General features: G+C 46.0%; 4 protein-coding genes across 4 annotated transcripts; all 4 read left to right on the forward strand.

Moving 5' to 3' along the window:
- The first annotated feature begins 7,058 nt into the window (after window positions 1-7,058).
- On the forward strand, window positions 7,059-22,431 carry ELAC2 (elaC ribonuclease Z 2). The gene is made up of 24 exons (XM_075169768.1): window positions 7,059-7,402; window positions 7,488-7,538; window positions 7,621-7,691; window positions 8,676-8,740; window positions 9,399-9,456; window positions 9,976-10,044; window positions 10,562-10,717; window positions 11,223-11,281; window positions 12,017-12,075; window positions 12,161-12,233; window positions 13,287-13,399; window positions 14,038-14,136; window positions 14,375-14,513; window positions 14,592-14,677; window positions 15,738-15,847; window positions 16,651-16,747; window positions 17,177-17,315; window positions 17,972-18,010; window positions 18,173-18,282; window positions 18,745-18,844; window positions 18,925-19,045; window positions 19,234-19,312; window positions 20,102-20,246; window positions 20,953-22,431. Exons 1-24 carry the CDS (start codon window positions 7,062-7,064, stop codon window positions 21,193-21,195), a joined length of 2,622 nt encoding a protein of 873 aa, XP_075025869.1. The 5' UTR covers window positions 7,059-7,061; the 3' UTR covers window positions 21,196-22,431.
- Window positions 22,432-27,032: 4,601 nt separating this feature from the next.
- LOC142091198 (dynein axonemal heavy chain 9-like) lies at window positions 27,033-44,037 on the forward strand. Its single transcript, XM_075170132.1, has 11 exons — window positions 27,033-27,283; window positions 28,974-29,132; window positions 29,907-30,037; window positions 32,575-32,786; window positions 32,992-33,225; window positions 36,102-36,269; window positions 38,534-38,650; window positions 39,568-39,718; window positions 40,739-40,853; window positions 42,563-42,631; window positions 43,890-44,037. The coding sequence occupies exons 1-11, from the start codon at window positions 27,156-27,158 to the stop codon at window positions 44,035-44,037; spliced, it is 1,632 nt and encodes a 543-aa protein (XP_075026233.1). The 5' UTR covers window positions 27,033-27,155.
- A 1,841-nt stretch (window positions 44,038-45,878) lies between these two features.
- Window positions 45,879-52,256, forward strand: LOC142091199 (dynein axonemal heavy chain 9-like). The gene is made up of 4 exons (XM_075170133.1): window positions 45,879-46,804; window positions 48,039-48,280; window positions 50,742-50,877; window positions 51,970-52,256. Exons 1-4 carry the CDS (start codon window positions 46,594-46,596, stop codon window positions 52,254-52,256), a joined length of 876 nt encoding a protein of 291 aa, XP_075026234.1. The 5' UTR covers window positions 45,879-46,593.
- DNAH9 (dynein axonemal heavy chain 9) lies at window positions 52,091-234,981 on the forward strand. Its single transcript, XM_075169769.1, has 54 exons — window positions 52,091-52,166; window positions 52,257-52,681; window positions 54,300-54,522; window positions 56,866-57,032; window positions 57,399-58,269; window positions 60,189-60,319; window positions 61,438-61,564; window positions 64,479-64,631; window positions 65,626-65,751; window positions 66,435-66,674; window positions 67,791-67,951; window positions 69,051-69,207; window positions 70,045-70,149; window positions 73,147-73,304; window positions 73,611-73,749; window positions 74,979-75,266; window positions 75,738-75,948; window positions 78,246-78,373; window positions 78,862-78,970; window positions 79,598-79,745; window positions 81,382-81,556; window positions 86,930-87,103; window positions 87,868-88,075; window positions 92,459-92,624; window positions 93,991-94,093; window positions 95,588-95,827; window positions 106,259-106,420; window positions 107,167-107,363; window positions 109,960-110,126; window positions 112,282-112,401; window positions 114,488-114,630; window positions 117,434-117,595; window positions 118,545-118,778; window positions 126,747-127,007; window positions 133,259-133,684; window positions 137,652-137,771; window positions 149,193-149,381; window positions 150,718-150,953; window positions 153,134-153,256; window positions 155,327-155,535; window positions 160,333-160,493; window positions 162,826-162,966; window positions 166,854-167,024; window positions 168,886-169,008; window positions 183,983-184,176; window positions 188,318-188,466; window positions 191,843-191,970; window positions 210,028-210,255; window positions 214,045-214,236; window positions 214,723-214,914; window positions 215,690-215,860; window positions 218,894-219,076; window positions 228,030-228,419; window positions 234,123-234,981. The coding sequence occupies exons 2-54, from the start codon at window positions 52,263-52,265 to the stop codon at window positions 234,348-234,350; spliced, it is 10,527 nt and encodes a 3,508-aa protein (XP_075025870.1). The 5' UTR covers window positions 52,091-52,166; window positions 52,257-52,262; the 3' UTR covers window positions 234,351-234,981.
- The last annotated feature ends 8,812 nt before the right edge of the window (window positions 234,982-243,793 follow it).

Genomic DNA, 243,793 nt, shown 5'->3' on the forward strand with positions numbered 1-243,793 from the left:
CAGTGAGGCCGAAGCTGAGGCTGCCGGCATGCCCTGCCTATGTGTTCTTGTATTTTCAGGTGTTTGGATTTCCTTAGCATTGATTCTAGAGCGAATTTCCTGGTCTCAATCTGATTTCTGCTACCTGCCCCTTTAAAGGCTTTCCCTCTACGCTGCAGTCTACGGTGTTTACTTCAGTCCCAGTTTAATGAAGTTTTGATCTGGAATAGCAGAGAGCGCAGGGCATTTCCCAGTGCACATCCTCGGGTTAACAGATGTGACTGTGATATGCAATGCACCTTGACAGAGTTGTTTTTCCAATGCTGCATGTTGTCGCCCTCTCCCAGGTCTAAGCCACGCAGTTTGCAGTTCATCACAGGTGGGAAAAGCCCCAGTTTATACATTTTTCAACCTGCCCCATCTCCCGCTGTACAAGGGGAAGCTGTGTGTATTCCTGCTCAGTTAACTCACTTAAAACCAGTGACAAATTCAGCTATATGATGCTGGCTGGGTTTTCATCTGCCATGGACAGAGGACAAAGAGTAAATTACAGGGAGAAGGACCCTGTTCCTTCTCAAAACAACAGGAATTGATTTCATTTATACTTTGACAGCCAAAACTGAAAATAATCAAGGGCCCCTGCAGCTGGGTGTGGAGTGTTTGCCTTCCTTTTATTGAAAGAGCGGAAAGTAATATCCCCCTGACAGGGGTGACTGGGAGAGAGAGATCTGCCTCTGCGGGGGATCAGACATATCCATACATCTGCTCTTCTGGCAGAAATAGGACCAGGGGGTCTGGGTGAGATTACAGATAAGAAATGTAAACTCTTTTTTAATGAAGCTCCCCAGGTTACACCTTGCTGTTTGCTCCCTGAAATCATTCTAAATTCAAGTATTTCTGTGACCCAAGGAATTTGTTTCTCTTTCCGCATTAGTTGCCTGTACTTTTGCCTATTTATTTTCTGTCTTTTTGAAGGTTTTACCGGCTAAGGGATTCCCTGTGATGTCCTGTGCCACTTTGTGAGAATCTCCCTTGTTGATGAGAAACAAGACTTTTTCAGCAAAATGCCAATAATCTAAAGGATAAACCACCTGTAAGTTCACCTCCTTGGGTAATCCTATCAAATTATTACCTCCATTCAAATACCATATTTATGGCAAAATCAGCATTGTCAAATTGATTTCTCCTCCTGGATTCCTTGAATGTCTGTTCTTGATTACTTGATGTCCTTGATAACTGCAGTTGCTATATCACTCGGAAACAATAGGTTTGCTAGTAAAATCCACCACCGCGGTTCTGCAGAGTTAATCTCAGCAGGATTTAAGAAAAATCCTCTGAGCTTTTGATCCTGCATGTTGCAACGCGGAGCAAGAGGGGACCCTCTATGAGACCCTGCTGTCCCTTTGCCCTGTGCAACCCATTTTGCAGGCTCACCTGGTGATTTTGGCATTTTTACTCTCACTACTTGGAAGGGAGTCCTACAGGGAGCAAGGTTCACTCAGGAATCTTTGCTCATGTGTAATTCCCTGTCAAGGGATGTTAGAGGAGAAGTTTCAGGCATAATTGAATAGTATCAGCCCCTTCTGGGAGCTATATAAAATTGTGTGAGCAGACAGTTTGCTCTAAGGATGGTGTTTGTGACACTGTGGCTCTAGTGTCATCCCTCTTTTGTTCAGTCACGTGGAAAGTCTTCATGGTGCATTGACTCTTTCTCAGGACATGGGCAGAGAAGAGCATTTCTCTGGGGAGGCTCCAGCGTTGTCTGTATCGCATGGTACCAGGGATAACCAGGGTGGGCTTCCCTGTGGAAAGCAAACACATGGCAGGCTGCTGCTGCCACTCAGATTAAGTCCATGGGTTGTTAGCTGCAGCAAAAGTATGTGTCTTGGTCTGTGTCTTTTCTCTGTGGATTTATTTTGTTTTTGCAAATACTTCTGTAGTCCCCTGGTTATAGCCCAGGTGGAGTTTGCTATTGGCTGAAGAGCCCTACTGATCACTATAACATCAGCAAACTAATATCCTGCAGTGCAGTGCTTCTTCCTCAGAGAGGCTGGCGGAAGAGCTAAATCGAGCTCAGGCTCCATGCATCCCTGTGTCGGCTCAGGCAGAGAGCACAGCTAGTGCCCAGAGGCCTCCATACCATGGCTTGTTTCCCCCATGCTCCAGGTTTTATTTATGATCATTAGGATAGAAGGAGCTAGACCCTCCTGCTTTCTGCTGGGTTGTGCCTAATGCTACTCGCACCACATTAAAAGGCCCATTAGCACTTGGGTTTTTCTCTTGGAAGATGCACATGCGAATAATCAAGTTGCTTTTTGATCTTCATTTTGGTAAGACCTGGACGCAGCATGCTGGCCTTTCTGCTGTGTCTCTGTATGCGGGATGTGAACACGGCACACAGACGGGTAATACAGATCACGGAGTACTGAGGATGCTTCTGCTTTGCAGCTGCCTTGCAGGCAAGGTCTTGCCCATGATGATGAGGGCAAGGGCATGAGAAAAGCGCAGAGGATAAGGAATCTTGTATCCACACTTCTGCTATCAGCAGCGTGAACATGGAACAGCCCAGGGGAATGACCTTGGTGCTTTGAATGCACCTCCAAGGTACACACTGGGGACTGGAGGATGGATGCCAGCTAGTAGAGAGGAGATGGGTTATTGGATCACCTGTCTGGAGGACAGACCCTGAGAAGTAAGACACCAAACAAGGATCCCCAGACCAGACAATTTTCTCATCAAATACAGACACCTCAGGAGTGTCAGACCCACACCGGCTTCTTCACTGACCGTGGCAGAAAACATACAAGCTAGTCACTGGAGCATCACTGCTGAAAAAGCCTCCTTCTGTAACCCACAATGGCCTCGGCTCTCGGCCCCAACTCTGCATCCTGCCAAGGAGACTCTACCCCAGTCTATACCAGCTCTTCACTGTGTCAGACCCCCCTCAGTTGTGGAGCAGATCACCCCTGCCATGCTTTCAGCTTGGGCATGTTTCAGACACTAGTCCATTTGGGATTCGATTTTGTGCAGTTTACATGAGCTAGACTTGCCTCTGAGGTGCTGACAGGGCAAGCAGAAGTGTGCCTGCCCCAAAGGGCAGCAGGAAAGAACAGCCTGGTCGTGGAGTACCAATGCCCAAGGTAATGCTGTGCCCTGCAGCGAAGCCCATTAGGCTGTTGATGTGATGCTCCTAACCATTGTTTTCAGTCCTGAGCTACAAAGAGTCCTCCCCTGTACTGGGCCAGGCCTTGAAGCACCATAGGGACAAAGACTGGGACCTGAACATGCTCTGAGTTCAGTACAGAGGACATACGCACTGAGTCCCAGATACAAACTCTTCCAGCCGCATGCCCAACAGCAGCCCTCATCTCCCAGTCCCTCCTGTCACAGAGTGACATCTCCGTCTCTGGGCAGCCATGAGCAGTCTCTTGCAGTCACATCACAGCTTCATGACGCAGGACAGATGTGTCCCTCAGACTGCCCTCTCCTGCTCCCTGCTCTGGGAGAACCCCCTTGCCTGAGACCAGTACATTGTGGTTATTGCTTCACCCTCAAGTTCTTCTATTTTCCACTAGTTTTGCTTCTTATCTTGGTCAGACTGGTTATCCTTACAAGCAACAAATTTCACAAGAAGCCTGAGTGGGCCACTGACCCACCTAAACTCTTCATATTGTCCTGTGCCATCTTTAATCTACATGTAAACCTGCTTTTCTAATAAAACTCCAGAATGTAAGGGATAATGGATAATCAGTATAACATACAGTCTCTATGTTAGCAAACAAATCGAAGCATCAGTATCATCCTGGGAAAGTCTGAGAGATAAACATCCTCCCTTGTCTGTTCATGATATCTGTTGGGATATTACTTTTAAATGTCTCTTATGGCATGGCTGATGTTATCGCTTTGGCTGAATTAGTTAACCAAACTCAGCATTACTGTGTGTTATTTAAATATTAATGGGCCAGATGGGGTGCATTTCCTCACAGCCCTGAGGCAGCACTGATTCTATAATGACTGTCCAAGCTGGGGCTGATTACTGCATGTGATCTTCACAAGCTGGAAAGATGAGGCATTCAGAGGAAATTAGACTGTAATTTAAAATTTATTATCAAAGGGCTGGGAGACCTGTTCCAGGAGACCCACTTGCTCCCGGAGCAGTACTCTGCTTCACACCCCTCCCTGGCCTAGCAGGAGTCCAGACTGATCGCGGCTTCCCAGATCACTGATGGTCACTTGCAGGCTGTTTGTATCAGTGCTGGCACCACATGCAGGAGGAGGGAGCTAAGGACGGCACCGGGAGAGGCCACATGCTTCATATAGAGCAGACGGGCACAAGGAGCACCAAAAGAGCACACAGATAGCAGGCTGCAAACCAACTTAGGCTTTCCCTGGTCAGGAGACAGGTTTTGATCTCTGTAGCCTCAGTTAGAGCAGAGGGCAAGCCCTTGGCCCCTTATCGGGCACCTCTGATGGATGCTGCTCATTACTACAGCGATGTCCAACAGCAGCGTGCTGTTGGGTGTGCTCCTGACACCCTCCGCAGCCACCACACACGGGCACTGTCAGACTGCCTTGCATGGACTCGAGCCCCGTTTCAGAACGGGACCACCTACATGCAAAGGAAGTTTAAAGGGCAAAAGCGATTTTCAGTCAGTCCCTACAGCACCACGTAAGTGATTTTGAGAAATACAGAGATGTTGTCTGCAGCATTAATGTCTCTGGGCAATTTCTGGTCCTCATCACAACCCAGGCAAAGCTCACTGCCTTTGTACACCCAAAACATGCACCAACAGACCACCATCATTACTCCAGATGACTCTGAGAAGCAAAGGATAGCTTTAACATCCAGAATCTCTGAGAAAGAGAACTATCCCAAACTTTTACAAAGTCATGCTGAAAATTTGAACCCAAGATCTTTCCCAGCTGAATAAAGCACGCTATCTATAAGACAAAAGATAGTTTTCCAAGGAAATCTGAATCACGGCAAGAACTAAGTTGGCAAAATGCGCGAATCATTCACTTTATCAGTACTGTAGGGACTAAACTCTGGGATGTCCCTACTTCTCCGCCAACACAACTGTTAGGCTCTAACCCAAAACAAGGACCAAAACTGTAGAATAAAAGACATTTCCTCCTGAACCATGAACCAGTCCTTGAAATCCCTCCCCAATATGTGAGCTGCCCAGACAACATTGCAGCTGAAACAGCAAAGGACAGTTGCATGCTTTCGTTAGTATGAACTTCAGATCAGATTCAGTTTTTTGTTTACTTCCTGTGAAATCTTCGTAACACTGTTGAGGTATTACAGGCTGTTTTGTCACTTTACAGAATTTTAGTGAAGTCACAGGTCTTTGTGGCCTGTGCACACAAAACCAAGCCAGCAAGGTTGGACAAAATTGCCAGGATCCATTTGATGAAAAACATCACACACCATCTTAGTTATTTCATCAACTAAAGAAACATTGGCTGGAAACCCCATGCCAACTGGTCAGAGCCCTAAGAAAGCTTTTGTGCTGCCAAAGGTGTAAAAAAAAAGCATTAAGCACAAAAAAAGATATTCTCATACTTCCTAATTATTCACCTGAGCAGAAAATCATTGACACAGGGAGGAAGCGATGCAGCAGTGGGGCAGGAATGCACAGATAGAGCACTCACCTTTAGGAAACTTCAACTTTTATTGGGAAGCAATTTAAGATCTAAACTGCTGTTTCCCTTCCTGTGTAGCTACAAGGAGCAGAGCCAAGTGCTGTGAGTGCAGGACTGTAACGTGTAAAACGTGCGTGAACAAAGAGTTTGCCATTCAAAGTGACAAACCCTTTATTTCATCCAGAAGTGGGGAAAACCAGGGAAAAATACCATGCTAATTTGAGCTATTGTGTGAAAAGATGGGAGTCAGAAGAAGGAGAGACGGTAAGTGAGTTATAGATTTGAAGACAGACTGACAGAACAGCTGTAAACAGCCATGGCAAGATCTGGAGGTTTGGACAGATCCCCACTCAAAGTATTTGCTTGCATCACTGGAAAAGAAAGGGAAGAGCATTGGCACTAAGAAGAAAGGGAGACAGAGTTTGGAAATAAAAGCACTGAGAAAGATAAGGTTTGCCTTTGGAAGTAAGGAAGAAAAGGGATATTGATGATTAGGATTGTTTATGTTGGGGTACTCTGGTTACAGTAAAATTTAGTGGTTCTTTTTGAAGCGAACAGAAAGCCCGAGAGAACTCAGAGTGGGTTTAGAGAGCTCAAAAATAAACAGAGCTGTGGCCTGGATCGTCTAGTATTTGTAAACAGGCCCTGAACAAGGCTCATATGGAAGAGGAGCTTGTGAGCAATGGTGAAATGGTGAAGAGGAGACTGGAGAATCACAGGGTAATCTGGGTTCAGAGGGACCTTGGGAGGCCCAACCTCCTGCTCAAAGCTGGGTCAGCTCTGAGGTCAAACCAGGATGCTCAGGGCTTTATCCAGCCTGGTCCTGACCACCTCTGAGGAGAGGGACTGCGCAGTCCTGCCAGGTACCTGACGCAGCGCCTCACCATCCTCATGCGGAAGAGGCTTTCCTTCCACCCGGCTGGCGTGCTGTGACGAGCCCGGCTCCGGCTCCTCGATGGCCTCCTCCTCGCACGTACTGCAAAGCCACCAGGCCCCCTCACCCACGACCTGGCCTGGCCCGCCCTGCCCGGCCCGGCCCGGCCCGGCCCTGGCCCAGCCCCGCAGGCCCTGGCTGCGTCCGGACAGGCCCTGGCAAGCCTCCGGCACGGCAGCTCGCCGCGGTAGGGGCTGCAGCGGGATGAGGCCGGGCCCCGACGCTGCCCTACAGGCCCGCTACGGCCCTCGGGCTGCAGCCGCACCGCGGGAGGGCTCGGGCGAGGCCGGTGAAAAGGGGGGACGTTGCTAGGCGCGGCGGTTGCCAGCTACCCGCACGGCGCCGCTAAGCACCGCCCCTCTACGTAACTGCAGGCAGGCAAGTTCCGATTGGGTAAACCCAGTCACGTGAAAGCGGACCGTGGAGCCGCACCTGGGAGTGGCGCCTCAGGGGCGGGTCGTTTGGAGCGGCCTCTTGCTTCTCATTGGCTCTCCCTCATCACATGGCGAAGGGAGCCGCTGAAGCCACTGCGCGCCTATTGGCGGCGGGCGGCGCGCGGCGCCGGGCGGGGGGACGCGCGTGGATGTGGGCCCCGGCGCGGGCGCTGTCGCCGGTTTTCGGCCTTGCGCGGCGGCTGGTGGCGGGCAGGGCCATGGCCGAGGGCTCCTCGGCGGCGCGCCCGGCGCGGCGGCCCAAGGACGTGCCGCGGCACGTGTGGGCCCGCGAGCGGCGGCGGAGTGCGGGCACGGGCCTGGCAGGGCCCAACACCGTCTACGTGCAGGTGGTGGCGGCCGGGAGCCGCGACGCGGGCGCCGCCGTCTACGTCTTCTCCGAGTTCAACCGGTGAGTGTGAGGCCGCGGGGACGCCCCGCCCGGGCTGGGGCCGGGGCGCCCCGTCCGGGCCCGCCCTGACGCCCCTTCCCCTCAGGTATCTCTTCAACTGCGGCGAGGGCACACAGCGGGCCATGCAGGAGCACAAGTAAGTGGGGGCAACCGCGGGGGCCGCCCCGGGGCCGCATCGGTCCCTGCTCACCCCCACCCACCCCCATCTCGCCCCTCAGGCTGAAGATCTCCCACCTGGACAGCATCTTCCTCAGCCGGGTGGCCTGGGCCAACGTCGGTGGCCTGCCAGGTGAGTGGGGGGGGGCTGGCTGGGTGCCCCGGTGGCAGCCTGGCGCTGGTTCCTCTCTCGAGGTCCAGCCATAGGCAGCAGTTGTCTAGGCCAGAGGTGGTTGCTTTGCAAGCTGCCTGATGGGTGGTACGTGGGGTCTTTTATGTAGCAATGGAGAGAGGAAAAGCGCTGGCAGAGCGGCTGGATTGCACGTGGGGCTCTGCGGTGCTTCCAGCTGCAGTGTGGTTTCTGAGACAGTGCATGTGAACACGTGGTGGAAGAGGCGCTGCATGGCATGGCTTTATCTTCCCAAAATCTTCTAGAGTAGAGTAGAAGGCATTACCAGTGTTGCATTGCCAGCAGGGAGCTGTTCGTGAGTCAGACTAATTTGAGTTCAAAGGGACCTACAAAGGTTTCTGTCCCACCCCTGTCGTCAAAGCAGGGTGAGATGAGAACAGATCACTTAGGATCTGATCCATTAAAATTCTGGAAATCTCCAAGAAAGGAGGAGATTAACAATCTGTTCATGTTACTTGCTCCAAATTACGACTATTGAGATTTGTAGATATTTTCTTTATCTGCGGAAATAAGTGACTTGTTGGAACTGCCACAAAGCTGAGGCAAAACTGAATTTGGATCCGAGTTCAGTTCTGGCCTTCATGGAGAGGCCCAGCACTCCTGGGTGCTGAGAGGGATAGAATCATAGAATTATACAGGTTGGAAAAGACCTCTAAGATCATCGTGTCCAACAGTCAACCCAACACACCATGCCCACTACACCATGTCCCTAAGCGCCTCATCTACACGTCTTTTAAATACCTCCAGGGATGGTGACTCCACCACTTCCCTGGGCAGCCTGTTCCAAGGCCTGACCACTCTTTCAGTAAAGAAGTTTCTCCTAATGTTCAATCTAAACCTCCCTTGGTGCAACTTGAGGCCATTTCTTGTGTGACATACCAGCGGTTAGCGGGGCTGTGATAAAGCTGTTTCTCTGCTTTCTTTTAGGTATGATTCTCACGTTAAAGGCTATGGGGCTTCAAAGATGTGTTTTCCTAGGGCCACCGAAGCTGGTAAGTAGGGGAAGCTTGCAGAAGGGAGAGCGAACCCTTCAAATGTTAAAGCTTACCTTGGAACTGGGAGAGCTAGTATCAAAGGAGTGAATCATCATACAGGTGTAAAATACTGGTCTGAGTTAGTGCCAGCCTGAAGGTTCTGTCAGAAGGGCTGGCTTTAAAAAGCCAGTCTTTTCAGTTATACACAGGACTTCTGCTCCTTAAAACTGTCTTGTCAGCTAATAGTCGGGTAAATCATGTTTTGGAAAAAGGGCACCCTTTGTTCTCCTGTCTGCTCCCTCCCCATTTTCTTTTAATAGAAGCTTGATTTCTGATCTCCTGCTTAACGCTATCCTTGCCAGCCTAATGCCATGTCTAGGCTGAAAATTTCCAATCCTCAGCATTGTTTTATTTCCTTGCAAATCTGCTGACTAATTATATTGATGGAAGGGACGAGGAGTGTGATTCTTTATTTTCCTTTCTCTTTCTAACTGAGTAATGCCCACTGGAGGTGGGACACCTGCCCAGTGCTTTCTGGCTGGCTCTGTGCTGCCCAGTTTTTGCCTGACTGGGCGTTGAGCCTTTGACTTCACTGAAAGTAACTGTAACTCCTGAAAGTGGTGCTTATAATTGCACTTCTTTGACGTGGCCTCCTGATACGCTGTCTCTTTTTCAGCAAAACTACTTGAAAGCGATTCGACTCTTTCCTGGGCCCCTAAAAAGGATGGATTTAGGTATGTGGTCAGTGATGTGTAGCTAATACGAACTTGTAACTTCTTTTTGTTTCAGCTGTAGCCAAGGTTGCATTGAATAGTAACAAGTTCAGAATAAATGCCTCTGGTTTATATCCACTCAAAGAAAGTTTCAAACATTTGTTTTGATCTGATACACTGTTCAAATCCATCACAAGACCTGCCTGGAAGAAAAACAGTGTTTCCAGCTCTGTTTCTGGTAGGCTGCTGCCTCTCTGACTAGTAGACAGCATTTGGTTTTAAAGCACTGTAAAAGCAATTTGCTTCCAGAGTTTGCTGGTGAACTTCCTTACCGTGGTATCATGGACTACTTTTTGTGGATGATCAGCTTTTAAGAACTTTAATTATCATTGATCTTTGCAGTTGGGCAGAAAAAGGAAAAGGACACATTCAACAGGTTTCGTTTAAGAAAGAAAAAAGATATTTTCTTGATTTAAATTCTTGTAGAGTATGAATCTCTTCTTATGAACTTGTTAATGCTGGTTTCTGACCTCTTTCCAGCTGTGCAATTGCACACAGAGCCTGAGTATAAGGACGAGACGATGACAGTCTACCAAATACCTCTTACAGGTGAGCATGTGATGCTGTAGTCAGACAGGAGAAGTACTTGTTCAGTAACCATGCTTAAGGTGGCTAAAGGAGCGGCTTCTGTTTGCAAGCCTGAGTAAGGAGAGGTTTATTAATTTGCATGTTTTTCTCAGGAGAAGGATCTCTTTCAAAGAAACAAGACTTGCTGAGTCAGGGCCTTGGTTTGTTCCTTTAGGTGTGGGTGTATAGAATGACATGTGAAACATCACTGGATTCGGCTTTCTTAGCCAGCTGAGTTTTCTTACTGGGATACTGAGAGTACAGGCACAGACTTAACAGAGTTTAGCAGTTTTGAGAGAATCTGAAGGACTTGGATGACGGATGGCTCCTGAAATAAGAGACTAGAGTATGCAAGCGCAAGTCAGACTTGGGGGAAGAGCTCTGTATTCTGGTGCGGTTTAAACATGACTGTCATGGAAGAGGGAATGCTACGCATGCTTTTCTTATCTGTCCTTTTTGATTGAGTGCTCTTTGTCTGGTTTTATTGGATTTGGGACAGGAAAACCACTAGCTGCTGAAAGTACGTTGCCTCAGAGTCCTGGAGCATCAACCCAAGGTGGAAATAGCCCTAAAGGGGACACAGGACCTGGATCCCCAAGAGCTGCACAGCAAAGCTTGGAGGAGGGCAAGGAAAAAGAAAGCCCAAAGAAAACAGGTGAAAAAAATGGAATGACTTTTTTAACTTTAATGAAACAACGCCAAATTAAGGATATGCATTTGTCCTCTGAGCTGCTTGCTCTCTGGAAGTGAGGTTTGTAGAGAAGCTCAACTTAAGGATTACATGGAGCAGAATGAGTTCTGGTACTTTGGAAGTTGACACAGAACTAATAAGGCCTAGAAATTAGACGTGATTCTTACTTGGGGTGTGATTAGTCCCTGTAGAAGTTTGCCCCTGACTGGAGTGGGTGCTCCAGCCTTTGTAATTTAGTTACGAGTGGATGTTGGGATTCATTATTTTTCAATCTTGAGCTTTATTTTGGTTTCTTGTAGCTGAAACTGTGGGCTCTCTGGCCTTAGGTGCTTGTAACATTTTGCTGCTGGGCTCCAAGTTGGCTGGATGATGTTGTTCCTGTTAACGCTTTAGCAAACATTAACACATTTTGGCTTTAAGAAAAATGATAGTCAATGATGATTCTGAGTAGTTTTGCTTTCTTTTACAGGTGGTGAACAGAAGTGGGCAAGTAGGCAACCTGATCTGGTGATGGCTTTCCTTTGTAAAGTAAGCTTGGACACAAAGATCTCTAAATCAGTGTAGAATAGAATATAGAATAGCATAGGGTATTTCAGTTGGAAGGGACTGCTGCGAATGAGTGGGGACCTACAACAATCATCTAGTCCAACTGCCTGACCACTTCAGGGCTGACTGAAAGTTAAAGCGTGTTGTTAAGGGCATTGTCCAAATACCTCTTAAACATTGATAGGCATGAGGCATCAACCACCTCTTTAGAAAGCCTGTTCCAGTGTTTGACTACCCTCTCGGTACATAAATGCTTCCTAATGTCATTAGGACATTTCATCTTGCTAAATAGGTTTAATTGGAGATAGTGTTTTCAAGCAGGACTTTGAAACTATTTTGTGATCCTACTTTTCAAAGGTAAGAGTAACTGTAGTATGAATAGAATGTGTAAAAACTGGAGACTTTTTTTTAGAAGTGCTCTTTATAGAGCAGCCAATTAAGAGTGTACACGTTCCATTCTTGCTTAATGCTTACAGTAGGGAAGTCTGTCCTGCTTACTTAGCTAAAGAAGGGAGCAAGAAGCAGCAGCATGATCTTGGAAACCAGAAAATCTAGTAAAAGGTTTTTAGGGATAAATTAGACTAGTGGCTGTGGAACTAAAAAGAAAAAAATAATTCCCTTGGCTTGTGGGGAAACACTTAAACTAGAAGTATGTGGATCTTGTCTCCTGGCCCTCTTTATTTGGCTGATAATTCTGTTTTATTTAACTCTTTTCAGATTCACCCAAAGAAGGGAAAATTCCTAGCAGCTAAAGCACAGGAGATGGGCCTGCCAGTGTGAGTACAAGATCCCAGCCTGGGTGGGGCAACACCAGGCACGTTGGTATTGGCAAGCTAAGTATTTCTATGGCCTTGTTTTCAGGGGAACTCCAGCCATTCTTCCCATAATTACAGCTCTCAAAAATGGGGAGAGCATCACTTTTGAAGGCAGAGAGGTAAGATGTATCTGTGCTTTCTGCTGTGGCTTTGCCATCCTCCCTCCTTCACTGGGCTCCCAGGCTGACAATCTTTTTGTGCAGAATGTTTTGCCTACTAATATGTATTGGGACGTGCTGTGGGGTTTTTTTGCTTTGTTTTGTTTTTTTTTTTTTTTTTTTTTACACCCATTCTTGAAGCAACGGTGGATGATGGTTGTCTGCCTATTCCCTCTCATCCCTGCTAAGAGATTGGCTTGGGTTTTTGAGCTTTGAGTGGCTACTTCTGGTTAGTGACTGGTCCCTGTTCAGCCCCAAGTTGTTGCTGAATGTGGCTCCCGTGAAGGGCATGTCTGGGGCTGTTGTAGGGGTGTGATTAGGGAAGTACGCTCTGAAATGAATTCATGTGTGAGTATGGCTGTATGTCTGCTATTTGTCAGAGCTTCTTCATCTCCCCTTCCCAAAGCTGATACAGGTGTACGAGTGAACTAGTGGAGTTGATCCCTGCATGTTTAAAATCTGGCGTTTCAATAGCCTGTGTAGCTATCCCTCCCTCCTCTCTCTTTGCACGTCTTGAACCAAAAGAAGTTCAATGGTTCCTGTGTGCAGGGTCTTAATCTCTCAAATACTAGTCTGAAGTGAGAGGCAGAGCCAGTTCTGGCCATGTCCCAGATGATCTGTAAGAGAAGATCCTAGCCTGGGAGACAGGATTGACATATCTTTGTGTCATAAGAATTTCACAAAGCCTTTTTTATTTAAGCACGCTTTTGCTACCATCTGAATTTGCTGTGGGAACCTAGAAGCTGCTAAAATTCCCTTCCTTACATGAGACTGTGGTTTGCTCTGATTCCAGGGTTGGGATTTGTTGTTACACAGCAAAGTGCAAACTTGTGTAATGAGAACAGAAAGGGAACAAGAACTGCACTGACTGGGTTTGCTGAGCATTGAGAGAGCCTGCTTGGAGCTGCCTGCTGGGGGCTGGCTGATAGAACAGCTGCCGAAAGAGTCGGACATAACGATGCAAGAAGGGCTGCGTGTATAGCTTGATTGTGGTCTTTGTGTATCTGCCTGCAGCTCTTTCCTGAAGAGCTGTGCACCCCTACTGATCCTGGGCCAGTGTTCATTGTGCTGGAGTGTCCTCACGAGGGCTTTGTGGATGCCGTCTGTGAAAACGAGACCTTCCGAAGGTAGCGGGGCTGGGTGACCTGGAGTGTTTGGGGGAAGACATCTGTGCTGAGCTTTGCCAAAGAGAAGTTCTTGTTCTTTTCTAGATGTTGGTTCTTGTGGCTGATGTCTGAGCTGTTTGGCACTGTTAAGGAGCTAGAGATGCAAGAAAGGACTGGTAGTGCATTTTGAGCCTTTTAGGAAAGGCAGGCCTGTGCAGGACCTGTGGGGTTCTGTAACTGTGACAGGCCTGTCTTCCCTCAGGGGCCTCCAGAAAAGAAAATGTGCACTGGTGTCTTGCTGGGGAGCAATGTACACTGCCGCTTCCCTGTGCGGTGGAAGACTGGGCTGTCTGTAACGTCTCTGTAGGGCTTGTGCAGAAGCATGTTAGGCTTCTGAAAGGCTCTGCAGATGTTGTTGCTCTTGGAGGAGAGGAACTGCTCTGAGGGGGAGAGTGGAGGTGTCAGCAAATGGCGGGCTTGAGCCTCGCGGAGCCTTGTGCCTACCGTGATGTGGAGCCTAGAGCTCCTGGGCTGTGCTCTTAAGATCTGTGCTCTTAGGGGGGCATCTCTGGTAGCAGCAAGATGGGAGAGGGGAGGGGATGCCAAGGTGATAGAGGACGCAAGCGCAAGTATTCTTTCTGTGCTTGAATGTGCCCCAGGTACCAGGAAGGACTTCCTGAGAACCAGGTGGCTTTGGTTATTCACATGACTCCAGAGTCAGTGCTTCGAGACAGCCGCTACCAGCAATGGCTGGAAAGGTATGTGATCTTCTGATTACTTGGTTTCATGTCACTATTGGGGAGCAGCGTGTTCTTACGGTGCAAATGTTTTTCCTGGAGTAGAAATAGCTGTTAACTGGCAGCAGGGCTCTGCCTCGCTCAGGTGAGATTTTAGCTAAAGGCTCAGGAGATATTTTAGCTAATGGCTCAGGAGTGCACATATGCCCAACTCTAACGTGGGACTGAAGCTGTTGTGCATTTTATTCTCCTCTTACAGGTTTGGACCTGGAACTCAGCACTTGGTACTCAATGAAAACTCTTCCACGGTGCACAACCCACGCAGCTACAAGATCCAAACTCAGCTGAACCTCATCCACCCAGAGATCTTCCCTCTGCTCACCACCTACCAGAGCAAGGTAGGCCAGGCCCTGCTTGCCTGTGTACCTCATGCCCCTGAGCAAAGAATGTGTTTAATGTCACTCTTCTCCCTGTAGGAAGAAGAGGCTGTGTGTAGCATGCCCATTGTGCGAGGAGAGTGCCTCTTGAAATACCACTTCAGACCACAGCAGGAGTGGCAGAGGTCGGTGGGAATCTTTGACTTACCAGTTTTTGGGTGTTGGCTTGAAGCAGCTTTTCAGTGTGAGTCTGTGCTGAGGGAGGACGGTTTGTGGGCATCCTTTGAGATTCTTATTGGTGGCTGTGCTGGGGTCGCTGCCAAGCTATCAACTGTGTTTTGAGGGGTGTATCCCTGTCCCTGAAAGTCTCAGACAACATGTAGGACACGGATGAGTGAACCACTGAAAACACCACCTGGCCAGTTGTTTGGAGTGTTGTTTCTGTCCCTCGCTCTTCTAGTCTCATGTGCTCCTCTGTCCTCTGCTTTGACCTCATATGCTGTGCACCCAACCATGGCTGTGGCAGAGCAGATGGTGGCAGGGAGAGACTTTTCAGGAAGCCCTGAAGCCTTGTCAGGCTTTCTGGGTCTTCAAATAGTATCAGAGCTGAAAGCTCAGATGGTTAAACAGCAGCAGACTTCTCCACTGGTGCTTGCTTTGTGGGCCAGTAGGAGAAGCGGCTCAATGAGGATCTTAAGGGCACAGGACCACATGATGCAACGGGATACCACTTCCATGGCTCAAATTTCTGGCTCTGTTGGGCAGAATAGGAGGACCCAGGTGCCAAGAAGAGTTTAAGTTTCTCTGCTTAAGGCATCTGAAGGCCTTTAGTATTGCACATGTTCTGATGCAGGGCCAGGAGACGGACCCTTATGCTTTTGAGTGGTGCCTGGAGCCCGTTTGGGTAGTTGTTCCTCTTCCAGGAGTTTCTGTGCTGCCTTGCAGTGCCCTCTAGTGTCTGGCACCTCTCTGGATCTGGACAGCGCAGGGGACCATTTTCCAGGAGCTTCTCCAGTTTGGTGGAATGATTATTTCTGTGGGGTAGCTCAGCCCAACCAGGCCCTTTTGGCACACGCCACACTCGTGGATGTAACTTCCCCCACCCCTCAAAATGGAACTTGGAAGGAGCATTTAACCCTTTGTTGTAACGCTGTTTTGGCACAGTAATTTGGCACTTTGCTCTGAAAAGTGCTGTCTTTTCAATTCCTACCCTGCCGCACCCTGATACATGGCCTGTTCTTTCAGAGATGCTGTGACTGTCTGCGATCACGATGCATTTGTAAGTGAAGCCTTGGATCTCCCTGACTTCCAGACTCGTGTGAAGGAGTGCAAAGAGAGCCTGTCTGCTCTACCAAGTAAGGATCAGCAACTTGTCTTGGATCAGTGTAATGGGAAGTAGGAGGTCTTGGTGACCCACTGCTTTAGAGCCCAGACAAAGCTGTGAACTTGCAGTTTTCCTGCTGCCTGAGAGGTGCTCAGCTGGAGTTCCTGGAGCTGTGCAGAGGACAGGCTTAGCACAAACTGAGTTAGCTCCTTTCAGTTGGATTTACACAGTCTTGTGCTTCTGGTTTTCTAAAGCTGCTAGGTTTGGGGTTTGAGTGCTGTTTGGGGCAATTAGAGACAAAGCACCTGTGTGTAATTTCTCTGAGTTGACCAGAGTTCTGCTCATGTTAAATGCTGTCATAGCAGCCACAGTGCGAGTCCCTACGTCTGGGAAAAGTCTTGCTCTAGAACCAGCTCCCTGTGGGGCACTGTCCTCTGAATTTCAGTTGTCCTGTTGGCAGTGAGGCTTTCATGGTGCGACACAGCACCACTTGCTCACTGTCTGGATCCCGATTCCAGGGAGAGTCAGGGTACTGTGGAACAGGAATCAGGTCCCTCTTGAACTGCCAGCTCTGTCATGGGCAATGAGCAGAGTCCTTGTTTGCCCGCCTTTGGATATGCAGTTATGCATTGTGATGTGTTTTCTTGGTGGTGCTTGTTCTACCTTCCCTTGTAAACCTTGCTGCTGTAGGAAAGCCAGAGGCTGAGCGAGGCAAAAATGAACGTGCTGGACATGTAAACTCTGGAGTTAGTAGGCTGTTGAACTAAATGGTGTCTGACTGGGCAATATGTGGATAACACTTTCTTATAAATGCTTGCTGTCTGTTTTCTCCAGGAAACGTGAGTGCTTATCCTGAAATTGTGTTCTTGGGAACAGGATCTGCAATTCCAATGAAAATCCGAAATGTCAGTTCCACGCTGGTAAATACCAGGTAAATCCCAATGTCGTGCATTCTGCTTGGAGAGGGTCAGTGTCTCAAGAAGGTCTTGCCTAAGGGCTGTTTTGACCGGTGTGTTGGTGACACAGGGAGAGTGCCCCTATTGTGGAGTCTATAGGACTTCAGTTTCAGGCACCTGTCTCTCTGTAGGTGGGGAGAGCCACCTGTAAAGCCAAACATTTAATGTCTTCATTCATTTTACCATCTGCCCCAAGGGTGTGTTCAGCATCAACGCAAGACCAGAATGAGCTATGCAGACAGAACAGTCTTTCTAAAGCCTTGGCTGGTAGGACTGGAGTAGCAGTTAGAGGTGTAGAGCACTGAGAGCTCTCTGCTCCAACTCAAAAGATCCCCCTTCCTGAATGGGCCCTGATCAGAGCTCATACAGTGGCTGCTAAATGTCTTTGTCGCTTGTCTTGCCAGCTCTACCCGATCCCTGCTCTTGGACTGTGGAGAAGGAACGTTTGGACAGCTCTGTCGCCACTATGGAGAGCAAGTTGACCAAGTGCTGTGTAACATAGTAGCTGTGTTTGTGTCTCACATGCATACTGATCATCATTCGGTAGGTTGAGTGTCTTGGAAGGAGAAGGGGTTTTGTGCAGACGTGCTCTGCTGTTTGGGATTCAGATGTAGCTGCAGCTGGTGAATGTAGGCTGCCCTGCTGTTAGGGCTGCACTTCCCTCTGCATTCCCCAGGCACTACTGAATCTGTCTGTGTTTCTAATCCCCTCTCCCTTCCTGTTAGGGGTCCCTAACTTGCTGGGATCCTCCAGAGTTGTAATTTTTTAGCAGTGTCCAACCCAGCTTTTTTCAGTGCTTTGCAATAAATAGTCACAGAAGGACCAGTTGGTCTATTCTAGCTTGGGCCTGATCAGGGCAGGCTGTTTGCTGGTCTGCTGTCTTGTGTCTGGAAACCACACTGGGACTGCGATATTGGGTAGAGACTTTCTGCTCTCTACCTTTCTTTTGGGAGCAGACACAGCAGCACTGGGAAGGGCTGAGGGACTTGTGTTGTAGGCTGCTGGCCACCAGCTTGGGGGCATAAGCAGTGCCAATATTACAGCAACTCAGCGAGTTTCAGTTATTGGAAAAGCAGTAATCATATATTTGTGACTATAGGTTTTCCAAAAACTGCAGCTATTCCAAAAATAGCACTGTTGCCACTTAGGCCCCAGCTATTTCTGACTACAGCTTGCTGTCTTGTTTATTCCCTTTGCAGGGGTTGTTGAACATCCTGATGGAGAGGCGGAGAGCTTTTGTAAGTAGTACTGTTGTTTCACTGCTCCTGAACTTGCCTCAGAGTGAGGGGAGGGGAACTTCTGAGTAGTGGAAAAGCACCATTATTTCCCTAGGTATTTCTTCTCTCTGATTTGGTGTATACCTAGTACTGATTTTTTTCCCCCTGCCTTTGCTTTTCCAGGCAGCCCTTGGTCAGGCTTTCAGCCCTCTGTTTCTGGTAGCACCTGAACAGATCATGCCTTGGCTACACGAGTACCACAACCACTGTGAAGAGATTCTCGGAGACATCAAGTGAGTGTTCTGTGTGGTATGTGGAGAAATGTCTTTGGTGGGTCCTTATTCAAGGCAAACTACTGTCATCTGTTCCCTACACCCCTTCATTGAAGATGGCTCTGACTCCTTCCACTGTGTGTAGAATTAAGATGTGCAGTTTGCAAAGGGGAGGATAGGGTTTGTTGCTCAGTTGTGCTACTTAATAGAGCCTTACAGGTAGGCTTTCCTTTTCCTTAGGAAGGGGGAGGTGGGCAAGTGAAAAAAGATTCCTGGAAGAGAGAGTATTTGACAGTGGGGGAGAAGTGGTTGGATGAGTTACTGGGGCACTGGATAGTGAAAGCAAGGGATAAAACAGATGGGTGCACAAAAATGTTTTGCTTGTAAGGTGCTGAACTGAGAAGGAGAAATAGGCTGCTTAAAGATAAGATCAGGTTTTATTTTGTACCTGTCCTTAGTTCTCTCTTCTCCCCTCCCTCACAGAATGATTACTTCCCAGTCTCTTGTGAAAGGCTGTGAGAACATCAAACCTAAAGCCAAATGGTTTGTCAGTTCTCTGTTAGAGAACTACGACTTGGCTGAGGTAAGCTCACCAGCTGGCAGGGTCAGTTGCTATGAGGGGCAAGAGGGGACCTGAGGTCTAACACTTATATCCTTGTTCAGTTTCAGACTTGTGAAGTCCAGCACTGTAAAAATGCTTTTGCATGTTCAATGATCCACAAATCTGGCTGGAAAGTAGTCTATTCTGGTGACACAATGCCCTGCATGGCCTTAGTACAAATGGGTAGGTGACAAAAACCCTCTGCTTGAAGAATCTCTTGGAGAAAGTTAGTATCCGAAGCGGGCACCCCCAAACCCTTGGTGCTATTCCTGCAACACAGTGAGGGGCTAAGTGGGGCAGATGAGAGTTCATGTAGGCAATTGAACTAGTCTGTATTCAACTGAAGGTTGGATATATGATTATTTACACAGGGAAAAATGCTACCCTGCTGATTCATGAAGCAACACTGGAAGATGGCATGGAAAAAGAAGCAATAGAGAAGACACACAGGTGGGGTGTGTTCTGCTGTCTGTCACTGTTGGGAAGGTGAAGATGCGGAGCTGGGCTTTGTCCTTGGAGCTGGTGGTGGAGCAGTAGATGGTTCTGGTGTGCGTAGAGCTCTTCAGCACTAAAAACGGTGTGTTGCTCATTGCACCAGCTCTGTAACTCTCATAGCTCCTCTGAATGTCCCCAAAGAGAGATGGGGAAAGCTTTTTAAGTGGACAGTAGTAACTCTACAAATAGACTAGCCCGAAGGAAAGGTCCTCTGCTTGATTACATTTCAGGACTAAGCTCAGGAGGTAGAAAAGTCATCATACCCTGCCCCAGCTAACCGCGCAATTCAAACTGAGCGCTGCAGCCAGCGATACTGAGCGCTACCCCCAGCAAAAGTGGGGACACCTGAGAGCAGCTTCTCAGACTTAATGTGAGTTACAGTGCAAGAGAGCTGGACTTGCTGGCACCCCTGGGACAAGTATTTGAATAAGTCCCTGTCCCCAGCTTTTGGAGCTCTGAACTGCAGAGCTCCAAGTAATTACAGCTACTTTCCTGCACTCAGAGTTGTTTGGAAGTCAGAGACTTGCCACCAGTGCAGGTTGCCAGAGGAAGAGGTGCCTGGGCGTGCCTGCGAAGAGCAGGGACACCTTGTGCCCAGCAAGTGTTAGATAGCATCTAGTGTTGGCTGTTGGTGTGATGTGACCTTAGACGCAAAGCGGCCTGCCCTGCCTGGATGGAGCGGCAGTGCTAGCCAGCCTGTGCGTGACCAGGGTACATGGTGCCGTGTTCCTGTTCCGTTTGCAGCACGACCTCCCAGGCGATTCAGACGGGGATGAAGATGAATGCAGAGTTCATCATGCTCAATCACTTCAGTCAGAGATATGCCAAGATCCCGCTGTTCAGTGAAGACTTCAGCGAGAAGGTTGGAATTGCATTCGATCATATGAGGGTAAGTTGGGAGCTTTGAGTCAGACTGTGGGAAGGGTTTCAGTGTTACTTCGGGATAGCTGCTCATGAATTAAATTCTCCACTTGTAATGTTGTATTGATACACCATCTCCTTCTGAAGAGTAATCTCCTCTGAAACAGCTCCTTTTACTGTTGGCAGCAGACATCACCAACATGGGGGAGAATGGGTGGCACGGAGTGAGACAGGTGGTGATGGCTCTTGAGAACAGAAGTCCACCCTTAGCACGCTGGGTACTTGCCTCGTGTCACCTCTATTGTGGGCACCCTACTCCCAGCTGAAAACGTAATTTTGCTTCCATTCCCACTCGCTTCTCAATTGGTGTGCTGCAAAAGACATCCAGGAGCCAAAAGCTGCTGCCATTGGATTGAACGCAGTCATAGCAGTGAGAATAGCTCACTAATCAATCAAAACCTGTGCAGTGTCCACATCATTTCTTGTAAATGTAAAGAAAATGTAAATAACTTGGCATATGGGATCTGTGGACTGATTGCTATAGGGTTGAAAATGATGACCTGCCTGCTAGCGTAAATGCAGCTGAAAATCGTCAGCGAGGTAGGGCTCCTCTGTGCCAGTGCTGCACAGGGGAAGAGGCAGTGCCCTGCCATCTGAACAGGCAAAAGACGGGGGGAGGAAGGAAGACAAAAAGCAATTCTCATGCACGTGTTCCTGTGTCTGATGTATTTCAGGTATGTTTTGGTGACTTTCCGACCATCCCAAAGCTGATCCCACCTCTGAAGGCTTTGTTTGCGGATGACATAGTAGAAATGGAGGAGCGGAAGGAAAAACGTGAGATGCGCCTTCTGAAGGAGACTGCTATAGTCTTGGACAAACTGGCTGGTGGTGAGAACAAGGAAGTGCCATGCCAGAAACGGAAACAAGCCAAGAACCATCAGGAACTGCCAAACAAGAAGCTTAAAACAGTAAACTGAAAGAAACAAGGTTGAGAATGCTTTGCCCTGTGAGAGGTGCCTTGCTCTCCGCAGGCCTTGGGAGCGCGCAGTGCTGAGGGCTGCCCGCAGGCACCATGGAAAAAGGGGCTGGCCTCAGCGTCTGGGTTTGCTTGGTCATCAGTGGATCTCCGCGGGCTGAAGCTACCAAGCATGCTGTTAGCAGCACGAGACCTTGTGGCGACAGTATCTGCCCATACAGATGTTCCTGGGTCTCAGCAGTCCATGAGTCGTTTTTCTTTTAGCCAAAAGTTCTTCTCTCTGAACTGTTTTAATTTTTGGTTTTATGCTAGAAACTATGTAATGACAGCAGCTGTGACCTTTGCAAGAGATCAGGTTTGAGAAGCCCTTGAGGGGCTGTGGATTCACCAGAATAAGGCAGGCAGGTCTCTGGGTTATGAGGAATGTAACTAGGTATCAGAACCCAGCTCATAGGAGGAAATTTCACAATAAAATGGGACCCAATTAATTTTTAGGTTAATTTAGGGATGTGAATGCTGCTGTGTTCCCATTTTATTTTGGTTTTCTCAGCTGATTTTTTTTTTCATAAGATCAGTTTTCCAAAACCTTTATTTAGAATCTGAATAAACCACTCGACATCTTGCAGGAGGCTGCGTTTTGTCTAGATTGCTAATGAGGACTTCGTGAGGGAAAACAAATACCTGAATTACTCCAGAGAATGACCTTGGTTGGCTGTTTCTGCATTACAGCATTAGTGTAAAGACCAAGATCTCACCCTGATGCTGGAGCCTCATGCCTGTTCTGGCTGTTTTGTGCCAGCAAAATCGTATCTGGCTCTGTTACCCTACAGACAGGAGCTTCACTTGTCAGTTCAAGCTGGTAACAACTCGGAGTGGCTTTTGAATGGCTCCAGAACAGACAATTGAGAGTTTCCTTGAGCAGATCCCAGTCCTAGATGCAGGGGACAGGAAAGCTGGCAAAGCAGGCTGATGTGGAAAAGGTCTGCGGTTAAGAGAAGTGTTTTTGAGGCTTTCTGTGGGTCAGCTGTGCTTCTTCCATTACCAGTGCTGTAACTGCCTATGTTTGTAAGCAGGAGGGGGAGCTTTGCCTGTTTCAATTAAGGAGCTCGTTTTTAGAGGCAGCTTGAAGGCACTAGGCCCCCAAGCCCTGCTCAGCAAATGATACCAGCACATATTAAAGATTTGTTTTTTCATTTTCCATCACCTTAAAATGAAGTCTTAAACTGGCAGCAAAGCATCTTTTGTTGATTAGCTGCGCTTTAATATAATGCTTGTCTAAAGAGAAAGCTGGGTAATTGACACAGCTGGGTAATACAGGAAACAGCTGCTGGGCTTTTAAGAATAGCCAGGAGGCTGAGGAAAGACGAAGCAAGTACTTGTTATTGTGCAGGTGTCAGTAGGATCACGTTAGGGTGCCCAGGGGAGGGCATGGTTACTGCTGTGGTAAGACAAGCAGCCCCTGGACTGCATGGGATCCCTGTGCTTCTTTTCATAGAAGTAAAGACGGTTCTTTCATTTAGAAAATAATAAACTACTACTCACATAAAGGTATTAATAAAATGCAAATACAGCAGTGTTAGGGGGCCATAGCACACAAACTACAGCTCCAGGTGGCTTATGTGAGTACGGCGGTGGTGAAAAGGACCTGCCTGTGCCTGGTGTAGAAAAATGACGCAGACCTGTGCTCATGAGCTTCCCCGCTGAGTGAGCCGGGGGGAAAATTGCTTCTGGGGATCCTGAGCTCTTCCGGTGTGAAGAAAAACCGGGCTGCGAGGAGGGAAGCCGGCGTGAAATCCCAGTCCGGGGAAGCTGCATCTCCCAGCCGAGCTGGGGCCGGCGCTGGGGACCGCCCTCGGTTTCCCGGCAGGACACCGAGGGCGGCTCCTCGGAGTCCCCCCTCCTGCCCGGGGCCGCGTCCCCCGGGCAACGGCGGCTCCTCCCCGCAAACACCCGCCGGTGCCGGGCTGATGGAGGAGGAGGCGGCGGCGGCGGCAGAGCCGGAGCCCGGCGCTGGGCGGCTGGGGCGGTGCGCGGCGCGGGGGCTCGGGGTGCCGGCGGAGCGCTGGGAGCGCTGGGCGGGCGGCGGGGCGGCGGGGCCGCTGCTGCGGGACTTCTTGGCGGGGGCGGCGGGGCCGGCGCTGCTGGCCTGGCGCAGCCCCGCTGGGGAGCTGGCGCTGGGGCCGCCCCCGCCGCCGCCCGCCTCCGCCCGCCCCAAGGCGCTCTTCTTCCTCCGGCCCCCCGGCGCCGGCCCCGGGGAGCTGCTCTGCGGGGACCTGCCCGCCGATGCCCTGCGGCACTTCGCCGCCCTCGTGGAGGAGGTAAGGCCCGGGCGGCCCCGGAGGTGGTGGCCCTGGGTGCTCGGCACCAGGGGACCGGGTACTGCCCCTTGCACGTGGCAGCGGGCAAGATTCCATCCTTGCAAACAGGCTCCTTGGCCTCCCTCCTGTCTCTGCTGATGTGCTCGTACCCTTAACTCTGCCCTTCACAGCACCTCCTGGCCCACAGGGGTCTTTAGAATTCATTTAAACCTCCCAAAACCCAATCCACATCAGCTCTGGGCCTGTCTAATGGTGGTGTCCTTGTGGGACAGATCCACGTTACAGAATCACAGAGGGATTGAGGCTGGAAGGGACCTCTGGAGGTCATCTGGTCTAAACCTCTGATCAAGCAGGGCTACCTAGAGCTGGTTGTCCAGGACCATGTCCAGATAGATTTTAAGTATCTCTAAGGATGGAGACTCCACAATCTCCCTGAGCAAGCCATACCAGTTCTCAGTCACCCTCACAGTGAAAAAGTGTTTCCTGATCTTCAGAAGGAGCCTCCTGTAGTTCAGTACCCGGTTATCTCAGGTGGGCTGATGTTTTCCCAAAGGGATCTTCAAGAGGTGTTACCCTGAACCAGACAACGTTGTCTCAATTTATTCCTGATGGCCTCTGACCTGGAGAAGCCTCTGCAGTGAGGCTGTAATGGGAAAGTAGAATCATAGAATAGTTTGGGTCAGAAGGGACCTTTAAAGGTCATCTAGTCCAACCCCCGTGCTGTGGGCAGGGACATCTTCAACTAGATCAGGTTGCTCAGAGCCCCATCCAACCTGACCTTGAATGTTTCCAGGGATGGGGCATCTACCACCTCTCTGGCAACCTGTGCCAGTGTTTCACCACCCTCATTGTTAAAGATTTCTTCCTTTTATCTAGTCTGAATCTACCCTCTTTTAGTTTAAAACCATTCCCCCTTGTCCTGTTGCAACAGGCCCTGCTAAAAAGTTTGTCCCCATCTTTCTTATAAGCCCCCTTTAATTATTGAAAGGCTGCAATAAGGTCTCCCCAGAGCCTTCTCTTCTCCAGGCTGAACAACCCCAACTCTCTCAGCCTTTCTTCATAGCAGAGGTGTTCCACTCCTCTGATGATTTTTGTGGCCCTGCTCTGGACCCGCTCCAACAGGTCCATGTCTGTCTTGTGCTGAGGGCTCCAGAGCTGGATGCAGCACTGCAGGTGGGGTCTCACCAGAGCAGAGGGGCTCCCTCGACCTGCTGGCCATGCTTCTTTTGATGCAGCCCAGGATACGGTTGGCCTTCTGGGCTGTGAGCGCACATTGCTGGCTTATGTCCAGCTTTTCGTCCACCAGTACCCCCAAGTCCTTCTTGGCAGCGCTGCTCTCCATCCCTCCATACCCCAACCTGTATTGGTACTGGGGGTTGCCCCGACCCAGGTGCAGGACCTTGCACTTGGCCTTGTAGAACCTCATGAGGTTCACAGGGGCCCACTTCTGAGCTTGTCCAGGTCCCTCTGGATGGCATCCCGTCCCTCAGGCATGTCGTCCGCACCACTCAGTGTGTAGAGGAGCTGCTTGATTTGAGAAGCTCTGGTGGTGCTGTTGGTATGTTAAGATGGTGACCGATAGATTGGATTCCCAAGAGCAGGCTGCCAGACTGGTTACCTTTGTTTTGCGGGATAACACGTTATGTACATGGGCAGCTTTTGTTCTGAGGTGTTTGATGAGCCCCGCAGTCTTGATAAGCGTGCACAAACAGCGGTTTTTGCATCACAGTTTTGTTTGTAAATGCTGGCAGGTAGCATATGATAGGCATTGTGAACACCATCTGCTACAGAGAGATTTTGGGGTAGGAACACTTCTGCAGATCCTGTTAGATCCTGTTTTCTGGCTGCCTTCAGCAGTCGGGATTGTGCATCCTGACTGCGTGTTTGCAGGCTTTTCCCTCCCCCCAGCCTGGGCAGACAGACGCGATGTTTCCGTAGGGAGCAGATCGTGCCTGGGTTTGGTCCCACTTTCCTCTCAAACTTCACTTTGAGGAAAACAGAGTGATGGTGCTGGGTCAGGAGGATGGGGTGGGTCTGCGTGAAGGTGAAAAAGGTCTTGAATTTCCTGAGGTTGGGGACATGCGTTGTTCTGCTTGCTGCATGGAGCACTTCTTGCAAAGAGTCTTCTGTCAGAGGTTTTTAGGACAGTCTTAGAAGACTTTGTCCAGTCAAAGAAATAGTCTGTGTCAAACTCTCTGTGGGTTATTTGGGACATCAGGAATAGACACACCAAAACTGTGTCTTTATTCAGTGAGGAAGTGCAGCTGAGCTGCGGATCACAGCGGGGGTGACCTTGTCTACTTGTTGCACTCAGCTCTTGTGATGGCTGAAAGGAACACACCTCCGCTCTGTGGAGCTGGGAGTTCATCATGAGTCCAATTATCATTTTAACAAATTAATAAGAAAAGAAACAGCTATCATTAGACCAGTTACAACATTACTAGCACTGGCAGTCCACATGATTTAAGTAATAGAGAAAAATCTTGCTAATAATGTAGCTAAAATTGTTGAACGTGAACTCAGCAGTATCTGTCCGTGTTCCCTGGGGTTGTGCTCTCCCTTCCCGTGGCTCCCTGGGCACGAAGGTTGCTGATGCCGATCTTCCTCAGGTCTACAGTGCCAGTTGGGGTTACAAAGAGCCATCAGCATCCTGGGACGGCACCATGGTGGTGCTGGGCTGCCTCATTCCTTGTGAATTTTGTGTCCATGTTTATTCCTTTAGCCTCCCCTGAGCCTGGTAACACAAAGGGCTGTTGTTTGTCACCAGGGACAACCTGGCTTTGTCAGGCTGTTGCCAAAGGCTGTTCCCAGAGCAGAGCCAGCACAGGGTAGGTGACAGACACTGTGTTGCTATCACAGCTCAAACAAGCCAAAAGCAGCTCGAGTCCAGGCAAGCCCAGACCGGCCCCAAGACCCCACACTGTCCCATCAGTACAAACGCTAAGGACTTTCACTGATAATGACAAAAATCGTATTTAGTGGGCTGCAACTTTGGGAAATAACCTAAAAAGTGGTTATGTTCAAGACCTGCAGTACAGTTGGGATGGGGACCTAGGTGACCCTCATCTAGCGTGACACCTAGGTGACATCCCAGGAGGTACCAGAAGACCTTCCCTTTCAGCACACTGGGGGTAGCCATCAAGGGACAGCCCTGCTGGTCTTGAAAGGCTGCCTGAAGCCCATGCCCCTGCCTGCCTCCCCTGCTTGCTGGCAGTGAAATGGGGAGCAAGCACAGGAGGTGTCGTGAGGGCAAGGGGACAGTGTGGAACTGTCTCCAGTTGCAGGTTGGAGAGGCTGGGAGAGCCCAAGGATGGGGCTGCTCACTTTGTCTGCTGGTTTCCACCCTTCTCAGCTGCTTGGATTTGGGGGAGAGGGTGTACGAGTACACAAAGTGGGCCTGTGGAGAAGCCTGTTCATCGTCACCTGCTCTTGTTTCGCACAGGCAGGGAACTGCTTGGGACAGAAATGACTTTGGGTCTCCAGGCTCAGCTGAGCAAAGACCTTGGAGCCTGGTGGCCTGTCCATCTCCTGCAGCACTTTTTTCTCTATTGCTCTTTTGTGACTCCTGCTATAGGTGATTGTGCCCATCCTGACAAACCAGAAGAACCATCAGGGCTGGCCACAAGTGGTGTCACAAGACATTATGCGTCATGTCCACAGCCTAAAAAGTACTGTTTTCATGGTTGTTGGCCAAGTAAAGGGCAAGACCTTGCTGCCTCTTCCAGCTGGCTCGGAGGGAATTGAGGATGTTGATCTGGAAAATGAGAAATCGTGAGTACCACCCCTTGCTCTCCATGAGGTTTTCTCCTGCTGATGCATGTGCTGTGTCTTTTAGGGATTTTCCACCCAATCATGGAGACTCTTCTTGCTCCCTGTTATCTGCTGCTCATCCAGTCTGCCAAGATGGGTGTATTCTGCTCTACCTGCTCTCTAGTTTATGGGCTCTGTCCTTGGGGACTGTGCAAACAGTACAGGCAGGAAAAGCTCTGAAAGTGCAAAGGCATGTGGGTGCGCAGAGAAGCAATGAACTGCTTGGATGATTGGGGAAAAAACCCAGACCCTGTGGGCAAAACCTCTACTGTTTTCCTGATGCCACTGAACGAGAAGGCAGGACTCCCTCATTTTCTGGCTTCTGTCTGCCAAAGCATGCCCCCAAAATGCACTGTTTAGAAGTGAAATGACTTGCTTGTTAGTGATTCATGCTGCCTGCTTGGTCAAGACTATTCTGCCTCCCTTTAAAACCAGATTTGTCATGCAAAGGTACAGGGAAAACCACCTACAACTTCCTGGAAGTTTCTGAACTGTTCATGGTCCCATAGAGAGATTTGGAACCTGTTGCATCTGTCCTCCTGGAGAAGTACGGTGGCTTCCCAGACACCCACTGCATTTCTTTGTGTTTCTCTTCAAGAATTAAATGGACAACTTTGGTTCTCTTCATTCATAGTCAGACCTCCTTGGTAGCTGTCATGATTCTGAAGTTCACTTCCAGTCCTTGAGGGACAATCCCCAGGAAAGCCACCCCAGAGTTTCTGGCTTGTTAGGGCATGGGAGGCTGGGCCCCATGTGCAGCTGGTCTTTATCCTGCAAAATCTTCAGCATCTGAGGAATCCCCATCCTTTGCTAGCTGATACATCTGGCAGGGTGCTCACATTGTAGCTGGGGGGAACTTCCACCTCGGTCCTCCCAAGAAACCAGGTTGGTGTCCAAAACTGGGAGTGGAAGGAGTTTGACTCTTGCAGTGCTATGAGCCTGGCCCAGGCCAGGATAACCGAGTCTGGAAGGTCCCTAGAGGCAGATGCATTTGCACATCGTGTCATCGCCATGTCTGGGGTGCATGCTTGCACCTATGGGACCTCAGGAGATGTGTTAGCGAGTGTAGTGGGATTAATCACTCCTGGGACAGGATGTGGTGTGGGTGGGATTGCGCGAGAAGTTACTGCTTCCCAGGCAGTGGGGTGACCTGTCCTCAACATGCCAGCCCACTTTGTGGTGTTTCTTTCTGAATTAAGTGAGTTAATGACTGTGGGGAGATAGAGTAGATTCAGGGAGCACAGCACCAGGAAAGATAATCTTACTGGAGATATGGCTCTCCAGGTCAGACCCTGAACCCAAATGGATCTGATACGTCAGTGACTGGCTGTGTGGAGAGGTGGCAACTGGCTCTTCATTTCCACCATTTTACGAACGATGTGTTGTTGCCTACACTGCTGCAGAGCTTCATCCATTTTCTCCGGGGTATAATTCCCGTATTAAAACAACAGCAAGATCTTACAGGTTTTGATGGTTTTGTGGTTTTGAAATGTGTATGTAGATCAATCTGTAGAACTAGCATAGACCAATCTGAAGCTAGACATAATCTATAAAATCCAGCTCCCCATGGGGTCATTTTAAGCAGACACAACTGAACAATGCACATCAACAAGTGGAAAGCAAAGTTAACCATGTGGTCTGTTTTCTGCAGCCTGGAGCTGATAGATAAATCTCTTGTACATGCCACTGAGTCGGCCATCATAGACTGGAGCTACCAGATCCAGGGAGCACTGAAGAAAGAATCCTCAGAGCCTCTCCTGCAAGGCAGCAACCCCAACCCAAAGGTGGAACTGGAGTTCTGGAAGAACAGGTACGCCAAGCAACCTGGCCAGGGCACGGTGGTTACTGGCACTGGTTTTGGGTGGAGGGAGAGCACTGGTGGCAGACAGAGCTACTTCTACAAGTTGAGAACAGCAGGCTGCCTCAGGTTCATGTAAAGACTTGAGCTAAGGAAAATTGCTCCCGCGCATAAAATAATCATGACCTGCAAAGTGTCTGGGAGGTCACTGGACAGCCGGCTGTGGTTTAACCTAGCCCCAGCCCAGGGGCTACACCCTGAGGGAATTTTTTGGGAAACGCTCTTTCCATCACTGTTCACTAGGAACTAGCCACAGGAGTAAGAGCTGATGGACACCTTCTGTAGGGCCTTCTGGAAATGGTGCAGCTTGGCTGGGTGCTGTTCATCTGCTGATGCCTGAGGGGGTTTAGATGCTCAAGAGCCAGGGAGTGGAATTCCTTCTGCCCTTTGAAAACCTTTGTGCCATGTTGGTACAGGCTGCCTCAGGGCAAAGCCCTGCCTGCTGGAGAGCTCTTACTGATGCCTGCAGAAACACCTGATGGCTTCTTTCAGCAGTGTCCTGCCAGTAGCAGAGCTGCTGCCATAGTGAACCCCAGCGCCGACAGTCTGTCCTGTAGGGTTTGTCCATGCCTCCTGCAGGAGCTTCCTCCCATTTACTTTCACTGTTGGGACTCAGTCCGTGTGTAGCTGGAGGAAATCCTGAATCAGGACCAGGGGAAATGGATGGTGCGGGAGGACAGCTGATGCTCCCCAACGTGGGCTTGTAATGTGCCTTGGTTGTTGTAGGTGTGATGACCTGGAGTGCATTTACAATCAGCTGAGAACGAGGAAGGTCAGGAACATGATGGAGGTGCTGGAGAGAGTTGAGAGCAGCTACGTCCCAGCCTTCAAATCTATGCTCATGGATGTTGAGGCAGGTGAGATGCTTGGGCAACTTCACCACATCTATGTGATGACTTCTGGCCTTTGTTCATAGCCTGGTGTTACTGGTTTCAAGCCCAATGTGGGTGTAATGGCACTGGTCATTCGGAGTTTGCTGTGACTGTGGGGTCTGCAATCGCGTTGCTGGCCCTCTCTCTGGTTTGTGGAGTGAAACTACGCTTCATCTGATGCTTTTGTTTCCAGGCTGGGACAAGCTTGATCACTGGTCTGTTAAGCCAGACCCTTCCCAAAGGTCAGGGTGAGTGGATTTGGGAATTCACTCTGCTGTAATAAAGCATTTGCATTAATTCAGCAGGACTCACCCTAATTTTCAGCAGCTCCTGTGGTGTCAATCTGGAGGAATGGGGCTTCAGGATAACAGGACAGATCTCATAGCCAACTGAAATGACCCAGGACTTTATTAGACTGCTATTTGCCAGGCTTTGGCCACTGCAGCCCGAACCCCCTTGCTAACAGCAGTTTGCACTTTAGGATGGGGCCCTTTGGGCATGAGGATTTCAAGGATTCTGATGAAAGCAGGCAGGTGTTGTCACCTGTGTCCCTCATCCCACATGTCTGTCCACATCCCCGTCCAGTAATGTCCTCCCAGGGTTGCAAGGTCTTGCCAGCCCACAGCTGTCCTGGCCACCTTGTCAGCGAGAGATTGCAAGGATCCTGGTGGGGCGGGTGACCTGTAGGTGGTGGTGTGCATCAGCAGATCTGCTTTCTCCTCTCCCTTATTTTGCCAATCTGGTACAATTCAGTAAGACAAGAGAGCTTTCAGCAGAAAAATGAAAGGATTGCATTTCCCAGTTTAGGGAATTAAAGCCTTTTTTTATTTATTTATTTTTTTCCTTTTCATTCATAAGAAGACTTACAAGGAAGGAAGGATTTTCTTTTGCCTGTAGGTGAAGCAAAATTCTACGTTAAAAAATGCAGTTCTCTTGAATCAAGCATCATCTTTTTCTGGTGAGCTTTGCTTAGGGGAGTTCAGTCCAACCAAAGGAAACGCTGCAAATTCCCTTCCATAGCGAAAAACAGTGTAGTCCTGCTGCTCCATCCCCTGTAGACCAACATGACCAACCCTCCATGTCCATCTTTAACCCAGCTGCTCTCTGGCAAGACAAAACCATTCAGGCTTTGCTAGCTATGTACATGCTGACAGATAACACTGTTCTTCACCCCTTCACATGGAAACATTTAGTCTGTTAAGGATCTGTGTCACACTCTACACTGTGCAATTTATATATAGGCTAGAGAAACACCCCTTATATAAGGAGCCAAGAGTTCATTGTCAGACTAATTAATGCTTTAAGAGTCTAATCAAAATACAACAAATATTTGGGTTTAATCTGATTACAGCAATACTAACCCTAATGGGATAATTTGGACTATAATTGCTAACTTCCATTACAACACAGTTCAGATTTGTATGCACCTGCTTTTAAGTCTCTGCCCCTTTCCTTGGTGTTGTGCCTCCCTGCTGATGTGGGGGTGTGGCTGTTGTCTGTCTTCTTTGCTGGGAAGGCAATGTTGCTAGTGGGGGTTTCTTCTTCCTTGGACTTGGGTTTTGGGGGTTATTTTTATATGCATTCAAGTACTTGATCACTTCGCTTCTTGTTGGTCCACAGGTTTAATTGCACAATGGTCACCTGGTTTTATTAATGCTTGCAGTCTGGGATAATTCTTCAGGGTAAAACCACACAGCTTTACAAAGCTAAGCTAAAGCTTTCAACCAGTCAGGCATTAGTTACCTTGCTGTTGACAGGTTTGCTGTTACAGCCAGGACAAGTGGGACTGTGGTCATCTGCCCACGGGGCAAGGGGCTGCTACAGCCAAACTTGAGCTAAAATGAGCTCAGGCCAAGACCTAGAATCATAGAATCATAGAATCATACAGGTTGGAAAAGACCTCTAAGATCATCGAGTCCAACCGTCAACCCAACACCACCATGCCCACTACGCCATGTCCCTAAGAGCCTTATCTACACGTCTTTTAAATACTTCCAGGGATGGTGACTCCACCACTTCCCTGGGCAGCCTGTTCCAAGGCCTGACCACTCCTTCAGTAAAGGAATTTTTCCTAATGTCCAATCTAAACCTCTCTTGGCGCAACTTGAGGCCATTTCCTCTTGTCCTAAATGCCCTATTTCCTCTCGACCTGTGATGCTATATAGCCTCTGATGCTATATAGCAAGGCCTGTAGCCTGTAGCCCTGTATTTTCAGTGCTGCCGGACACGTTCCCCACAACTCATTTAGCAGTTGTGGATTCAACCTCTGCACAAATTCCTGTCCCAGCTCCCTGTCCCTTGCCATCGTGTCAGTTTATTTCCTGTTCTGGTTACTGCCGTAGGCGAGCAATGTTCATGGGTGAGCAATCTTCAGCACACAGGTAGAGTGTGCTTTGTGCGTGTCAGGACTGTTTATTTTCCCAGGCAGCTTTCCATCCAGTGAGGTGAGGTCAGCATCCAGCTCATAACCCAGGACACCACAGCTTGGTGGATCTTACCACTTCTCCCATCTCTTAACACAGCTTTGACCGAAGCTCAGGACATTTACCTGCACCTGACACCCCTCAAGCGCCACTTGGAGGACATAGAGAAGGTTGAGTTCAGCGCGGTGAAGCCTTTCCTGGTCCCCTTGCTCCATGTGGTATGTTTGATCTGGGTCACCTCCAAGCACTACAACGTGCCCGGACGGATTGTAGTGCTTCTCCAGGAAATCTGCAACCTTCTCATTCAGCAGGTGCGTGACTGTGATGCCTGTATTTGCCAAGGAAAGTTTTTTAATGAAAGTGCCCTCTCTCCTCCTTTCCCCTGTCCTTTCCTGGCAAAGTGATCCTTTAGGTGACATTTAACTTGAGGGGCAGGTTCAAACATGTTCAGTGCAAGAAGTCACTCTTTTCTGTAACGACAGAAGTGACCTCTCAGGTGTGATTTTGCTCTTCCAGGCCCTGGTGTACCTGTCTCCAGAAGACCTTCTGAAAGGGGAGATGGAAGAGAGCCTGGGCAAGGTGCAAATGGTGCTTGGCATCCTGAACGCATTCAAAGGGGCGTTTGAGGAGAGAAGGGAAAAACTGCACACATATTATGAACCAGGCCAAGAAGTCAGGGAGTGGGACTTCCATGCCACGATGGTGTTTGCAAGGCTGGACAGCTTCCTGAAGAGACTGGAGATGGTGGAGGTGAGACTCTGGTCTTGAAAAACATCGCAAGCCTTCAGGAGAGCTCTGTAGCCATGAAATCCCTTGCTGGCATCTTCCCTTCCTGTACCTTCACCTGATGCCAGGGGATGGGGCCACTGTCTTTGCTGTTAGGTCTCCTGTTACAGCAAGGCTAGGACCATGTTTTACTGTGTCCTGCTCAGTGCATGTGTAAGCTATGCAGTTGTGTCCTGGTCAGGCTGGTAGGTGTGTCTTTTGTTCCCAAGAGTCCTGTTGGAGTCCTTCCTCCTGTTGGGGCAAGGGAATGGAGATTACTGGGGACTGTGGTTTGCATGGCTGTAAATAAAGCAATGCAATCTCCCAGTCTTCCAGTTGCCTTCAGAGACACCCTCCAGCAGCGTCATGCCTGACTTAGAGAGGGCACATGCTCCCCTTGAGGCTGGGTGCCGCTTGGCTGTGCCACATGGGCCTGGGGAGGACCATTCCTTGCCAGGTCATCCCTTCACATCCTAATGATCTGTCCAACTGGGGCGCTGTGTCTCAGGGGTGTCCCTGTTTGCCGAGGCTTGTCACTGTGAGGTGGTCACCTGAGGCAGGGACATCTCGTGTCACCCCTCAGCTCCCAGCGTGGCCGAGGGCTCCTCGAGCTGGAGGGGATGTTATTCTGCAGAGAGCAGGTCTGAATGTGTGGGGGCAAGCCCGTGCATATGAGCGCTCTCCGTGCTCTCCTTGTCAGGTGGCTGTGTCTGGAGACCACAGGCATAGAGACACTAGATACCTGTTACACAGACACTGTATATATCCATTATACAGACACTGTATATACCTGTTCTCTCTCAGGCAATTAACAGCACACATCTGCTATCCTCACACTTCCAAAGTGAATCTCTTTGTTTATTGTTGCCACGTTCCCAGTGTGTAGGATCGGATGTACAGCGTACAAGCTGCCGACGTTTGCCTCTTCAAAGGAAGGTCTGGGTTGTTTTTCTCCCTCTCTTGTTCTCTGCAGTGGGACAGAAGGTTTTACTGGTTTAAACGCACTGTATATTTTTATGTGTTCTTTAATTAACTATGTTGAAAACCATCGTGACTGATGTCTATTTTAAAACTATTCATAATGACGTTTTCCAATAGGGTTTGGTGTGCAGTAAACCAAATTATGCTGGCCAGTGTAGAGAGGAATATAAGTAGGCACAGGGGTAACTGCAGGTCATCGTGAAAACAATATGAGTGACTAATTATGCACTGTCACTCTGCAAAGGCTCGGGTCACTGATTGCTCATTACTTGGATACTGTGTGTATGGGCTACAGGAAAAAAAAACAATAGGGAGGTTTTGAGCTGCACGTGGTGGCAAAGCACTGTGCTTTTTGGTCAGTGCCCATGTCCTCCTTCCATGGCTGTCCCACACCTCCAGGGACAGTAAAAGGCTGCAGTATATGCAGTCAGAGGGAGGGCTTGTGGAGTGAGCTGTAAATTAATAATAATTGAAAGTATAGTGCACACCAGCCTGTTAATGAGGAAAGCTTCTGCCTCTCTGTCTCTATTTCCGTCCCCCGCTTCATTTCAAGCAACCTTGTAAGACAAAGCAAGGGGCAGCTATTATTTCCATGTTATTTCTGCCTTACAAAGTATTTGTTAAAGTGAATATGCTCTTACTAAATAGCATGAGTGCATTTGTTTTCGAAGTTTCATAAAAGCTGCAATTACGCTGGTGCATGAGTAGCCCATCAACACATGGAGAGAGAAGGGTCTCTTTCCCCTGGTTCATCTCACTGTTTTGCATTGCATGGCTGCTGTAAAACCTGCCGCCTGGCTGGGTCGGCTCTCTGCTTGCACCCTGTTCTCTCAGACATGCAGGAGGGTTCTTAAAACAGGGACCTGTGAGCAGCTGTCCCCTTGGCTGGAAGCTGTTCCTGATAAGCCTAACAGTCTCAGGAGCTGTAAGTGTGTGGCATCTCCCCACCCCTGCCTGGAGCATCACAGGGTGGCACCGAAGCCTGGTGATGCCTCTGCATAGCATGGGAAGCTCTGGGCCACAGACTGTGTCCTGGGCTGTGACTCATTCAACAGCCCTTGTCCAAGAGGCACTGATACTGGCTGAATGCTGCCTGTTGGGGTGTGAAGCTCCATACCCACTTAGCTCTGTGTTTGGGGTTGTCCCCTGAGCTCAGTGCAAGCAGGATGGCCACCAGGCCGTTCCTGTTCTTGAGATCAGCATGTTTCTCCTGGTCCTCTGAGACGATGGATGTTCAACCAGCCCTTGCTTAGCCCTACCAAAAGAGATGGATGGGGTGGGGTAGTGGCAGGGCTGCCCAGCACTGCTGCCATAGCCTGGTGAGTGGGGCATTTTCCTGAGAGGTGCACCATGGGGTCAGGTCCTGCCAGGCCACAGAGGACGGGAAGGGAAGAACCCATGTCCCCATCTCAGCACAGAGAGGACCAGCTGGGCAGGCTCAGTAACACCTGCTTGGACACACAGAGGTTTTACTGAGCAGGAGCTTTTGGATAGTTCAGGTACCTGTAAACATTAGAGGTCTCCTCTTGGTTAAAACCTTAAAATTGGGATTCTTAGCTATGCCTCATGACATATCAGGGTCTCATGTTGCTTTGGTTCTGTCCTCTATATGCCCTTAAAAGAAATTTTACAGTTGGTGTAGTATTTCCAGTGGCAGCAGCAGGTCCCACTAGGGAGGGACATGTTATGAGCAACCGTTGATGCCCAGGACAGGCAGGATCTGGCTCCCCCTTCCCATTTGTGGCACTCAGCTTGAGCACCAGCGGTGTGCTTGGGGAGGTCCTTTGGCACGGCAGTGAGCGCAGCTCTGTGTTGCGACAACTGTTGTCATCTTCTTTTGTCAACTTCTTAACCTCTGTGTGCCTCCATTGACTTTGAAGGATCTCCTGGCAACGGCCTTGGACCTGATGAAGCTGGAAAAGATCGAGTTCAGCGGGATTAAAGGGAAGGCTCTGGGCCAGCAGGTCCTGGACATGTACGAGGAATTCCAGGAGGCATACAAAGTGTTTGCAGAGAGAACCTATGACTGTCTTGAGCTGACCAACATGGTAGGTGGGACCAGCTTACGGGAATGCCAGCAACATGTGCATGTTTCCAAAGCAGCAGTTTCCTCTGCAATGGAGCCCTGGCTCACATGCAGTCCTGCTGACTCCTTCCCAGCACCTTCCTCCTGATCTGATCTGTCACTGTAGGGAACAGGGAGCTGCTGACCTTTCCTGCAGAGATTTGGGAGTTCTTGCAGGTCTATATCTAGCATACCTTCCTAGTTCAGGACCTTAGACCAGTGCAGCTGGGAAACCTGGGTTTCCATGCCTTTTACACAAGCTTTCCCTGTATGTGATGCTTGCTGGGGTGTATGAGCAGTACAAACATCCATGTCTCTTTGCTTTCCTGCTCCTGGTGCCTAGATTGCCTGACGAGGGCCAGCTCAGGGATGTGTTTGCTGTTGTCTAGATGAACGCTTGGCATCTGGTACTCTCAGAATTCAAGGACTCCATGTTTTATTCTCAATAGTGCTTTAATTAAAGGAATATTCTCTGCCCTCTGGGTCATGGCTCAATGGCCATCCAGATCACAGATGCTCACACCAGCATGTGTCATACAAGCAGGGCAAAGCAGAAGTGCCATGGGCCTCCTTACTGTCTATTCAGAAACTCCTGCTCTTGGCTTTGACACTGGAGCAGCGTAGCCTGGGTGAGCTATGAAGGAAGGGTGGGAATGGTGTTTCTGAAGGGATCTGTGTCCAATGGTTGTGTGTCCAAAGATCTCAGAGGATCTTTGATTTCTTCTGCTGCTTGTCCCGTTTGCCCTGGGGTCAGTTTGCTGTATTTGGTGAGCAGGTCATGGTTAGGCCTGTTTACACATCCAGAAGAGGGAGTGCTACACTGGAGTGGCTATAGGGAAGCTCCGTGGTGAGGAGCTCCAGTCTCACACTGCTCGTGGGGCAGCCATTCATGGGAGACATCCAAATGGAAGGTAATTCCGGGGCAAAGTCCTCCCTCCAGCAAGCTCCTGCCTTGCTCTCTTCAGAAAGGGCTGTGCTGGGATGAAGGGTGGCTGGGCTGGCGGTGTGACACGGGGCTGGTGTGCCCTTCCTTCGGGTGTTGGGACCTGTCTGGTGTGGTGATGGCTGGCTTGGGCTTTGTTTCCTGTAGTTGCCGGTACATCTCTGCAGTGGGTGGTATGTCCCCAGTGCTGCCTTGGAGGATCTTGCTGGAGAGCTGCTTGCCCCATGTCACCCGTCCTTCAGGAGGGAGGGTACAGAAAGAGTGGTGGTGCTGGCTCTGCAGGAGCTTGATTTTGGTGACCCCGTGGCCTTTTGCGTGACTCTGAGTCATGCTCGTTCTTTCAGTGCTCGAGTTTTGCACCATTTGTTGCTGTCTAGAGCCTCTTTTTTAGCTAACACATGGTGTCTGGTCCTGCTGGAGCTCAGCAGTGACAATAGTAAAAGCTGTTTCCTTGTTCTTTGTCCTTTCAGATAAGAGTCACATGGTCTCATTTTTAGTAGCTTTGTCCCAGCTAGGACAGAAGGACTGAAGTCTCCCAGTTTGTCAAGTTCAATCTTTGATTTGGACTCTTTTACCTGTAGGAAAACAAACCTAGATTTTACTCTTGAACTTCAAAGCATTTATTACAATTGGAGCAAGAAAAGCAGTGCCAGAAGATGGTGGAAATTACAGAAACAAAGAATTGTTGAGGTTGGAAAGGACCTCTGGAGATCACCTAGTCCACCTCCACTGCTCAGAGCAGGCTCAGCTAGAGCAGGACTGTGACCAGTTAGGTTAAATATCTCCAGGGTTAAATATCTCCAAGGGTGTAGACTCCACAACGTCTCTGGGCAAGCTGTGCCGGTGTTTTGAAACTGCTTTTATTGTTGCCCCACTTAGAGCCAACTTGTCATCAACACCACAGGCTTGTTTTGGCTTGAAAGTAGACTGGATTTGGAACTGAGAAGGTGCATCTGTGGATTTTCTGGATGGTGGTGTAGTCTTCAGGCCAAGTGGGAGTGGAAAGGGTGCAGAAATAGTCCATCTTTCCTCTAGGCTGAAGTTAGTGCTTGTTGGACTGTGGAAAGCCCTCAGGCCCAAAAGGTCCATCGCAGAGAGAGGGCCATGATCTCAGCTGTGGGACAGTATGGAAACGTCCTTAGACTCTGTGGGGCTTTGCCGTGTTGTGATGGCTGAAGTTTGGCCAGAGGAATTGTTTAATTCATGATGAATAAGAGGAAGAGAGATCTCTGGATCAGGAGGTTGCAGGTACCTTCCAGGTGCCACCTTGCAGCCTCCCGGCTCACTGTTTTGCCTTCCCGCAGGAGTTTGAGCAAGACGCCTTTGGTTTCCAGCAGAAAGTAGAAGACATCGACCGGCGGCTGGGCACTGTTTTCATTCTTGCTTTTGACGATGCCTCAGACTTGGAGCACGCCTTCAAGGTTTGTCTGTCGCGTCCCTTCTCTTTTGTAGAAGGGAAATCAGGATGCCTATGGTTTGCCACGGTGAGAATCACACAGAGGAGGCCAGGCAGTGCTGTAAGTACAGGCACACGGGGCTGGTGTTTGCCAATGAGAATGGACAGTGGGACAATGAGACTTGTAGCTTTTGGGCTGGTCTTGGTTCGTGATGCTCAGGCTTGTGGGTCCCTCACAAACTGTGAAGCCATGGAGCTGGCAGCAGTGTGTTTGCTGAAAGCTTTGGGAGTATTTCTGCTCTTCCCATTAAGACACAAACAGAATAGACCTTTGTTTAGTTTTAGCAAGAGTAGTCAAAGAAATTATTCAAATCAGGCTTTCAGATGCCAAGAGATTTACTTGTGTCTCTGTCTATGAGTTGGAGGAAATTATGCTTTTTCTAGGATTCCCTTGTGAGAACCACTGTTAAAAACCAGGTGATTATGGTTAATATTGATTTGTTAATATTGTTAATACATGGATGTATTTCAATTTTGGAAACTGAGGTTTTCTAGAAACAAGGCTGTTTTGTTTACTAATTAATCTATCTTGCAGAAAAAGTAAATGTTTTTTTCTGAAAAACTTCAATATAAATGCTTGTAGAAAAGACTGTAGAAAATGTAGTATTTATCTTTCTAAGGTTTTTGAAAAAATAGCAAATTTTGAAGCATTTGAAGAATGACAGTTAGAATATGGTTCACCCACAGAGAAAGTCTGAGCATCTCTGTAACAAAGGGAGGGAATACCTGGAAAAGCAGGGTAAAGAAAAGAAATTTCCCTTTTCCAAAATGCCCATCGGTGCAGACATCTAGGCTAGTAAGGAAAATCCTAGTGGCTTTCTCTGCAGAAGTAGGAGTTGTGAATTTTTTCCCCTTTCTTTCCCTGCTTCTTCACTTCCACAGTTGCTGGACATGTTCGGGAGCCTTTTGGAGCGACCAATAATTGCTGCAGGTGCTGCTGACAAATACTCTGTCCTCATCAGCATGTTCAACAGTGCCTTGGACCACGCTAGGCTGATCTACTCCAGGCACATCCAGGCAGAGCTGGAGCTCGGTAAGTGGCATGTGCTGAGTAAAATTGATTTTACAGAAATTGGATTTAGATTAATTTGGGGGGGAAAAATGATTTGCTTTTTCTAAGGAAAACAAAACTTCCTAAGTTGTAAATGTTTTCAGCCTCTATAGCTCCTAGTGGAAATGGAAATGCCTGGGAAAGTTCTGTTCTTAGTATTAAAGCAAATAATCTGTTGGGGGGAAAATATTCTTTTTTAAATGTGTATACATGATATGTGGCTGGGAATGAAGACACATGCTGAGCTTTCCCCCCAGCAAGGCTGTGACAAGAGGTTTCTCTCCACACTTGTGTGCTGCCTCGAACACCACATGGGACTTGCAAACCCGCTCATGTGCTCCCCAATATGAATTTATTGTGTTTCCCTTGTAATGTTTTAAAGGCAAAGTATGCAAGTGGGACTTTGTAACCAAGGGTTTTCCAGGTTTTTTATTTCCCATGAATGGTTGCACAGGAGGGAATGGGTAGATTCCTACCAGATCATGAGAATTAGAGTGTGTCTTTTTGAACAACAACCCATTTACTTGCCTCAGAAAGTACTGGAACCAGTCAAGTCCAGAAGAGGCAGCGCTGCTGGAGCCAGTGCAGGTTAACAAAGGGAATGGAGAGATTCATGGAGGATGAGTCCATCATTTGCTTTGAATTTGGGGGTGTTGTTCTGTGCGTGTTAGATAAGATGGTCAGAACTAGCTCCTGGTCAGAAATCCCTACATCAGTGTTTGTGGGGAGCAGGGAATGCATCCCAGGCAAAGGATGCCTCTGTATCAGCTCTGTTTCTAACATATGCCGGGCTTCTCCTGTGATCTCAGGTCCTTATTCAAGGTCCAGAGGCATTAGGAGACTTGTCCTGGTCACAGACCTACATCAGTGTAGCAGATGCTTAGATTTAAGGAAGGAAGCTGGGAAGTCAGAGCAGTTTGTGCAGATGAATTTCTGTTGGTGCATCTTTGGGATTACAAGTGCAGTGTTCAGTCAAATGCTGTTTCAATGTGCTCTCCCCAGGATCCCCCACTGTGCACAAGAACATGCCACCAGTAGCTGGAGCGCTGGGCTGGGCTCGGGAGCTGCGAGCACGAATCCAGGTGCCATTTGGTCACTTCAGGCACATCACACATCTGTGCGTGTCTGTTCCAGCTAAGTTGCTTTATGACCATCTTGGTATTTTTTCTCTAATCAATCTGATTTTCTTTCTGTGTTGAACATTATCCAATGATTATAGCTGAAATAATTCTTAGTCAAAGAGGTGTGAAGTGATTGCACTGGTGCTTTTCAGCTTCCCTGTGACCATTTTTCAAGAAACTCATTAATTGGATTTGTTTTGAAGTGGTTAAGAGGCACAGTGGGATAGTACATGGACTATTCAGCTTTCAGACATAGTCCTAGGTTGCAATTGAAAGCGGTATTGGAACCTTTCCCACTGAGATCCCACTCAACATGTGCTCCAGGACCTCCTTGGGAGCAGCCCAGGCCTCGGCTGCAAGCCCTGGTTCTGTCATCATCCAGGCTGTGAAGGGCAGAGAGGTGCTGGACTGGACTCATCTAAGATGGATTGATGGAGCTGAGTTTCCAGGTTGGTGAACAGATGAGGACTTGGCTGGGCACTGGCAGAAGACAACTTACTAAGCATTAAACAAAGGAGCAATCTCCCAAGATCAAGGAAAGAAGCTAGTGCTGGAATACTTATGACCTGAATCTTGTTATTGTCGAGGTCCTGGAGAAATGTGACCCCACACTCACAGCTGCCACATCTTATGGCATCATATGAGACAGCATTTAAAAGCCATGTAAGCAAAGCAGTGTTGGCCTTAGGACAACTGAAGGTGCTCCAAGGAGTGCCTGGAGGTACTGCAAGGGTGCCCCTTGTAGCTCGCAGGAATAGCTTTACTTGTGCTGAACAGAATTCTGAGTAAACGGATCCACTTGTTTTTATGTACTTGACCAAAATAAGCCATTTCTATCACTGTGCAATATTTGTAGCCTTCTCTCACTGTGTATTGCCATTAAGTAAGTGTCTTTAAGTGCACAGTTATTCTGCAACAGTAAAGACATCAGTGCAATGAAACAGGCTCTTGGACCGTCCCCAACACAGAGCCCAAGGAATGGCAAATTTTGTAAACCATGAAGAAGGACCCAGATTGCATTGATTTTCTTTCCTCTGTTTAGAGCAGTTAATAACATGCCCTGCAGCAGGGGTGACGTGATGCTGTTTCCTACGTGCAACTTGAAAGGGAAAAAGGATTAAAAAGGAAAAACGAAGATAGTTTAGCTGGGGTTTGCTTAGGGAACTTGTTTACTTCCAGAAGGTTTGACCAGTGCTTGCCCAGTGGTGACTGCTCAGGCACTTCCTTTGTTAGTTTTTGTTTAGGTTAATTCAGGTTTTGTCAAAATTTCCTCCAAAATCAGCAACCATTTTCAGGAAAACTTGAGTATTGTAGATGAAACAGTGGGGAAAAGATGGCCTTATAAGAATTACCCTGGCTGGCTGCCTCCCTGGGTTCAGAGGCAGTTGTACCTGGAGGTTGGAGGTTGCCATGCTCTGTGCAGATACGGAGTGTGAAACTTCCTCCAGCAGCACTGAGCCCTTCTACCCCCCGGTATGTGGTTCCCATATTGCAGGTTGCCGTGCAAACACCCGAGAAAGAGCGCACCAGGGCTCGGATAGCCTTTGTGCGGTTAAATGATTTTTGGTGATGTGGCAGGGGTGAAATCCAAGGTCCCCAAGTTAGAGGCTGCCTGCAACCTGGTGGGTGATCTTGGGAAGGGGTAAATAAGACTACAGCCTCACAGAGCTAAACGTAATGCTGAGTTTGTCTGTTGTGCTACCAGCTGCTTGGACTCTGCTGAAGGAAGAAGGGTGATAGAGAAGTATGAAGACATGATCCACCTGCTTGACAGGTAAGTAGTGGCTCAGGCAAGGCTGTAACTGTATAAAAAAAAGTTTCTTCTCCTCTAAGCCACCTTCCAGCACGTTTGCCAGCCCAGGACCTGGGAATGTCCCTTTCTAAGCCAGAGGGAGTTTTTTTGATGAAAGAGGAGGAGGAATCCTGTTGCTATATACCACAGTCTTTCTGTGACGTCTTGAAATGGGAAGTTCGCATGGGAGGAACAGGAGCCATGAAGCCTAGCAGGAACATTGCAATAAGCTTCTCCTGGATGTAGAAGCTGTTGTGGTGGAAAACCTGGGCTGACCAGAAGTCTCTATCCACTTGTGCCCATTCACAGAGTGTATTTACAGTGGCTGTAATGTGTGTATTCCACAACTCCGAGTGGAATTCATTCCCCCTGACTTAGTATCTTAACATTTGATGTTAAATCTGAACTGTTCATTCTGGACTTCCCCTTGGGAAGAGCCACCTCCCCAGGAAGGAGATGGCTCTGCAGGGCCTGCTCTCCGTCAGCAATGAAGGGAGCTGAGACATTTGGCTGCTGGGTACTGCAGGGCAGTTGGAGGGAGCCCTGTTCCCGATTACCAGAACAAAGGCTGGATAATTATGGTACAGCCTTTCAGAAGGGAGCAGACCAACAAAGGATCCCAGATGACTTCAACAGAGATGGTGTTTTCTGGGTGACATTTCCCAAAGCGCTCAGGTGACAACACGATTCAGAAGAGACTTTGTTTCTTGGGTGGTTGGGACTGTGCATGACATGCGAGATACCGCAACCCCTTCATCCCTCTGTGTTTCCATCCCCAGTGGTGTCACTGAGCTCTCGAAGAGCTGAATTTCCGTCAGGTTGATGGTCTCTCTGCAGTGATTCTGAGAGAAGTGAGGGCAACTGCATCCATCCCTGGAATTTGTATAGGCTTAGGCACCCGTCCTGCTTAGACACTTTGGAAATACCCAGTAGCTGCTAATCTATTACTTTAGGTAATGCTTGTGAAAGCATTTAAAATGCTTGTGAAAGTCTGTCTCCAAATCTGAATCCTCTGCTAAAAATGGTACTTGAGAGATCTTTGCCCTCCTGACTTGGTGCTGTCACTGGGTTTTGGGTGTTTGTCTTTGAAGCCTTGTTATTTATGGAGATGGCATGGCTGGGTTTTTTATATTCCTTCATGTTTTTCAGTCCTCAGAAGTGGACTTGGCTTTCATTTGGTTATATGCCTTGGTCTGCTGGCTTGGTAGGTACATGGTGGATGTTTTTTTTTTTCTGGCAGGTATCAGGAAAAGCTCTACGTAGACTGGTCCCAGACAGTCTCTGAAAAATCACAGTACAATCTTACGCAACCACTCATCCGGCAAGATCCAGAAACCAAACTGATCACAGTCAATTTTGATCCTCAGGTAAAAACTGCTGCCAGTTAGCTTTCCTGCCTGCCTGTGGGCATGTCTCCAAGCTGTGCCCCACCGTGCACGGGACGTATGGTGGTCTTGGTACTAGATCTGTTCTGCTGAGGTCCGTGGAACCCCTTCTGTGATGGGTAACATGAATTCACTATCCTCTTTGTGGGCTCTATCTCCTGGTAAAATATCAGGATTACAGTTTAAGCAGAGCAAATTCTAGTTAAAGCCAATGGCAGGAAGTCCCTGAGTAGCCAGATAGTTAACTGGTGTCCGCATCTCCAGACCAGAGTTGATATTGGTGTGCGGAGTGTTGGGGCATCATCTACAGAGGTGGGTTTGTATTATGTGTCCCTGAAATCTGAGCTTCCTGAAAGGGTATAAAAAACCCAAAGGAAAGGTTTGTTTTATTACTCCAATGTTGTGGCTGTTGGATTTCCTTTACTGTGCTGCATGAGGCTTATCATAGATTTAAGATCTTTCCTCTGTCCTCTAGAGTTCCCCTAAAACCTGTCTCCAGCACGGGGAGGATTGACCATCCACCTCGCCCAAAGCAGAAGCAGGCGTCCAAGCCAGCAGTGTGCATAGATGGATTGAAAGCTTCCAGGGCCTGGTGGGAGCCAGGGTCTGTCAGCTGTAAAAATGCCATTTGCTGGGGAGGCACTGAATCTCAGGGGCCTGGGAAACGTTGGCATCAAAAGCTTCTCCTGTTCCCTGGGGCATGCTGCTGTTAAAGGAAAGTGTTCAGGCTTCAGAGCTCATGCAAGCTTGGCCCTCAGTCAACGGATTTGTCCATCTCCTTGGAAGCTGCTTGCTAAGGTGTGAGCCAAACGTCCCCAGGGGATATTTTCCACCCCTCTGGAGCCTGTGATGTGCTGAGCATGCCTGTTCTCAGCTCTGATACCAGTCTTTGAATGCTTCTGCACTCCTCAGCTTTCCATACTGAGGACTGCCTGATGTCCTCAAATGCCTGCTTAGCAGCCCCTTCACGCCCTCCAGAATAGATGGGAGCACCTCATTTTGCCTAGAGGGGGGATGTATTTGCAACTCTTCAGCATGGAGGAGTCTTCCAGAGCTCACCTTCCATGGAGGAGAGGGAAAGAAGGGAAGACATCCTTGAACCCATGGTGGGGATGTCCCAGACATTGTAGTGCAAAGAAGGAAGGGAACTTGGTTCTATCTTGCGTGCTGTCTTGCTCCCTCAGTCCCCTGGTTTTCCCTTTCCTCCCATCCCATCCTCCTTCATCCACGTTTCCAGAGTGCCCCCTGCACCCTTCTTCACCCCTTCTTTCTTTTCTCTTCTTGTCATCGTGTTCATTTTCACTTTAGTATTGTAGATAGTCTGAGTGTGTTATGACTTATCTTCCTGACTTGCATTGCATGCTCCTCCCCTTTGCTGTCCCTTCAAGGGACAGTGCTTCCCAGGTGCCTTGGCCAGTTCTGCTGGATGCTGGGTTTTGGCTAATGTCAGGCAGTGGTGGAGAGGTTTCAGTAACCCCTGCCTGTCACCCAGGGCAGTGACAAAGGCTCCTGGCCATGCAGTCCCTGCGCTTGTGGCTTCACCTGCTTCTGTTCATACATGCAGCTTTCTAGTTTTCAAAAATAGGGGCAGGGAACTGGGACCAGAGGGCATGAATGGGATGGGATCAGAGAGAGATTTCTTCCCCACATTTTCACAGGAAGGGATGATGCGATCTGCCAACTAAGGGAAAGGTGATTTTTAGGGAGCTGCACCCCAAGCTCAACCGCAGCCAGGAGGGGTCTTCACCCCTGCCGTTGCCCATACAACGTACCAAATTTCTGTCACCCTGTCAACATGTGCAGTTCCAGAAGCTTTTTACCTCTCACTAGCCACTAAACTGAGCAAAGATTTTTAGTCTTAGAAGTGATATATTGCACTGGAAGACCTTGCTGCTTCCTTTGTTGCAGGGACTCATTTACACTCGGGTTTATAATTTAATAATCCCCCTCAATCTGGTCCCATCGCAACTCAAACATGCACTGGCACTGAGTGCTTTTAGTCAGGCTGGGAGAAATCTCCAGCAGAAGCCATTGGTGGAATGTGGCCACAGGAAGATTTGAGTCACTGGATTTGGGGCCATGGTTTAGGTGGTTTTTTTTTTTTGTTTTTTTTTTTTTTTTTTAATGCCAGTCAGTCCAGCAAACCAACAGAACTGGAGCCATCTTGTCTTTCACTTAGGTAACTGCTAAGCTCCACTTGCAGGCACGGTATTGCTGAACGGCTCTATTGATGAGGATAGCTGAGAGGACCAGAGATCATCATGGCTTTTAGAGGCTGCATAGAGTTTGCTGGCTGGGTAGTTAACAGGGCTGTCTGTCTTTGGAAAACCAGAGGCAAAGATCAATGGGAGACAGATGGTATGGACTAGGAGATGTCCAGGCCCTTTTCAGAGCCTGCTGCTTTGTGAATAAAACAGCAGAAAAGGCCTAAGATGCTCAGAACTGATTGGAGAGTGTCTGCCAGGTAAATGGGGAGGATTGCCCCATGTTCAACTCTCTGCCTTGTTTCTCCAGCTGGTTTCAGTGCTCAGGGAAGTGAGCTACCTGTCTGGCAGTCAGATGGGAGCCATCCCGCCGACAGCAGCAGAAATCTATTCCTCCAAGGAATCATACCGGCAGTTGGTGGCCAACTTGGAGCTGATGGCGAACAGATACAACAAAGTCCTGAAGACAGTCCTGGAGGTCGAATACCCTCTAATACAGGGGCAGCTGCGGGATATTGACTTGAAGCTGAAAGAGGCAGAAGAAAAACTGAACTGGAAGATGGAGGGTGAGCTAGTTCTGTGTTAGGGGGAAAGAGCACATACACTTGGGTCTCATCAGATTCCCCCATAGGTCCAACCTCGGTCACCTAGTTCCCAATTGCAGTTCCCAGCAGGGCAGGTGACTCTCCAGTAGACCCAACACTGGGGAGATGAAGGGCAGCCCGCAGCTTGCCTGCTCCTTTCCACGTTTCCTTGATCTGCTGGGATTGTGGACAGGATCCTGCTCCCTTCAGGTTCAGCCTGAGCTTTTGGGGAGGAGAGGCTGCCCTGTAATCAGTGCCGCCAAGGAGATAGCAAGATTTGTGTTTGCAAGAGCTGGCAAGGCTGGGGTTGAAGCATCTGCTCACTGCCTGTGCTGGCCCCCCTGTGCCAGCCCAAGTGACCCATTGTGTGGCTGTGTTCCTGTGTTCCCGAGGCACTGCTTTCTCACCCACTTGTGCGGGGAGCGGGAACCTCTGGCCCAGCCGTCTGGCACTGGGGTGGACTTGTCCCAACCTCGTTATCTTTTCCAGAAGGATGAAATACTGCAGCTAGAGGTGGGTTTTATGCACCGTGGCTTTGGGATGATTTAACCAGTGTTCTTGCTTGATCAGTTTTAATTGCAAAGCAGACTGGAGGAAGACAATTTGTTTCCTCTTGGTGAAAGCAGATTGCCCACAGGTGGAATATATATTTCTGTCATCAGGCTTGTGGTATGAACAGGAACAAGTGTCCTGCTTTGGGAACATGCAGAGCAGAAGTCCTCACACTGAAAAACTCTTTCTCCATTGCACAATAAAGATGAAGAGATTTTCCTGCAGATGAACCCTAAGTTCCCTACATCTAAATGCAGCCCTCATTGGTACCTGGGGCTGGCACAGCCCATATGAGTTGCGAGGTCCCTGCTCTAGTGATGGTGGCAGGGACACTCAGCCTGTGGTACTCATCCCCTTCATGCTGCTCTCTCCAGTAGCAGAATGTGGAAGATGAAATCTGGGTAGAGGGAAGCAGGAACGTCAGATATCCCCATGGTGCTGGTACTCCTGGCAGAAAGCAGAGGCTGCGGCTGTCCGTACCATGGCTTGTTGGGGTAGGAGGGAGCTAGAAGTGGCTCTGTTGGTCAAGATGTCTCTTGTGTTAATGATGGGTGAGAAATTCATGAGACCAAGGGGAAAAAGTTAGAGACTGGTCTTAAGGGTGCACAAGAGCTTGGCCCAGCAGCTTTGAAAACATGTGGTCAATCATCTCATTTTTTACCAGGTATCTGGGATCACATCTCCATGGTGATGGATGGTGTCCATGACCTCGAGCAGCGGATACAGAAAGCTAAAAACAATGTTGAGGAGATCCAGGCCACTGTGCGATCGTGGGTGTCGCCCATATTCGAGAGGAAAGATGGTAAAAGGGAATCACTGCTAAGCCTAGAGGACTGTCAGGACCGTCTGGAAAAGCGTTACAGCCTTGTCAGAGAGTCAGGGCAGAGGATTCATTCACTGGTGAAGGTGAGGGGGGACCTTCTCCAACGATTTGTTGGCTCTTCGTAGGCTCTGTGTGTTTCTCTGCTCTGTTGAAAATGTCCAGAGATGTTTCAATTAATTTGAAAATCTTACCCAGTGTTAATTAGTAATAGGTTTGATGAGTGAGCTGGTGTGGCTGTGTAGTGTGAGGCTGCTGGCTGGGCACTGCTGAGGACCTAGTTCGGGGCAGGAACGGGAGCAGCCACAGCCCAGTGAAGGAGTCTGGCTCCAGCAGTTCTGGCTGTTGTGGAGCCACTAGAGGGGAGTCGTGCATCAGGCTCTGGGGTCCTGCTTAAAGGAAAAATCCCCCTCCAAAATATTTACCTGAAAACAGAGAGGCGGCTGGCTGTAGCTGACCTTTCTGTTTCAGAATTGTCGTCCTGCTGCGGGAGCGGGAGGTGACGCTGACACTCTGGGGAGAAGCCGAGTGACAGGAGAAAAGCTGCTGTCCAAAACCTCCGTGTTTTCCAGCTACTTTGCCAGAACTAACAGTCCGCTTTGCAGGCCAAGAGAAAGCCCAAAGCTCTGCTCCTCACCTGCTCGGAGTGAGGTGCTGTGCATGTTGGGCACAGCACCTTGGCCTGGAGGGAGAGAGATTTTAGATCCAGCTCTCCCTGAGGGTCACCATCTGGACTCGGACTCTGGAGAGAACCAGCTAACCCTCTCCAGGACACTGAGCTCTTGCTGCTCACCTTGCCTTGCTGTTTGCAGTCAGCCCTGGGCCCCTCTAACCCTCTCTCTGCTCACTGAACCCATGGTGAGGATTTTACCGTGCCACATTGTTCCGCTGCCACAGCTGTAACAGGCTCAGCCACCTTCAGCTACCACCCAAAAGACCAGGGCACTTCCTAGATTGGCCAAGGAGCATATGGGGTTGTGGTCATGGCAGGAGGGCTGGCACCACTGGTGTGGTGGCAACGCCAATGCTGCTTACAGGGGCAGGACCAAGTGCAAAGCAGCATGAAGGGAAAGGCGCCACGGCCCAAAATGGGGTGTCCCCCTGCCTCTGTCCTGGCTGTGCTGGCCAGTCCTGGAGGAGCAGCAGCAGAGAGGCCAAGAGCTGGTCTGCTGGGCTTCCCCCGTTTGTTCAAGTCTTCCTGGGGGCAGGTGAGTCTTGAGGCTGCTGAGAGAAGCACAGTGAGGGTTTGGGTACGTGCACCAACAGGCAAAGGCCAGACACTGGCTCCCATTGCCCTTTTTTCACCAGGATGAGGCCTCTGGAGTAAAGGCTCAGTAAAACGCCAGTAACAAGGGGACATTATCAAATACAAGGACAGGGAATGGTGAAGAGAGGGTGGTGCGTTCAGAAGGGTGTTCCCACAGAGTTCATTCCTATGAAGTTCCCCTTTCTCTTGTGTCAGCTCAACACGGCCAGGGTGAGTCTGAAAGGGGCCAGAGCTCTGGCTTTCTTTGTTGAGAATTTAAGCACCCAGCTTAAATTCTTAACTGGGTGTCAAGCTGCTGGGGAGCAGCAACCTTGGGTTGGCTCAAACCCAACTGGCAACACCGCTTTACCTCATGTGTGCCAAGCTGCCATGTCAGCGCTGGGAATGGCACCTTCTCCTATGCCCCGATACGTGAAATGCTGTCAACGTCTACCCCCTGGCAATAGGCAGTGTGTGGTGACTTCTGCTCACTGCAAGCTGGACCTTATTTTTTTTGAGACTGTGCCTCTTTTGAGACCCCCTGGCAGGCTTAGAAGAAGGAGCATTCAGAGGGCATGTCAACGCAGGGGACAGGATCACAGTGGAGCATGGGAGGCTGCTGGAAGGTGCAGGGAATGGGTACACAGCCTGGCCTTGTGGGGATGGGAAAAGAAAACCCAAGAAGGATGGGTCCCTGCTGTGACCCAGAAAACTCTGAGTTTCCTGACTGGGAGCTTCCCTGGAGAAAGGGAACATAATAAGCTGAGGAGGGAGGTTATTAGCAAACCTTAGGGTTTATTTAAATTAGGGTTTATTTAAAATCTCTTTCTTGAATTTAAAAGTTCTCTGGTCTTGAGATGACCATTTGTGGGGCAGGGGTGTAAGCAGTCCTTGAAGGTCTCATCCACTCAAGGTAATATTATACGGGCCACCAGGGCTGGGTCTTCATGCATTGGGATGAGCCTTTGAGACCCCTGAGTGCTCCCTGCCCCAGGTGTGCAAAGCAGCCTTGAGCCCTGTGGCCTCGGAGAAGAGGGAGGAGAACATGTTGCAGACCTGCTAAGCACTCCATTTTTACCTTGCAGTTATTTTGAGTTGTTTCAGATGACAAAGCAGCCCTTGACAGAAGGAGCAAATCGTGGCCATGCCACCAGCGGCAACATCCGTCTGTCTGATTTCCCATCCCTGCACGAGGCTGGTACCCATGTGCTCACTGCCATCAGTCCTTAGCTGTCCCAGCACCTCTCTTGCAGGACAGACTCAGCCCCACTGTATTTGAAGGCATCTTCTTTTTCTTCCAGGAAAACCAGAGCCTCTTACTTGCAGACCCAACATCTGACGTCTGGAAGGCCTATGTGGATTACGTGGATGAGATAGTCCTGGACGGATTCTTCACTGCCATTGAGTGCTCTCTCAAGTACCTCCTGGAAAACACAGGTGACTCCTGGTTCTTCTCCCCTGGTTGCGATGGCTGCTTCAGTCTCACCAAAGGGAGGTTTCTGTTTTGTGCTCTCCCTCATGCTTAAGATTTGCTCTCTTCTTCCTGACTTTCTGCTGTGCGTCTTGCACTGTCTACACCAAGTGCTGGGGGAGCCTCCAGACAGGGCAGGTGACTCCATCCCCCAGTCACTGGAGCAAAGCACTGCTCAGGGGAAAGAGATGGAGAGGACTATGCACGATTTGCAGGGATTAAGGGACAGACAAAATTGAGGTGTAATCCCAAATCTGTGCTTGGGCACCAGCCATCTCCTTCCCTCCCATGAACAAAGCATTAGGGTGACACCAACTTTCATTTGTGGAGAGTCTCAAGAGCCAGTTCTGCTGATGAAAGGCATGAAAGAAAAACCTTAGTCCCTGAGCATTAGACCAGTGAAGAGATGAGCTGGGTTCAGGAGTCACTAAATCAGACATATTGCCTAAGGCCACCATGCAGGTTCATTCACTCTGCTGAGAGCAGCTTGTGTCCGGCTAAACCATGTCTCCAGGAACGCTTCCCTCCTGGATGTGGAGGCACACTGAGTTGGAGAATCTAATCCAATTCTTCACCATCTTGTTAAAAACATGCACGTAAACTCACATTTACATTTGGGTTCAGTTTCCAGTTGCTGTTTTTTTTTCATGCCTTTCTCCACTAAATTATAGATCCTCTTGGTTCCTGTTATTTTTCTCCTCTGCAAGTACTTATGTGCTGCAGTTGTTCAGCTCTCAGACTCCCTTTTGATTAGCTAAAGAGCCTGGTCTCTTTAAGGCTTTCCTCCACAGCATTTTTTCTGGTCCTTAAGTCATTTGTGTCTCATCTGTTCTCCAGTATCTCCTGTGGGTACCAGAACATCAGCTAGTTTGCCAGCATCTCTTCCATGTTGTTTGCAGACATAATGTCACTGGACCCAGTGAGTGGGTGTCTGCAATCACACCTGCGTGGTGTCCCTGTGGGGCATGTGTGCATCTTGTGGTGGGATGATAGTGGTGGCTCAAGATCACTTTTCTCCCCTTGAAAAAGATCCTGGCATGTCCGTTCTTCCCTCCCAGATCCCAAGACAGGGCTTGCCCCCCTGTTTGAGGTGCAGCTGGATTTGGTGATCCCAGATTTGATATTTCGTCCCTCCATGGACCCTGGCACAAATGATGGCTTCTATGACATGGTGGAAAGTCTTCTCAATGACATCTATCGGATCTCATCGCTGGTGCCCAGGCTGGCCGAACACAGTGGCTTCCCTCACTACCAGGTCCGTGTCTGGGGAGCTCCCTCATGCTGTGTGGCAGTGAGGAGGTACCACGCTGCTCCTGCATCACTGCGATCTCCTCTCCTCTCCTAGGCTGACATGGAGGACATGGCTGATCTGGCCGACATGCGCCATGACCTGATGGGACGTGTGCAAACCGTGATGGCAGCCTGCTGCGATTACCGCAGTGCCTTCGACCACTACTCCTACCTCTATGGGGACGACAGAAAGGAGTTCTGCCGCCAGTTCCTCCTCTACGGGCACATCCTCACCACTGCAGAAATTGAGGCCCATGCAGAGGACAGGGTCCCCGAGACGCCTCCCACACTGCAGCAGTTCAGAGAGCAGATTGATTCCTACGAGAAGATTTATGAGGAGGTGAATCGCATTGAACCCATCAGCATCTTCCAGAGCTGGATGAAAGTTGATGCTCGGCCTTTCAAGGCATCCTTGCTGAACGTGATTAAGAGGTGGAGCTTGGTGTTCAAGCAGCATCTCATGGACCACGTCATGCACAGGTAAAAGCTGTTCCTGTCTCCTCTCCCGGGACCTGTGCTGACCAAAGGGGGTTTCTCTTGTCTTGGATGGGCTTTATCGTTTCACGCTGATAACCAATGGGCTAACACAGGAGCAAGAGAAGGGGGCCCATACTGCATGCCAACTCCATCATATCTCCTATATCTTCCAACCCCTGGTCTCTGCTGGGAACTGGTACAACTGAGTGTGTAAAGTGGAAACCGTTACATGGACCTGGTACCATTGAAATCGCACGAGCCAATGCTCCTGGGACCTGCTGTGTGGTGTTAGATAGCATGTCTGCTTGTCCGTTCATCCTGATCCAGCTAAACTAATCTCTGCTAGGGCTCTATGCTTACTTTGTTGAATTTGAAATGAGCCATCAGTAAAGCTGCATTAATGCCATGAGATATTCTAAAAGCATTGCTCTTTTGAGTGCAGTCTGTGGTTTAAAAAATAAACAAAAAAAAAAAGGTGATTCAGGTTGCCTGGCATGAGCAGTCATGGGGAGGTAGTTTCAAGGTTACAGAAAGGAGGAGTTTTGGATGTAAGTTTGAATTAACATGTGTTCCCTGCTCTGAATAGCTGCTCAGTTGCCAGGCCTCTGCAGGACCATGCGTCAGGTGATTTATTTGAGTAGTCGCAACTGAAGGATAACATGGATGCTTACAAGGAAGTATTTATAGACATGTAGTAGTGAAGGCTGCTGCGTGTGGTGGATTATATGATCTCTTGTGTTCTTTTCAGCACCATAATTCTGTTGGATAATTTCTGTGCAAAGAAGTTTTTGTGTAGCTTAGAAAGGGCATTTAGGAGTTCTTGTTAAGAGTATCTGACTCAGCAGTTTAGCCTTTATTAGGTGAAGTATTTAATGATACATTTTGGCCCAGCAGCATTCACAGAATTTAAGTGGGGACTTAAAAAGTAAGTGTTTTGAGAAGAGGAGAATGGCTGTGCTGGAAAGGACCAGAGAACCAGGAGCCCATCATGCCTTTGCCAACAGTGCCCAGTAGCTGGTGAGATTAAGAACAGGGTAAGCAGGTAGGGAAACTTTGTCTCTGACAATTTATAGCTAAAGGACTTTGAGAGACGGGGGTCATGCCTTTGTATTTAAAGACCTGGATGGAATTTTTCTCCCACAAATGTTCGATTGTTTTTCTTAATTGCTATGAATTTTTATCATCTGCATCCTCCTGCAGCAGGAAGTTACCCTATGAAATGAGGCAGTGTGTGAAGAACACGTTTGTTGTAGCTTTGCAACCTGCCAGGTTCATTTGGGGATCTTGAATTCTTGTATTGGAAAAGACGAGATGAAAACTGTCCTTTCAAACTCACTCTCTCCAGACCACTCCTGAACTCACAGGTCTCATTCATACTCGTTCTCAGATACCTTTTCTCCAGCCTGAGAAATCCCAACCTATTTATCTATTCCTTGCAGGAAGGAATGATCCCTTTGAGCATGAATTGTGGTTCTGATGCCCTCAGCAGGTTGTCATGCAATGGACAGGGTTAGCCGGGCCTTTCCCCTGTCCATGCCGGTCCAGCTGCCTGGTGTAAGGCCGATAATTATTTCAGTAGGAACTGCTCTCATTTTGTGCTTTCCTGCTTTGTGTTATATAGCTTGGCTGACCTTGATGAGTTCATAAAAACTGCCGATAAAGGTTTGAGCAAAAAGGTTGAAAAAGGCGATTATGATGGCTTGGTGGAGATTATGGGTCATCTCCTGGCCGTTAAAGAAAGGCACAGTGTCACCGATGCCATGTTTGAGCCCCTGAAGCAAACCATTGAACTGCTGAAGACATATGAGCAACAGCTGCCGGAGGAAGTCTATAAGCAACTGGAGGTGGGTGAAAACTTGTGGTGGACACATCAATTTGTCGAGTAGCAGATGTGAAAGAGAGTGTGAGCTTTGCGTTATATTCATTGCAGGAATATTTAAGACTCTACTCCCTGTCATTAGGGGGCCTCAGCAGATAATATTTTGCTATTGTGGGATGTGCCTTAATAGCTCTAAATTTTGGAGTTATATTGAGATTTTTATTTTAAAGCTGAGATTAAGTCTTTTGTTATGTATGAAAAACATAGAATTGCCTGCTCCAACTCCCAGTGATTACTCTTGAAAAAAATTAGTGCATTTTCAAATACATCTGTTAATTAGGTTGAATTATAATTATTTTTAAATAAGCCAGTTCTTGGCAACTGTGGAGATGGGAAGTATAATGTTGGCAAAGGAGTTGCCTTCTCATAGGACATCAGTCCTCCACTGGGTCTGTAACACCAAATCTGCTTGACCCAGAGGACATCACTGGGAGCAGGTTATGAAAGTGTTTTGGCACCTTTCCACATCTGGCTCTGATGAATCAGTTTTCTTTTGGGAATTCCTTTCATTTCTAGAAAGGGGACTATAAGATGGAGGTTAGAAAAGACTGTGAGATGCCCAGCCGGCCCTGGGGAACAGGAGACAAGCACTGGCAACTGCCAAGATGTTACAGTGAACAGGAGAAGCGTGTTGCTACATGCTGATGGATACCCTACAGTCATGGGGGCCTGTGGGCAGAGGGGTCTGTGTAGGACACAAGGTTTGAAGCAGGACCTTTTGGGGAGATGTTTCTGCCTTATGCAGCTGTGCAGCAAAGACTCCAAGTTCTCTGCTGCAGGCTTGCATGGGAGCTGAGTGGGGTTTAGCAATCCCCTGGTTTTCTGCTTGTGCAACCGTGATCCATGGGTGGTCGGGTCACCAAATCTGGAATAGTTAAGGGTCCTAAAAATACCTAAGTTCCTGCAGACTCCCTGAAAACCAGGAGAATTGCATTACATGGATGGTCTGGCTGCTGCAACAGCTTCAGTCCAGCATAAAACATGGTGCTGCGGGGAACCCAGCTCTGCAAATTCCTCTGCCTGAGAGCTGCTTGTTTGGTGCCTGTTTGTGCAAGTACATTCAAACAACGGATTTATTTTTCTGGTAGAAGACATGAGGGATGCAGGGCAGCCATTCAGATGCAGGAGAAAAAAGAGTTTTGTTCTTTCCAGCAAGTGACAGCAACAGGTAGTTAAATGATTCATTCACTCCTGTATACAGTGGGAAAACCAAAAATAAGTTCCTCTAGGTACTGCTCCCTCCATGGCTTTGGAGATGGACGGGCTGGAGCTGGTAGTTTGTATGAGAAGGACAAGGAAGCAGCTCCATGTGTGCCCTGATGTGGTCATGGATAGTGATTTCTATTGAGACTGAAATATAAAGTGCCAGAAAGAGACCTCTCAGGAGGGACTGGCCCTGCTCTGGCTGTCTCTGCCGCCTTGGAGCTGCCTCCAGGTTATTTCCCTTCTTTCCATAGTATTGGTGGGTCTCTATTAATTTCCTCAACTATGTGAACTGAGATGAAAAGAAACCAAAGTCTTTCCTGTAGACTTGCACAGTACATGGGGAAGTGGGCTCTCCAAGAGCAAAGCACTGGGACTTGAGGGCAGCAGAGCCCTTGGCTGTTGTCAGTGTCTGGACTGAGAATATGGCCTGAGAAGCCTAGTGAGAAGAAATAAAATCCCTTTCTGAAGAATAGCCCAGGTACAGAGGGTGGATTGTCAGCAGTGCTGCGCTCTTGCAGCTTGGATGCAGACCTGAGAAAGAAAACAGTCTTATTTAGTACTAATATTATATATATGATCTGGAGGGATTTGCCCCAGCGGGCTCTCTAGAAGTCCTTCTGGTGTAATATCTTCTGCTCTAAGGCAGGAAATTTCCCAGGCTGTGTTTCTTAATTAGCTCTGGGAAGCCAGACGATCTGACGACCTGGTATTCACAGCCCATTCTTTTGCCTTCAGCCTCTCCCAGCAGGTTCCAGGTCCTGCTGGGCTTGATGTTAGGATCACTGTTCTCTCTCGAGCCTTGACCCATCATGGGAGCCCAGGACCTAGTCTGGGACCCTTCTTCTGAAGTTATTGAACATGTTTTTACAATCAGAGCAGTCAGTTATAAGGTCTCAGTCTTCATTAGTCTTCAAAATTTTGAATAACTCGTAAGTTTTATCCCAAATTGTGTGTTTAGCCTTTGCATCACAGCAAAACTTCCTTACAGTTTTAGACGTGGAATCTGTTGCTTTTCCTGTTCTGTGATTATCCATAAACAGATCAGATGCATCTTATATTGAATATCAAATACTGCCTACTAGCATTTAAATTTTTCTTGCAGGAGCTGCCAGAAAAATGGAACAATATAAAAAAGCTGGCAATTGCTGTGAAACAGCATGTGGCTCCTCTGCAGGCAAACGAAATGACAGTTCTGCGCAAGAGCTGTGCGATGTTTGATGTTGAGCAGCACAGATTCAGAGAGCGATTTCGGAAAGAAGCACCGTTCAGGTACGGGCAAATTATAGCATCAGAGAAGCCCCGAGGGAAAAAAGTGTTATGGGATCATCTCTGAGTGGCCTGAGGACATATGCTCGGGTCCTTGCATACATTTCCTACTTTCTCACAGTGTGGTATCTGTTATGCCTGGGGTGTTTTGTCCCTGGGAACACTGTCCAGTGTTAGCAAGAGATTGAATTTGGATGCTGAGTGTACAATATTGCTTTAAGGTGGCGTCAGTAGTGCCACGTGGCTGTACCATCAATGTGTACTATAGGCGTTTCATTTCTGCTTTGCCTCTTAGAGGCACTGTTTGTTTTATGTTTTCTTTAGAAGTTGTTACAGTATCACTTATGGAAAATAAACATTTCTTTCTAGGTTTGACACTGAAAAGCCTTATCAACTGTTGGATGCAAAGCACATTGAGATTAAACAAATGGAGTCAATCATGACCTCGATTTATGAATCAGCTGGTCTGTTTGAAGTCATGGTACCAGATTATAAACAGCTGAAGCAGTGCAGAAAGGAGCTGTGTCTTCTCAAAGAACTCTGGGATATGATCTCTCTTGTGAACACTAGCCTTGTTGACTGGCAGACCACCAAATGGGTGGATATTAATGTGGAAAACATGGATCTGGAGTGTAAAAAGTTTGCAAGAGAGATTCGGAATTTGGATAAGGAAATGAGGGCATGGGATGCTTTCACCGGGCTGGACAGCAAGGTGAAGAACATGCTGACGGCCCTGAAAGCTGTGGCAGAACTTCAAAATCCCGCCATTAGAGAAAGACACTGGAATCAACTGATGCAGATGACGGGTGTGAGGTTTGTGATGGACTCAGACACCACGCTGGCTGACCTTCTGAAGCTCAACCTGCATAACTTTGAGGATGAAGTTCGTGGCATTGTGGACAAAGCAGTGCGAGAAATGAGTATGGAGAAAGTCCTGAAGGAACTAAAAATGACTTGGAGTACCATGGAGTTTCAATATGAGCCTCACCTCCGGACGAACATCCCATTGCTGAAGTCAGATGAGGAACTCATTGAAACTTTAGAAGACAATCAGGTGCAGCTGCAGAATTTAATGACATCCAAATATATTGCTTTTTTCTTGGAGGAAGTGTCTGCATGGCAGAGGAAGCTGTCCACCGTGGACTCCGTCATTTCTCTCTGGTTCGAAGTGCAGCATACATGGTCTCATTTGGAGAGCATATTCATAGGCTCAGAAGATATACGGGCACAGCTTCCCGAGGTATGAAACCCCAAATCCTATTTTTCCTGTTTGGAAAGTGTTGAAGGAAAGCCTCCATTATATGAAATAGGGTTATCTATAATGCCACGTTCCCCAAAGCTGGGCTTTTCTCCTGCTGCCTTGTTTTTTTGGAGGCTCCCTTGGTGCAATAGCAGTTTCCCTAGTGCTGCCCCAGGATGTTTTTGTACTGTGGGTTGTGTTTGAGCCATACCGAGAAGCTGATTTTCTCCCCTCCACGGCTGCATAGCAAATACAGAGTTCCTGGAAACTGAGCGCGAGGCTGCTAGCTTCCTTCAGTGCTGCAGGCATGTTCCTTCTTTCCTCGGAGGGGAGAGGACTGGGATAATTACTCAGACATTGCAAATTGTCAAACCAGAGCTAGACCAGGCAGCTTTGGCAGCATCCCCTTCCCTGGCTTCAGCGCTGGTGCAGGGGGAGAGCAGCTGTTCTCCTGCTTTGGAAAATGGAACAGAGTTGTTATTGATGACCTCCTTGGGAGTATCTTCGAGTCCAGCTTCCAGTCTTATTTCAGATTCCCTTGATTATTAAGAAAATCTTCTGAGCTTGTTCCTGGACCACTCACAGCCGTACTGAGGAACCTGCCTTTCACTCAAGAGTGAACTGCAGTTGACTGTGTCACTGCTGTCCCCACCCACGTGCAGCGTCACTGACAGCACTGCCGAGGGACTGACACCCAAGAGGGGGTGTGCACAGCCCGGTGACACCCAGACGATATACTACCCTGTCTCCATCCCTTCACTCTGGTGTGCGTGGGCTGTTCCTCCCTCTGCTTTGGAGAGCGCTGGGCACACCTTGCTTACTGGGCAATATATACAGGTGCTAATAACCAGTGCCCTGAAGGCTGTACCATGTGCCAGCAAGCTGTTAAGATCCAACAGCTATCTAATGGCATGTATGAAATCGCAGCATGATTTAAATCTGCATCCTACTGGGCAGCTGTCTGCATCTCAATACCCATCTGGCAGGTGGCACAAACCAGCAGCCTCTTCCCTTCCCTAGAAGAAAACTTGAAGCTCAAAGCCTCTGGAGGCTGAACCTCCTCGGGATGCATCGAGGGCTGGGGGAGGATGTGCTGGCAGGAATGCACATCTGAAGCTGGCTACATGGCTTCTGTGCAGGGAGGCTCAATCCTCCAGCCAGAGCCTTGCTACTGGGGCTGAACACAGGTTAACGTGGAATTGTCACCAGGAAAGCTTGGAGCACTTTTATTCAGTGTCTCGGCTCACTCAGGAGGCCTGGCTTGGGAAGAGGGGAGGAGCAGAGACATTTTGAACATAACTTTATTTATTTTTCACTGTTAACTCCAGAAATTCAGGGTCCCTGTTAGGTGCGAAGCATAATTGTCAGCATGCTCCTCTGCTGCCGACGTGGGGTTTCCATGGCCTTACTCAAGGCAAGGAAGGGCTCTCCTCTGCAAGTGTCATCGTACCCATTTCAGGGATGAGCACTGGGACTCCTACATTGTAGCAAGAGAGGAGGAGGGAACTCACATGGGGTCGGTAGCCTTTCCCCCATACGGGAGCACCTCCTGCTGCTGTGGCCAGGGAAACTTGGTATTTCACCTGGACACGGGAGAGGAAGAATTATGGGGAGACATTCAAAGGGGAATTCAATCCCATGAAAATGGTTACTCCTAGGCATTGGCTTCTGCATGGATCACTTTATCCACGGCCCCTTTGGGTTACAGTGAGAAGGCTGCAAGTGCCCAATTGGAGACTTGTTTCGGGCACGTGGATGGAAAAGCCCTTCTGAAATGGTGGAGAGGTCCCTCTGCACTGGGCAGGAGGCTCTCTGCAGAGAGTCTTTTCCCCCAGCCCAAAGACAGCACCTAGAGGATGAGATCTTTTAGCATAAAATTAGTGTTTTACCGTGAATGTGTTCCTTGTATTGCTTCTTAGGACTCCAAACGCTTTGAAGGGATTGATGTGGATTTTAAAGAACTGGCCTATGAAGCTCAGAAAACCCCAAATGTAGTTGAGGCCACCAATAAACCAGGTCTATCCCAACAACTGGAGGACATTCAGAGTAGGTAGGTAGAACTTCAAAAATCCCAGGATTTTGACAGAGACTGGCATTAACTCTAATAAGTTTGTTTAACCTGTGCTCCAAGGCTTTCTTGCTAGACTGTGCATTCCTTGCCTTCACAAGTCGCAGCATTTCTGATCTTTCTTGAGTCTTTTTATTTGTGATCCATCACCCTGAAGCCCCCAAAGTGGAGTCTGGCTTTGTGTACATGCAAATTCTTATCCTGAATATTGATTTGCACACATACAAGGCTAGGCATTCAGCTGATTTTAATAACACATGGCCTCACTGCCACCCCAAATACAATGTCTTAAATACCTATTTAGCAGTCCAAGCAGGGAGATCTGCAGCAGAGCTGAGCCCATGTTCTTTAATTTACGAAATTATCTCTGCATGTATACCCTTGACACATGGTCTAACTAGACTCTCTGAGAAAGACCTTAAGTGTCCTGAGATGGATACACTTCTCGCTTAACATGTGAGCTTGTCTACCTGGAACACACCTAAAAGTTGATATGATAGCTGTTGTGTCAGTAATAACTATCCATTTAAAATAAAGGTTTATTTTATTTTTCAATCGGATAAGGCCAATGTTCCTCACAGAGGACTAGCTGCATGTTATTTATGAACTTTGTAAGATCAGCAGCAGTTTAGCATGTAAACACTGAAAGATTCATTTTAGATTGGTGCAAACAAGTTTCCTTTCAGGCTTTGCAAACACAAAAAGCTGAGTAGGTCTGAATCAGACTTTAAAATGCGGCTCATTAGAATAAAAGCAGTTTCCCAGTGTGAAATCACCTGTGGCACTTATGAGCTTGTCTAAAACAGTAGGTCAGACTGCAAACCCTTTCTAGCCTCTTCTTCCACCTGTGTTTCTGCTTTTTTATGAGGCTTTTCTGACTGAGGCTGTTTGACCCTTGGGAGTAAAGAGAGGTCTATGAGTTACTGTGTGCTACGTTGATCTTTTTGGAAAATGCTGTAGAGAACCAGCCTACAGGCTCACCTCATGTCTGGCATTTCCCCATGGAGAAAATCTGCTTGATAACCCAAACTGTAGCATGAAACATGAAAGGATTTTTACCCACCTGTCCTGGACTCTGTTTACCTGCTTTGTCTTCCCAGGTTGTCTCTGTGTGAGAAGGCTTTGGCTGAATATTTGGACATGAAGAGGTTGGCCTTTCCCAGGTTTTACTTCATTTCTTCTGCAGATTTATTGGATATTCTTTCCAATGGCACCAACCCACAGCTGGTAAGCCTTGTACTGCATCACCTTTGCATTTTCCAGCTGTCAGTAATGTCACAGTGGAAGATGCTGTCTTGGGACTCTCCTGTAACTTACTCTTTCTTAAGTGCTTTTTCTCCCACCCTCACTTGAATTAATAATAATTCTTTCACAGCTGGCCTTCATCTGTCATCTTTGAAAGGCAACATGTGCACTGTATGTTGTCTGATCTAACCCTGGTGATGCTTGCAGATGGTTCTGAAAGCGTTGCACAGAGTAGAGCTATGTTTTTGATGCCATAAAACCAGTGGTTTTGTTTCTGCTGGGATACAGCGAGGTTGGAGGAAACCATCATTCTTGAGGATCTCAGCCAAAAGTTGTTGCTGACTTTGGATCCCCAGCCTGGGATGCCACCAAACAGCATCTGCTGTTGGAATAGCCACAGACTGGGCATTCAAATGTGGAAGTGTTGACAACTGATGGCTTGGAGAGTTGCCTTTTATTAGACAGAAGATGCATTCGCTAGTCCGCCACTTCTTTCTTCCCCCATGCAAAGGCCTTTGGGATGTCCTGATTATAGGGGGAGAGAATACAACCTGAAAGACGTAAGACAACTGGTGGTCAGATAGCAGCTATGGCCAAGGCAAGCAAGTAGATCTCTTGGGTTGCCATCCAACCCTGCGCAGCTCAGGGGCCAGGCCGGGTATCTGACCTCCTGCACTGGGCTTCTGCGCCATCTGACTGAGGAGGCTCCTCCTCTCTAGGCTGGGTTTCTGGGGATGGTGCCTGAATGCCAGGTGTGGGAAAATCACTCCAAATATACCATTCCTCCTGTTGACTTTGGTGGATTGCTGGATCATCCTGTGGAGGAACTTGTAGTAACCTTCCTGTTTTAGGAACTGGCTTCACTGTGTTCTTCCCCCAATTCCCCAGAGGAGCACAGACACTTTCTATCCCCCAGTGGGCAGAGTTCAGAGGCTTCAGTCCTGCAGATGTTTTTCCATACAAAACATAGCAGCGTTAGGATTGATTATTAGTGCTACAGCAGTTGCTGTCAGGAAACCTCGGCCACTTTGCCTGGCAATGCTGTGTTCTGGCTGACCTTCTTTGGGATGCATTATATATCTCGAGGTTGGTATGTAAAACCAATCAAAATGTTCACAGCAAATGGAGATTGTTTGATAAGGAATGAATTCCTTATTCCATCTTTCAGTACTGAGTAATCTCACCTTCTTCAAGCTTTTCATCATTTTCAGCATTCATGTGAGTACATGAATGGAGCAGGTTTGCACGCACATTTGGAAACGCTGGGTTTTGCCACTAACCTGCTTGTCTCTGTTTCTGCCGCTGGGTGATTTCAGCCTGCAGAGTATCATAAATACATAGTTGATTGATACTTAAAATGGAGAGGAAAAAAAACCACAGGAAGCAAAGAAAAGATACTGTGTTGAAATGCGCCGTGGAATAAGAAGAAATTCCTGGAGTTTTCTGTTATTCAAAACTATTTGCAGTAAAATCAAAGTAAATGCCAAGCAGGATCATACACGGATACACTCTCAGCCTTTCCACTGTAGTTTCTGATAATTCTTAAAGGAGGATTAAATACACAGTGATATTATCCTCTTGAACTGGGTATTGAACTTGTGCAGATTCAGGTGTATTCAGGGCTCTGGGGGCAGGATTGCACCAAGTGTTGGAGGACATCCGAAGCCCTGCAGACTGGCCAGGGTCTGGGAACACAGTGGGGATTTGTGAGCAGAAACTTCGAGATGTAAGAAAAGGTTTCTATGGTTTACTGAAGATTTGAAAGGAGATATGCTTATCTGGGGAGAAGCTGAGTGCCCATTGCTTCTCAGAGGTACTTAACACCTTCCAGGATTTGGCCCTGCTTGAACGTGTGTAAGAAGAGTACCGAGCTATGTCCACCTGCAGGACAGCTTGTGAGAAGGAGTGTTGTAATCCTTTGTGAGTCAGTGAGTAAAAATTAAACGGACAAGTCCACCCGTCTTTCTCTGAAAGCCTTAGAGCACCAGGCATCACGGGCTGTTCTCATTTCTCATCCCACCCATGGGAGTCTGTCCATCTCCCTGATTCTGGCTGTCATTGAGAGAGGCAGCTCCTGTCTGGAACAGCTTTGTGAGCTGACCCTTGTTGTGGGAACATCAGTCCTGGGAGAAGCCCACCTTTGTTGGCAGTGGTGTGTGACACATACAGTGATTTAGTTGTGTGTTATGTAGTGATCTAAAGAAGTGTTGATGACCTGCTCAGCTCCCAGCAGGCAGGTGCTGATGTTGAGAGCCTGCAGCAGCGATGCTAACATTTTCCTGTTGGCTTTTCAAACTCAGCCGGGTGTGAACAGGACAGGACTGAATTATTCTTTTCCTTCTGGAAGAGTGCTTTTGGTCAAGATGGGGGTTTTGTAGAAGGTCTGGGTTGTTGAGCTGTTTATCATGGGTCTTGGCCAGAAATAAAGGTCTTTCTTCTTCATGGAGGAGAATTCAGGACTTTTTATTGGAACAAAATTGATTTCTAGTAGTGAAAAAACAGAAAGATTCATAGTGAAGAAAACTCCACAGTGTGCTGAGAATAGGATGACGTGGAGCAATGGCTAGAGACCTCTCATCACTACATGTAGGGAAATTGAGGCTAGGAGGTCATGCAACATTTGAATGCTTTCTGTGCTTTTGCCCTGCATGGGAGATTTCCCAATGGGGAAATATGATTTATTAAGGCATGTCTGTTTTCTGAATCATGTAGAAGTATTGGCAGAGACAGCAAGAGGCTTGTGTTGGCAGTATCCTGGCCATGTATGAGAAGATGTGGTGCTACCAAGATGTCCAAGATCATGCTTTGTAAACATGATTGTGCCTGTGACATGAATGGTGATCTCCATTCTACTTGTCCTGTCTCAGTCGCTTTATTGACACAATTACTTTTGCAGGTGCAACGTCATCTTTCCAAACTCTTTGACAACTTGGCCAGGATGAATTTCCAGCTGGACTCTGAGCAAAAAGCAACCAAGGTTGGCCTGGGAATGTACAGTAAAGAAGAGGAATATGTCAGCTTCAGTGAACCCTGTGACTGCAGCGGGCAGGTGAGAGGGAAGACCTTGTCTATCAAAACTGTCCAGTGGAGTCTGCTCTTCTGCCCCTTGTGTGGGCATCTGTAGTCAAGACAGTGTAGAGCTTCACTACTCTTCCTTTATGTGTGACAAAGGCTGGAAGAGGTGGTGTGTAATTTAATTCCTCCTTACACCACAGCTCTTGGTCCCACTCTGGATAAGTCCTCACTAAGGTGGGGCATAGGTGTTGCAGTCCACAGTGAGAGAAAGGGCTGTGACCTTCTTCTAACTAGGTTTTTTTATTTGAATTTTTCAAAGACATTTTGAAGGTTAGTATTACAGCTTGTAACAAATATCCTTGGTAAGGGGGGGGATGCAGATTGAAAATAGACTAAGCTATTCCATAGTACGTCTGCACGGGTATCTTTTGAAAGAGAAGGCTTTTTTCCCTGTTTTCCAAATCTTCCTTCTTTCATAGGAAGAGTTCAAGTACGAAATTTAAGAATCAAACTACTGCTCAGCTTATCTCTCCCTGTAGTTGCACCTTTCTCCATGGACTATAATAGGAAGCTAAAGTCGTAATACCAGCTACTGAGCTCCCCAGTGATGGAGCTTGCTGCATTTAACTATCTTCTCAGTGAGGGCTTTGCAGGAAATTCAGCAGGAATTGTGTTCCCAACTACGGCAGCAGCTTTCTCCTGCTGCTGGCAGATTGTGCCCAAGTCTCATGAGTGATTCTGTCATGGCCTGGAGGTGGAACGCACTGAACTAAATTACTCATTGGTGGAGTTCATTTTGGTTTCTCCTATATCTGGGGTTCAAGAAAAATCTACCTTGTATTCTTGGTGTCTGGAAATAGATGCTAATCCTGCAGTACCACAATTGGCTAAATCCACCCAGTCTGAAGGAGGCTGTGAGGCTTGTTTAACTTGAGAGTTGAGACGCTTGTCCCATTCCCTATCTTCACTAGTTACCAAAGGCACTTAAGAAGAGCAAATGTGTTACTGTGATTTAATCTCTTCTGCAGGTTGAGGTCTGGCTGAATCACGTACTAGAGAGTATGAGGGCTACTGTGAGAGACGAGATGACGGAAGCCGTCATGGCTTACGAGGAGAAGCCGAGAGAACAGTGGCTCTTTGACTACCCTGCCCAGGTATCTGTCACTGCTCTTCCTCTCCACTCAGGCTGGCACCTGGGAAAGGCAGCGCTTGGCTTCCCCTTCAATCCCGCCCTTCCCTTCTTTCAGTAATGGCATCTAGCTGTGGATGGGGACGTTTCTGGCCTCCACTGTGCTGTCCAGGAGGGAGGAAGGATGAGTTCTCCTTTATCCTGGCAATCTCCTGATGGAGTTTCCAGGCTGAGCTCCATGCTCTGACTGGGGCTCCAGGGAAGATATGCTCTTGACTGGGTTACAGAGCTCGGGAGCTTGGGCAGTGCCTGCTGTACCCTGTGGGTCACGGGAAGTCTATACACCCAGAGGAGCGAGAGGTACAGCAGGAAAACAAAGTGGTGAGGCCTAATGAGAGAAAAGAGCCCTTCAGATGCACCTGTGACAGCCTCGTGGTCTCCAGCTCTTCCTCCTCTGCTGTGTCAGGCATTTGAAAGGTGCTGATTTACTAATAAGTAGCTGCTAAATGTGTTTACCACTGATATGACGTTTTAGATGAATGTCACAGAGCAGATCCCTGTTGTCCTGTCTGCTGTGACTACTGTATGAAAAAATACTTAATTTCATGTCACGGATACTTCATCCTTGATCTCCCTGTGGATCAGACACTCTTGAATGTAAGGAAGCTCTGGTCTTTTCCGTGATACTGAGCCAGTCCATTCCCCTAGGTGGCTCTTTCCTGCACTCAGATCTGGTGGACAACTGAGGTTGGGATTGCCTTCGCGAGAGTGGAGGAAGGCTACGAGAATGCAATGAAGGAATATCACAAGAAGCAAGTGACCCAGCTGAACACCCTTGTTACCATGCTGATTGGGCAGCTCTCCAAGGGCGACAGGCAGAAAATCATGACCATATGCACCATCGATGTGCACGCACGGGACGTGGTGGCAAAGATGATAGCGCAGAAGGTTTGTGTTCGCAGCTCAGCATGGTCCTGTGTTGGGTATTGGAGTGGGGGTTACAGGAGTGATAGACCAACCACAAGCCATTCAGATCACTGCCTGTCTCAGTGGGAGATACGCAACTAAATTCACTTCTACAATGTTTGCGGTAAGGAGGCAGAAAGCCACCGTAAGCCTGCAGTGCTGTTCTCTATCATGGCCATGCAACACCAAGGGGCTTGTGGTACTTGCCACATTCACACCAGTAGTGAGAGTCTGGCCCTGTGTCCTGTTGCCAAGGCACAAGTTGGTGGATGATGGCGTTGTGTTGGGAGGCTGCTGGATGCAGTCTCTGTTATGTCTTTAGAAAGTAGGAAAAATCATTTGGGCTTTTCTTTTTGTAGCTTCCTTGGTTTGGTGTGGGGCCACAGGGACTCCTTTGGGACTCCCTTGTCCTGCACACCTCTCCCACACCACTGCCCTGTCCTTGACACTGTGTCAAGTGTCCAGCCCTGCAGGTGGGTGGGAAGGTGCCCTGAGTGTGCTGGGTTGTGGCTTTACCCTCCTCTGTGTCCTCTCAGAGGCAGCCAGGCTGCTCGCAGGGTTTCTGGCTTCAAGGCTTAGCTGGGCTTGGTGGTACCTTGGCCCAGTTTATGGTAAAGCTGTCCATCTGCTGGACCTGCCTACTCGTTGTGCAGAGAGCGCTGGCCATGGCTGTCCTTGTCCTCCTGTCCCCAGCCCGTTTCCCTGGTGCTGTCTGTGGCCCCTTCCCTGCCTAGACAGCCTCTGCTCCTCCTCTTATTCTGCTTGCATTATAAGAGCCTCTTCATGGCTTGCTGCTTCTTAAATCTCCTCTTCGGGAGTCTTTTTGTGCTGCTCTTTCTCTTGGGTATTTACTTTTTGCTCTCCCACCAACATGGTTACTAATTTGTTTCCTACCCTCTACTGATGAGAGATGGGAAGGTGACATTTCAGGGGGTGACCACATTACAGGGAGGTGACCTTCCTCACCACACCTGCCTTCACAGTGAGGACCCGTCCATCCGCAATGAAAACTTCATTGCAGTCACCATTTTGGCACCGGAGCTGTGTGTGCCTGGCATCCCTGGCCTTCCCATGATGGTGCTTGTGGGTGCGTTGCAGGTGGACAATGCCCAGGCGTTCATTTGGCTGTCACAGCTCCGGCACAGATGGTCAGATGAGGAACGGCATTGCTTTGCCAACATCTGTGATGCCCAGTTCCTGTACTCCTACGAATACCTTGGCAATACCCCTCGGCTTGTGATCACTCCACTGACCGACAGGTAAGTCCCCAGGAAATACCATCGTAGCTGGGCTTTGCCATGCGGCTAGAGAAAGAGCTGCCAACCAAAGATGGATTTAATTTGGACACCCACATCCCTCTTGTTCTTTCTGCTTGTCCCAGCAATCCGGTGGCAGAACTTTAACTCTCACCTGGTTTGTGATTTGATGGTTGTACCCTCTGGGTACCTGTGCCTCAGATCCCGGTGTGGGATTCAGCTTGCAGATTAAGATGCTCACTTGTGGCTGTCTGCCTGCGCACAGGGTGTCCACACCCCATAGAGTTAGGGAGCCTAGCAAGCTTTCATCCCGTCTGCAGACATCTACCACTTGGTTCAGTTGTCTCAAGGGGGACACCTAGGTGACTTGAGGTGCTCTGCGTTGTCCCACCTGGCTTCCAGCTGCCAATCCAGAAGCATGCAAGTCTCCTATGGACCTCTTGTCATAACTTTCCATCCTATGTAACATTTCAGAAGCCAGGAGCATCTCAGGTGGCTCTAGTCACCAATATTAGTCAGCTGAGCCACGCCCCCATGCGTTATCAGGTTTTGTTGGCTGAATTGTCTACAGTGCTGTGGCTTATACAGGGAATATAGACACCCACATGTGGGCACCTCCCTGGTGTCCATCATCAGCATGACAGAGGAGTTTTGGGACTAGCTGCAGCGTTGAGTGGGTTCATTCATAGGCCATCTGAGCAGGTTTCTGTCAATGATGGGGAATGGGATCCTCTGAGCTGAAGAGCACTGGGAAGCAAGAGGAAGGTCTTTCAGAAAAGCTGACCTTTTCTCATACTATCTGGGAACATGCCCCATATCCGTGAGTGGTATGAGAATCCAAAGAGAGCAGAACCCGGACATGAAGAGGTTGGGCAAACCCCGGTGAAAAATGAGTATCTCTTGGAGAAAACACAGCTGGGCAGAGGTGTTAATGCCTAAGAGGACTTTCAGCCTAGACATGTACCTTGCTCATGTACAGCTTTACAGAAGAAAGGCTCTCCTGAGTCCATTGCCCTCATGCCGTTTCTCTGCAGCCCAACAGTGACCTGTTGGACCAAGTTTTAGTCTCTTTCCTTTTTTCTTTCATCCTTTGCTGTGAAAGATGTTACATCACCCTGACCCAGTCGCTGCACCTGACCATGAGTGGAGCACCTGCGGGCCCTGCAGGCACTGGCAAGACGGAGACTACGAAAGATTTGGGGCGAGCCCTGGGCATCATGGTGTATGTGTTTAACTGCTCCGAGCAGATGGACTACAAGGTACTGCTCCCACCTCTGCTGCAGTGCCGTCATGTGGGGCTGGGGATGCTCGGAGCCCAATGAAACCTGAAGGATGAGAGTAATCCAGCTGAGATTGCTTTGATCCATCACCTCTCCTCAAATCCCTGCTATGTTCCTTTCTGCTGAACACCTTTTTCTCCTCCTACCTTTTCTTCTCTAAGACTTGCACAAGGTTCTTCAGGAGGCAGAGACCTGAACTGTGCTCTCTGCCTCGTTATTCCTTTCCCTTTCCTTCTGGAGTTAGATTCCATGTGATATGTTTCAAAAATTTTGGCCTGTTCAGTTGAGACTGAGGCTGCACCGATACTTCGACCCTAGTTGTTTCTTCTTGGCATGCTTGCAGGCTGGCAGGCCCTAGCATGGGAAGGGACCTGTCCTGGTTTTCTCAGGATCCTCTCCCAGAATAAGGCCAAAATGTTCTGAACCTTCAGCCGCTGCAGAACACTGAATTGTTAGGCTGAGTCTTGCTCTCTGCCAGTCTGGCACAGTACAGTAATTTTGGTAGCCTTGGATCATATTTTATTCAGCTTATGGGCTCTCCCAGGAAGCGGGGCCATCAGTAATTCAGCACAGGTGACCTTTAAATGAAACCAGTGCATAGATATATCGAGAAAGTGCAATTAGCAAATCAAGTGGCAAACTGTGCAGAGCTATAAATATTATAATTGAGTTGTGCCTGCTGCTTCCATGCACTTTTCTAAATACCCACAATAGACTGTAAATTGCTATAAATAAACAGGCTGGGAAATAAAATCCATTTTTTGCTGGAGTTGATTCCATTTGTGATTTCACTCTTGTAATTTTTTTTTTTTCCAGTCTTGTGGGAATATTTACAAAGGCCTTTCCCAGACAGGAGCCTGGGGCTGTTTTGATGAATTTAACAGGATCTCAGTTGAGGTCCTTTCTGTGGTTGCTGTACAGGTAAGTGGAGAAATGCTCGTAAATAAATACAAACAAGCCAGAGCCATGCTGCAGCCTTTGGAGTGAGGGTAAATATGGAAAGTGCATGTTGCCATTTTCAGTTCCATGTGTAGGTAGGTGAGGGATTATATCCCAAGATTAATCACATGAATATCACAGCACTGACAAAATGTAGCAGTGATGTGCTGCAAACATTTTTTGTCACTTCTTTTCTTCTCCAGTTACAGCATTTGTGTTGAGGCAATTCTTTATAGCATCTTTTCCCTGATCAGTATACACCATGGCTCTGTACCTTTTCTTCCTGAGGAAGCCACTCGTGTCATTAATATGCTGTGAAATAATTGTAGCGTACCATTTTAGGGAAGAGAGCTGCCTTGACTTATGGCTACTCAGCCTGTCATGTAGGGGGTAATTTTCATGGAGGTGAAGGGTGATGTTTGGGGCAGATCCATGGCCTGCTGGATTTTTGGGGGTTACTTATTGCCTCCAGTCAGGCACAGGTTGTGTGTCATATTCAACAAATAGGAATATTTTCAAGATTAATTTTCTTAACGCTTACCTGTCACCAAGACTGTGCAGTCTTCTTTCATTCCCTCTCTTTTCACGTGGCTGTGATTTAATTCCAGTATTTGTAATGAGAGCTTTGCGAAATGGCTTTGGAGGGTATTCCCAGCCGAGTGGCATAATTCCTAGGAGGAATGCGTGCAGCCCTGTGGGTGCTGTGTTGTGCTCCTGAAAGCCGGTGTCAGCTGGGTGACACTTGATAACAGGAATCTGCAGCTGATCTGCAGCCCTTGCTTACGTGCTTGCCTAGGATACTCTGACAACGTGGGATTAAAGCTAGGAGAAAGTTATTTGAGCTGTGCCTGGCTATGCATAGGTGTTTTCCCTGTAGAATGATTTCTCGTCTCCTCCGTAGTTTAACCATTCAGTGCATTTTATTGGTGAGTCCCATGTGAAGCACAGCAGCAGTCCTTGGAGAAGGGCTGGAAAGGAGACTACCCTCCCCATCATGCTAGAGAGTCCTATTCCTTTGTGCTTATATATAATCTGGCACTTTGCCTCCTCTTTCCCTTCCTCTTACTGGCCCACAAGGAAATCTGGAAATATTTTATACAGGGGAAAGGATTGCAGGAGGAGAGGCACTCCGTACCCTGCTCATGCCTGCCCAATGGGTGGTGAGGGGGCACCCAGGGTAAGCACTGCGGGTGTGAATCCCCTCTGGCAGGGGCTGAAATCTGGGGCAGCCCAGGACTTCCTAAATCTCATTGGTATCCTCTGAAAATGCCGGGTAAATCCAGCTACCAGGGAGTTTGAGTGGAGGGTGGGTGCTCAACTGCACTGTCCAGACCGAGACAGCTCTGACATGGGCAGAACCGAAAGTTTTGAGCTTTGGGGGACTTAAGTGCTGAAAATTGAGGTGCCGAAGTATCTGAGTTCTTCTGGACCCAAGTGTCAGCTGAGTGCAGGTTTTAGGATCCCAGTGTCTGACTGAGGTGCTGAATTCTTCCTAGACTCCCTTTTGGGCTTGGTATTGCAGACAGAAAGATCTAGAGCCCAGAAGTTTCTACACTTTTGTAAATATTTCAGTCAAAGATGTTCTGAACCCCTCCATGAACTCCTCACTCATCTCTCTTTCACTCATAATTAGTACCTTACATGATGTCCCAAAGAAGCCCCAGGTGGGTACAGGAGTTTATGTATCATTCCCTCTCAATTTCTCTTCTGTCAGGTTCTAGTTTAGAGTTGTCATTGAAAAAAGTCTTTGAGGATCTTAAAATAAAAAAGGAAGCTGAACAAAAGAAGCCCAGATATGACTCAACTGCTAATGATTCCCTTGCTCTTGGCTGGAGCGTGGCATCTGAAGAAAGCAGCACGGCTGTCATTCCATCATCGTGTCTCCTGGCTGCTATTAGGAGTGTAACCATGGCGATGTTTAATTGGCTGTCTTAGTCATGCAGCTAATGTCGATATGGTTCCTTACAGAGAAAAATTCGATTAATTGCTTAACTTTAAGATGGCAAATAGCAGTAAGGTTAGAGTAGTGAATATAGAGAGATTTCTTCCGTGCTGAAGTGCTGTTTGCAAGAAGGTGATCTAGCTTTAATAAACTTGCTCTCTTTGGAAGGTGAGGAATAAGAATAACAAAGCTGCAATCAGGCAAATATAAAAGACGATAAATATTAGTGAGTGAAGGTATCAGGAGAGGTCCCCCAGCTTCTGCCTTGTGGTTTTGGTTTTAAATTAAGCATCTGATGTCCCAAAATCTTTAAAACCAATATCAAGTGATCAGTTTGCAATTGAGCTGAGGCCAAGTTTATTGGGAAATGCTACTTTTTTCTGGGCCTAGTCAAGGAAGAGAGCAGGCACAGGAGGGTTTTGGGCTGTCACAAAGAGCGGTGGTGTGTGGAGAGAAGTGAAGATGGGTGGAGGGAATCAGGTGCCTCTATTGTGTCAGATTCTTAGGACTGCATTTGGGTGTTGGCTGTGTTGTGGATGCCTGGACAGCCCTGCATCTCATCTCAGGCGTCTGGCCTCCTGCTAGGTTGGGAAGTTGAAAGAGGTGATTTAGCCTTTGGTGGTGTTTTTGCTGTGAGATGTGCTGAGAAGTGTCCCACAGGTGATGTCAAAAGTCAAGGTGAAATGCAGGCAGCTTTGGAGGCGTTTCCTTCTCCTGAGCTGCTTTTCCTCACCCATGTCCATCATTGTCTTATGGAGTAATGGTGCAAATTCTTGCAACTCCTTTGCAGTTTGACTGCCCAGTCTCTTCAGCTCTCTTTTCTGCTTTGTCAGCGTTTGATTGTGACGGGAGATTGATATTGCCACACAGATTTACTCCAAACAGTGTATAAAGCTTAATATGGTCAGTAAAAAACAAAAACAAAACAGTGATAAGCCCCAAGTTGTCATGGCACCAGGTGTAAGGAAGGCAGCACTGTTGTCTGGTGTGTTTTTCATAACTGAACACCAATACTATAACACTGTCTTGGTTCCTAGGTGAAGAGTGTGCAGGATGCAATACGGGAGAAGAAGAAATCCTTCAATTTTCTTGGAGAAGACATTAACTTAGTTCCCTCAGTAGGCATTTTCATCACCATGAACCCTGGTTATGCAGGGCGAACTGAGCTACCTGAGAATTTAAAAGCTCTCTTCAGGTCAGTCCAGGTGAAAGTTTGTGACCTGTATTATAAAATTGGCAGAAATCGTCTTTTGGAATATCCAGGCTTGCCTTCATTTCCTTGGGGAATTCACTTGCATTGGGCATTCGCAAATAGTTTCAGCCTTGTGCAACAAGCCTGGGTCTGGGAATGCACAGGCAGGGCAAAGGAGCTCTGTCCCTTGCGATGGGAAAGGCAAGGTGTGACCTGGCTCACTGGAGAAGACCTGGAAGATGAAGTTGCCCCTAAGACCTGTAGTCAAGAAATACTTGTTCTGCAATCTTTTCTTGCCTGTCTTTCTAGGCCATGCGCGATGGTTGTGCCAGACTTTGAGCTGATCTGTGAAATTATGTTGGTGGCCGAGGGATTCATTGAAGCCCGGGCATTAGCCAGGAAGTTCATTACTCTGTACCAACTCTGCAAAGAGCTCCTGTCCAAGCAGGTGAGCCCGCTTCTGTGGTTGGATGGTACAATGAAGCCTGCTGATGTCCAAAATCAGCAGGAACATGGCACTCTGCCACTCACCTCCATGGCTAAAGTTTCACAGCTTTTATTTAATGACTGCATTTGCGCTAGCTACTGGGAGAAGAGAAGGTTTGTGATCATCAGAGCAATGTAATTTTTGAACTGCTTTACTGGAGGACATGCAGGGACAAAAGCATTTGACCAGCTACCTTAATAGGAGAGATTTTTCAATGGGCTTAAATGACACCATATTTGGGGTGGTATTCAGTGACCCTTTGCTTTCCAGTCTCTTAGTTCCTATTGGTTCTCCTGCCTGCAAGGGGTTTATGATGTCTGTCCCTCTCTGAGTTCAGCCTAACAGTTCCCTGTTGTGTCAGGTGTTGACCAAGTAGGGTCATTTCCAGTGCAAAGCTCTAATTGATCAGATTTTTCCTTGTTGTCATTTGCATAGATCAAAGCAGGGTCCAGAGAAGAGTTGAATCAGGACTCCAGATGGAAAACCTGATCTTGGCTCTGCCAGCACGAGGCTGGGTGGGAGATGTCTTGTCACAGAAACTTTGCGCTGTGTCTTGGAGGTCTTGGTGGAAGCCGTGGCCTCTCACACAAAGCAGTCAGCTCTGGAGGGTCTTAACAGAGCAGAAATATAAAAAGTTGCTTGTTGGCTTGAGAGTTCCTCTCATGCCTCTTTGTGGTTCTTTTTCAGCAGTGTCCTTACCGGCCCTTGCTTGGTGGACTGCCTCTGGGACAAAACATGCCTGGTAATCTTGTGATGGGCAGGATGGAGAAACTTGGGTATTTGGGGCCTCATAATGGACTCACAAATCTTTCACCTTGATAGCTCCTGCAGATCCAGGGGTCTGGCTGGCCTTGCTTTAGCTGCTTTATGATTTAGGTGAAACAAATTGCTTAGGTCTCTGGACTGCAAGTCCTACTGCTGTCTTACTGCCAACTCTGAACCCACGTGATGGTATGAACAGCTGAATTATTTGACTCTTTAATACTGTCCCTGATGGGAATCTCACCTACTGAAATGGAAATCAGGTAACTGGTGGAGGTCTCTGGCCACAATGCAAATAACAGATTTGGATGTTTTTCCTTTGCTGACTTGTCTGGCAGTTTGGAGCTGCTGGTTCTTACCCCTGCATGGTGGTGTACTGTCTAAGCATAAACTCATCCCTCCTTTTTTTTTTTTTTTTTTTCATGTAGGATCACTACGACTGGGGCTTGCGTGCAATCAAGTCAGTGCTAGTTGTCGCTGGCTCCCTCAAACGAGATGACCCAGAGCGACCTGAAGACCAGGTTCTGATGCGCTCACTTCGTGACTTTAACATCCCCAAGATTGTGACCGATGATGTGCCGGTGTTTATGGGGCTGATTGGGGATCTTTTCCCTGCGCTGGATGTGCCTCGGAAGCGTGACCTGAATTTTGAGTCGTTTGTGAGGCAGGCTGTACTGGACCTCCGGCTGCAGGCTGAAGACAACTTTGTGCTCAAAGTAAGACCAAGCGATCTTCTTCTATACCTACACCACTATCAAATCATTTGGGTTTTCTCAACCATCTTTGCTTCTACAAAGAGGGCTCTGCACAATATTCCCCTTGCAGGCACACCTTGATGGAGGACAGAGTCAGCTATGCTGGGTCTGATGCAGTTGCACCCGCCCCTAAAGCCAGCACTGGTTCAGTCCCTGAGTTTACAAAGGGGCTAACTCTTGTAGGCTCATGAAAGTGTGGCCTCTGGAGAGCAGAGCCTCATTGGCTGATGGCTGTCAGATTTAAAGAGTTCTGGAGGTTTGTCTGCAGGCCGAGGATTTCACCCATCGCGATTAGAGCGGCTAGAGCAAACTCAAATCTGTTTGTGTCTCTGAGTCACATCTTTCTAAATAAGAGGCCCAACGGGAGCTATTTTGTAGATCTGAACTTCAGATTGGCATCTTGGTCTAAAATTTGGGAGTGTTTTTTCTCAGGTGGTGCAGCTGGAGGAGCTGCTGACGGTCCGGCACTCTGTCTTTGTGGTCGGTAACGCAGGCACGGGCAAGTCTCAGGTGATGAGATCCCTGAACAAGACTTACCAGATAATGAAGCGACGTCCTGTCTGGACAGACCTCAACCCGAAGGCAGTCACCAATGATGAGCTTTTTGGCATCATTAACCCAGCAACAAGAGAATGGAAAGATGGTAAATATCTTTTCATGCCTGAATCTGTAGATAAAGAAGGATATTTTTAATTAACTTCCTGAGCAGCAGCAGGATGACTGGTTCTTTGTATGCAGGTCTGAAAGCCCAGGCGCTTGTCTGCTGCTCACAGCCATGTGAGAGTTTGTTGCTGAAAGGATACATAAGATGTTTTAGCTTTTTGATCTTCAAATGGGAAGTATAGCATAAACCTGCTTTATCCTATTGCCATAAGAATAATTATCATGTCCATTAATACCAACACTCACCAGTTCCTAAACGGGGCAGGCAGTTTTTCGGGGTTGGCTGGACCGGTGATGGAAGAGAGTTCCCTCCTGCCCTGTGGTGTGCACTGGGACCCCCCAAAATGTGCCAGGCCCAGGTTTCCATAGCTGGTAGCACACCTTAAAGGCAGCAGCCTTAAAGTGGTGTTTTTCCACTTAATACTGCTGCCCGATCTCTGTAGTACACCAGCATTTGCCAGTCTGTTGGTCCTGCATTGCTCCTGAGGAAAATAAGATGAGCATTTAAAACTTGCTGAAAGGTTACAGAAATCTGGAGTGAAAAAGTTCGTTTGTGACTAATAAGTAAAGGCAGCTTTGATTTACGTGTGCGGCTGGTTTGGGAGGTGCGGGGGAGGTAAGGAAAGACGTTGCCATAAATCACCCTTGGCCAGAAGTCTGCCAGGAGATCAGCTGCCACCCACCTCCCCTGGCCCCCCCACTCACCCCTCATGACCTCCTGCTTTGCTCCTATGCCAGGGTTAATTTCTTTTTAATTGTAATTAGGGACCCTAAATCAAAGTGACAGAGGGAAGTGCAGGATACAGCCTGAACTCTGCAGACTGGCTGCAGCAGTGACCGCAGATTGAGGACTGTGGATGGCACCGAACAGCAGGAGGGACATTTTACGGGTGGCTGTCCAGTGGTTTCTGGCCTGTGATGTTTCAAGGGAGCTTATGGGACTCCTCCCTGAGGTTTCAAGGCAGATATTTTCTGCATTAACCATTCCTGAAAATTTTGTTTCTTGTTGTCAAAGACAAGCAATCTTCACCACAGCCTAACAAGAGATGATGTGTTCCCTTATGAATCAGCCCCTTTTCCCGTTTTCATCCTGTCACTCCTTTCATTATCAGGGGTTGAAAAGGTTATACATGTTAGGTGGTAAAAGGTCCCACAAGGGAATCCTAAAAGTGTTCTTTGTAGAACCAAACTCTTCTTTTAAATCCCAAGTCGGCTCCGTGGTCTGGGTGCACATGGTTAGGAGAAAGGCACTTTTCTCTCTCCTGCTGTCATGGTGTATATGAGGGAAGCATTGATGCTCTGAGACTGTAGCTATTTCTGATACTAATGATGTTGGAGCAGTTTCCAAGGCATGTGTCCAAGGCAGAGTGCCTCTTCCATGAGTCGAGGCAGAACCAGTGAAGTGGTTTTTTTTTTGACCCGATCTCAGAATTGGGATACCTGTTTCAGGTGAGCTGTTCTGCATTTGTTGTGCACAAGCTTTGTCTTCAGTCATACAATGCCACTAGCTGTTCCTGACTTGGATCACAAAGAAATAGCTTGTCCTGGAGAAAAAAAAGTGTGCTTGTCACAATTCACCGGAAAAGAGGCTTTTTTTTAATGTTTGCCTGATGTTTTTTCATGAAGACCAGTATCTCCCTAGGTATTTTCACGTGTAGAGGAGAGCAATAGTTTTGTGCAGTTTTCATTTGCTCTGCAGTACTGCTGCTCTGTTCTCAGCCTTCTTGCTCCTTTTAACATTCATTATTTACTCCCCTCGAGACACTGTATCCTCTCAGTCTCCTTGATTTTACTCACATTTTGTTCTGTCATTCAATGTCATTCTGTGCTTGTTCTCCCCTCAATCTCACTAAAGCCATGACCCAGCGTTTAATGCATCTTGATTTCCCTGATATACTTCGAGCCACAAAAAAACATTTATAAGAATTTCCAAGGCATATTCAGATGGTTTTCTCTGCATTGTGTAATTCATGCCTTCTTTTGCCTCTGAGTATCTGCTCTTAACTTTTCTTATCCCTTATGATTCTTGGTGGGAATGAAGCTCGTGTGTAGGTCTGCAGTCATTTTCAGTGCTGGTAACTGATAATGTTTTTTTTTTTCTTCAAAACAGACTAGACCCATATTGTGATATAGTAGTATTTATGTACAGGTGCATAAAGTTTTGAATGCTTAAGAGGAAAACATTAATTAGGATAATTTTTAGTAAGTTGCGAGAGAAAACTGTTAGAGCAGGTGGCAAATTCAGTGTTCATCAACATATTCCTGTCACCCTCCCAGGACTGTTTTCATCAATCATGCGAGAGCTGGCCAACATCACACATGATGGTCCCAAGTGGATGGTACTAGATGGAGATATTGATCCGATGTGGATTGAATCTCTTAATACTGTGATGGATGATAATAAGGTAATGAATATAAGCTAAAGAAGCAGGTATTCCTTGACTGCGTGGTGTGATTCAGCCTAGGAGAAATGCAGATGCTAAAATAACACCTCCTAGAATAATGCAATTGTGTTTCTTCAGATATACCAAACAATATTGCATAAAGAAAATGGTGCATGAGGGAAATAGCTCAAAGCATGTTTTCATTGGAATTTCCCTTTCCTGAAGAGTCAGGCTCATGAATAACTGCAACTATCCTGATCATAACTTCAGGTCCTTTAAAAATAGAGTGGGGTCATAATCCTACACCTTTTTTCCCCACCCTAAGGGAGTGCTGTTGATTCTGGATCGTGGAAGACAGAAGGTTTGTTCTACTACCTGTTAGAAAACAGCTGCTTTGCCTTGAGGAACTGGGCTGACAGCAACCAAGCTTTTTAGTGCAAAGTGCAGAAGGCTTTTCATTCCTATTCCTGGGGAAGATGTTAGTCTGTCTGTCTGTCTGCCACATGTAGGTACTGACTCTGGCAAGCAATGAGAGAATCCCTCTGAACCCAACGATGCGGCTGGTCTTTGAGATCAGCCACCTGCGCACAGCCACCCCAGCGACAGTGTCCAGAGCGGGTGAGTCCTACCCTGATTTTGCATGGACCAGGTAGGATTCTAGTGCCATTAACCAGTCTTCTGTTGGCCAGCTTGGTCCCTCTTGAAAGTTCCCAACGTGGGATCACAGCTGCCTTTGGTAGACAGGGTAGGTTCCTGAAGCACATGGACAAACTGAGGATCCTGACCCCAAATCCATGCGGGGAGCTGTCATCACCTTGCAGATTTACCCAGAGCTCCCTGACTGTTGATGGGTGATCATGGCTTCAGCATTGCCAAGAGCGCTCCTGTTGTGCAAAGCTCTATCCCAAAGAGCTCCTGGTCTTCTGGAGAAGTGCATGAAGTATGGCAGAAGGGAATGAAGGTGTCCCCTCTTTTCACACATGGGGAAATGGGGCCCAGAGCAATAGCATGACTCAGGCAAGGCCAATTTGGGGCAGGGTCAGGAAAGGTGTCCTGGTTTCCTGAGTTAAGTCTCTTCACTGTTAATGTTTCTACTCCTCAGTGGGGCAGGAGGAAGGGGTAGGTACCCCAGGCGTATTTAACAGGATTTTAGTTGTGTGAAAGCAGCTGAGAAATTCTGCTGGAGAAAAGGAATAGTCTCTGCTGTGTCCTTACTATATGTTCTCTCTTACCCTGGGCCTAAAGGGATCCTGTACATCAACCCATCGGATCTGGGCTGGAATCCCCCAGTAAGCAGCTGGATTGACAGGCGAGAGATCCAGTCCGAAAGAGCCAACCTAACCATTTTGTTTGATAAGTACCTGCCAATTTGCCTGGACACCCTCAGAACAAGGTACCATCTGAAGAGTGATTGTATCTCCGCTGGCGAGGGTAGCGGGGACACTCGCCGCTTTCCAGACCAGCTGTGCTGTGCTGGGGTTGTGCTGCATGTGGTATGGGTGGCTGGTTTCCTCCTTGCCCCTGAGGTCCCTGAACATCATTGGCTTAAGCTAAGAGAAGAAATGGGGTGAGGTGGGGCAGCTGACACTCCTGCCCATCCTTTGTTGGTCAGATCTGGTTTTCATCTGGTTTTCATTGGATTTTGATTTGATTGTTCCTGTACTTCTTGTACCAGTTCTGTATCTCTTGGAAAGGAAATCCAGGAGACCCTAAAGAGAAAGTCTTTTCAGTCTCCTGAAGTGTCAGGCTAGACCTGAGTTCACTCCACAAGTAATTTTTCAGTAAAGTAGATTTCAGACCGCTCCTGAAGGAGTTTTCAGTATGCAGCATGGAAGGTGGAGAGAGCAGATCCTCTTTTATCCTCTCCCCACTTCTTTTCCTGCCCCTCAGTGATGAGAAGGAAGTTGGTGTTTGTGGGAGAGGGTGGGATTGCTCTACGAGCTGTTCTCTCTTGAATTTCTTTCCTGATGCATTTGAACAAAATTAAGTCAGTCTGTGTGGACATCCAGCCTGGTCATGTTTCATGGTTGGACATCAACCCAATGAACATGAAGAATTTGGATATTTGGAAGGGTCCTGGTGCTCCTTGGCTTCAGTTAGCTTCAAAGCGGTACGCACAGAGAAGTCATGTGGTTCTTGCTTATCATTATGGGAGACAGCTCTCTTACTCATACTGTGACGAGGACTGGCCAAAGTAGAGTCCCAAAAAACTTTAGTAAGGGAGCTTCTCCCATCCTCTGCTTGCTTCCCATAGTTCCACCGTCATTTAAAAAAAAAAAAAAAAAAAAAAATCAGTGTACAATTGAGCATGGGAGTTGTCAACCACAATGGGGATGTGTCAGAAGGGGCTGCATTAGTGAAAGCAGTGGTCTTTAGAAGTAGGAGTTAGGCATCTTACTAGGGAGCTACTCCCTGACCAAGCTGTTAATGGCTGTTGGCAGCAAAGTCCATCGGACATTTCTCACTCTATTCGCTGAACATTGTGTCAGGCCGTGAAATCCATGGGATTAGCTGCAGGCAGTCCTGAGCTGAATATTTTGGTAGCTTGCTTAATTCAGAAATTGTAGAACCAACCTTTCAAATAGCTATAATTACTTTATGGAGGACTTCAGTGCTGCTGCAGTATTAGTTTGGAATTCTGTAAGTATAGCTTAAATGAATGTAAAATGGCAAGATGAAAGGGTTTACTTTATTACTCCTCTATTTGACCGCTTTTGAACTCATCGTGTTCACAGGAAATCATTGCCTTTAGCAAGTCTTCCATTTTACTTCTTTCAAGAGGATCAAAGTTTTAAAATGCTTGAAACTTCTGATTACTGTTATTACTTGTATATGTGCCGGTGCCAGCAGGTCCGAAGGAGAGAATGGGTGTTCTCTTTATTGCTGTACCCGGGAATAAGACACACGCTGCTGACTAGTAAAATGCTAATATTTTGAAAAAGCATTTCTAGGCTTGCTTTCCTGGGTTGTGAGCGACTGTGTTGCTGGACCCAATTATATTTACTGTGCTTTCAATTTCTATCCCTTAGATTTAAGAAGATTATTCCCATTCCTGAGCAGAGTATGGTTCAGATGTTGTGCTACCTCCTTGAATGCCTCCTCACGGAGGAGAACACACCTCCTGACTGTCCCAAGGAGCTTTATGAACTTTACTTTGTCTTTGCTGCTGTCTGGGCCTTTGGTGGATCAATGTTTCAAGACCAGGTAAGAAGGAAGATGCCACTTCAGCATCTTTTACACAGGCCTTTTCTTTGTTCTTTCTTTATACTTTCCTACACAGAGTGCTATATCAGTAATGCTGTTTTCCTGGGGCCCTCATATAGAATCATAGGATCATAGAATAATTTGGGTTGGAAGGGACCTTTAAAGGTCATCTAGTCCAACCCCCCTGCCATGGGCAGGGACATCTTCAACTACATCAGGTTGCTCAGAGCCCCATCCAACCTGACCTTGAATGTTTCCAGGGATGGGGCATCTACCACTTCTCTGGGCAACCTGTGCCAGTGTTTCACACCCTCATTGTAAAAAATTTCTTCCTTATATCTAGCCTAAATCTACCCTCTTTTAGTTTAAAACCATTCTCCCTTGTCCTGTTGCAACAGACCCTGCTAAAAAGTTTGTCCCCATCTTTCTTATAAGCCCCCTTTAAGTACTGAAAGGCTGCAATAAGGTCTCCCCAGAGCCTTCTCTTCTTCAGGCTGAATCACCCCAACTGTCTCAGACTTTTTTCGTAGGAGAGGCATTCCATCCCCCTGATCATTGATATAGGTGATAATAAACTAGAAACCTGCGTGCAACAATTCCTTTTGCGAAAGATCTCGTTATCCAGGGTGTAACACCAGAGAACAGCTGAGGGGTCCAGTGATAAAGGTGGAGGGATGTTTGCTTATGCAGAGACATTTCACTGGGGAGAAACATTAGCTTAATTTATAGAGGCCTGTGGATGTGCATAATGTGATCAAATGTGATGTGATCAAATCAAGACTGACTTACCATACGAACATATCAGTGGAGCGGTCTTTTAGCCATCTGACTGTGCAGGTAGATGTTGCGCTATAAAACACAAACCCGCCGGTGCTTTGTCACCACTGACTTCTATTAAACATAGATGGATGTTAAGAATTGTCTGTCCGCGATTTCTGATAGAAGTACGTAAGAAAGAGGGGTGGTCAGCAGGGCAGGATGGGCTTTGGGGATTATGTGCTTCCACTTAAGTGGAAGTAGACAGTGGCTCTGCTCTTTGAAATACTCTTTGCTGGGAGCATGCTGACGAGGTTGAGATTGATGGTTGTAGGCACTCAGCTTGAACTCCACTCCAGGCAGCCAGCTGTTGGGTCGTCTCTGGCATGAACTGCTGGGCTTAGTCAAGCTGTTGGTGGATGGATGTCCACACCCAACACTGTAGTGCTGGACGGCACAATCTAGAGACCAAGATCTTCTTGAGCCAGGAAGATTAATCAGGCCATGGTTCACTAGTGGTGTCTCTGACGTTCAAAGCACGCTCATGTCCGAGAGGCAGTGGAAGACAGGGCACTACTCTCCATGCTGCTTCCCACAGTACATCTATCCTATGGATTAATTGCAGCTGTCAGCCTCTGAATCCATCAGCTTGCATTAGACAAGATGGGTGTGATCTCTTACATGGTGATATTATTATAGGACAGTTTTCTCAAGGTCAGCATTTGATACTGCACATTTTCAGCCCCCTTTCAGGTCCCCCTTAGAACATAGGAGAAGCACAGACATTTCCATCTGGGCTGAAACACAGCTGCTTTGGTGGGAGCTGTAGCATGTGAACGACAGGGATCTTGAGAAGGATCTTCTCCAAATATGCCTGGGGGAAGCAGCGTTGTGCTGCTGCCTCTGACCTCCCTGTTCTCTGCCTCTCCCCGATATCTTGTGCACAGGAGAGGAGAAATGGGCATTTCCTCTCGCCACCGTGCCCCGTTCTGCCCTGTTTCCTGGCCGCATGTCTCAGCTCGGCACAGCAGGGCTGTCTCTTGATTTCCAAGTAATTGGAAAAACTGCTGCTGTTTTACAACTTCCAACTGTTAACAGTAATAATGGCCAAGAAGACAGTGGGCTGTGTGTCAGATGTGGGCTGCTGCCAATGCTGCCAACATTGGGGCCACCCTTGGCTCCGTTCCATGGTTTTGTGCCTGTGCTTGCAGAACGGCTTTCCACCCTCTGTTGGCATTGGTGTTTCCAGATTGATGGCTCTGCAAGCTGGAGATTTTTAATGTGACTGGTTCAGAGGCAGGCAGAAGAAACCTGAGGCACTTGTAGGGGGGTCTAAGAGCACATGTGGCACCTGAAGGCCTAGGTTTTCAGCAAGTGGCACAGGGAGGAACGTGAGAAGCCAAAAAGCCTGTGGGTGGAAGTACATTTGGCATCTGCTGGAGCTGCTCACTCTGGTTCTGTCCAATCCCTGCTGGGAACCTGTCCTGTGGTTGCATCTCCTGGTCAGAGGATACCTCATCCCCAGGTGTAAAGCATGTTGTCCTGATGTGTGGGTCTGCCCAGTGACAGGACACTGCTGTCGAGGGCTCAGAGATCCATATCTGGTCTCTGGTGGGCTTGTGTCAAGCTTTGTGTTGTCTGGAGTATGTGGGAGGTCTCTCCATGGACCTGATACCAGAGATCCTTCCCCAGCTTGGGTGGAGGCATTGCCATTCTCAGGGGCTGCTTAAGTGCTCACTGGGGTCTCTTTGTGTTTTTTGCATATGCCTCAATGCTAGACCAACAACATCTGCTGGACTCCTCACATTTGCTTCATGCCAAGGAGCAGATACTTCAGGAAGTGATAAACAACACAGGTCAAGCTCAGCTTGGCGCTCACTTGGTGCCATCATGCCACAAGGCCGTTGAATGACCTGTGAGAGACCAGCTTTCTTGGTCCTTGTGGAGGACTTAACCCTCCATTTCCTATGTGTCAGCTGGGAAATACTCAGCCCTAGCGTTGTCAGTGCAGGGTGACTTTAAAAAAAAAAAAAGCACAACAAAGCCTGGGAAGCACTGCTTCTCCTTGCTTCAACAGTGCAAGCTGCTGTCTAATTACAGGAGCTTATAGGTCCTTGAGCAAGTCAGCTGGAGTGTGGTCGTGTGGCAGATGGACACCGATTTCCCTGCACCATAGCAGAGTCCGTCCCTGGCATCGCAGGCTTTGCTGCCTGATGCCTGGCCCCCCCGAGAGTGGTGGCCTTGGTGCAGCAGGCTCTTGCTGGACTGCTGTGCGGGTTGCAGGAGGAGCTGAGCCGTGCGGGCACAGCATCCCTCTGGGAGGTTTGACTTTGAGGCTGGACTGTGCGTTATTGCTTGTGATGCTCTGTAAATGTCAGAGCTGAGAGTGCAAGGATACATCAGTCCGAGCGAGGGGAAGCCTGATGAAAAATGATCCAATATAAAATCTGTTTATTGCTCTCCATTGAAGGTGCCCTTCGTGCTGACCTTTTGCTGCTGAAATGTCAGGAGAAACAGTCTGGAAGGCTTCCCACTACTCTGCGCTTGTTGGTGGGTAGTGGGGCCCCTCTATAAAAACAAATGATAGATTTGCCATTTCCAGGCTCTGAAATTAGTGGAAATCCATGTGGGGTTTTTATTAAGGAAGCAGTTTGAGTTTGACATTGTTCTGGCAATAGAGCCAGGGCTGGAGCGGCTCCACTTAACTGCTTGGTTAGGGAGGGCGGGCAGCCCATCACAATGCAGCTGCAGGCAGTTTGCCTGCGCAGGGGTAAGGGCACCCTAGTGAGAAAGCTTTTAGCAGCGATGCACATCCCTCTCCGCTGCAGGCTACTCTGCTGCTGGCACCGAGGAGTTATAACAACAGGAGAATGGAGAATTACAGTTATTCTGCCTCTCTGAATAGCACGAGACTGCAAAATTGTGGATACTAATAACGTGTTTTTCAAATTCTCTGGTCTTTTGATGGATGGTGGCTCAGGAGACTTTACAGAGGACACTCGGTTCAGTTCAGCTTCAAACCCAGGTTTCCTGATGGAGGCTTAGCAGTCTATGGACAATGTGTTGGCAGTCCCACCTGGGCTTCTGGCCTGGGAAAGCACATCAAATGGCTATGGGAGGGAGAGACCTGCAGATGCCCCAGGAAGAAACTGTGCTGTTAAAACTGGCTAAATTATGCATCTGGTACTTCACAGGCATCTTTTTAACAACACTTTTCCCCTCCTTCCCCCCCCCACTTCTCCCCAGGGCAGAAGGCTGTAGTCCCCGTTGTCTGCATGGGAAGGCATTCAGGTGGACTGACTAGCCCAATGTCATACAGGAGATCTGGGGCAGGGGAGAGGACCAAGCACATTTTGCAAGTCCTGACCCAGCACCTAAAACAAAACTGTCACCCCAGCTCTTGAAAAAATTCAGATGCTCCAAAATCTCTATGCATAGAAAGATACGATGGGGAAGGACAAGAAAGCGAGTGCTTCCAGGGCGATATGGCAGTGCAGAAACACAGCAGAGTCAAAGGGGCACGGCCATAGAATCATAGAATCATTTAGGTTGGAAAAGACCTTTAAGATCATCGAGTCCAACTATAAACCTAACACTGCCAAGTCCACCACTAAACCATGTCCCTAAATGCTACATCTACACGTCTTTTAAATACCCCCTGGGATGGTGACTCAACCGCTTCCCTGGGCAGCCTGTTCCAATGCCTAATAACCCTTTCAGTGAAGAAATTTTTCCCAATATCCAATCTAAACCTCCCCTGGCGCAACTTGAGGCTATTTCCTCTTGTCCTCTCACTTGTTACTTGGGAGAAGAGACCAACACCCACCTTGCCACAACCTCCTTTCAGGTAGTTGTAGAGCGCGATGAGGTCTCCCCTGAGCCTCCTTTTCTCCAGACTAAACAACCCCAGTTCCCTCAACCGCTTCTCATAAGGCTTGCTCTCTAGACTCTTCACCAGCTTCGTTGCCTTTCTCTGGACACGCTCCAGCACCTCAATGTCCTTCTTGTAGAGAAGAGCCCAAAACTGAACACAGTATCTGAGGTGTGGCCTCACTAGTGCCAAGTACAGGGGGACAATCACTTCCCTAGTCCTGCGAGGTCTCTCTCTGGTGCTTTGATACACTGGTGTCTGCAATCCTGCTTCTCCAAAACATTGTGGCTTGAAAAGAGGCCAGAAAACAACAACTAAGTATTAATGAGTGGTATGATTTATGAGGAGAGGCTTTAGTATGCATGCTTTGACTAACCATGACCACAGATGTAGACGGATGTTGTGTCCTTGTCTGTTGGAAGAAGTAGGCACCAAGAATCAATCAAGCAGTCTGTTTAGTCATAGACACGTATTTCTCTTTTTCAAATTGATCCATCTATCTAATCGCAGACATACCAAGAGTGATCAACACAGAGGATGAATTATTTAGGTGAATAAATAGGATTGATGAGAAGAAATGAAGAAAATGAAAAATTAGGCTTAATAATAGGAAAAAGGATAAGATCGTTATGCTGTGGAATATATTTTAAGCACCAATCCCACTCTGGTGGACTGGGGTAGATAACATCTCTATCACTAATGAATTTCTCCAGATGAGCATATTTTTTCCACTTTTTATCTTGCAGCTTGTGGACTACAGAGTGAAGTTCAGCAAGTGGTGGGTGGCAGAATTCAAGACTATCAAGTTCCCCTCTCAGGGCACAGTCTTTGACTTTTACATCGATCCAGAAACAAAGAAGTTTGAGCCTTGGTCTAAACTTATTCCCCAGTTTCAATTTGATCCAGAAACACCATTACAGGTATGTGAACCCTTGCATGCTTTTTGTCTGGGAGGAATACATGCATTTTAGTGACTGTACGTGGGCATTTCAATGAAGTCTCATTAAAGGTCAAGCACTTCGTAGTAACAATGGCATTCTTTATGAGGTACAACTAAATTACCCATCTTTCTTTACTGTGCTTTGACTGTGAAGACACATCCTCCATCCATCTTCTAAATAGGAGTGATGTACATGGGGGCAGGCTCAGAGCCACTCCAGTGACCCAGGAGCTGGTGTGCCCAGGGTGCAGGACGGGAGGTGCATGACGCGGGGTACATTTGGCCAAGGAGTGCAGCCTGCAGGATGTGAGACAATGTAGTGACAAAGTCCACGAGACACCATGTCGTAATCCTGTGCCTGGCTGAAAATAGAGATTTTTTTAATGATCTGGACAAAGAATGAGTTTTTGCAGGTAGTGAATTGCGTTTGCCAGCTACGCTTTTCTTTCCTTTTTAAGTGCTACAAGTGAGCAGATGACTTGTAAAAATTGTTACCGTTTTAGCAAAATGTGTTTGCAGGGAGATCCAGATGCTGACCCCAGCATCTGGCTGTCAAGGTTTCATCTGTACAGACAGATTGATTATTACGGCTGGCAGCAGCGTATCGTTCCCTTCCTAGTGCAACCTAGAAACTGGGGTCACCTCACTCATTCCTGGCTCTCCCAATTTTACTTCTCCCCAGAACATGGCTGTGGGGTTGTGGCAAGGATGGGGACTCTTACCTGCTTGTTATGCCCCTTTCAGGCTTGCCTGGTGCCCACCACTGAGACGGTCCGTGTGCGGTACTTCATGGACAGGCTCCTGGAGCGCCAGCGCCCAGTGATGCTGGTGGGCAATGCCGGCACGGGGAAGTCTGTGCTGGTGGGAGACAAACTCTCCTCACTGGACACGGATGCGTATGTGGTGAAGAAGGTCCCGTTTAACTACTACACCACCTCTGCCATGCTGCAAGGTAAGGCAATGGCTGAGCCACAGGACTTCTAGCTGGCAGGTTACCGAATTCCCGGGGCATCTGGCGGGGTTTGGAGCAGGATGTGCACTGTGGCACTCAGGAGAAGACCTGTGGGTGAGCTGCCCATGTCATTGGTGGGCATTGCACTGACACCTGCAGACTCTTAAATCCCACTGTGAAACTCTCAGGTCAGCACACCCCTGGTTTTGTGGAAGATGACATTTTCCAACATGAGGATTTAAATTCTGAACATCACGGCTCCGGTTCAGGGCTGTGCCAAAGCACATGCTTAAATCGGCTGCTGTTTTGTACAGCACGCAGTTCGTACTTGACTTGAGGTGTGTCTTTAATATGCTTGAATTTAAGCCCGTGCTGAACAGGATGGGTTTCTTGGCTAGGATCCAAACTGTCTTCAGGGTGCAATGACAGGAACTGCATCCCAATTAGCAGTGAGGATGGTGCTAATGGATATGTGCAGGCTGTAAGCCAGGGCTGCCTGTTCCTGGTGCTGTCCTCCACGTCCTGCCACAGCCTGATGTGGAGCAGGTCCCCCATCTCCCCAGGGGGCACAGGGCTTGCTGACCTTGGAGGCCTCAGAGCCCCAGGGAATTGCTGGCTCTGGGGAAGCCCATAGGAATGTTGCTGATGGGGATTTTGGCACATCAGTGAAAAATAAACTTTGGGACCAAGATGAGGTCAGTTTTGCTGTATAGTCTCTTCAGAGGCAAAGAAAAAATAGGGAATCCTTGAAAAGTTGCTCATTTTGGAACGATGTTTTCACTTTGAGTTGATGTAGAGATAAAATAACTTTTTACATGTATTTATTAGGCAGGAATGAAACAACCTGGTTTGTTTTGAGTGAATAACAGCTGTGGGTAAAGCAAAATGCTTCCTTTATATAGCTTGGTTTGACCGAAATGGCCTGAAATGCTTTTGCTCCCCCAGCCTTATACAGGATCACCATGCGTGAAGCATCGGTGAGACCAAGGATTTAACCTTCACCGTCTGGGTTGTTCCTGGCCAAGCAGTGCTGGGTGGGGACATGCTCATAGCCCAGATCGATGCCGAAGGCAGTAAACACCTGGGCTTCGTCCATGTTCTGCCAGGTTCCCAACACTGCAAACGTTTTAAAAGAGGTGTCGGAGCTTAAAATTGCCCTCTGGGACTGATCTGCTTGCAGAGAGGTGACAGCACAGGTTCAGCCCATGCTGTGTAACTTGGGGCTGTGTCATGGTGCCAACATCAGAGCTTTCTGGGGCAGGTTTGCAGAGTTTCTGGGCCTGCAGGTGCCCACCCTTCCAGGCTCTCCTGCCTGTGCTGACCAGCCCCATGGGATGGTGCCTGTGCCTCTGCCCACAGTGTGAATGCAAATTATTTTGGTTACATGTCCTTCAAGCAAAAAAATAGGTAAAATCCCACCTTTTGGCCAGTCTTGCAGCCCTGAGTGGTGTGACGGTTGGTGCCTCTTTTCCTTTCCTCCCTGTATGGGGTGTCCATGAAATGCCCTTGAGCTGGTAAATGGGCTGAGCTGTCTGTCTGTCTGCCCAGCTGCCTGGGTTGGGGAATGCACCCTCATTTATCTCCATCTGGAGGGAACGAGAGCGTGCAGGTGTTGAGATTTAGACAGGCAGACCTGGCAGCGCGTCCCTATTTACTCTGGCCGTGAGCTATGGGCTGAGACGGCAACTTTCTTCCTCTGCAGAGAGGACCAAGTCATCTTGCATGGGAATGAAGATGTGACTGCGAGATTTGCATTAGGAAGTATGATTTATACTGCTTGGCCTGGTTCCCTACTGCTCAATTTTTAGAGTTAATTTGTCCCTTTTTGTGTAGTTTGTCAGTTGGCTGCTTTTTTTTTCCCCAGCAGGCACCTCTTTAAATGTGTAAAACATGGATACAAAGCAGTTTTTACTTAAAAACCTGAAAGCCAGTAATTTCTTAGACAAGGTGCCTGTTGGTGCAGAGATTTATAAGGTGCAGAGTGTGTGCCCTTTAGAGAAGAACAGCTATATGGTTCAAACCATCCTTGCGGGCCCTGTGACTTATGGAAGTGCCACATGCATAGGGGTTAAATGGAGCCAGCCACCCTCTCTGCCCAAGCCTGGAGCCAGTTTGGGGGTTTTCTTTGGTGTTTTGTGACCAAGTGTCACTCTCTGTGGCATTTGTTGCTCTCTCAGCCCATTGCCCTGGACCTCTGGTCTGCTGCTCTCTCTGCTTCGTGCTCTCTTGGACCTCTGCTCCTCCTTGCTCCTTCTTCAGATGTAGCCCTGGCTTCCACACGCTCCTGCCCCGCTCCTGGAATTCAGCACCTTTTCACTACAGATCTGCCTTGAGAAAATTGCAATAAATGTTGGTTTTTTGGTTTTGGGTTTTTTTTCCACCCTTCTTGATCAACAGCCAGCAGGCAAGAGGAGTCGCCCTTGCTAAGTCTCCTTTGCAGTGACTATTTCTTTCAGATGCTAATTTGAGTATGTCAGGATCTCAGAGGCAGAGACAGGGACCCTTCATTATTATTGTGAGATATGGCTTTGAATTAAAATGCAACTTTCACGAACATGTCACTTGATCTCCAGTAATTGCATTTCAGTGTGATGAATCTCCTGCATACTTGTTTAACCTCAAAAAGGGCTGATTTTATATGTTAATTAAGGACTAATTAAATTTAAATTAAATGCTTATTTGAAACACTTAATTTAACTTGCTACCAGAAATTTCAAATATTGTCATTTTATTGAAGGGGGAGAGAGACTCCACTGAGGAAAGATTCATCATTTTTCTTAGCACAATTCATTCGTTTGTGCAGCAACTGTCTATGACAAGAAATCAGCTGAATTTCGAGTAGTGGGAAAGACAAGCTGTCTGCAATGCACTGAAGCAGTAAAAAAAATGGTGTTTTAAAAGATTTGTGGTCTGAAAAAAACCAGAATATAAATCTTCCTTAATAACTTTTGCACATGATAATGAATGGCTTAAGTGTACATTTTTGCAAGGAGATTTTTATAAAAATTCCCAGTCCCATTTACATTTGCCAGTCTTCCCTAATTACAAAGAATTGCTACTTACCAGGCTGCTATACAGCACCTTATAGGTCTGTTGACAACCCAAACCTGTGTAAATGCAACAAATTCTGCCTCCATCTTCACAAGAGCAGTGACCCCCTGAGACCGAGGATGCTCTCCAAGTAAGCACATGGCAGAAAACCTATCCCAGGATCTGGGCAGAGGCGAGCTCTTTCTGTTTGCTTTTCCACTTACTGAGTCAGTAAAGGTTGCTCGGGCTGCAATCAAAGGAATCAATAACCTATGAAACATTATGTGCAGCAATGTGGTGTGATTTTTATTAAATATCTGCCCAGTATTATAAATATTCCCCATGTTTTATAATCTAGAGCAACACATAACCTCAGCCTTCTGCTAAAACAAATAAAAATCTTCCGAAGCTTTGAAATGAGAAAGTTTTCTCTCTGTGCTTTCCCTTGCTCATGCATGACCCTACTTAAAACTAGGTGGTAATTTGGCAGCTCGTGTTGGAAATGAGTGTTGTCACATTATCTGGAGGTATGGGTAATGCTGGGGAGGGGATCAGGGAACTTGTGGGTATTTGGTGCATTTAAATGAAAAATATTATTTTGTTTGTCCTGAAGATGTCCAGGAATTTGGCCCCAAAATAATTTATTACTTCTTTCTAACGGGGGTAAAAAAAATGCACCTACACTCACATAATCAGCTTTGCTTCTGTGCCTACAGCATCTCCTTTTTTTCCTTCCCAGTGCCCAGCCACTACTGCCGTGTTAACGGCGTGGTCGCTGTACAGTTGGGGCAGGTGGCAGAGGATATTCACTGCTCTGTTGTATGGATCAGAATAACCTCAGCAAGCAAGATTTCATTTAAAAAATTACACAGAAGGGATTCAAAAGGTTTTATCTCGCATGAAACGTTTTTGTTTGGTCTGAAGTAGACCCGTTTTGTAGGAGACTTAGTTTTGTCATATTTTGTTTGAAAGAAGGAATTGAGAGCTTTCTGATTTGGGTTCAGTCAGACCGAAGAGTTGCCCAAGGGTCCTTGCCAGCCCCGAGCAGGGCTCCCTGCTGCTCTATAGCCACAGCTCGGGGACAGCCACCGTCCTGCTGGTGAGCAGCATCCTGTGCCGAGACCAACTCTTCCTCCCCAAAAAGCAATAAACAGCCCAGATGCCAGCTGGAGGGGGCTGGGGTCTTCCCCCTGTGCTGCGAGATGAGCCCTGCCTGTCCTGTGCATTGCTCAGCTCCTCCTGGGGCTGCTGTAGCTACGCACAGCATGACATCGAGCTGGGTTGAGAAATCAGTTTTATTTTGAAGTAATGACCCCCCTGGTAACTTAGCTTTGCACCTCTGCCTCCATACAGGTGTGCTTGAGAAGCCTCTGGATAAAAAGGCTGGCAGAAATTATGGCCCTCCAGGTACCAAGAAGCTTATCTACTTCATCGATGATCTGAACATGCCTGAAGTGGACGCTTACGGCACGGTGCAGCCCCATACACTGATCAGGCAGCACCTGGACTACGGCCACTGGTAGGAGGCTGCTCGGGCTTGGTTATCCAAGACCTTTTTGTTTAGCTCCAGTGTTGAGGATGGGGTTTGAGAGGAGCTCAGAGCATGGTTCCCCCTTCCCATCCTGTGTCTGCCATCGCTGGAGCTGGCTGGAGCTGGCTCTGGGTGAACAAAGCGCTGTGCACCCTCAGGGTTTCCCCTGTCCCCAGCAAACAAACTCACTTGCTCATAGCCTGGTTGAGAGGAGCTTTTCTCTGCTCTTGCTGCTGTTTGTGACTGTGGTCCCCGTGCAAAGCCTGCAAGGGGAACATGATGCTCAGCCTTGATGCCCTGTGATATGGATGAAGGCCATGGATTTGGTCTCAGCTGGGATGAACTGCCGCTGCTGTGAGCACCTAATATTATTTTCAGTCAGGCAGCAGCAAAGAAGCATTTTCTAGGCAGAAGTAATTTGAAGGAAAAACAGTGACGGTGGTTTGGAAGGAGATTGGTGCATTTTACACCATAGCCAGCAGCACGGCGTGGGACAGCAATATTTGCAGCTCTCCCCATGGGGAATACAGGGTAGGGACTCATAGCAATTTCCAGCCTCCTCAGCTGCATGCATGCCTGAACTTGGCCAAAAGCTTCCCAAGTATGGAGACAGTGGACGGGAGGCAGAAATTTTGGGCTGTAGAAGTCGGGCAGGAAGAGGGCTCTGCTGGTTGCATGGGGACATTGGAGGCACAGGGGGATGCAGCATGCCGTGTGTCCCCTCCCAGGCACGTCCAGGCTTTCTGCCCGCGCTCTTGGCAGCACCTGCCAGGGTGTTGCACGTTCGGTGTCCCCTCTTGCAGCCTGGTGGGGCTGCAGTTCGCTCCAGGGATGGCGAGGAGTGAGATGGGCAAAGCTCGCTGCAATCCTTGGGCTGCCCTGGCCCTGGTAGTAACTCTGCCGGGGTTGCTCCTGCGGCTGCACCCCTGGCTCCGGCAGCAGACTCCCCGTCTTTCCCATGCAGACAGCAGGCGGGCAGCTGCATCTGGCAGCAAGCAGCCTGCTTACCCCTGTCCCAGGCTGGCTCGAACCAGACACACTCCTGGATTTTCTACAATTTCTATGCAAATGACTAGTACAACCTGTGGGTTTTGCTCAGTGCTTGTTACTAGCTTATAGAAATATTAGCTACAGGTTATTGAAGCTGAAAAATTTCCACCAAGAGCAGGATTTGTGTGTGCCAGGCCATGTACAGGCATGCAGGCAAGCCTGGGCCCTGCCTTGGTGAGATGCAGAATTTGACCCCACTGAAGACAACTGGACATTGGCAGCCCATGAACATGTGCCGGGGGAGATACAGCATTATTGCTCACAGACTGCGATCACCATGCTGCTGCTTTTGTTTTGCCCAAAGGTACGACAGGACCAAGCTGTCGCTGAAGGAGATCACGAATGTGCAGTACGTGTCATGCATGAACCCGACTGCGGGGAGTTTCACCATCAACCCGCGTCTGCAGGTAAAACCCTGCGCGATAGCAGGCACATCACTGATTTTATTTTTGGGTGGATTATTTAAGTGTGAGGCCAAAGGAAAACCACTGGCAGATCCTGCTGTCATTTTGTCAGTAGAAATGGCACGAATCTCTCAAATGACTGTAATTTCTAATGGTGAAGCAGCAGACTTGCTCCCTTATTCCCTTGTTTGTTTTTCCTCGCATTCTGCTGCTCAGTCAGAGGAAGAAGTCTCAAGTTGCCAGCCAGCGTAACACGTACTTTGAGGACAGCCTTCTGGTTCATACAGACAGATTTTGCCTTCATTTAGCTCATATTTGCCTCTGGAACATAATTCATTAAAGCCTTTTGGTTTCTAAAATTTTCTGATGGAGCTGGCAGTGTATTCTCATTAAAAGGAAGCGTGGGGGGGGAACCCAAACAAACAAAACCAAAAAAAAACCCCAAAACAGTACAAGTGCTGATGGTAACAGAAGTCTAGACTTGGGAAGAGATCTTAAACCTCAGGGCTTGATTTTTGGGAGCTGTGAGGCCTGACCTGGGTCATAGAGCTGGTTATTATCAGCTCTGAGGTTACTTACCCTTTTCTCCAAGCCATGAGGAGTGGCAGAGCTTGGTCGGAGGCTGTTCCCTGTGCCTGCAGATCGAAACCACTGAGCAGGTCCTGTTGGCATCCAAGGGGGACAAATGGCAGCCAGAGGGATGGTGCCCTTTCCAGCTGCATGGCGGGTGTTTGCCATGCCATAAGGAGGAGAAGCTTGCACCTGAGCAGTACTGGAGAAATACCCTGAGAAATGGATGCCCATGCAAGAGCAGCCGTCACTTGGTGAGGCAGCTGCTGCAGGGACAGATCCTGCTCATAGCACTGCAGGCAGGGACCTGCCAGCTGTTGGGGAGCCTGGATAGTGGAGAGCAAAATTGATTCCCTCATGGAGAAACCTCGTGACAAGAGTCAGCCCAGGTCCTGACTCCTCTTTAGCAAGGGAGTCTGTTGTGTTAAAAAGAAGTGTCCCATGGCTGGAAATGGGCATCTCCTCTGTCTTTGCATGTTCCAAAACAATAAAGGGGTCTTCTGGGAGATGGCACCTTCCAGGGTCTGTTCCTAACAGAGACAGCGACTGGACTTCATCAGAGGTTGGTGGGACCTTCAGAGCCCTTCAGCTCTTCAATGGACTGAAATTCCAGCTTAGCAGTTGTGAAATGCAGTTAAAAATCCCTTGTTTAGTGAGCAGAATGATGTCACTTGCCAACTGTCCTCTGCTGGGAAGTTGAAAGATGGAAATAGCCTTATTCAGGTGGACTGCAAGTCAGAGAATCATAGAGCATCACAGGTTGGAAGGGACCTTGAAAGATCATCTAGTCCACCTTTCATGGGAAAAGCAGCCTAGACGAGATTACCTAGCACTGTGTCCAATCGCATCAAGTCCCCAAGGGCATTTCGCTTGAGAGGTGGTTGCCCATCTCTCTGACCTTTCCATCTCTTCCTTTCTTTTCCTCAGCGTCACTTCTGCGTCTTTGCTCTCTCCATCCCTGGTCAGGATGCCTTGTCCAGGATCTACAGCACCATTTTAATGCAGCACCTAACGAGTGAGAATTTCTCACGGGCTGTGCAAAAATCAGCTCAGCAGTTGATTGCCCTGGCTCTGGGACTGCATCAGAAAGTAGCTGCTACTTTCCTGCCAACGGCTATCAAGTTCCACTATGTTTTCAACCTGAGAGACTTCTCCAATATCTTCCAGGTAAGTGTAGTTGCTGTCCTGTGGCATTTGGAGCTTGTTCTGAGGCCATGGGAGGCTGTGGACACGTTCCCCTGGCCCAGATAGCCTAGGTGAGCAAAACGCAGTCTTCCACTTAGTAATACACAGCATGTGTGTCCCCTGAGTAAAGGGGGTGACCTCGGGCTATTCCCTAATTCCTAATTGGTCTTGGATGGATTCCAGAGCCATCACCCATGGCTTTGAGGAACATCAGTTAGAAGCTTATTTACTTTCCAGCCTCCTGTGGGAGGGATAAATAGCTCCAGAAGGAGGTCTAGGTTTTGGGTGGGTTGAAACGCCTCTGGCTGTAAAAGGGACCAACTGAAGGGAGTTTTGGGCTCCTGACTTGAGTACTTAATTAAGTGACTGTTGGTGAGTGTGATGAAGCTGGGCTTGTCTTTGTGAGCCTCAGTTCCACACAAGTAAATGTGGGGATTAATGGCACTGCTCCACCACAGAGGGAAATTATTTTATTACACTGAAGCAGGTGGTGGACACTTAGTGGGCTACTGGCCCTGAAGATAGGAGAGCAATAAGTAGTTCAACTGCTCTGCCTAGAGCCACTACAGCTTGTTGGCCTATACTGGCATGTCCTCTTAGCTTCTTGATGGTCAGGTACTCAGCATGTGCATGAAGGATGGCATATAAAGAGTTGATAAACAAAACAAAACCAGCTTTGACTTAATTGCTGAAACTGAATTACCACTGGAGCCAATTCTGTACCAAGGAGAAGTTGTTCAGATTTAGAAATGTTTTCTTCCAACAGTGGAGAGATTTTTTTTTTCCCAGAAATCTCATGCTTTGAAGCAGTAGATATTACTGCTCAAAGAGCTTTCAGAATTTAAGGCTGATTAATAAAGTTTGAGAAAGTTCTCAGCAGCCAAATCAAGAGGTTTGAAATACCATAACATATTGTAAAACCTCAGCTTGTAATTTGTTGCTGTCCTTATTAACGTCTGTTTTACAAAGTAGGTATTGAAAGTTCAGTGCCTTGTGGTCTGATCCATCAGACAGGAGTTGAAGTAATGACAGGCAATGGGAAATCCAAGAACAGGACCTTGAAAAAGTTAATAACTTCATTGTCTCAAGAAGGAATCAGACCTGTCACTTGTGCTTAGCTAAACATCAGCAGCCTTTGACGTTAGGTGTGGGTCATGTAAAATCCTGAATTCTAGTTATTCTGTTCTTTGAAAGGCAGAGAGAGAGAAAAGGAGCATTTCAATGGGAAGCTTTAATTTTAACTGTAGTCTCCTTGAAAGGTGCTAAGGTTGTGGGATATTTGAAAATGTCCTGCCAGATCTAGATGCTGGGCCAGAAGGTAGGAGCAGTGACAGGAGCTCACATGGATTTTGTTTATCATGCGGCTGCAGGAGTGGGGGAATCTGGCTCCTTGGGCTTATAATGTTTATTTAAATTGTCGTTCAATTTTTCTTGAAATCCTTCCTTACGTTTTGCTATCCATTCTTGATTATTTCCTTACCTTAAATATTCTTGGGTTTTTGAGATCTCCTGATTTCCTGTTTAGCTCTGCTCGAATACAATTTTTTTTTCCTGAAATTGAGTGTGAAAGCTCTGGACTCTGGGAATGCATATCCATATGTTGCATTCATTACATGTTCATGTATTCATAATTTAGCTCAAGCTCTCTTGTCCAACCTCCTGCTCAAGCAGGGCCAATTTCAAAGTTAGATCAGGCTGATCAGAAAAGTTTTGAATGTTTCCAAGGCTGGAGTTCCCATAACCTCCCTGGCCCTTGTTGCACTGCTAAATCCACTCTATGGTGAAGTTTATATATTTTTATTTATAAATATTTATATTGAATCAGAATTTCCCCTGCAGCAATTCGTGTTTGTTGCCTCTTGTCCTTTTGCTACGCACCTCCAAAAAAAAATTTGGCTCGATCTTCTCTATAACTCCGCGTTAGGTAGTTCTATACAGCAGTAAGATTCCCCTTCACCTTTCCCCTGAGCTGAACAAACCCATTTATCATAGACTAGAATAGTTTGGGTAGGAAGGGACCTTTAAACGTCATCTAGCCCAACCCCCCCTGCCGTGGGCAGGGACATCTTCAACTAGATCAGGTTGCTCAGAGCCCCATCCAACCTGACCTTGAATGTTTCCAGGGATGGGGCATCTACCACCTCTCTGGGCAACCTGTGCCAGTGTTTCACCACCCTCATTGTAAAAAATTCCTTCTTTATATCTAGTCTAAATCTCCCCTCTTTTAATTTAAAACCATTCCCCGTTGTCCTGTCGCAACAGGCCCTGCTAAAAAGTCTGTCCCCATCTTTCTTGTGAGCCCTCTTTAAGTACTGAAAGACCACAATAAGGTCTCCCCAGAGCCTTCTCTTCTCCAGGCTGAACAACCCCAACTCTCTCAGCCTTTCTTCATAGCAGAGGTGTTCCATCCCCCTGATAATTTTTGTGGCCCTGCTCTGGACCCACTCCAACAGGTCCATGTCTGTCCTGTGCTGAGGGCTCCAGAGCTGGATGCAGCACTGCAGGTGGGGTCTCACCAGAGCAGAGGGGCTCCCTCGACCTGCTGGCCATGCTTCTTTTGATGCAGCCCAGGATACGGTCGGCCTTCTGGGCTGCGAGCGCACATTGCTGGCTCATGTCCAGCTTTTCATCCACCAGTGCCCCCAAGCCCTTCTCGGCAGGGCTGCTCTCAATCCCTTCATCCCCCAGCCTGTATTGATACCGGGGGTTGCCCCGATCCAGGTGCAGGACCTTGCACTTGGCCTTGTAGAACCCCATGAGGTTCACAGGGGCCCACTTCTGAGCTTGTCCAGGTCCCTCTGGATGGCATCCCGTCCCTCAGGCATGTCAACCACACCACTCAGCTTGGTGTCATCTGCCAACTTGCTGAGGGTGCACTCAATCCCACTGTTTATGTCATTAATGAAGATATTAAACAGTACTGGTCCCAGTACGGACCCCTGCGGGACACCACTTGTGACTGATCTCCATTTGGACGTTGAGCCATTGACCACTACCCTCTGGATGCATCCATCCAACCAATTCCTCACCCACTGGACAGTCCACCCATCAAATCCATACCTCTCCAGTTTAGAGGGAAGGATGTTGTGGGGGACCATGTCAAAGGCCTTACAGAGGTCCAGATAGATGACTATGATTTCTCTCAGTGTTTCCTTGCATGTCCTGTGCTCCACCATTTTACAGTCTTGGTGGCCTCCATTGAACTTGCTCCTGTATGTCAATATCTTTCTTGTACTGGGGGACCCAAAAATGGATTGAGCCTCACACAGCTTTTCTCCAGCCTGTCAAGGTCCCTTCCTTTGGTGTAATAACCTCTCTGCTTGGTCAGCGTCATCTGCAGACCTGCTGAGAGTGCACTGCCCAGGTCATGGAGGAAGGCATTAAACAATACTGCCCTGGTACCAACCCCTGAGGAACACTGCTGGTACGTAGTTGGCCTCCAGTTAGAACTTTGAGCCTGGTAGTCCAGCAGGTTCGCCACACACATTGCAGTCCATCCATCTGGACCATGTTCTTTTATGACGCTTGATGTGATGACATCTGGGAAAAAGAAAGAAGAAAAAAAAAAAGTGGAAACAAAAACCCCCCAAAAAGCAGGGCCATCTGAGTTGCCAGGGCCTGTGGGAAGGTGGAGAATCGGTGGCTGTAAGGCTTGTAGGTCAGTGCATAATGCTTTTTTCAAATTCCTTTTAATCCCAGACAAACAATCAAACACTGAGTGCATAATAGCTGCATATATAAAAGGCATTTGGGGATTGCTGTTTTACCAGCTATTCCGCAATTATACAAGCAGCCAATGATAACTGCTAAAGGCACAAATCGTATGCAAATTGTAGCTGTGGAGGAGTCAACCCCTGGACTTGCTGCCTCTGTACTGTAATACTGCTGGCTCTGCACAGGTCGTTAACAATGGCTCCATTTGCAATCTGTCCAGTGTATACTAATACTATACCTAAACATTTAAGTAGGGCCTTACAAGCCCCACTTGATTCCCTTTGTTAAAACTTCCTGACAGCTCTTATGACAAGGAGTCCTGTGCTAATTGTCTCATTACAAAACACTCCAAGAACCTGTAGCTTAATTGCTGCAGCTAATGAAGAATGAATAAGTTTGGACCTGGTATGCATGTGAGTGTTGCACAGACCAAGGAAGACTGCCCCAAAGCAAGTCAGCAGTAATTCCTTTCAGCAGACAGATATGGGAACTTACTGCTTTCATGTTTGTCCTTCTGCACCCAATACCCATTGCCACCTGGCCTGAGCTGATCAAGCTGATGTCTGTGTTGCTTGGTGTGAGGGTTCAGCTGAAGGTGAATCTAGAAGGTGTTCACTCCAAATGGCAGCAAAACACCAGAGAGATTTGTCTAGATAAAGAAAGGTATTGGTGAAACCAAAGGGAAAAAGAGCAACCTATACACACAGGGGTAGAAGGCTTGACAGGCAGCAGTGGGTTGACTTTGTCAAGCACTGTTCATGTTTGTCCTGACTAATTGGATCATCTCTGAGAATCTGAGCATCTTCAGTGGGATTTCTTTTTGCCTGGCTAGTCATGTCCTCTCCCTCAGCAGAGAAAAATGGGCATTTCTGCGTGTAGTACAAGTTCAGCTCATCCTCAGGGAAACACGGAGAAGAGCTCAGAGGAACTGTGTTTCTGAAGCACCTCATTCACTGGAGGTGAAAGGAGTCCGAAGTGACTGTCCTGTTGTCAGACAGTGGCACTTTGCTAGTCTAAGCTGGGGTTTGGCTACAGATTAAGAAGCTCAGATTCAGGTGTGTGGGGCTCATCCAAAGCTGGGGAGGGCAGAAGGCTGACCAGCTCCTTCTGCCAGGGACACAGGTGTGGTTTCACTCTGTTGCCCAAACGTGGGTGTCTAGTGCTTTTTGGACATCCCACCTGGGCTCCAGCGGCTGTACAAGGACACAGGTGTCTTCCTCTGTTGTACCTGCCTGCCCTGTCTGGATGTCTTGTCTGAACTGCTTGAGCTGTGTTGCTTTTGAGGCTCCCTTGGCTGTAGAGTACCTGTCCCCTAGACAAACCCCCCAAGTCCACACAATGGGAAGGTCATGGCAAATCCCATGTATTCCTACACAACAATGATTTTGTCCACTGTTCTCACTTGATTTTTGTCTCTGGACTTTACTTTCAGCAGGACAACCCTTAATGCCTCAGCGTTGTACTCAGTGGTGCCACTGCTTCTCTGGCATCAGCTGGCCGAGAGCCATAGGGTGAAACTTTGGTTCAGACCCTCACATAGAAATAAGCCAGTCTCTCTTGTGTGGCACCAGCGTAATGTGTGATGCCCACTGTGGGGGGACTGGCTCCCGAAGGGGAACATGAGTCTCCAGGGAGATAGGGACTGGCAGAAAGGCTGTGGGTGAAGAAGGGGAACCAAGGGGAGAAGGAATCCAGCAGCAGGTGTGGTTTCTCTGATGAACACACAAACACATTCAGGTCACTGCTGACCTAGAAGCCCACTAGGGTCTGGATTGAAGGATGTTCCTTCCTGATTTTGAAAAAAGAACAACAAGGAGCCTCAAAATCTATGATCACCTTCAACTCCCTGGGCTCATGGATCTGCAGGAACGGCAGCCTTGGCTCCTTGTTCTTGGACTATATCACTTATTGTTACTAACGTTACTGTTGCAGGGTCAAGGTCACCCTTCAGTCCTTTATAATCTGATGAGCCTTTGGGCCCCTCAGAAGGTGTTATCTGTTATTTTCCCTCTGTAACGGGTCCCATCTGTGGTTGAAATCTGAGACTACTTTGCCTTGCATATCTATAGCACCTTTTCATGCCTTTGGGCCCCACCATGCACTGCAGAGTTAAATTGATTGGTACGCTCCAGGCAATTTACCCTTGATTAAAGAAGACAGGTCTCTGCAGTGACAGAGTTGTGGATTATGCTTTTTAAAAATATATTCCCTGCTGGCTCACACCAGAGAAAGCCCTGTTGCTGTCTTTCTTTCCATCTAAAAGGGTTGCCATTGTATTATGCTCTAAATTATATCTGTCATCTCTGTAAAATAATAATCATAGACTCAGCAGGGTTGTATTTTGCTTTTTATTCCCATTTCTACCAAGATTTTCAAGCAGCGTGTCACATTAAGATCTGCAGCAGTTGAGGAGGAACAGCCTCTCTCTCTTCCTGGCAGCAAGATGATAGCAGTGGCTGTGGCGTGCCTCGCTCCAGCTGAGCTTCGCCTCCACGCGGGCTTTAGCTGCTGGCAGACTTCACGCTCCTTTTACGTGGAGAGGGATTTTCATGTTTACCCATGGTTGAACTTGCTAAAGAGCCCTGGAAACTTCAGACTTGCAAACGCCAAAACGCACCTTGTGCGTTGCCTGCTGGTGTGTGGCTGGAAAGGGGGGACAGCAGTGGCTGCAAGACTGGTGCAGGGTCGGCAGCACCTTCGTTTTGTTCCTTGGTCTGGCGCAGTTGTTTGATATGACTTAGCCTTGGGCTTGGTTGGGATCTGGTTACGCCAGTCCGGTTTCAGAGCTTCCCCCTCCTTCTGTCTTACCCTGTCTGCTATTTCTCTTCTTAGCAGAGATCGAGATGCCAGCAGCTGGTTATGGGCTGCTCCATCACATGCAGCAGCCACAGCAGTATGCGGTGCCAATGGGGTGGCTGGAGCCCCTCGTCAATCCTCCCTGATTAGCATATTTTAAAATTGATGCAACACTTTTAAATAGGACTCTGGGTTCATGGTCCACACACTGTTGACAGTAATGCTGTGTTTGTCACTGTTTTCATGTCACCGCTGTTCTCAAAGTGCTGAGGCTGCCCCAGGAACCCCAAGAGTAACATCAGGAAGGAGGAGAGCAGGATGCTTAGTCCAACAGTGCAGGACAGCTAGAAAGGGGTCACTACACTGCACAAGTTATTATTATTTCAAATGTTATTTAGAATGCAAAGAAAGAGAAAAAGTAATTTATTTTTCTTACCTTTTTATGCCTGGGAGACTTTCTGTTCTGTCACCTTCTGTAGGAGCATGTTAGCTCTCTCTTCACATTCACCCATGCACTTTCCCTCCCAGCCCGGCGGGCAGGGGAAGCTGTGCTGTATGTCCTGCTGCTTCACTCTGCTCTCTGGGTTGCCCACAGCAGCACTAGCAGGAAGCCAGCCCGCTGGCAGGGAGCCTTGCAGGATGCCGAGCTTAAGAAGTAGAAATAATTATCAGCTTAGCAAGCCTGGTGTCCAGAATTCACATTACGTTGCTTCAGACCTTGGTTTCTGGACATGTGTTACAGTTTTCCAGGTTTTGCCAGAATGGCTTGAAAGTTTCTGGTGCTTTTTTTTTTTTTTTTAACATTCAACTTCCCTATATATATAGGTTTTAATGTGTTCTAGATAGCAGTATGTAAAGTCTTTGACTGTCTTGTAAGTGCAGAGGCCTCTTCTCTTTCTATTTTGGCTATCTATGTGCAATATATTTCCATGTAAAGATGAAGCATACATCTTCTCTATGCATGCCCCTGAGAGCATGTTAGGGTGCAAAGAGAAAGAAAAATTTAAATGTCTTTCTCCACTGCACCATCTGATCATTTGATTTTGAATATCTTCTTTGAAGAGCTGTTCTATTATCAAAAATTGTTTATCTGTGTGATGTAGGACTTTTTGATACTGTGGGCAGTACCAGAGCTGGAAACTGACCTTTCATTGAAGGCTTCTGAGGTTTCAGAGGGAACCAATGGTAGTGGGGGGAATACAACTCAAGAGAGCTGTTTGGAGTGTGTGGCTGTACTAGATGGTTTTTGGAGACCATTCCTGGTCAGAGGATAGTGATAACGCAGTGTTTGAGGTAATGCTGTGGGCTAGGACTCGTTAATGGTCGGAATTGTCCTGCCCCAGGCCAGGGCTGCTAACTGCCCAGATGTGCTGACATTGTAAAGTGCAAGCTGACCGATACTTGTTACTGTTTGCAGAGCTCTAATAGGCACCAGAAATATCTCCTGGGCTTCCCTCAGCACAGTCGTGGTGGGTGCAGAGCACACGAGGTCCTGCTGGGAGGGGACACACTCCCTAGCAGGCTGATGAGGTCACGGGTGCTCTTCATTCTTCTCGTTTTCATGGAGATCACAGAAGAAAAAGAGCAACTGGCTGAGGTCAGGTCCTGCCCTGTCAGAGCTGTGACAGCCCGTCTCCGCTGGCATGGTGATGTGTGACGAAAACACAGCAGACAAGTCTTGCTGGGATGGTTAGCATATTCCCCGTTTCCGTGCCAAATATACATCATCTCCTGGGGTGATTATTAAGCTGCTGAGGAGCCTGTCACTCAGAATTACCTGGTAATAAATCTTGATCTGATGGGTCTCGGCTGGAGGGTGACAGTTCTCCTGCAGCCCAGCTCCCCGCTTCTCGGTGGGGCGGCGGCGATCCCTTCGCACCCCGATGGGCCCAGCCGTTCCTCTCAGCAAAAGCTGCTTCTGACGTTTCGCTATTTTATTGCCGATGTCATGATATTTGATATTGTTGCCTAGAGAAGCCTCGGTGCAGCAGAGAGGCCTTCCTAACCAGCTTCTGACCTTTCTGGCAAGGAGAAGCTGAAAGATTTGGCTGAAATACAACCTGAGGACTCAACAGCCAGATGGATAAAACTTGCATCGTGTCGTGGTTTAACCCCAGCCAGCAACTAAACACTACACAGCCACTCAGTCACCCACCCGCTCTGGTCAGATGGGGGAGAGAATGGGGAGGGCAAAAGTGGGAAAACTTGTGGGTTGAGATAAAAACAGTTTAATAATTGAAATAAAACAAAGTAGAATAGTAGTAATAATAACAACAACAATAATAGAATATACAAAGCAGGTGACGCACAATGCAACTGCTCACCGACCTGCAGACTGATGCCCAGCCAGTCCCCAGAGCCATGAATCCCCCCTTCCTGGACCAGACCTCTATGTTTATATACTGAGCATGACGTCATATGGTGTGGAATACCCCGTTGGCCAGTTGGGTTGGCTGTCCTGGCTATGCTCCCTCCCAGCTTCTCGGCAGGACATGGGAAGCCGAAAAGTCCTTGACAGGTATAAACACTACTTAGCAACAACTAAAGGATCAATGTGTCATCAACATTCCTCTCATACCAAACCCAAAACACAGCACCACACCAGCTACTAGAAAGAAAATTAACTCTATCCCAGCTGAAACCAGGACACATTGACATGACAAAGGGCAAGGGATTATCCATTTTTTTGAGGGTATTTTGCATGCTGGCACCACATCCATCACAGATGCAGTGACCCGTAATCATACATCCTTCATGCATCCCAGCCATAGACACTATGGCATCTCCTGGAAGCTCAACCTCACACACAGATCACCCCCATCGCTCTGTGGGGATGCAGCTGGGGGTGTTCATGGGAGAGCCTGCTGAGAGGAGCGAGGAGGGTTGGGTTTGCAAAGTGAGAAAAGGGGAGGTGTTCAGCTGTTAAGTTAAAAAAACTGATTACAGATCTGTGAAGTGTGGATTTTTTTCCCTCTGATGTAGCCCTACATGTGCTTGCATCAAGAACACAATAACTTTTGTGGCTTGGGGTGTCTTTAGAGTGACTGAGTGACTATTTTTTTTATTTAATTTTTTTTTTAAATCAGTTTAAGATCTGATGGGTTTCACCTTTCTCTCTTCAAGTTGTCAGCTCTTCTCACTAATTTTTTTTCTGAAATAAATAAAATAACAATTTGGCAGCTGTAATGACAAATTGAAACCCAAATGATTTGAGCCATGGGCCAGTGAGCTGAGAGGGACTGCTTTACAATGCTTTTAATACTTTTTATATTTTATGTATAAATAATTAGATGTTAGGAATAAAAGCTGACTACTTAATTCATGCCATTGAAAATGCTATCTGCTGTTAATAGGCTTAGTTATAGGTGACACCTCTTTGAAATATAATTCTTTTATGCATTTTAATAGCGTTCATGGTAAACATACTGTGATAAGCAGACAGCAACTAATATTTCCTGCATGTAGAATGCACCTAATTAAAATTAATTGATTAAAAAAAAAAATCATCACCACTTAAATTTCCAAACTATTTTTTCTTCTTGACAAAGCACCCATGGTGTGGCTTGGGGATGCAAAAAGCCACATGTCTGGGCTGGTGCCTGATTCTGCATGCTCTTTTCTGCTGAGATCAGGACCACCAGCCTAGCCAGGCTGCGTCGGAGATGCTGTTTTGAGTATCAAAACGAGTAGAAAGAACATAAACTGCTTTGCGAGATTGAGGGTGAGAAAGGGGACATTCCCCAGGGACTGTTGAGTAGGGGCATATTCAGAAGTTCAGTTGCAGGTTGCTATAATAGCTCTGCATTTAGAGTGATTCAGCCCCATTCTAGCATAATAGCCTGGATACTGGGGGTGAGGTTAGTCCCTTAGGGTCAAGTTTCTGACTGTCTCTGCTCTCCACAGGGCCTTCTGTTCTCTACCTCTGAATGTCTGAAGCAACCCCAAGACCTAGTGAAGCTCTACCTGCATGAGTCAAACCGGGTGTACCGGGATAAGATGGTTGAAGAAAAGGATTATGGTATCTTTGATAAAATCCAGCTGGAGATGGTGAAGAAATTCTATGACGTAAGTGTTGAGGTTCATAACTGTGATAATAACGTACATGCTCACAGGAAAAAAGTTCCTTGGGAAAGCAAAGTTGGACCCAAGGTCCGCCCATCGCTCACTTGCCTGGAGGGCAATGCTTTTGATGGGAGCCCGGGAGCAAAACCTCTGTCATCCATATTCTGGGCTGCCAATGTTGCGATATGGGTAAATGATGCACTCCATAAGGGCATTGGGAAGAGGAGATTTGGGCTCTATGAATTAATTAAATTCCTTTATTTACGTGCTTTGAGTCTCACGTGGCAAAAGCAAGAGAAGGGTCAGATCCCCGTTCTTGATGGGAGCAAAGTGAAATGCAGGCACAAATCCTTAGTGCTTTCCCTGTTTCCAAAATATCTTTCAAATGAAAGCTCTACACCTGCTTTCCTTCAGGCCTGGCATCACCCAGCAGTGCTGCCGCATGAATCACACAAGTATCGCTGAGTGATAAGTAGTGCAGACAGTGCTTTTTCCTCCAGGTGTTACCGTTGTCCATGCAAGAGCCTAATGTTACGGCTATTGCTGCAGGGCTTTTCTTGTGGCCACATTCTCTTACGATAATGAGTTGAGTTTTTGTGATTTGCAAAAAGTTGTCAGAGCAAAGGAAGTTAGTATTGGAGCTTTTTCCTTTCCCCCTCCTTCATTCTTGTCCCTCTTCCCCCTTTTCCAACATATAGGTGCAATTATATGGACATAAAAAGTTTTTTTTTTTTCTTTTTCTTTGACAGGACATTGAGGAAACTTTAGAGCAGACCAAGCGAATGAATGTTTATTGCCATTTTGCTAAAGGCATCGGTGAACCCAGCTATAGTCCAGTTTCAACCTGGGAGGAGTTGAACCAGATCCTTGTGGAAGCCTTGGACAACCACAATGAAGTCAATGCTGCCATGAACCTGGTACTATTTGAGGACGCCATGTGCCATGTGTAAGGGGATTTTATAGCTTTATGGTCTCATCATAGCATTTATCTGCACAGATTGCTCCCATGGAGTTTTCTGGAAGATGTATGTATCCGTAATTATAGCTGATGGAGCTGAAGGTGTGCAGAAGCGTGTCCAGCACAAATACTGCACTGCTTCTTTAACTGGTGTTTGGAGGGCACTTTTGAAACCATGAGGATGTCTGGGGTTGTCAGATGGAAGGACTGCATGTTGGTGGTTATTTTAAAGTCTGGTTGCTGTTATGATATCTTTAACTCTTGATGCTCTGCATACGGCACAAATATTTATTGTATGTGACAACGTTCAGGTGCTTTATTATCTTCACTTGACAGCCAGCTACAGAACTAGTTAGACTGGGATTTCCCTAAATGCTTTCACAACTGGTTTAGAGCCATGTTTACACAGGTTCTTAGCAGGATTTTCAAATGTATATAAAGTGAGATTATGTGCATTCAGGCTACTAGTTTAAATGGATTGAGGCATTTAAACTGCCTTGATCCTTTGAAAATCCTGCTTGCATTTAGATGCCTGGAGGTCCAGATAGATCCCCTTTGGAAATTGGACATGTGGGACTATATGCAAATAGCAAGCCTCCAGTTCATAATTATGAAGCTATTTACATGTCTGTGGTATAGATAGTGAGGCATACCTCCAGCTTCCAAATACGATGTAAATGCTTGTTGGGAATCCCAGCAGAGACAGACTCATTTCTGGGTGCTGAAATGCAGATCTGACCTTAGATCACTTCGGAAGATGGACCTGCCCTGTAAATCATAGTTTTAACTGATTTTGTATGAAAACATTGCGTCAAGAGGTGTAGATTTGTGACTCTAAGCTAGGAGGAAGCCGCTGTCCTGCTGCACACCAGTGTGTGTGATTTCAGTTCTCGCTGGACTTAGCAACCTAATGCAGTCACTGTCATGCAAATTACAAAAATATATATAAAGTGCTACTCCTTTTAACGAGCTGTTCAACAGTTTCTGTTCTGAGAGCTCAACAATCTGTTACTTTTGCAGCGTAGTGTGCCGGCTACGCTGGGGCACATTTTCCCTTATAGTATGGGCATTTACTCCTTTGTATTAATGAGCCATATGCAACCTGATGTCCGTAGGCATTTCTGCTTGCATTGCTTGCAGGAAAGTGACAGTAATGTTAATATTGTGCTCCTTCTGCACTTTACATAAATTGGGTTTTGCGACAAAACCTCACACTATCCCTCCAGTTAATATTGTGAATAATCAGGAAAGCGAGGTTTGAGTATTCAGCATGATTTTCTCCGGAGCTGGGTGAATTTCATTCATTGCATTTGGAGATTGCATTTTGCTGAAATACACAACTTCCTCCATCTCAAATAGCTTATGAATGTCAGCTTGAATTTGCTGAGAATTTTCAGTTGGGGAAAAAAAAGAAAAAAAAAAAGGAAAAAAAAGGGAAAAAAGGGGAAAAAAGGGAAAAAAAGAAAGAAAAGAAAAAAAAGGAAACGTTAAGGACTTAATTTATGTAAGGAAGTGGGAGATACCTGTCAGTCACCTCCTAATCCAGGACTCATCATGCACATTCACAAAGCATGCAGCCCTGGAGAGCACACGCTGTCATCTTTGGGGAGAGCTAGCCTAGAGAATTGAAACCAGGAACACTAAAGCTCTCTGCACAAACTTGGTTGGCTTTTCTGGGTACAATTTCATAATTGGTGGAAGTCTGCACGTAGATCATAAGATACTTGAGATGTAATTAAGCAGTACAGTATTTCTCACAGTCTTATTTGAAAAATTAATTAGATTAGTCTAGGAAAAAACTCAGTTAAGTGAGCTGAATAAAGGCAATGATGTGAGGAGGGGAATGGTGCTTGCATTTAAGACACAGGACAGTGAGATTTTCACAGATAGGATGCTCTAAACCACCCTCACTTGGGGTTTTAACACGTGGGGATGTCAGCAATTAAAGAGAATAAATTGGAGGCAGGCAGAGTTTACCATGCGACTCTCAGACAGGACAAGTGAACAGACCTGGGAAATAATAGCAAGTTCATTTTTAAGAGTGAGAAAATCTCACTCTCAAGAAGTGGTGGTTTGGGTAAATAAGAAACATGGACTGTGTTTTCCACACATGTTTTTATGCCATTCCAGACATATGAACATGCTTTAATGCATAGCAGGACTCTTCACCTGAACATGAACCCCAAAAGCTTTGTGAAGAGAAACCTTTACTGGGGAGGTGTATCAGAGCCTTGAATTTTGTTCTCAGTTTTTGCATGTCAATGTAATGTGCTTTTTCCCTTGTCCTCCCTGCAAAGATGTCCAGGCCTTCACCTTAAAATAGTTCTGTCTACCAGGACTTGGCAGGTGGAAAAAAAATTGGACACAGTCTCAATTGCCACCAAACTACTTTTTTCATCAGCTATGTCCTTTATATAGGTCTCAGCAGAGATGGGGATTGATTGCTGACATGTCTCTTAGATTGGCATTTTTCATCCCATTCAGAATACAATTTCTTAGTGAATAAAATATGTATTGAAAAACACCGGGCAGAGAAATAGAAAAATACTCTTATTAATGAGAGATTTTGTCTGCTTCGATTTAGTTGCCGCATCAACCGTATCCTGGAGTCTCCCAGAGGAAACGCTCTCCTGGTTGGTGTGGGTGGAAGCGGCAAGCAGAGCCTGACCAGACTGGCAGCCTTCATTAGCTCTCTGGAGGTATTCCAGATCACTTTGAGGAAAGGGTATGGGATCCCTGACCTGAAGGTAGGTGATTTTTAAGGCTGAGGTGGGGGTGGGAAGGAAATAAAAAGCAGAACTTGCCCTGAAAACTTTGTCTTGTTCCATATTGAGTGACACCATTGTGAAGAAGACTAAAAAGACTCAGACACGATATTGCACTGCAGAGAGGAGCTTCTTGAAATACCTTGCTGAAGCCTGTCTGCACGGGGGTGCAGACAGACCTGATGTCCTCTGCCAGTCCTCTGAGCTGCCCAGGCCTGAAAGCACTCCAGCCCAAGGCTTAGTGTCAGTGCTGGGCTGTGCTAATGAACCCAGCGGTGTGGACATCCACTTCATGCTTGTTCGAGAAACCGTAAAGGACCAGAAAAGTTCTATTTGATTATTATTTCTAATTAAACCAAGATGTGGTAATTAGCTCATCTGTGAGGTGCCTGTTGTGGAGTGATTTGGAAGTGGAAAAGGAGCAGGAGAGAGTGGGAGGAGAGTTCCCAAATCGTACCCAGTTCTTCCTCTGGTATTTTGTATAAAGGAGGAACTGAGTGGATGGTGGATGGTTCACTATAGACATGTGCCTGTGCTTATATTTATGCACAGGCCAGTGAGCTTAGGAGATATAAATCAACATTTTACAATATCACTGAAATGGTTTAAAAGTATTTTAGCTGCTGGCAAAATGATTCGCATTAAAAATGTTGTAAAAATCACAATCACAGTAACTTCACTCCATTCTGCCTGGGAGACGTGATGGCTGATGAACCCCAGGTTCCTTCCCCATCAGTGGCACGACCTGATGACCTGTGGTTGTGTAGAAGTTGTTTTCATCATGTCGCACAAGCCTGTCCCTCCATCTGTTGGATATTTTCAGCTCTCCTCTGTGTTTTTCAGCCCCACTCATGGGATTTTCTAGCTCCTACTTGCCTATTTATTGAGCAAACTTGCATTCCCATCTAGGAATATAGCTCAATACCAGCATTAATAAACTTGTTTTCAAAACATCTCTTTGCTTCTCTGTCTGTGGAGGTGGAAGATAATTTGACGTTCCCTTCACTCTGTATTCATTTTCAAAGAATTTATGAAATATAGAGACATTTTTTTCCTCAGATATCAAGAGCAAGATGGTGACAGATTACCCTGTCTGCCATTGGTCCCTCCCACTGCTATAATTGATCTAATCCAAATTTCCAGTGATGAAAGCAACAAATGATTCTTTGGGAAGAAGCATGTGTGTTTGCTGAATTTCTGAGAGAGTTTCTGAAACGTTGGCCAGTGCGTTCCTTCAGGGTCCCCTGCATGTCTTGTATCCTGCTTGGAGGGGCAGGAAGAAAAGGATGGAGTTTGAGCTGGATGATAGTGTTTTTTCCATCTCATGAACAACTTGGATTTCAAAAAGATGTTGTCCCTTGTTAGGAGGACACTGTTCCCTTTGGAATGAAACAGCTTTTCCATGCGAGCAGGTGCTCTGTCAGCATCACTGCACTGAGTGAGAGACTGAAGTCTCTCTTGGACTCTGGAAGAGAAGGAAGAAATGCATAACTGAAAAAATCCATGTTTGCACAAGACGTCCTCCTCCCTTCCTCACAAACAAAAAAAAAGTGTTGCAGCCCTTCAGGAAAAAAAAAAAAAATCATATATACTTGTGAAGCCAGAGAAATCTACAGCATGGGGATACCAAGGACCAACATTTCCAGTCACTGCTGTCTCTCCCAGTCCCTGTGGTGCTTTAGCTTCCCTGTGTATGTGACTTACTGTACCCACAGCCCAGGGCAGAGCGAGTCTTTATGAACTCCCCTTGCAGTCTCCACAACCAGGGATTGCATTGATGTCTTCAGCCACATCCATTGACCTCCAAGTGTTTCAGGCACAGGCATTTCCCTTTGTCTAGCGGTGCTGGCCAGGGCTTTCTTCTCATTTTTGTCTTATACAGACCTGGGCATAAGTCAAGTCTTATTTGGTAATGTCTTACAGTGATGATAGCAATAGACTCCCCCATATAACCTGGAAGGCTCAACCGCGAAGACGGAGAGTGGCCAAAGTGCAGTTTCATGCTATTTAATTGCAAATGTTTTGTTCTCAGTTAATGGGAAGATTCTGAAATACCCCACTTGTAGGTGTGGTACCTAGCCCATGCTTTGCACAATGTAGGTGCAACCCCTAAATCCACTTGCTTTTCAACCTCCAGGCAGATCTGGCAAACCAGTACTTGAAAGCTGGTGTGAAGAACATAGGCACCGTGTTTCTGATGACCGATGCGCAAGTGGTGGACGAGCAGTTCTTGGTGCTGGTGAACGACTTCTTAGCATCAGGTAGGTTTCTCATTGCTTTGATTTCTCCTCTCCCCCTTTTCAATATAGTTTTGCTTATGGTAGCATCTGTAGTTCTAGAATATACAGAAGGGCGATATATTAAGTAAGCTAGAAGGTATGTGGGTTAATTTCTAGAGTAAAAGCAGTGCTAAGGTCTCCTTGGTGAGGATGCATTCCATCATCTGGTAGATTTTTTTCTTTCTCTGATGTCTTGTACCCAATTTTTCCATACTTCATAGTATACTGTATGTGGTTGTTAAGTGACGTGTCTGTTGTGATATTGCAGCTGAGGACAGAGCTGAAGGACTATATTGACAGATAAGGAGTTTGACCTATGGATCCTGTGCATCCACACTCTAGTTGCCTAATAAAATAAGGTTGTTGCTGGCTAGAATATTTCACTGGAGTATCTGCGAGTTGGTGGATGATGCAAAGCCACCAGATGATCATGTCTGTGTGCATCAACTAGCTGCTTATCCCATTCCAGTCCTTTTCCTCTTTGTTTTTCCAGATGCATCTAAGTTTTTGAGTTGTTGCTTGCTGAAACAATTGCAGAATAGTCAGTCTTCATGCCAATGCTCTGTTTTCCTGCAGAACATGGCACAAGTATGTGTGGATGAGCATTCCCCGTGCTGGGTGCGCTGCAGCTACAGTGCACATGGGAGAGTGCAACTGTGTCTCCGTGACCACACTAGGTAACCCAGAGTGGGCGTATTCCCCAGACTCCCTGGTAAATCACTGCTACTAACTGTGTGCCACTTATTGCCTTATTTATGAGTCGGGAGTGGGAAGATACCAGCTGGTTCAGGTGACCTCCATGGATGGTGAGGGGTGGAGAATTGACAGCACAGTGGAGCGACAGTTTGTGAGTAACTCCAGAGTTGACATATGTGGCTATAAATTGGCCAGATGGTTTCAGCAGCAAACAAGCTCTGCCTGTGATGAATTTGTAACCAGGAGTAAAGACAGGGGTTGTTGTGGAGAGTGTTTTGAGTAGCTCCCATCACTTCTTATGTGTGGTGTAGATGACACCAACATCCCATGACTCAAGGTGAAGCTCTGCAGTGTCCTGCAGCAAAGGGCAGGCTGAGCAGCCTGGCTTTGGATATCGAGGTCATCTTATGGTGGCTTTGAAAGGTATTATGTCTTCCCGTGGTTGCTATGTGGGGAAGTGGGGACAGTTCAGAGGTCCTCACTCAGGGTCCAGGGAGGCAGTGTAGAATCACAGCTGGACTGAGGAAGGGACCATGCAGGGACTGACTTCCCATGACGTGAGCTAGTGCTGCCCAGTGGGTGTTGACTGATGGGTCTGGCTGCTCTCTGCTATCTGCATGCTTGTTTTTCTTACTTGTTTCACTTCTTATCATCACCTAAGAAGCTAGGACAAAATATGTATTTTAGTCTTTCTTATAAATGAGCAGATTTCTGATTAGTATATTTTCCTAAGTGATTAGTGCTCGTATTGACAGTATCTCACTCAATAATGATGATTTCAATCAAATCAGAAGCCAGAAAGGAAGTGAATAGGTGATAAATTAAGGAACCACTAAAAAAATATTTGCTTGGGTACATTTTTGGTAATCAGTTGCATAGCTATTAACTTTAAAACGTTTTTAAAAGATTTCTAACTTTTAAAACATTTTGGTGATCTGGGAGTTATTTGACCACTGCTGGAAATGGCATTGAACAGCTGCAGAAATTGTACACGTAACTAATCCATTTACAAAACTAAAATTATTTCATTATTGTGTGTAGCATATTAGGTATTTGATTTCTGTTTTTGTAATCTAATTAGCACTGTAAATTTGAAAAAAAAAAAAAAAGACTTCCTGTACTTGACTCTATTCTATGTTTGTCTACCTTGTGCTTTTATAAGAAATTTTGCTCTCACAAATGTTTATTTTTTAGCAGAATGATCTTTTGTGCCACTTTGCTCCTGCTGGGGCCCATGGGCACCTGGCGGCAATGATTTTTCTCGAGGAAGGGACTTCCCCAAGCCCCTGAAGAGGGAGCCAGCTGCTTCACTTTGCTCTAAGACTGCAACAAAATCCAGACCACTAAACAAAAATGTGCCCTCTTCTCTTAGGTGAAATCCCTGATCTCTTCCCTGATGATGAAGTTGAAAACATCATCAACAGCGTGAGGAATGAAGTCAAAGGCCGGGGGCTGGTGGACTCCAGGGAGACTTGCTGGAAGTTTTTTATAGAGCGTGTTCGACGACAGCTGAAGGTGAGACACAAGCTGGGGGAGTTCAGGTCCTCACCATCGACCTTGGTGCAGGGTGGAGATGCTTTGGGCTACTTTGTAGGGATGTCAGACTGCAGCCTGAAAGGCTTTTCTGCCTGTGATTCTTTCAGCAAGTTGTACTAAAGCATAGGAAATGCTGTCTGTTGTCATCACTTTTTGGGCTTTAGAAAGCACTATGGGAGTTGAAAATTTCCTCTTTCAAGAGCTGAGAAGGACCAGCCTTTCCATTTTCAAAGCCATGCACAGGGGTTTAACTGGGGTGCATCAGGACTAGGTCTTGCTGTTTGGAAGAGCTGCACAGGGGATCAGTCTTCATGTTGTTGATAATCCATAGCCAGAAGAATTAAAAACCCATTCTTTTAAAAACAGAATGCTGAGAACTGAGTGGGACACAACATGCTTACAGGATTTCTTCCACTGCAGTCCATATTCCAGCATAGAAAGGCCTTATAAGTATGCCCTAAGATCCCAAAACAGTTTCAGGACTGCCCCGGGATGCCCAGCATGTGGAGAAAGTACAGTGCAAGAAGGAGTTAGACTCTTCCAGAAGGTATTTACCCATCTGCAGGACTGTACAGTGCTGCGGTCCCAGAGCAGGGAGGTAGGGTGGGCAACGAGTGAAGACTTGATCTTTGCTTAATGAAAATATATCCTTCTTCTTACTCATTGCTTGGTTTGTGTGGTGGGACACGTTCACTGAGGTAGGGTGGCGTGTTCCCTTTTTGATGTAGGTAGGTCCATGTTTAGGATGGGGAACAGCTGGAGAGTTGATTTTTGAGGGAAAGTTTGGGGACCATGCCATAGTATAGATGCCCAAGGAGAGGGGATCCAGCCCTCCTCTCTCTCCCTCTCCCAGTGTAGAGGGGAATTGCTGATAAGCACTGTAGCTCTTCTAGCACCTTGGTTGTCTTCTGCCTGGTGTCCCTCCCTAGATGTATTCCTGTTAGCTCTTGAGGTACACTGGAAGGGCAGTGTGAATGTGATTTACTTGAGGCTGATCCCTTTTTCTTGTCTGCCCTTCTACTTAATGGCACGTTAGAGCAGACAGATGGGGTCAACCAGGAAGTGCTGTTTATTCTCCCCAGCGTTTTGTGACAGCATCATGCACTGTGCAGAAAGCTGATGGATCTGTTGCTGGTCCAGGGCATGCTGGACCTCTGGGAGCAGCACAGGAGTGGGACTTGGCCCAATGGAGCATGAGCACCAACACACCTTCTGCCTCAGGGTCTTGAGAGAGAGTAGTGTAGGTGCAGAAGAGGGCTTTTGTACATGGATAACTTCCTGAAGCTTGCCTGGCCCTGAGAGAGCAACATAGAGGTGCCCGAGGCTTATGCTTGAAGCTGTAGGAAGGATTTCTATGTATCTGTCCCCTGCGTGTGAGCATGCAGTGGCCATGTCAGAGGAGCAGAAGCTCCAAGTTCAGCTGCCTCTTCTGAAATGAAAACAAAAGTGGTTTTGTTACAGGCTGGCTTTTGCAGCTTCTAACAGAGGCATTTTAGCTCATGGTGGAGGTGGTAACACCTTATAGAGACGTCTGAGCCGACAGCAGCCCACCCCATGGCACTTGCAAGGCTGTGCAGGTACCAGTCAGGGTTAACAAGTTGGGAAGGGTTGAGTGAGATATGCTGCTTCCCAAACTGGCCCTTGCTCAGATATTGCTACTTCATTGCATGGTGGCAACTTGTCCATGTCCTTCTTTGTGCCTGATTAGCAGAGCTCATGAATCCAGCTGCAGAGGGCTTGCAGGAAAAGGGCTGTGATGAATGGTGGTGGCAGGTTTTGGTCCTTGGGTCTTATTTTGCAGTTAAAGTTGGTGGTGGGGCAGCGAAGAGGAAAGGTGCTTTGCTTTGTCCTGACTTTACACCCTGAGCGAGGAGTTTCCTTCTGGAAAAGGGAGAGCTTGTGCCTTCCCGAGAGGAGCTGAGCAGGCTGGCTGTGGGCGGAAGGAGGCTCCCAGCTTGCAGGGAAAGGCAGGTGGATGAGGGAAGGACGCTGAAGACTGGAGGAAGGAGAAATGGTGCAGGGCTGGGAGGATGCAGAGCAGGGGAGTAATAGCCCCTTGACCAGGCCCCAGAGTAATGCGAAGAGAGGTTTCCCAGAGACCCATGAACACTGCACGATTTGCTGGAACTCAGAAACTTTTAGCAGCTGTTGGACTGAAAAAAAAGCCTGAAAAGCAAAGGACCTGCTGCACAAAAATGCAATGAGCAGGGAAAACGCATTCACAAATGCTTTTATTTCCATTCTGCTTTGTTTTGAGATTTCTCTATTTTAAAAAATTCGTCATTCTGATAAAAGCAGATTTGAGTTTGAGCCACCTCAACCCTTTTCAATGCTGGCTTTTGGGGAAACAATCCAGGCAGGCCTGTAGTCCTGCCAGGAGAATTTAGATCCATTCACTTTAATTCCTGGTTGCATCACTTGAATCTGGATGCCAGTCCCCTGCCAGGAGAACCTTTATGTCACTGCTAAAGCAGGGAAGAGTGGTTATATTAAACCCCACCTGCAGCCTTGAAAGTGTGCCAGGCTTCTGCTTTTGACCATAGCAATGCTTAACAAAACTGCTTGTCTTTATTGCAGAGAAAAAATGTGTTTACTGCTAGATTATGCCTTTTCCAGGCCAGGCTTGCAAGGCCTCAAAGATTGAGGTTGCTGTACACTTAGCTGGTGGCGTGAAATCTTCCTTTGGAAGTGGCTGGAAGAGCCCGAGCTGGGCTGCACGACTGGAGTGTGGCTCCTGCTCCTGACCATGTTTTCTCACCTTCTTCTTCCTTGGGCTCTGCAGGTCGCGCTGTGTTTTTCACCCGTTGGTAGCAAGTTGCGTGTCCGCAGCAGGAGGTTCCCCGCCATCATCAGCTGCACAGCCATCGACTGGTTCCAGGAGTGGCCACGAGAGGCCCTCGAGTCTGTCAGCCTCCGCTTTCTGCAAGAAACAGAGACTGTGGAGGTGAGCACCTCACCCACCGGCATCTGGGGTGCCCGAGCCATGCCTGGGTTTGAGTTCCTCTGTGGGGTGCAGGCGCTGGCCACCCCTGGCCGCATGGTGCTGGTGACAGCCAGATGTGACCTCCGTTCAGCCTCACACAATGAGGACAGTATTGCAGAGAGGGTTTGCTCACCTTTATTGCCCTCCAACACTTATCCAAGACATCTGGGTGACTGTTCGGAGAGGAATTGCTGGTAGCGCTGTAGTGCATTAAACTTAATCGAACCGTGCTTGAAATACGGTCCAGGTTTTTCAGAGAGGGGCATGGACCTTAGCAGAAGTATGGCCATGGGCACCATGCTCGTGTATGTTTGTACACTGATAGTATTGCCAGTGAAACCACTGCTTTGCTAGCAAGAGAGGCAGCTTACAAATCTGTGCAGAAAATAACGTAATGCTAATGAGTATTGCAGGGAACATAGGCTTTTCTCTCCACATGTGTGTCTGAGCGTCCATAATTCTCAAGGGCAAAAATATGTCAAGTTCTCATTGATGACAACCTGCTACTAGACTAAAAGAGATTTGGTTCTGTTTATTTAGCTTTTCTGGGCAGGATTTTGGAAGAATGAAGTCTACAATGTTTCTTTCTATGAGTGTGCACTTTCCCCATTTTTACAGAATAAAAGCCCAAATTTATACTTAAAAGGCTGTTATTTTATAGAGCTGAATGCTAGAAAAAGTGTCTGGAATAAGATAAAGTATGAGATAAAAAGACGGGATAAAGTACACGAACAGACAAAGTTATTTTAGAGATAACAAATGAAAAGGGATCAACTTAGATGTTACATCCTGGATTTTGCTGCAGCAGAATAAAAAGTTAATAAATTCCTTTATATACAGCACAGGTCTGTGCTATATATAGTCGTTCTATTTAAAATATTTTCTCCTTGTCTCCTCATCTTACTTTCAGGATTCAGTGAAAGATTCAATAAGCAAATTCATGGCCTACGTCCACACAAGTGTCAACGAGATATCCCGATTATATCTGAGCAATGAGCGACGATATAACTACACTACTCCAAAGTCGTTCCTTGAGCAAATCAAACTCTATCAGAATTTGCTATTGAAAAAGCGCAAGGATTTAAAAGCAAAAATGGAGCGACTGGAGAATGGCCTGGAGAAGCTCAACAGCACGTCTGCACAGGTAAGCAAACCTTTTGGGGTTAAAAGCTGATGTTTTCCTTGTTTCTCTGTTAGAGACATCTCTGCATCCTGGTTCAAAGGAGAACTTTACAGACTGAAACTGTGCAGGGTGTAAAATTTGTGCTAGATCCTGGCTCTTATCTGGCTTGAACTGGATTCCTGGAGGAACAGAGTTATATTCTGTACTGGAAAGGAGAAGGGAAGAGATGTGTGTCCAGTCTCTGCTGTTTAGGTGGTGCTAATCCCAAATGAAAGATCACAGTAAGTAAAATGAGATAGGGAGACAGCTGGCTGTGTACATCTTCTTTTAATGGTTGTATTTCAGCTGTAGTGACAAAATAGCTTATAAAATATGGGAAGATCAGTGCTTTTTGGAGTTGCATCCAGGAAATCTACAATAACTTCAACAAGAATCTTGTCTTTCAAACTAAAAAGAGCGTCCTTTTAAAATAAGGCTGATGTTAATTTTCCTTGCATTATGCTATCCATCTTTAAGGAAAACTAATGCATTCTGAAATGTAGATTAGCTGTCCCAAAATCACCCTGCTAAAGAGCGGCACTGGCACTCTTCTGTGGTAATGACTAGATGTTGTTCTGAGTATTTCACAAACCTCTCTGTAGTGACTCAAACTGCCTTTCAGAGCTTTGCTGTCTACATCTGTCGCTAAACTCCCATTTTTCTCACCATTTCATATTCTATTAACTCTTACAAATGTTCGCTTACAAGCTTCTACTGTGGCAAATGGGCCTCTCCTGAAGGTACTCCAAGGAAATGCAGGGGGTTGATGTGAATGAAGGACTACCAGGTTCAACCCCTTCCACATATATGCTCTGGATAATGTTGGTGGCATAAATCATGTCTGTCACGCTCAATAGGATACATGCCTTACTGGAGGGTGATGTATGGGCTTTATTAGTGCCTCTCAACTCTTGTAGTCTACATCTCACTTCAAACAGTTGCTTTCTTCATGGTGCAGGACAGGTCTTTGAGGACACAGGAGGGGAGTGGGCATGTTTCCTGTCCCCTTTGCAGATTTTAGCATCTCCCTTGTAAGGATGCAGCTGAGGTTGAACAGCCAGTATCAGAGAGCACCCATCACAAACAGTGATGCCAACCAGAGCAATAAGTACGTGCCCTCACTGCAAAGCAGACCTTACATCTACCTTACTTATGGAGACAAGTAATTTTGCTGACCTGTGGGGTGCTGCTGTTTTTGATGATGCTCCGGTTGTGGACAAGGTGGGTTAGATCTATTTTTTCTTGGGAGCAACTAATAAGGAACTAACCTTTTGAGAGGAAGTAAGTCCCTCTGGTGTCTGTCAAACACGGGGAGCCTTCTGTATTCTTCAGGCATATCTTCATTTGGGTATTATCTTGGCAAGGGTGCTGAGCAGTGGTGGAGGACTGGGGAGGAGATGGGAAGCCACAGCACCTGTGGGTCTTGTAGGTTTTGCTATTGCAAAGTTCATATCTGGTTGGAGTAAGGCTGGGGCAAGAAGTGCCTGTTTGTGAATCTGATTAAGATGCAGAGCAGTGAGGACAAATATGTCAAATTTGAATCTAAAATTAGCGCTGGGGGCCTAAAATTAAACACCTAAATTATCAGATGTGCGCAATAGTTAAAACTACTTTTGATTTGAAACCAGAGTGTGGATATTTAGCAGTATTGGAAATCGTACCAGAACATTCAGTCTTGAATATGGAGTTGAAAGTCTGAACTTTACGTTCACCCATGGAAATGGTTGGTCTTGGTGCTGAGGAAGTGACAAGTCTTCTGTTTCATTCAGATGTGTCATCTCCAGGTTGTGTTTATGGTGTTTGGAAGCAATACGCTGTGGTTTTTTTATTTTCAAAGCAAAGGAGGAGGATTTTGAAACCTGGGTATGACCTGGTTGTGCCTTAGGTCTGAGGCATCATCAGCATTCTCCAGATTCCTGCTGCTTGAATGCCATGACGAGTTAGTTATGAGTTTTTTTATGAGTTTTTTGTATTTCTATAGACTATTCAGTGTGGCCTCAGCATGAGGGGGCTGTTGTGCAAGTAGTTGCAGGGTACTTTTTGACTTAGCCATTCCAGTTTCAAAATAACCACGCCCCCTCCTTTTACTCTTCTCCCCCCAACCCGTTCTTTTTTTTTATTTTGAGATTTGGACATCTTGATACCATTGACCAACTTTTCTTCTAAAGAAATGTTTTCCATTAGTTTACATGCCTAACCATCTTTCCCTGAAGACAGTGGCTGTCCTCAGTACTCAGAAAAGCAGAAGCAGGCTTCCAGTTATTAGGACATAATAGACATGGGAGGATGTGTGGGATGAGTCATTTGTTTTTCAGAGTGATGTTCGCTATGAAGAGGTCAGCGTTCTGTTCAGAGCCTGTTGCTGAGTAATTTTTAGGATGACTTTGGTTAATATTGCATCACTGGATTCCAGATTCAAGTCTTGCTTGCTCTATCAATTAATCACTGACCTTTGTGATGTATTTTGTGTTCTTGAAACAAGGCAGGGACAATCAGATAAAATGAGTCTTCTGGGAGCCTGCCCTCCAGGTTTTCTATTCTTTAATAATTCTTCTTATTCTGTCCTGCTGGTAGGCAAGCACTTCTTCCTTCCCTGTTGGAGTCACAGTACATTACCCTTGAATCTCTTGTTTGCTTTGCTCTTTCCCTTTCTATCTTACATTACTAATTGCTTATCAGATTGCCCTGGACTCAGGAAGATGCTTACAGGTTTTTCACATTTCTTAGCACTGTTTGAGACCAAGTGGTCTGACCCTTTTGTGGCCAGTAATGATATTACGTGTGCTAAAGCACGTGCTGGATCTGTCTGCTCACACCTTGATCTAGTTATTATCCTGATGTTGCCTATGGGAAGGAGGTTAATAACGTTCTCTCTTCTCTTTGGAATGACAGTCTGCTGTGATTTTCCATGCCACCTCGGTCTCTCTTTGTATTGTTATTCTCTTGTAGTTCTTGCTTTCTTCTGCTTACCAGCTACATGTTACCCAAAAGACATCTTCTGCTTTCACCAGTGTTGGCAGACGCTGGAAAAGTCAGTGGTGTTTTTCTCACCTCCCCTGAATGTGCTAATGACCCTTCTGTGGTGTGTCTGGATGGTAATTTATAAAGCACATGTCTGTGGCTGCTCCACAGCACAGGAGGGTCCAATGTGCTGGCAAGAACCAAACAGGACAGGTCACCGCAGCACCCTGATCTCCACTGTTAGCTGTGAGAGCTTATGTTTTTGAAGAGGTCTGAATCCCCAGTCCCATGCTCTTGTTTTGGACATAAAACAGTCTCTTCCTGCCCTTCCACATGGAGGTGCTTCTCTTTATCTTTTTAGCAACTCCCTGTGGCCCTGGTGGCCCTGTTCTCCATGCCTGTGTCCGTGTGTCAGGTGCCTCTGCTGCATGCACGCATGCCCCATGCCTTTTAGTGCCTTCCTGAGCTCTGTCTTGCAGAATGATGGGTTTCTGGTATTCAACCCTCCCCTCACATTGAGTGTTCCTGAGGTGGAGTGGGTTGACCTTGACTGGACACCAAGCCGTTCTATCGCTCCCCCTCCTCAGCAGGACAAGGCGGGGAGAAAATAAGATGGACAAAAACTCATGGGTCGAGATAAGGACAGGGACAACACTCACCGATTACCATCACAGGCAAAACAGACTTGACTCGGGGAGATTAATTTAATTTATTGCCAATCAAATCAGAGTAGGGTAATGAAAAATAGAACGAAGTCTTAAAACACCTTCCACCCACCCCTCCCTTCTTCCTGGGCTCAACTTCACCTCTGATTTCTCTACCTCCTCCCCTCGAGCGGTGCAAAGGGACAGGGAATGGGGGTTGTGATCAGTTCATCACATGTTGTCTCTATCGCTCCCTCCTCCTCACACTCTTCTGCTGCTCCAGCATGAGGTCCCTCCCACAGGCTGCAGTTCTTCATGAACTTCTCCAAAGTGAGTCCTTCCCACAGGCTGCAGTTCTTCATGAACTGCTCCAGCATTCATGAACTGCTCCAGCGGTCCTTTCCATGGGTCCTTTTCACAGGGTGCAGTCCTTCAGGAAAGGACTGCTCCAGTGTGGGTCTCCCATAGGGTCACAAGTCCTGCCAGCAAACCTCCAGCATGGGCTCCTCTCCGTGGTGTCACAGGTCCTGCCAGGAGCCTGCTCCAGTGTGGACTTTCCATGGGGTCACAGCCTTCTTCGGGCACATGCTGCGGCATGGGGTCCTCCATGGGCTGCGGGTGGATATCTGCTCCACTGTTAACTTCCATGGGCTGCAGGGGGACAGCCTGCCTCACCATGGTCTTCACCACAGGCTGCAGGGGAACCTCTGCTCTGGTAACTGGAGCACCTCCTCCCCCTCCTTCTTCACTGACCTTGGTGTCTGCAGAGTTGTTTCTTTCACATCTTCTCACTCTTCTCTTCCAGCTGCTGTTGTGCAGCAGTTTTTTTCCCCCTCTTAAATATGTTATCACAGAGGCGCTACCCACCATTGCTGATTGGCTCAGCCTTGGCCAGTGGCGGGTCCGTCTTGGAGCCAGCTGGCATTGGCTCTATCGGACATAAGGGAAGCTTTTGGCATCTTCTCACAGAAGCCACCCCTGCAGCCCCACCACTACCAAAACCTTGCTATGCAAACCCAGTACATGAAGCCAGATCCATAGGGCTTCCTGGCTTCAGTCTCCAGAATGTTGTCACCTCTTACTTGTCTCCATTAGTCTTCACCCTCTCCATGTGAGCACCAGCTCCAAGGAACAGGCATTGTATGACATGACAATATTTTCCATGCTGTTTTCCTTATGCATCACAGTATTTTGCATGTGATGTTGTTGCATCGTGGTGTTATCTGGGATATTGTTGGTAGCCCCGACCAGGAGTGCCCTGGAGCTGACCTAAGAATGACCAGGGAAGAGCAACCTGGAAATATACTCAAAGGATGGTGGATGGCCCTGCTCCTGATCTGAATGGTTTATAACACTGCTGGTTTTCATAGGGTGGACTAGGAATATGGTGGGTGTCAGTGCAGGGAGGGAGACTGTGTGTGATTGTTGGAGAAGTTCTGGGCTGTGAGAGAACAGAAGATGGGAGCTGTGCTGGGAAGGTTTTCTGCACACCCTGAGATAATATGTTAGTGGTGGTCGGGCTTGGCCACATCTGGGTTTTGGAAGTGTAGTTTAACGGCTGGAAATACGACAAGCATCTGGGTTTTCCAAAGAAACAGAAAATAGCTCTGTGTACAAGTCGCCATCCTTTTTGGATGGAAGGTCCTTTTTGGTGTGAGAGAGGGGAAGTCTGAGTACCTTCTGTTACTGTGACATTTGTAGAAAGAGGAGAACTTTTCATACCTTTATTCCTAATGTTGCTCTGACAGGGATGGCTCCACAGGCCATTGATGGGAGCAGATTTAAGGTTTCTGCTGTGCCTGTGCCTTCCTGAAGGTGGTGGCGTGAGACCTCCCTGCTCACTGCTGTCTCATCAGGCATTTTTATGTCTAGGCATTAGGATGTGTGGGAAGGGAGGAGAAATGGATGTGACAGATTGTTTTTGCTGTGGATGCAAGTATAGCATTAAGGAAAACTTGTTTGCTGTGCTGAGGGGGTGAAATTGGAAGAGTAAAGTTCATTCATAACTGTACATTCCCTGTGCCACCCCAGGACATTACTAAAGACAGTGAGTTTGGTTATTTAGGCGTAGCTCCTGTTTCTCTCTTTCCACTGCACAAACACTATTAAATTGTCCCTGCTTAACGGCATTTGAGCTTTAGCCTCACTGGAGAAACACGATTGTTTCCTTTCATGTTCCAAAATCCTGCTGTATGTAAGGGAGGCTGGAGGTCACCGTATGTCCCCTAGCTGTGGTGTGGTCTATTGGCACAGGGTCTGGCAGAGCCTCAGGACACACATCACAGCTCCAACTTGCATCATTTCCACTGGGAATCTAACAGGTAACCCAAGCCCAGCTGGGCAGGGGCCTTCAGAGTAACATATACTTCCGGGCTTCCGAATATTTCTTTCAGGCAAAGCCCTAACTGAATTTCTTGCTTCTTTTAAATCCTGACAATGTTATAACAAGTAATTTACCCTTCCATTATTGCATGTGCTTGGCGGAAAGCAGGTTTTGTCAGGGCATTTTCTCTTCTCACGGGCTGTGCTGGGAGCTAAGTTTACATCTGCTCATTTTGTAGCTCTTTTGAGTGCTAGTGGGTTTTAACCCCTTGCTTGTTTTGTCATGGTCATGTAAACCGCTAAAGCTCCCATTCGTATATGTATCTAGTACACGATTACTGATTTTTGGGCAGAAGGTCACAAGCCATATCTGCCATCAGCGAAGCCTCCCACTTCAATTTCCTGCAATCCCCAAAGATGTGAAGCTGCACAAGAGGCTGCCACTGAGTTTGCCGACTGAAGGGATTACGTGCTCCTGCGAGCCCAGAGTCATTTGGATTTACAGTCGCGTCTTTGTCCTGGTGAGAACAGCATTGTAGTGCCAGGCAGCAGGAGATGACAATGGATGAAATGCACAAAGAGACCCCTAAGAAACCACTCCTCACTTGAAGCTGATGCTAAACGTCAATAGTTTCAGTTTATAAGACTGCAAATTGTGCTCTCTCTTCTGGTATAAAAATGGAATTATCAACAAAAGCAAGTCTCCGACTTCCCTTCTAGTAAGTATTTTTATATAGGCAAAGACGTACCCCAGCAGCTCTAAGCAATCCTTTATGAGCCTGACAGCAGGACAGTGAAAAACTCCGTGGTCTGCACAGAGCCTGTGTAAATTCATTGAAACAGTTGCTTTTAGAAAGAGAATTTCTGTCTTCAAGTGAGAGCTGTTGCGAGCTCCCCCACCACGCAAATGCTTCAGCCTGTTGCTGGAGAGGGCTCCTACCTTGCTGGGTGTGAACATCTCCTCAGTGGAGCAGTGTGTGAGGAGCTGCCACCACTGCCATGCCTCTTGGCTACCGGTTGAACAGGAGATCCCTTCTCAAGTTCATTTGACATTACATTTTAAAGCCCCTTGAGCCTTGGACGTCTGACAAGGGCTATACCTGTCAGCAGATCCCAATCATAATCTTTGTGGTGTGAAAAATGCCCTTTTCGCCACAAGTCCGTAGGACCTGATGGTTGCGAGGGAACTGATGTGCTGCCTCTGCCTTGTGTGTGTGGGGCATGGGATAGAGAGGTGGGTGAGTGGCAGGGTGCTCCTGGGCGAGCAGGTGCCTCTGAGAGCGCTGGTTCCTGGTGCACAGGTCCTCCTCAAAACCTGCATGCAGCAAAACACCACATGCTCTGTTCTGCTGGTGTCAAAGTTGAGAAGTGAAAGAAAGTGTAGCTGAATTGTAGCACGTCATCTCCACCGCAAAACACACGTGCACAACTTATGCACGCCTCCTTTACCAGGGATGTGATGTAACATCAGATCTCATGTTCAAAGCTGATTGTATTTGGCTTTATAATGAGAGAAGCTTCCTGCAAATGGTAATGAGAGAAGCTTCCTGTCCATGGTGAGGCTTCTGGGCTGTACAAAAACAATCCCAAGAATACCTGAAATGAAAGCTTCCTCCTACTTTCCATTTGATCCTGCTGAAAGCAACATTCGGTTTGCCCTGGCACCTCTGTCCAGTTTCCAAGCAGAGGCAGCGAGCAGGGATGGGACAACCTCCTTAGAAGTTCATCCTGCTGGTGTTGGTTTCTCCCTGCTGGGTTCCTCACTGCTAGCAGGCTGCTCCGGCGTGTGGACCATACGCACAGGCTCTCCAACTGTGACCCAACCAACCATGAGCAAAGGAGAGCAGCAGTATCCTGCTGCTAGAAATACTGCTTTTCTGTGCTGCCAGGGCATTGCTTGCTTTACACGCAGGCCCTTCATGCTTTTGGGTACTGCTCAGCCTCACGTGAGACTATGTTGCTGGGCAGGGTGAGGAGCAGGTTGGTGAGTGTCCATGCTCCTGCACATGTTTCTTCCCTCTAGGTGGATGAGCTGAAGGCCAAGCTGGCAGCCCAAGAAGTGGAGCTGAAGCAGAAGAACGACGATGCTGACAAGCTGATCCAGGTGGTGGGGGTGGAGACAGAGAAAGTGAGCAGGGAAAAAGCAATTGCTGATGAGGAGGAGCAGAAAGTGGCACTTATCACCCAGGAGGTTGAGCAGAAACAGAAGGACTGCGAGGAGGACCTGGCCAAAGCTGAGCCTGCCCTGGCAGCTGCCCAGGCCGCTCTGAACACCCTTAACAAGGTAGGGTGAAGATTCCCGTGGGAATCCAGTATCTCCCCTCTGCATTGGGGTGGGCAGCGTCATCTGATGGCCCAAGTATTTTGGGCATTGTATTGACCCTCCTCCAGCTTCTTCACAGCTGGTGCATATTTGGTCCCTGGTGTAACTCGGAACAGCCACGAGGCTGCACCAAATTACCCTTTACTCATGGCCATGGAGAGCAGGAGGAACTGGAGGTGGGTGCTTCATTTACACCTCTTCTCCACTGTTGGCTGCCTCCACTGCTTCTCATCCTGCCCCACAAGGAAGGGGAGGTCACCTTACTGTCACCCTCTTTCAGGACCCAGGGAAGAGTGTCTCAGAGGGATCACCACTTCAGTACCTCTGTTTTGCTGTCCGGGCACTGTCTCTGGCTCAGACCTGTCTGCTAGTGTGGAGGAGGACATGCAGGCTAGAGGGCTGTGCTCCAGGGCAGGGGCACAGGCCAGATCTCGCTCCAGACTTTTCTGAAGCTGTTACCCCTGAGCTGCGGGGAATAAACTGTAGGAGGGGAGACAGGAGAGGCTGCCGGTGCTCTCAGGATGACTGGTTGTCAGCTGTCCTGAGGGTCCTGTGGCAAGGAGCACTGTGCCCTTTGCTGGTCACAGCAGAGGTGCAGGAGGTGTTGCAGGACAGACACCTCTTCATTTCAGTGAGGGACAGTACCGATGCTGTTTGCTTGGGGTACTTCTGTGCAAGCACACAATCAGGACAACAGGAGCTGAAAACACTCCAAAATACCAACAAGGCAGATTTTACACCCAGCTACTCCGTGAGCCTTTCTCCCCGGTGGTATAGCTGGTGCTGAGAATGTTGCACAGACAGATCTTGTGTGAGGCCCACAGACTGGTGTTGGTGGGTGTGGAGCTGGCAGTTTGTGGCTGCAGCTGGCAGTGAGCCTGGCCGTCCTCCGAGCTCCCACTTGACCGATCTCCTGCTTTGGAAAGGGATCTGTGATGGGAAGGCTCTGAGTCTGTGGCACAGTGGGGCAGCCCACAGCAAATGCCTTACTTGGCCAAGGGGGAAGACAAGGTGGGGGAAGAAGGATCAGAGATGCAGAGGTGCAATGGGGTGAGTTGGTGACTTCTTGGGCTCCTCTGGGCATCCTTCCCTCATGAGTTCCCTGCTGTTGTAGGGACAAAACATGGTGGCCTGAGGGTTTGGACTGATCTTCTCCAGTCTGTATTGGGGTGGGATTTACCTTGTTCTCTCTTTGTCCAAGATGTTCCTCAGGCCTTGTTAAGTGTGATGCTCAATGTCTGATACATACAACTTGGCTCCACAGGTGCACTCACAGGGTGGCTTTTGGTTTGACACAATAAGATGTGCTGGCATAGAAGTCTCATTCCATGTTTGGGTTTATCTGGTACCAGGGTTTCTCGAGTGGGGAGAGGACCTGTTCTTCAACAGTGTCTTTGGGCTGGGCAAGACATTGTTGCGGGTGGTGGGTAACTGGGTACCAAGTGCGGGGTGACCTCTTGGTAGAGCCATACATTGCCGCAGACAAGGTGACTCCAAAGGAAGGTGCAAGTGGGGAAATGTATTTTCCAGGAGATAAGGACTGCTCTGACTGCAGGAGACTAATTGATTGGTTTAGGGAAGGCTTTTCATACCTTGGAAAGTTTTTCCTCCAAGGGCGCTCCAGGAGTTCCCATTTGGAGCCTGGCACTTCGAGATGTGCCCCAGAGACACGTACTTACAATTTATCTTGGTCTGCAGTTCGTGCAATGTTCTGGAGCAGCAAATTCCAGCTGCACCCAGGGCAGAGTAGTGGCCACACACCAGGTAGAGCTAGAAAATCAGAGTTACTCCCACGTTCACAGCAAGGCATGGCTCAATCATAGCCCTGTTGGGGGAGAGGAAAGTAACAGTCATGAGGAATGGGTTTTCTGTTTGATTAGCTTTCAGGAAACACGTGGCTTTGCTGCAGAGATGTGTTGCTTTTTCTCTTGTTCCTGGAAGGGAAGGGACTGTACAAAGGGTAAATATTTGTCTCTTCATTAGTTTTGGTTTCATACTGGAGCTATAGAATATGTCATTAGGCAAAGATTAGGGAGATGCTGGGATTTTCTGTAGGGACCTGTAATGCAGCAATAGCAGAGCCCTGGAAGGCGTGGTCTCCCTTACCTTCTGATCGGAGATGCATCAGAGAGCTTGACCTGCTTGCTGACATGAATAATCAGCAATATTTATGTGTGTGTATATATAGTTTCTCCCCAATTATCTAAATTGTCTTATTTGGACAGCACTGTTATATGCAATATTAATAGGGAAAACAGTGAGAAAAGCTGTTGAGTAGAATGCAGTAATAAATATATATAGTCAGCTACCAGGGAGCTCAGTAAATATGTGTGTACATGGACATTCCTGCGCCAGTGTCACCTGCTAGTTTGAAAGGAGAGCAGCCGTGTCCATTCAGACTTGTATCTTTTGCAGACAGGCTGTGTGGAAAGGGAACAACAGGGGATGCCTTTGCATTAATCCCAGGCGAAGGATGAGTGGGGCTGGTCAGCAGACAGCCGGTTGCCCCTGGTGGGATGAATTTTGTGAAAAGCCCGACTCGCCTGGATGGGACAGCTGCTCTAAAGCCCTGTCCTTCTGCCATTGCTGTGCAGGAACAGGGCTGGCACCCGGGCTGCCCGTGGCGTTATGTGGAGGAGATCCGATGTCCAGGGAGGGCCAGAATGGGCCAGGGAGGTTTTTTGCCATTTCCAGGATTAAGAGGCCACTAACCCAAGGGATCAGCCTTTCCTGGCAGGCCAGAAATCCTGCATGAGATTTGCAGCTGGAGGAGAGGAGGAGAGCGGCATGGAGGAGCGCGAGCGGAGTGGAGGAGCATTAGGCAGCCATGAGTGGAGTTATTGCTCCCAGAGGGATGGAGCCATTGGGGGCAAAGCAAAGCAGGGGTAGCAGTTAACGAGGTGTTAACCTCTCGCGTGGGCACCCACAGCAGCAGCAGCCCATTTGAATTCCCCAGGACTGCGTGGCAGGTGACTCATGCAGTGGGGGTACGCTGCTGCTGGAGGCACTGCCGTGCTGCAGTGTGCTCGCACAGCCCCACGAGTTTGCAGCTGGATGGTTTCCCCTTGCCTCCTCCCTTGCCACTGGCTGCAAAGCAGTCCTGTGTTTGGTAAAGAAGGCCTTAGCCCCGTTAAACCAAAGTTGCTGTTCATCATTCATTACTGTAATCAGAGCAGCCGTTGTCCACGAGACACTTCCCAGGCAATGGTAGTTACAAGTAACAAGTGCATGTTGGTTTTTTTGGTACGCAAATTATTCCAGTAAAACTGAAAATACTTCACCTGACTAGTGTGTGATCAGGTGAAGGGGGCCATGCTGGCTGCGTTACCTTCTCATCAGGCGCAACGTAAACCCAACTTGATTTCTGCTCCTTTTTTTGTGGTGGGAGGATTATCTTTCTGATGCTTTAAATAATTCCCTTTGGTGCCTTCAAAACCATCCGTAGCCATGCTGCTCTCTGGAGGGGGTGGCCCAGCTCAGCCAGCCTTCAGCAGGATTTAGCTCTCTGTGTGTTCCTCACAATTTAAACTTTCCTTTTCCTTTTTTCTGTTTGAGCCAAGAAGCGATCGCAGGCTGGCTCAGCCCAGCTTTGCCTAGGCAGCGGCTGCACTGGGGGAAGCTGCTGCAGCCACTCGTGTCCCCTGCTTTAGTGTAATGCCTTTTGCATGGTTTGGTGGTAGTGTGAGTGACCATGGCAAATTGAGAGACTATTTAAGGATTAAAAAGCTATAATTATATACATATCTGAGATAATTATATATATATTATATATATAAAAAAATAATTAAGGTAATTATTGTATGGACCATGATGAATGACACTGTGGGTTATGATAGACCCAGCACAGAACACCTGCAAAATAAAAAATGTAAATCAAGACCTGATAGTGAATTTGAAAACTCGGGAAATCAGGTTTTAGAGACAAAAATGCCATTTTACTTCTTACAGTGCGGTTTGTCTGCTTGCCCTGTGAATGTGCCTGGGCTCTTTCTCAGCATTCACATCCCCTGGGCCCTAAGGACTGCAGGACATGGGGCTCAGTGGATCTGATGTCTCAGCATCCTCATCTCCTTTTTGCGGGGGTGGGAACAGGGAGTTCATGGCACATGGGCTCCGGGACTGCCTTCCCCTGCGGGTGGGTCTCTGCTTGACACAAAGCACTTTCCAAGAGGAGGCAGCAGCTGTCCTGCAGAGATGGCTGGGCAGTCTGTGCCCCCTGGGAAAGGAGGATGGTGCTTGGCCAGTGCTGCTCAGTCTCTGCACAGGTTACAGTGAGCAGAAGACAGTGGCAATATCAAAAGCAACGAACTTCCCGTGCAATTGCCTGCAAGGAATATCCCCTGGAGATGGTCCAGAGGCATTTGAGGATGCCATAGCGGCCGGTGTTCCTAGGTAGGTGGCACTCGGTGTCAGTGTCCTGTCCAGTTTCCATCCCAGGGATACTCTGGTGTGCAGAAGAAGAATTCAGAGTGATTTGTTAAAATGCAACCGATTGATGCTATCAGGGAAAAGGGCAGAGCTCCTTTTACCTGGTATCCAAGTTCATCAGCGTGGCACTCACTGTGGACCTGGCTTGTCCTCTTCTTGTGGTGCCAGAGACTCGCAGTAAGGAAGGAAACTGGCCACCCCGTGCTGCCCAGGTCTTCCTCGATCTCCTGGCCCTGACAGCATCATCCGCCCTCCCATTTAGGGTAGTAGTGTCACTGTTCCTGTCATGTCACAGAAGTGCTCACCTCCTAGGGGAAAAGCAATGGTATCAGCTTAGCATCCCATTCCCACTAAGATGCAGGCTGTTAAACACAGGCTGCTTTGCCAGAGCCCTTCCAGCCCCCCCGAGCACCAGCCCCCAGCACACGTCGGGCTGGGGAGAGGCCACGTAGTACGTGTTGCTCTTGGCTGAGCTGAGCAGGGCACTCGGGACGGAGGAGGGCATGTTGGGGTGCTCATCTGTGCTCACGGTTGGCTCCATGTCATTGAGCGTGTTAATTAGAGACATTTTACACTGGAAATGCACACAGCTCCCAAGGGCCTGTCTCTATCAGCTCGATTATTAACAAAAGCTAAAAGCAAGCAAAGACACATTTAGGAATAGATTCATAACAGATATTTTTGTCCAAAAAATGGATGCTCAAAAGTACCAAACTATCCCACCTTGCTTCCATAGACAGAAACTGATAGAAGCAGAATATCACAGAATATAGATTAAAAACTAATCAAAACCGATAGAAACAGGAACTGACAGAAGTTCATAGATTTTTCTTAAACTGGTGTTGAAACAGCCCTTTTCCTTGTTTTGACTGTGTGTGACTGTATCCTTGGATACAAGGATACTGTATCTGACTGCATCCTTCTTTGTCAGCGTGTCATCTTAGAACGGATTTACCTGCACTGGTTTTTCCTATGCAAAAGCTAACTCGCATGTGCACGGAGAGAGGATTTTAGGTGTCAGCAGATCAAATGTCAGCATCATGTTGTTGTCACAGTTGCAAGCGTGTTAGGAAATGCGTGCTTTCTCTGCAATTCATCTTTTTTTGCTTAGGTTAAGATTCATGCCACTTAATATCAGGGACTCACTAAAACTGCCTGTGTTGGTAGCGGAGGAGATAGGATCTCTCCCTTGGAAAAGGGTGTCCCCAGACGTTAGCTGATTCTCATGGGGGGACTGCCTGTTCACCCCAATGACTATTCTCCTGCTGAAGGTGCTTGGTTAAAGTGCCTAAATTTGGGCTGGATGATGGCCCCGTGGGAACATGGGTGCACACAAATAATTCAACAAGACCTTAATGCATGGGTGTCTGGTACAAGGAGTAGTTGAACATGAAGGGAAGCTCTGCGAGGCAGTTTTAGTGGGGCTGGGGGCTATTTATAAAGGTTATTATTTGGAAAGGTTTCCTTTTTCCTTATCCCGATCTTCTGGGAGGGCAGAAAACCTCCTGCTCCCCCAGGCAGCAGGGCTGGCAGCAGGGAAAGGGTGGGAGTCTGGGGAGGAACACTGTGCTCTGCTGGTCCTGGGTGGGGTAAAAGGAGCTGGGTGCAGGCAACTGAGCACATGTGCTGTAAACATGCATAGCGGTGATTTAAAGGCAGCGATGTTCGGGCCGAAAGAAACCCAATTTATCAGATTGATAGCTTGGGACCCTGACTCTATCAGTGGCAATGTAAAAAGAAAGCCCATTCATTTTTGTCTAACAACCTTGTTTTCCCTTTTTCAGAAGAATTTGACGGAGCTGAGGTCCTTCGGGTCACCGCCTTCAGCCGTCAGCAATGTCACTGCAGCTGTGATGGTGCTGATGGCCCCGGGAGGAAAGATTCCCAAGGACAGGAGCTGGAAAGCAGCTAAAGCTGCCATGACCAGGGTGGATGGCTTCCTGGACTCCTTGATCAAGTTCGACAAGGAGAACATCCATGAGAACTGCCTCAAAGCCCTTCAGCCCTATTTACAAGATCCCAAGTTTAAACCCGAATTCGTGACCACCAAGTCCTACGCTGCGGCCGGCCTCTGCTCCTGGGTGGTAAACATTGTGCGCTTCCACGAGGTGTACTGTGACGTGGAGCCAAAGCGGCAGGCTCTGAGCAAAGCCAATGCAGAGCTGGTGGCTGCCCAGGAGAAGCTGGCCAGCATCAAGGCCAAAATTGCCGTAAGTGCTTGCCCTTTGGTGGGACCCATCACACTCGTCACTGCTTGGGGAGAAATCCTCCGCTTTGGAGAAAGCTGCTTCTCTGCACTCATGTATTTTTAAGGGCTTCTAAGCCCTTAAATACTTCTAAGTATTTTAATTTTTATTAAATTAAAATATTAAGTTAATTAAATTAAAATATTAAGTTAATTAAAATACTTCTAAGTGTTTTAATTATTACTGAATCCAAACATTCAGTAGATTGTAGTCTTTTCTATCCCTTTTATTGCTGCTTTCTACATTTCATCTGTTCTTCTCCAGCCTTGCTTACACCTTAAGAGGAAGGCAAATGATTAATTCTTATTATTCCTACCTAATTTTTAAAATGTAATTTACCTCAACTCATGGGTCCTCAGAAAACCCGTTATCTCAAACCAGTATGTTCCTGGTGTGCTGCACAGGGGCAGGGAAGAGGAACCAGAGGCTGACTGAGAGCGCTGGTAGCACAGTGCTGTGCCGGACTGGCTCCCTGTGCTCAGTCCCTAGCGATGGGCATGTTTTGCAGGATGAAGACTGCTCTAGTAGGAGTCTAATAATTTGTCACGGCACGGCTCCCTGTCGGCATATCTTGTGCATCATACTTACTTAGATTTTTGCTACTTAAAAAAAAAATTAAAGAAATCACTGAATAGACAAAATTACTGTGTGATTAAAACTGCATTTCTACAGAGAGTAGCTTCTAGCCTTTCTCCTTTTCCTTTGGAAAGTTATCTTTATGTAAAAAGACATACTGCTTTTCTTCCTCCCTCCCTCCCTGGCCAATACCCACTAAAAGCAAAGTGTGGGAACCAGCCCAGGGGGACCCTATGAGCCCATCCCTCAGACGGTAGCGCAACGTCCCATCACTCACTGTTCTCCAGGTCCCTCCCAATGCAGGCAGCCACCACTAGCGCTCCAAAACCTGCCTTTTTTAAAGGTGCTGTGGATCTGGGATCCCTCTTCGTGAGTGAAGGATCCTCTGTGGCTGTGCTTTCGTACTGACACCACAGTTCGTGCAAAATCCCTGTTAATAATCAAGGTGTGTTTTCAGCCAGGCTGACAGATTTGTCTTTAAATAACTGACTTTGAGATACGCACCTGGAGAGGGGCAGCACAGTCCCTCCAGCTGAGCTCATCCAAGTACTCATCGCTTCCACCAGCTCATCTTCACGTTAGAAAACACATAACTCTTTTCATAGAATCATAGAATAGGTTGGATTGAAGGGACCTTTAAAGGTCATCTAGTCCAACCCCTGTGCTGTGGGCAGGGACATCTTCAACTAGATCAGGTTGCTCAGAGCCCCATCCAACCTGACCTTGAATGTTTCCAGGGATGGGGCATCTACCACCTCTCTGGGCAACCTGTGCCAGTGTTTCACCACCCTCATTGTAAAAATTTCCTTCTTTATATCTAGTCTGAATCTATCCTCTTTTAGTTTAAAACCATTCCCCCTTGTCCTGTCGCAACAGGCCCTGCTAAAAAGTTTGTCCCCATCTTTCTTATAAGTCCCCTTTAAGTACTGAAAGGCTGCAATAAGGTCTCCCCAGAGCCTTCTCTTCTTCAGGTTGAACAACCCCAACTCTCTCAGCCTTTCTTCGTAGCAGAGGTGTTCCATGCCCCTGATGATTTTTGTGGCCCTGCTCTGGACCCGCTCCAACAGGTCTGTGTCTGTCTTGTGCTGAGGGCTCCAGAGCTGGACGCAGCACTGCAGGTGGGGTCTCACCAGAGCAGAGGGGCTCCCTCGACCTGCTGGCCACGCTTCTTTTGATGCAGCCCAGGATACGGTTAGCCTTCTGGGCTGCCAGCGCACATTGCCGGCTCATGTCCAGCTTTTCGTCCACCAGTGCCCCCAAGCCCTTCTCAGCAGGGCTGCTCTCCATCCCTTCATTGATGGAATTGATGGTATTGATACCGGGGGTTGCCCCGACCCAGGTGCAGGACCTTGCACTTGGCCTTGTAGAACCTCATGAGGTTCACAGGGGCCCACTTCTTGAGCTTGTCCAGGTCCCTCTGGATGGCATCCCGTCCCTCAGGTGTGTCAACCGCACCACTCAGCTTGGTGTCATCTGCCAACTTGCTGAGGGTGCACTCGATCCCAATGCCTCCTAGGGCTTATAATTCTTAAAATGTTTACTACACTTTTTAACTAAAAATAGAAAAAAAATCTCCAGAGCTCTCTGGTAGCCCCTTCCTGCTGCAGATGAAAGGAGGGCAGGTACAGCACCTGAAGCAGGGATGGATTTAGAGGCCTTTAGCTTCTAATTCTCCCATCTCAGCTGTGAAATACGGTGCTGGGGAGCTTTTTTCGTCCCTTTATGCTGCTTGTTTCCAAAGCTTTTAATGCCTGAGCTTTCCTTTTTCCTTTTTTCTTTTTCCTTTTTTAAGAAGTGGGATTTCGCTAAAGAAAATGGCAATCTTTAGGGGGATTAGTGGTACTCCACTGGCATGCACTTGCAAAACTGACTGTTTTAGGTGAGTTTTCCCCTCTGCAGATGGGTAATGATACAGTGCTCAGCGTGGGGGTGGATGTGGAGGTATATCCTTGCTTATCGAGCCGGAATATTTTGGATAGCTTCACTGATGTGAGGCTGATTCATACCTGCTAACAAGCGGGCCCCAAGCTGTCACATACCCTTTTTTAGTAATAAATGAGACTATTCTGATTGTCAAAAATACTTAAGTACCTTCCCCTCTCCTTTGTCTGCCTGGGAAATAAGGTTGCTACTAATCTGGGGAGGGTAGATATAGAAGCAAGATGAATATCACAGTTGCACACAGATATATTTGTGTGTTACTGTAGGTGTGTCTGGTGGGGTACTGCAGGTATGATCTGTTCTTCATAGCTCATAGATACTCATTTATCCGATCGTGCTTGTGTAATGGGATTTTATATATATGAGCATATGTATGCACATACATTCATATGCACGCAGAGATAGAAACCTTTTCTGTTATTAATTCCAAGGCAGGTTGAGGAGAGTCTGCTTTGTGTTTTCCAGTATCCTGGAGAGCTGCAGATATCCCTAATATAATCCTTTTTCATTTTCAGGTTTTTTTCTGGTGCGTAGCTCAACCAGTGTTACGGTGATTTACAAGCAGTTTAGCCTTAAGCAGTTTGCATGGGGTGCAGATAAAATCAATTATTACTTCTACTTCTCTTATCAGAAGTGAAATGCTCCAAGTGCTTGTGGGAGCCCTTGATTTGTTTTAGTCCAGAGTATGAACAGCTTTGTCCAAGCAAAGGGCTCTTTTTATTTTTTCTCCCTTTCTGCCCCTTCCCAGCTCCGAAGCACTTTGTAGCCAACCTGCAGGAGAGATGGTCCCAATTAGTGCTGGTTGAGCTCCTCTGCAAGAGCATCCCATGGCACTTGCTCAGGCAGCTTTAGGAGCAGAACAACTTTATTGGCTTATTTGTCATATTCCCTTCTAGAAACAGAGTGCAGGAGGTATGGCCTGGGTATGGTTCAGGCATACCTCCAGCTGCTCAAGGAGCCGCTTGGGGATTTGAGCACAACTTGGTGAATCAGCAGAACCTCAAGGACTGGACAGAGACCAAGGGGGCTGCAGCATCAGGAAATAAGAAATTCTGTTTTCTTAGCTGCCCTGCTCATTGCTCAGCCATAGCACCGGTCATCAGTACTTGGCCATAAGGACCCCCTTTCCTAGTTTAAATTCACACCAGGGCAGAGCCATAAATAAATTGTTTCTGTGTGTTCTTTGCCTCTGCCGTGTGCCGAGGCTGTGAGTTACAAGCACGTACAATAACACAGCACATCGCTGCTCTGCGCTGGCTCCTGATGCGCAGGAGGGGCTGCACCCTGGGTGCCAGCCTGGGCAGCGTGAGTTGTGGTGGAGCTTGGCCAGCTCTGCCCGCAGGGTGAATCATTTCTGGAGAAGGGTTTTCCTTAAAAGTGTGCTGTTATTTTCTCCTTTTTTTTTCATGTGCAGCGCCTCAACGAGAACCTGGGAAAGCTCACAGCCAAGTTTGAGAAGGCCACTTCAGACAAACTCAAATGTCAGCAAGAAGCTGAAGCTACAGCGTGTACCATCACTCTTGCAAATCGACTGGTGAGTGTCAGCAGATGCAACTGTAATGGCATGAATGGGAGGTATCAGGTGCTGCTGAGATGCAAACCATGTGCACACAGTACGTTACATCCTCTAATTTTTTTGGAATACATTTCCTGCACTGCAGCAAGTTTCAGTAATGAAAATGAATTCGCATTGGCTGTTTTCATACATCAGGGTAGGCACTGCTCATATTTAAAGAGAATGGCTATACTCTCTTCACAGCTCTCATCTCCTTTTTGTTACATAAATGCACGATCAAGTACTGATAGGCCAAAACTATATAACTCAAAAATCGTACCGTAAAAACAAATACAGAATATGCCAGTAGCTTTGCAGGTTTTGAAATGACAAAAAGTTAATAGTGAAAAGCTCTAAAAAAATGGTGCATGTCCCTGTTATCAGCCCATCGGTATGCATCATAGTCTGTTGTACCTTCAAAATATGCAGCCTCCTAGTCCTCTGTGGGGCAATGCCCTTGCCACTGCTTCACCGATAAGAGACCGAGAGATAATGGCTTCTGTTCACACTGTCCTGTTAGCTGGAGCCCCAGCTCACATCCAATGCTGTAATTGCCCTTAACGCTTTGTATTTTGGCTTCTGCATTGGCTGTTAGCTTGGGGTGGGCCAGTTCTTCCTCCAAGCAAGGAAACAGGGCTGCAGGAGACTGACCCGTGCTTGAGCTCTGCCCTGGGAGGCGGTGGGGTTGGAGCTGGTTCTAGCAGCTGGCTCCGTTGACTCAAGCTCACCTTCTAGCATATGAAGGCAGCATTGATGTTGTCTTGCTGGAGAGCCCCAATTTTTTTTATGCTTTTAAAACATCTGACTTGCTAGACCTGCAGGGAAGATGCAAGTAGAGGTACAGACTTCTATGGGTACAGACTTAGGCAGTGCACTCCCACTGCTTCTGCTGCAGCTTTTGGCGTGTAAAGTGCCACCTTGCCCTGTTTTGGGTGTGGGATGTGTGCGCAGCTCGGCACATGACTCCTGTCTGAGACCAAAACTCACTGAAATGCGTGGCCCCTTCCTTATGGCCATGCAGCCTGATTTTGTAGCAGCACTGAAAGAAAGGCTGCTGTGCTGCCTTTCCTTCCAGGAACAGCGGAGATGTGTTCAAACCACTCTCTCTTCCAAGAGGCTGTATCTGTACCTGTATCTCCAGGAGAGTGTCCTGCTCAGTCTGGACATATTCAGGGATGGAATTCGGTCTCAGTCTGCCTTGTTGAAGCTGCTTCTACTGGTGGGTCTGGTGGCAACTAAGTCAGAATACAAAGGTATTTCTAGAAGTGATGCTGGATGCAGGTTTCTCTGCTTGTTTTACCAACTCATGGCTGTGTTGGGCTGTAATTTGTAGTATCTGTTTGTATCTATCCCAACATAGCTTGCAGTGCTAAAGATAAAAAGATAGCCAAATGGTTAAGCTTTTTCCTTTGGACATGGAGAGTTGTGCCCAATTCTCCATTTCATACTTCTAAACCTTCTTAGGTGACCTTCAGCAAATTGCTTTAGCCTGGATTTTCAGAGCTGTTTAGATTTCAGGTGGGTTTTCATGGGCAGATGAGAAAGGCTGCATTTAATGGGGCATCGAAGTGCTCCCAAAAACTGCATGGTTCACCTGCTTAAGTACTGGGAAACTTCTAAAAAACCTTCATCTTTAATCTGTGTGTGCTTGCTTTGGAAAACAGGAGTGCAGCACTGCTCTAGCCCAGGTGGCTGCTTTGCAGACAAATGCAGGCAGGATTGTGATATACTCAGATATAAGGGGTGAAAGATAAACATCAGATAAATCCCTTTCTATACTGATTTAGATCTTTTTTATGCAACCACTGTAGGAGTTTTATGCTTTCATGTTCTTCAAGTTAAATCTCACTGAATGCGTCCAAAACCTTTAATTAAAATAGGAAAGTAGCTTTTTCATTTGAAAGAGCCATTTATGTTTCTGGGGAGATTTTGCGGGATGAGTATTTCCCTGTGTCTTTCCACAGCCTAACGAAATCCTGTTTAACAAGTGATGTGGTGGTAGATTGCAGCTCTCAGTCACGTAGGAGTCAGTAAACAAATTACAAGAAGAAAATGTTTTGTGAGAAAGAAACACAGAAATGATGGTTTCAGTTCTTTTCATATAAATATATGTGTGTGTGTAAGTGTATGTTTTACACTGAATACAGCTTAATTTCACCTCAATTAGAATCATAGGATCATAGAATAGTTTGGATTGAAGGGACCTTTAAAGGTCATCTAGTCCAACCCCCCTGCCATGGGCAGGGACATCTTCAACTACATCAGGTTGCTCAGAGCCCCATCCAACCTGACCTTGAATGTTTCCAGGGATGGGGCATCTACCACCTCTCTGGGCAACCTGTGATTCACCACCCTCATTGTAAATAATTTCTTCCTTTTATCTAGTCTAAATCTCCCCTCTTTTAATTTAAAACCATTCCCCGTTGTCCTGTCGCAACAGGCCCTGCTAAAAAGTTTGTCCCCATCTTTCTTATAAGCCCCCTTTAATTACTGAAAGGTTGCAATAAGGTCTCCCCAAAGCCTTCTCTTCTCCAGGCTGAACAACCCCACCTCTCTCAGCCTTTCTTCATAGCAGAGGTGTTCCATCCCCCTGATGATTTTTGTGGCCCTGCTCTGGACCCGCTCCAACAGGTCCATGTCTGTCTTGTGCTGAGGGCTCCAGAGCTGGATGCAGCACTGCAGGTGGGGTCTCACCAGAGCAGAGAGGCTTCCTCGACCTGCTGGCCATGCTTCTTTTGATGCAGCCCAGGATACGGTTGGCCTTCTGGGCTGCGAGCGTACCTTGCCGGCTCATGTCCAACTTTTCATCCACCAGTGCCCCCAAGCCCTTCTCAGCAGGGCTGCTCTCCATCCCTTCATCCCCCAGCCTGTATTGATACCGGGGGTTGCCCCGACCCAGGTGCAGGACCTTGCACTTGTCCTTGTAGAACCTCATGACGTTCACAGGGGCCCACTTCTCGAGCTTGTCCAGGTTGCTCTGGATGGCATCCCGTCCCTCAGGTGTGTCAACCGCACCACTCAGCTTGGTGTCATCTGCCAACTTGCTGAGGGTGCGCTTGATCCCACTGTCTATGTCATTGATGAAGATATTAAACAGTACTGGTCCCAGTACGGACCCCTGCGGGACGCCACTTGTGACCGATCTCCATCTGGACATTGAGTCATTGACCACTACCCTCTGGATGCATCCATTCAACCAATTCCTCACCCACCAGATGTTCCATCCATCAAATCCATACCTCTCCAGTTTAGAGGGAAGGATGTTGTGGGGGACAACAAACAGAACAGGATTTCTTAAAGGTGCATGTTTAGCATGTGAATTCTTGGCTTAAAACATGAATTTTCATTCAGGTACAACTGTGGTATTATGATAAGGAAAAATTGTGGAATTTTGGGGGGCGGTTTTTGGCTTAGCTACATTAACAAAATTGTCCTTGTAAAACAAAACAAGCAAATATTTTAACAAGAGGGATTGTCACTTGTGATGTATGTTCCTACATGATTTTTAAAGTTTAATAATTTCCTTTAAAAGAATGTATTTTGATTCTGAAATCAAGATAAGACATTGGAATCAAGTTTTAGAAAAACTTTCTTTGGTTGCAGTTGAGGTTTTTGTGATGATGTATGCATCTGCCTGTGGTCCGATAGCACTGAGTTTGTGTCACGGGCAGTATAATCTCAGTGAAGCAACAGGAATATATTTTCTTTTAAGTGTGTTCTTTACCTTACTCATTAACAGGGACTGCTCGCAGGCTCAGGTTCAGCACCTGCTTGAAAGCAGTACTTGTTCACGTGCTTTGCTGGTGCTGAACTATACAATTCACTGTTAAATAGCTTAGCATGTTTTTTATTGTTTAGGCACAGTCTTGATGATTTATTTTGTATAGCAGTTTTGCTGCCTTAAATTCAAAGCCTCCCTGTTTCTTTTCTCTTGAAATGCTTTGAATGCACTGGTGACTGGTTTGGAAAGAAACTTTTCCCTGTCCAGGTTTCAGGAGAACCACAGCAGCAGACTTTGAAATCTTGAAACCGTTAAAGCAATTAGGAAGTGGTTATGCACAAACCGCTTTTCCAACCCCTCTCTTATTTGATGTTCTGCAAATGGGAGAAACCATGTGCGGCTCTGCCCGGTCACCAGTGGGTGACATTGGCCACTTCCATAGTTATTTCCGTCTCTTATATATACTTAAAATGCAAATATTTAGGTGACTGGGTTTCAAGTCTCTCTTTGAAGCAAATTGAAAATGGTAAAAGGAAAAAGGAGGATGCGTTAGTGTGCAGCCTGATCTGTGCATCAAGAGAACTGGGTGGAGAAGGGTGTTTTCATTTTTTTGGGCAGATAAAGGACATCACTTGGGTTTAAGCTTTCTACTTTGAATACAATTGTTATTTTTCAGCCCTGCCAGTCCTTGCTGAGGTTTATAAGCCATTTTCATTTAGATTGAATTGGGACCTCTGCTCAAGTACGGTGCATTGCCATAGCGGGGACCATGATTTGTCACGTCTTCCTGTGCTTACAAAGGTGATGCCCAGGTAGGCTGGAAAGCAGTTTTGCTCTGCATTTGAAAGCATGGAGAGCTTCCCCAAGCTGCGTCTGTCTACGTGCATAGATGAGACAGGCTAAACATTGTTTTGTCCATAATCTGCCAATGTTGTTGTTTTCTACCCCCCAGCTGCTGCCAGGACGTGCTTTCCCCCAGATTGAAACACCCTTTCCTTTCATCCTTAGAGAAAAAGCAAAGCCAGGTGGAAGTAAATCTCTATTCCTGCAAGTAGGATCATACAAAACTGAAGCATCACATGATTGGCACAGTCTTTGCAGTGGTGAGAAAGATGAGTCCTGGGCAATGCCCTGGATTCCGCTAGAAAAAAGCAGCTTGGTTTTTGTTGATCTCTAGCTGGCAAACATCATCTGCCTCACTTGTGCTGGGTAAATTTTTCAGTCTGATAGTCACAAGCGTTGGTAACAGGTAAGAGGCTGAGAGCTTGGGGAAGCCAGTGTCAACCCTGGGCTTTTATAAAGCAAAGAAGGATGGAGTGGGATTGTTTGTCTTTGGCTTGCTGAGAGATGAATATACATGTACACACAAACACACAAAACACACTTTGAGAGCTTCCTGTTGCTCCAAACAATGTACAGTCTAAAAACGAGTGCAACAGCAAGCAAGGGAAGAAAAACATATCTGTCCCATTCAGTGTCTGCTGCTGCTGCGTCTCCAAATGCAAAGATTTGGGAAGAGATTTGAGTGATGCTTGGAGCTCTCCCAATGCTGCAGATAGGCTCAAAAATTATCTTTCTGCTGCTCCCTCCCTCCCAACCCTCTTAACCCTACCCAACTATGCCAGAAAAACACTGGAAAAGATGGAAAGACATAGCAGCCCCCTTAGTAGTGCAGAAGCCACGTGGATAGCACTTCCCGCAGAGACCCTCCATGGCTGTTGTCTTGGGACAGGAGTGTAGATGGAGGGACTGTCACCTTCAGCTTTGCAGCCTGAGGCTTGGAGCAGTGATTAGTTGGCTGGAAGGGTTTCATCTCTTGCTGCCACACTGAGGGCTCCAACTTCCCACTTGCATGGAACTTTTTGCAACGGAGCCGGAAATGTGTTGTACAGACAACTGCAGGCGTGTGCCATTTTGCTCCTGGAGTCAATAAAGCCTCGGGACCTGAAGGTAGTGTTAGCTACTGATGGGCAAAGTCATCCAGACTAAATCCAGAAATTCTGTCTCTCATTTCACATGGAGATGAGCACAGGCTGTCGGCTCAAACTCATTTCTGGAACTGAAATCCCTGAATAAACACCCCTTGGGCTCCTGTTTGGAGCTTTAATGGGGGAGAACGTGGCTCTTGCCAGTTGCAAAGAGAGAAAGGTAAGACTGGCTTCTCATGCTGCCAAGGTGCTACAGCACATGCACGATTACCAGAGGTCTCTGCTTACTGTGGATCATATGGAAAACAGTGGAAGAATAATATGATTAGGATCAGGGATGATTAAAAAGTCTGGGCAAGGCCAGGGTTATTCCTGTTGGTGGAAATTATTAGAGTTCAATGCAACTTATTGGAGATGAGGAGAGAGGCACTGAGTCCCTGGGAAATCAGCTGTCTCTGCCTGTGGCTGGATACAAGCTGCAGCATTTGTATTGTAGTTTAATAGAGAATCTGTTCACTTAGAGTTTTTATTTAGAGGTGAAATCTTATCATGTCTGCTGTAAGATTGAGAGAAATGCTGGAGGAGCAGGGACACTGTGTCCCGGGCTATGTTGGTTACGTCTCCTCCCCGCCCCATGGCCTGGGAACAACTTGGTTTGAGACTGTTGGATTCCTTAAAGCACTGTGTGTCTTGGCTGGTTGCAGGACAAAGCTGCTGCTGTGAGGAGCTGCTAGCAGGCGTCATAGCTGAGGGATCACTGAACACAGTCAGCTGTAAATGCAGACAAGAACAAGTTATGTCAGTGCCAGTTCCACTAGCTGTTTTTAAAACCCTGGTTAGAAAGCACAGCTTGCTACTACTGCTGTCAAAAATGGATCACTTTTGCAGTGTATGCAAGGAACTACTTGCATCCCAACTTACTGTTGTGCAATGCACACTGTCTCGTGTGTCATGTCTGGCTTTGATCTAGGAATAGATCCTGACAGCCCTTACTGATATGCAATCTATTTGACATCCAAGATGTGTCACCTTATGTGACTATGGGCAGAAATAAGTTCCCAGACTTTGAAATAAATATATTTGAGGTTGTATGAAGAATACACCTAACTAAACACAGGTAGTGTTGCTTTGGATTGAAAAACAAAACAGGGATGAAGGCGAGGCAAACTTTTAGAGTGCCTTAATTTTAGTATGGCATTCTGTGAACTTCAGATGACCTAGGAAAGGTGCTCCAGAATCCAAGGGACAGGGACCAGGGAATGTCTACAGATCTGTGCACAAGAAAAGAGAGGATGGCTGATGGGTTGTATTTGTGAGTGGATATGTGCTAATGTGGCAGATGAAGTTTAGTGATGACAGATGCAAAATAATGCATGCAGGAAAACGAACTGTAATCATGCATTTACATTGATAGGTCCTAATTGCACTATTATCACTCACAGAAGAGCTCTTGGAGTTGTTGCAGACAGTTCTCAGAAACAGCAGCTTGCTACTCGACTGAAGAAAGAAAGGCAAATTGAATATTACGAATGGGTAGGGAAAAATCAGGAAGCAAAAGTTAAACAATCATTGTACCAGTCCAGATCTATGGTGTGCCTACATCTTGCATGCTGAACACAGTGGGGTTACTCCATCTCAGAAGGCTGTAGGCAACCTGGGAAAGGTACAAAGATGTATGCAACACTTTCCGTATGTAAAGAGAAGAAATAGATTAGGACTCTTCATTTTGGAAAAGAGACGGTGTAGGGATAGTTGTGACAGAAGCCCATAAAATCATGAATAGTATGCAGAAGGTGAATAGGGAATGATTGTTCACTCATTATCAAAGAGCTAAAGGTAATCAAATGAGATGGCTTTTAATTTGCTACTTGCTAAATAAAAAGAATTCCAATGACTTCTAGGATCTGAGGTGGAAGACACTTGGGATTTCTTTAAGATACTAAAACTGACAGTAGTGTGTGACCCAGGCAAAGGAGAAGAAAAGACCCCCAGGACCTAAGTGGATTAAAAAAAAAAAATCACCTCAAGAAATTAATTAGGAGTATGTAGAGAGTCTACAAGTATTAGGAAAATCAGATCAATTGAGACTTCTTGGTCTTAGAGGTTATGGGAGTAGTATGAGAATTGACCTCAAGGAGGCTGGAGGAAAGACCTGTAGGTATTTCACCTATAAAAGCTGCAAATGAAAGATGGAGGAAGTGGGACTTCTATGCACTGTTACTGGAGTTGAGATTAAGGATAATTTAGGTATGCTTCTTAAAAATAATCAATAACTTAAAAGTAGTGCTTTGCTTCTTTTTCAACAAGTAGGATTACATGAGAACAGATATACAGGCTGAGACCAGGGTCTGTCCGGTTTCAGCTGGACTCCAGCAAATGTCCAGAACAGAGGAGGAACAGGGCAGGTATATCCCATGCTGCCTGATCTCTGATATTTTCCAGCCTTCATATGCTCCACTGTAACGAATGTGCGTATACATGGTAGGACAGACCTATAAGACTGAAAACATAAAAATGGGAATTCCCGCAGGTAAAGAGGAAGCATGACTGTAGTTGAAATAACTTGATGGTCTGGATATGGGAACCACAGGAATGGGATGAAATTCAGTAATACAAGATGCAGACATGTAAGTGGATTTATAACAGGTTGTTTGTCTCTAAACCAGGAGCACCACTGCCAGCAATCAGTGAGGACCACTTGAATTTATTAGTTCAGGCTTTGCCCTACTTGTTGTGTAGCCCTAAGAAAGGCAGATGTGGTCCTAATCATATCAAGAGTAGGCTTTCTAGCAAGGCGAAGGGAGCATCAGCACGCGCTGAGATCAGCAAAAGGCACCAGGCAAACCTTTTCTGCAGCTTTGTGAGTAGGACGGTGGTTCACGTTCATGAAAGAGTAACTCAGCGAAAGCAGGTTTAGGGACAGCTCTGAGGTTGAATGAGGCAAAAAAAAATCTGCAGCCTCTCTTTCTGCTCCTGGAAGGAGTCAGACTGCCCAGAAGGCAGTTTTCACTGATTCAAAGGGGCAGATGTGTCAAGGTAGAAAGGTCATCAGAGGTATTATTGCAGGTGTCAGTTAGTTCTTTTGTTCATCAGAATAATCATGAACGATCTGGATGAGATGGTATATAAGCAGGTCATGTGGTTTCTCAGTAATATGAATACCGTAATGATGGAGACTGTCTATAAATAATTGTAAAAATGATACCAAGTGATGGAGGTATGAAATGCCAGGTAGATAAATGTAAAGTAATTGGAAAAGTATATTGGAAAAATTAGTTTTTACTTTACGTGCCCTGTAAGTGATGCTGAGCTAGTTATTATCATTCGGGAATGAAATGATGGAGTTAAGAGTTTTGTGAGTATGTGAGCTCTGTGCTCCCAGAGGCAAAAAAACCCTCAACAAACCAAAAACCCAAGCTGAAATTGAATGTTAGGGTTTATTAGGAAAAGAAGAGAGAACAAAACATAGAAAAATCACAATCTCACTATATAAATACATTCTAAATAAATCTTGAATGTGCAGCTGTACGTCTGCCCCCTCTGCTGTACCTCAAAGGATGTAGTAGAATGGGAAATGGTGCAGAGAAGGTAACAATAGAAAGAAACCGGATAATGAAGATTACATCATTCGGTAAAGATAAAGATTGCAAGGACAATCAAAAGGCTGTTTCTGTGTGAGGAATTATTGAATAGGCTAAAGCTTTTCAACTTCAAAAGGAGACAGCAGAAGGGGTATCAAGGGCTTGAAATCATGAGTGGTACGGAGAAGGTGACACGAGCGTGATTGTTCGCTGTTTTTCCACTGTGCAAACAGGTTTTAGCAATTGAAAAGGTCAGGCAGCACATCAAAGGATGTACTTTTTTTACAGAAAGCGTAGCTAAACTATGTATCTCCTGGCCACAGGATGCTGTAGATGCCAAAAGGTTGGTTGGTATCCACAGCAGCTTAGACTCAGTCATAAAGAAAAAAATTATCAGTGGTTATTAAGCACAAAGGTACAAGCTCTGTTTCAGAAGGCCCTTAAACATCCAGTTGTGGGAAGCCGGGAGATTATGTTGGGAACTATTACCAGGTGCTCATTTGTATAGTCTTCCCAAGTCAACTGCAAAGGGCTGCTGTCAGCAGACAAGATGCCGAAGGAGGTGGACCTTCGGTCTGGCCCAGAAGAGCTGTTCCTGTGGTTGTGTATTTCAGAGGGGAACCAGATCAACTTCTTTTGCTTAGCAAAGCAGAGCACTTTCTCTAGAAAATACTGGCTGTTTATAAAAGCATCTGGAGGTACACATGAGGGTGAAAAGAGAGCTGAGCTGGAGGACAGTGTCTGCATGAGAACTGATGGCACAAACTAGCCAGGAGTTAATCTGTAACGGAAATCAGAAAGTGGCTCCTAACCCTCAGAAGGTAGCAAGATTCTGCTAGAAATAGGACTTGGTCGTGTTGGAACATGTGACGGTGGAATTCAGTGAGGATCTGAAGGTGGTGCCTTCCCATCCTGGGGACCTGCGTTCTGCATATCAGTTTAAGATGGCAAAATAACCCAGTGTAGGGGAATGAGTTATTCATGTTCATAAGGTTTATCATGGGGATTTTTGTTAGAGCTGGTCCTATTTAACATCTAACCGTGGCCTGGAAGAAGGAGACAGTGTAGTATTTGTCGCATTTGCAGCACCCTTTATTTGGGGACGTTTGCAAAAGAGATGGATATAGAGGAATTTTTAATAAAAATGAGAAATATGAGAAATAACCCTAAGCTCATGAAGAAAAAAAATAGAAAGTGCTGGTTGGCCCTGGTAACAGAGGCCTGTGAGTAGAGGGGATCTGTACATTACATGGATGTTTCCAGAGCACCTTGACAACAGGAGAGTGATCGTGAATTTGACCATAAGATTTGGCGTTCTCGTTCTCAAATCCATGAGTCCAACTTAAAACTGGTTTGGGGTTTTCTGGCTTGTGAACCTGAAGGATGCATTCCATTCGTATTTCCAAGCTGTGTTTCTCAGTTAATAGAGCTAAAGTTTTCTCCTTTAAAAAAAAAAGGCAGAGGTGGGGGGGTGTCAGGGTATCCTTTTAATCACAAGACTTCAGGAATGAGAGCCCAATGGTACCCTGAAAAGTACCAATGGTCAAAGAAGTTGTCTGTGCATGTAGAGATATCTTATTTTACAAGGAGATGCTGTACCCTCTTTAAAGCTGGTAAGCCCCAAGTTGGACTGCTCATACATTGGATGCTCATGAAAAATGTCCACAAGGAAGTGTTTTCTGGACAGAGACTTAAGGGAAGGAAAAATGTAGACCCAAGGGGTTTGTGATCAAAATCCCATCTAGCTGGGGTAATAATAAATTGTGTGAAATAGCTGAAGGTTGTGGCTCTTGGAGAGGAATGCTCTGTGTGAGAGACGGTGTAACGAGGTGTGAATCTGTGGCATTAAGGCAATTAACAGCTGCCTCAGAAATCCTCATGCAGATATCTTTATGTGAATTCCTGCTGGGAAAGTGATGGATCCTCCCTTGATGATTTTAGAGGAGCTGTGGAGCAGACAGCTGAGATTTCACTGCAGGACCAGCCTTTCACTGAATGGGATGGGGCGGGGGGTGCGGGTAGCACAGTAACCGTTGAATATTTCCTATTCCCAGGTTTTAAATTTTAGGAAATGACAATTGATGTCAGGAACAAGGTATGGACATGACCAGATCCTGAGGTATTGCTTAAAGAACCACTGTAATGATCAATTTGACTTGGGAAATTGCAGGTTGGGGGACTCGCCTCTGAGAACGTGAGATGGACTGAAGCCGTGAAGAACTTCAAACAGCAACAGAGCACTTTGTGTGGAGATGTCTTGCTGATTACGGCCTTCATCTCCTACCTGGGCTACTTCACCAAGAAATACCGTCAAGACCTCCTGGATGGAATCTGGAAGCCGTATTTGCATCAGCTAAAAGTAAGCCCTGATTTCTCTGAAAAGCCGTTGTTACTGGAATTAACATGGCCATAAATTCTGATGTCCACAGGGGATCCCCCAAGTGAGGGGATCCCCCAAATGAGGGGCATCCCTGTGTCCCCACCGAGTTGGATTGAGGAGCAGGATGTAGCCACACTTGATTTACTCCTCTCTGGGGAAGCTGTTGTGGTGTCCTTGCTCCATGCAAGTGACCCGATTCCTCCATGTACAGAGGAAAATCCCCGATGCAGCAATCCAAACATGGAGCCCAGTACCAATGCTGTGCAGTTTTAACCAGGCATCAGGGATGGCCTAGAAAGAGGGAGGTAGTATGGAGAAGGAATTGCTTGGAGCAGGCAGAGCTCACTGCCAGCTCTCTAGTAGGCTTGGAAAAACTCCAGACGGTTCATGCTGGACACAAGCTCTGTTCATGCTAGCCATGCCTCTCAGCTGGTTTTACACATGTCTTGCTGTTTGGACCACATGGAGACCATCAGGCTTCAAGCTTGTTTAATATTTCACTAATTTTTAACAGGTCCTCTCGTACATCAGTAAATGCAAGCGCTCAGTTTCCTGCAGGGTTGAGCTTTTGCACATCAGTGCAGTAATTGGATGTTATAAATCCTGGTGAAATGCCAAGAAGCTTTTAAATAAGGTTGCAATGGGTCAGTGATGCCCAAAGCAAAAAGCTGAGAAAATCAGAAAGTTCCTTAGGATGAGAGAGGAAAAATTTCATTCTGCATTTTTTAATACTAAGCCAAAAATTTAGTTAAGAAAGGCAATATTGTTCCAAAAATGACCTGACTCTGTGCTTAGAAATTTCAAGGAAGTGCCTGTATTTCTAATGGAAAATTAAAGTCCCATTCTGCTCAGAAAACTGGCACAGATAACTTTCTGGTTGTCACACCCAGAAATGGCCTCCCATGTCAGAGAAGTGTTTCTGGAACTGCTAATGCTGTTTTGCAACACAACAGCAGGCTTACGAGGGTGTTAATTATATTCTTCCAAACTGTCATCTCAGAGAGCTTGTACATGGCAGAGTGTGATCTGAGCCTGCTTGGCTGGCCTGAGGCCCTTCGTGGTGCTTAGTGCTCTGCAGGCAAAAATCTTTGGGTTGCTTGCATAATGTACGTTCGTTCACAACAGGATTGGGAAACACTTAATACTAGATCAAAACTATCCTGTAGAATGGGAAGCCACTGATAAATATGACATCAGTTTTTAATTAAGCTAACATTTCTTGAAATATTTTCCTTGCTCATCTCTGGAATATGTTGCAAGTCGCACTCGCTGCTTTTTGCCGACACACTAGGAAGCATTTCTCCTTTCCTCCCAGGTGCCAATCCCTGTAACTCCGTCCCTCGATCCTCTGACCATGCTGACAGATGATGCTGATGTAGCGGCTTGGCAGAACGAGGGCCTGCCAGCTGATCGGATGTCCACTGAAAATGCCACCATCCTCACCAACTGTGAGCGCTGGCCCCTTATGGTGGATCCCCAGCTGCAGGGTATCAAATGGATCAAAACAAAGTATGGCGAAGACCTCCGAGTGATCCGAATTGGGCAGAAGGGGTAAACATCAGCCTTATCACATAATAATACCTTTTAATGGTTGTCTGTCTGTTGTATTTGATGAACAGCGTACATTTAACTGCAACCATCTGAGTCAATTACATTGTGGAAAGCCCTCAATGTATTTGTGCATTAGCTGCTTATTCATTACCAAAATGATAGAGATTTCTCATCAAATAGAGGGTCTGTTTAGTGCTTGGCTCAGTTACCATAGAAACTCCTCTGAAACTGAAAATGGAGAGAGCTATGTGCTGGAGGCTGAGCTATGTGTAGGACTATGGCATCCTCCATCGGGCTCGTCTTATGTGTTGTGTCCTGACTCAGTTTCACCCAGGAGGATGAGTAGGGCTTCCTACATCTTGGAAAAAGAGAAAGGGCTTGGGCACGGAGAGAGAATCTGCCATGAGGGTCACCATGCCCTGAAGACCAGCTGGGCTAACTCTGTTCCCACGCTGGCAACCAGCTAGGAGGTTGTCATTGCAGCACCCCTGCATTGATCTGGCTAAATCTTTTATGGGAAGGCTTTTCTGCTCCTGGCTCTTATCTTCGGTCAGTGCACAGACCAGTCTTCTGCTATCTCAGTTTGCACCTATTTCTACCCACTAGTGAGGAGTCTCAGCTGGGACGGAGCAGACCCAGAGTCAAATCCCTGCTTGGGTATGAGCACTGAGATTTTTTTTTTTAATATAGAGCAAAGCATTGGCAACAGGGCTAGAGTGACTCAAGCTTGGTTCTTGCAAATTCATGTAGCTTTGGAGATGTCTTGGGGTTGCCCAGGTTGTTTTGCTGGAGCCTCCTCTGCTTTCCTCATAGAAAATAACAAGAAGTTATTAGATTTGATCTTGTGTGGGGTGAAAATACAGTTCATTCTTTATCAGAGCAAATTTCTGTTTCCTGGCCAACCTGGTCACCATGCCTTGCAGTTATTCAAAGCAGTCTGTGGAAAAGTAAGGATCCCAGAGGAGGCACCTAAATACAAACCTCCAGGATGGAACAAGAGGAATAGACCCTGGAACATTCCTATGCTGCCATTACAGCTTGCTGTGCAAACACAGCATGCCTTTTTCCCTTCCCTCCCCGGCCACACACCAGGCTGGCAGGTACTCTAAGAGGGGAGTTTAGTGTGTGGCTGTGACGTCTCAGGGCCATTGGCTAAAAGCATCGTGCACTGCCCCATTACAGTAAGTAAGGGAGTGTTTCATCATCTGGGAAATGGTGCTTCTTTGCTTTCAGCTGCTTTAAGAGGTTTAAACCCACACTCCTCTCTCCTTCAGGAAAGGGCCATTTGAGCAGCTTTGGGGTCAGCTGCTGTCATTCTGACTGTTTCTTTGTATAAAATATTCCTGGACTCAGAAAAATAGGGGCTGCTGATCAAGGATGGGGTTTGCATTGTGTCAACATATTCCTTTAAAGGTTGGCCCTAAAATTCACTCTGAACTTCTTGTCTTAGATTTTTCTATCGCTTCTTGAGGTCCCAAACTCTCTAGCTTACAAAGGAACCTAAATTTTAGCCAGTGGAGTTAATTGGAGTGGTTCAGTGCAACAGTGATGGTGTAACAGAGCCCAGAGCACCCTCACCGCCTGCCCAGGGCCCTTCTCTCCTCTTTGCAGACAAGTAAGTTGGGTGAAGTGCAGAGCAGCCCTGAAGGAGAGAGCACAAGCGCTTGACCCTGCCCTTCCCGATACAAACAATTCCAATGCAGAGCGTCCCCATTTCAGTTAGGCACTGGGCAAAGGGATCCAATTCCCTCGAGGAAAGAAGCTGTCCTAAATGTGACCCTAAAACCTGGGCAAAATGGAAACCTGCTCTTAGTCCTTGCTTTTATGCAAGATTAACTGCACCAGTGGGTTCTGGGGGAAACAAAATATTTGCTAAAAATAACTCCAAGCTGCCTCATCTTTGTTCACTAATGCCCATGCTCTTTTCTCAGGAAAGAAGACACAGTTGTTATTGCTTGCCCTTGGGAGGTCTGAGACTTGATTCTCTTTGTTGGACAGCCAGGACTCTGCCAGTGCCACTTTCTGCACCGTCTTACCCCTCTTTCTCTCTCACAACTGCTGGCATGTGTACGGAGCTGCCACCTTGGTGTGGAGCACCCCTCTGTGCCCCTCACATCCTCCTTGATACAAAGCATCACATCCAGCCTTGCTGTGGCGGGTACTAATGCTGTTTCCCACAGGTATTTGGACACGATGGAACGTGCCCTGGCTGCAGGAGAACTGGTTTTGATTGAAAATCTGGAGGAATCTGTGGATCCAGTTTTGGGGCCGTTACTGGGGCGAGAAACAATCAAGAAAGGAAGGTGAAGGGAGGTTTAATGGCATGTGTGAAGGTGTTCTTTGTGCTGTTGTCCTTCCTGTTCCTGACCTCAAATTGTGGGTGTTCATATACAGCCACACTAACATCCTGCCTTCAGAAGTGAGGGCATTTTAAATCAGGCAATCACAGGTAATTCAGTCATAGGATGGCTTTGAAATAAACCTAGATTTTTCATTTTGTTGGACAGTGTCATTCAAACCTCATGTAAAAGAGACACCTGTAATTCTCCTTTTGTATAGTGACCTTGGTGTCTGTAATTGGCTATCCTGACACTGAATTATTACCAAAATAGCTATTGCTGTTGTCAAGAAAACGTAACCTTGAATTTTAGCAAACACTGCGCACCGCTTAGGAATACAGGTACAGGTTTAAGCATTAAGAATATATAAGTGTTTCTTAATGAGGTCAAGTTCTTCATGGCAGCTGCTGGTCACTCGCCAGCCAAGAGGAGGTCAGCAAGAGGGTCAGCAAGGGAGTTCACTTTTTCCTTCTTTCTGTATGTAAAGTAAAATAAGCACATTTTTAGTGCTCAAATAATGGCAACAAATAAAACCTTGTGCTCAGCTCTGAACTTTTGATGTTGTTTTGCTGGCTTTCACAGAGAGGAGTTGTCTGCCTTTAGAAGGATGCACGTCGTTCGGGCTTTTAAAAGTCCCTGTCGCCGACAGCTTTGCAACTCGCAGGAGCCCGGCATGAGCTGACCTCTGTGCCTGCTGCAGTGCCTTGCAGTGCAGTCCTACTCTTGGCTTTGTGCAGTAAAAACCAAAAAGCCTGTTAAGCTCTGCCTTTCACATTCCTTAAGTTCTTTGAGGATCATTTCCTTACTTGCCTAAAATATCCTAGGATGATGTAAACTGCTGGGAAAGGCAAGCTGTCTGGAAAGTTTGCAGGGGAAGACATTGTGAGAAGGGTAGCTGTTTGTGGGTTCAGCTGCAGGATGGAGGGGAAGGATCATTTCAGAGGGAATGATGGTCCCAGTGAAGGGGACTGAAATGTTTGAAAATGGAAATAAGGGTACAGCAGAGGTGGTGGGACTCCTTAGCCCCCGTGCAGTGAAAAACTCAGTCATCCCCTTTTGGGACTGTATGTCTCTGCTCTCGAAACTCCCTGTGAGCTCACGTGTTTCCTAAGAAAGGGAAAATAGGTCATAAATCAGCCAAAAAGTCCATGGGTTTCATGTTTTCCAGGACGTGAGCCCAGACCCCACAGATAGATGCTGGTAGTCCCAGAACAAGAAGTTTTTTTGAAGTCAGGGCTCTCAGCAGTATTTTTGGGTGCTGCTGTGAGTTCTGTGTGATTTCTCTCTAGCTCAGCTTCACAGCTGTGAAAGCAATTGAGGTGGCCAAGAGGACACCTAGTGAGCTGATGTTTGACTGGAAAGCGTATTCAAATTCCCATGGTAACACCACTGTTCCCATGAGTCCAACTGCATCCCTGAAAACATTTCCAGTTTCTCTTTTCCTCTGGTTCCCATGGGCTTTGTTAAACTTGGGTTCAGAGTATGTTGATTCGTGGGGTCTCTGTAAGTTTTAGACTTGATGCCAGAAATACAGAAGGTTGGGTTTTCCTGAGTGATGTTACCTCCCAGGAATGGCAACCAGCCGCTCTCCTAATCTGGCTTCACTGCTAAAGCTCAGTGTGACCACAGAGTTGGCCTCATCTGAGCCAACAGACTAGGCAATTTTAGCTGTGGCTGATTAAAATCTCAATGCTGAGAGGCTTTTCCAACTATGTAATTCCAACTTTAGGTAGAATACAGCCTCTGTAAAAAGCAAGGAGGGTTCATGGTTGAACTGGCCACCCTGCTCCTGGAAACTGTAAGCCTTCTCAAAAAGTATGCAAAATTCAGGGGTAACTGTCTGGGGTTTTTATCCTAAATCAGAAGTGATTCAGGTGCATCCAATTTTAAATGTTTTTTGCTTCAATAGTGATTTCTGTGTGAAAAGTGCAAAGTCCCATGCTGGTACATGCCATTGACTGATACCACCATTTGTCTTTGGGTGAAGTGTCCTGGAAAAGGCGTGTGCCTATGCTCCTTTTGCTCTAATTTCAGGTACATTAAGATCGGGGACAAGGAGTGTGACTTCAACCCTGCTTTCCGTCTCATCCTCCACACTAAGCTGGCAAATCCCCACTTTCAACCCGAGCTGCAGGCACAGTGCACCCTCATCAACTTCACCGTCACACGAGACGGCTTGGAGGACCAGCTGCTCGCGGCAGTGGTCAACATGGAGAGGCCTGACTTGGAAGAGCTTAAGGTCAGTAGCTGGGAGTTTACACTGGGAGCAAGTATAAATAATAATAATAACAACATTAAAAATAATAATAAATAATCATTATTATTGTAATTTAAAACAAATAGCATTTCATGTGCAAGGTTGCAGAGATTGCTGAGCTCATCGTAAAATCAGGAGATTTCCCTTGCATGACAAATATTGAGGAATTTTTTCTTCAGTCTTTTGTTTTCTTGGTATTTTGGGAACACTTAAACTACAATTTCAAGTTTTTTTCTCCAAAAATTTGGGTAAGAATCTCTTTCTTTTCCTACTCCTCTTGGAAATGGAAACAGATTATTATTATATCAGGTTTTTCTGGACTTCACCAATTTAATTTTGGAGGTAGGATTAATCTCACTTAATTTTAAGCATTTATGGTATAGGATTTCCACTGTAAATATTGTGAGGCTGGTAATGAAATTTTTCTGTTCTGATTCTTCCTCCCACTTGTTTGTAACAGACCAAAATGTTCTCTCTCTTAATAAGTATGGCTTCAGTTTCAAGATAATTTTTTAAAGAAAATCCTTTGTTCTAATGACACATTTAACAATGTAACGAATATGTATAATACTAAATATTTACTGAGAGTGGGAATAAATTTACTGCACATGTTCAGTCAGGCCAGGCCAGTTTTGTAATAATCTTTTCATTTAATGAGGTTCTAAAGTACGTTAGCTGTGCAGCCTTAATGATGCATTTAGTTTTAACCAGGCTCATGTGCTAACGAGCCAAAAGATGGCATCAAAAATACATAATGAACTGATTTAATGTATAAGCCATGGCTTACAAGTCTCGCTGGGACTGTGAGACACCCAAAGCCTCTTGATCAGGCACCCCTCGGACACGCTTAGCACTGGGTTGCAAATGCTACAAACAGCCACGTTCCTTTGCTGATTTGCACTGAAGGGGGCTGGGGGTGGGGGTGACCACGATTAGCACAGTGGCGTCATTAACTGCTGTTATGTTAAGGACCGTTCCTCTTAGCCTTGGCAGCATCGCTGTTAATGGGTGCTGTCACAATAAGAAAGACAAATTCAATATCGTGTGCAGTCAACAAATCCACAATTATGCTCTGAAAATTAGTAACTCAAAATCGGCAGCACTTCCCTCCCATGCTGTAAAATAACTGTGTATTAGAAAACAGTGAAAACGATGTGAATTAAGGATCACATCTTTTGAAATCCCTGCTTCTTCAGGGCGTGCGTGTTATGGAAGAAGGAGGACCAGGCAAATGCATCCCCGGGTGCCAGCTATGCCAGCTATGCCACAGGCAGTGGGGTTGTGGTCTCGCTTCAGAAAGCACTAAGCAGATACAGATTGGCGTGGGATGTAATTTTCTTTTCCTTTAAGAATATTTAAGACCTTTTTCGCTATATCACCACAGCAAGATAATACCAGAGCCCACTATCTCTCCTCTCCCTCTCATCTGCTTCCCTCGTGCTACAGTCCTGCTGCCCCAACAGATATCGGGGAGGAGGAAACCAGCCTGGCATTCAAGATGTTCTGCTGGCTGAGGAACAGTCAGTCAAAAAAATCTCTTCCTTGTTGGGATAAAAGCAGAGACTTGTCTCCTTAGACATGGGGAGGGGGGCTGGCGATGGCCGCACGTGCACTGACCTCTGCGGATGACTGCTGGCCAGGGGCTCAGTAACTTCTTCTATCCCTAGTCTATCTACTGATGTGAAAAAAGCCACTTGGGCTGTTTGATAGCTGGGGGGAGCTCCTTGAAGACCCAGATTTGAATCTTTGGATTCCCCAAAGGAGAGGCCACATCTCTAGGTGTGTTTTACTCCATCCTCTCTACCCTGGGACAAAAGGGACAGGCGTTTCGTGTCTGGGGAAGGTTTAGGTCTCTGGTTTGTGGGCAGATGGAGGTGACTCCTACAGTACTGCACAATAGTTACTGAGCTCAAAATATTGTTATGGGCAAAGATGGAGCACACCTTATATGTGGAGTCCAGAATTTATTGTTAATAACCTAATCAAAATTCATCAAACAGCTATTATTAATCTAATTACGATGACATTAACATTTTAAAAATTTTTTCTCAGCACAGTCTCTTTCCATAATCTTTTTCTTCATTGATTCCCAGTTATTCAGTCTTTCTGTTCCTTCTTATCTTTGAAGCTATCTTTATCTGATTCACAGGATTGCACTCCTGTTACAATGGGTGTTCAGAGTCCGAGACCACATTTGCACTCTCCCATATTTTCGTTCTAGACTGTCGTGGTTTAACCCCAGCCAGCAACTAAGCACCACACAGCCACTCACTCACTCCCCCCCGGTGGGATGGGGGAGAGAATCGTGAAGCGTAAAAGTGAGAAAACTCGTGGGTTGAGATAAAGACAGTTTAATAAGTAAAGCAAAAGCTGCATGCACAAGCAAAGCAAAACAAGGAATTCATTCCCTACTTCCCACCAGCAGGCAGGTGTTCAGCCATCTCCAGGAAAGCAGGGCTCCATCGTGCGTAACCGTTACTTGGGAAGACAAACTCCATCACTCCAAACGTCTCCCCTTCCTTTTTCTTCCCCTCCCTAAGACTGAATCCTGCAAAACTGGCCTGTAGCTCTGGTGAATTTTTTTGTTTGTTTGTTTGTTTGTTTTTTTAATGGAATGAAATTTTGAAATCTCTCAGAGCAACCTGTTTCCCAGAAGTAGTGCTGTTATATATCAACTGTGAAATAACAGATAATGAGCTCCACTGCAGAAATAAGAAATTATGACCTTGCTACTGCTGAAAACAATAGCATGATAAAGCTGCAACAGATGCAGGCTGTCGTGGGGAATACAGCATTGTATGCACTTTTAAGGGTGCATTTCAGAAATTGCGTGGTGATTACAAGCCATTGGAGCAAAAATCACACACATCCTCATTAATAACTCCAGGGCTTACAGTCCATGGTCTGGAATAATAGCTTGCAAAATGTCATTTTTCAAGGCATGCTATGCTTGAATGACAGGAACACGCAAAATTAGCCAAGTTAATTTTCTGTTTCAAGACCTGTAAAATATTTACCACCATGAGCAAACTCCTGTGTGTAATGCCTACAGAACAGGCCTTTAAAAAGCTGAAATACCAGTAAAAGACATGCTTCGGTGCACACTCTGCTGAATACTTGGGTTGACATTAACATGGAATGAGTATGTGTGTAGCAAGTATATGAAATTTTAGCCCAAACATTGGAAGATAACCTATTAATGAAAAAGTTAGTTAATCTGCTTGAAAATCTCTGACAACAGAGCAAATATTGCTGGCTCCCTTATGTGTTGTGGGATTGGAAGAGACATAGGGTCACGTTTCCCATTTCTGGGGCTCTTCCAGACCCTGTAGGTGGTTGGAAGGTGTGGGTATGTTTTCCAAAAACTGTCTTTGGAGCATTAAATCACTTGGCTTATGACACTGAATCTGTCATGTGCCAGTTGTCATGCCCAGAACTTGTCTCAATTCCACGTACACCACGTCTGCTACTTCATGGAGCTGGCTACTTTTTTGCAGGGCTATAAAACATTCTTTTGCAAGTTCCTTGAATTTCTTGGTTGTGACACCTAAATGCAGTCCAAGGATTTAAAACTGTGTGTCACACAGTAGTGTTTTACATACCAAGGTATTAGCGATTGACTTCATTTATGTAGAAAATAGTCACCAGGCTTATATCTTAGCAGCATCCAAATCAGATGCACAGCTTTTCCACAGGATGTTTTCTGTGATAACGCTAAAAATAGGCACTCACAATAGGAGCAATAGTGGAATAACATAATATACCTGAAATCCAGGAAAGATGCCATTTCCCTAAGCAAACACATAGAATAGGGCAATCACATTTTATGGGAGAAAGCCTATTCTGGAGGATCAGTTCAAAAAGGAGCCAGATGAGAGTCTTTGTTTCCACCATGAACAGCGTTAATGACTGGTATTTCTGCAGAAGAGAGGGAAATCATAGAATCATAGAATCATTAAGGTTGGAAAAGACCTCTAAGATCACTGAGTCCAACCATCAACCCAAATGGAACAAGTGTCTGGGGAGAACAGAGGGGGCATTTCACAGAAGTTGGAAAAATTTGCACTGTAATTCAGAAGATCTGGCCTTGAGGCAAGATGGTTGTACTGGTCTGTATCTGCTTGGCCGTCTTTGTGCTGAGTTTGCAGATCCTTTGGCAGGGGGACTTTGTCTTTGCATGTACAGCTTCTAGCACAGTAAGCCACAGGGAGATCTCGAGGCCATGGGAGCAGCAATCAGTGAGGCTGTGACTTTGCCCTCAGTTCTGAGCCTGAGATGCGTTGTGCTCATCTCTGGACCCAAGTCACCTTGCTGTTGTTTTTGCCATCAGGTTTTAATCCCATGGTCGTCATTGCTGGTGTGACTGGTGTTGGTGTGTAATGACAAGTGCAGGGGGGTGAGAAGCAGCAGGGACTATCCAGGCTGACTTGAGTCCAATAAATAGATACTTCTAAGACAGAGATGCGGAATGTATGTTTGAGATGGGGGATGAAGGTCTTTTCCTCCTGAGTCATTTCCAGCATTTTAATACATTCCTAGTGAAAGGGCTCAGTTCTCCTTGTGCTTTCTGTGCTGTTCAAGGTTTCTCTGAGTTGATGGCTTGTTGGATATGGAGTGATCCCCAGAGCTCTACCCATGCCCAAAAGTCTCAGAGAGCAGGAGTAAGCAATATTGGACTATGGCAATTGTCAGTTAGAAGCCTGTTCCCATATGAAGGTGGTTAATCCTTACTTTACCATGTGTTTTGTGGATAAAACTTTCTGAATTTATTTTTTGCAGTCAGATCTTACAAAGCAACAGAATGGATTCAAAATCACCTTGAAAACGTTAGAGGACAACTTGCTCTCTCGACTGTCATCAGCATCTGGGAACTTCCTGGGAGACACAGCGTTGGTGGAGAACTTGGAGATCACTAAACAGACAGCTGCAGAAATTGAAGAGAAGGTACAAAGACAGTGATAGCCTAGAGAAAAGCATGTGTGTGATTTTAACTTCTTTACTCTGACCATCTCTGTCCCTTCTGCTGAGTAGAGAGTAGAAAGTGGTATAAATTGCAGTGTTCTCCATTCTGGACAGCTTCAGGCCATTTAGTTCTTTGAAGCTTTTGTATGTTAAATGGCCTATTTAAGACCAAGAGAAAACATTAGTGCCTGATGTAAAGACAATAAAATTTACACACTGTATCAAGGCAGCTTTAAAGTGTTCCAGCATAATCCTGAATACATCACACTTCCTCAATTAAGCTGGATTTTAGTATTGACCGGGGACTGGAATCTGTTGAGTTTGCCATCTCGAGTAAATCTGCAAGAACTTGGCTATTTCGTACGCTTCCATTCCTTAGAGTATAAATCAGCGTTTGTATTAGCTGTACAGTGTCAGCATTGCCACCTACCTAGTTCACCTTGCTGGCTAGATGGGGTTAGTAAAATTCAGAGTGGTTTTCCCCTGCCACTGAGGGAACTTGAGAAGTGTGGTTGTCATGCCAGGATTGCGATAGGACTCTCGTATGGCCATTCTCAACTGCTTCCCTCCGCAGTCCTCCCCTCGTCACAGCCTACACTTGTCCTCCTCCAGCCCACTAAGCCCATGCTGCCTGGGTAACTTATCCACGTGCTGGGGTCGGGCTGGAACTGCCTCTCACTTCCCAGAGCTGTAGCTCCAGCGACCAAGGAACTAAGTGATCCTCCACATTAAACACTGGAATTATTTCTGCTAGATGTTCGTGGTACATCAGATGCATTCAACTCCTTAAGGAGGGTTTGCTTGAACCCCCAAAGAGGATGTTGAAGGGATGTTTTGACCTGGCAAGCTTGGCATCTCCCTCTTGAAGTAGGTGTTCTTGAAGTGCTTCGATTTCTAAACAAGTTGTGGTTCTAAAGCTGGTTACTGCCAACTCTGTGGCAATGGGGATGAATTTTGGAGTTTGCACCTGTTTTTTATGAGTTTGGTACCCACATGGAAAGCTGTCTCAGGGCCCCGTTAGATGTCTGCTTCTCAAGCCAACTCTTACTCTCTTCTTGGTCTGTCTACCCAAAGACAAATGTTCAGCCAACATTTTCCTTCCTATGGAAGTCTTTCCTGCTCTGTTTATGGAAAGCAACTGTCTTCCCCACCTCCGGATTTTATTTTACTAGATTTATTAATCGTTTTGGGGATAGGATATCTAAAAGTTAGTTGCCTAAGTCTAAGCTAGACTCTGGGTTCCCTTTATAGTCAGTGGAGAGACATGGGTGCTGCCAGAACGGGGGTTCATCTGATGTAGAGAGGATGATTCATGGCTCGTGGATGCTAGTTTCTGCAGTAGATGTTGAAGCTGCTCTTTGGGCGACTTGCATATTACAGTCCATCATTGCTCATGGGGATGTGCAAACCGGCTAATCCCAACATGTGTTGGTTGCACACAACAGATTAAGGCTTAGCCTGTGCTTCGCTGAGAAGGTTTGATATGGTCCAGCCAGATGTGCTCACACCAGCTCAGGTGACAGCAGAGGGAGATCCAGTGACGTGCATTTTGGTGGCTATCATGCCCTGCTGGCTTGTACAACGTGTGCTGAGCCCTTTTCTGCCACATCCCCATTGCATGGTTTGCTGAGCTCGGTGGATCAGCATCAGCTCGGCAGCATGTGGCTGTGTTGCAAGACACTTATGACTGTACATAGCCAGAGCCTAAAATAATCCCAGAGAGGCTTGAGGATGTCACTTTATGCTCTGAAGTGGAATGAGAGAATGAACAGGGCTGAGAACAGGTGATGTGTCTGCCAAAAGGATTTTCACCGTGTCCATGACAGCAGCTATGCAGACACCTGGCCAGCAAGGTCGGAGTGCGTTAAATGTTGTTGAGGAAAGGCAGCAAATAGCCGTTGTAAATCAGCAGTTCTCAGCCTTGGGGGAAGCTGCCTGTGGGGAAGAGCAGCACTGTGTTATTAATGACCTGCACAGGAGGGGGGCAATTAGCAGGAGAAACTCATTGATGAGAAAAACAATTCCAGTTAGTAAGGAGCAGGGATCCTAGTGAGAAGCCTGGAGGGGGCTCGGGAAAACAGAGGATTGGGCAACAGGGTGGTAAATGCAGTTAAATGGAGAATATGACGGAGGAAGGGGGATGCTGGGAGCAGGCAGCTCAAGCTTGGCTGCACCATGGTCCCTGCAGTGGTTGCATGTGGGTTGCCACAGCTTGGCCTGATGTCTTTATGGCAGATGTCAACCCTCCCCTGGGCTGCATACTCAATTCACAAAGATGTTCTCACAGTAATTTCGTTCTGTGTTTTCCTCCCAGGTCCAGGAGTCTAAGGTGACAGAAACCAAGATTAATGAGGCCAGAGAGCACTACAGGCCTGCTGCTGCGCGGGCCTCTCTGCTGTACTTCACCATGAATGATCTCCATGCCATCCATCCCATGTACCAGTTCTCTCTGAAGGTATTGTCCCCATGAGTCGCAGGCCGAGCCCACGGCTGCGGGAGGCAGTGCCGCTGCCTCTCTCTCTTACTGAGGTTCCAAGTCATCGTATTGGGCCTCTTGGGGATATTTGAACTCCCAGACAAAAAGGACATCTAACCTAAACCATTCTGTTGGTTTTGTTTTATGGAAAAGTTTCCTGTAATTTATTTCTTTATATGTCTACTTAATATACATTACTTTTAACTTGCGTTGCAATAGTGTTTAGCACTCATTGAGAAACATTTGTCCAAAACTCACTGCAAATGCTGAGCAAAGCACGTTCATCGCTGCCCTCGGTGGAAGGAGCAGGGTTTCAGCAACACCTGCAAAGACCCAGTGAAGAGCGGTCTGAATGCCAAAAGAAAATGTCCCTTTGTGTTGAGCACTGAGTGTGGGCCAGGGTCCCTGCTCGGCTTTGAATTTGCCAGTCAGCCCACCGCAGGTGGTCAGATTGGGATCAGGTTAGATAAGCCTTAATTAGCTTTTCTTTCTTTTGCTTGGTTTCTTTCTAAGCAGTTGAAGTCTTGTGGAAAGACACAGTCTGACTTAGCGATGCATTAACATCCTTTATTACTAAAAATCCAGGAAGTTTCTTTGCAAAGCCATTTGTTCTTTCTTCCATATTCACAGCCTTGGCCTGGCGGAACAAGGTGAGCAATGGATTTAAAAGAGATCATATGGGGAAAGAGCCAACAAAGTACTTTTTTCTATGTATTTCATATATTTATGCACAGAGATTTTGCACAGCATTGGGAGTCACTTGCTCCATTAGTTAATCTTTTCTTTATATTTATATTGGTTCTGTATCTGTGATGTCATCAGGGTCATAATGCCTGTGCAGATATTTCATAAGTTAACAGGAATTGCCACAGCCCTTAACAATTATCCAAGACCTTGATGTTGAAACAGGCCTGACTTCCCAAACGACATGGTATTAAAACATCGCGTCAGTCTTTAAACACAGTCCTGTCCCACTGAGACATCACCAGGGATTTATTGCCACCTTCTGTACAAAAGGCAAGTCATTCCTACTTCTTCTTTACAACACAAGACAGGTCCCCAGCAGCTGGGCTTTCAGGAGCTTGGGTGCTTCCTACATTACAGTTACAAAAGCCTTTTAGGTAGTCAACAGCATGGTGTGAAATCTAACTTTGGTTAGTGTCTGTGTACGGTTGGTATGAAGGAATAGGTAGTATGTGCATGACTTGAATGTTCACTGCCTTTTGGTATGGGCCTGCATACACGCTTCTCTACAGTCTGGAGGAGTCCTCTGGAGGGCTGTGTTTCTGCTCTTCTCACAATGTTGTGTGGCTGTCAGACAGACAAGCAAGCCTACAGCCTAAAATATCCTTAGACTAGAAGTCCAGATGGGATTTATGGGTGTGTTACCACCTTGCAGTGTGGCCGCTGGCAGTCTCAGCTACAGGCATGCTCATGATGGCAGTATGAACACCCCAATGGGGACCATGCTGGGAGAGAGACCACTTCTTCCCCTGTGCTCCTAAAATAAACGTAGAAGAGACATAGGCCAAAAGGGTCTGTGCTCCAAAGGCCTTGCTACTTTTCTATCTTGTCTAAATAGACTACCCTTCCCTACATAGCAAGTGTAGTTCTGTAGTACGTGGACATGTTACATGGAGAACTAGAAATGATGTCCGTCCTTTGGAGACATTCCCACCTGGACCTGTTCTCTCCAGAACACCTGGAGAACATTTCCAACATGACAGGTTGATTTCAATGTAATTATTACTACTCATAATGATGGGGCTGAACAGTCCCACTTGCCATGTGGCAGCAGAGCCCAGTTGGAAGCGAGTAGCTTTTGTGGGAATGAGAACATGGCCATGTTTTCCAAGTTTCTTGACTAGCTTTGAGATACCAGTGCTTCTCTTCAAGGCAGGTGTGAATAGACTGAGACTCCACTTGCCACAATAGAGGAGATAGATCTTTAGAACAAAATATATGACCAGTAGTGAATTCATACTTCATGTCTTTGCTTCATGTTTGAGCATCACTTAATCAGTTGGTTTCTGTTCCTTGAGTGGTAGGAAGTGGAGTTTCTTTCAAGCCATATCCTCTACCTTTGAAGCTGCTTGGGCAGGGGTCCCCTCTTTCTGTGCTCTGCATGTGCTGCCCAAGACACTGGGGAAGTCTTGGTCCCTGGGCAGCTTCTAAGGACCTGCTGCAGTAAAAATGAAAGTGCAGACAATCCCTTGCCTTGGCAGAGTAGTCTCAATAGGTCTGGCCAGTAGAGACCCGAGAACCTTTCAGGGTATTTATAGAAGAGTTCTGGTTTTAATGTTTTAATAAATAGAAGACTTTTTTTTATCACAGGAGAAAGGTACTTTGAGGGATGGAGGGATAAATGAGATGGCATCCTAGTCTAGAACTTCTTCCAAATGATTTTTTACCTTGACAAGTGACCTGGAAAAAGTAATTGAGAAGAGAATACAATATTTTGAGCCTCATCCACAAAGAAGCTTTTCTTTTTGATATCTACAACTCATATATTGAAATAATTTTACCAGGAAAATGTACAGAATATCTTTTGTACAAGGATGCCCTTTGAAAGATTCATTCCTTACACATACATAATAGATACAGGAGTTTCTGAGGTTTCACTTTTAATCTACGTCTTCTGTATTTTGTTTGTTTTATGTTGTCCAGTTGACATTAGCATTGTGTATAAATACATAGACAATTATTGGGTGAAATGTTTTTATCTAATAAATTTTGATGATAGATCATAAAACATGGTGTAAAGATGCACAGACATGATTTTAAAATACTTACCACACAGCCCATTATAAATTAGAGCACACAAGATTTATATGCTACTCTGCAGCATGTTTTAACACAATTTAAAGAAATGTTAAGCAGGAAAATGTATTTCTCAATTATTTAATAATGGAGTAGTTATCAATGTTACTTTAATTTGTTGAGGCATCATTTTTCCTTTGTAGAACCCTAAAAATAATGCTGCCAACACAGTCATGCCTTGTCCAGTTGGTGCTATTAATTTGTATTGGCCTGGTTATTTCCTATTAACTGGGTCCCAGTGTATGGAGCCTTGCATTGCTAATCAGGATTTATGCTTTTTTTTCTTCTTCTTTTTCCAGTTGCATTTGATCATTTGCTAATGGGTTTTCTTCGGATGGCTCTGAAAGTTTTTTGTCTTTTCCTTTAGATCAGAAATGTTATTACAAGAATCCTTAGTATTTTATATAAGAGCGTCATTCTCGATGCATGCACCCATCCCCGAGGGGACTTTACTGACTGGTAAATCCCATTTCCACAAGATTAAGTCCTACCTGCCCTTCTCATCTAGTCCTTTGCTGAATCCAGACAGTAAAATACTCATGGGACTTTTTTTTTTTGTATTTAGGGGAATTGCTTTCTTCTAAGTTGAAACATTTGTGAAATGGCAGGTATGCTTTCCTCTGGGAATGCCACTGTCTTTTGGCTCAACATTTGCAGAGAAAGCGGATCATGTAATCCCTATGAAAGAACACATTTGGTCAGAGAAATGTTTCCTATATCCATTGTGTCTTAATTCAGTCAGCCTGTCTCTGCACTACTGTCTCAAGCCCAAGAGAGCGCAATGTCACAGGGAATGTCATCATTCCCTGTCTGTATGTTCCTGAAAAAGCAGCTAAAGGCAGATAGAGAGTCTGGTCTCTAGATGTGTTCCTCTGCCTCCTGGAGCTGGTGGGCCACACTGCTGGGCAGATGGGAATGCTTTGTTTGTGGCCCCAGAGATACGGTATCTGAGTTGGCTTCACTTATTGCAACACTTCAGGTGATACCCAGGAGCATGCAAAGAGCATCTAGAAACCACCGGTGTCCTTCTGTGTCTCCTCACCTAGGCGTTCAGCATGGTGTTTCAGAAAGCCATTGAGAGGGCACTTCCAGATGAGAGCCTGGCAGTGCGTGTGCTGAACCTCATCGACAGCATTACCTTCTCTGTGTTCCAGTACACAACCCGGGGGCTGTTTGAGTGTGATAAATTGACCTACACCGCTCAAGTTACCTTCCAGGTAAACATCACCATTTCATGTAATTTGTATGCAATGATTGATTTTACAGGCAAAGATATTGGCATGCAGAGAAAGCTCAAACTATCACAGCTGTGGCCTTCAGCATCAGAGCAGCAGAGGGCTGGGGAACTGATTTTCTTCTCTGCTTCTCTTGCTGATAACAGTCACAGATGCTGTGTTTGATTTGCTTTATGCTGACAAATGGTTGGTTGAGAGAGTAATACCTGCTTGCAGGACCTGAAAAAAGGGCAAAGCAAGCTGGTCTTGAAGGCTTATTGGTTTTATCCAAAAGAAATGCTTGCTACGTAGCTGTTGTCTTTTGTCTAGTATGTTGGTATAATTTTTATGCAATGTGAGCAAGGAGACCTTTGTATATCCCTACGCTGAAATCAAATTCAATCAATAAATAGTGCTTGGCATGACGTTGCAAAGTTGTTATTAAGTTTGTGCAGTGAATGACTGTGTAAATGCCCTGACATGTAGAACACAGATACGGACCAAGTTTGAACTGCTGAAATGCTGTGCAGGTCTAAGTCAAGTGTCACTTGATCCAGTGATTGCCATGATTTTTTTAATTCTATATAACAAAATACTATGTGTAAAAGGGAAAGTATGTATATATATGTATACACACATATATATACATATATAAAAAAATGGACTGTAACAATATATTTAGTAAATAAATTGTCTGTGTGTAAAAAGTTAGCTTATATTTTGCAATGTCAGTCTTAATTCTGACCCAAAGGATACCTACATTTGCTAATATATATCTCTAAATAAAGTATTTAATTAGCACACATTGTGCTTGTAACTACACTAAGCATTAAAAATAGTTAATGGGTCACTTTAAGCTCCAGCATCCACAATTTCAGTGTGTGGAGGCAGTTGAGTGATGAGGCACAGGATTCTCCCATATAAAAAAGCAGTTGGATCTTGAACTGAGTACCTCATTACCATCATTGGTGGAAGAGGTGCCTGGCACACTTCATATGCCGTTGCCCAGTGGGCAATAACGAGATACAGTCTAGGATCTGTAACAAGGAAATGACAAACTTGCAACTCCAGCACTGTTCTTTTTCCACCCAGAATTGCTGTGCAGGGTTTTGAAGTTTGTCTCTGAGATTTCAGAAGTCTGGCAGTGCACTTGGAGGAGTGGCTCCAACTGGGCTCATGAGCATGTATGGCTTTCCAGAATTACCTGGGACATTGCTCTGGCAGTCTTGCTTCTTGTACTCCCAAAGACCACCATTGGGGGTAAAGATATTGATAGTAGCTGAATGGCTCAGGTGCTCTCTGGTGTCTGAGACCTCAGGGACCTGTTTATTCTCTTGGTGCATGCACCATAATTTTTTGTTTGTTTGTTTTGTGGGGTTTTTCTTGTTTGTTTTTCAAAACACTTTCAGTAGGTCTCTACTTTCAAAATTGAAAAAGATAGTGAGAGATGGACAAGACCTTCATAGCATGCCCTAGGGATGCATGTTCTGGTTCCTTTCAAGAAAATTATCTGTTTCTAACTGCAGATATCAAGCACAGGGACCTGCAGCACACCCTGCAGCCTGTGTCTCTGCTGGCAGGGGCGACTTCTCAGTGTTCTGTCTGTGAACCTGGATCACAGCTCTTCCTACACAGTTTTCCCAAACTTTGGTCTTCTTACATTGCCAATCTCCATACTCATTCCTGGTCCTCTTTTGGGGAGACCCAAAGCACCTACCTGGCATGTTTCATCACACCCTTCCAACATGGGTTCTTTTTAGCCACACTTTGGTAGCTACATGAGTTGAATAATTAATCTGCTAGAGTATATTGCTGCTCTGTATCCTGGCTGCTCAAGGATATTTTGGATTTTTTTGAATTACAGATACTTCTGATGAGTAAAGAAATCAACACAGTAGAACTGGATTTCCTACTAAGATACCCAGCACAAACCAGAGTCACAAGCCCTGTGGACTTCCTGTCTAATCATTCCTGGGGAGGAATCAAGGTACCTGTTTCACTTGAACTGTGTGAAATCAGCATCCCTTATCTCCACTAAAAGCCTTTGAGCAGCCTTCAAGTTGGTCCTTATAGCATTTGGTGAACAAAGTTCTGACCATACATGAGAAGTAGCACAAAAATGCCACAGAAACGGAGAGTTCTGTAGGCACAAGACCGACTTTGTGGGCTCTTCATGACTGTAGCCCTGATGATTTGTGTGTCCCCAAGAAGGTGATTTTTCTCTCTGAGATTTAGGCTTCTCTCTCTGTAAGAGAAGAATGAGAATATCCTCTGGTTTTTGTGGTTATAGGTTGTAAAGGACATGAAGATCTTCACTGTCTTTGGGAGGAGGTAGGAATTTAAGGTAGATATGACCGTGCTGGGGACAGAGTAGTGACAGCTGACAGACCTTCTGCAAAAAAGTACTGTCATGGCAATGAGAAGGTCTAACAGCTGCCAATGTGTTTGGAGTGAGAGGTGAGGAAGAGCATCCCAAAGAGGTGCGAGTTATGCCATTTTTGCTGCTATTTGTCAACAAAATGTGAATTGTGCTGGATTTGATTCAGAAGAGTATGATTTGTTTTCTGGAAGGGGTCAAAATGTTCTTCAAATTAGGCATGCTCATTCACATCTTGTTGATCTAAGATTGTATCTTTTGTTTTATTGTGGCTTCTGATCAGTCTCTGGCACCTGCTGTGATTTAAGGAACAGTTTTATTTATAGCATGCTGCCTTCATGGGACATTTCTCTGGTGCTGTAAAGTAGGGAGTGAAGACATCCTGGTTTCATTGGGATAATTCTCAAATTTTCATCTGGGACATTGGGTTTTGCCTTTCTCTCCCTTCCACCATGCTGCACAGAGAATGTATCTGGTTCCTGGAGGGTGATCAGACAAACGTGAAATATCTTCAGCAAGGCCCAAAACACCTCTAATATTCTTTTCCTGTTTGTATTGTTTTGTGGAGCTTTCCAGAGTTTTGCAGGATCCCTGGCTTATGGTGCCACATGCCTTTCTAGGGAAGCACATGCTAGGCTGTGCCTCACTAGGCAAACACTGTCTTTTAAGGTAGCACAGAGTTGGAGCTCTAGGTTGCAGACTGCAGTTCAGAAGTCAAATGAAGCTGATGTTTCTAACCCAGGCCACACATAACGATTTCAGGTGGTAGCATGGAACAATTCATGCCAGATGTGTTTACCCTGACCAGGAGTTATCATCTCCGTCCCTTCACTGACAGTGAGGACGGGGCCTCTGCCTCATTCTGCAAACGCACGTGACCTAGCTCATGTTGAAAAAGTCACAATCACATTTGCAGCCACAAAATAAGCTTGGAACTTCTCGCTAAACCAGTCCTGTTCATCTTCTAAAAGGCATATTTCCATAATAATGGAGGAATTAAAAAAAGCTCTACATCCTTTAATCATTTTTTGTTCAGCGGTGGTGTTTTGCTGCTCAGACAGCAGCAGCTTTATTTTTCTTTCTCCGTTGAAGATAAATTAAATGGACACTTAGGGTCAACACACATAATCAGAACTCAGCCATCAAGCCCATGAAATACATGCTTTGCAACAGCATATTTTGTCTTTGGGCTGTGCATTCTGTATAGATTGTAGATGTACATACATATTATTGCTTGAAATCTCAGGCTTTCTCAACTTTGCTCTGTCCCTAGCCACGTTGATATATAGGGTGAATGGTGCATTTCAGTTCCTCTGGAGTCCTTCTGTGTTGGAGTTCTTCACTGCTTGGGAACATTCTGCACTGCAAAGCTTCTTTCTACTTCAGGCCTGTAAGTTTCCTCTGGAAGGTGAACTTCTTTCCACCACAGGTTGCAGAAGTTTCGGGCTCTGATTCTCATTTTGGAGATCCTTTTATGTATCTTAGGAAACATATTACTCTTGTAGTGCCCAAAGATGCCTTTGCTAGTCCTGCCTGCAGGTGGTACATTCTCCAAGCAGACACCTTCTAAGTTTGCAGAGAGTTTTCTTCTCTGTGAGATGATCCCTTCTGCTGGCCAGTTCCAATTCAATGTCAGTGAAATCGCCGTTCGTGTTCCCCATGTGCTTCATCACGATTGTTGCAATTGCATCACTACAAGTGATGAAGTTGGTACAGTTGCCAGCTCAGGATCACAAACACCAGAAGGAACATCAACTCCCAGTCATTCATCTTCAAGACTTTATTCTTGCATCACTATTTGACATGCCCAGGAGAACAGGCATTTCTGTGCATGCAGTGTCAAAGTACATAGCATACTCTGTCAGAGCCTGCTATGAGACCCGCAGTAAGGAACTTCTACTCCTCAGAGCTCAAACAGTGCCAGTGGCATCACTGAACAAGGTCTTTGGCCCTTTCCCCCAGCTATGTGCCCCAGCATCGTCCCCACCAGCAGCCTGCACTCCATCATCCCTCAGCCGTCCAAAACTGATGCAGTGTTGGGTATTTATCATGTAGTCATTGTGTGCGTGGAGTGGCTGGAGACTTATCCTGAGATAGGCAGGAATTGAGGGTGGACTTTCACCTGAAGTTGCTTTGTAATAACTGATTGTCTTTGAGATGAGCCCTTCCCATTCAGCTTCCTCTCTCCCACTGAGTGTCTTGGGGTTTTTGGTTGAGATGGAAACTATGTGATGCCGAGAAGATGCTTCTTTTCACACCCTTTTGCTGAGCTGTGAGATGGCAGGATGTAAATGTGTCCAAGTGTGCTGCACGCATCAGGTGTCTTCAGCCTCAGCGTGCATCTGCTGTCCCCATGAATTGCACATCTCGAAGAGTTGCAGTCACTAGTCAATAATCTACGCTAATTTTACGTATTTCAGGATTTTCGGATAGTGAATTCTATATTATCAGATACTGAATACTCTTCAGATTGTTTTTTGTGATGATTGTAGTATTGATTTTACTATAAATAATATGGCTGGTGTCAACTTTATTAGTGTTTATGTTCTATTAATATGTGTTGGTTTATTAGCCTTTGAGTTTTTGGCAACTCCAGTTACTTGAGGCATGGTTTTAGTACAATCACATTCTGTCATAGACTGCTATAATTAGGTTAATTAGTCATGGCTTCTATACAGCTTATTAGCAGGCTAAAATCTCCTTTTCTTTCATCAGGAAGATTAAGTGCTGTAATAAATTGTTTCTTCAACAAAGCTTGAGCAAAGTACATTTCAGATTCATATTTCAAATTCAAAGTGGAATTTAGCATTCTACTAATTTTTCACAGAAACATTGAAAATGCTCCTGCACAAACCTCTTGCCAGGGGTTTCAGGCCAAGATAGTAATGCCAAAAGAAATCAATATTTATATTAGTGGACCATTCTGTGCCTCCCATTTTGGGCATATTAACTTCAAAGGAAACCTCATCAAATGTTGAGGACTCTGGGCATGCAAATAGCCTTGTGTGACATGCCTTATTATTTATTGTTGTTGTTTGATTAATAATATATATAGGTTAATAGTCCTTTGCAGTTGTGCAGCTCATGATGCTGGAACATCTGACACACATTTATGATTTAGTTTTCCAGCTTCTTTCAGTAAAAAAGTTCAGTAAAAAGTTTCACAGAGCTTTTTGCTGTAATGTGTGTGCCACAGAAACTCAATATTTACCACTGAACAAAGAAACCCACGTATCTGTTCAGAAGGGCAAGCTTTGTAGAGAAGGGTAATATCTTTTATTAGATCTGCTGATAGACTGGAAAAAATAGGTAAGTTTCAGGCTTTTTAGTGCTTCTTTAAGCCTGAAACAGGAATTGAATTCAAACTATGTACAGGTCGAGAAAAACTGCTCTGAACTTAACTTGATTCTGTTCATCAGTCAGCCTATATGGGAGAAAAAATAGTACCTGTGGAGCCCCTGTGGAGGCACATTAGTTAGCTCTGGACCAAGGGGAGATGTTAGCAAAGGACACAGTCATTAATCTCAGTGCAAATACTTCCTCTGGATCATTGAAGGGTTAGTTAAGAGCAGGAAGGGGAGAAAATTGTATCATTTAATGAAAGTAGTGCTTTTGCTGAGTCCCTGGCTCTGGTCTTCAATAGAGTTGGTTGTTTCGGTTCTAAGGCCTGTCTTTTGCAGGTACTTGATAGTGATCTCTTGAGAAGTCAAGAGTATTCATTTACTCTTAATGAGGTTTTCTGTCTTTTTTCAATTTCCTTTATTACAGTATGTTACACTTTCCTCATCCTCTATGTTCCCAGTACTTAGCTTGAAGGTTTTCATTTCGGTTGGTACTTCTGAAAAAGTTTTTTGTGTGCATGCAAGGTTTTCCATTTCTCCTGACTCGGCTGTTGATAACTTTACTACCAATAATGTGTGGACACACCTTAGACCATGAAGGTACAATGATGCTACTGCTTGAACTGCACAGGACATCAGGCCACAGCCATATGCAAATGACCATCTTGATATTCTTGTTGCAAGATTGAACTTAACATAGAATCAGTGTAGAGGTTATCCTCTGTAGGGTTTTTCCCCCATTTTTTTCTTCTTTCCTTCACTGGAAGGTCTCCAGTGTCATAAGATGAAGGTGTTGATACCTGGATGGGAGGTGAGTATTGTCTGAATTGAATTGGGTTTTATGGTTGTTGGGTCTTCCCAACTTCTACACTATGTCGAGATTAACAAGTAAAATGGCCCAGCAGCTGTTTTCTGGCCCTGGCAGCACATGACATGGCACAGTGTGAATCCATACAGCGAAACTCCCCCAGCCTTCCAAACCAGAGAGATCTTATATATCGTTTACTGTGGACAGTCCCCGGAGCGTTTTACCCCCTGGGCTGTGTCCAGGCATTTTCTGGAGCAAACGAGTTGGCCAAAGTCAAATGTGAGCCAGCAACTTACTAGCAAACTGTGTGGCTCATGGTGAGCTTGTGCCTGGACCTCTTCTGTAGCCACAGATTCAGGAGCAGATCAGCAGGCAAGAAAAAAATGTGTATCTTCTCCTCGCTGTATAGGTGTGCTGGGTGAGATAGAAACTCCCTCTCCCCATCGTCTGTGACAATCTTACTCTGGAACAGCTTTATAGACGCATGAGTGTGGTTCTAGTCCAGAGCTAATATAATCTGCCCATCAGTAGGGCTTATTAGCTTAAGCAAAGCCTCACACGAGGCATAGTTATGCATCTTCTGTTCAGTGCCCAGTGCCAAAAGACCATGCCTCTGTTTCTTAGGGATTCAGCAGGGCAGTGTGTATTTGCCTAGAAAAGATCATATGAATGTACCCAGAGTCAAGCTGGGCTCTTCCTGAGCTTCACCACTACTAATGAAGCCAGTGGTCATGCCCTTATGGTATTCGTTTTCATGCTTGTCTTTGCCAAAACCAGCCCTTTTTAGAAGATGGGGGTGGTTCTCAGGCCACAGAGACTAGCTGAGGATTGGGTGAATGGATTTCCATGTGACCCTGGTGATCTCCGCTGTGAAACTCTCCCATGCTCCAACTCCCTCCATGCCATGCATTTCCTGGGGAGCTGTGTCCGTGTTGCCTCATGGCTTTGTGCTTCCTGCAGAACTGTCATCCCTGATCAATCGTGCATGCATCTGGCTCTCACCGCAGCAGCCTGTTCCCGCAGGCTGGATACAGGCAGCTCTGGATCTCCTTTGCACAGATACATATTTCCCAAGTCTGATTTTCTTTGTGATATTTTCTGCAGCGCCTCTTTATTGCTGAATGCAGATGTGTCCCATAGGGTAAGTGAAGCTCGTTAATATACAGCAAGAATACACCTGGACAGCTTGGATTACTTCTTCATCCCAATCATTTCTCTCATCTTTTTCTGAAGAGGAAGAATTTTCATTATGTAGATATGAAAACGCTACTGAAAGGGCATTGTTTAATAAATGTGGTGTTGAATAATGAGCTCTAAATACTGAATTCAGCTTTCGAGGAGGAGAACAGCAGTAGACAAAGTAGTATATTAACTCCGTGTTTATAATTTTGCAGAATGCAGATGATAAGATTGCGTGTGTGGCTTATGAGATAAAATACCAAATCATATATTTTACATTTAAGAAAACTGGATTTTTTTGACAAAAGAACCGAAATCTCTCTTCCAGCTTTCACTTTTTGTACTTTTTAGACACTGAAACTTTTCATTCTTGTCAAAGATTCATTGTGACACAATCTGCTGCCTAATATTGTGTTCTTTGCACATAAGCAAGGTCCTTTGATCAGGCTGGTCAGATATGAAAGGCTTGCAGCTCACAGCTTTCCATATACACTCAGAATTATTATTATGCCAGAAAATCATAGCCTTAATTAAATCTCTTCCATTAACTCAGTTCTTTAGATGTACAGCCTTTTAGCGCATCTTTGATAGAAAACATTGATTACGATACTTCGATGTGCATTTATCTGCTCTCATCTAGAAGTTTCCTAAGGACATTCATCTGTCCTCACCAGCACTCAAGTCTCAGAAAATGTTCCCAATGTCTCACAGAAATACTACTTGAGAACACTTTACCTTTTTTTTCCTTTTCTTTTTTAACCTGCTGGCTAACAATCTGATGTTTATCTGAAATACAGCAGAGATTTTGATCACATCAAATATTTAAAGACGTACTTTGTTGGTTTCATTGCAGAGTGGAAATTGAATTTTTCTAGATGCCTCTACAGCAGTGTCAGCCTCCGTCCTTCACTCTCAATCCACCCATGACACAAAGCCTGCTGTCAGCTGGTCATTTTGAATGTAAAAGTTCTTTCACCCTCTAAATGGAAGGAAAGGGAAGTAATTGCTCCATTAGAGTTATCTTTTAGATATCAAATGTATCTTTTTTAGACATTGTATATCTTTTGAGGTCCTATTGCTTTGCTTAAAAAAATAGAAAAAAAAAAACAACAGTTGCAGTGCACTCCTGAAAAGATGCGAGTGAACTGTGGACCCAGGAGTGACTGCAGAGAGATCTGATGGCTGAGTTCTGCTAGCAATTAAGGGTGTGCAAGCAGTCATCCCATTTTAAACATGATATACTGTACCTAGTCGTGTAAGATGCTTTTGGAAAGGCAATGAAGGCAAATGGCTTGGATTTGGCTCATCTTTATTAGTTCTTCCTTTTAAGCCCAGATCTGCCATAAAGGACCTGTTGGAGCTCCTTATTTCTGTAACATGGTAGATCTCATAAATGTTTCCTTTGCATGGCAGTGTTGGTTCACGGGAACAGCTGTGAAGACTGCAGATTACGTGCTCGGCTAAATTTTGATTGGGAACAATCTCTGGAACCCTCATGGTAACACCAAGGCTTTACCTGTGTTGAGGCACATGAAATGGCCTTTTGTGGAGGTACTCATGGTCTGTGTATCTTCCCCACCGTGTGACCACAGTGCATCAGTGGACCAGAGTATCTCCAATACCTGAATAGGAGCACCCTTGTGCAATGAATATAGTCTGACAGAGCCATGGGGCCAAGCTTTTCACTTCACTCAGAGTTGGCCCAGCCTCTGCTGGAGTCTGGTTTGATTTTTGAGTATTGCATTTTAAGAAAGATGCAGACCTTCTGGTGACAGGGTAGAGCAGAGCAGTGAGAAGTGTCAGATACCTGAAAACATGACTGTGAGAAGAGACTGAGGAGAGGGAGAAAGGGAAGGATTATGTCTGAGGGCCTCAAGATTAAAGGGACAGGAGGGTACAATCCTCAGAAAGTGTCCTCCGAAGGGGAAAGAGCAATGATTTTTGTGTATCAGTAAAGAGTAAAGCAAGGTGTATCTCAAAGTACGGCAAGAAAGATTCACACCAGACATTTGGAAAATCTTTGTGATCGGGGATAGTGAAGGACTGGCATAGATTGCTTGCAGTTTCCGTTACTGAGGGTGTTCGAGCAGGTCATGTGACATATGTATGAGGATTACGTCAGGGCCCTGAGTGCACTAAGGGACTCTGCAGCTTCTTTATTCTGGTTGCCTGTTCTCAAGGCAGATCTGCTATAACGCCACCATGAAACCTTGGATAAGACCATTGCTGTGAAAAGAACTGTGAGAAGCCTCATCAAAGGATGGGTCCATACGTATGTGTATATATATGTATATCAGGACACAGAATCATGGACCTTGAGAGCCTTCCAGCAGGTGACATCCTGGAACAGATGCTTCAGCTGAGCTCTTCCAGTCCATGAGACATATTTTCTCTTTAAGTTTTGCTGTACATTGGCACATGGTGATGGCTCATCTGTGATTTGTAACAGCCGAATCCAGGGAACTTTTCAGAAATACACAAAGTACCACCTTTCAGCTGTCCTCAGGGACCCATGGCCAACTTCTGGTTCTGGCTGTTTCTCCTATTTGATGGAGAGCGTCAAAGAGTGAAGAGGAAAATGGAGAGCATGGCTTGGCAGAACAGCCTGACTTTGCAAGGCCCATTCTCAAAACAACCTGAACAACCTTTGCAGAAAATGCAGGAAAAATGCCAATATGAACCTACCTGTGAAATATCTCAGGCAAAATTATGAAAATTTGGTGGGTGGTTATAAGCAACTAGAATACAAAGATTATGACTAAATCTCATTTCTGTTGCTGACCTTTCCTATCCAGTGAAGCTGTCTGTAAGAATGTATTGGTAGGAAGGACCTGAGTGCTGAAGTCATTGTTTTCTGATTCATGATACAGATTTCACTGGGAATTTTTCAAGAGAAGGTAGCGAGATCCAACTCATTACTCCTCAGAGCACTTCTGTTGTCCAACCGCAAGGTGCCTGCATTGTGTGATGTCCTAGGAAGGATGCTGTAGATAAACAGAAGGATGTTTTTGTACAGTGTCATGTCATGGCACTACATACTTTTTAACCCCAATATAATTTAGATGTGGGGAAAATGCAAGGAGGAATTTGAATGAAGATGGGGCATACAGTGCAGTGAGTTTGTCAGTCAGCTTTTATGAAAGAAATAAGGAGAATTAAAATAACATTTTTGTATTGAGAGGTGATTGAAGTTTGGCAAACCCATCATGTCTTTGTTTTTACCTTTGGTAGAGATTTTTATGAGTTGAATAATTCAGATAGTGCAGCTAAACAGAAAATAACACCTTCAGTGAATGAATAATACAACCCAAAACCTAGTATGGGAAAGATGGCAAATAATCCATCATTTTCTACATTAATCCTTCCAGTTAACAGTATTATTCAAATGGAGTAATTCATCTGCTTTTACGTCTACTTCCTGAATGATCCAATCTATCAATTCAAGCCAGATGCAAGATTGACTTTACCATTCTTCCATGAGCTGTCTTTCTCCAACTGTGGGGATGCTGGTTTTCCTAATGAGATTTGGGCCACCTGCAGAAAACGAAGGAAAGAAATTATGAATATTTGCAGAAACCTATATAAGCATAACTCACAGTGCACACGGACAGTGTAAGACCTTTAGAAGGTCTTTTGAAAATGTATGAGGTTGTTCCCAAGCATCAGGCATTCATACAGCTGCTCTGCTTTAACCCCATTGCAAAAGTTCACACACGAGCTGCTTCAAACTCTACAAGCCCATGTACAGAGAAGCAACTGGGAAGCTGAGTTGTGGTGGGACTTTCCCACACTTCCTGGGAACCTGCGTCCCTCAGGTTCGTGAAGCACAGCTCCAAAATGTAGAGCCAAGCCATGGCGACAGCTGCACAGCTCAAATGCTTTGAATTACTGGAGTGTTTCTAGACTTTGAATCCTGATGCTGGTATTGAAAACATTCAGTTGAACCTGGATAGCTTTGCTGTACACCTCACCTGACAACTGAAAATGATTCCCCTTCAACTGTCATTAGCCTATGGGCTGGGCTTGCTAAAAGCCAGTCCTTCCTGAGTACGTGTACATCGCTGCTGGGAACCACCCCTGCCCACTGAAACCCTTGCAACTTCTGCGAATGATGTTGTCAGGCTGTTGCCTTTCCAAAAGCAGGGAGTATCAGGATCAATTGCACAACTGCTGAGCACTGTGAACCTTTTTTTTGTGGAGCCTGCTTTGCTTAAAAACTGTATAAGGTAATTCATAAAAACACATCTCCTTAATTTTGCAAGTGAAATCATGACTAATTGTTAGGACTTTATCATCTCACAGATTATTAAAACGGTGAGAATATTAAATATAATTTCTTTCCAGTGTTGTCAAGTTGTGTGATTTTTATAGACAGACATTTGATGTTCAGTGTGTTCCTTATAGACCTCATTTTTTCAAGCAGAGGATTCTTTTTTTAAAAAGCAAGATACATAAGGAGCTAAGTCTGAAAGTATGAATCAGGTATAACCTGAAGACTCAAAAAGTAAGGATAGCTTTTTAAAAAAAACTCTCACTTTTTTTATTATGACTTTATTATCTCTTTTTAGAAACCACTCTCATGGCTGCTGGGGAACTTGGTAAATAGGTGTTAGAAGCTCACTCTGGCAGCAATGGTTTTACTTGCACCGTATTATTTTCCACACTGTTTATGTCAGCGCAGGGCATGGTAATGAGGAGCTGTTTTGACTTCCCTTGCCCCAGAGCTGTTCTCGTGTTCTCTGGGGTAGGGTATTTTAAATTATGGAAATAGTTTAAAATACAAAGCAATCTTTTTTTGTAAGAAAAATTTCCTTTAGAGCCAAGGGGAAGAAAACATGGAAATAATCTCCTTTTTTTCTTTTTTTTAGATTTTATAAAAACTTATGAAGCAATGCCTAAACTTGGGGCCAGTTTTGCCCAGATGGTATCCTTAGAATAACTGCCTGTAGAGATAAGAGCAAGTGTTTTCTCTAATAAATTTACAAAAGCTTGTTGTAGCATATCTGGCATTAGGAGATAAATTGCATGCAGTAGCAATGACACCAGACCTTTGAAGTTGTTCTTTTCACTAAAGACTCAGCCCATCCTCTGGAGGCAGCAAGCAGTGAGGAGAAACTGAGTGTATCACCTCCTCGTTGTGCCCATCTGCCTGGGACTTCTCCCTGTCCCCCTGAGACATTGTCTCTTTGCAAAGATCCCCTTTCACTTCTGGCCCTTCATTGACTGTCTGAAGGGCTGTGTGTTAAGGACACCTTGTAAGCATATCAGCAGTTGATCTGCAATGGCAACTAGGATTTTGTTCTCAAAGCCAATGGCTGATACATGTTGTATTTCCTACAGCTGTGGGGGGAAAGAGAGTACTTTGCATTTGTGAATGTGTGAAATTCACGGATCTGCTGACATATCAGCTCCAGTTTAAAGCTGGTTCTGACTTAGACGAGAAACTGTCAAAGAAAACCAAAGTGATAAAGCAAGTTGTTTGTGGTTCAGTGAATGAAAAATCATTTTCTCTGAGAAAACAATGAGACTTGCCTTGACATGGTGTGAAGAGACCTTTTTTGCTGGCAAAGTCTCATTTTGAGATATAAACTCAAGACCCTCCTGTTTCCAGCCATCAGAGATGATTATAGTGTGGGTTACAGAGAGAACTGGAGTCCTCCAGCCCTTTTGATCATATTTTATTTTGATCAATGTTTTTCGTCTCTCTCAATTTCCATGACAACTCTAATTGACAAATGTATTCTTCATTATGTTGACAAAAATAGCCACGCTACACAGGTTGATGTGTAGTACCCATCTGCTGTCCCAATGTACCATTCCTGCTTTTACTCCTTTTGCTTGGAAACAGTGATATATTATTGTTGGTCTAAGTTTCTTGGAAAATTTCACAGCAGAGGTATTGAAAAGAAATTTATATTCACAGAAAGATTACTGATTGAGATAGCTTTCACTGCACTGGCTTTTAAATAGCAGCATCTCTTATTAATACCATCACTCCTAATAAATGCAATTAAAATTGTTGACTAATGAAAATTTTTGTGTTAATTTATATAATACAGACTTTATACTTGTAATTAGAGCTTTCTTGATTCTGCAACATGTTGTTCAGGGAGAGAGAGACTATCATCTCTGATTACATGTCTGTCATTTAGTAAGAAGAAAGCAATTTTTCAGTCTCCCTTGTTAGCATCGACTAAGACACTTCTCGAAGCAGCAGCAGCCAAAGTTCTGAAGTGGTATTTTAAGTAAGTCACTTAAAAAGTCAACATTGTTAAGATGTTTTATATAAGCACTTGCACTGATGAATCCACTGAATTCAACATTTGCCATTGTATTGTGTTCAGCTATGAGAGATGCATCAAATATATTTATTGCTGCAAGGACAAGGTTTTGACAGATCAGAATATTGTTCCTGTAAATTTCAGTTTCTCATGTTCTGTGCTCTGGTTTTTAGTTTTCCACAGAAAGTGGCATGTGGCACTGAATTTGGAGCAAGTACTTCTGTCACTGACATTTCTCCATGTCAATCCTAATCCACACATGGAAACAACATCTGTTGAATCACTACTTTGCTCACACTCTTCTTCACAAAATTCTCAGGATTGCTGGGAGTTTGGCATGCAGATGGTCAGCACCAAATTGAGTCAGTCCATGCTGTAGCTCTCAAGTAGTATTGCAAGCACTCTGCTCTTATCTGTGCCTTTTGTGGAGGTATTGATGAAATTGTTACTTTGGGCAAGGCTTGATTTGTTGCAGAAGCATTTATAACAATATCTACAAGTACTTCTTTGCCTATAGCTCTAATTGTGGCCCTAGAGCACATGAACTGTGAGGAAAGGTAGAGCGATTTGTCCAGCTATGAGATGACAGAGCCAAACTCTCGTAGTTATTGGCAGTATATATTGACAGAATGTAATAAGGATCAATCGTGACAAATTGCAGGTAGGGAGGTTCAGCTTGAACATATTAAAAAAAAAAAATATCTTCTTTACCAGAAGGATAGTGCAGCTCTACAACAGGGCACCCAGAGAGGCTGAGAGAGCTTCATTTTAGAGGTCAGCATTTTGGTAGACAAAGCCATGGCTGACTTGATCCAGTGCTGGCTGTAGTCCTAGCCCGAGCACGAGGTTGGACTAGACACCTCCAGAGGTTTCTTCCAACCATTGCTTCTGTGATGCTGTGAGTGTATATTCAACAAATGTCCTGCGTCAATGGCACCCACTGGGAACAGCTTTATAACCTCTTTCTCTCTGTCATCCACAGGCATTCTCACTGCTAAAAACGCAAACTCATTTGTTATAAGGAGTCCCTTTTTCTGACTCCTTCCTTCCCCTTGTTTGCTCTCTGTGTTGAAGTACAGCTTCTAACTAAATTCAGTCTATTAGAAAGACCAAAGTTTTACACTGCTCTTGTCTTCTCATTGGGAAGCCTTTCCAGCGGGAAAGCATGGTTTTCCTGCAGTTTTTAGAGCAGAGTGGCCTTCAGTGTCTTCTGCCTCATTTGCAACAGCATCGTATCCAAGGCAATCTCTCAGCACTGCTGTCAGGGCATTTGCATGACTTTCAGAGCCCTTTGGCAAGTACATCTTTTTTCAGTTGATCTGAACAAGGTGTGACACCAGCATTTTTCAAGGAGCTTTCTCAGTCGCTTTCCATAGTGGAGCTGTACGGGGTGTGAGCTGGAACATGAATGGTGCAGAACACCTCTGCCCATCAAGAAGCTTCTGCTTCGCTCTGAGTGTCTCCTTCTGTTTCTATAGAAAATAGCTCATTCACTGTCTTTTATCCTTCACTTGTCTTTTCCACTTCATGTTCAACTGCTTACAGCTTCAGATTATGCAAAATGCTCTGAAAATGTTTGTTTCAGTGAGAATTTCTCTTGAAATCCAAAGAACCTTACAAGCTGTGCAGTATGTTTTGCCACCACTTGTATGAAAGATAATTTGGATTCTTTACTTCTCTGCATAACATTTATAGCTGCCACTTTCTAGCTACAAAATCTAGCTACATTTTCATTGTAATTATCATTTATTTACTGCCTTGCTCAGCTGTTCTTTGGGGCATTCTTCAGCTACCTGTTTCTGTTACAGACTTGTACCACCAAGAATTTAATCTTTGTGTGCATTTGGCAAGTATAAATCTGAGTGATTTTTTACAATGGCACAGTAGGTATGCATGCTTGTACAAAGAAAGCACCCACCCATTTACAGTTTGCACTATGTTTATTGAAATTTGTGGCTCCATGGTCACCACGACTGCATGGTGACATCTCACTGTTGTGGTTTCACAGAGCGTGTGCACCAGCCTATGCAGGTAGAGAGCTATATGCACAGGGGAACAGGGAGAGAAAAATAACTGCATGTGTATAAAGATGAAGATAATTAATATTCCAACTGTGAAATCCCTTAAAAAAAAACAGTTTTGGTGAGCATGGCATGCCTGAGTCTCTACTTAGCTTTGGATACTGAGCACCCTGGATACAAAAGCACGTTTTTCCATCAATTGTTGTGATTTTTGCTGCACAATTCTCTTTGTGTCTGTTGAAGCAGTAAGGAGACTGTTTGCAGACTTGCAGCTCATGGGAATGCCAACAATGTGCTCTCCTGTCAGACATGGGCTCAAAATTTCCAGCTCCCATCTAAATCAGGCATTTCTGGGATAACTGACAGTAGTAAGTGCTGGTTCAGTTCAATTCTGGTTTCAAAATAGGAGAGCAGATTTCTTCTCACTTTGGTTTATGGAGAACTGCATTGTGGATGATGCCAAATTCTTTTATCCTTTCCTGTATTGTCACTTCCAAACTCCCACATCTCAGCAACTCTCCTGCAGGGGAGAAGGCCTGGACGCCGTGTGTGGCTTCACTGGCTGGGGAAGGGCATTGCAGTGATGCGGGTGAGAGCATCAGGGAAGGCTGTGTTAGGTGCAGCATGATTTTAGAGCTGACATTCTGTGGGCAGCCTTGAGACACATTTCAGTTCAGAAGGCCTTCCATAAGTATGAAACTGTCCTCAGCCGTACTTTCCTGTGGCCTTGCAAATGGGCTGTGTTGATTCCTGTTCTGGTGACAATGTGCTGACAACAGAGTTAGGAAAAGGAGAATGGACAAAGTCTGATCCTGGTGGGTTTCTGGCTGTGTTTCCCAGGCTCCAGCTATGACCATTCTGGTGAAGCAAAACATGAGCAGTCAGTAATGTTAGAAAAACAGTTCAGAGGCATGTAGGATTGTTCTTCTGAAGACCTTCCTTGAATTTTTCCAGGCTCTCTCATCCATGGAGGAATTCAGAAACCTGGATCGGGACATTGAGGGGTCTGCAAAACGGTGGAAGAAATTTGTTGAATCTGAGTCTCCTGAAAAGGAGAAATTCCCTCAGGAATGGAAGAATAAGTCAGCTCTTCAGCGCCTGTGCATAATGAGAGCCATCCGACCAGATCGCATGACCTATGCTGTCAGGTAGGGGCACTTCTTTACTATCTCTGTAATGCTCTTGCTTAGCAGGCAACTTTGGGTCTGTGTTTTCTAGAGGACAGGAGTAATTCAGGAATATGTTTAGATTTATTTATTATAGAATGTGAGTTCTGCAAAATGGTTTCCTATAAAGGAGTCTGTTGAACGAGTCATCTCTGAACTCTGCAAGACAGACAAAACATTTCATTTAACTGGAATTTCTTGCTTAGGGAGATCTAACCCCAATATCACCAATAGTGATGGAGCAGTTTAACTAGCACTGGGTGAAGAGCAGACATGCCAAGTCAGAAATGAGCATCATCATACAGGTGTTATACATATGCTAGAGTCTTTTAATGATCAATACAACTTCTAGAGTTCATTAAGGTCTATTTTAGTTACTAGATCCTTTATGGCTGTTCCTTAAGCACAAGAATAAAGTGTAGAAGTAAAGGAAAGTCTTATAGAGGTTTTCTTTTTTTTTTTTCCCTTTAAAATGCTAGTTTTTAGCATTTGCTAGTTGTAAATTATGTAGTGAAGGTAACTAGGCAAGTTTAAACTTTATGAATGTATGCAAAAGCAATATGCTTGTTCCAGGAGAAACTAAAGGTCTTTCACTCCATTAGGACTTGTTTTTTCCTCTTCTGTCCTAGTAGTCTATGATTTGACATTTTCAATGTCTCTCATGCTACTGCCTCACAAATAGTTTATATTGCTCCACCATCTGGCATGCGCGTGTATATGGGTGCGTGTAGCAGATTGTATTACTCAGTGTATGAACTAGATTTCTGTTTGTGCTTTAAGATTTACAGAAAAATGCAGACGAGACTGAGTGAAGTCTCCCTATGGTCAATGTTATTATGCTTTATTAAATGAAATACTATAATTTATCATAATCATACCATTCTAAACCATCTCTTTTTCATTTCTTACTCTTTTAGGGCTGGATTCTCCATGTGTTCTTTCAGCTGAAAAGATTGTTTCATGTTGTTTAGTTTGAGTAAAATAAGCTCTTGTCTTTCTGAACTTTTAAGGGCATATTTCATTTAAGCAAGTTTAATTCATTTCTTTCAATCAAAATGGCAGTACTCACATAGCTGAAAAATAACTAGAACATAAGATTCAACATCTTTCATATTTCTCTTTTATGAAAAGGTAAGGGAATCCAAGTTCAAAAGCTTGGCTGGATACTTATAGGGTCTGGGCATGTCATTTCCATTTGCACAATAGTATTTAAATGTTTTTTTGTTTATCTAGAAGTAGGTTAGAACGTAAACATGTGCAAACAGTAACAGTTCACAGCACCTTCTCCGAGACTTTGTTTGTAGACGTTTGTGACTAAAATTCTTCTTGAAATACAGGATAGTCAGACTCTAGGCCCAAAAGGCTTAAGAAGAGCTTTTGTTTGAGGAAATCTCATACCCCAAAAGCAAATGTAAAATTATTAGTGGTAACAACAACTGTCAAAATGTGTTTGACTTCCTGGTTCCTCCTTGATAGTATCATACTCTTCAAACCTTTCTTCAGCCAACAGTCCGGCTAAGACAGATACTGTTGCCTTAGTGAAGAAATTTACTGTTCCTAAGAGATCCACCTCTCTGGAAAATACACGAGTCTGTTCATCTGTCCTTCTCATGTCAGTCAGTGAAGTCTAGTAGTCTGATGTAGGAAGGAAAAGCGGTTTTTGGATTGAGCTTAATACAGTCAGCATTCCTGATAGTCACCACGCAGAAGGCTAATGGTCATCTGGTGTCTGTGTTGTGTCTGTCACGCTTCAAAAAGTAGGGGATCTTGTAGAGCACTGGGGAGCTGCATACTTTGACCATGAGGACTTCAGCCTCAACATTCCTACTTTAGACAGTAGTGTTTCAAGATCATGTGCGTGTTAACAAATTCATCGAGTTTTAGATACCTGCAGTGTCATTGGATCCCACAAGTTGTTTTTGCAGTTCTCAACTTGCAGATCTCTTCCTTCTGTGTATCAGTTAAATCTGCTAATATTAAATACCTTACTGATGATCAATGGACATCACTACTAGTCCTAACCTTCCTGTCTCTCTGAAAGTCTTGACAAGTACTTGAGTGCATTTTAGAAGTCAAGGAATAACTTGGTAGTCTAAACAGGTGACTAGGGGTATTTTAGATGCCCTAGAATATCCCTACCTCATTTCCAGCTGCTGTTCTGAAAGACCCTTTATGTCCCATGTCATATGTGCCAGCTCCATGAAGATGGTGTAGGAAGCTCTTTGGTATTTAAAGTGATCCACCCTGTACAGGCTTCTTGCATTTCCCTGTCTTAGAAGTTAGGTTTTTCAGCCACTCTCCGTAGCAGATCCCTGGGGATATTTGCACAGGCTGTTTTATTCCCTAGGCCTAAGGAGCCATCAGGAGAAACCACTCTTAACCTGACTCACTCCTTAGAGTTTAGGTGGGGGCAGTGCTCTATTGTCCATCACCAAGAACCATAATTTCCTCAAGAGGGATTTTCCAGTGTAAATACCTATTTCATCCTTCAATCTTATTGAAGAACATCAGCAAAGAGCTTCTTGCAATACCTTGTGCTCTCACGATGAGTTCAGATCAGTACAGCAGCTACTAGCAAGGTATAACTTGGTCACGGTGAAGTCCTTCCAAAAGCACTGGTACTTCTGCCTTGAGGGATAGACCTTTGAAACAATGCGGAAGGACTAAAGACCCTGGTAGCTGTCACCTCCAGCCATGGTTATGACACTTATATGAACTCTTCAGATAAAGGATCTTAGGCAGCTGTGGCTTCATATAACCTGGAAAAGCTGTAAGCCAGTCATTTGTCTTGCAGGGTATTTTTGCTTTTTGTTCTGGCACCATTTCTCAAATCCTACTGCTTATACTGTGAACCACACCTATGAATACCTTGTTTGAAAGACACCAAGTGTACGCACTCTTCTGGTCCTGTCTCTAAGGGCAGGCCTTCCTTTCCTGCACGTGTGGTCCTTTTCAAAGTCTCCAAGTCACATGAGTTGTGTTTCTCAATCTCCAAGGCATCCTTTCATAGAGCTGAGCCTTGACTGTAAAACAAGAATTTTGTGACCTTCTATCTGATGGACTTTTTAAAATTTTGTGAACTGAAGCTTTCCAGCAAATCTTGACCCAGAACAGAAAAATCTACTTGAAAGAGGTACCAAACAAAGTGGAAGTTTTTTCTTTTGCAATCCCTTAGGCATTTCTATTCCAACAGCCTTTCACTAGTCCTTGAAGGAGACTCTCAGCTCCCTTAGAAAGAATTTGGCTGCCTTATTCTGGTATCATCTACCAGGTGAAAACTGGCCAATGTTTTTCTTCCCCGTGGTACTGAGGTTTTCAAAAGGCCTGAGTCATGCATCTACACTAGAAGACTAACTGCTCATTCCTGGGGTTTGAATATAACATTCCTACCTTTGAACCAATGATGATCACTGTATCTTCTTCTTCTAAAACAGTGATTTTGGAAGCTCACCCTAGGGAAATTCAACCTGAATGTTCTCCACGCACTGTATTCTGTTCAGGCAGCTGCTGTGGAGCTGAATTTTTTCCTGTTCACTCAGTTGCATTTTTCGTTGTGACTGCAGAGGCCTTAGCCTCTTAACGCTACATCAGCTAGATGCTCTTAGAGCTCTTCTCTTTTATCTTTCCAGAATGAAGTAATTTTGTAAATCATCTGGACTTTTTGTGACTTTTGGTGATAAACCTAAAGGAATGTTGAATCAATAGTTTCAAAGGCTGTATGGATTACAAAGTACGCAGCAGTTTTCTATATATTAACTTAATTATTTCTTCTCTCCTGGGCTGCCTTTGTCAGAATCAAGCCAGTACTTGTATTGAACTTCTGAATACAGCATTGGGCTGGTAGGTCCTTCTGTTTTCCCTTCTCACTTTCTTTCATTTGTCAGATATTGGTATGCCAGGTATCATTTTATCCCTGTAAAAAGTGCCAAACATTGCTACTGAGTTATAACTCCAGAAGCCCAGTCTGCAGATCCTCTCTTAAAGTTATTTCATGCCCATTTTTTAAATTTAGTTTCTAACTTGTTTGAATCAGCAAAATCAAAACTAATTAATTGATTATTTGCAGGGGAATCTGTCTTTTCTGAACAATAGTAGAGTGGCAAAACTCTTTTCTTTCTGGCAGAGATTTTGTAGAAGAAAAGCTTGGCAGTAAATATGTGGTAGGGAGACCCCTGGATTTTGCAACAACCTTTGAGGAATCAGGACCTGCAACCCCAATGTTTTTTATCCTGTCCCCAGGAGTCGACCCACTGAAGGATGTGGAGAAACAAGGTAAATAAATCATGTCTCTAGGCATACCACAGCATTGCTTTTTACCTTCTGCATAATTATCTTGGCATGACATTCTTGTTCTGTTTTTTTTTTCCCCTCATGTCTTTGCAGATAATGGAGTAATCTGTTAAAAATAGATAATTGTGAGAGGATGTGATTTTTTTTTTTTTTTTAAAGGTTTTTTGATTTTCATCTAAAGTTTAAATTAAACTTGTCTCTTTCCTGCATTGCCTGGATTCTCAGTGTGGTTCACATTGCAACAATTTCTGAGCTGGTCTTGTACACAACCTATAATTTACATCAGAGATATCTAATGCTGTCAGATAACTAAAAATAAGCAGCAGCTCCCTATAACAGTCTGCTGGTTAGTGGCAGAGTTTCCAGTTTTGAATTCCATCCTTCCTGAGTTGATTTTGGTGTGGATAGTCAGATGTAGTGCTGTCGGCTGGCTTCAAAGCAGAAGGAGTTTCTCTAAGGTGCCTTATTTGAGAACGAAGTGATTTCCGTTGTGCACTGACTACTGTAGTCTGTGCCTGTGCTCTAAAGCTGCCACTGTGCAGAATTTTCTCTGGGTCTCAGCTCCACCGTGGAAGAATTACCATTTTCAGCCTGAACACGGCAATTACAGTAGGTCTGGAAATGGGGTCACTTCTGACTGTTGAACAGAGGTCACTTCTTTTGAGACTGTTACAGTGGAGGAGCTCAGATGCCTTTGGGTACTGCTTTAGGGCTGCTCCAGATTGCATTCTGCTCATCAGATGTCTTTTCTCCTTCTCCAGCAATGCACTCCACATATCTCCAGGACCATGACTTGTGATCAAGCCCCAATACTCCCGGCAGTGTGGAGTATAGTATATTTAAACTGTATGAATTACATATCAGATTACCATAGTAGAGCCACTGGCTGGTTTTTAGCAGGCAGGTCTCCAGACTAAACATCAGCAAGGCTGGCAGACGCAGCAGAGAAACCAGTAACACTGAACTAAACCATCATCCAAGCGAGTGGTGGAAGAATACTGACCTGTGGATTTCTTTTCCTCTCTATGATGCACCTTCTGGGTCACTCCAACATAATATTTGAGTCAGTCTTTACCCACATTCCCACAATCAGCTTTCAGAGATGTTAAAGCCCAGTGCAGCCTGAGCCGCAGGCCGGATCGCAGTTCTCAGTCGTGGGCAGTTCCTGGGCTTTGCATTGTGTTTCGTGCTCTTTCTGCCCTGATACCAGGTCTCATTATTGTGAATTGAAGGGGACCCCTCTGAGGAAGGTCCTATCATGTTCCTGGCTTCCCTTTGGAGCCATGTCAAGATCCTGTCGCTCACTGTGTTATTTTCTTGTATGGGAAATGAAACACTAGAATCCAACCATGAATGGTTTAATTGGAATTGTAAAGACAAGTGTAGTTGAGCACCTGGGGTTAGTCAGACAGAAAAGTTACAGCAAGTAAAAGTAAAAAAAATCTAATGAAATAAACCCATTGCTTCAGTGCAGCTGTCCTGGGCTTAAGCCTGACTTGCTGGGGTTTGGATTGGATTCATTATTTAATATTTTCTCTGTCCTTCATTAGGTTTTATTAAAGTATAAGTCTGGCTAGATAATTCTTGTGAATGGAAGACAGCTTCTTCCAGATGCTGCCCACTCATGGGACTTTTCCTTGGCAACATAGGGAGGACCTTGCAGCAAACACTGTTGGGCTTGGAAAGCTTCCCCACCTCCCTGGGGCAGCCTGCCTGCACCGTCCCTTCTCCTCTCCAAGCCAGCAAGGAAGGAGGAAGGCTGGCAGAGCAGACTCACTGTATATCCCTCTGCAGCCCTGTTCCTATCTGTGAAGTGGAAATAACAACCCATATTAATTTTATTATTAATCACCTGGTTTGGGGTAGCGCCCTGCCTTGTGTAAATTTGCCCCATCCCTTCCTGAGAGGTTGAGTCTTGAAGGCAGAGGTGGAGATTAGCAGTTCTCAAAGTTGGCAGCCACCAGAGATGGTGAGAAAGAAAACTGGAAACTCTCAAATATGGGGAGAGCTGTATCCCAGAGGGTTGCTGTAGTAAGGCTAAACAGAGAGCTCGAGCAACTGGAAGAGTTTGGATGTTTGTTTTACTTATGGCCATCTGTTTCCAATCTTGTACCAAGAGCTGAATCCTAAGTCTTGCAAGACAAATCTTTTCCTTGTTTTACTAGAAAACTTGCCTGCTTTTAGCAGAAATCAGGAATTAGGGTCAGCATGAAAGCAAATCTGCACGCAGAGATAAGTATAGACAAACCCAAGGGATCAGCACATGGGGACGTGTACTGACTCCCCAGGTGAGCCGAATGCATCCTACTATAATGCATGGAACCGGTGTGGATGTTTGTCAGGCTGCTTCCCTCCGGCAGCAGAAATTGGTGCTCATCTTCTGGGAGGCACACAGCAGAAAGAGCTTGCTCCAGGCAGTTGCTTCTCCTGTAAGACGAGGAGCACTGGTGTCCTCCGTCTTTGGATGACAGACAGATTCTGAAAACTAAACAGGAGATCTTTAGCCATGATCACTTAAAGGATCTGAGGCACTGGGATGATACAGAGAAACCAGGGGAGTCCAAAGGAGTATCACAGACTAAATGAAGAAACACTAAATAGCTGCCACCCTTCCTCCAGAGCAGGATAGTAAATGACATGGGTTTTGGGGTTCCCATTCTGCACCGTGCAGAGAGGGATGTAAAAGGGGCTGTAGGAGGTGGTCTGCAGTGGCTCCCCTTCCCATGGGCTCTGCTGCGGTCCACTGACTGTGGGCCTTCCCACACGCATTGTGGTGTACCCAGAGGCAACTCCACACCTGCCAAAGCTCATGATGACCCATGAGAAATCTGGAGGACTGACTGATCTCTAGATCCAAGAAACCTGAGAGGCCTTGGTTGAGACCACAGGAAACTCACACAGATTTCATTTCAGCTGCCTTCTCAAAACTGAATGGGTTCCTAACCTTGCTGCTGGTTCTAGCATGCATCACAGGGTGCATTTCCCCACTGAACGATGTCTTGTTCAAAGCCTATTTAATCAGCAGGAAATGATTTTAATTTCCTATCACTGTAAAATATGTTTTTACACAAGGTTGCAGGGGAATAATGTTCTTTAAACAAGAGGCACTTTGTAATAATGTACCTTTGTGTTGATGCTGCTCTGTAATTAAAAGTCGTTTGGAGGAAGCCGCTGCTGTTTTCAGTGCTTTGGCAAGGAGGGTGTGAGAGACAAGATAACTCTTATAAGAAGTGCGATAGCTCTTCTGTGAGGGTTTTTGATAAGACTGAACTCTGCCTCACTGCTGCTGTGTGAGCTCAGCTATGCTGCGTGCCGTTCCAGGTAAAAGTGCTGAAGATCGCTCTTTTTTTTCTTTCAGGGAAGAAACTTGGTTATACATTTAACAACAAGAATTTCCACAATGTTTCCCTTGGACAAGGTCAAGAGGTAGTTGCTGAACAAGCTCTAGATCTGGCTGCGAAGGAGGGTCACTGGGTCATCCTTCAGGTATGGGGTCTTTGGAAACAGTCCTGCTGTCCTCCCAGGTTACCTGATCACCTTAGCGAGGGCAGTCTATCGTTCTTATCTAGTGAGAGATTGGACAAGGTGTGTGTCAAAGCAGCCACCTTCTAACTGTTTCTTGCTGCTATCTATTGCTTTTATCGGGCATCGTCATTTTGGTTTTCTTGCTCTTTGAGCCTTCTGTAGGGGTGTGTAGTTGTAAGGAGTCCTATGAGGGAAGGTTGTGCTACACTTTCCCGTGCTTTTATTTCCTTCATGAATAAATGAAGAGCTTTGTTCCTAACAGCTGTTAGACTAGTTCTCTTATTACAGCTCAAAACTTCCTATGTATTTGAATGAGCAATGAGAACATGCATACTACCGTAGGAAAGGCAGAAGCCCTCTGCAGTGGTGCCAATTCCTTTATGTACCCCAAAACACGTAAACATTTGAAGCTCTTATCACAACTTGGCAAAATGTTTCAGAGCCTTTTACGGGAGTTCTGTCTTTGTCAAGTGCTCTCTGGAGCCGCTTATTCAGTGAGTGCTTGGGTTTGCTAATACGCAGAGTCAGTAACGCCAGCTCTCATTACAGGTCTTGGGAACCCCTGTGATTTCCTTGATGTGGATTTTATAAATGTTTATTATCACTGAATTGTTTGCATAAAATTAGATTAAGACAAAGCTTTGAGTCCTGATCTGAGCCTACAGGCCTGATTTTGGATTTAAATTAAATGCCATTGATATTTTGATTGTAATTTTTGCTTTTTCTGCAAGCTCCCTCTAAGGTAGACAATGTTGAGTTTTTCAAGAGCTTTTAATACAGATGGCTGCAATACTGGCATCTGCCTTTGAGATGGTGAAGAAGAAAATATGCAGCTTTTTGAGACATATTCCATTCAGTAATGCAAAGTGAAGGGTTCTTTTCTACAATGATGGTTAGACCTTGTAAAGGATGTTAGCAATGTCAGCTTCCATGTCTTCTGCTTCAGTGCTAGCAGATGAGTACTGTAGGCTTGAGTATTTTTATTTCATCCATTCACATCTTCTCTGGTGGTCAGAGCAATCAGTAAGAGGTCTCAGCAGACACTGAAGGTTAAATCAGAAGAGCTGCAGAAATTAGATTTATATGAAAGAACGATTTTGGTGGTTGGGCTAACTGGTTTTTCAGCAACACCTGCCAAATGTGACAGTCTCTGGTGGCACAGAGCAGACAAGTTCCCCCATTGAGCTTAGAGAGGAGCTTAATTCAGCTGGCTGCTAGCAGCTTTTGATGCAAACTGTGTGGGGCAAACTCAGCGGTCACAGCAGTGGCCATTAAGACAGGCTGTCTGGTGCCAGTGTTGGGTCTCCTCAGGGTCAGTCAGTCATCTGGGATTTTCTCTGGTGTAGTCACAAAACTGATAAAACTTTGCAGATGTAAATATTCTAGTTCTGTGTTGTGCTTGGTTTGGAATAAAACAATATCGGCAAGACTGATTTAACACAGACATCAGAGCTCTTTCTTCCTTTGTTTTTATAGTCATAGACTCTCTGAGCAATCCAAGCAGCGAGGCCCCACTAGGAGCTGGAGTCGTGCCTTGGTGGCACTTCACTCTCAGGACAAACTTGCAAACATCCAGCGGGTGTTTGAGGCAGGCAGTACCATTTCTCCCCAGTTTCTGCATTTGGTGTCTCGGTTAGCCACATGGAGTGACAACAAAGCAATGGAACTTAATTGTCACCCAAGCTGCTTCAGCTCCAGAACCTGTCTCTGTATCTCACTTTGTGTTCCCATCTCCTGCCAAGGGCTGGAGCTTCATGTAAAATGAGAAAGAGGGAAAGCAGCCTGAGGGGCTAGACATGTGTCCCCTACACTGACAGACAAGACTCCTCTAGTAAAAAAAAACTCTTTTATGGTTAGCAGACATCCACCTGAAATGAAATCACCCTCTGGACAAACTATTTTTTACAAGGTTGGACAAACCATTTTCACAAGGCTGAAACTCTGACCTCTCCAGATAGCGGTAAAATCAGTATCACAGCAGGAGTCAAGGAGTAAGAGTCCCACAAAGGACTCTCCTGTCATTTCAGTCATAGGTGGATCATAGCAAATATTTGCCATGTGGCAGTTTATTTGGCAAGATCTTTCCTGCAAGGCTTTTGATGACAAATAACTTGCAAACAGTTTCAGGAGTGTTTGCAGATCAATTGCACAGGATCTGGAATGACACAGACAACTCAATTTAGAAAAGTGTCCCAGGATTTGTGGATCATTACATTAATAATAAAGGAGAGGACAGAGCAGATCTCAAGAGGCAGTTAGGGTAATTTTACACGGGTTAATCAAACTCATTATTTGGAGGCTGTATCCGACCCACAGGACAGTTATACTTAGGTTTCCCATTTGCTTTTGAGCAGACAAAAAGCAACTGTTAGGTTTACTTCTGTATTTTGCTGTCCACTGAACAACTCCTCAGCTCACGTGGAGTAGAGCTCCCCTTTCATCCACCGAATTTGCTGTCTGATATCAACTCATACACATGTTCTCCAAGACAAACACTTGATATGATCACCTAGGTGGCTTTTACGCATGTAGTTCATTACTGGTCCTTGATTGGAACGAGAAATAATGATAGTCAAGTACTTTGAGCAATAATGAGTTGGGGAATTAGGTTTGTGGGAATTGGTTCTTAAGGGATATTGAAACAGTTGGGAAGTCCTTATTGGATTACAGAAGCAGGGTCACTGTTGTGTTGGGAAGGGCTGCTGTCCTGGGACCAATTCCTTCTCAATTGTATTGACCAGTCAGTGTTGCCTTCTGATATCGTAGGAGGCAAAATAAGAAAACAGCATCCATGTCTCCCCTGGGAACTTGAAAGTTTTTCAAGTCACTGTGAAAATGGAGATTTTCATGAATGACTAATTTTATAAGAGAGAACAACAGAAAGCCACCCAATCATTCATTCCCATGGAAAGAAAATCACTCTCACACTGGCAGAACCTGATCAGTGCAGCTTCTTGCTCCTTTAGCATCAGCATTGTACCTGTCTTGTATCTTCAACTTTGCTGAGCTCCTTGACATCACAGTACCTGCACTCGTTCTATTTGATGACACAGACAGTGAGAGAATGAAGTCCACGGATAAAATTATTCTCTACAAATACAGATGGTCCAACTGCAAAATAGGAGCCTCCCTATGGCAAAAGTTCAATTGTCTGAAGGAGAACTTGTTACTTGAGAGCTGCAGAGACAAACCCCAGCACAAGCCCAGCAGCTGTTCTTTTCTAAATTGTTGGCATTAAAGAACTGAGGCTGACCTTCGAGCTCCACAAAAATCCATTTGATATCAGGTTCAGCCTCTAGCTCTCCTTAGAAAAAGTTCATAGGTTTGGAGTGTTTTAAACCAGATGTTTCTGTCCGTAATAAGGGCACAGAATTTGGATCTGATACTTTCATTTTAGGTGGGTACACCATCTAACCATTTGGCATTGAGCTTCCAATGTCATCTGTCAAACGTAGTTTGAAGTGTTAGTAACGACTGGTGGAAAGGGGTCTGTGTGGAGGTAGGACAACAATGAAACAACATCTTGAAAGACTGAAGAAAGTTTTACATAGATTTAGATTTTTGTATTATCACAAAAACACATTTTTCTCAAGACCCTTTTTGTTGCCAGGTGGATTTGGACTTGCCTTTTAGGTAAGCCCTTTTTGTAACTATGTTGTCCACAGTCTGTAGTAGAAGATTTAAGGAAAAGGCTGCACAAATGCTCGGTGGTAGCTGTAATGCAGCTTACAGAGCAGGTCAAATCGAGGCTCATTCTTTTGGTGACCCTCAGCAGCATGTTTCCCTATAGAACTGATCATAGGGCCTGTGAAGCTGCTATACCACACGTGGTTAACACGTTGATTGATCATTACAAGATAGAAGCAGCAGAAAAAGTGGATACTGAAGTTGGAAGAGCCGTGTTTAAGTCTGTATTCAGACTGAGTGACAGCAGTCATGTCTGTACCAGCAGGCTGGGAGGGCTGAGACATGCGAGGGAACCTGATGAAGGTGTGTGGCTGTTGACAGACACCAGCCCTGAAAGTGTTTAAGTCCCATGAATGGGAGTCAGGTGCACGAAACATCTCCGGGAATCACAGCTCCTACATGACCAGTTACCCTCTTCTACACCAGTCAGTGTTTTTTGTATTTTGGTGCTTTTTCATTTTATTTTTTTGAATCTATATTTTTGCCCTCATTAACTTCCACATCTTAGCAAAAAGGTTTTTTGGGGGAGAAAACAGCAATTATTTTTTTTTTTAATGCTGCGAATATCAGTGCAGAGTGTTTGACTATTCCAGAATGTCTTAAAGAAAAGAAAATGGGGACAGAAAAAACAAAGTTACAGAAGCCAGCCCTTAGCATGTAGGTTTCAGCTTTGACAAATTGACATTTTCTGCCAAAGAAAAGATGTGCCAGAGAGCTCTTGGCCAGCTTTATTGTGCTCTACATTGGCCATAGCTCTCTGCTGGTCCCCAGCAGGCAGTAGCCTGCAAAGGTTCGGTCTCTAGCTAGGTCACACCCGAAGGGCTGTTAACAACAGTTCAAATGTTCTTAATTTCCATGAGAAAGAAATTGAGACAAAGACAAGGACTAGAAGTTTCTTTTACAGCAGGTTTTGTCAAATATGCAGTCCCACTGCTTTGACACTCTGAAAATCCACAGAAAACATGAGAAAAAATGCAAATGGAATCAAATGCACATATTTGTAGCTCATCTCCTCCACCTTAATGTTTCTCTCGGGTTAGAAGAAAAATTTTAATAGTTTTTGTATTTTTTGTGTTCTCATTGATAAGGTTGGGAGAAATGCAGGTTCTGTCAAGTCACAAGCTGTAGGATGCTCTGTGGGTCATTAAATCAGAAAACAGATTTCCTTTTGAAGAGTTTTTAAATGCTATATATGCCTTTTGCCCTGAGCAAACAAACTTTCTTCTTTTTTTTCAAGATGTGAGATGGAGTTACATTTGAGTATTTGGCTGATGGAAAGTAGCTCATTTCACAAAGGCTTGTGGTATCTTATTTGGAAGGGAATAACCAGTGAGTGAAAAGCACGTCTCATTCTGTAGGTTCAGACGGGCTCTTTTCTGAGAGGCAGATGGGCAGAGCACAGCATTGATGTTCTTACAAGGAGTGTCTCTAGCAGTTTAAGTGCAGAAATCTGGAGGTCCCTGGGCATTGCACAAAAGACACATTCAAGCAGGAGGAGTTTTGGCAGTTGGGCTGAACATTTATTTAAAGCCTGTTCTGTCTCTTGGGTTCCTCAGAAATATGCGAGGGATGCCCAGCACCTGTAGCAGTGTGACCCCCTCATAGAAGGATGATCTGTGCAGATCCCAACTAAATCATACTGTCGTGTGATGCCGGCATCTCAGCGCTGCAGCAGCGCCTCTTGGGGCTCTCCAAGGAGGACAGCCACCACCTCTTGGGCTTTCTGTTGGTTCCTCTGTGTTGCCCACCTCCCCAGCTATCTCTTTGGGGCTGGATTGATGGAGAAGTTGTCCAAACTAGGGCGTTATCCTAGGACAGGATGGCGGGGGAAGACAGACACCAGGCACCACCTTCCTCTCCATAGCCTTCCAATCATTTGAAGGGGTAGCACTCCATTTTAAAGTGGAGATAGAGCTAATTGCCATTTTGTTACTCATGGCAAGTTCTGTAGCCTTGGGGGTAGGAAGCAGCCAGGTACCACGGTTAGGAGATGGTCTGAGGGTGCAGCAGGGCTCTGCCCTCTGCAGCTGATATCGGATGGAAGCTTCTTATAATGAAGATCTTTCCACCTTGTGCAAACCGCCCCCCCTCCCACATATTTGAATAGTCCCTCACCTCCCATTGTGCAGCTGTGTTGGAAGATGAATCCTGCTCCCAGCAGGTCCAGCAGACAGGGCTGTGCCATTCCTGTAAAAGTGTCTTCCCAGGTTGCTCATTGTGATTCCCTGGTCCCTTCCTGCAATATTTTGGCTGTGAGAGTCTTGGTGCCAGCTCTCTTCCAAGGTTGAAAGGCGTGCTGTCCTTGAGGGCTGGCTGTTTGAAACACCCACACAAATGAACTTTTCTTGAAAACAAGTTTTATTAAAAATAGGAGGAAAATCAGATCAAAGAGCATGATGTGCTCAACTCAGAGGGCCAGATAATCTGCATCCCAGAATATTAAAACTCTGGTAGAAGAAACTGCAAGTCCATTGCAAGTCTTTGTAATGAATCTGTCAAATCAGAAGGTGCTGTCTGACTAGCAATTAACAGATTCTTTAGCATCTGTATTTAAAATAGTGGGAAATTATTGGAGCAAATGAATTAGTCTAAACTCAACAGTATGTAAAGTTTCAGAATGAACTTTGAAGGACAAAATAAGTAAAGAATTGTAGGTAAACATATCAAATGTAATAAGAATTTGCTAAATATGGATCAGGTCTATTTGATAATTCGCATTGTGAAGGTAACTGAAGTTTTAGAGGAAATACAACAGCTCTAATTGACGTGGACTGTAGTAGAGCTGCAGAGATGGTGCCACACAGGAATGTATTAGGGAAGCTGCAGAAGTTGAATGTTGCTAGCAGAACTTCTGAGCAACAGTCATGACCTTGGCTTAAAAAAATGAGTATGTGTTAATAGTTTTGCACTGACACATTATTAAAAGAGGTGTTGTGGATAGAGAAGAAGTTCTAAATGTGATACAGGAAGACTGGAGCAGCCTGTAGGTCTGAAGTTTTTGAAATGGGATGAAATTTAATAGAACAGTGCAAGGACATGTGCTCAGGACTAATAGCAAAGAGAAAAAGAGCTGCTTCAGGTAGGAGACATTCCTGCAACGAAAACAGCAGGTATGAACTGGAATTGGAAAGTTCTTTGGCTGTCTGAGCAGTGAAGGTCCAACACAGCCTCCCCAGAGGTGTGGTGGCAAAGCCCTAAATGTTCTTAAGAGGGTGTTTAATAAATTTATGGGTGAGATCTTGGCATGGATGTTATGTCTTCCTGTCTTTCCTGCCCTCCTGATTTTGGAGGTACTTCACATCATAGTGTCAGCTGCTTTAACTGAATGAAAATAGGTAATACCAGTGTGGGAATTTATGGGAGATCATGCAAACATTAGGCAAGGTGAGAATAGAATAAACCCGATTTATATGATGTGCCTGTTGTAAACTGGGTTCCTGTGAACAGTTGTGGGCACTGGAAGAATGATTACTCTCACCTCGGGTCCTAGGTAGGAAGGGTGTCTGCTGAAGGATCTTCTGTTCTTCTCTTCGGGTACACTATAGGAAGCAGAGATAACCAACTGAGTCTGTAAACATTTTGGCAGATGAAGCCTAGCGGAAAAAAATCTCCTGCCTAGTGTATCCATGTGAAGAGCTTGTCTTCTCACACATTCCTGTTTGCCCTGGTAGGGGTCACATCCAACTGCACTGAGGGCAGCTTCAGCATCTTACACGCAGCATGGGAACAAACAGGAGGAATTACAGATGTGCATGCAGTTGTAGGACTACAGTCTCATTGGGATCCCAGAGATGTGCTCATGTGACTGAGTGCTGCCATGCACATAGAGCAGCAGGAATGCCTGGGTCTGTACCTGGGGATGGGTGAGGAACCAGCTGAGTGCTTATGGGTCAGGATTAGTTGGCAGATCAATCTGGCTGAGGTTGTGGTGGGTTTCTGCGACAAACCACCTGATCAGGAAGAGGAAGTAGATGAGGCTGCATTCAGACAACTGAAGGAAGCCTCATTTTCACAGGCCATGCTCCTCATGGTGGGGCTTCAACCACCCTAATATCTGCTGGTGGGATAACATAGCAAAGCACAGGCAATCCAGAAGGTTTCTGGAGTGCATTGATGACAAACTCCTGGCACAGATGATTGAGGAGTTGACGAGGGGAGGTTCTCTGCTGGACCTGATGCGCACAAACAAGGAAAACTGGACGATGATGTGTAGGTCAGGAGCAGCCTTGGCTGCAATGACCACAAGATGATGGAGTTTAGGATCCTGAGAGGAGAGAACAAAGCAAAAAGGAAAATCACAAGCCTGGATTTCAGGAGAGCAGACTTTGGCCGTTTCGGGGATCTGCTTGGAAGAATCCTGTGGGATACAGTCCTGGAAATAAGAGGGATCCAGGAGAGCTCATTGATATTGAGGGATCACCTCCTCTAAGCTCAAGTACTGTTAAACACCTTCATTAATGACTGGGATGACGGGACAGAGTGCACCCTCAGCAAGTTTGCAGATAATGTAAAATGCTGAGAAGTGATTGATAGACTAGATGGATGTCCTGCCATTCAGAGGGACATGGACAGGCTGCAGAATTGATCTGGCAGGAACTTCATGATATCCAATAAAAAGAAAAGTCAAGTCCTGCACCTGAGGAGGAATAACCCTATGCACCCGTATACTCTGGGAACCAGCTGCCTGGAAAGCAGCAGTGCATGAAAAGGACTTGGGACTGCCGGTGCACAACAAGCTCAATATGAGCCAGCAGTGTGCCCTTGCAGCAAAGGAGGTCACCAGTGTCCTGGACTGCATTAGGAAGAGCATTGCTGGCAGGTCAGGGAGGTAGTCCTTCACTCTGCTCAGCTCTGGTGAGACCGCATCTGGCATGCTGGGTCCAGTGCTGGGGATTGTTCAGCCTCAAGAAGAGACGGCTTGGGGATTTTATCAATCATCAACACATGATGGTAGGGAGTAAAGACTAGACTATTCTCAGTGGTGTCTAGTGACAGGACAAGGGGCGATGGGGACAAATTGAAATACAGGAAATTCCATTTAAATGTAAGTATAATTTTTTTTACTGTGTGGGTGGTCAAACACTGGAAGAAGTTGCCCAGAGAGTTTGTGGGGTCTCCATCCTTGGAGATATCCAAAACCCAGCAGAGCACGGTCCTGGGCAACCTGGTCTACCTGAACTTGCTTTGAGCAGAGAGTTAGGACTAGGTCATCCCCAGAGGTGTCTCCAGCCTCCGTGATTCTGTGATCTCTGTTTTCCCCACTGCCAAGTTAGCCATGAATATGGTTTCTCTGATGCGTGTAGTGTCCCTTGTGTAGGGAGGAAAGAGCTTTACACATCAGGGAGCACTAAGCTATGAGCTAGCATAAACTGTGTCTGCTCAGTTTCCCTCTCTGGGCCTACTTGATAGCTTTTTGCTAAGACGGTGACCATCACAATCACCAAATGATGTTTATCAGCCTAATAACAAAGAAACAGTGAAATTTGTTTACATGTTTACAGATGCGCATCTGAATGAACTGATGCAGACATGAAGTTCAGACGTTAGATATTCCCAATTTAATTGTAGTCTTCATCCATTAGCCAAAATGTCACTTCCCTCTCTTTGCGATTAAGTTAATTTAATTCTTGAGCATCTTCCCATTTTCATAGATAGATTGTTGCTTCACTGAGTCAGGTTCATGTACTAAATTGAATAACCGTGAGCTCCTACAGCAAAACTGTATGAGATTCAGACATTGGCAGAGCCCTCCTTATTGCATCATAAATACAATGGAGCCTTTTTCTGTGCACTTCACAACTAGTCCTAGCTACAAGCAAAAGAGATATATTGTCCTGTGTGAGATGTATTGTCCATTCAAGGCACACATAAGCATTTGGCACTAAGCCTCTGCTTTAGTAAAGAGGAGACTAATTTTCCTTCCAGCCACAGTATCCTTTCATTCCTAGATATATATAAAAGGAGAAATACCCACTCTACCTCCAGTTCTCCTTCATGATTTTTGGACAAATACTCTGATGGAGGAAGGTATTGGATTTCAGACAGCTGTTTTCCTTCCTGCCTCATGTCACAACAGCCATTCCAAAGTTTTTCCAATTGCTAATCCATTTACAGACCAGCAAGTAATCCAAATATTGATCTGGGATGGAATTAAGTTTCTGTTGGGCTTTCAATACCTTTGTAACTAACACAGTCCCAGTTTTGTTGTACAACTGCTCTGGAAACCTCTGTATCAGGACATATTTTGGATTAAAACACAAATGTAATGGAGTCCTCCTGAAAATAAAGATTATTTTCCTGCATTTCTTGAGATTAATCAATTGTCCTTTGCTGTGCATTTCACCCACGCATCACTACCTACCTTTACATTTTTCTATCTTATGAAGTGAAATTTGGTAAGATAAGCTTCAACATTATCTTTAAAATTTTGGGGAGTTCAGGTCAGTCTGGATTTTCTGTAGTGTAGAAAGGGGCAATTGTGAACAAATTAGCCCAGGAATAGTCCTAGCCACGTTTCATTTACTATCATCAACATTAAGGCATGTCTGTGCTAAAAGAACATGCAGAAGCATTGTACTTCATTCCAAAAATTGTCTTAGAAACAATCAGATGCTTGCTGATACCCTGGAAGTGCTCTGAAGATTTCAGACCAGCCCTCTTTGGGTTTTGTCTTCTGTTCCCTTTCTCCATTTGCATCTGCCTTCTGTGTACCTCGACCAGCGAAAGGGTCATAGAACAGCCTATTTTTGTTCAACTTCTAGCAGAAGAGGGCTGGGTTCTCATTTGGAGGAGGGACTGCAGCAGGCGTGGGTATATACAAATCCTGAGAGCAGTGAAGTTGTTACAGCACAGCTTTAGTATGGGGCCAGCCAAGATCCTGAGTGCTCATAGAGGTGTAAAGCCCCCTCTGATGCTTGTACTTGACTCAGCGTTGCCAACACCTATATAGCTAGACCAGTGCTGCTTCTGTGTCTGTATTGGTGAAATCACATTGCAAATTGTGGAAGAGACACATCCACAAACAGAGGATAGGAATAGATGCATAGTTTTTAGTGCAGCAAAAGGCAGAGTGGTGCCATTATGTTCTTAATTGCTTAGTGGCTAAGGTGGTGAGCAGATAGGTGACACTGTAGATGACAGAGCCGCTTAGTTTGGCCCAGCCCAAGTAAGATGATGGGGAACTTCATAGGGCCGAACAACACAAGAGGAACAGACAGCATGTTCAGAGGTGAGACTGCAGGACAATAAATTAATTGCACTTGCTCTTACGTGCTGTAATCCTCCCCCCGATTGTGTGTAGAGAGGCTCGGTAGGGCTTAAGGGCTTCAGGGAGGGATCAGATAGTGCTGACTCTGCAAGCATCAATAGTGACTTCCTTGTCAAGTGTGACCATGGAGTGAGGTCTGAAAAAGCCTCAGGGTGCTACTGCTGAAAGCCACGCACCTCACATAGGTGAGAATGCGACACAGCCCTCACTGCCTGCCGAGTGGGGCACCTTTGGTAAGTTGGCTGCCGTAATTCCTCAGCTAAGGGAAAGCACATGCCAGAGACAGGGTAAAACTTCTCTGGTGCTTCCAGAGCTCTGAGATTGCCTCTCTCCACATCGAGCAACAGCAAGCTTGTTGCTCAGAAATAGCTTGGTCTCTTAGACACATGAGCAGGTGTTGGTGGGAGGGTCTGTGTTTATCCGTTTTGGTCTCTGAGTCCTGTAGTAGTATTTGCATGATCATAGGGCTGGCTGTGGAAGGACAGAGCCATTCCCGAGTGTTTGTGGCATCTTCTCATGTGATGAAACCTCACACTACCATTGACAGTAAGCATGGCCAAGGGAAGAGACTCTCTGCAGTGCCCCTCCCTGTCCTTTTTTATACCCCCCCACAATACAGTGAATATTAAACTGTTGGGCTGTCTCTGGACTGTAAAGCCTAGCTTTCAGATTTACTGTAAAAGCAGTGACTATTTTCTGAGAGCATCTCGCAAGAGGTTGAGACTTTGTAAAAACAACTAATTCTCATTGCTCTAGGAGGTGATTTGTGATAAGGCATGAAGGAGAGAGCCACTTTCAGAAATGTGAAGGGTCTGTGTCAGAAATGTGAAGTCGCTATCAGCAAAGGGAGTGCATTGTGGAGTGTGTGCTGGTTTATATATATGTGGTGCTATTTCTGATGGTTACCACAGCAACACTTGCGTCCTGTGATATATGTTCTGCCTTGTGAAGTACAAACATACAGAGGTGCTTGGAAATTCCCAGAGAAAAACCTCCCACGTTCCTGCACGTGCACCCTAGCCCAGCTCTTGCTGCAGACCCTCATCCTCCGGTACCTGCTCTCAGTCACTCGTACTCCATAATGCAAAGTGGGGAAATAACACAGGGCAAGGTACTGTGGTAATGGTCAGTGTGCATGGGAAGGTGTGTCAGACTTCTTTTTTACCTTCTTTTTAGCAGGATTTGGCCTCCACCCTCCATTCATAAAGCAAGGTAATGAATTTGAGACCATTGCCTATTTCTGCCTGCAGCACAGACCTAGACATGAGCCGTGAAAAAACAGATGCTAGGGAGTTGTCTTTTACCCTTGCAAAACAGCTCTTTCACAGACTTCTTCAGAATGTGGTTAAGAAAAAAATTAATATAGCAATGAATTACCTGGCTGTGTCCTGGGTAAATGTGTCTTCAGGGGGTCTTATGGAATGAGGAGGAGGTAAAACTGGTGCAGCGTAAACTGTACAGAGTGGTTTAGGGAGATAGTATTGGGAGTGCACAAAGCCCTGAGCCAAAGGAAGGTGAACAGACTGGATTATCCCCTTTTTCACCTGAATAAAATTTAGAGGTAGCCCATGAAATTGGTGGGAGACAGGTTTCAAAACATGCAAGAGAAGGTAGTTCTTTGAGGAACATGTAGCTCAGCTGTGATTGGTGTTAATGCAGCATTGTCTGTGTTATGTCGTTATTGATAATTGACATAACATTCAATTATTATGACCACATATGTTGTCATTAGTCATGTTCTGTCAAGTTGTGTTATCTGACTGCTAAGAATTAATTTGCAAAGTTTCCTTCAAACCTGTGAATCTCCTCCACAATGTCTCTGTCTGTTTTTTGCAGGCATATTCATTTGATCAAGTCATGAATTCTTAGTACCAACCCATGTTTTGCTTCATATATTCCTCTTTTCCATCCTTTCTATCACAAAAAGATAGTGTATAAATGCACTCAATTATCATTAGATTAGAAACATTCCCTAAGTCGGCTGTTAGAAGGCAGCGATACTGACAAATAATGGTCATTGGTGTCATGTCAACACAAATGAAAGCAATTATTTTTCAGCCATCTAACATCACAAAAGCAGATATAGGAAGAAACTACCAATTAAAGATGAAAATACTTAAGGTCAGGTATGTAGTCTACGATTAAACTGATACTCAATGCACAATTTTTCTTTTGGTATTCTGTTGAGCTCTTTCCCTATATTACTAAATCTCTGTGGCTGTTTGAAACACTTTGGTTACAGGTTTCAGTCCATTCCTACTTTATTATTGGACTTGTGTTTTTAGAGTGAGTTGGTTGCCTGGACCCTGGGGATTACCTCATCTCTTGAAATCCTAAATGCATCAGGCAAGCACTAGTGCATTAGCAGTCAGATATAATTGCATTTTGTCTGCTGCTCTTCACACGGTCATTGTTTACGACAGAGCAACATGATTCCTTTGCTCAGTCATCTCCCCCTTTTATCTCCCCACACCCCAAACTCCATTTCATCCATGTAATGTAAGCACAATCCTAAATCCTTTCAGGAAAGGAGACTGAATTTATGCAGTTCTAAATAAGAAATGTTCCCAGCCATGTGAATCAGATTTGGGGCAACAGGACTGGAGGGTGCAAGGCATCCATGGCTTCCCCCAACACTAATTCTCTTGACTCATGTTTCTGGGGCAGCTGCCATCCCAGAGACAGAGGCTTGACCTCTGGCAGGAGTCGTCTAGCAATTTATTTGACTTAGGGCATCAAGACAGCCCCATAAAATCTTGTGCAGAAGAGGGCAATATTGAAGTTACAAGTGGCAGAGAAGGTAGTATTTACATCTGAAACACAAAGGTCTTGGGCAAGGAGACAGAAACACAGGAGCTTTTCCTGAGTTCTTGGTATGGTTTGTACCCAACCCCATAGAGGGTAAGAAAATGGAAATAATTAAGCGCACCTTTTTAAAAGACGTTACAGTCTTGAAAACACAGTTGCACACTTGCTGTGTTATTTTCTGATATTCCTGAAGCCAGTGAGAGTAACGTATTTCCCGTATTACTAGGAGGCTTCTGAAGGCACCACTCATCCCCTTTAACTTCAGGTGCCTGCAACAGAAACAACTCCATCTGACCCAGTCACCACAGCCCCCTTTTCCAGGCCAGGGGGAGAGCTGGGCACTTTCACTGGAGTGATGCATCGGATGTACTGCACACATCTCTTTTAGGATGAGATGGCCTAGCTTCTCCATGACTCTCCGGTGGGATGACTAGTTCAGCCACAGACATCTATGTTCAGACATACCCATATCCAGTACCCTTGAAAACTGGTACAGATCCAGAGGCATAAAGCCATTGTGAAGGCAACTTGTACTGAAGTTGTGGTTGTGTAACCAAGAACAGACTAGAGCTCTTGCTTTGTGACACTTGAGAGGAGAGTTACTCTCTGAAGGAGGTAAGTGTGCTTGCTGGTCCAGCTGCTTGTAGAGGCTGGGTGGCATTGCTTGCAGAGCCAAGACTCAGATCTACACACATTGCTGTCACTTTTAGGAATCTAGAAGTCAGCCTTCACCATGATAACTACGTATATAAATAGGTAAAAAAAAAAAATAGTTGAGATACCAAATGTAAACATACCAATCCTTAGCAGGATCCCTCTACAAAAGTGAGAGGTGACACTGATTTTTGCACCCAGGACTTGGCAAGGACATGGCAGTGTGCAAGAACAGTCACTGACGTGCAAAGAGGGCTGTTTCTGGATGTGACTGAGTTTTTCGTTTCTTCTCTCCTGAGGCACCCCAGCTCCTCTGGAGAGATGCATCACCATGCGGTCCTTCCTGCCTTTTGGTCCATCTCTGAGTGCTGACCCAACCCTCCAGCACTTATGACTACTGCTAGTAGTCTGTGACAGCAGCCACTGCTTTGTCCCAACCCTAAAGGACCTCAGCTTTTCCTTTTCTACAACCGTTCATCCTCTTCTCCAGTCCTGGCTGGGATCTCTCCATAAGTAGTTCACGAGAGGCACTTGAAACCTCCAACAGAAAAGCTAGAAGAGAGTTTCTGTGTTCTCATGAGAGAGCTCCCTTGATGTTCCTATGTGGCATCAATCTATAAATGTACCGTACTGGGGCAGACCAAAGTGCTGCCAGCCCAGCCCCCTGCCTGTAAGAAGGCACATCCAGAATCTGAGGGGAAGGGTGTTTAAACCGTGCAAGTGTGCAGGGATGTTTCTCTCTGTGGATCTAAGCTCAGTTTCATTCTGAGTTGAGATTTTCTCAACTTCCACAAAACCCCGAGACAATGAATTCAAAGTTTAGTTATGCGTTGTATGAAAATGTACTTCCACTTACTCTTTAAACTTGCAACCTGCTCTATTAATCCATTGTTATTCTTCAGTCGCCCCCTCCATTCCGATCTCTCTCTCCAAACTGGGGAGTCCGTAACAATTTAGTGTCTCCTTGTGTGGAAGCTATATCCTTTTGAGGATAGAGAAGTGAGAACTGGGTATTGTTTTCAAGATGAAGCCCCACCATGGATTTATGGAGTGGCATAATAATGTTTGCAGTTTTATTTTCTGTTCCTTTGCTGACATTTGATTGCTTTCACATTGTTAAGCATTGAACTGTTATTTGCAGGAAATAACTGTAAGGGCTCTGAGATCTCTTCCCTGAGTGGTAATAGCTAATTCTGAACCCATCATTGTTTATATCTATAGCTAGGGTTGTTTTTCTGTGTGCATTACTTTGCTTCTATCAACACCGAATTTCTTCTGCCATATCATTGCCAGTCACTTAGAATGATGGCATACTTTTGCAGCTCTTTACCACCAGGTTTTATTTTCAGTATTTGAAATTAGTTTTTCTTATGACTAATGTTGTCAGCTCACTAATCACTTGCTCTTTCAGGTGTTTTTTTTATGGTGAGCAGCTCAAACTCCATCAGTAGCTTCCCACCCCGTTTCCTGTGTCTTAACCCATTGGTAGCCTATGTGACCTCCCCTCTTACCTGCAATAATACTGGTAACTGAAAGATAAATACCTGATACTGATGAAAATCCAAGCATGGAGACACACTGGCCCCATGGAGGCAACTTCTCCACTGTCCAGGGCAACGCCTGAAGCTGGTGTGGTGAGCTGCCTGCTGGAGCTCACCTCTCTAGCAACTGCAAAAGGAGTTTATGATGCCAAGCTCAGATTTGGATATTCCCATATTAGTTATCTAAAATGGGTTGGAAATTTTAGATCCCTGGTTTTCTCTAACTATTTGTGTGTTGATTCATGGTTTATCAGAGCCCCTGCCAGTTTGCCTGGTGCATTCTGAGGAGTAATGCAGCGCTTCCATATCTGAGTTTCTTTAGGGTGGATACCATCTGGTCCTAGTAAATTGTTATTATTAGTTTATCAATTTTTCAGAAAAACTCTTAATCTGCTGCTTCAGTTTAAAAGTCTTTCCAATGATTAAGGGATTGGAACATCTGTCATATGAGGAGAGGCTGAGAGAGTTGGGATTATTTAACCTTAAAAAGCAATGGCTCAGAGAGGTTTATCAATGTGTTTAAATACCTCATGGCAGGGGGAGTACAGAAGATGGAGCCAGACTCTTCATAGTGGTGCCCAGTGAAAGAGCAAGAGGCAATGGGCACAAATTGAAATACAGGTTTCCCTTAAACATAATTATTTTATTTTATTTTATTTCATTTCATTTCATGTTATTTTATTTTATTTTTTCTGTGAGGGTAGTTGAACGCTGGCATAGGTTGCACAGACAGGTTGTGGAGGCTTCAGCCTTGGAGATATCAAAAAACCCAACTGGATACAGTTAGCAACCTGCTCTTGCTGGCCCTGCTCCGAGCAGGAGGATTGGATGGATGATCTCCAGAGGTGTCTCCAGCCTCAGCGTTTGAGTGATACCACCATGTAACACAGGCTGTAACAGTGAGACCCTCCCCAAGCTCTGCAGTGAATATTCCTGCAAATATGAACTGTTTTGTGGTGGCCTTGTCTTTCTTGGGCATTCCCTGTGCACCTTGATCATTTTGTAGTTTATAGGCTCTCTGGTAGGTTTCTGGCTTCTGGAAAAGGCTTTATTATTAGTTTTTATGGTTTTCACAATATTGCCTCTTAAAACCTTTTTTGGCCTTGGATTTTGTGCTGGTTTCTATTTTTCTCATTTGGACACAATTTCCACTTTCTGAAGAATGTCATTTTACTCCTAATAGTCTCCATTATTCTGCTGTTTAACCACAAGAGCTCCTTTCTGGTCCTTTTTATAGGTGATATATATTTATTCTAAACCTCTAATATGGTTCCTTTATGTAATTTCCTTGCCACCTCCAAGCAGTTTATCTTTTCGGCAGCTGCTTTTAAGTTTAGCAAGTTCCTTGTCCTGTCTTTGGATGGGATAAATCACCTTCCAGAGTGCCTGTTAACACAATCAGCTTGGATTACACAGCTAACTTTAAAATGAGGGTAGTTTTACCCCACAAAACCCTGCTGTGTGTGACCTGCCCCATTCCTAATATAAAAAAGCTGTTTTCTTGCTTGGAAACTACAACACTGTATAGGACTCTAGCTGAAAAACCGAGGCATGTCTTCATCCGTTTCACCATATCTGCATAATACTGCTTAATTTTCTGACAGATATTTTCAATTAGTTGCATGAATAAATAAATATTTTATGTTAAAGGTCTTTGTAAAACCACCTGCTTAATTTTTTTTCCCAGTAACTGATATTGAGGGTCCTCACTGTTATTCTGTTAAAAATGAACAGACATTTTCATTTGAGATTGGTAGATCTGGGGAAATAACTCTACTTCATCAGCTGTACATTACTGTAACAAGGAAAGTGTCATTACCGAGAACCCAAAAACCCAATAGCGGCTTGCTTCATTGCTGGTGATTTGTATTGATTATCTTGAGTTTAAAAGTGTACTTGATGTGACAGAATATTTGGGGCTGTGAATTACACACAGGGACTACTGGGGCAAGTACCAACTTCCAGAGCATAGCCTTGGTGGTTGTCATTCATTGGTGTGATGGATTCGGGTGTAAATTTGGGGGGGGATTGATGAAGCCTTGTCCCCTTTGTCCCTGCCAGAACATCCACCTGGTGGCCAAGTGGCTGAGTTCTCTGGAGAAGAAGCTGGAGCAGCACAGTGAGGGCAGCCACCAGGATTTCCGTATCTTCATTAGCGCAGAGCCGGCACCCTCCCCTGACAGCCACATCATTCCCCAGGGCATCCTGGAGAACTCCATCAAAATCACCAACGAAGCCCCGACTGGGATGCATGCAAACCTGCACAAAGCCCTTGACAACTTCAACCAGGTAGGAGTGCAGCGGGGCTCGCGCCGGTGGCTGGCCAACAGGTCGGCTTGGGGCTGCTGGAGGCCCATGTAGAGTGTGATGTGTGTGGGTGTTGCTGCTCCCAGGTAGCAGACGTGTGAGTCCCTTTGCATCACGTAGTCTCTGGGTCCAACAACCTCCTCCTCTCTTCTCCATGATCTGGGCACAGATCTCTTTCCAAGCACTGATTTTCCCAAGAGAGGACTCAGGTAATCCTGAATGGCCTCTTTCTTGCAGAAGGTCACAGGATACCAGACTTCTGTCCAGTTTAATAATTTTCTCACCAATGTATGATCCTTAAAAAGGCTATTTTGTTGGAGAATCAAACTTCTGAATGCAGCATTTGGGAGACTTTCGTCATGTTTCAACTTGATTTCTGTGTCTGTGTCACTCCTTCTTGGGCTGGCGAGTGACATATTACATCTAACACCCAAAGCATGGTGAGGCGAGCAGGTTAAACCTTGCTTTTTTCCTCTTCTGTTTAACCAGGGTTAGAGGTTCAGAACTGCTGATGTGGTCACATCCCACATCACTCTTCACAGCAACGTAGGGGCACTTGCTGTTGTGTGCCCCAAGGCCATTCAGCTCAAAACCTTGCTGACATCAGAAGTGTTGCAAATTAGAGCTGAAATCTCCCTGCAGGGAGGACTTGCTTTGCCAGATGAGGGTAAAGTAGGCCATCTTGAGAACTGCTGGCCCACAAGAACAGTCGATGGCAGGTTGCTTGTTGCTTTTATTGCATGGTGACCACATACACACACTCCTGTTACAGCAACCACCATCCCCGCTCTTTGCTGCTGGAGCTGCAGCCGAGTCTCTTGTGCAGGGGACGCAAAAGCAAAGTGTGTGGAAACGACAGGAAATATTCTTGGTGCCACAGCGGGTATGGATCAATGTTAGAGTTGTGATAATGCAGTGATTAAACAAGCCGGCTTTGTGGCCTCACTCGGCAGCTCTGGGCACCGCAGGGCAAGAGGCTGCCAACAGCAGCGGGGCAAGGATCAAGTGCTGGCAGCTCCCCAGGGAACAGCCTGTGTGTCGAAGCATGCTGGAGCCCGGCGTGTCTCGCTGCTGGAGGCGGCTGTGCTTCTGCTGACCCCATTTTCCACATAACACAAAAGGCTAAGGGCTAACCACTCACATTTATGATGATACCTTGCCTAGAGACACAGCCCATTGCGTTCTGCTGCCCTGGATGCCCATTACCTGCACTCACACATCGCCGTCACCTTGGCGTGCTGAGCTTTCACAGCAAGACCCCGGCTGTTAAATCCACAGCAGCCAGAAGGGACGGAAGGTACATTCAGCCCTCGGACTGCCTTTTTTGATCACTAGCACTGAAGTTACTACGGCCTCTCTGTTCTGCTGGTGACTGTGCTGGGAACACGCAGGGCAAACCTTGCAGGATTGTTTTCTTTTCTCTCTGTATGGCCTCTTGTCATTTGGGACCAGGCAGGAGCAACCCCAGCCTATTGTGGACTCCAGGCACTGGTCCATGGGGCAGAGAAATGGGGGCAGCTCAATTATTTTTGCACTTAGATGTTAGTATGGAGGGAGTCTCGAGTGCAGGAGCTAACATTGCTGAGCAGGTGAGGAGGGGGGGCACCATGCAAGGATTAATGCAAGTAGTCAGGGAAGATTATTCCGTTTTTATCTACTGTCATTCATCATCCTGAACTCCATGAAATGTCCTGGAGAGCAAGAGAGGGGACAACCTTCACCCCAAGTAAAATTTCCATCCTACCTCTGTTCATTTCATTTAGATAGTAATTAACATTTTCTAAATTGCTGGAGTATTATAAAACGTCTCTCATCAGAAATACTGGAGAGAGTGGGTGGGATCCCTTTACACCTCATTTTCCTGCTTTGTACAGAATGGATGTTCAAATTTAGCTTTCAGCTGAAAGCCACAAAAAAGGCCCATTATTCTGTGCGGGGAATATTGTTCTGCTTTGTAGCTGAAGAAAAATGCACAACTAAATAGGGAGGCCGAATGAGACTGAGCTAGATTTTTACTCAGTGTTCATTCAGGCAAGCTCTCCTTGAAGTCCAGGGGCATTTTCTGAAATGAGGAAGGTGCTCAGCGCATCTTTCATAGAATCATGTGATTCTATGATTTGAGCCAGTTCTTCATCAGGTTGCTGATAATGAAGGGAACTTAGAGTGCTGTCTCATCAAGGGGAAAACAGGGTTTGGGATGTTCTTGATCATCGTATGCAGTTAGTCAACATCTTGCCTACTTTAGAGTAATGGATTCCCCCTCTTCAGCACAGACCTTGAGCTCTGTTACACTCCCCAGCTGATTAAAGGCCTAACGTTTTTTTTTTTAAGATAAAGGCAATGAAGGGAAGTCACATGGGCACCCTTTGTTGTCATTGTCACATAGCAGCATGGACTTAAAGGGGCTGTCCCTGGGGAGGGAGGATGGAGGGGCTGGTGTAGGCTACTCCCTCCTTGCTTAGCTGCTTGCTCAACTGTGCAGGTCAGAGCCACCATACCCTGGATATGTTATTCGCAGGGAGGTTTTGCAGAGATGTGGGCAGAGGTGCAGGCAAGCCCTATCCAACATGTTCATCTCCCAGGTCTGGGGAGATCCTATCAGGTTCCTGCCATGGAGCAGGGGATCCTCTGTTCAGCAGCTACACTGCTCTTGCCAACGCAGAGCGAGGGCCAGAGCTTTCCAAGCCTCTGCCTGGCTTCAGCCACAGAAAGGGGGTTCAGTTTCCCCCATGAGAGCTGAGCTTCAGCCTCATGCCATGCACACAGCTTGAGTCTTTCATGTCTTCTGCTGCTCTGCTCTCCTGCAACATTGATGCTCATGCTGCTGGGAAAGGGCATGGCTGCCCAGGTTTCCCCTTGGTGCCATCCTGCTGAGATGTCACGCCAAGAACCGTTCACGGTTCTTTGGAGACCGGTTCCCTTTGTTCATTTTCATTGATTAAATGACTCAGGCTCCCATCCCTCCACCTCCGACATCATGATTCTGCCTACTCATTTGTAGATATTCAAACTTTAAGTGTCACCTGGAAGTTGGGAAAGGAAGTACCTTTTGCTGTGCTGGCTTTAAAGGGCTGCATTAGATTTTTTTGCAAGTGTTTGATCTCCCCTGCTTGGATTTTTAACAGTTTCTCACATCTTTGCTTTGGTGTGCTGTGCAAGGTCATGCTGTCAGCAAATACGCGGCTGCAGCATGTGCCAGGCTGGCTTTGTGCGGAGGGTCACGGCAGCGGGAGCACAGCCTTTCTGGGAGAACTCCCTGCTGCTTCAGCCCTGCAGCTCAGAGGAATGCTGCCCCAAGGAAACCTTTTGTACTCAAGGGGCACAACAGACTTTAGTTCTTCCAGGTCCTCCTCGGCAGGAGCCTTGCTTAGGACCATGGTCCCAGTCACATTGCTGGCACGCTTGCCCTGTGCGGTCCCTCTGTCCATCTCCCTGCTGTGGGATGTGAGGCACGTGCAGGTGATGGGACTTTGGGTGGGTGCAAGTTTTCTTCCCTTCTTGGCTGTCAGCATGTGTTCCTGTGCAAAACCACTTTGAATTGGAAAAGAAAATACTAGTTTGGAAAATACGCATCAGAATTTGCTGATAAATTTCCAGTGCAAAGCCACTAACTTAAAAAATCAATGAATGTGTATATTACGCACAAATGAACTGATTGGGAAAATCAATTCACCCCTGTCCAAAGTCCGGTGTATCTGGGAGGCCCTGAGAGTTGCTGAGACAGAGGGCGGTGTGGACTTACACGGCCCCACCTCTCTGCCTGTATTGCAGGATACCCTGGAGATGTGCACCCGGGAGAATGAGTTCAAGAGCATCCTGTTTGCCCTCTGCTATTTCCATGCCTTGGTGGCAGAAAGGCGCAAGTTTGGCCCCCAAGGCTGGAACCGTTCCTACCCCTTTAATACTGGAGACCTCACTATCTCTGTGAACGTGCTGTATAATTACCTGGAGGCCAGCTCAAAGGTGCGTGAATCAAAGGTGGGCTCTTTGGTGGCTTTTAACCACCAGTGATGGACTGGCTTGTGTTGAATCTCCTGGGAAGTCTTCCTTGGTATCTTTCTTTGGTTTTATAACTTCACGGTTCGGTATGGCTTTGTGGTGAGATGGGAAGCTTCAGCGCCACTCACATCTGTAGTAGTTTACAAATCATAGCAAATAGTGCCTGTGGTCTTTATTCATGGAAAACACATAGCGGTCTTTGGTTTAACAGAGCTTAGAATAAATTTGCATTTCAGTGGGAAACTGCACGAAATCTATGCTGTGATCCAGTTTTCCTTGGGCAGGATTTAACTACTATCTAATTTTTGTTTACTTAGAAAACTGAAATAGTGAAGTGGAAGCACTCACTGTGCAGATCAGTGCTTAGTGCTGTAGCCTGCAGCTCAACAACATGGCTGGTGGAGCTCTGGCTGTCTGAACTCCTTCATGCCCTCCTGGTTCATTCTTCAGGTCCCGTATGATGATTTACGCTATCTCTTTGGTGAGATTATGTACGGAGGTCACATTACAGATGACTGGGACAGGCGGCTTTGCAAAACCTATTTGGAAGAATTTATTAAGCCAGAAATGCTGGAGGGAGAGCTCCTCCTTGCTCCAGGATTCCCCCTCCCAGGGAACATGGACTATAATGGCTATCATCAGGTAAGCTCTTTGTTTTCTGGCATTATTTACACACATAAATGTAATGTCTTCCATAACTGCCCTATAATCTGTCTTAGGAGACAGTGAATAGGACTGCAGTGTTTCAACACACCTCCTGTTATTTCCCATTATGTTCTGTTTCTGTAGACGTTTCAGCATTCCCTTGGATGAACGAAGTCTAATGGTAATTTGCTACTTCATCATGGGCTCATTCTGTTCATGCATGAAGAGAACAACTGTATTGGCTCTTGAGACTTGAGTAGGGCTCCTGGAAAATTACATCCACATACTGTTTGCTAAAATGGCCCTTTCAAGCTCCTTTTATCATCAGTTTTGATGAGAAACACTGAAGGGTCTTGTTCATCTACTTACCGATCTCATCTGTTCTTTGTACACAAATGTGGTAGCAAAGATAGGCATATTAGGCTGTTTTTGTTCATAAAACTTAACTACTGGAAGCTAAATTCCCACAAGAGATTTCAGGCTATTGATGCTGAAAAGCACAGTGGATAATTGCTAGAGAATGTCCAGGCCCAAGTTATGTAGCCAAGCCAAACTTCAGCAATTACTAAACTTTCACAACAGGAGTAGAAATAGTTCTGTAAACAATCGTACGATCCTTTCTCCCGTCAGTTCACCGGTGTTTCAGCCACAAGCAGAGTTACGTCAGCCTGGGCTTACTTACTTGGGTGGGTGATAATTCCAGCGCCATGAACTGTGCAGGCAAAGTGCCCTGGACTCTGTATCTAATCTGAACCTGAATTTCTCTGTACAGTACATAGATGATACCTTGCCTCCAGAGTCTCCTTATCTGTATGGCCTCCATCCCAACGCTGAGATTGGCTTCCTTACCCAGACCTCAGAGAAGCTCTTCCGCATCGTGTTGGAGATGCAGTCCCGGGACACCAGCATGGGCGAAGGAGGAGTGGTCACCAGGGAAGAAACGGTGAGAGTGGTAGAGGAAGGAGCTGTTGAATTTTGATACCTGCCTCATTCATAGGTAGTCCTGTCTAGCTCAGGTTTGTCTCACAACTGCTTATTACAATGTGGTCTGCCTTTGCTGGATACAAACCGAGTGTCTAAAACCACTAGCCTCATATTATGCAGAACATCACCATGGTGCGATGTAATTGGAGTATTGTCAGTAATAGGACAGTGGCTTTTAATTACCCCCTGAACTGCAGTGCCTTCATTATCATCCTGTGAAAACATTGCAAATAAACCTTCTGTGGCCTCCACTGTCTCTGAGCCACCAATCCCTGTGCACCATGCTGTGACTGGCATACCAATGGGCTCCTGAGTGCACCGTTTGCCAGGTACAATGTGCCACCCAGAGCTCAACCCACCTCTTACTGCTGCCACCAGGTCCCACCCAGCTCCCAAGCTCCCAGGGGCCTTGTAATTCCTTATTTCCAGCTGAAGTCCTTCGCTATGCCTATGTAACAGGCTGATCTCAGCCCTTCCTCTCGAAACTCACAGCTCATTAAAATCTGGCCCAAGCATTCATAACAGGATCTGAAACCAGCCAACACTCATTCAGTTTTTTATTTCTACAGTCTTAAGGTCCCAGCCCTGTGTTTCAAGCTTTGCAAATTAATGAATTGCTGATAGAAAGCTTATATGAATTCTATGGTTTCACACATGCTTCCTTTGGCTTGGTGTGGAGCTGGAGAACTTACTGCCTTTGCCTAAGGGGCTCTTAGAAGTGCTGGGCATGAATTTTCAGTTCATACTGGAATTTGAGGTGAGGGGAATAATCCAGAAGTAGCAAAGCCAAAGCACATGCTCAAAGATAGCAAATGTGACTACTTCTCCCCTCCCAGTCCTTTTGTTATTGAAATACAATTAAACTCCTTGGCCAGAGAAGCAAAAGTACCAGTGAGTGATCCAGAAGTGGTATCATAGGGCATGGCTACCCTGCAAACTCCTGGTGACAGTCAGAAAGACTGTCACAGGAGCACAGAAGTCCTCATGGTTTTCGTGATCTCTCTGAGAAGAAAAGCTGTCTGAAAGCAACCTGAGTGTGGCCCCATGTCGTGGTTTAACCCCAGCCAGCAAATAAACCCCACGCAGCCGCTTGCTCACCCCCCCCTCCCCCCCCCGTGGGATGGGGGAGAGAATCGGGAGGGCACAAGTAGGAAAACTCCCGGGTTGAGATAAAAACAGTTTAATAATTGAAATAAAACGAAGTAGAACAGTAAGAATAACAATGAGAACAACAATAGCAGAATATACAAAGCAGGCAATGCACAATGCAACTGCTCACCGACCACCGACCCCGTGTCAGGAACGGGGGGCGACCCCCCCACACCCCTGGTTTTTATACTGAGCATGATGTCACATGTTATTGAATACCCCATTGGCCAGGTGGGTCCACCACCCCGGCTGTGCTCCCCCTCCCCGGTGCAAGCATCACCCAGCAACTGCCAAAGCATCAATGGGCCATCAACGCTCCTTTCACACCAAACCCAAAACACAGCACCCCCCCAAGCTACTGGGAAGAAAGTTAACCCTGTCCCAGCCGGAACCAGGACATCCCACTGCACTGTGTTGTGCCTGGGGGGATGCTCCCACAGCTAATTTTCTTCAGGAGGTGATCTCTCTCATTATCTGACCTATAACTGGCACTGGCTGTATGCTTTTCACTTGGTCCTTGAATGAGAATGAGTTAAGAGTTGTCTCTTGGCTCCTCTGTTTGAGGATTTCCAGCCCCTGGTTTGGCTGAGGTGGTTTTAGGGAGTTTACAGGGAAACTGCAAGCCTGTCATTTTCCTGAGGCTCTGACACGTCCAGTTACTCCCACAGGTTTCTGAAGCCACATTACAGAAAATGAGCTGTAATTGTGAAAAAAATCAGAGCCAAAGGGATTTGCAGGGGAATTTCAAATTAGAGGATATTTCTATACTGCACCTGAGGTGCAGCTGAAGAGCTTTTCCAGCTGAGCTTTAACTTTAGCCACCTAGCTGGTTGCAATAACAGCCTACACATCGTCACCTCTTCGTAACGTCTGACGCGAATGTGGAGGGTTTGGAAGAGCAGCAATGGGAGGAAATTGGAGCACAGAGTCCAAAATATGAATGTTGGTGGGCATGGCAATAAAATTACCCTGCACTGCCTCTGTCACTGGCTGGCAGCTGTCACTGGCACCCGCACGCCATGTTTTGCACATCACATCGCAGAATTGTGACTGTGTGTTGTGTGTTCCTGAAAAATCCCCAAGAAGCAGAAGTTCTGCTCAGGTTCCAGCACAAAAGTAAAGCAAGAGACTTCCATACCAAGTTGCCTAATGATCCACGTAAACCTAAGAGATACAGCTGATCCAATGAAGATTAGGGTCTTCATGCCTCATTGTCAGTCAGAAAAGTTTTTGTCTGTTTTATTTATTTTTTAGACATTAGAAACTGTTTAGTACTTAGAGATATATAAATATTTAGTATTTAGGGTTATAAAGCACTGTTTCCAAATCAAGCTGTAATGTTGACCAGAAAATAATTTTGTTTCATTATGCTTTTCTTCCACGGCTCTATTAGTTCAGAATGTCAAATTCAGCTTAAAATTCAATTTTATATGGTCACCTCTCTCTATCAATATACCACAGAAAAACAGCTCATAAGCTCAGTTGTCCTGAGGCTCAGCCAAGGCTATAGCCCCATCCATCTTCTTGCGTTGAATCTGACCTTAGGAGAAGTAAGAATACAGACTTAAGACCGAAGAAGAAAGGAGTCTGCTACATGTCACGATGACATTTTTAAACCATCATTTTGAAAGCTTCTCATCTGACATTAACTTTTGTAAGCATTTGAATTTTAATAGGATGGGGCAAGCTCTTTGAAAGGTGCTATACCCAGTGCAGCTGACACTGATTGTTTTCGGAGACACTAACTGGCAGATGGAGTTTTCATCCTGTATTCAGGCAGCTGTCAGCTGAGGAAACCCAGTGGGTCATTCACTAACATCCCTCTCTCTTTTCCCTTTGACAGGTGAAAGCTCTACTGGAAGAGATGTTAGAGAAATTGATAGATGAATTTAACATTGCAGAACTGATGGCAAAGGTGGAGGAGAGGACGCCATACATTGTGGTTGCCTTCCAGGAATGTGAGCGCATGAACATCCTCACCAGTGAAATAAAGCGCTCTCTCAAGGAACTGGATCTGGGGCTGAAGGTAGGAGCTCTGGATGCTTGTGACTGCAGCGTTGTAAAATCTTGATAAATGGAAGAGGTGCTCAGGGAATAAAAGGGGTCACACTGTTTTCAGCACTGCTGGTTGCAAAACCAACTTAACTCCATGGGGAAGGGTTCACAGATGGATTTCAAATGGCACATTGTCTGCAGGCCCTGAGGGCAGGCACTGGGAGAGGTTAAAGATACACATAGCAATGACTGCTTTTGGGAACAGAGACCAAGCACTGCTGTCCACCCCATATAGTAGCACAGCAACAATAGGTCACTCAGAAATTGAGACATGGCCTATTTAAAGGTAAGCCAAAAAATCACACCTTTTCACAAAATGCCCAGTTACTGGGGGGAACTTGTAACAAAGTGTCATTAAAGGCACAAGCTGAGCTGAAATCAAAGGAAAGGTTGGCCATGTGTAAGGATGCAAAATGTCCAGAGCTATAAGAGAAAAAGCCTAAAAACTCAAGAGTTTTGGAAGAGATACAACTCCTCTTGCTGGGGATGAGTCATTTGCTAATGGAGGAGGGTCAGGAGCAGACCTTTCCTATGGAAATACTGTCCATGATTGCTCCACCCACAGTTGCTTCTCCATCCTGGTAAGAAACTAGACTCTGCTCCAGGAATGTGATGTCTGTCCCTCTAGGTGGTGGCTTTGGCTATTGCTTATGATCTGGATGAGGGGATCGAGTGCTCCCTCAGTCAGTTTGCAGATGACACCAAGTTGGACGGGAGTGTTGATCTGCTGGAGGGTAGGAAGGCTCTGCAGAGGGACCTGGACAGGCTGGATCGATGGGCCGAGGCCAACTGTACGAGGTTCAACAAGGCCAAGTGCCACAAGTGGCCACAACAACCCCATGCAACGCTACAGGCTTGGGGAAGAGTGGCTGGAAAGCTGCCCGGAGGAAAAGGACCTGGGGGTGCTGATTGACAGCCGGCTGAACATGAGCAGGCAGTGTGCCCAGGTGGCCAAGAAGGCCAACGGCATCCTGGCCTGTATCAGAAATAGTGTGGCCAGCAGGAGTAGGGAAGTGATTGTGCCCCTGTACTCGACACTGGTGAGGCCGCACCTCGAATACTGTGTTCAGTTCTGGGCCCCTCACTACAAGAAGGACATTGAGGTGCTGGAGCGTGTCCAGAGAAGGGCAACGAAGCTGGTGAAGGGCCTGGAGCACAAGTCTGATGAGGAGCGGCTGAGGGAACTGGGGTTGTTTAGTCTGGAGAAGAGGAGGCTGAGGGGAGACCTCATCGCGCTCTACAACTACCTGAAAGGAGGTTGTGGCGAGGTGGGGGTTGGTCTCTTCTCCCAAGTAACAGCGATAGGATGAGAGGAAATGGTCTCAAGTTGCACCAAGGGAGGTTTAGATTGGACATTAGGAGAAATTTCTTTACTGAAAGAGTGGTCAGGCCTTGGAACAGGCTGCCCAGGGAAGTGGTGGAGTCACCATCCCTGGAAGTATTTAAAAGACGTGTAGATGAGGCCCTTAGGGACATGGTGTAGTGGGCATGGTGGTGTTGGGTTGACGGTTGGACACGATGATCTTAGAGGTCTTTTCCAACCTTTATGATTCTATTCTATGAGAACAGCGAGGAGCTCTGGGGTTGGCAGGACACACCAGGTAAGATGTAAATTGCTGTTTTCAACAGGGTGTGCAAGACGGTTGTGCTTTGAGGCTGCATCCGCTGGTAGGGGAAGTCATCTGCTGAATCCCCTCCCAGGATTGGGAGGTTGGTGGAACAAAATATAAAAGGCTACTGATTTAGGGGATAAACCAGCATAGATCAGACTGTACTGCAAGTGAGTGAAGACCTGCCTAGCCAGCCCTGCTGCCCTGTAGCAACACCTCCCCTTCACCTTGTCATCCCAAAAGACTCTTCACCATAGCCAAGTGCTGTACATCCCTTGGAAAGGCCTAAGTGTAGCAGAGGAATGGGCATTCAGTTGCTGGGCATTCCCTGTTCCATCATTTCCTGAATAACAGGTTGTCATCCCATTTTGCCAAAATGCTTAGCTTGCAAAAATAACTTGGTATAGCATGGGAACCATCGCATTTGAAGGAACTGCAGCTACTTGGTATGAACCCATTAGTAGAAAGAGCTGACAGGTGAGCAAGGAGGACCTGTCTTGAGACTGAATGACCTCTCCTGAGGTCATTCCCAACCCTCTCCTGAGGGCAACTTTGAAGAGAGGTCTTCAAAGGACATATCTGCAGTGTGCACGCAGAGGTGCTAGGGTTGGCTCTGGGATTTTAGGTAGCTGCAGCTCTGCGGGGATAGGACTAAGCTGCTTGTAAATCCCAGCTGCGTTGTGCTGTACACTGTGAACCCAGCAGTTTGGGTCCATACTAGCTCAGACATTTTGCATTGCATTCGCTGCTGATGCTTATTGTCTTGATTAAAGAGAGAAACATATCATATACAGTTCGTGGTGGCCCAGTATGTACAGTCCATTTTAAAACAGGCTGATATTTATGTAGTCAATTATTATAAACGGATTTCCTTTATTTTCTAACATAAGGCAGTGGAATTGAAAATTCTGTTTCCTGAGACAGGTAAACAGAAGTGATTTAATGTTTCAATCCTGGAGCACCAAACGAGATATAATTGTAACTGGGACAATGTGTAGCAATTAGATTTAATGTGGAGAAGAATAAACTGTTTAATATTGGTAGGGGGAAGGAGTGGATGCATGGGCTTAAATAAACCACAGACAAAATAAACCACAGAAATCAGGCAATAATAGAGGGTGAAAATTTCTCCCCAAAATCCTGCCATAAATCATGGCACGGAAGTGAGATGGTATCTGCAGAAAAGGCACCTCTAATGACTACATACATTGGTCCCAACAGCCTCAGTACCTACGGTGTGATTCAGAGACACCTCAGGGCCAGGACGTAAGGACTACTGAAGAGCAGATGAGTAGCAGTATCTATTTGTGTTAGCATTTCTTCATCTTGTATATGCTCAAGAGACAAATTTGAAGGGTCTGAGATACCACCAGTGGGCAATTCTGTGCCTGCAAGCAAAGGCTGCATGTGGGTCCCTGCAGAGCTGAGTTAGACATCGTGCACGACCCACACCGCTGCCCAGCATCCCCCAACGGGCCCTTCCCATGCCTTGTGTACACATAATGGCCAGGGGATGACTGGCCCTGCTGTTGGCTCTTTCTGTCGGCAGTGCTGCTGGTCTGACTTGACAGCTGGGTCTCATACTCAGTTTGGTAGAGAAATCATTTTTTAATTGTTCCTTTTGAGGGCAGCTCCTATGAGGGCTGTTAATGCACGTTAATCTCTGAGGTTGGGGATCTTTACTGACAGCACTCAGAGGAGGAGAGTTTACATAACAGGAACCACAGATCTCAGAAGAGAATAAATAAAACACAGAGGAAGCAAGTCTTATTGTTTTTAACTGACTATCTGGTAAAAGAAGACGATTTAGAAATGTCATGCTTCATTTGAATTTTTGAATAATTCATTGTGTTTGTGTAGCAGAAAGTGATTGTTTGGTCCAAAAATAGGAGACATCCCATTAAGAGGAAGAGAAATTGAAATAGACTGGTAGCCATCAAAAATAACTGGCATGTTGCATTTCAAAGCCCTTTGTTCCGGATGACTTCAGTGAGACCAGAGGCTGGGCAGAAACACTTGCATGTTAATGTTGTACCCAGTGTAATTTTTGCAAGCAGATTTTCTATTTTGCAACTTCAGGGAAGGATAAGCCTCCAATATGAGGATAATAAATATTATAAAAAGATAAAGTAAGACCAAATTTTGTAAGGCTAGCTGGGTATTTCACTGTATCAAGTGAAAATAACCTTAACTGAGAAAGCAATTTCTGACAATAGTCTGCTCATCTTGAGGGAATGTCTACAGGCTGATTAGGATTTCCTTCAAGGGTGTCTTTAATGAAAATTACTCCCAGTATTTTGGGAGAAAAAAAAAAAAGGTAACTTGAATCATTCCGGATGCATTTTAGTATTCAGCATCTCAAATGCAAATTTATGCATAATTGTGTTTGGACAACTATGAGAGATAGCTGCTATAGATGCTTTGAACCCTCACAGGAGATTCCAACAAGTATGCTTGAGTGTGCACGTTTTAAAAATTGCTTTTCTTAAGTCTTCCTGAGAATTACATTTGCTAATTCATTTGTTTCCTGAAAATAAAACTAGGCAGGATATATGATCATGAGGGTTATGTCTTTAAATCAATTTGACCGCTTGCACACATTTTGCAATATTTTTACCTGCTTTAAAACCTTTCCAGAAGTGCAAAATACTTCTGACTGTCACTATTAGAAGGCCCTGTGGTTCTCAGGGCCCTGCTGTGACCAATGCAGTACTTTGCCCCTTAGACTTTTTTTTCTTCCTGCATGGTCTTACCATGGTTTTAGTCAGAGACCAGCCTATAGAATAGGTCCTCTCAGGGTCTAAGTTCAGTTCTTCTGGGATGGGAGATGATGACCCATGTGATATGAATGAAGAAGGAACCACAATGATACTTCAGAGTTTGTGTGCCAACAGAAGTTATTAAATAACAAAGCCATAGCAACTCCCCCCTGATGGGGTCAAATAATTTTGACAGCCTTGTGAAGCTCATTACCGGACCCTCTGATTAGACATGGCCATGATTTTCTGTTGTGTAAGTTTTAATTGTGGGTCAGTAAATTGTCTTAAAGTGAGTTAGAGATAAAGTGAAACGGCTCAGGTGCCTAAGACAAACGCACAGGGCATGCGCTGCCTTTGTATTTCTTTGTCGCTTCATGGCAAATACCAAAATGAGAAAACTTAAATTGTTTGACTCTTGTGCTTGGAATTACCCAGGACTTTAAAGGCCTCTTACCAGATAACCCATCATTTTGAGATTCCCTGCAAATGTAAAATCATTGAATAGAAATAATGAGATGATTTACTGGTAGAGACTTACCTGGTCCCTGCTCACATGAAATGACAGAAGGTGATGTGTACTTTGAAAGGTGGTTACAATTGTTCCTCATGTTTTAGGTCTAATTGCAAATAGTCCTGCTTTCACCTTTTCATTTAACCCTATTTGTCGCTTTTAGCTTCAAGAGTGTTAAAACAAAAAACATCTTAAAACCTTTGTACACATGATTTTCTCTGTCCATCAGAAATCTGTTCTCCATTGGGAAACCCAGCAGGTTCATATGGTTTCAAAAGCTTACTACTTTTAACATGTCATCTTTGGAGCAGAGGTTTAATAATGCCTTGTACCGGTCCATCCTGTTGAGAGATGAACATTTCCCAGGGAGGGGATTTCTGCATGGGAAACCACAGATCTCTGGGGGGCAACTCTAAATGGGGATCCCAGGGCTGCAGTGGCTTCCAGGCATGGGGGCACTACAAAAGTGCTCTCAGTTCTGGTTTGAATTGGTGGTGCTAGGGAGACATATCCCCTTGAAGTACTGCCCTTGCTTATTGCTAGACAAAACAAATTTTATTGTGGATGTTTAGAAACTTTCACAGGGGAAAAAAAAATAAGGGGGGGAAGATAAATGTTGCTAAAAATCCAGAAGTGCTAGAGTGGACATTTCCAGTGCCTGAATTCAGCTGATACCCTTCCTCCCTTTGATAAAACACAGTGTGTGGGGTAGATGTGCATTCAAGCCCTTTGTTTTAGCTGTCATCCAGCAGCTCTGAGTGTTGCATTTGCAACAGCGTGGTTAGCTCAGAGGATTCCTATTCTGATGACAAGTTGCATTCCAAGCTCGGGAGTCTCTGGTCTCTTTGCAATGTATTTCCTTTGAGAAAATGCTTGATAACCTAAGAGCGCTGGCATGCTTGTTTGCCCTAAGTCTTGATCATTCAGCACTGAGCCTGTTTCCACTTGTTAGTGCCAGATGCAGCATGGGCCATCCACAAAGACACTCGTTACTGCTCTCCGATGGTCTGGTTGGGTGTCTAGCTGTGATCTTGTCCTACTGTAGCCTGTCAGTGTGATCTGCAGATCAGAGCTCTGTGGGGCATGGTCAGTATAGGAATGAACTGCAAAGATTTTTAACTGCTGGACTCAGACAAGCATTGCTAAACATGTGTTGGGGTTGCTTTAAGCGGATTTCAACTTTTGCTAAAGCTTCATAGATTTTTGTGGCCCCAGTAAAGGGCACCTCTGCTGACCTCATGGCTGGAGGCATGAAGTCCTGTGAAAGAACAGTTGGAATTGTTTAATGTGAATAGACTGACCCAATTCCCTCGCCCTCGTTCTCAGCAATAGCTCAACTGATTTCAGTTAATCTTTCCAAAAACACTCAGCCTGAGGCAAAGAGAAATTGTAAGTCAGATAAATTTTGGCAAAATGATAAGGGGGACAAATATAAGTATTTATAAAGGAAACCAGTGATCAACATTAACTGTAAGTTTCCAAACTGCTGTGGTGTTTTGTACCCCTCTAGCTCAGCACGGGGCATGCAAAGATTTGAATCGTGAAGGGCATTACGTACCTGTAGAAGCTGAGCCTGCAGTTGCAAGTTCTTGTCTTTGCAGACTGCTTGGCTTGAGTGTCACAGAATCACAGATTAGTTGTTCTTGAGATTGTCTAGTCCAATCTTGTGCTCAAATCAGGGTCAGGTAGAGCAGGTTACCCAGGACCATGCCGTGCTGGGTTTTGAAAATTTCCAAGGATGGAGACTCCACAAGCTCTCTGGGTAACCTGTTCCAGTGTTCAATCACCCTCCCAGTAAAAAAAGTTTGTACTTGTGTACAATGGAATGTCCTGTATTTTAAGTTGTTCTCATTGCCTCTTGTCCTGTCACTGGACACCACTGAGAAAAGTCTGGCTCCATCTTCTTTACTCCCTCCCATCAGATATTTATAGATATTGAAAAGATCCTCCCTGAGCCATCTCTTCTTGAGGCTGGACCCAGCATGCCAGATGTGGCCTCACCAGTGCTGAGCAGAGTGCTGCCATTAACCTGCTGGCAATGCTCCTCCTAATGCAGCCCAGGATGCTGGTGGCCTTCTTTGCTGCAGGGGCACATTGCTGACTCATGTTCAGCTTGTGGTCCATCAGGACTCCCAGGTCCTTTCCTGCAGCTGCTTTCCAGACAGTTGGTCCCCAGCCTGTATTGGTGCATGAGATTATTCCTCCTCAGGTGCAAGACTCGGCATTTCCCTCTGTTGAACTTCACGAGGTTCCTCTCAGCTCAATGTTCCAGCTTGTCCATGTCCCTCTGAATGGCAGCACACCCAACTTTGGGTATCATTGGTGGCCCTATGCAGGAGTGTAAGGGGGTAATAGTGTGAAAGCTGGACAAACCTCAACAGTCTTTCCATAGTGTTCTGGATCCATGCTCCCAGCATGCAGTAAATGTCCCCAGAGAGCAAGACAGGTTGGCAGATGGGAGCCTCTGTCCTCTGCAGTAGGGACTCACTTACTACCATCACTCACTGATCTCTCCTGTGCTGCTGCATGCTCAGGCTCCATCGGCATGGATGTTTGATGGACAGAGTTCCCAACCCCTCGTATCCTAACTGGCCACTGAACCCATTCTGTAGCTGCAGATCTGCAGGGGGAACAGAAGCCTTGCTCCTGTTGCTGGTAGTCACAAGCTTCCAGCCTTCGCCATCATGGGAGTCACCCTTTCGCAAACAGACAGGCACAGACTCTACCTGCCTTCCTTCGATACTGTTAGGAGTTGAGGCTCCTCTTTTATCTGCAGGGTCTCAGAGAAGATCCAGCTGGTCTCTTTCTCATCATCTCTGATGCTAAACAGTTTGCTGGCCTCCTCCTGCACATCTTTTACTTGATGACACGGGTCCTCCACCACACACATCTCCTATAGGCAAGAAGACAGTCTCCTAGCCCCAGGCTCAGTGAGAGGCTCCAGGCACTGCCTGCAGTCCCAGTCATGATGATCTGCAGCCTCCGTCAGGAGCCTCATCCAAGCTAAGGCCTCTGTTGTGCCAGGGACAGTTGCTCCAGGCAGTGCTGGGGACAATGACCCGTGTCACCACCATTGCTAAGCAAGTGTATGCTGTCTATGGCAGAGTTTGAGCTCTGTCTGTGTGCACCTCTGCGCAACCTGCTGCACAAACTGCTGCTTCTCTTAGCTATTCTTTCAGCATTGGTACCATCCAGGCATCTCTTGCTTAGATTTAATATAATTTCAGCTGGATACAGCAGGAATTTTCTTAATTTTAGACTAGCAGAGACTGGGGACCCTCTGCAGAGTACCAGAAGTTCAAGAGGGATGCTGTTATTACTGTGCAGAAGCCCTTTTTGGCCATGCAGTGATATTCCAGCTCTTCTCCTGCCTGGGTAAAACTGATACAGGTTTCTAAAAGCTTTAAAAATAATTAATTGCTGGATACAGAAAAAGCCAAACCTCTCTCTATATCTCACTTGGCTGAATCATATCTTAATTTGTTGTATGTTTCCCTGCTGTGAAAGAAACTGTGATTACATTTGCAGACAACATGTGAAGTCAAAAAGAAAGACTTGCACTGCAAAGTAATAAAGGAGGAGGGGAGTGAGGGGAAGTGGAGGAGAGAAGGGGGGATAGGACTTGATGTAAAAAACATTTGGACAGTTTTGGAGTAGATTGTCAGAGACTACAGTATCCTGTCCTGGCAGCGTGAGTGAGAACAGCTTTGCACCTCTGCAAATCTGCCCTATGAAGATCTTCAGTCAATGAGAGAAAACAAACAACACTGGGACAGCTGAGGGACACCCATGCTAGCTGTCACTCTGTTACACATCTTTTCCTCCAAGTAGTATTTTTACAGTAGGGAAGACGAGGATACAGGAATATGCAATAGAAGGTGTTTATGAGAACCCAAAACTCATGAAGAAATCCACAGTATGTGAACATTTGTGACTGTGCAGGGTGTCATGCTCTTCCACACTTTCTAGCTCAGCCTCTGCTTTCAAGCAGGCTTTGTTCAGGTTAAACAGTTGTCAGTGCTAATTATACCCTTTCTCACTCAGGGAGAACTGACCATGACAAGTGACATGGAGAACTTGCAGAATGCCCTCTTCTTGGACACGGTGCCTGAGTCCTGGATAAAGAGGGCTTACCCTTCCACAGCCAGCCTGGGCACATGGTTTGCTGACCTCCTCACTCGCATCAAGGAGCTGGAGGCCTGGACAGGAGACTTTTCCTTACCCTCCGCAGTGTGGCTTGCTGGGTTCTTCAATCCCCAGTCTTTCCTGACAGCCATCATGCAGTCCACAGCCCGAAAGAACGAGTGGCCTTTGGACAAGATGACCTTGCAGTGCGATGTGACAAAAAAGAATAGAGAAGATTTTGCCAGCCCTCCTCGGGAAGGGGCATATGTCCACGGTTTGTTCATGGAGGGTGCGCGCTGGGATGCACAGGTGAGTTCACCAAGGCTCTTGTGTTGGGAGAGAAGCCATGGATATTATGCCCTTATTGCTTGGTACTGTACTCTGGGGAACTTCTCAGCCCAGACAGGCGCCCATCTGAAATAGTCATTTGAGCTCCCTCTTCAGGAATGGGAAAGATGTGAAAGATGGGCGTCTTCTCTGCAGCCTAGAGTGGGTATCCAAGGTGGTCAGATGAATCACCCCTTGGAGTTGTCTGTTTCATGGCCAACTTGGACTGATACATCTAGTTTTTACAAGGTGAATCTCAACCTCAGTGTACATTGACTTAACTGTTGTCAGTACTCATGGTGTTACTACAGGTATAAAACATGGGGTTCCCCTCAGGGCTGTATTGTCCCTGCACCTTCACATGGTTGTGATTTCGCTGCTGCCTCTAAAGGTGACATGGCAGATTTTTGCATTGTCATTAGTCTGTCACCTGTTTAGCAGCAGTAAGGAGAGAGGAGAGGACTCTGATTTCCTACATGTCCCTAGAGCTGAATGGGTGGGATGTGGCAAATCCAGACCACTGTCCTTCCACTGTTGGGTGCTGCAGGATGTCATTTGCATAGACAGATCTTGTGGCCAGAAATTATTCACAACCTTTAGCCAATCCTTTAGGGTGGCAAATAAACCTGTATGGTCAACTCAGACTCAGGCTGATGACTCAGCATGGGGGGGCGTAAGCTGATCCTGGACAAACAGGCAGTGTGGGTGGCCCTTGCTCTTCTTCTTTCCCCTTCTTGATGTGGCTCAATACCTTTCAGTGGTAGCACAGCCAGCCTCAGGGCAGCCAAGGTGAGAACCATACCCTCCAACCAGGCAGCTGAAGGGAAACATGCACACTTGCTATGTCCTGCCTCTACAGCTGCCAGCGCTCCTCTTGCAGTGCACCTCTCAGAGCAGCATCCCAGAGGAGTACAATGGTCCCTGTCATTCCTTCTGACAGGGATCAGCTGTTAGGAGTGCAGTCTGCAGCGCGAGAGACATTGGGCTGACAAATCCTCACTGGGCTTGGTCCTCCGAGTTGCCTGGCCTATGGTACCATGACTCCCAACTTGTGCTGTGTATGAGAACTAAATGACAGTGATTCATGCAGCTCTTACTCTGGGCAGCCAGTGCGATGCTTCTGCTGCCAGTGATCTGTGAGAGTGAAGGTTGATCAAAGTGGGTCATCCAGAACTTACTTATCTGTGTCAAGTTTACCCCCTTGCAGGAAGAGACTTTTATTTCAGAGGCAGCTCTTTAGGGTCTTAACCTTGAAGATATTCCTTTTTCTGTTGTGGGGTTTGGTGGTAGGATACTGAGGAGAGAGGCCATGCCTGTTATATACCATATCCCAGCCTGACCTTGCAATTCAGATCTAATACTCTTCACTTATTTTTCTGCTCCCTTTCTGAAATAGTTTTCCCTGAAGGATAGGAAATTAGGCAAAGCTTTGAACTCACTGACTGATGGCATCCAGTGGATTTTATCACAAATCCTTGGGAAGGTCAAGGCTCCATTTTCTCTCTGGAAATGAATTGAAATGCACATTGGGTCTGGAAAGCCACAGGCAGTCAGGAACATTGGCAAAGGTTCTGTCAGAAGGTTACAGTAAAGATCTCACGTGGGTATAAAGTCAGATCTCCTGCCTCACTGGTTTTGGCTCTGCTAATAGCAGAAGTCACAGCAGGACAACAGAGACCAGCCCAGTCCATTTCTCAAGCCCTGGTCCTACAATTCCCTGCCTATTCCCTTGTCTAAGCCTTTGGTGTGGCTGCCATACAAAACCCGTTGCAGCTCTTGGAGATCACAACCCCTTACTACAGGGAGCACTGGATTTCAGTTACCCTCAAAAACTGCCATTTCAAGCTGATATAAATCAGCTGGATACAACAGCACAGAGAAAGTTTAAAAAAATTCCTAGTCTTGCATGGAGAATACTCCATTAAAAACAGATTCCAGTGACTGCTGTTATGTTTTCCTTTACCATCATTACCACCATTACTAGAAAATACAACGGTCAAAATGGCTGAGTTCTACCTAGGTTTTATCCATCCCCAAGTGGTAATGGAAGTGAAGAGTGAGAAGTTTTGGTGGTGCAAAGCCAGAAATCTTTTGGGAAACACATGGCTTCTCCCCTCTGCCTCCCTCCAAGAACTTGTACGGGTGATTGAATTCAGCAATGAGGTTTGTCTTCAGAGACCATCCAGACTTTAGTAAATGTGTTTTTCTGGTTACATTTTCCTTGTGATTGAAAGATACTGAACAATTACATTTATAGAACCATTCATAATCTCTGGGTATCATGCTTCAATTTATTTTAGAAAGGAAAAGAATATTTTCACATGTTGCTGCTCACACTGAAATATCATTTCCACCTAGTGGAACTATTCATTTTAGCTGTAATCCAGTGAGCACCAGTATATATTAACGGATGCAGCATTTTTAAAACACGTGCACAGTTCTTTTGGGTTGTATACTCCTTCCACATTAATCCTCTGATAAGAATGGCAGATCATGTTTAGAAGAATTCCTCTGGGGAACACCTCCTCTTTTAAAAGAATATTTCACATTTAGATGGTGCGCCTTCAAAAAAGGAAAAAGTCCCTCTGTGCTCTGCTATTTTTCTATTTTTCTATTTATTTAAACATTTATGTTTGCCCTTGGGTGTCTTAAATTTATAAAACATTCATTACAAAACATCAGGCAGCTATTAGATGAAATGCAACGAAGCAGGTTATTTTGGGTCCAAATGACCTGTTGCTGTAGCACTGTTAAAGTCAGTGGGACTCAGTGAGAGATAGTTTGACAGGTGACACTATGAGACATTTTATCTCAAGCCATGGGAGACAGTTGACGGATCCCTGGCTTTCTGGCTCCCAGCAATGGAGAGTTTGATGCCAAGTATGTGCCCTGCTGCTCACCAAGGGTACTGGAGCATGATAGGACAAGGGGAGAGGTGGGTTTTGCATCACATGTGCCAGACGAAGCTTTGCCAGGTGTAGACAGCACACCACCTTGTCCTTGGAAGAGGTGCACAGTCAGTGCACAGCGTGCTGAGCAGTTGCTTCACACCGAGGATATTTTGCCTCCTTCAAGCCACACCAGCTATGGTTTCTGTGCACTTTTTAAAGCTACTCCTATGTAAAGCACCAGTAGAGAGGCTTAGAAGGACAGATCTGTGTAGCAAGGAAGAGTCACATTTATTTGACCGTTCAAATAGCTCAATATCTTTGGGAACAGTTGCACACCACTCATTTTTATTTGAGATGCTCCCAGCAGCGGATGCAGATGAAAACATCAGTGTGCAATCCAGCCCTGGCACAGCCCAGTTCTGGTGCTACAGGCCCAAACATCACAGCTTGCTACATTTTTCTGCAGAGGTACAAGGTATATCAAATCTCATGCATCAAAGATGGAAATTTTTCCCGGAGGGGTGAGCTGGGACGTCATTTGAAGCCTTTTCCTCCAGATGTCAACTGTCAGTAATGCCCATGTATTTGTGAGCTATGAGAGTGAGAGTAGGATGTGGGTCAAGCTGAGGTCTCCAATGATAAACTTACAATGCAGCCATGGAGGGGACACTTGCAAATTGTGCTGTGAATAGCCAGTCTTTTATTTAAGGTTGTTTTGAAAAATTAATAACTTGGCAAACCCTTTTCCATCTGTATCTCAACTCTTAAACTACCCAGTGATAAGAATTCCTCTCTTATTTGGCTTTACTGGACAGCACATCATTAGGTCTTCTTCACTGCGTGCTCTTTTTCTCATTCCCCATGTCCAACTGAAGCCACTAACCCCAGCAATCTCTGGACCACCTTGGAGTCATGTTCCCTGCTGGCTACACTGCTGGTCAGATCACCAGCACCCCTTCCCTGCAAACAGAGGCAACTCTATATGAAAGATAACCAAGGCGTGCTGAAGGTCTTTAAGCCAACTGACCCTAAATTAGCTGTGGTGCAGGTGGGTCTGTGCTAGTAACACCTCAAAATGCGGTCGTGTGGGAGGGGATCTTGGCTTCTGCATGTGTATTTGGGCCCATCTATTAGCATCCCTGGCTTGTGACAGCTGTTTTATGTCTTTGGACCCATCAGTAAGTGGCAGTGTAATATGTCCACTCTTCAGATTGCCTGTTGAGAAGCCAGGACAAGCAGAAGTGAAGACTTCTTTAGGATCTGAGACCTGAGCTCTCAGAGCACAGAACAGTGGCTTTTTACCAGGTGTGCTGTGCCAGTACTTAGGGAAAATTGCTTTCAGAGTAGAATTAATTTCTGATGATGAGAGCGATAAAAAATGCAAATGCAAATCAGCACAGACATAACACAATTATATGTTCCACAGAGATATCTCAGGAAGATTTCAACTCTTGTTAACCCAGAAATAGGTAGAATATATCTTGGAAATTTGAAGAATTTGAAGAATTGTCAGCAGTAAAAAAAGAGATCTGATCAAAATCCAGCCCCAGAAATGAAAGATGTGGATTTAAAAAGAGTGTGTAATAATGCTTGATAAATAGCTTCTTTGCAAAGTATTATAAGAACTATTAAATGTTTGTTTAGCACATTGCAAATACAAAATACTAAATCAGAGCTGGATTTATCACAGCTTAGTATAACAGATGGCATTAATACAATTAAACTGAGGTGTGTCGCAAGAAGGATTATTTTTCTTCACTCATTTGCAGAACTAAATAAACTACTAGAGAGGTTTAATCTCATCCCACAAGTCTGATCTAAGAGAATTCGAAATAATAATGATATGTGAAGCTAAACTGCAGTGAGAGGCAGTTTCTTGAGCACTGGGAAGTCTTATTTCCATTTCTGTATTTGTTTTCATTTGATCTCTCTAGCTTCCATTAAGCAATTTTGCAGGCTTTCCTGGAAATTTATTGATGTGAAGGGCACTTTATTGTCAGAAAGAGAAACAGAAGTTGCCAGAGAGACCCAAGTTAGAGAAACAAGCCTTTGATTTCATGCCCTGACAGCATACCATCCTTCTCCTGGGTCGGGCAGCCCGCTGAGCGAGAGCATTGCTTTGAAGAGGATAATGTGGACTTGTTATTTAATGATAATATTCCCTCAGGAATAGTCCTTCTGAGTCGCCCTTGTTGGTGTGAGCACCTGTGAGAATGGAAACAAGCCTGTGGTGCCTTTTGGGGCCACACAAAATGTTGAGTGCATTCATTGCACAGACAAGTGTATCCCAGGTCATAGTCAAATTTTGGTGGTGTGGTGGGAGACTTACTTGGTGCCTTTTAGTCTCTTTTCAAGTGAGCGTTGTTCTCCATCCTGAGCCCTGTTCAGGTGTCCACAATTGGTCCTAGCACAAGCAACGCTTCCCACGAGGTGGTTCTGGTCTGGCAAAATCTTGACTAAGAGCACCACGAGGATGATGTGGCTGGACATAGCCAAGAACATTGTTCCCCTGCAAAGTCCAGCTCAGGTGTGTGTGGGTTTGGGCATCTGGTGAGAACAGGCATCTGTACGCGCCCATTGGAATAAGCTATGCTTGAAGGAGGCTTCTGATGAAACAGGATAGGTGTTTGATCCAGACCCTCCTTACCTCAAATAGACTCATCCACCCCCTTGATCTCAGGAAAGATGCTTGTACTTGCCCAATAAGTCTGGCTTGTATAAACGTTACAGAGGATCATGCATATTGGGGTACAGCTGGAAATCTAACTAAGACTTTGTCTTCTTTCCTTTGTAGACTGGGATAATCACAGATGCCAGGCTCAAGGAACTAACCCCGGCCATGCCTGTCATTTTCATCAAAGCCATTCCTGCTGACAAACAAGATATCCGTAGTATGTACCTATGTCCTGTATACAAAACACGCCAAAGAGGGCCAACTTATGTGTGGACTTTTAACCTTAAAACTAGAGAAAATCCTTCCAAGTGGGTGCTTGCAGGTGTGGCATTGCTGCTACAGATCTAGGCTCATCAGCAGAGCACCTCATTTGCAAATCCCTAATGATGTCTTTCTCAGACAATTAAAAAAATAATATCCTGAGATTGAAGCCACGCGCCATCTCTCTGAGTACCGGGCACTTAGCCTAAATAGAGCCTGCAAGGAGGTGACGGAGGTGCAGAGGGATGCATGGACCAGATTCTTGGCTGCTGTAAATCAATGCCCTGTAAGTCCCATGCTGCTGCACTGGAGCACTGGAAGATCCCAACCCACAGCCAGATCTTCCATACCCAGAGAGTGCTAAGCTCAAATCTGAATTTAATGTTTATTTCTCTTTTGTGATTCAAAGTAGTTTTAAAGTCAATGGCCTTCTCCAATATCCTTAGATAGTTCAGTGACCTGTGAAATTCTTTAGACCTGGTTCTTTTCTATACACGAGTGTTTCTTTGTTATATGTGTAATGTCGAAAGTTGGGGGATCAGCAGGTGTTGCGGATATGAACTGTTTCTTGCTGATATTCCTGTAAATTTTAGAAACATTAAAAATAGTGTTAATATTCAATGTGCTTAATGTAATCAACAGTAAAAATACAGCACGGGGATTATTTTAGAAGAATATTTCATGATGATAGAAATTTACTAATAAATATAACTATTCCTAGACTAGTCTCTAAAAATTGCCTAGAGGCCTGTGTCATGTGTTTGCTCACTGTATGCAGAGTGCATGCAGGGTCAGGTGGGACAAACGCAGCCATTTGGATAGTTGCACTTATAATTATGAATGAATCAGTGAGAACTGATGTGTTTCTAGAGCAGAAAGCACAGAGAGGGATGACTGGGGTGTGCATTATCTTAATGATCCAGACACACAGAGCATTGCTCTGCACTACAGAAGCTGAGCACTTGGGAACTAGGAAATGTGAGAAGTAAAGTTGCCTGGGGAAATGGAGCTGTGCCGCGCTCTCCGTGCTGTCTGCAGGGCTTCATTGCACAGCACAGGACCTTGCCTCTGTCTAATATTTGCTGTTTCTCTTCCACATGTGGTGCACAGCATCCTCACCATGCAAGCAGTCATGGGTTTTTCATCTGGGGGGTTCACTGCCATCTCTGAGCTCACTGCAGGTATCAGCCTGTGTGTAAGCAGGGAGGCTGTTTAGGAGGGAAGGGAAAGATGGCAGATGTGCAGAGGATTTGGTCTCAGTGGAATTAGCACCGATGAGCACCCCCAAACTTTCCCACCCTAACCCAATGCCAGGTTACGATCTCATGGTCAGACTCAGGTCTCCAGCAGGGACTGTGACCCTCCTTTGGGAACTACAAACCCTGTTATTCAGATGAATCCCCAAAGTCAATGAGCACCTCGACAAACACTTCCTTGTCTTGAGAGGTCACCACTCACCAGAGTTGGCTCTGAATGGGCTCAGGTGTTTAGCATCAACTGGGGAAAGGGGAGGATCACCAGCTAACTCTGTTCCCGCTGCCTACATGGTGGCATTGAAACTTCCAGGATCCTGTTTTCAGGCAGCTGTGGGGTTCATAGGGTGGGAGTCCGCAGCCTGGAGAGACCTGCAGATCTGAGTGAGTCACCTTGAGCTGCCCTGATACTCCATGAGGGACTTGGTCCTCTCACCTCATCCTGCACTGGTTATCAAAGAAAGGCCAGATCTGGCTCTCATTTCCCTGTGCTCACTGTGAAGAAATAGAATAAGTGGCTCAGACCAAGATGTTTACCTTCTAGACTTCTTAAATGAGGTGAGCTGGGCTTGATCAGCCTGTGGTATGGCCACAGCAACCATGGGAGAAGGATCTATCTCCAGGTTAGAAATTGTGCTTCCCAGCTGAGTTTGGAGCTCAGCATCACAAGAGTTGTTGCAGACCAATATGCAGGAAAGAGTAGTGGGTTAGCAAGGGCAGTGCATCCCATGTACTGTATCTTCTGGGTTGCCCAGCAATGTATTTGCACCCGGGAAAAGCAGCAGCAGTACAAGATGCTCTGTTGGCCTGAAATGCAGCTGTGGTGTTTGTGCAGCGCTTGGGATGGTGGAGGGAATCTTGGAAGGAATATGGGTAAGAGGCTCATGTACAAACCATAAAGGGTATCTGGTGATTACTTGCTGTATCGTACTGAGCCCACTCTGACCTGCCATATGTCACCAAGCCTACCCTGAAGAGCATTTCGGGAATCCTGTGAAAGGTTCCTCCAAAACCTGGGCCAAGCCCATTGCTATGTCTCAATGAACAGGAGCCCACCAGCACCACTTGAGAGCTCTACAGAGAAAGCTTTTCAGAGAGACCTACAAATTAGAGGTTTCAACAGACTATTTGTTCCTCAGCTAGAGCATCGTAAAGAGGCAGGTAAGTATGAAATCCCCTAACAAACAGAAAGCCAAAATTCAGGAAGAAACAGTCCTGATGTCCCCCTCGGAGCTCTACTGTACTTCATGTGTTGTGGTGCCTGAAATCATGGGTATGTTGCATTCCATGCCCCAAGAAACTTCCAGCAGGCACCACAGTCACTCACTCCTTTTCTGTCACAATATACCATATACTACCACGCTTTCCTGGCCTGCTGGGAAATTCTTCTGTGTTCAGGGCAGCTTGCACAGCCCTGTGTGCCACTCGCTTATGGGCAAGGGGGATGCTCGCAAGGACTCATCCAACTTTCTATTAAACTGAGAGCTGGGGAGAGCCCGGTGCTGGGAGATGGAGAAAAGGATGATTCAACTTGTTGCCAAAGAGCTGATCCACATTTTGATCACCTTTTACCCCTCTCACTTGCATCCTGCCACTCTTGAAGGTTTTGCTGCAATTAAGAATGTAATTAGAGCCTTGAAAAGATGGATGTGTGGAGCTGTCCTGGTTTTGGCTGGAACAGAGTTAATTTTCTTTGTAGTAGCTTGCATGGTGCTGTGTTTTGGATTTGTGATGGAAACAGTGTTGATAATACAAGGATGTTTTCATTATTGCAGAACATTGCTTGTACCACATCAAGGATTTTTATGCTTCTCACACTGTCCTGCCAGTGAGTACACTGGGGGTGCACGGGAAGTTGGGAGGGAACACAGCTGGCACAGCCAACCCCAACTGACCCAAGGGATATTCCATACCATATGATGTCGTGCTCAGCAATAAAAGCTGGAGGAAGAAGGAGAAAGGGGCAACATCCGGAGTTAGGTCATTTGTCTTCCCAAGTAACCTTTACATGTGATGAAACCCTGCTTTCCCGGAGATGGCTAAACATCTGCCTGCCAACAGGAAGTAGTCAATGAAGTCCTTCTTTTGCTTTGCTTGTGCATGCGGCTTTTGCTTTAGCTATTGAACTGTCATCTCAGCCCATGAGTTCCAGCACTTTTACCCTTCTGACTCTCTCCCCCATGGGAGGCAAGTGAGCAAGTGGATGTGTGGTGCTTGGCTGCCTACCAGGGTTAAACCACAACAGCATTTCTGTCAGTAGTGTTTGGTTTCTCAGCTTCATGTCAAACTGAACAGCTTTATGGGTGGCCTCAGCACACACTGGTGGGGACATGGTCAACTCTCTGCCAGTCCAGCGTATCGGCTTTCCACAGTGTATTGTCCTCCTACCCAGAGTAATGCAGAAGGGTACAGTCCTCAGGCTTTGCAGGAGATCCACAGTAACTCTCTTGGTCTGAGCAACACAGCAGCTGTCTTCCTGCAGGAATGAGGAGATGCAAAATCCTTGTCTTTGCAGTCCTGGAGAACAACGACATTCTGGACCAAGGTAAGGTGGGAAAACTTTCTGGTAAGAACTTTGTTTAATTGCCAGGCAGTGTCTCCAAGGCACAGCCCCCAAAAATTAATGAAGAAGCAGCTAGTTATGGCTTAGCAAAAGACATCTGCAAATATCTAATGCAAGGGAGAGAGCTTTTTTTAAGCTTCCTGTTTTAAAATGCTTCTTAACCCATAAATGAGGTAACAGATTCTGTAGACTACCCCACATAATGAATATCTGCCTAGAAGAGATCTGTTAGTTAGGGAAAGCTGTGCTATTAAATTAAATCCCTGCCAATTTAAATGAAAACCTGCCAATTAGATATGTAATATAAACTGGTCACTTCCCACAGCTTTGCAAAGTTGGGTGCATTAAATTCTCCATGTATCTCACCATGCAGGAGGTTTAGTTGCATAAACAGAGCACTGCTGAATTAAACACGTAAAAGCGGGACCAGAATGTATGGTAAGTGCACTGTGCTCTAGATAACTGTTGGATTAGTCCTTCTTTGGTATTTCTTCAATGCTGCGTTTACCACAAACTTCTCAATGCTCCATGTGTGGGATTTCCTGCCATGCTGGAGGAATGTCCTAAACGTCATACTTGTTCTCTTTTAAAACCCATCTTCCTTTTTCCAGCCTCCTAGGGCCTCTCTCCGCTCAGTATTGCCCTCCAACGTGCCCCCGTACCTACAGGAAAGGATAAGTTCAATATTTCACCAGGCACTGCTTGCTCTTTCCAGAGCAACAGCCTGGGCTGTTCTCTTGCCAGCTGAAGAAGAATGGGACGTTGACAACAAAATGGATCCGATTGTTTTATTACATATATCTTCCTGCATAATTCACCAGTTGGGCAGGCAGGGTAGTGGGGAGATATTTATAGATACTAGAAATGTCACCAGGGTGCTCATTCTTCATCCTTTGAAAATCATCACAGGAAAGAGTTGGCTGCAAAATGTTACAAAAGAATAGTGAGTAATTTGATGCTTTAGGGGGAGAAAAAAATCTGACAGACGTGAGATTTTCCAGCCATATCTGCCTAAACCAGGCAATTAAATACAGCTGGCCTGACTATTCATTAGGAGTGATGCATTAGTCAAAGGTGAACATCTTCTGTTCATGAGCTCTTGGAGATAGCTGCCCATGTGGCATTTCCAGTGTGCACCTTTCTTCCCACTCTTTGCCCTTGTTTGAGTGGAAGGGACTGAGCAGTGAAGAACCCCGTCCCCAAAGCTGGCACAGCCCAATGCTGAGACTCCAGGGCTGGTGGAGCTGCAACACTTTGGACGACATCCAAGGTAGAACTGAGGTTGATCTGGAACAGGGCAGGCAGGGCAGGCAGGACTGGCAGCTGGGGTAGTCAGGCAGTGTTGTGCAGCTGTGGCAGCAGGGCAATAGGGCAGTAGGACAGTTCAGGGCAGTTTGGCAGCAGGGGCCTATGTGTTGCTCATTTTTAGGGAAAGCTGGAGACCCTGTGAAGTGACTTTTCCATCACTGGAACAAGTCTCATGAGACCAGTGTCCAGACCCCGCCCTGAGGCTGCTCTCCTGCCCTACAGCACCTTCAGTCCTAACCCCTCTTCTTCTTCCCGGCTTCAACACTCACTTCCCCAAGCCTGCTGCAACCCCAACCCTTTCTTCTCCACAAAACTCAACACTGGCCACAAACTGAGTAAACACAAAGATTTAAAAGAGCAGGTAAGTGTTTCTGAACCAAAGAAATGCCTCTTGCAAGCAGAGTTTTGTTCCTGAAGGTAGAGGACCCCTGTGGCCATCAGTTCTCTAGTGTTCACACACCACCCTCCAATTAGGGAATCGCTGCTTGGAGGACCTGGGATTTAGCTGGAGGCTGGGGAAAGCGAGAAGTCAGGGTTCCTTATGCAAAAAGTGGCCACATTTTTTCAGAATGACTTTTCTTTCAGACCAAGGTGATCTCTCTCACATTTTATCACTCCCCACCAGCCAGGCTATGTTTGCTGCTGTTCGTGTCCTCCCTGAGCACCCACATAAAAAGTGAAGGTGAGCCCCTTGTAAACATGTAGGAAAAAGGCCCTCTGGCCTTTGGCAAAGTCCTGAGTGCCAGCAGAAACCATGCAGTGAGCCAGCCATGGTGGGATTGAGGACCCGGGTAGTTCATCCTCGAAGTCATTTGCCAGTGGTTATGCTGGGGGGCTGGCAATTTCTCCTGGGAAGTAAGTGTTCAGCCCCTCATGGCAGGACCTGGTGATTTCAGAGAGTGAGGTGACGCCACTCTTCTCGTTGAAGGAAGCTGTGTGTCTTTGTAGGACTTGCAACAGGTCAGAGCCTGGTGCAATAGCATTTTGCTTGGACTTGGCCATCGCATCCTGCAGGGCAAAGCCAAGTGTATGCCCTTCATGTCTCCTGCACAGCTAAAGTCTGAGACTGTAGACATCTGCAAAGCTGCACAGAGTGGGGATTTTCCAGCTGCAAAGGAGTTACTGCTAGAAACCATGCATGTCTGGGGAAATCACATCTCAATTTTTGCCAAGGAAAGATAAGATAAAAACCTAGTCCTTTTTGTTTGTATTGTCCCAGCTTTGCCCCTTTTACATCAGCAGGAAGCTTTGAATGCAAAGTCAGTGCAGACTATACGCCTTGAGTACCGGGCTTGCTCACCAGCTGGAATCTCAGCACAACATTCGTGTGCCCTGACTTTAGGCACTGGAAAGGTAAGTGTCGTCATTTGATGACATACTTAAAGTATGTCTCAGGGCATGCTTTATAGCCAGCAGAAAGAAATGGGCTCAAGTAGTGAGTGACTCACCTGACCCATCTTAGTGATCTCATGGTGAGATCAGGATATGCCAAAGTGTCCTGGGTCTCTTTGCTGGCTGCACATGGAGCCTGGTGACAGGAGTCACCAGGTCAGACTGAGATGGGGAGCTTTCTTACAATTAAGGTCAAGTCTATGTGTCCTTCCCTTTTGCCCTATCCCAGGAGCTCAGCCAGATCCTGCATCCTATGATTTCACATGCAAGGCCAGGTACTGGATGCCCAGGGGAGCCCAGACTAGCTCTCATCCTTTCTGTGTATCTCTGCAGCTGCTGACACTTCACAGCACCCTGTGGGGCTGTTTTGGGCCTGGCTCCTCAAAAGGTCTGTGGAGTTAGTTAACTCCAGACTGGTGACATTTTCCAAAGCGATGAAAGTAAAAGAAGGAAAACTGTGCTATTGAACAATTAATATCAACTAAAATTGAATGAACTCTCCTGGGACAGAGAAATGGCTTTTCCATAGCCTAGGAGTGTTGTATCTGCTGCAAATTATAATTGGCAGAAGAGCACATTCAAAGTAAAGTCTTCACAAATGCTTTGTAATGGTGTTCCATATTTTGGAGTTAACCAGCTCCATTCTACTGCAGCTCTTTCTCACGGAGCAAAGGAAAATGTAGACCAGACACATAAAAGGAGAACCTGGTTGGTAGTCAGTAGATTGGTTCCACTGGGGCAAATTTATTGCAACTATTATCGGGCACTGGCAATGCCCAGTGATGCAAATTCTGCATGTGTCACTGCTCAATTATTTACAGAACAAAACTAGCTGTAACGTATCAGCTAGTTGCATGCGTTTTATAAAGTGGCATTAATAGATTTAATTAGCAATGGCTTATTAGATTCATGTCTGTTATCATGCATTGTTTTTTAAAAGACTGTAATTGCCCAAACAAGTCTACAAATATATTTACCTTGTTAATGGTTTTGAACCTCATTTAAAAAGCTTTTAGATTGTAGAAGACGTTCATGGAGTTATAAGCAGCCCTTCTAGTTGGAGTACTAGTGTGCCTGTTAGTGCAGAAGGATTGTTTGAGGCTATAAATACATTGTCTAAAGGTTTTGAAGCCCACTTACCTGTATGCAAACTTTAAGGTTCACTTTTAGGACACAGCATTCATTTTGATTAGTGCTAAAAGCCATGAGCGAAAACCCAAGCCTGCATTCAGTATCTTGGCTCAATGTTTCCAAGAGTACAGAAGGAGCTGGGATGGGGGGAGCTGTATGCTGCAGATAGGTGTCTGCAACAACTCCAGTTTCTGGGAAGGGCTATTTCAGGTACCCTAGTCTCATGGTTGAAAATGCTGCCTTGGAAATATGAGAATATTTGTAGTATTGTGTGAGGTTTGATGAAAGCTACACAGAGGAAAGTGACTCATGTCCATGATAGAAGTCTTGTCCGGGTCAGCAAATATACCCCACAGCCCTGGAGACCCTGGTATTTAGGATATTCGCATGAGAATCTGTCTTGAGACTTTGCATTGTGTTGGAATAAGGATTTGAGTGCTGATCTCCAGGTGCCTGGGACTCACCACCAGCCTGTTAGGCAGTCAGGAGAGAGAAATGCATGTGGGGACATCTCTCTGGTAAGAACAACCCAAGTAATTGACTGTTCCCATGTGCATACTTTTCAACATGACACTGCTCCATCCAGTGGAACAGCAAAGCTCTTGCTTCCATGTCTCATAAAAAAGTTGGAAAGGTCTTGGGACAATCCAAATATAAAATGGGAATAAATTCCAGGATCTTTCCAACTTGCTGTTCAGGGCTGCAGAAAGTGCAGGAATTTTTTTTTAGCCAGGAGACCTGATCTGGTCTTGGACAAGCACTGGGGAGGGATGGGGGCTGCAGGGTCTCAGAGCAACAAACAGTGAAGCATCCTCCTTCCTTTCCAGCACAGGGCACAGGCAAGGGCGATGGGCCAAAACCTGAGAGTTTAAAACACCAACTGCCCTGGAAAGAACCAAACCCATTATTGCTGCTGATTCCACACTCTTTTTGCCCACCATGAGTTACAATTTCCTAACTCAATGGTCCTAAACTCATATGGGTTTTGCACCTACCCTTGTTGGCATCTGGAGCACAACCCCATAGTCAAATCTGGACCTTAGCAAACTTGCATTAAACCACTGGCCCATCAATCTACTGTGGACAAGAGTTGCACGTTCCTTTTTGTGGGTTGAGGTTCTCCTCTGCACCCACAGCACTGAATATCAGAGTACCTAACTCCAGCTGCCTGCATAACTCAGCCTTGCTGGTATCAGAAAGCAGTGGATGATGCTCTGCTGGACAGGGTGCTTGGACTTACCACTGAGACTGGACAAGCAGTGGATGTTATGGACGACTGTGGGGCACCCAGGATTTCTGCTGAAGACAAACACGAGCCATGTGATGCATCATCCGCTCTGCTTAACAAAGATTTTACTGCAGAATCATGCTTGAGAGACATCAAAACACCTGGTACATGTGGGACTGCATAAATGGGGAAATGATTATAAGAGACAGGCACAGTTCAAAGGGCCTTAGAAAATTACACGGCGAATGCATAATTGTTGAAGTGAAATAAGAGTTTTGTTAGCTGCAGCCTGGAAGATTAGTTGGCTAGATGTGTCTGTTCAGTTTGTCAGAATAGAGACAGCATAAATCTGAACAAAACGATCTTTGGAAATCCTGCCCCACTTCCCATCTGCCATCGCTGCGTGCTTTTTATGGAACTGGATTGTTATGACATTGCCTACACTTTGACTGTGCGCTGTCTACTTAACAAGCGTTTCAGTTAATTACTGTAATGTTATTATTGGGTAGAAGCAGCAGATAGGAGGAAAATGATTAGATGATGAGAAATAAATTGCTATCTGAGGTGTCTTGCTGAACACAGAGTGGTTTACCTCTCTTCAGAAAGTTATTCAATAACTATGGAAGTGGTGGCTGCCTGTGAGTGACGGGAGGTC

Source organism: Calonectris borealis, chromosome 20 (assembly GCF_964195595.1).
Source record: "Calonectris borealis chromosome 20, bCalBor7.hap1.2, whole genome shotgun sequence".
NCBI classification, from domain to species: Eukaryota; Metazoa; Chordata; class Aves; order Procellariiformes; family Procellariidae; genus Calonectris; species Calonectris borealis.

Coding starts and splice junctions, on each gene's coding strand:
- ELAC2 (XM_075169768.1), top strand. CDS start 7,062: ATGGCGAAGGGAGCCGCTGAAGCCACTGCGCGCCTATTGGCGGCGGGC. Junction 10,718..11,222: donor AGAAAGCCCAAAGAAAACAG/GTGAAAAAAATG, acceptor TTTCTTTTACAG/GTGGTGAACAGAAGTGGGCA. Junction 19,313..20,101: donor GCAATAGAGAAGACACACAG/GTGGGGTGTGTT, acceptor TTCCGTTTGCAG/CACGACCTCCCAGGCGATTC.
- LOC142091198 (XM_075170132.1), top strand. CDS start 27,156: ATGCGTCATGTCCACAGCCTAAAAAGTACTGTTTTCATGGTTGTTGGC. Junction 30,038..32,574: donor GCTCATGGATGTTGAGGCAG/GTGAGATGCTTG, acceptor CTCTTAACACAG/CTTTGACCGAAGCTCAGGAC. Junction 42,632..43,889: donor ATGATCCACCTGCTTGACAG/GTAAGTAGTGGC, acceptor TTTTTCTGGCAG/GTATCAGGAAAAGCTCTACG.
- LOC142091199 (XM_075170133.1), top strand. CDS start 46,594: ATGGGAGCCATCCCGCCGACAGCAGCAGAAATCTATTCCTCCAAGGAA. Junction 46,805..48,038: donor ACTGAACTGGAAGATGGAGG/GTGAGCTAGTTC, acceptor ATTTTTTACCAG/GTATCTGGGATCACATCTCC. Junction 50,878..51,969: donor GTACCTCCTGGAAAACACAG/GTGACTCCTGGT, acceptor CTTCCCTCCCAG/ATCCCAAGACAGGGCTTGCC.
- DNAH9 (XM_075169769.1), top strand. CDS start 52,263: ATGGAGGACATGGCTGATCTGGCCGACATGCGCCATGACCTGATGGGA. Junction 61,565..64,478: donor ATGGCACCAACCCACAGCTG/GTAAGCCTTGTA, acceptor TTACTTTTGCAG/GTGCAACGTCATCTTTCCAA. Junction 79,746..81,381: donor CTGGACACCCTCAGAACAAG/GTACCATCTGAA, acceptor TCTATCCCTTAG/ATTTAAGAAGATTATTCCCA.